At 38.2% G+C, this 209,916-nt stretch overlaps 2 protein-coding genes and 2 long non-coding RNA genes across 9 annotated transcripts; 3 read left to right on the forward strand and 1 right to left on the reverse strand.

Annotated features, from left to right (window-relative positions):
* Nucleotides 1-28,291: 28,291 nt before the first annotated feature.
* On the forward strand, nt 28,292-32,172 carry LOC134731431 (uncharacterized). The gene is made up of 4 exons (XR_010113674.1): nt 28,292-28,473; nt 30,376-30,484; nt 31,374-31,475; nt 31,975-32,172. It is a non-coding gene; the product is annotated as an uncharacterized lncRNA (long non-coding RNA).
* A 5,186-nt stretch (nt 32,173-37,358) lies between these two features.
* Nucleotides 37,359-51,289, reverse strand: LOC134731430 (uncharacterized). The gene is made up of 3 exons (XR_010113673.1): nt 51,193-51,289; nt 42,180-42,297; nt 37,359-39,495 (listed from the first exon to the last, which is right to left on the reverse strand). It is a non-coding gene; the product is annotated as an uncharacterized lncRNA (long non-coding RNA).
* Nucleotides 51,290-77,258: 25,969 nt separating this feature from the next.
* CYTIP (cytohesin 1 interacting protein) lies at nt 77,259-107,582 on the forward strand. The gene is made up of 8 exons (XM_055292068.2): nt 77,259-78,277; nt 87,343-87,392; nt 87,659-87,713; nt 91,142-91,244; nt 91,452-91,545; nt 94,700-94,769; nt 103,614-103,680; nt 106,057-107,582. The coding sequence occupies exons 1-8, from the start codon at nt 78,104-78,106 to the stop codon at nt 106,521-106,523; spliced, it is 1,080 nt and encodes a 359-aa protein (XP_055148043.1). The 5' UTR covers nt 77,259-78,103; the 3' UTR covers nt 106,524-107,582.
* Nucleotides 107,583-112,704: 5,122 nt separating this feature from the next.
* ERMN (ermin) lies at nt 112,705-203,282 on the forward strand. 6 transcript variants are annotated; one of them, XM_063609483.1, is made up of 6 exons: nt 112,705-112,809; nt 126,535-126,715; nt 154,725-154,785; nt 196,242-196,514; nt 197,158-197,250; nt 200,122-203,282. In XM_063609483.1, exons 4-6 carry the CDS (start codon nt 196,274-196,276, stop codon nt 200,643-200,645), a joined length of 858 nt encoding a protein of 285 aa, XP_063465553.1. In that variant the 5' UTR covers nt 112,705-112,809; nt 126,535-126,715; nt 154,725-154,785; nt 196,242-196,273; the 3' UTR covers nt 200,646-203,282. The 6 variants fall into 6 exon arrangements, with proteins under 6 accessions (XP_063465553.1, XP_063465552.1, XP_063465554.1 ...); XM_063609482.1 differs by having other exon boundaries at nt 154,725-154,778; XM_063609484.1 differs by lacking the exon at nt 154,725-154,785.
* The last annotated feature ends 6,634 nt before the right edge of the window (nt 203,283-209,916 follow it).

A 209,916-nucleotide genomic window follows, 5' to 3' on the forward strand; every position in this document is an offset into this window, starting at 1 on the left:
AAATTGACGTGTTGAGGCTTGTGGGATGGGAAAGATTTGTTTAAGTAGAATACAAGGAAGAGGTTGTCCCTGGTTGGAAACGTGTCTAAAACAAGGGCTGATGCTCATGGCAGTGAGTAACCTACAGAACTGGGATTGAGGGATTCTTTAAGGATTAGATTACAGCATTTAAACTTGATCCTGTCATTGAGGGAAACTCTGAAGGTTTTAAAGCAGCAGTGATCATGTGAAGTTGGCATTTAATAAAGGCAGTAAAAGAATTACCCTCTTAAGAGATTTATCAAAGTAACCTGAAGATTACAACATACCCTTTCTTCCCTAACTAATAAATATTTAGAGATAGTACACAGGTGAAGAATTTCAAGATGAGCTATACAAGCAGTGTGATGTGAGTGTTTTTATGTGGTATATTTTCCCTACTTTTTAATGTATCTTAAATGCAAAGCAAAATATTGTCATAAGGAAGCCAAAAAATAAGTGACATTTAATCTTTAATCATTTAGTTTTATTACAATTGTGACACAAAGAATTTTAAAAATACATACACAGAAAGAAACAATCATTTATAAATGTCTACCTTGTAATTCTATCTTTGCACAAAGAAATTTCTAGGTGCCACTGAACTGTAGGCATTAAATTTCAAATATAATCAAATCAGGTTTAGAAATACTAATGGTGTTTCATAGAAGAATCCTTGCTTCAGCAACTTAGGAAATTACACTTGATTTTCTTTTGAGTGTTATTCAATTGTGCTTGAAATTGTTCATTTGAACCCTTCTAAACAACAAGCAGGTGGTTAAATGTGGGCACTGTTTAACATTTACACAAAAAATTCCAAGCACAATGCACTTTTGCTCTGTGAATGTCAACTGGCTTTCCCTTCTCTCTCATAGCCTGTCCTTCCCTGGCCATTAGATTTGACCTTGCTACATCCCTGAAAAGAGAACTGGCTGAAATGTAGCTACTTGCTAGGGAGCATTAGACTATTTTTATAGTCCTGCAGCTAAAGCTTTTAATGTGGCAACTGCTGGTTACTGAAGCAGTTTAAGAAAAAGGAACTGCTGAGTTTGCCTTTTATTTTTAAATGGAGAAACACAAGGTGACAATCGTATAAGATATAAGTGAAGCGGAACAGGGGAAATACAGCCTAGGATTTCTGTATAGAGCAAAAGCAAGAATTTGCAAAACACATTTCAATTCTATACTGCAATCTGGATCTTTACTTTTATATAATACGTGAACTAGTTCATAAAATGCACTTTTCTCTATGTCAGCTTTTCCTTTATCAGAAATACATGGGTGATACCATAAACATCTTACTGAGAATTTAGTCACTGTGAGGTATTTGTGAAATAACCAAAAATTTACAATTGGGTGGAAGCATGACATTCGCAAAGACATAGACTTTGTAGTTCTTTCCTTTCCAAAGCAAACATTTGTTAAGTGTAGGGTACATTCTCTCTCCCCATTTTCTCTCTGCCCATTCACTCCTCGACCCACTACAATGGAACTTCTGACTCTTCCTGTAAAACAGGAAGAGTGCTAAGTATTTTGTAGTGGTCTAGTTCAAAGATATTTACCCTTTTCTTCCTTTGTCCCTCTCTGGCCTTTGCAACAGACTGTCCTCTCCCATAATTATTTTCCTTTGCTTGATTGTTCTCCCCCTAGCTCTTCTTTTTCTCTGTATTCTGCACTTCATCTTCTTCTTCTTTTTTTTTTTTTTTGTTTTTTTTGTTTTTTTGAGACAGAGTCTCACTCTGTTACCCAAACTGGCGTGCAGTGGCATGATCACAGCCCATTGCAGCATTGACATTTCCAGGCTCAAGTGATTCTCATACCTCAGCCTTCCCAGTAGCTGGGACCAGGCGTGTGCCAGTAAACCTGGCTAATTTTTCTATTATTCGTAGAGACAAGGTTTCACCATGTTGCCCAGGCTGGTCTCAAACTCCTGGGCTCAAATAATCCACCCGCCCGCCTTGGCCTCCCAAAGTGCTGGGATCATAGGTGTGGGCCACTGCGCCTGGACGGTATTTTCCTTTCTTTGTGTCCCTACAATGCTAATATTTACCTGTGTCTAGCTTTGGCTGTCCTAAACACTCCTCCTTGGTGATCTCATCTACTCTTTTGTCTTTAATAAGGCTGGTGATGTTCAAACCTGCATATTTGTCCCAGACTTCTCTTCTAAGATCCAGGCCCTAATGTCCAGCCTCTTCTTTATGTATCCACTTGGTTATAACATAGTCACTTCTGATTCCAATGTCAAAATGTAATTTTTTGTGTCTGACTTCTTTTGCTTAGCATACTGTTTTTGACATTCAGTCATGTTGTTAGATGTATCAGCAGCTTGTTCTTTTACATTGCTGGGTACAGTTGTATTCTATTAACATACCACAATGTGTTTATGCATTCACCTGTTGAACATTTGGGTTGTTTCCGGTTTGGGGCTATTACGAATAAATCTGCTGTGAACATTGATGTTTAAGTGTTTTTGTGGATATGTGTTTTCAATTCTCTTGAGTAAATACCTAACACTATAATTGCTGAAGTGTAAATACTTACAAGTAGAATTAGATAAATACTTAGGTGTGTAAAGTGTATGTACCGTTTTATACTCACTATCAGTATATGAGAGTAATAGTTGCTCCAGAGTTTTTCATTGTAGCTTTTCTGGTGAAGTGCAGTAGTATCTCACTGTTATTTTAAATTGAACTTCTGTGATCACTAATAATATTTAGCTTCTTTTCCTACAAATACTGACTTTGTGTATTTGGAGTACATCAAAATATTTTGCCCACTTTTTTACTGATTGTTTGTTTTCTTATCATTGAGTTGTAAGTATACTTTATGGATTCTGGATACAAATATTTGACAAATATCGAGTCATTTTTTTCATGACAAACCTGTTTCCCAGCCTGTGATCCCTCTTGTTCAACCCAACAACCCAGTCCTATTGTCCCTTCTTCCTTAATATATCTATCCTTCCTCTTCATCTGTATGCCACCATACCACTGTCTCACTTCAGGCCCCTACCAGTTGTTACTTTGGTGTCTGCCATGGTCTTTTCTCATATTGTGTCTCCATTTCCACTCCTATTAATTTACTCTCTTTCAGATAACTACTAGTGATTGTTCTAAATTATAAGTATAATCACCTTATTTTCCTCTTTAAAATATTTTTAAATCTTAATTTGAAACTGTCTGTTTATTTCTGGACAAAAATAGAATTTCATAGCAACTCAATTTCCTTCCTTTTCTCCTCCCTCAGCTAATCCCTCACCTCTTTCTCTAATATACCTGTCAACTAGAACTACTGGCAATGCTATAAACACTGCATGTGTATCTATGATTCTAGGATTTCGTGTAATTATTTTTCCATCTTTCTGGAATTTCCCTGTCTCTGTCTAACTCACATGATTCACTTTTATTTCTCATCAGGCTCAGTTTAAACATGATCTTCTTTTAAATATTATCTTACTAATTCGTTCTTGATGTAGGTACCTGTCTTAATCGGAGTTTTCTAGAAAGAGAGTCTGAGGAAGGGTCTAGGTGTTGATGGTTTACTTGGGAGGTGCAAAGCTAGTGCAGCCAAAATGAGGATCTTCACTTTGATTATTTCCCTTAAACTCAGATGAATAATTGGGATAAATAAGCATGTGTATATCTGAATCTTACATTGTTTTCTGTAAATCACAGCAAATCTATGAAAAACCTACAGTTATACCTAATGGTTAAAGACTATAATTTCCCCTAAATCCAGAAATAAATTAATACTAATTTTCACAACTTCTATGCAACATTGTATTGGAGATCTAGTTTGTGAAATAAAGTAAGAGAAAGAAAGAAAAGAAATACAGATTGGGGCTGGGTGTGATGGCTCATGCCTGTAATTCCAGAACTTTGGGAGGCCGAGGCAGGAGCATCACTTGAGGTCAGGAGTTAGAGACCAACCTGGGCACCATAGTGAGACCATGTCTCTACAAAAAATGTAACAAAATAGCCAGGCACGGTGGCATGCACCTGTAGTCCCAGCTACTTGGGAGGCTGAGGTGGGAGGCTCACTTGAGCCCACGAGTTCAAGGCCACAGTGAGCTATAATCACATCACTGCACTCTAGCCTAGGCAACAGAGTGAGATCCTGTTTCTAAAAAAGAAAAAAAAAATAGAGATGGAAAAATAAGAAGTAATTGGGGTCAGGTGACATGATTGTGTATATTTAAAAATCCTAATGAATCTAATAAAAAGCTACTAGAATTAATACTTTAATTCAGTGAGGCCACAAGATATAAGATTGATATGAAAAATCAATTTAATATGAATGGAATTATACAGTATGTACTCTTGTTAAGTGTATGCATTGCAAATATTTTCTTGCAGTTGGTAATTTGCCTTTTCATTTAGTAAGAGCAGAAATGTTATTTTATTTATTTTTATTTTATTATCTTTTCATTTCCATAGGTTTTTGCAGAGCAGGTGGTATTGGGTTACATGAGTAAGTTCTTTAGTGGTGATTTGTGAGATTTTGGGGCATCCATCACCCAAGCAGTATACATTGCACCCCAGTTTGTAGTCTTTTATCCCTCACTCCCCAGCAGAAATTTTAAAATTTGAAATTTAAAAATTTTAAAATTTAAAAAATGAAGACCAATTTATTAATTTTTTTCTCTGTGGTTTTGTTTTGTTTTGTGCTCTATCCAAAAATCTTTGTCTACTTCAAAAATATGAAGAATCCTAGCCCATGATTTTTTCTAGAAGTTTTACAGTTTTAGCTTTAACTTTTTATCCCTGATACATTTTGATTTAAGTTTTGTATATGGTGTGAGATAGAGGTCACATCCGTATGGATGTCTCATTGCTTCAGTATCTGTTGTTGAAAAAAAATTCATATTTAAATATACTGGCACTTTTGTCAAAGTTTGATTTGTCATGTATTTGTTTCTATATTTCCTATCTGTTTCTTTTATCTGCATGTCTTTGCTGTGTCAGTTGCACACTGGATTATCCTCACTTTATAGTAATTCTTGAAATGATGCAGTATAAGTCCTCCAACTTTGTTGTTATATTTTGAAATTGTTTTGTGCTATCCTAAGTCTGTTAATTTCCATATAAATTTTGGAACCAGATTGTTATTTTTGACACACACAAAAAAACCCTGAGAGGTTTTTATTGGGATTGTATTGATGTCATAGATCAATTTGGAGAGAATGATTTCCTTAAAAAATATTGAGCCTTCCAATCCATAAACATTTTATATTTCTCCATATGTTTATATCTTATTTAATTTATTTAAACAATGTTTTGAAGGTTTTCTCCCCATCTATTTGTGTTGCACTTATTTTGTTTAATTTCTCCGTGAGTATTGCCTGCTTTTAAGATAATATTGTTAAAGGTGTTTTTAAAATTTTCATTTTTCAATTTTTCCACTGTGGTAATGTTTGGAAACACAGTTGATGTTACTAGATCAGTTCCCCCAGGGCTTAGGCTTCACCTTAACGACTTTTCATTTATCCACAGTACTGAGAATTGTGGCTTAGACATACAAAGCAACTGGTAAATATATGTTCAATTTAATGAATTTATGCTTGAGGATTATTTTAGCTCAAAGTCTAAGTTCAATCAGTGAAGCATTAAAGTTTTAGTCCCCAGAAAAATAGAGATGCCATATATTCTTCATAAACTTTAAAAATGTCGTGGCTGGGCGTGGTGGCTCACGCCTATAATCCCAGCACTTTGGGAGGCTGAGGCAGGCGGATCACTTGAGGTCAGAGGTTCGAGACCAGCCTGGTTAACTGGTGAATTCCAGTCTCTATTAAAAATACAAAAATTAGCCTGGCGTGGTGGCGCACACTCTAAGTCCCAGCTACTCCACTCGGGAGGCTGAGGCAGGAGAATCGCTTGAACCCGGGAGGTGGAGGTTGCAGTGAGCTGAGATCATGCTACTGCACTCCAGCCTGGGCAACAGAGTGAGACGCCATCTCAAAAAAAATAAAGATGACTTTTTTGACAAGTGGTTGAATAAGTAAATCAACAACAGCTTTTCATTTACAGGTGAGAAAACTGAGGCTTAGATATTAAATAACTCGCGATATGTGGTAATAGTGGTAGTCATAAGCACAGAAATCTGAACGGTTTAGAGAAAAGTGACATGCTGAGGTTTGAATTTCACAACTGGCTATTTGCTCTAGATTGCCAAAGAGCCCAAAGATGAATTTTAAAATAAGAGAGGCTATTCTACCTAGAAAACTTCAGTGGATAAAAATAGAGTGTGGGTGGAGGTAATATTCCATTCTCTTTTTTTCTACTTGTCAAAAAACACGAGTAATTTCTGCATGTATGGATTCTGCTGCATATATATTTTGACTAATAAGCCCCTGGAAAAAAAAAGGACACCTTCTCAGAAGTTGGCAGTGTTTTTCCTTTGCCCGATAGCATGTTATAGTGGACCTGGCTACTAGAATCAATCTTCTGAGTCGAAAACTAGTTCTCTTACTTACTGATCCTTTTGTCCTGAGTTGTTCAGAATCTGAATGGTTTCTATCCTTTTCAATTTATTGAGTTGTTTTATGGTCCAGAATATGGCTTATGTTGGTGTGTGTTCTGTGAGCACTCAAAAAGAATATATATTTGTAGTTTTGTGTATAGTATTCTGTAAATATAAAGTCAAGTTGTTTGACAGTGTTGTTCAAATATTTTTATCCTGATTTCTAATTATTCTACCAATTATTGAAAGAAAGGTGTTGATATTTCCAACTATAATTATAGATTTGCTGATTTCTTCTTGCACTTTATCAGTTTTTATTTTTGGTATTTTGAAACTGTTTTTAGGTGCGTATATATGCACACCTAGATTATTATGCCTTGTTGATGAATGAATTCCCTTATTATTATGAAATATCCCATTTTATGTCGGATAATATTCCTTGATCTGAAGCTACTTTATCTGATATTAATATAGCCACTGAAGCTTTGTTATGATTAGTATTTGCATGTTATATATTTTTCCATACTTTAATTTATATGGGTCTTATATTTATAGTAGATTTCTTATAGATAGTGTACAGCTGGGTCTTATATTTTTCTCTAGTCTGGCAACTTTTCACTTTTAAAAATTAGAGTGTGCAAGGAACGGAAAACCAAACACCTCATGTTCTCATTCAGAAGCGGGAGTTGAACAATGAGAACACATGGACACAGGGAGGGGAATGACACACACCGGGGCCTGTCATGGCTTGAGGGGGCAAGGGGAGGGAGAGCATCAGGACAAATAGCTAATGCATGCGGGACTTAAAACCTAGATAATGGGTTGATAGGTACAGCAAACCACCATGGCACATGTATACCTATATAACAAACCTGCACATTCTGCACATGTATCCTTGAAACTTACAGTAAAATAAAAAAAAGGGAGTGTACAGACCATTTATAGTTATCGTAATTATCAACATAATTAATTTTAATTTTATTACTTTACTATTTTTTCCACTTTTCTCATCTCTTTTTTTTTTACTTTTTTCTTGTTTTTGATTAGTTCATTATTTTTAATATTCCAATTTATTTTCTCTATGACTTATTAGTGATTTTGCTTTTTTTTAGGGTTTGTTTTATGATTTACAATATATGTTTTTAACTTATCATAATCTACCTTCAAAAACTGTTATGCCACATTACATGTAATAACAATCTTACAAAGTATTTTTAGTTTTCTCCCTCCTGTCATACATTTTATTTCTGTATCTATTTTGGTTGTCATATATTTTATTTCTGTATCTATTATAAATTTCACAATGTAGTGATGTAATTTTTTGCTTTAAACAGTCCATTTTAAATAATTAAATTACATTGAAAATATTTTTAATATGAACTTTTTTTCTCATATTTACTATAGCTGATGCTCGTAACTTCTTTGTATAGATCTGAGTTTGGACTGATATTTTTTTTTCAGTCAGAAGATTATTTTTAATGTTCCTTATAGAGCATGAAATTCTCTCAGCTTTTTTTAGTTTAAAAATATCTTCATTTTTGAAGGATATTTTCAGTGGACATAGAATTCTAAGCAGTTTTGGGGATTTTCTGGTTTATTTTTGTCAGCACATTAAATACATTGTTTTAGCTTCTAATTTGCATTGTTTCTGACAAGGCCAGGAGTAATTCTCTTTCTCTGTTTGTATTGTAAATTTTTTTTTTTTTTTGCCATCTTAAGATGTTTCTTGTTTCATGGGTTTTCAGCAATGTTATTATAATGGGCTTAGGTGTGGTTTTTGTTTGTTTTTATCCTACTTTTGTTTCACTGAACTTCTGGATTTGTGTGTTCATGGTTGTCATTAAATCTGCAAAATTTCTGTGCTCCACTATGTCTTCAGAGTTGTTTTTCTATTTCACGCATTATTTCCTCTATTCTAGGGTGCTTCAAATACATGTATATTGGACAACTTGATATTGTTCCATAGGTAACTGAGGTTCTCATTTTTCTCAGCTTCTTTTTTTCTCTGTGCTTCAATTTGATTCATTTCTATTGCTTATTTATTAAAGTTTATTACTCCTTTATTTTGCATTTTAAAATTTCCTAATATACCCTTCCAGTGAAATTTTCATTTCAGATACTGTATTTCTCAGCCCTAGAAGTATCACTTGTCTCTTTTATATAGCTTCCATTTGTTTACTATTTCTATGTTTACTTTAGTGCTTGACCATATTTATAATAGCTATTTTCAAATCTTTGTCTTCCTCTGAGTCTGTTTTTTTAAAACTGCTCTTTCATTTATGAATTATATCTTTTCTCTTTGCATATCCAGTAATTTATTATTAGATGCTGGACATTGTAAAGGTTACATTATTGAGTGTCTGGATCTTATTGTCATCCTTTCAGAAGAGTTGAAGTTTGATTTGGAAGGCATCTAAGAGCACTGAAGAATAGTTTGATCCTTTTAAGTCTTGTTTTTAAGTTTTGTAAGGGAAGGTCTAGAGTAGCTTTAATGCTAGGACTAGTTTAATCTTATTACAAAGGTGTAACCCTCCTGGATTTCAACTGAATGCCTCAGGTTTCAGTGAACTCTCTACACTCTTCTTGGTCAGTACACAGACATCTCCCAAGCTGTGTGTGAACTCCGGGGATTGTTCTTTTTACTGCTTCTCAAAAATTGTTCTTTGCTTTGTTTCATGAAGATTCTCCTAAGTAGGTACTATGTAGTATTTAGAAAAAGACTCAAGGGTACCTCACTGCAGAGTTTCAAAGTTGCTTCCTTGTGAAGCTCCCTCTGGTTCTGCAAATACCAGTTATCTTAGACTTGTCAAACTTCAATATCTGTCTCCTTCACTTAGCAAGACTGCCATGTGATAGCTTAGCTTGGTTCGGCCTTTCTCCTCACAATCTTTCAAGAAGTGCCTCCAGGAAAAGAAAGACCCTGGGCAACAGTGGGGCTCGGTTCATGTGTTTCCCTTATTTTAGGGATTATAATCCTATGCTGCCACCTGTTGTTAAATGCCTGAGTTTTATTTTATATGTGTATATATAGTTATATATATATTTCACACATATTTCACACATATATTTCACACATATGTTATACATATATATATGTTTCATTCATATGTATATATCCTTTTTTCTCCTGATTTTTAGCTGTTTATGGCAGGAGGGCAATTTTAGTACCAGATAGTCTGTCATGGATGGAAGCAGAAGTCCCTGTTTTAATTTGTAAGATTTTTAATGCGTTATATTTTGTTTATTCAATTACTGATTTAAAAGCTTATTTATTCTATGGACTTGGTCTTTTGAGACTGAATCAAGTCAAGTGCAACAGAATAATAAATGCCTAAAATAAAATTTTGGACATGACCAATTTATTAAAATGTGTTCATGTGACAGAGACAGAGAAAGAGCATGAGAGGGAGAGAGATTAAGAGAGTTTCACAATCATTTATTCATATTGAGAGAACTCCTCAACATATAGTTCAAGGTGCTGAATGATAACAACTTTTCAGGGATGGACTACTTGTAAGCCGTTCATACATCTACACAATTACCCCTGCAATGATCAATCTCACTGTAGGAATGGCTGGAATATAATATTTTTTATAGTGCCTATGTTCCTTGTATGTTTAAGGTTAGTTATCTATGAAATTTGCAATTTTTACAGATTATTATAGATTTTTATTCAGAATGAATGTAGTTAGTTATATATACTTTCAACATTTCTATTTTCTTTCTGATAGTTGCATTTCCCCCACCTCTGACATGTTAGGGGCCGGAGGGGCAGGTGCTTGATATGCCCCCAGTGTGACACTATGCCTCCTTTTCTTACTCCCACTTTTTCTTCTTTTTCTTTCTGATTTTGTGTATTCTTCCATTTTCCGGTCTTGATTACTCAAGAAGCAGTAGATAATGAGGAGAGTAGTGCTTAGGGCTGGTTTAGAAGAGGAAGAGTTTTGCTTCATTACTTCCTCCTTCACGTGGCTCGGTCACCTCTGAATTATGACTCATATAAATCTAGCATAAAGCTACATTTAGGCCCTTTTGAGGCTAGCTTCATGAAACCAGAGCTTGTATATTGAAATTTGAGAAAGAACCACTCTAGGGGCAGATTGACGCAATCACCAGTGGCTTTTAGTTTCATCAAAATGTACCTTCTTTCATGCCGACTCTAATGAAATAGGAATGCTGAATTACTGCAAACTAATTTCTGTTTCAGTTGAGAGAGCTTATTTAAGGGTAAGATGGAGCAAAGAGAGAATGTGTGTTTGCTTAAGTATATGCAATTTGTATCTATTGGATTAGAAAAAAAATTTTAATTTAACCTTTTTTGTATTGATGTGACTTTTTTTCTCCTGCTAATTTTTCTGAAGGCAACATCTGTAAAGTTGACCTTCAGCATTACAGAAAATAGGTCACTTTCCTAAAATATATTTTAAAAATACTCTTCTCAATGATACAGACCATAGAAATAACTATTTTTTCCTGGTCACTGATATTTTAAGAACTTGATGGGTTTTATCAACATTAAAAAAAGTATACACACATTTACACTCATGAGATTTTTCAATATAAGATGTCTTTAAAGACCATCCATATACTTCATGTTAAGGCAATACTTTGGATTAAGATGGAAGAGGAATGTATATTTTACTTGAGGCAGGGAACTAACATGTGGTAAGTATCTTTTTTTTTTTTTAATGAGGTGAGTCTTGCTATGTCACACAGGCTAGTCTCATGTGAGTCTCACTGTGTCACACAGGCTGGATTCAAACTCCTAGGCTCAAGGGATCTGCAACTGTGCCCAGTTGAGCATCTCTTTCTTAATGTAAATTATTTCATTTAACCTTTTTGACATGGATTGTGTTATCCAAAAATGGCAGAAACAATATTTTTAGTCTTACGTGCTCTTCTAAAATACTACCACCTGAACTTATGGGTCCTGTGTCACTGTCTCAATAAAAAGAATGCTTCAGAAGTGCCATACATGACTTTAAAATATATAAATCTAAGGGGTACAAGTGTAGTTTTGTTACACGGATTTATTGTGTAGTGGTGAAGTCTGGGCTTTTAGTGTAACCATCACCCAAATAATGTACATTGTACCTATTTAGTTATTTCTTATCCCTCACCCCTGCCTTTACCCTCCCACCCTTCTGAGTCTCCAGTGTCTATTATTCCACACTCTATGTCCATATACATGATTTTTGAGGCTAATTCATAAAAGGCAGTACTTCTTCCTGGCTCACTACTTCTCTCACATTTTTGGAAACCTGCCACCCATGTTGTTTGGAAGCCCAGGACACATAGACTTTATATGTAGGTGTTCTGGCCAACAGCCCCAGTAAGACCTCAGCCAACATCCAGTATCGACCATTACACATGAGTGTGAACAAGCCTTCAGAGGATTTCAGGCCCTAGCCTACAAGTTATCCACAGACATTAAGTCTACCCACTGAGGTCTTAAATAGCATGGAGCAGAGACAAAATGTGAATTTAGCCTTCAGCTTTTGAACTGCCCCTGCTAGGGCTGAGTTGAGCAGAGATGAGCAATCCACACAGAATACTCCTCAAATTGCAGGTTTCTGAGCAAAAGAAGTGTCATGCTTTCAATTCATTAAGTTTTAGGGTGATTTTATTGGCAGCAGTAGATAGCTGGAACACATTTGGTTCCAGGAATTGAAGTGTAGCTAAAACTAAACCTAATACATGTGGCAATAGCTTTAGGGTCAGAGGCAGGTGGAAATGGGAAATGTCTTTAGGGGAGTGTTACTGAAAACTTAAAAGAGATCAAGGAAACTATCAGAGGAAGCCTGGTGACCTTGAAAAGGCTGTTGGTGAGAACTTGAAGAAAAGAGAGGAAAATGTTTTTGGAAGCTGGAGGAAAGGGGACTCATGTAGTGGCAGAAAGCTTAGCAATAATGTCTCCTGCAGTAAAATGGAAAATAGGAAATATACCTATATTCTAGCTAAAGAGTTTTGCAGAAAGAGGGTTGAAAGTGCTTTGCCTTCTGTCTGATTCCTAGCTGCCTGTAGTAAAATGCAAGGAAGAGAGATGAGCTAAAGAAAGCACTGTTATATATAAAGTCTCCAGGACTTGCTGGGTTGGAAAAGAAAACTGTTTCTCATTCCCAGCCTCTCCAGATGGCAAATGATGCTAAAATTAAGATGTGGCTTCTGAGCAGAGATCAAATCCAGGGTGCTGTCAGGAAAACATGGTCTAAAGATAAAACCTTTTGTTAGGGCCTCATAAAGTTTTGAGATAGTGTATTTTAGACCATTTTGAACAGAAAAAAGCCCACTAATGACCTTAAGGGGTGTTTCACAGACTACTTCCATATAACAATAGGGTTTCTCAAAGTCTTAAGGGAAGCATTCTTAAAAAGAGCCAAAGTTAGAAAAAGTCTTATCTCTGTGGGATTTGGGCATGTGGCTTTTGTCTAATGGAGTAGATTATAAATTGATTCATAAGAAATCCACAAAGTGTTTAAAGGAATTTTAGCATCTTGTATTGAAAAGGATGGAGACAGAACAAAATTCAAAGAGGATTTTAACTCCTAAATTTCCACGAGCAGGAAGCAGAGCAAGAAAACTTTAACTACAAAGGCAACTTACATTTTATGAAAGGGAAAAGATAAGTCAGTGGGTCAAACAGCTCAAAAGGCAGAGTAAAGAGCTATGGAGAATTTCTAGGTAGCAGGACTGATTCCTAATGGAGGAAATAGATATATGTACATGGCTGTATTTCAGAATGATTCAGTACCTGCTGTATTTCATCTGTTTTCTCCTTACTGAATGTGAATACACTTAATGGTTTTCTTCAATCTATCACATTGCATGTCAGGTGTGTGTGGAGTGGATGAATCATCTTTTAGTTCACAGATCTCCATTTCAAGAAGAATGACATTCAAAGGGCTAAACTTAAGGAACCACATTCAAGGAACTTCATCTGATTTAGATGACAGGATCCTGAACCTCAAGCTTGATGGGCTTGGGGAAAGGGTTAAGTGTATTTGCATGTGGAAGAGATGTGAATTGTTGTCTCCTGAAAGTGGATAGTGGCAGATTTTAGTTTCCAGTAATGACCTCCATAATACTTTTGATCTCAATGCTCTTACAGAACCTCACCACTCCCCCTTTAATGGATACATGTCCCACCCCCTGAATCCTGGGTAGGTCTTTGTGACTATTTCAAAGAATATAATGCTGCAAAAGTGATGCTGTGTGACTCCTGAGGCTAAATCATAAAAAGAAATAGAGCTGCCACCTAACTGCTCTTTGTCTTGGAATGCTTGCCTTTGAAATCTGGGCCCCATGTTGTGAGGAAGCCCAAGCTACAGGGAGAGGCCAAGTGTAAATGTTCTGGCTGTCAGTACCAGCTAAGATCTCAAACAACAGCTGGAATCAATTGCCTGACTTCTGAGTAACTGAGACTTCAGATGATGCTTGTTCTCAGCCTTCAAGCTGCCCCAGACACTGAGTGGAGCAGAGGTAAGCTATCTTTAACATACCTGATCACATTACAAAATTATGAGTGAAATACATATCATTTCTAAGTTATTACAATATGAGGTGATTTTTTTTTATACAGGAGCAGATAATCCACCAAGAATACTGTAAGTTAAGTACAATCATCTATGTTATAAAAAAGGAAATATGCTGACAGCTACATAGCGTGTAAGTGGCAGTGCTGAGCTGTGAACCCGTGTTCTGGAATCCAAGGTTTGAGTTCTAATTTTTGACCCACTCCTGTAAAAGGGCATAGATAGGTTGACTAGAAAGACATTGAGTTGAACTAGAAAGTCCATTCAGCTCTAGCCCAGGATGATTGAACCCAGTAGAATGAAAATGAGATTTGTAACCTGCAAGTGTAGAGGCTATCCTTGAAAGCAAGGCATATTTTGTGGTAAAAAATTTTTATGGTCAAATTTTGCCCTTATATCTATAAGACTTAGTGGGACTTTGATCAAGCTATATAATTTCTCTGTGTGCAAGTTTCCTCAATTGTGAAATGAGGATATAATATCTAACTTGCAAGTTGTAAGGATTATAATTTTGTATGCAAATAAGGGAAACTCTTATGTCTGAATATCTTAAAGTAGTCATCTAAAAGTCACACTGGAATATGAGTGGCACACACCCATTGCTCTCTGACTTCTGAACAAAAATGTCCACGAGCTTGGCCACTGCCCTTTTCCCTTTTGAAATCTTGCTGCCACCTGCTCTTTCTTCCCTACCTTCAGATACTCACTGCCCTGTGGGTCTTTGGCTGTCAGGAGTCTGGCTGCCTCTTCCATTACTCCTCTATAAAGCTCCTCAAATCTCCTGCCCCTGCCACAGGCTTTTCTGCCTTGAAATTTAGCTAATCTTGATTATTTGTTTAATGACATTCAGGTGCAAATGAAGCATAACCTTGTAAGACCTTTACACTTTAAAAGAACAGCTCATTAACTACTTTGAATCTCTAATTGATAGAATTAGTGGGAGAGACAATTTTGTTCCCAGAGTTCTTTGCCTACTCTCTCTCTCTCCTCCCACAATAAGCAAAAAATACTCCTGAAAGTTACTTTGTAACCTCTCTGTATCCCTTTTGGGAAACAGTCTGTACTCTGACAGGACCTAATGGAAATGAATTTGTTGCCTGTGGGAGAACTGAGGTGGGCAGCAAACATAAATGAACTTTATTTTAAAATTGCAACAATTTTTTTTCTACCTCTTGTCCTTCTCAAATGGTGGATGGTGATGTTGGTGGAGAGGCTACCATTTATTGACTATCTTGACAAGTACTTGATGCAATTCCCATTTAATACCATTGTCTATGTATTTACTTTTTGGGTTAGCCTGATTTGATCTTTTAAAAAATATATTCATTATTGGTGACTATTTGAATTCTCTCTGGAGGGAAAGGGGAGAGAAAAGGATAATTATGCTGTTCCTTTGACTATGGCAGAGTGACTTCCATCCAGTTTGTTTAACACAGAAGCACAAAACATTTCTGTACGCTGTGCAGTGGAAGGTCATGAGGCAGAAATGGCGTAGAACAAAGTATATCACTGGAAGGTCTTTTGAAAAGGTGTTTGTTTCACTCTTTAAGAAATACACAGAGATTTTCACAGTTCAGGATAAGGAGTGATACGAAGAAAAACAGAGGTGGATAGAGTTTGTGTTATATCACTTTTTTTACACATTAATACTGTCCCCTAAATACATGAGATAAAACTTAAAATGCATTATAACCTGGGCTGGGTGCAGTGGCCCACACCTGTAATCCCAGCACTTTGGAAGGCCGAGACGGGCAGATCACTTGAGGCCAGGAGTTCGAGAACAGCCTAGCCAACATGGTGAAACCCTGTCTCTACTACATAAATTAAAAAATGAGGTGGGTGTGTTGGTGTGTGCCTGTAATTCCAGTTAATCGGGAGGCTGAGGCACGAGAATCTCTTGAACCCGGGAAGCAGAGGTTGCAGTGAGCCGAGATCATACCACTGCACATTAGCCTGGGTGACAGAGTGAGGCTCTGTTTCCAAAAAAAAAAAAAAAAAAAAAAAAAAAAGTATTATAACCTGATAAAGATATAAACATATTTTGTACTAAACAATGTTAACAGCCCCCATCCGAATCTCTGGCTCCATTTCCAGTCAATACAGAGTTGTCCAATTTATTACATTCTCTTTGGATTTATTACACTGAATTTGCATTTTGTTCAAATGTTCTATCTTACAATAATTAAACGTAAGATTTTATCATAGTAACCTCCCATTTTCTGGTTCCCTTTGACCACTGAGCCCTCTGTCCAGGAGTCATGTCTTCATTAATGTCACCGTGTGGTACCAGTACCTCCCTAGTCTCAAACTTTTCACCATGTCCGGCTACGTATCATAAGTTTCTGGGCAGCTTGAAAATTTCTAAGGCCCGGCCAGGCTCGGTGGCTCATGCCTGTAATCCCAGCACTTTGGGAGGCCGAGGCAGGCGGATCATGAGGTCAGGAGATTGAGACCTTCCTGGCTAATACGGTGAAACCCTGTCTCTACTAAAAATATAAAAAATTAGCCAGGCGTGGTGGCTGGCGCCTGTAGTCCCAGCTACTCGGAAGGCTGAGGCAGGAGAATGGCGTGAACCCGGGAGGCGGAGCTTGCAGTGAGCCGAGATTGCGCCACTGCACTCCAGCCTGGGCGACAGAGCAAGACTCTGTCTCAAAAAAAAAAAACCAAACCAAAACAAAACAAAAACCAAACTTCTAAGGCCTAACCAGAGCTACTGTACCATAATGCTTTCATTTCTGTTCCTTCCTTTTCTTTCTCATTACCATAACCGGAGAAAAAAAAACACCAGAGCTTCCTCTCTCTGCCATACAGCAAATACAGCAAGAAGACAGCCATCTGCAAACCAGGAAGAGGGTCTTCACTAGATACTTGATATGGTTTGGTTCTGTGTCATCACTCAAATCTGATGTTGAATTGTAATCTTCAGTGTTGGAGGTGGGGCCTGATGGGAGGCGACTGGATCACGGGGGTGGTTTCTAATGGTTTAGTACCATCTCCCTAGTGCTGTCTTGTGACAGAGTTCTCACGAGATCTGGTTGTATGAAAGTGTATGACACCTCCTTCTTTGCTCTCTCTTCCTCTTGCTCCAGCCATGTAGGATGAACCTTCTTCCTCTTCACCTTCTGCCATGATTGTGAGTTTTCTGAGGCCTCCCCACTCACGCTTCTTATACAGCCTGTGGAACTGTGAGCCAATTAAACCTCTTTTTTTAAAATAAATTACCCAGTCTCAGGTAATGCAAGACTTTATAGCAATGCGAGAATGAACTAATACAATATTGAATCTTCTAGTACCTTAATCTTGGACTTCCCAGTATGTCTTAAAGAGTGTATTTCTTTAAGAGGGAAACAAATGCCTATTCAGAAGACCTTCCAGTGATGGACTTTATTCTTTGCCATTTCTACCTCATGACCTTCCACTGCACGGCACAGAGACATGCTCTGTGTGTTAGCATTAAACAAACTGGAGGAAAGTCATTCTGCCATAGTTAAAGAAACAACATAATTGTCCTTTTCTCTCCCCACCTCACCAGTTTATTACATTCTATGTAATGATTATAGCAAAGTGACTTTAACTCTTCACTCTGCCACTGTTTGCTTCCCATTTTTATCATAGTAATTTCTCATTTTCTTTAGCCTCAATCTGGTTCCCTTTGACCACTGATCCAGTGGTCTAATCTTCTAGATCCAAGTCTAAATCTTCATTTCCTGTGTTGTTGTGATTATCTATTAACTGATGTCTCCAACTAGTATCTTGTCTCCCCATCTCTGGCAAAGAATGCCTTTGCCGGATTAATCTTTCTGAAATAATACCTTACACATGCGGTCCTCAAGTTCAGTAATTGTTAATTGTATCCGTATCGTCCCTGTAGTCCTAAGAAATATAGCCAATTATCCCTTAGTTTGGCATGCAAAACATCTACAACTTAGCATCTGCATACTTTTTCAACATTCTTCAGTTTTTATCTCATTTGACCTCCTACCATAACAAAAGTTTGGTGAATACTTCTGTGTTAGTTTGAGCTGCTGTAACAAGATACTATAGATTAGGAGGCTTAAACGACAATTTATTTCTCACAGCTCTAGAGCCTGGAAAGTCCAAGATTAAGGTACTAGAAGATTCCGTATTTGGTGAGGGCCCTCTTCCTGGTTTGCAGACAGCTGTCTTCTTGCTGTATGTTCACACTGCAGAGAAAGGAAGCTGTGGTGTCTTTTTCTCTTCTTATAAGGGGACTAATTTTATCACTAGGCTCTACCCTCATGACCTCATCTAAACTTAATTACCTTTCAAAAGCCCCACTTAATACCATCACATTCAGGGTTAGGGCTTCAACATATAAATCTAAGAAGGACACAAACATTCAGTCTACAAGGCTCTCCTTCTGATTAAAGTGCTTTCTTTCTATATTTCTTTAATGTCATACATTCTCTCTCTCTTTCTTTTTTTTTTTTACCAAACTTTATGTTGAAATAATTTCAGACTTACAGAAAAGTTGCTAGTATAAAGAATTCCTAATTACCCTTCACTCAGATTCCCCATATGTTAACATTTTACCACATTTGCTATATCATTCTCTCTCTCCATATAGATATGTATGTGTGTATATATATATATACATATATATGTGTGTGTGTGTATATATATATATATATATCTGATATGATGCTTCTTTACTTCTCCCTACTTCAGTATGCATCTCCTAAACATAAGAATATTCTACTGGATAACCACATGGCAATTATCAAATAGGAAATTAACAATGACACAATACTATCGTTTAATCTACAGAAAGAGGAACTGCAAGGCACCAAACAGGAAAAAAATACTGGCAAAATCTATATCTGCAAAAGTGTTGCATTGAGAATATAAAAAGAACTCTTATAATTCAATTATAAGAAAATTAATGCCCTCTTCCCCATTGGGCCACAGACTGGAACATCTCACAAAAGAAGATTGACAAGTGGTCAATAAGCACATAGGAATGTACTTAATATTTGAAACGGAAGTTAAAACCACAATGAGACACTACTGTATTCAGTAGAACACCTAAAATTATAAAGACAGCATAACAACCCTAAATATTGGCAACAATGTGGAGCAATTGAAACTCTCACACATACATAACATTGTTCCACCACTTTGCAAAACTGTTTGAAAGTTTCTTATAAAGATAAAGATACATTTTCCCTGTGACCCATAATTCCACTCCTCTTTAATTATCCCCCGAAATGAAAACATATGCCTACAGAATGATTGTGCAAGAATATTCATAACATCTTTATGTATAAAAGAAAATAATTAGAAACCACCCTAATGACCATGAGTAGGAGAAGAGATGAACTGTGGTGTACTCGTATAATGCAATAGTACAGTAAAAAGAGACAAACTCCTGAAAAAACTATATCATGAATCTTATAGACATGATGTTGAGAGCAAGATGCAATAAACAATAGAATAAAAACTATACAATTCAATTTATAAAGGTTTAAAATCTGCAAACGTAATCTGTGGTGATAGAAACAGGAATAGTGTTTGCCACGGCAGAGTGTATTGATTGGAGAGAGGCATGAGAAAAGTTACTGGTATGATGGAAATGTTCCATATCTTGATTGGAATGTGCATTTTCCAGGTGCATATATTTGTTAAAGTTGATTGGTTTATATGCATTTCACTATGTCAATTTCACCTTAATAATAAATGTAAAACAAAAGTTGTTGATGGAGTACAACTACACTACAGGGATAATGCAGGAACCCAGGTCTAAAAGCAGTGGAACTGCTAATATCTCTAGACAGAAGGGAATGGGTGGCAGAAGAGATATTCAAAATTCACGAGAGGCAATACTTTTCACCAGGCCACTGAACTGACTTCAGTTAGCGAAACAAATAATTCTTGATGAATTTGCAAGGATGAAACAAGTAAAATAAATAACTGTAACTCAGTTTTTCTCTATTCCTCATTTCCTGCCGGGGTTCTCCATTGTTTGAACCATTTGAATGACAGAGGGCCCTGTTGGTGTAATCCTTGTAAGATCAGCTTCCCAGAACATAGAATGGGGAGAAGAAGGGACATTTGATCATCGGGGGAAATAAAAGGTATCTGGTATACATCTTGTTTTTATACCACTCTAAAGGGCACCATTTAATCATAATAATGGTGGCTTGGCCAAGGGATTGTACAAATTAAGAGAGATCTGAGTGAGTTGTTAATATATGAAAGAGAGTGATTGCAATGATTGATTATATAATTTAAGCTGTCTAGTAATGAAAACGAGGCTATGATGAGATGAGGGGCAGTGCAATTGTGGTAGAATCAATGGGATATAGATCGTGATAGAGTCAAAGGATTGCTTGAATTGGGGTACTAGAATGGGTGTTTCCAAATGAAATTATGGAGGGATTTCAGTTAATGGTAGTGGAAGGTCAAGGGTATGTCTGTGGGAATCAGTGGCTAAGATGACATAGAATACAAAATGATTGTAAGAGGAAATCAAGGAACTAAGCAACTGGGGTAATGGAAGGAGTATCTGCATATATATTGAAATCATCAAGAATCATGGTAGGATAGAGAGAATGACAGAGAGCAGGAAGCTAAAAGCTCCAAAAGAATGAGGAGGAGTAAACAGGAGAGGACCTGGGATGACAGCAAGGAGAAGTGGGTGGTGTAGTCTGTTAACCTGAGTCATCCTTGATACATTTCTCTCTCAGCCCCCAGAGTCTCAACCAATCATTAAGTCCTGTCAGTCTATTGCTTTTCTCAATATTAGCACCACTCTGGTCGCCAAGTAGGATTTAAAAAAAAATCATGTTTCTGTGCTTCAGCGCATTTGTCCTCTAATTGGTCTTCCACTAGCCGCTTTTGCCAGTCTTTTTTGTGTGTGTATGTGTGTGTGCTGCAGCCCCAGTGAACTTTTCTCAATAAATCTGACCATGTCACACAGCCCACTTCTTCTCTGGTCTAGCACTTAAATTTTTTCAGTGGGTTTCCAGTGCTTTTAAAATTAAGACCAAAATCCTTCAGGCCTAAAAGAGCTGGGATGCTCTGGCCTCAGGTCTACCTTTCTGGTCTTAGCTAGCAACATATTGCACCATAATCTCTATGTGCACCAGGCACACCAGCCCCACTGCAGGGCCATTGCCTCTACTGCTTGCTTTGCCTGGAATGTGCTCTCCTCTACCCACTGTGTTTCACCAGGTTAAGTCATAGTCATCAGTTAAAACGCAGTTCAAATGTCACCTGCCTGAGGAAACCATTCCCAGCATTTCCCAGACTGGGTCTATGTCAGCCCCTTTATATACGAAATAGCATGGGTCCTTCTTAAGGGAGTCACTCAAAAGACTACCTCCTATGGGAGATATTAAAAATGTATGTTGACTTCTTTTTTTCTTTTTTTAGGATTATGCTCAGCTGGTTGCTGGGACAGAAGGGACCAATTGACATGAATAAGACAATATCCTTAAAAAGGAGTCTGGTTTAATGTGAAATAGTTTCCACTGGATTTAAAACGGCAGGGCACTATAGCATTAAGAAAAGCCCTGTGCCTTCAAGTAGCAGGACAGCGACACCATATGGTAGTGAAAAGCATCAGCAATAATGACCTTGTTTAGTCACCTTAATCTCTCGACTATCATTAGAATCACATGGAGAGTTTTGAAAAGATAACAATACTGGTAATGCTTGCACAGCTGTATAAATTAACTTTAACGTTATTGAATTTTATGGTTAGAGTGAATTTATAGTATGTAAATTACATCTCAACAAAGGGGTACAAATTTAAAAAATAATACTAATGCCCAGCCTTTGGCCAATTATAATTGGCCAATTATATTGGAATCTCTGGGGTGCAGCTTGGACATTAACAGCTATTAAAAGCCCTTAGAAAAATTTAGCAATAACTAACAAAAGTATACATGCATTTACTTTTTGACCCATTAATCCTATTTCTAGGAAGTTATTCTGAAAGCACAGCTCCAGCAATACAACTAAATACGTGTGCACACTGTTATTCACTGAAGCACTGTTTGTAAATGCAAGTTATGGAAAAACACCAGAATGTCCATACTTAGGGGGAATGGTTGAATAAACTATGGCACATCCACACCATAGAGAGTATTATGGTGTTGTAAAAATGAGTGAAGAATCTCTGGACTGATATTATACTGGTATCCAGAATAAATTTTTTTTTTTTTTTAAGAGGAGTCTCACTCTGTCGCCCAGGCTGGAGAGCAGTGGTGCGATCTCGGCTCACTGCAACCTCCGCCTCCTGGGTTCAAGCGATTCTCCTGCCGCAGCCTCCCAAGTAGCTGGGACTACAGGTGCGCACCACCATGCCCAGCTAATTTTTGTATTTTTAGTAGAGATGGGGTTTCACCATGTTGGCCAGGATGGTCTTGATCTCGTGACCTCGTGATCTGCCCGCCTCGGCCTCCCAAAGTGCTGGGATTACAGGTGTGAGCCACTGCACCTGGCTTAGGATATACTTTTAAGTGAAAAAAGTAAAGTGCACATATGTCTATAGTATGGTGCCATCAGATGAGAAAGAAAGAGATATAAGAAAATATACGTATATTTTCTCATCTGCACAAAAAGAAATATAGGAAGGTAAAAGTAGAAACTACTGTGATTGGTTATTTACAGAGATCAGTGAGAATGGGGTGGAAAGAATGGGGAATGGTAATGGTTAGAAGGAATGAAGCGGGACATTTCTGCAAGTACATCTTCTGGGATGTTTCTAACTTCTTGAACCAAGTAGTGCTTCACATATTTAAAAAACTAATTAATATTAACCAGGATGTGTGGGAAACCAAAATAGAACACAAACAGTAACCAATGTTATATATACCATACATAAATTAATACCACAACCATAATAAATGGGATGAAGAAGAATGAATCTAAGTAATACTGAAAAACAGCCTTTTAAATATATTCTATAAGGGCAAAGACAAAAAAAAAACTGCACAAAAATATTGTGCCCTTCTCAGGAAATTCATTTTTCACAGGAGAATGTGTTAGTAATTCTAAAACTATATGTATTCTAAGATTGAATAAATAAGTAAACAAATTGTGAATAATGAGAGCCAGTTTCTCCCTATCAGACAAAAGAGTTACAGATGAGGAAACGGGAAGGTGAGAATGACTCCTATGGATTAGATTCACATGTACATTCACTGGTTCTGAATACACACACACACACACACACTCACAGAGAGAGAGAAAGAGAGAGAGTGAGAAAGAGAGAGAGAGGAGATAGTTACAGAAATAGTTACAGATGTGCATGTATTTTTGTGTATATAAGCTTGTCCCTAGGTATCCACAGGGAACTGGTTCCAGGGCACCCCACAGATGCTCAAGTCCCTTTTATAAAATGGCATAGTATTTGCACATAACCTATGCATATCTTGTATACTTTAAATCATCTCTAGATGTTACAATGCCTAATATAGTATAAATGCTATGAAATAATTGTTGTTCTATATTGTTTTAATTTTTATCTTCTTTGAATTATTTTTGATCTGAGGTTGGAATCTGCAGATATAGAGCGCCAACTGTATATACAAATATTTCTTAGCTCTGTTCACTTAGGACTAGAAGCAATGACATCTCAGCAGCAATGAGTATCCTAGTACTTAGAACTTGAATTCTAAGTACCATTTTTCAGTTAAATGGCTAATTTGAAGGCTGGGATGCAGAAAGTAAAAGATATGCCTGAACCTATCTATTATCTATCTATCTATCTATCTATCTATCTATCATCTATCTATCTATCTATGTATCTATCTATCTATCTATCTATATCTATCTATATCATCTATCTATCCATCTATCATCTATCTATCATCTATCTATCATCTATCTATCTACCTATCTATTTTTGAGAGAGTCTCACTCTGTTGCCTAGGCTGGAGTGCAGTGGTGCCATCACTGCTTACTGTAACCTCGACCTCTAGGCCTCAAGCGATTCTCCTGCCTCAGTCTCCCAAGTAGCCCAAGTAGCTAGGACTACAAGTGCACCCAGCTAATTTTTTTTTTTAAGAGATTGGGTCTCACTTTGTTGCCCAGGCTGGTCTCGAACTCCTGGGCTCAAGTGATTCTTCCCCCTCAGCCTCCCAAAGTGCTGGCATTACAGGCCTGAGACACTGTGCTTAGCCTTGAATCATCTTGTGATGCCAGAATGTGAATGCTCAAAAATGATGGGAGCATATTGAAAGGACTGGAAGCCAACCTAAAGGAGCTCTTGAAGGCTAAAACTGGGACAATATGTGCCAAAAAATAAATGAATTATAATCCATTGAATAAAATAAATAACTACTAATTCATACTGATGAAAACAATCAAATAAATAAATAAGTGAGGGAGAAAGGAGGTGTCTTCCTTACAGTAGAATTCCAAAGAGTAAATATAGAAGAAGTGGTGGAAATATAAAGTTGCCATTTGGTTAATGGCACAGTAATAATTGTTTTAAGGACAATTCAATCGGTGTTAAAACTAGTGTGCAAAAATACAATTAGAAACAAGATATTTACACAGTTTCAGACTATCTTCACTAGCTAATTACAAGGGGAAATATCTTTATTGTGGAGAAACTTGGCAGACTAACAACTAAGTGATCAAAGTTAACATCATCAAAATGTGACACTTTGACAACACGGACTCCTGATATGATGCACTGAGAAGACTATGGCAAAATTTCTGGGGTATTCTTGCCAAAATTACATGAGTTTTATTTAATCATAAGGAAATATTAGACAAACAGATTGAAGAATATTCTATAAAACAGCTGACCATACGCTTCAAAAGTGTCAAGGTCATGAAAAAGAAAAGATAAGACTAAGAAACTGTCTTAGATTGCAGAAGACTGAGTAGACGTGAGAAATAAATGCAACTGGAGATCCTGGATGACATTCTGCATTGAGGGTGGAGAAAGGCCTAAAGAGAGCCAGGCTGGACTTTATGCAATTGGGACAACTAGTTGTTTGAATAATTAATTAGACATGGCTGAAAGAATAATCTGGGAGGTGGTGCTGAGCATAGAATTTATTAACTCCCTTGTAGAACATTGTACTTCTCCAGTGTAACATTTCTCAAACGATAGTGACATGTCCATATCTTTTACTAGAATGTAAGCTCCATGAACACAGAGAGTTGTCACATCCATCTGGTTCGTCACTCTGTCCAAGTGCTCAATGCCTTGCCAATAAATGTGGTTTAAAACATAACCTTAATCTGGCTGGTTAAGTTCATGCAAGCAACTTTGCCCCTCACCTCTGCTCTGGGTGGCTTTGCTGGTTGGGTGACTCTTTCTACCTAAGAATGACTAAGGGGTTCATCCCTTTATTTAATGACTCCTTATCTTTCAGGCTCAATATAAGCCTCATCTTTTAGTCAAAAGTTTTAGGCTTTAGAGGCTAGATGGAATTCAAATTCCAGTTCTGTCACTGATCAGCCTACAACTTAGTTTGGTCTTTCCTCCTCTCCAGGAATGGTTTCCTCAACAGTGAAGAAAGGCCTTTGAATTTTAGACCAGTGATTTTTAAGCTGTTTTTTTAAAAATTTGTTTTGTTGTTGTTATGATTATTGGTGGGTGGATTGTTTGCTTACTTGCAGATCTGCTTTCTTTAAAGGAACTCTTTATGTAGTATCCAGAGGTGTACACAAATAATACATGTTAGAATGGCATTGTTTTCATCTGGTTGGAGGTGGGGGGAAGTGAGGGTAGGGAAGTGGGTTTGGGGGTGGTACAAAGCCTGTCCAACTACCCATTCCTTCCCCTACTGCCACCTTACCCTGGGAGCCTTTGAGGTCCTAATGACAAACTTCTAGTCCATAGTTTGAAAATTCTAGAAGTTTGCTACAATTACTCTGCCACCTGCAGAAGCACTGTTCTCTCCTGTGAACTGTGGCATTTATCCTTTCTCTCTTCCATGTTACATTTACCATGCTACTATCTGGACTGGAAGGAATGGGATATATCATTTTAGACCCAAGCTCTAGTACAAAACCTTCACCCAATAGTTCGCTTACTGTGAAAGTTAATTACACATATTGATTTATTACTGTCATACTGAACTAAATAAGATTCAAGGGGTAAGGGAGAAAATGACTAGGGGCACATAACAACTACCCCAAGAATTGTCCACATGCCCAGTTGCTGAAACAACCTGCTGAGACTCTAAGATTAATTTTACCTACCACCATCACTCACCAATCAGAGCTTGCCAGCCCCCCAAAACTTTGCTAGCGCCAATGAGTTTTCTTTCAAGATAACATAACATTTCTCTTTCCAATGAAACTTCCAACCTTCTCTTTGTTCTTCAGACATACTGAAGATCACCCCTGTGTGTTGTATAACTCAAATTGCAATTCTGTGATTCCCAAATGAAACAGTGAGTTTAGAGATTCTTCTTTATATTTTATTTGACTTTGGCATTGGCAAATGTTTCTTGATGATGACCACTGAGGCCAGGACCTCCAGCAACTTCCTGGAGGAGGTGGCCCGTAAGTCAGGCTTGGGGGGAATTTGAATTAGTGGGGAGGAGGTCATTGTTCTTGATTAGTGAGGGTTATGCAGGGATGACAGACAGAGGAGGCCATGCAATGGGTAGCTCTTAAGAGTTGTTAGGGACACAGGGAGATAGAAGGTGTGGGAGTCAGTCATGGAGCCCAAGAGTGGAGTAGCTCAGCTATGACCTAAGATGGCCTAAAGCCAGAAACAGAAACTATCATGGTATATCTTAAATTAATTCCGTAGTGTAGCATCCTCAGCAAGATATTCCAGGAAGGTAGTTGGAACTGGCTAGTTTCCAGGTATCTTTAGATCAAACAAAATGTGAGCAGCCTCTAAGGCAAAACTTTTCTGGACCTTTCCAAGGACACATCCCACATTCTCTATTTTCAGCACAAGCTTGCACTGTATTTCGGATCCGGGTGAGAAGATGATGATTGCTCCAGTGCGGGAACACTGCACCAGGTAACTGCAGTGGCTTGGCTAGAGGAACTAGCCAGCTGCTGACTGTTGGTGGGAGTATCCTGCCCTCTGCTGGATTTGGCGGGCAACACGAATTTGCATTGCCTGCTAAAGAATTAAGGCTGAAAGCTTTTAGAACTGAAACTAAATATTTGCTTGTGTGTTGATTAGGTTTAATTAACTTGGAAATGCATTTCTTAAATAACATCAGGATTCTCAGGTAATTTCAGGTGTCAAGGAAAAAAATCATTTTATATCATATACAGACCTCTTGTTCAGTAAATTTGGGTGCATAATATAAAGTGCCAGCATTTTGTTCTGTAAAGAATAAAAGTTGCATCTATAATAATTCTTAAAGCATTCACATAGTGTTGTAATTTGATGAACGAATCCCAAGAGTGCAGTTAGACTGTAGGGGTTTATATATTAATTCTGCAAGATACTGAATCTCTCTGAGACGCGTTCTCTTTATCTGTAAAAAGATGCCATACTCACCTTGAAGGGTTGCTGTGAGGATCAAGTGAACTAAGAATATTTGCAGAAGCACTTTACTACGCCTACTACAAGTATGTGGTTTTAAACATACATGCTATTCACAGGTTAAATTATTGACTTCCCCAAGTTTATTCTGAGTAAAACTGAAAAACAGACATCAATGTTTCAAATCCAGATAATGACAGGACTCTTCCTAAAATACTGAAAGAGATCAGCAGCCCCTAATTTTTGCAAGAGCCTTTGAAGATGGGACAACTTTTTACTAAGTAGTATTTATCTCCAGCTGCTGGTCATTCTGTTCTGTGCAATCAATACAAATGTCTCTATTTCTCACTTTCATAAAGAGAAAAATGGCAGAACCTAATTCTAAGGATAATCTTTTCCAGCAGCCATTCCCTTGGTTTCCTCTCCTCCTTTTGTCTTTTGTTCTGGATCCTTCCCTATCCCTTTATTCTGTTCTCTTCCTATGTAAGTTGAAACCAGAAATAAGCAGTTTCAGCTGGCATTGTCATTGCTGTTGATGTTTAGCTGTTTCTCATCCTCCTGTAGAAGTTCCACAGGTGTATAGTTTTCCCTTCAGTGCTATTATTATATTAGGGGTAGAGCCCAGGCTCTGAAGTTTTTTGCTATCTAAGGTGTGAGAAGCTGGGTAATAATGGTATTATTAATGTAGCACCTCTCTAATAAAAAATAATAGATCTGTTTTTAACTTAATAATTTATTTAACTGATTTTATTCTCTTCATTAGCAGCTCTCCTTAATAAAAAGATGTTTTAAAATCCAATTTGTGCAACCAGCTGAAGAGTAAACCCAAGTAATTGATCACCTTGCCAGCCTCAGTAAATGCTATATTGATGTGTTTTAGGAAATCCACATTGAACAAAGATTTATACTAATTGCTGAAGACAAGAAGGAATAAGATATGATTGCTATACATGATATATTTTGGGAAGAAATTGGCAAAGAAGATATCATGTGCTCTTGAAGAATGAAGTTTTTCAGGTAGAAAAGGTGTGTGTGTGTGTGTGTGTGTGTCTGTCTGTCTGTCTTTCTGTCTATTGGAGCTGGGTGGGGGCAGGCTTCAAGACAGAGGGTACCAGGTAAGCATCACATACTGTTATGAAAACCTATGCTGTGGCCAGAGTGATGAGGAGGATTAAGTTGAGGCTGAGGCTGGAAAGGTACCTTGGGGCCAAAGGAAGGTGCTACTTAACTGTTAAGATGTGGAGCTTGAATTTCATGGGGTATGTGTGTTAACCAATACATTTGAATGTTGGATCAATATTATACCTCCATCACATTCTGGTTTGTCAAAGAAGTATTTATTAGGGAGGAATGTTGGGTTTTAAGTGGCATTATAATTCTCTACGACTTTAAAAACATATGTAAATTTCTGAGTGAGAACCGCAACAGCCTCTGTTCAGTCCAAACTAGGGTGGGTTAGTGACTCCCTGTGTAACCCAGGGTTCCAGGTTTTTGGGTATGCACTGTGAGGAAATCCCCACTTGTGTCTGTTGTATCTTGAGTTCTTATTTCAAAAAGCTCTGGGAAGAAGCTCAGCCCTGGAAAAACTAAAACTGGTTGGATCCAGAGATTCCTGAGTTGGAAAGAAACTTTGGCCAACTCTCCTCATGAACCATAGTAACAAACCTTGCTCAGAGAGAAGCTTATTTGCCATTTTCTGTACGTGCGATTTATGTAGAAGCATGATCAGCAGGCGACTGCACTGCCTTTATGCCACTTCCACATACAATGACTCAGCTAACCAGCCTAATACAAGCCCTGCTTTTACTGTTGTTCCTGGAGGCACCGCTTTGGGAAACTATCCCAGATGTCCTCCTTCCTTGTTGCAAATAATAAAATCTCCCTCTTAAATCCTCCGTGGTTGTGGTCATTGGACTTTCACCTGCCTAGCAATTTCACGCACCTGTTGTGTGGGTAACACCTGAACAGACTAGAATCCCTAGCTTGCATCTTTAAAAGACAACAGCTTGAGTCCCTTTCAATTCATCAAAAAGTCATGCATTTTTAAAAAGCAGCCGCCAGCCTCTCTCATCCAGTTAGTCTTAGACAACCATATACTCTAAAATATCTAGAGTGCAATGTCTAAAGAAGAATTTAGAAACGGCGTCAACCACTTTCTATATCTGACCAACCATTTTGTCACATCAAATAAAAGGGAGATCATAAAAAGACCCACGGATAAATGCTCTCTGCATCACCAAACATGCTTGCTCATCTAATTAATGATTTAAAAAATACAGATTATTTATATAAACTACTCAGCACCATATTACTGATCTTAATTCCCCTTATTCACTATAGCAATTCCACAAACCTCGAAAGAGACAAAGATTGCACACACTAAAGCTTGTTTATGGCACCTTAAAAGAAAGCACTCTGAATTGCTATTCCCCAGTTCCTAAAGTGGTAATGAGATTTATAGGTAACTTTACAAGTTTTTCTTTTGTGTGTTCGCTTAGCACTTAGCACATTATAGGCATCCTGAAGAATGGAGCACATTCCATTAAACAATTTGGGCAAAAATAAAGTGTAAATAAACATAATGGCTAGTGTAGCCAGGTGCTTAGTTGGCAAAAGAGCGTGGAGTAGTGTGAGAGCCCATAGGAGCTCCTCCACCTCCAGTGCCCAGCACATAGTAGGCATTCAATAAATAGCCGAGGAATAATGAAACAATGAATGCATTCTTTTTTTTCTAGTCACTTTGCTTGCAGTGGTTATCTTAAGGGTGTAATAAAATAATAATTGCTTCGTGACTATGTGGGCTCATAAGTTAATGTTTGCAAAGTGCTTTGAACTTCTTGGGAAAAGGGATGGTGTTTTTGTTGGCACTGTGTATTGTTTGCAGTGGCACACAAATTCCTCCTCCTCCTCTTCCTCCAGCTGCCAGCACTGTGCCCTCCCCCAGCTCTGTGCAGGGCCAGTATCTCCCACAGGGCAGCCTCACGGCCTTCACTGCCTCTCTCCAGCCAGCTCCAGCACTACAGGACAGGTAGGGACACAGCAAATATCGGAAAGATTTCTTTAAGGCCACCGAGGAGAAATGAAACTTGGGTCGATACTAATGATTCTTATAGGGTTTGGTGTTTAGAGGGATGCAGATGCTTGGCTACCCGTGGAAGGAGCTATTGGACAGACACACTCATCCGTGAGGACACATCAAGCTAGATCCTGAAGGGGAGAGAGAAGTGTCATATAGGCAAGCGGGGGTATGTGTGGAAGCAGCTGTTTTTTCAGTTTTAGGTGGCCCATATACATAATACAAAACCTTGGCTAGTAACTGGCAACAAAATGTTACATAGTTCTGTTAGCAGGAACCCACAAGAAAAGCCAGATTTCTTTTATATGAGTACAATTTTCGACTGCTATGATTTCTTTCCTCATTATTTTCTTTATATTTGATGATGGCAAATAACGGAGTTCTGTCTCACATATGGTTAGCAAAGGCTGCAATAGTTTCCAATGCATTTATTACTATTTTTTAAATTGCCAGCATTGTTAGGAACTTCATAATTAAACAACTCACATGTGATTTGGAAAACAAAAGCTATGTTTTCTGTTAAGAATGGATGTCCTTTGTGAACAAATTCAAGCAAAAGAGTTTTTTTTTCTTTTTGTGTTACACCAGGTTAACTTTCAACTGATCACACATGATAAATATCTCAAAGTAAAACAGGGAGAGGCAGTTACAGGTTCAGAATAACTAGAATGACTATGGGAGGCAGATCTTGCCTTAAAGGCAAGAACACCTTCAGTTTTCCACAAGTTGGAAGTGACTTGTTTTCCAGACCACATCATGAGCTTTTCTGTGTGTGTGGAAAATTTTTCATGTTAATTGCTGTACATGTGGCAAATTCGCTCTCTCTACAAATTATTTCTAGCGATTGGAATTAAATGTTACGTGGAAAAAAGCCAACATGGCATTCTGTTAAGAAGACAGACAACCTAAGTGATGTCTATCCTGCTTCAAAGAAAAAACTCAGGTAAGTCTGACTTTAGCTGAACCACATGAAGTTAACCAAGAGCAAGGCTTAGGTTTTGTTTTAAAAAAAATATATAGAAGGAAAACTCCTTCCAACTAAAATACACTCGTTATTTACCTGAAAACAAAAGTAGGTGGAGCTGAATTTGTAGTTAGATTATAGTAAGTAGCATTTGAAACTCTGAAAGCTTAGAGTCCACATAAAAGTCACAAGTACAACATTTATTTGGGAGTAACTCCAGATAAGAAATGGTTTCTTTCGTCACTTGATTCAGTATAAGATGAATTTTTTATTTGTACAGAGCTTGAGAATCACATAAGCATCGTTGAATTTTTCTTTTTTTTCCAATCTCTATTTGTGAGTATTTGATACTTGACAGTTTGTCTATGTCCTGAAATAAATGGATGAGAACTCATTTCAGGGAAGATAAGGTGAGCAGTCTGAATTAGGGGGAGGCTGTATTTCCTTTTCATTATGTTAATGACCTGTTGCATTTCAGGAGGCTGTACATTCATTTAGAGCAGAGTAGACGAAACCTCCTACGTTCTGGCTTGGGAACCAGGAGGAATCACTGACTGAGATTTGCCAACCAGACCTCTATGGTAAGTTTGAATTGAAATGTGTGGGTTGATTTTCATTATTCATTATTTCCTTTGATCTTGGGGAGGGGTAGAAATTAACAAATTTTAATGCAGTGTTATATATTCAAATAAATATCATATTGAGGAAATTATTGCTGGAAATTTTTTATTCGAGCATTTAATGAGTAAGCTGACTGACTCGTCATCTAAGTATTTTGGACTTCCTGTTGATACTAGTTTTCACCTATTTTTTCTTATGTGATCAGTGGATTTGCTATGGGGATATTTTATGTCAAGGCAGATGTTGAGTTTATGACATTTAGACACCTGTTTTTGATAATGGAAGGGTTCAATAAATACAAGAGTGTGACATCAACACAAGGAGAAGGGAAGAGACAAGAGATTGGTCTAGGAAGTTGAAGGTTCTTATTAAGAAAAAAGAAAGGAGGGAGATGGTGAAAAGCCAATTTTACATTGGTTAAGCACTAGAACTCAAACATGATATTCTAATGATGAAGACAGGTTGAGTTGGCTTATGGGAGTGTGTGTGTGTGTGTGTGTGTGTGTGTGAAACAGAAAGAGAGAGAGGGAGGGAGGAAGGGAGGGGCACAGAGAAAAATAGAGAGAGAGAGAGAGAATTGATTATTTTCTTATCCGTATCCACTCTAGCCTTTCTCAAGACAGGAACCCTGTCCTTTCACCTCTGTATTATCTGCAAAGAATAGATAATCAACAAACATTTTGATTGAATAGGGTATCTCTTTTTGTGGCTGCTACAGAAAAGATCAGCAAACTAGTTGCTTTTATGTGCTTTCTGTGACATAGGGCTCAGAACTCAGCCAGAGGCAGCTGAAACTTCATCAAATAAATAGCCAAAAGGTGAGCTTTGAGTGTATCACAAAGTATTCTCTCAAATTCAGATCATATTGAGAGGTGACAGCCTGCTGGCAGTCCTCACGGCCCTCTCTTGCTCTCTGCGCCTCCTCTGCCAGGGCTCCCACTTTGGTGGCACTTGAGGAGCCCTTCAGCCCACCGCTGCACTGTGGAAGCCCCTTTCTGGGCTGGCCAAGGCGGGAGCCGGCTCCCTCAGCTTGCAGGGAGGTGTGGAGGGAGAGGCGCGAGCGGGAACCGGGGCTGCGAGCCGCGCTTGCGGGCCAGCTGGAGTTCTGGGTGGGCGTGGCCTTGGCGGGCCCTGCACTTGGAGCAGCCGGCCGGCCCCGGGCAATGAGGGGTTTAGCACCCGGGCCAGCAGCTGCGGAGGGTGTACTGGGTCCCCCAGCAGTGCCAGTCCACTGGCGCTGCGCTCGATTTCTCACCGGGCCTTAGCTGCCTTCCCGCGGGGCAGGCCTCGGGACTGCAGCCCGCCATGCCTGAGCCTTCCCCCACCTCCGTGGGCTCCTGTGCGGCCTGAGCCTCCCTGACGAGCACCACCCCCTGCTCCACGGCGCCAAGTCCCATCGACCACCCAAGGGCTGAGGAGTGCGAGCGCACGGCGCGGGACTGGCAGGCAGCTCCACCTGCGGCCCTGGTGCAGGATCCACTGGGTGAAGCCAGCTGGGCTCCTGAATCTGGTGCAGAAGGGGAGAACCTTTTTGTCTAGCTCAGGGATTGTAAACACACCAATCAGCACCCTGTGTCTAGCTCAGGGTTTGTGAGTGCACCAATGGACTCTCTGTATCTAGCTGCTCTGGTGGGGCCCTGGAGAACCTTTCTGTCGATACTCTGTATCTAACTGATCTGATGGGGACCTGGAGAACTTTTATGTCTAGCTCAGGGATTGTAAACGCACCAATCAGCACCCTGTTAAAACAGACCACTCAGCTCTACCAATCAGCAGGACGTGGGTGGGGCCAGATAAGAGAATAAAAGCAGGCTGCCCGAGCCAGCAGAGGCAACTCGCTCAGGTCCCCTTCCACACTGTGGAGGCTTTGTTCTTTTGCTGTTTGCAATAAGTCTTGCTACTGCTGACCCTTTGGGTCCACACTGCTTTTATGAGCTGTAACACTCACGGCAGAGGTCTGCAGCTTCACTCCTGAAGCCAGCGAGACCACGAGCCCACCGCGGGGAACGAACAACTCCAGACGCGCCACCTTAAGAACTGTAACACTAACCACAAAGGTCTGCAGCTTCACTCCTGAGCCAGCGAGACCACGAACCCACCAGAAGGAAGAAACTCCGAACACATCCGAACATCAGAAGGAACAAACTCCAGACGTGCCACCTTAAGAGCTGTAACACTCACGCAAGGGTCCGCGGCTTCATTCTTGAAGTCAGTGAGACCAAGAACCCACTAATTCCGGACACAATATCACAGTTACATTTTAGGGCTAGACCACCAGGAGTCAGGGCGTTGTCCCTGGGAAGACTTTGTTAAGTACACGTTAGGTGTCCTGTAAGAAAGACACAGGGCAGAATATCTCAACTTTTAAGCACGTAACCCCCCCGGACAGTATTCAAGCACTGGTTCCTGGGTCTTGCTTCTTGTGATTCTGATTCAGTAAGTATGAGATGGGGGGATGTGTGTCCCTGGGAATCTATATTTTATAAAAGATGCTGGTGTTGAAGGATCTCAATTTTGAGAAACATTTCTGGGGTTTCTCTAGCCTGTTTATCTCATTAAAGGCTTATGAGCGCAGAACATATCAGGAACCTGGCTCTGAGACAGACTCACGGCAGCTGGGATGAGGGGCAGTGCCTGCGTCTCAGGGACTTGTGTTTGAACACACTGTGGTGTTGGAAAAGGCAGCCTTCTCTTTCCAAGGTTCAAGTATTTTCTTTTTGAAAGAGGAGAACGGTATTGTCTACCTCATGGGATTTGAAGAAATCGTGCATGCAAAGTGGGTTAGCCGAGTGACTGACACGTAATGAATTAGTAATTGTTAGCTCTTGCAGTGGGAAGAGAAGAGGTATGCCAGTAACAGGCCCTCTGTGGCCAGGAAAAATGGTTTGGGCAGACAGACCCAAGGCATCACAATAGAGGAGGCTAGCTGTGGGATCTTGAGCATGCAGGGCCAGTGTCTAAAGGTAAATTCTAGACCTAACGATGAATAAACACGAGGATAAGAGACACACTTTCTCACTCTAACAAGGTTTTTCCAAGAGTGGTAATGAGCAACCCAGATGGCACAGCTAATTGGAATCATAATTGATCCCACAATGGTGTTTAAGTCAATAGTTTAATTGATTTTCCTCAGGACAACCATTATGAGAACTTCTAAAGAGAACAAAGTGAAATGCATCAAATACTGTGACTGGTTCATATTTGCTATCCCTGGGCGGGTGTGGTGGCTCACACCTGTAATCCCAGCACTTTAGGAGGCCCAGGCAGGTGGATCACCTGAGGTCAGGAGTTCGAGACCAGCCTGGCTAACATGGCAAAACCTCACTTCTACTAAAAATACAAAAAATTAGCCAGGTGTGGTGGCGCATGCCTTTAATCCCAGCTACTCAGGAGGCTGAGGCAGGAGAATTGCTTGAACCCGGGAGGCGGAGGTTGCATTGAGCCGAGATAGCGCCATTGCACTCCAGCTTGGGCAACAAGAGCAAAAACTCTGTCTCCAACAACAACAACAACAACAACATATTTGCTACACGCTCTGCGTGGAAGGAAGAATGAATAAAGAGAATAATGGTCAAAGAGGGGAGGGGATACAGGGATCACAAATCAAACAGACTGTCATGAGTCAAATACTTGTCTGGTCATTCAGTGCAATGTTAGGTGGTATTGAACCAGATGGTGAGGCCAAGTACTCCCCCAAAATGAAGTACCAAGAGCAGAGGAACCAATACTGGTATCTTAGGTGCCTTCCTTAAATGACAAAGATGAAATTTGGTGGCACATACATGTATGATATGATAGAAACAGCCAGCAAACAAACAGATGGGGCATATGAAGGATGAATGGAGGTGAGGTATGATCAGATGTCTCTGAGTACATCATGTAGCCTCCTTTGGCCTAAATGTTCCCTCTGAGTGCCCTTCCAGTCCTGATACAATGTGATAAGGCATATTGCATGGGACAAAACCCATCACTTTATGTTTTTCTTATCTGCAGAGTAGTCCATAAACTAGGGCACCTAAGTTATTGTGAAATGCTAGCTACTTCGAGGAATTTTGTTTACCCTGAACTATGATTTTTTTCCATAAGCCAAAATTTCCACATAAATATATTTTTACCTGTACTGTTATGACTCTGGATGTAACTGATATCTTTTCAGTAAATAATCACCTTAATAGGTGGTAATTATGAATAAATGATGAAAACAATGCTAACAGTAGCAGCCACTGTTTTTCAAGTGCCTATCATCTGCTATGTCATATTTCATCATTAATCCTTTCAGTAACCCTGTTAGAAGGCATTATTGTGGCCATTTCCCATGTGGATTCTGAGAGGTCACAGAGGTAGTAAATACCTCAGGACATTTTTTAGATGGAATAATTTTTTATTACAACACTAATTTGTTCCAAGTTAATATTACAGAATCTTAAAAATGTAATGGAATGACAATAAAATTAGGAATCCGAATAATCTGGATTTGACTTTTCATGTAGTGTTTATACTGAGTGATCTAGTAAAAGTCATTATCTATGCCTCAATTAATTTTATTAGTGAAAATAAAATGATGACACCTACTTCATCATTATGTTTCAGAATAGAATACAATATTTTTGAAAAGATTTTAAAATCTGCTGGGTGATGGCTTTATAGCATCTTTATGCCATGCTATGGGTTCCTATTCCTAATATATTCCTTCCTCTGCCTCTTTGCCTGATATATAAAGTTTCAACCTCTCTAGTTAGCAATATTTTCCTGTCTTGCAAAGCCTAGCTCAAATTCTTCCTACTCAATTAATATTTCTTGATGACATTAGACATTGTCATAGCTTTTAAAAATTATCTAAACCATACTATCACGTTATTGTACTAGTCTATTATATATGTCCATATAATCTATTTATTGTTTCCATCTCCTCAGATGAGAAAATAATGCCCATGAAAAGTGTCATTGATATGGGGTAAACTGTGTGATATATGTTGAAAAAATACAATTTCAAAATTGTTTGAAGAAAATACTTTCAATTATGTTAAAATACAGTTCTGTGATAGCCTTTCCAGTAATTTATGGCTTCAATCGAATTCATGACAGAACATCAGATAAAACCAAATTGAGGGCGATTCATCAAAATACTTGACTGAATCCAGGTCTTTCTTATTCTGTAGCCCATGTTACTACTACTATATTATGCTGTAAATCGGCTATACTGAGTGCCATCATTATTATTTTTTTCTTTTTTTTATTTTTTATTTTTTATTATACTTTAGGTTTTAGGGTACATGTGCACAATGTGCAGGTTTGTTACATATGTATCCATGTGCCATGTTGATTTCCTGCACCCATTAACTTGTCATTTAGCATTAGGTATATCTCCTAATGCTGTCCCTCCCCCCTCCCCCCACCCCACAACAGTCCCCGGAGTGTGATGTTCCCCTTCCTGTGTCCATGAGTTCTCATTGTTCAATTCCCACCTGTGAGTGAGAACATGCGGTGTTTGGTTTTTTGTCCTTGCGATAGTTTACTGAGAATGATGTTTTCCAATTTCATCCATGTCCCTACAAAGGACACGAACTCATCATTTTTTATGGCTGCATAGTATTCCATGGTGTATATGTGCCACATTTTCTTAATCTAGTCTATTGTTGTTGGACATTTGGGTTGGTTCCAAGTCTTTGCTATTGTGAATAGTGCCGCAATAAACATACGTGTGCATGTGTCTTTATAGCAGCATGATTTATAGTCTTTTGGGTATATACCCAGTAATGGGATGGCTGGGTCAAATGGTATTTCTAGTTCTAGATCCCTGAGGAATCGCCACACTGACTTCCACAATGGTTGAACTAGTTTACAGTCCCACCAACAGTGTAAAAGTGTTCCTATTTCTCCACATCCTCTCCAGCACCTGTTGTTTCCTGATTTTTTAATGATGGCCATTCTAACTGGTGTGAGATGGTATCTCACTGTGGTTTTGATTTGCATTTCTCTGATGAGGTGCCATCATTATTAATCTTGCATAGTTTGCTCTTTGATTTGAAGTCTCCTAATTATTATTAAAAATACAATATGGAGTGTGTTTAGTGTCCTACTCCTTAATTTCTCACTTGTGATCACTTTAATGAAGTACTTCTCTTCCTAATGGTAGTATCATATTATTTTGTTTACTTTTAGTAATGAGTTTGCTGAATATTCTGAATTTCCCTGGGGCATATATATGAAAGTAACTTCTTTTTTTCAATTACTTAAGCTTTGTCAAATTTCTCTTTTACTTGGGCAGATCCTGTGATCTTTTGGTTATGCTTCTATAAAAAAAACAAACCATAACAATTCAGTGTTAGACAAGCCTCAATCTCAATCTAATTTAGAGCTATTCCCTCCAACATCACAGATCAGATATAAGGTGTCGGGAATAGAAGATGTGGGTGTGGTCTGCCTCCGGGATACTACCTCCCTCTCCTTCTTCTAGGGTTCCACAGTTTGTGGTGATTTGGGAAAGAAAAAAAGGACAAGTCTCTCACATTTAATAGTGCAGCTGAAGTTTGTCCTCTGTAAAATTTTGACTGTTTATCTGGTTATTGTGGACTGGGAGGCAGTGGTCTCTATCTGGGAGTTTTCAGAAGCCCCTTGGGGACCTCACCACTGCACAGTCATTGATATCTCATACATGGAACACTCCCCAGCTCCTGCTGCTGAGATGTGCTTTCAATGGCCAATCCTTGTGGGTAGAATTTGTCAAGATAACACAAACCTAGCTACTTCCCCCAAGTTCACATGGCCCATGAAGATACACGTGTGGGTCGCCCCAAAGCTGTGCTCTCTCCCTTTTCTAAGTCACTTTTTTTGCCCTCAGTTCAGGTAGGTACAGGGGCTGGATTGGCAAGGCCACTGCAGGTGCAGATGTCAAAGCTAGAAATGAAATTCTGGCCTTCTTTTCCTACAGGAACTGCTTTCCAGGCTTTAAGAGTGGTTCTCATGGCAGCCCCAGCACTTGGTTCAGTGGTGCGAGGCATGTCTTGGTGGAATAGATAGAAAACTGAAGCATTACTCCCTTCCCACCCCTACCAAGGCCACCTTATACCTCTAATCATTTCCTTTTTCTCCGTTCCTACCTCAGTCTTCCTTTCAGACTTGACTGGAGAGGGAGAAGGTACAGTTTGGGGTGATGATTTAGAGCAGCAGAGCCTTTACCTGGTTGTGTCTTCGTAAGCCTTAAAGAAGGTGGTCAGCTCCGGTTGTTCTCAGTTCTCCAACTTCTCTATTTTAATATTGTGGCCTTAATTGCCAATTTGGGGTAACAGAAAAACTTGTACTTGTAGCCTGTTACATTTGTGCACTTTGGGGAGCAAAAATTGATATAAAATTGAAAACTTCTCATCTGCAACAGAAGCTGTCAAGAGAATGAAAAGGCAAGTCACAGACAGGGATACAATAATTACAAAAGATGTATCTGATAAAGGACTGTTATCCACAATAGGCACAGAAATTGTAAAACTCAACAATAAGAACACAAACAACCTGATTAATAAGTGTGCAAAAGATTTGAACACACTTCACCAAAGAAGAACGAAAGATGGCAAATAAGCATATGAAAAGATGCACAACATCATATCTCATTAGGAAATGCAAATTATTAAACGCCTCAAGGTAGTCTTCTTTGGGTTAAATCTGCTTGGTGTTCTATAATATTTTTTGGATTTGGATATTCATATCTTCCTCTAGGTTTGGGAAATTCTCTGTCATCCCTTTGAATGAACTTTCTACCTCTCTCTTCCTCTACCTCCTCTTTAAGACCAGTAACTCTTAGATTTGCCCTTTTAAGGCTATTTTCCAGATCTTGTAGTCATGCTTCATTGTTTTTTATTCTTTTTTCTTTTGTCTCCTTTCACTGTGTATTTACAAATAGCATGTCTTCAAGTTCACTAATTCTTTCCTCTGCTTGGCCAATTCTGTTATTAAAAGCCTGATGCATTTTTTAGTATGCCAATTGCATTTTTCAGTTCTGGATTTTCTGTTTGATTCTTTTAAATTATTTCAACCTCTTTGTTAAATTTATCTGATAGAATTCTGAATTCCTTTTCTGTGTTCTCTTGAATTTCCTTGAGTTTCCTCAAAATAGCTATTTTAAATTTTCTGTCTGAAAGGTCACATATCTCTGTTTCTCTAAGACTGGTCCCTGGTGCCTTATTAGGTTCATTTAATGAGGTCATATTTTCCTGGGTTGTCTTAATACTTGTAGATATTCATCTGTGTCTGGGTATTTATCTTAGTCTTTGCAGTCTGGTGTTTGTACTGGTCCTTCTTGGGAAGGCTTTCCAGATATTTGATAGGACTTGGATATGGTGATCTAAGCTGTATCTACTTCAAGAGGCACCTCAAGCCCAGTAACACTGTGGTTATTGCATACTTGTAGAGGTACTGCCTTGATGGTCTTGGACAAGATCTGGGAAAATTTTTTGTATTATCAGACAGGAACTCATTTTCTCTTCCTTACTTTCTCTTAAACAAATGGAGCCTCTCTTTCTATTCTGGGCCATCCGAACCTGAGGGTGGAGTGATACAAGCTCCCTTGTGGCAATCACCACTGTGACTGTTCTCAGTCAGACCTGAAGCCAGCACAGTACTGGATTTCACCCAAGGCCTGTTGTAACCACTCCCTGGCTACTGCCTATGTTCTCTGCAATCAGCAAGTGGCAAAGACGGCCAGGCCCGTGTCCTTTCTTTCAGGGCAGCAAGTTCCCCCAGGCTCCAGGCAGGTCCAGAGGTGCCACCCAGGAGCCAGGGATCAGAGTCAAAACCCTTAGAGGTCTATTATACTGCAGCTGAGCTGGCATTCAAACTACAAGATACAGTCCATCTCACTCTTCTCTCACCTTTTCAAAGGCAGAGGAGCCTCACCTCATGGCCACCGTCACCGCAGGCCCACAGGGAATACTACCAGACTACCACCTATGTTCCCTTAAGGCACAGAGTCTCTTCAGTCAGCTTGTGGTGAATGCTGCCTGGGTTGGGACTCACCCTTTAGGGCAGCGTGCTCCGTTCTGGCCCAGAGCAGATCCAGAAATGCCATCCAAGAGCCAAGTCCTGGAATTGAGGACCCCAAGAGGCCTGCTTGGTGCTCTACACCCCTGTGGCCAAGGTGCATGACAAAGTCCCCTTTGCTTTTCCCTTCTCTTTTTTCAAGCAAAAGAAGTCTCACCCATAGCCATCACGGCTGGGAATGTGCTGAGTCACCCAAAGCCAGCAAGTTTCAGAGTCTCCCCCAAGACCCTCAATGTAGTACCTACATATTGCTGCTGGTTATTCAGGACCTAAGGGCTCTTCACTTAGCAGGTGATGAATGCTGCCAGGAAAGTGTCCTTTCTTTCAAAGCAATGGATTCCCTTCTGGCCCAGGGTATGTCTGGAAATGTCATCTAGGATCTAGGGCCTGGAAAGGGGGCCTAATGACTCTGATTAGTGTCCTATCCCGCTGTGGCTGAGCTGGTATCTAAGATGCAAGACAAACTCATGCTCACTCTTCCCTCTCCTCTCCTCAAGTGGAAGGAAAAATCTCTTTTGAAGCTGTGAGCTATGCAGCCTGGGGCTAGGGAAGTGTTAATAGCAGCCCTGCCTTAGGTGCTGCAGTGTCTCAGTAGGTCCACATGCCCCTCCAGTCAACTGTCTCTGAGCCCAGTTTAGCCCTAGGACTCACCGAGGAGTTGGAGTCCTTGTGACCTAGAATGCCTTTCGAGTTTATTTAGAGCCCCAGAGCACTTTAGACCATGGTGGTGAGGCTTGTGGGAACTCAAGTTCTTACCACTGGGATTGGTGAGAACTTAGCTGATGCTCCTTCCTTGGGTGGGTGATCAGCTAAGTTTGGACTGGTTTTCCTTTCTGTTATAACAGAACAGCACTGAGTTTAATGCCTCACAATTGCTGCACTCTCCCTCCCCCAGTTCACAGACAAGCTTTCTGTACCATACCACTGCTGCTGGGGTGGGGAGGTGGAGGGGAAGGGTTGTGTTTTTCTTTCTACTTTTTCAGTGCTCCTTTCAGCAATACAAAGTTAAAACCAAGTACTGTGAGTGCTCACCTGCTTATGGGTTCTTATGAAGATGCTTTTTTTGTGGGTAGATAGTTGTTAAATTGGAGTCCTTGGGGTTTGGGAGGGGGGCAATTGGTAGAGTCTTCTGTTCTGCCATCTTGATCTCCTACCACGAAATGTAAATTAAAATGACAGGATACTACTATAGTCCTATGGGAGTGGCAAAAATCCAAAACACTGACAACACCAAATGCTGATGAGAATGTAGAGCAACAGGAACCCTCATTTATTGTTGGTGGAAATGCAAAATTGTACAGCCGCTTTGGAAGACAGCTTCACAGTTTCGTATAAAACTAAACATACTCCTATCATAGAATCCAGGAATTGGTCTGCTTGGTATTCTCCCAAATAAGTTGAAAATTTAAGCCCACACAAAAACCTATACATGGATGTTTATAGCAGCTTTTTTCATAATTGCCAAAACTTAGAAGCAACTAAGATGTCCTTCAATAGGTAAATAGATAAAGAGACTGTGGTACATTCATATGATGGAATATTATTCAATATTAAAAAGAAATGAGCTATCAAGTCACAAAAAGACATGGAAGAACTTTAAATGTATATTAGTAAGTGAGAAAAGCCAATGTGGATATGCTACATACTGTATGATTCCCATTATATGACATTCTGGTGAAAGCAAAACTGTAGAGACAGTAAAAAGATCAGGGATGAGGTGGGAGAAAGTAATAAATAAATGGAGCACAAGGCCCAGTGCGGTGGCTCATGCCTGTAATCCCAGCACTTTGGGAGGCCGACCACGAGGTCAGGAGATCGAGACCATTATGGCTAACATGGTGAAACCCCATCTGTACTAAAAATACAAAAAATTAGCCGGGCTTGGTGGTGGGCGCCTGTAGTTGAGGAGGCTGAGGCAGAAGATTGGCTTGAACCCAGGAGGTGAAGCTTGCAGTGAGCCCAGATCGTGCCACTGCACTCCAGCCCAGGCGACAGAGCAAGACTCCATCTCAAAAAAAAAAAAAAAAAAAAAAAAAAAGTGGAGCACACAGGATATTTAAGGCAATGAAACTATTCTGTATGATATCACAATGCTGGATGTATCATTATACATTTGTCAAAACCCATAGAATATACAACACCATGAGTGAACCTAATGTAAACATGGGTTACATTTGGGTAAAAGTGATTGCTTGTATTTGGGTAAAAATGATTGGCTATATAGGTTCATTAAATATCTTCATATCAACATCATGAAGGAAGTAATATTGGTATGCCCATTTCACAGGTAAGGAAAATGAGTCATAGAGGGGCTGTAACAAATGTCTCACTCTGGTGCCTAATGCTGATAGTGGGGGAGGCTGTGCAAATGTGGAGGCAGGGGATATATGAGAACTCTCTGCACTTTCCACTTAATTTTGTTGTGAACCTACAACTGCTCTAAAAATAAAATATATTGAAGATTGATAATAAAAATATTAGAGTCACAGGTAACCAAAGCAGAGAAATTGACTTTCTAAATAGATGACAGATTTCTTCACCCTTGCATGGGACAGAATAAGTTTTTTTAACTTTTATTTGAGGTTTGGGGTAGGTGTAAAGATTTGTCACGTAGGTAAACACATGTCACAGGGTCTTGTACATATTATTTCATCACCCAAGTATTAAGCCCCGTACATAATATTTTGTTTTATGACTCCGTCCCTTGGACAGAAAATGTCTAGTGCATCATAGATGCAGTTGAGCCTTTTACCTTCTCTCTGCATTTTGTTTTCATAGCTACTGATAGATGACTAGGCAGCAGCATAGGTGGGTGAGAAGAGAATGCCCCTTCCTGGAAGGCTTACCCTTGATAGTGAATCTACTTCCAATGTTGCAGAGAACTATGTGTCACCGTTATTGTTCTGAATGATGCAACTCTAGAGAGATTCTTTATTACCTAGAAAAACAGCAGTCTCTGAAAGTTGAGATTTTGTTTTCTTAGAATACTGTTTTTGGTGTTCACAACTTTAGTTAGTCATGAAACCAGGTTATGAGAAACGGGAGCTGGCAAGTTGGACATGGCATAGCTGTGAGAAATGTCTTCAGCAAACTGATATTTGCCTACAATGTTATTCTTTCACATTTAGCTACAGACATTCATTCTGTGCCTTGGTCTCTCAGACTTTTCTCTGTAACACAAGAGATTTTGCACAACTAACTCATTTAATCTTCATAGCAACCTCATGAGGGAAGTTAATATTGGTATGCCAATTCCACAGATGAAGAAACGGAGTCACAGAGAGGCCATAACTATCCCACTGTGAGATAGCTAGTAAGTGGTAGAGTTGAGATCTGAGTAAAAGCATCCTTGCTTCAAAGTAGGGTTCTTAATCACTCTACTGGGTTGCAAAAAGCCACAATAATACAAACGACATGAAACTGGTTTAAAATTAGAACTGTTTATGTTACAAAAATAAATAGATTGGAGGTAGAAACTAGGGTATAGTTTCATTATAAAATTATCCAACCCAACAAGGGTTGCTATTCGGAGAAATTGGTTATTTTGGATTGAAAAGTCCAGTTTAAGGCCGGGCGTGGTGGCTCACGCCTGTAATTCCAGCACTTTGGGAGGCCGAGGCGGGCGGATCACGGGGTCAGGAGATCGAGACCATCCTGACGAACACGATGAAACCCCGTCTCTACTAAAAATACCAAAAATTAGCTGGGCGTGGTGGCGGGCGCCTGTAGTCCCAGCTACTCGGGAGGCTGAGGCAGGAGAATGGCATGAACCCGGGAGGCAGAGCTTGCAGTGAGCCGAGATTGCGCCACTGCACTCCAGCCTGGGTGACAGAGCAAGACTCTGTCTCAAAAAAAAAAAAAAAAAAAAGAAAAGTCCAGTTTAGCCAATCTCCCCTTAAAAATAATTACCCATTTTATTCCAAGTGGATTAAAGAGTTAAATATAAAGAGTTAAACCAAAATAACTTGGAAGAAATATAGATGAATATTTATCTTATCTCTGGATAGAAAATGATTTTCTAAACATAAAAGCAATTAAGAAAATCACAGAGGAAAGACTGATGAATGAAATGAAATATTTATGTCATAAACAAAATGAAGACAAATAACTAACACATGTAAGAAATTGTGATTTTCATATACATTTGAAGAAAATAACAAAAGAGAAAACAGAAATGCTTAAAATATGAGCAAAATATAAAAAATACTCTTTTTTTATAAAATATGAAAGGCAAATTTTTAAAAATGGAAAATAAAGCAAAATTAGTAAGCATTTTCTACAGAGCACATTTTATCGAAGACTTTTAACTGGTAATAATTAAAGCTGTTGGGAGTTCTGCAAGATCAGTAACTTCATGTACAATCTTTCTGCCAATAATTTAGCAATATCCATTAAGAGATTTAAAAAATTATATTTTTCGGACCCCTATTTTTTTAACTTTTAGTTCGGAGGGTACACATGAAGGTTCATTTACATAGATAAACACGTGTCATGGGGGTTTGTTGTACATATTATTTCATCACCCACGTTTTAAGCCCAGTACTCAATAGTTATCTTTTCTGCTCCTCTCCCTTCTCCCCGTCTCCATCTTCAAGTAGACCCAAGTGTCTGTTGTTTCCTTCTTTGTGTTCATAAGTTCTTATCATTTGAAAGTGAGAACATGCAGTATTTGGTTTTCTGTTCCTGCATTAGTTTGCTAAGGATAATATCCTCTAGCTCCATTCATGTTCCCACAAAAGACGTGATCTTATTCTTTTTTTTAATGGTTCCATAGTATTCTATGGTGTATATGGACCACATTGCCTTTATCCAGTCTGTCATTGATGTCGTTTGATGGGCGTTTAGGCTGATTCCATGTCTTTGCTATCATTAATAGTGCCGCAATGAATATTTGCATGCATGTGTCTTTATGGTAGAATGATTTATAGTCATCTGAGTATATACCCAGTAATGGGATTGCTGGGTTGAATGGTGGTTCTGCTTTTAGCTCTTTGAGGAATTGCCATACTGCTTTCCACAATGGTTGAACTAACTTACACTCCCACCAGCAGTGTATTAGTGTTCTCTTTTCTCTGCAACCTGGCCAGCATCTGTTATGTTTTTGAATTTTTAACAATAGCCATTCTGACTGGTGCGAGATGGTACCTCATCGTGGTTTTGATTTGCATTTCTCCAGTGATCAGTGATATTAAGCTTTTTTTCATATCTTTGTTGGCCACATGTATCTCTTCTTTTGAGAAGTGTCGTTCATGTCCTTTGCCCACTTTTTAATGGGGTTTAAACCACTATTTTTTATGTAAGGATTTATCCTAATAGTTATATGGACATATACTAGAAAATTATGGTTCTGCTATAGTATGGACTGTCGTATCAGTATTAAAAACATGTTGTGATTAGTTCTTAGTGATAAAAGAAAATTATAGTGGGTAGTGTTAATGGTTAAGTGTAACAAAATAGTGTTTTAAGATACACTATTTAAGTGTAGTGAGAGAGTATACATAGTTATTTATGCATAATTATTTCATCTGGTTAAAATCAATAATAAAAAGGGACTAGGGTGGTTAAGACAAATGTTCATGATGATTTTTGGTGGTAGTGGGATCCTCTCTACTTTACAAATCATCTACAACAGAGAGATAATCATGGGAAAATGCATTTAAATAAGGAAAAGAAACAAATAGAACAGGAAATACAGAGACAAATAAAAAGGGCAGATCATTAGAAATGGTGAGAGGCTCATGGATATGCCCTCAAATCTGAAGTGAAGGCAGAGTTGGAATGGAGTTTAGAGCAAATAGAAATATTGGAGTAATTCGTGCTCGTGGCCAGCTCCTTCAAAGCACTGAAGTGTATAGAATGGCTGCAAGGAAAGACCTGAGCTTGTCTGTCTGGTGATGAAAGTGAATTTTGTTTTTCTAAAACAAACCAGTTCTCTGCCCAAATTTACATTTTTATAGATGCCACATATATTTTCAACCTCTAAAATATTTTGGTTAAGATGTTTTCAAGATAATAAATCTTCAAAATCAGTCTCTATTTTCTCTTTATTTTGTTTAAGTCCATGACCTTTCCAATTTATGCAATATTTTAATTTTGGGGGAGGGGGCAGCAAAAGTAGATGTAATTTGTCTGTTAGCTACTACTTTGATTTTTATAGTCTAAATATGTGGAAGTTTCCAACTTTCTTCCCTTTATTGCAGTTAGACTTTCTAAAATGCCTTAGAGGAGTTTGAAGTTCTCATTATTTTCTTCAAACACTTTATTTCCCAGGAAGGTAGATATTTGTATCTCTTGCCTTTAGAATCTGCTGTATGGTTAGGAGAATTTATGTCCCTATTTTTTAGTTCTCACTTGGATTTCTTGATACTACAAAAAGCCTCCTGAACTCAGGCCTTTACATACTTGTTCTCAGCATAATGGATGCCTGGTCCACACACTCATGTTCATTTTTTCAGTTTCTCCCTCCCTCTTCAAATTACCCTGGGGCCTTGATCTTGTCTTCTCTTGCTATAGCCTGTCTGCCACTACCTAATCTCATATTCCAGCAGTGAGTGATCACTTATGTAGGCCGAGAGGAAAAAAATGTTGTTTTCCTGAGTTTCTTTTTAGGAAATAGCAGTATATTTTTGTTAAAACATAAACATAATTGCTTATGCCCAATAAACTTTTACAGAAATAAAATATACTTAAAACTGTGTTTTCCATTGAATTGTCACTACAACACTTCTTTCCACTAGAACATTTCTTTGCACTTAGTAAGATTGCATTGGGTTCTCCATCAGCCCAAGGTATGAGATGCTGGCTGTTGGATCTGCGAAGCATGACTGAGTCCCAGGGCATTGATCACCGTGGCATATGTATTATTTTGCTGCTGTGCTCTGCTGAGCCAAGGAGATGATGCATATGTATTCACACTCCTCCACTCTCACTTTCTTCTTCCATCTATACTTTCTCTCTGAAGGCAGTTTTGGCTGCCACCAAGTACTGTACCCCAAATGCCAAATCTTCAAATGCAAATGCCTGTTTACAGGGACATCTTGTCCCTTGGGCCAGTTCATCTCTCTGTGGTACATGCCTACCGGTAGTATAACTATAACTTTGGCTGCTGCTTTGTAAGTATAAAGTCACAACCAGAATTATAAAATGCGAATTTAAAACTGGAATGTTTACAAGTAGGCTCAAATACCTTTGGAGTCACTAAGTTTGTTGAGAGGCGTGGAGCTATATTAGCCTGGGACTTGACTTCATGTCCCATAAACCCCTCTGTTTCCTCTTGGAATCTGTTGCCATTAACCTGTGATGTATGTACTCTGCCACCATTACCTCTAGCTCTAGCACTCATCCATTCATATGGCAAATATAGAGAGAGCACCAACCATTGCCAGGCACTCTGCTAGGTGCTAGACATGCACAGTGGAAAAGAGGAAAGAGCCTGTAGCATGTGAGAGCTTACGGTCTAGTGGAAATGCAGACAAGAGAGCTAATTAAAATATGCAGTGTTAAGAAAAATCCTCTGTGCTCTAGTGGAACCCAGTCCACAGGAAGGACACTCAGATTACCCTTTAAAAGGAGTGATGAGGGAAAGTTTCCCAGAGAAGTAATCCAGAACCCAAAAAAGAAAGGCTTAAAGCTGTGGGTCTCATCCTTCCAGGTCTCCCGCAAAGGATACACTGGGATTCCAGGAGTGCTAGGGTGACAGAGCAGTCAATCATCCAAAGCAAGCTTGGACAGGCTATGGCAAGCAATGGGGACATACAAATCTTTAATCTCTGTTTGCTCTTAGTGATGATGGCATCACTGAAATTTTTGAGGTGTATTCTCAGGGTTATTTAACACACATTAAAAAGAAAAATGTATTAAAACTGATTTTTTTTTCATGAAGAAAAATCTTGGTGATGCTTGCCTGGATTGAAGAACCCTTCTGGGATCTGACCACAGGTCTAACTTCTCTGGGGGTTGGTTTGAGACCCACTGGAGTGACCTCTGAGAATGGATCCCACTAGTGAATAGCCTCATTAGAGAGGATGTGGGTGGAGAAGGCTGAATTGATGCTGCCATTTCTCCAGGATGCCTTCTGTAGATTCATCTCTGCTCTGCTGGGAAGCAGACTTCACTGACTCAAGTTTTTTTTTTGGTATTTTAAATTTTGAGGTAGGGTCTCATTCTGTCACCCAAGCTATAGTGCAGTAGTGCAGACTTGGCTCACCGCAGCCTTGACCTCCCAGGCTCAAGCGATCCTCCCTCCTCAGCCTCCTACATAGCTGAGACCATAGGCACGCGCCACTATGCCCAGCTAATTTTTTTTTTTTTTTTTTTTAGTTTTTGTAGAGATGGGGTCTTGCCATGTTGCCCATGCCGGTCTCAAACTCCTGGGCTCAAGTGATCCTCCCACCTTGGCCTCCCAAAGTGCCGGGATTACAAGTGTGAGCCACTGTGCTGGCCTTCAAACTTCTTGAACTTTAGCATTCTTGTGCTTGCCACAATTGTTCTTCAGAGCTTGATTGGTCAGCGATATGCTGGGTCTCAGCTTGTTTCCCCCTTCTCATCATTGTTCTAATATCATTCCAAATATCTTCATTAATGCTACTGTTACTTCTAACTGCTACTACTATTACAACGACTACTAGTAAGGGTTTTGTTTTGTTTGTTTTTTGTTGTTTGTTTTTTTTTTTTTTTTGAGATGGAGTCTCACTCTGTCACCCAGTTTGGAGTGCAGTGGCACGATCTTGGCTGATTGCAACCTCCATCTCCCAGGTTCAAGCCATTCTCCCACCTCAGCCTCCCAAGTAGCTGGGAATACAGGTGCATACCACCATGGCCGGCTACTTTTTGTATTTTTAGTAGAGACGGGGTTTCACTATATTGGCCAGGCTGTTCTCGAACTCTTGACCTCGTGATCTACTGGCCTCGACCTCCCAAAGTGCTGGAATTACAGGTGTGAGCCACTGCGCCCAGCCAGGGTTTTGTTTTTTGAGTGACTATATAGTAGCCAATGTCCTAGGCATTTTTTTTTTCACATCTTTAGAACAACCCTGCAAAAATAAATGTTATTATCTTCATTTTGTGGTTTAGGTGACTGAGGTTCAGAGAGTTTAAGAAACTGCAGTTTGTTGAACAGTATTCTCAGCATACGGAACAAATATAAAACTTAATACACCATTGTTAACACCAGAATTCCACTGAGCACAAACAGTGCTCAGTACCCTTGTTTCAGGAAACCTGTGCTGCCGTGCTTCCTGTTACGGGGACCACTGGCAGCAATTTGACTGAACAGCCAGATGGGCCCTGTGGCTTTGATGGTTATTGCAGGTTTCAAGGCAAGAAAAGGGTCTTCTTGAGGGCAAACAGGCCCATTGGAGGGAAGCAAGGGTGACAGACGCCAGAGTCAGCAAGCAGCAGGGAGGCCTGACCACTCCATCCAAGGGCAGAAGAGTCACTAGGGGCTGACTTTCTGTTTTGTTTCATTTTTGTTTGTACTGACTGCTGGGTGTCAGTCGTTATGGGCTTAGGGCTGTTAATTCTTGGCAAAAAATGTTCTGAAATTCTGTAGTTGAAACCACCCTTCTTGGAGACAGGGAGAGAAATTCTTGGATTATCAAATCAAAATTAACATCAGCAACCCCGTTTTTTTACCCTGCCAATACAATGACCCTTTGGTATGCTGTAGAAGTTTTATTATTTGAAAAAAAATTTATAACAAAAAAATTTTACTAATGTTTTTTCTCTTTGCTACAAAATTAGAATTGCTTATTCTAGCTTTCCAGATGTTTAGATCCTGAATAAGCAGGGTTTTCGTGTACTAATAAGCTTCCATTGTGTGGGCAGATACCATTATTGAAGGAAAGTTAGAGACCTCTGAAGTTCTCCACTATATCCCAGGCTGTAGAGACTACGTTAAATTGACAAGCATACATGGCCCATGCAGATGAGCAGGAAATAAAGCATAAAAATAGAAGTTTACATTTTTACTCTCTACCCTAGGTAAGAGGCTGTGAACTGGTGTGTGTGCTTTGGCAGATAGTTAAGAAAGTGTGGAATTCCTTACCTAGAGGGAATGAAGTTAGAGTAGGTGTCCTGTTGTTTCTCATCAGAGCATTGAAGAGATGGTTTCAGTGGTGGAGTAAGAGATGGACCCTGGGAGGCTAAGAATAGAAGCTGTGGTTAGCCCCAGACTATGGGCTAATGGGGCTGTATTTCTTGTTGTTTTGAAGTAATGTGAACCTCAGTGGCCTTTCTGTTGAAGCAGTCTGTGTGCTAATTACTTGTGATAAAAGGGTGCTTACAAGATACCAAAAAGAGTCCTTGGCTTGTTATCTGAAGATGGTTTCCTTTTCCAAAATGAGGGGGAAATGGTCTGGAAGACCTGGAGCTGACTGTGTTTTATCAACAGGAGTTGACTATGTAAATCCTATGTACAGCTTGTTTGCTGGTGATTTAAACCAGCGTTTAAAAGTCCCAGATAAGGGTTGTCACAGAATTCTTGTAGGTGATTTTTTTCCTCTTTCAAGAACTTCATATAGAGTTAATTAGGAACTCTTCATGCCCTTATACAATTCAATTCAATGTATCACTAAGAACTTCAAGTATGCAATTTGTATAGCCCACTCTTCATATTCATTAAAATTCACATACACATTTGTTCATATTCACTGCACAGTGATGGAATCAGAGAGATTTTGTTATGTAGTCACTCTCTTGGTTTATTTAATCTCACTGAGTTTATGCCAAAAGGGATTTAAAGTGGCTAAATTAACAAAATTCAACAAACTATTCTTGACCACACAGCATTTCTCTATTTTTTGGAGGGTTTTTACTTCTAAAAAATTGTGGAGGTAGAGTTTTCTTATGTTTTGAGTAGGTGAAATCATCCTCAAGGTGAAGAAAAGAAAACAAAAATTTTTTCCTGAAATGCCAGAAATTTGCATGGGGTAAAACACCTGGTTCGTAAGAAAAAAAAAAATCAAGCCCAGACGTCCTTACCAAGCTGAAACAATATTTCATGTTTCTAAGATACTTGGGTGAGTTAAACCAAACAGGAAGCAGCAACAGAAGTCCCTGAATCAGAGAGGAACTGATCATTACTCATTTGACTTTGCAAGCAGAATGATGATGTCATTACCCAGAAATCTAAAAAACCTAAAATAACTCCTTGTCAATTATGAAAATACTTATGGTTATGGTCTTCTGTCATGTAATCTCATGGGCAATTTCAACTTCTCCCTATCCCTTAGACTACTCCAACCTTTCATACTTCTAGAACTAGATCATGTTTTTGCAAACTTTTTAGAACATAGAACACTTTGGGGGAGAAGAAGGCTGAATCACCCCACTCGATTTTTTAAGTGACTTAGCCCACCCTAAATAACTTGAATGGGAAAACTACACAAGAAAACAAATGAAAAAATTGGTAATTCTTTTACATAATCGAGATAATGTCTAGTTTCTTAAAATACAGGGAGAAGCTAAACATTAGATGTAAAACTATTGTAAACACAATTTCCTCGGCCATCTATGGATGACAGTCATCTGTAATACACAGACAACTTGTCACGCCCAATGAACACCCTGAAGAAGGAGAAGCAGAATGGGGAAGTGGGATGGAGGTTTTAATTTCATGGTCTTTTGTGTTTTGGAAAATGTAAGTCAATGTGGCATTTGCAGAAGTTATCACATTGTTATCAGAGCCAAATTACACCTTCCCTTGCCATTGTATCTAAAATGCTGGCTCCTTTTTATTCTTTGATATAAGGAGAACAAAAGGTATTTCTCCTTAAAGTAACAGTCGAATTTTGCCACTTGGGGCCCTGTGTTCATATGCCATGCTAGTGCTCAGCAGCTCCAGGTTTCTTAGATATAATTTTTATTGAGTGCTTACTATTGTGTCTGGTAGTCCTACAGAACTTTAATTTCCACAAAAATCCTATGAGGTTGGCACTATTTTTTACATAGATGTGAAACTGAGACGCAGAGATAAAATGCAGCTTTTCCCAACAACTTGGTTGCCTACTGTTCTCAAGGGGTATCTAAAGTGTAGTCCTCATGGGGTGCCTATAGGACTTGTTTAGCCTTTTTTCTCTTATTTTACCATTATTTTGAAACTTTAAACTGTTTTTGAAGTTATGAAGTAAGTACGTATGTAAAACCAGGATTAGAACATACGAAGAGACAAATGAAAAGAAGTCTTCCTTCCCTAACACCCCAGGACTACTCCACGGGGGTAACTATTTTTAATTTTATGTATTAGAAATTTTCTATGCCTAAACTAGATATGCATATGCATACACATTCATTTTTATGTATGGATCAATTAAGGTACATGTGTCATACCTTGACATGGTTGAGACATCTGTGAACATGCTTGTCTCCGTGAATTCACTGTAAATTCTGAAGTCATACTACATATACCGTTCTGGTTATCTGCTGTTAAGTAACAAATGATCCCAACACTTAGTGGCTGAAATTAACATTTATTTTGCCCACAGACCTGCAGTTTGAACAGGTCTTTGCTGGAAAACCTCATCTTTGCTACACTCGAGATCAGCTGGGGTGGTGCAGGGATTAAGGGCTGGAATCGTATGAAGCCTCAGTTGCTCACATGTGCAGTGTTTGATGCTGGCTTTCAGCTAAGTCGACAGGTGACCCTGCGGCTAGAACACCTTCACGTGGTCTTTCCATGGAGCTGCTTGGCTTTCTCAGAGTATGGTGGCTGGGTTCCAAGCATCCCAAAATAATTGGGCAGAAACCATATTGCCTTTTATAATTTACTCTTGGACATTGTGTGACATCATTTCTGTAGTGGCCACAGTCTTAACCAGAATCAACTCACATTGTAAGGGGAGCAGGTGCGATGGGATATATTGATGAAGGCATCTTTGGAAAATATGATCTGCCATAAGTACCTTTTTATCTCAGGCATATCCCTCACTGGCCACAGCTTTATCCTACAGTTTTGTATACAGTAGGTGCTTAATAAATGTTCAGGACTTCGAATTGTGAATCAGGTTTAGGAGGAGGCAGCTCTGTGAACTGAGCTGACCTAACAGAAGTGGGGAGGTGCTGGCTCATACGAGAGTAGGATCCAGACTATAAAATCCCACCAGGGCCAATTGCTAGGGGTTGCTAGAAAAAGTGCTTCTGAAATAATTCCCCTGGGGTAACTAGCAGATGTCTCTGAGCTATTTTCTTTGTCCAGGAGGTTTCTGGGAAGTGAGAGATGTGGAGACAGGATGGAAGGTCATACTCATGGATTTGTGTTGGAACTCATCCTTGTTATGTCTTATTTTGTCTTTCTTATTCCTCTGTATTCTCCTCTGTAATGTCCTTCTTACTGTCACGCTCAGTTTCCAAGTCAGCTGTCAGCCTCCTCCATTCCCTGGATATTGATACACTTGTTCTCTCCTGGCATCACATCACTTTAACGGATAGCCTGGAATCAGCCCAACCTGGCCCCTGGCAATACATCAATTCCCAGCATCACACACATTGCATTCCCTTGTAGGCCTTCCGTCATAGGGGTCTTCATTTGGCCATTCAAGCTCCAAGGGTTCTACTCTCCTTCCCAGTTTGGTCCCAATAGTGTTAGAGTAAACAACAGGTAACCATGTGTTTACAAGGGCTTAGAATCAGAGACACTATTGAAAAAGACCTTCTTGTGCTCATATTTAAGTGTATTTGAAAAACATTTATCAGAGGGACAAGGCCAATATTAATACTGTTAGCTAAATATTTCTGGCTACTTATAGGAGTTGTCTGCCATGCTACCTACACTATTTTCTTCACTCAAGTGGGTATCCATAGCATTGACTAACTCCATTTTCCTTTTAGTATAGTTTATGATTATTTTTATACCTTAGACTATTCTAAACCATTCCTTTGAACAGATCCTTAAAGGCCCACCTCCAGCTGCCTCACCATTGCCATCCAAGCACTTCTTCTACTCATAAGATTCAGTGGTAGAGTATGACTTCATGGTAACCATGGGGGTGTTGCCCGATAGAGGAAGATGAAGCAATTGAAACGAATTTCATGACAGCCTTTTGATGTTCAGGCCAGATTCCCCGATGGGACATTGGTCTGAAGAGATGGTCAGACCTTCCATTTTCCAGTTGAGCTCAAGATGAGTATTTCTCTTTGCTTTCAGAATGATTGTTTTTGGAAAGCTATGAAATGTTGTTATTTATTAACCTTCCATTGCCAATGGCTTCTGTAGTGTGAAATAAAGAAAAAATTAGATTTCCCAATGTGGCAAGGTTTTCATGAGTTAATTTTTGGGCCTCAGAAGTTGAACACTGTTTGGAAGAGCTTGGCTGTAGTGGTAGTAATGAAATTGAGTCACATAACAGAGCAAAATTCTTAGGTTCCCTGCCATCACTGCTTGTGATAGCATCATCCTCCTAGGTCCCCAGGATGGTTCAGAGTTGCAAGTCCCTCTCCCATTGCTCCTTATGCCTAGGAGTCACAACTTGCTTATCCCTCTGCAGTGTTTCTTGCTTCTACTCTGTCCATTTCTTACCCACAGACACTGCTTTAGCACAAACTTTTTTTCTTTTTTTTAGACAGCTTCCCTCTGTCTCCCAGGCTGGAGTGCAATAGCACAATCTCGGCTCACTGCAACCTCTGCCTCCCAGGTTCAAGGGATTCTCCTGACTCAGCCTCCGAAGTAGCTGGGATTACAGGCATGTACCACCACACCCGGCTAATTTTTGTATTTTTAGTAGAGTCGGGGTTTCGCCATGTTGGTCAGGCTGGTCTCCGACTCCTCATCTCAAATGATGCACCCGCCTTGCCTCCCAAAGTGCTGGGATTACAAGCGTAAGCCACCCTGCCTGGCCTCTAGTACAAGCTTTAATTGACTATTTTTAAGATGGTGGCACTAATTGAACTGGTCTTCAGCTTTCTTCCTTCCAATTATCTTATAAGCCACTGTCTTATCAATTTTCCTAAAATCCCCGTTTAGTAACATATGCCTTTACTCAGAAAGATTGGCGATTCCTTTTTGATAACTGAATCAAGTTCAGTGTATTAATTACACCAGTGAGGTGCTCGGTAGTTCTGTGTTACGCAGCTGCCCACGTTCCTGCCATACGAGCTTTGTCTCCGATCTCTGATAGCTCTCCCAGTTTTCTCCTCTTGATGACTCTCCTCATCTTCTCATTCACGTGTGAAATGCTGGTTCTTCCCTAGTACCATTTCTGACTTGAAATTGTGCTGATTCTCTAAATTTGTCTTTCACCTTCAAAGGCAACCTCGGCTCCCATCTGAAGAAGAAATGAATTTCTCTGTTGTGTCCTTCGAATGGCTTTGTGCTGTTTTGTGTCTTGTACTCTGTAGAGGTGGGCATGTTGAGTTATTTTGCTAGACTCGAGGCTCGTGCAGGGCAGAAGCTAGGCTTTGCTCACTTCCGCATCACGTTCTCCCACACTTAGAGGCAGACATGTTGTAGGCCTGTGCTAAATGCTGTTGATTTGAACGGAATATTCGCAGATTCTCTCTAGGAAATGGTTAAGTTTAATCTAGACCGTCAACTTAAGTTTTCGTGTCTATAAAATGCGTAAAGCAAATATGATAAAAAAGTAGATATGATTAATTTGATGTCAAATTATTCTGATCATATTTCCTAAATCAAGACATCAAAATGTGATTTCATAAAGGATGTTTAAAACCTATAATTGACAAAGGACAATAGGACAATTTCCTCCAAATTGGATATATTAAATTTGATTCCTTTTATATGTTAGCACATAACAACTAATGACTCTTATAGACGCAAAAATATATAGTAATGCCAATGGTTGTTTACCCAATATGCTGTCATGGGAAGACTTTAAATATTTTGGTATATGTATCTTTTTAGTTTTTTAAAGAAAGCATACTTACATTTGCCTTTATAAAAACTTGTATAAATGTAAGGGGTACAAGTGCAGTTTTGTTACATGGTGTATATATCTTATGCCTTTATTTTCCTCATCTCTTTTTAGAAGTGAGCTCTATCACATGGTACGTTTATGAGAAGAGGAACCAGCAATGTTTCTTTCCATCTTCAACTATACTAACAAGATCCATCTGATGTGTAAGCTAGTGTGGGAAGTAGGGGCACAGAAAATTGCATATTAAAGTCATACAACTTTTTTTTTTTAAGAAAAGCTCTTTCTGTGATTTGTTGCTCCAAATCTTTCTTCTATTGTATTAAAAACTATAATGTTGAGAATTGATTCTCTTTGCACCTGGTAACAATATTTTAGTAAGCCTCTTTTCAGTTTTGAATAGTTTGTCATTTTTCCATGAGTACCTTCAGGTCATACATACTTGGCTTTTAAATTTTTTTTTGGAATGCTATTGTAATGGGCCTGCTGTTCAGTCCCACCACACACTTAGCTACTTCTTTTGGGTGCTTGGGTGCAGATTTTCCTTTGATGCCAGTGGGAGCTACATGCACAGATGAAACATGTGGCAGGAAGGGGACGTTTCCCACCTTCTCCTCTCTTGGGCTCTTTCATCTCTGTGTGATAATGTTTTCCACTCCTCCATAGATAAGAATCTTTTTGTAAATTTCCTATATTTAACACCAAGACTAAATGCTGTTAAGCAACACCAGTCATTCTCACCGCATCCACTGAGATTAAAAGTGAGTCAGACAATTAGGTTACTCTGGCAGGAACTGTGGCCCCACAAACTGATGGTTTTTGATAGCGTCTTCCAGCATGTTCTCTACTGCAAATGCTAGGATTCAGACTAAGGCAATTTCCATTTTTCCTCCCCCTTTAAAAAAAAAAGAGAGAGAATAAGAAATATATTTTAATGTATTCTTGATACTTTCCCTGCTTTTTTAGGGCCAGATGGATGCTCAGTGATACCGCTCAGTTCTTAGCGTGGTCACTGGATTTCATCTAACTCTCTTCCCCAGAGGTCTTGCTTAACATTGAAAAACTAAAAACTTAAGAAGACTATCTTTTTTTTCCCCCAAAACGGAGTCTTGCTCTGTCACCCAGGCTGGAGTGCAGTGGTGCGATCTCGGCTCACTGCAGCCTCCGCCTCCCGGGTTGAAGCAATTCTCCTACCTCAGCCTCCCAAGTAGCTGGGATTACAAGCAGGCACCACCACGCCCAGCTAAATTTTGTATTTTTAGTAGAGACTGGGTTTTGCCATGTTGCCCATGGTGGTCTTGACCTCGTGATCGGCCTGCCCCGGCCTCCCAAGGTGCTGGGATTACAGGTGTGAGCCACCATGCCTGGCCCAGAAGAAGGCTACAAATTCCCTTGACAATCCATGGCAATAATGAATGGTCTTTCCTTTCAGGGAAGTGCCACCTTAAGTGATTGCTTGAAGAGAAGTAACTGGTTGGTTCTTGTCTGGAGGTCTGAAGAGTGCCAGGTCTGCCATGTCCTGTACTCCTTTAGATCATCAAAAGACTGCACAGGCCAGTCCTCACGCTGACCTGACCATTCCAGACTCTGTAACTGAGGTCTTAGCTTCTTCTTGGTTTCCTTCTCAGAATTATCTTCCAGATCTCTACAACCTAGGAAAGGCTAAAATTGAGGCTTTCTTTACCCTAAAATTACTTCCCACATTTAAGTTTCTCCTACACGAAGTAAACTCAGTGGAGGAAGCTTGCTTTTCACCAACCAGCTCCACTCCAGCTCTTTCAGTTCTGAAATTTAAGGATCTGGAAGGGACACTCCAGAGACTTTTTAACTAAAGGAAACTAAACTTTTAACTAAAGGATGTTATTTGCTTTTAACTAAAGGAAATTCTTAATTTTAACTAAAGGAAATTCTTAATTTTCCAACATGTGTGTTTTCATATATGCTTGGGGTTGAACACTTGAGGACAAGTGAAAAATGTTCTTTAAATATTCGGATATAAACTACATTTACTATTAAACTAATCTAAAGGACTTGCCTGCACCACCAAGAGTAATTTTGTTTTAGAATAAACAAAATTTTGTTTGGAATAAATTGGCAACCAGTAATTTACGTTTACTAACTTATTTAGGATAATTTTCCATGTGTTCTTCAGCAAACTGAATACTCTGTTACTACGTAAGTTTCCTTGTCTGTAAAATTAAGCAGAGGAAGTAGATTGTCCCAAAGATGTTTTTAACTATAATCATATTTTTTGATTTTGTGATCCTAGATAAACTTCAGTGTTTTCAGTGTGGATAGAAAGGTGATTAGAAGGCACAGCTGGGCAGAAAGACATAAAGTACAGAGTTCAAAGTAATTTGGGAGTCAAATTGGATCCTCTCTCTTCCTCTGAGCAAGTGTTTGAATGACTCAGGAAGAGCCTCCAACCTTCTCCCCTCCTTCTACTTTTTCTTCTTTCTCTTCTTCTTTGTCCTCTTGTTTTCCTCTTTGTCCCCCTTATGCTCCTCTATTTTCTTCATTCTTTTTTTTTTTTTTGGCAGGATCTCGCTCTGTTACCCAGGCTGGAGTGCAGTGGCATAATCACAGCTATCTGCAGCCTCAACCCTTGGGCTCAAGCAATCCTCCCACCTCAGCCTCCTGAGTAGCTGGGACTAAAGGCACATGCCACCATACCTGGCTAATTTTTAATATTGTGTAGAGATGGGGTCTCAGTATGTTGCCCTGCCTGGTCTTGAACTCCTGGAGGCAAGTGATCCTCCTGTCTCAGCCTCCCAAAGTGCTGGGATTACAGGTGTGAGCCACTGTGCCCAGTCAATGCAATGGATTTTTACTGGTTTGATATACATATTTTATTTTCAATGAAAGTCCAGTTACCATGATTAAGCTTATATTCTATCTCCTTTGCTACCCCATCCCACATAACTAAGCACCAAAGTTGTCTTAGATTTATTTGATTTCAAAGAACAGGAAAAAGGAAATCAGTAGTTCATTTAGTGATGTTTTCCCTTGGACATTTTCCATGTACCTGAAGAATGATTTTTCCACGTATGTGAAGAGTGATGACCTATTTTTTTGTTGTTGCTTTCCTATAATTATGTTTTAGTATTGATTTTTTTTTGTCAGAGAAGATTTCAAGCAATTTGGAAAAGGTTTTAAAGTCATTCAGTCTTTAGAAAATTTGTCCTGTCAATACTATGAAATACATCTCTATATATTCATTTTTGAATTGATGGACAGATGACAGGCAGTAGGCAGCAGGATTCAGTATTAAACAATTCTTGTGTTAGGTTTCAGAAAGCTTAGTAATCTGATCTGTAGTACATGAAAATAAGCTGGAAAAGAGCAAAAACAGATATATGCATGAGAATTTGGTCTCAAGTCAGAAAATAGCAAACAAGTACTTTTATTAGAAATTTTGTTTTAAAAGTAAAGCTAGAAAGTAGGAATGTTTGATACCATTATGAACAAATGAGCTAATTATTTTATGTTTTATTGAAAAGTTATCTGTTGCCTTATGCCATGTTGAAAATTTTAGAGATTAATTGAAAGTGAATAAGAATGATTAAAAGTTTGGAAGGCTGAATTTATGAGGAAAAATTTTAAAAAGGCAAAGTTCTAATCATGATCTTCCAGTAAAAGGTAGTGTGGTTCAGTGGGAAGGGCAACAGTTTGGGAAACAGAAGGTCAGTGCCTGACCGCAGCTACTCCCAATGACCCCCTGTGTCAAATTGTCCATATTTGTCAAATGAGGGCACTGTATTGCATGATATTTTAAAAGTCCTCCCAGCTCAAACTTTATAATGGCCTTTTATCTACCAAGGATATAAAACAAAAAGAAATATGCAGAGTGTATTGAGTTAGCCTTGTTAAGAAAAAAAAAAAAAGATACAGCATTTTTAAAGCTGGGGATGAAACAGTCATAGAATTTAGGAAATTTTATTCCATTTATAATCTTGGCATTTGGGTTCAGTGCTTATCTTCTTTTCTTTCTGTTTGCAAAGCCCATTGTGTCTTGCTTATTCTTGGCAGTGTTCAAACACAAGCTCTAGGAAAGAAAAAAAAGAATAAAAATAGAAAAATTAATGCAAGTACAATTTCTTCTGGGGAGTCCACTGGTTTCCTCTCAGCTTGCCCTACTTTTTCTCAAACCTGGCTTGCATACCAATGTGTTGTGTTTCTTTGCAAATCTTGTTAGAGTTTTTGCACAACAACAACAAAAGTTTAAAAAAAGAATGAGAATTACAAAACTAAATAAAACTGACAGGCTACCAGTACTTAAAAGCAGAATAAGAGCGAATTCCCCTCTGCACCCAAGTCCTTCAGGAACTCATGGAAATAAGTAAATAATTAACTTCTTTCACTTGAAGTATGACGAAGAGGGCCTCTGGGTTTGTTGAGCAAGCACTAGATGATCTTCAGCGTCCTATGTGGTCCAAAGTTTCCATAACATGATTTCTGCCCTCAGGGAAATCACATTTCAAAAGTGGGGAAAAGGGAAGTTTAGACTAAGCTAGCGTGGCTCATTTGAAAAATGACAAAAGCCATTTTACCTCTGAGTGTGTCTCTAAACACCTCTGGCATTCCATACAAATACAATTATTTTCTCCCCTGGGGAGTTCACTGGTTTAGGTGGGTTTTTGTTTTCTAGTTGCTTGGGAGACTGAGTCATGTTTCAAAACTTAAACCATTAAGCAAAGAATAGCAAGCCATAAGCAAGGGACACAGTGTAGAGTGAAAAATCTATAATGGTCTATGCACTTATGAACTATTTAGTATTTAAGAGAAGTTTTACTTTTTGAAAAATTCAAAGGCGTAAGTATAATATTATCAGTTTTCAGTAGGTGGAAAACAAATCAAAGTTAATTGTAATGAACGCTTGTTGATCCTGGAATCCTTGCACTTTAGAAAGGATTTCAAAGGCATCTATTATAAAAAAAAATTCTCCTCTAAAATCCGGCTAATAAACTGACTCGCTAACCCAGGGAAAGAAGTGCATCAATACATTGGCAAAAAAAAAAAAAAAAAAAAAAAAAAAAAATCACTCTGCTTGTTCTGGGTGTAAGGCTTTGGGTCTGTTTTCCAGGGTGAAGAGAGAAGGAAACATTCCCTGTATGGTTATGCATTTGTGTGTATTGTATACGGAATTTTTTGCGAGGCGTTATAAATCAGACAAAAGAGAAAACGCATTTTACCCAGAGATAGCAATTACTTAGGGGGATAAAATACAGCAGCATAAGAAAGACTAGGAACTATTAACAATCTGCTTATCACCGAATGAAAGTGTTGTCCTGCACGCTGATTGTGGAGTTGAATATCATATCATAGATAGAAGTGACAGATCCATACAATCTGGCTTTTCCTTCATTCAGTTTCTTAACTTGTGGCTAGAAGCCAGTGATATATTTTGCTGTGTTTGTTCCTCCCTCCACACGTGCTCTGGTGAGCAGCTGTTATGTTTTCCTTTCCTTGCTTAGCCATGATCAGTGTACTTTTTTGAGGTCCTAGTAAGAATTTTAATCAGTCCTGGCCAGTAATTACTGTCTCTTTCCAGATGTAAATCTCTTACGCATACTTCATTTTTATTCTTCTCCAGTGTTACGAAGAAGGGTGAAATTCTGTTACAGAGCGTGTTGTACCATTAGCAGGAAGGGCATAAGTTGCTTCCCTCAGTCCTCCTGTGAAATGGGTGAGGGCGTTGTTTTCTGATACTGCTAATCTAAAACAGAGGTATTTTGGTGATTGCATATACTTTGGTTTTTCTCCTTCCCTGACCCCAAGAATGTTCAGTGTTTTATTATTTCCACATTGCGCAGGTTCTACCTAGTTTAAAGAAGACAAATTTGTCAGGAACGATAGCTGTTGTGTCTCTCAATGCATTCTCAACATGCCCAGCATACATCTACAAAACTCTTGAGTGTTTCACCCAGTGAGGGTATGAAATAGTTTAGAATAAGATTTTCATTTTTATCAGCTTTGACTTTCTCCATATTATCTCAGAAACCATTATGTGACATTCAATCAACTGAATTATCTGCTCCAAATATTTTATTTATTTGACTTATATTTATGCAATTTTTACATATCATAGATATATGTAAAATGAGGTTCTTGTCCTAATAGGAGGATGCCTTGCAAACAAATAACTGCGATATATGCTGATGTGTCAAGAGCTATGTGAGTAGGGCAAAAACTAAATCTTATAGGAGTCCAGGAGTGGTAACGAGACATTTCTGGTTGCTTCCATCAGGGAATACTTCAAAGACGAGGTGGCATTTAAACTCAGCTCCTAAGTGAAAAAAATTTTAACAAAGATGGGGTGGAGTATATATTGGTCAAAGGATCCAAAATTTCAGTTACACAGGAGGAATAAGTTCAATAGACCTATTGTACAACACAGTGACTATAGTTAATGGCAATGCATTATATACTTGAAAACTGTCAAAATGGTAGATATTAAGTATTCTCACCACAGAATAGTATGTGTGATAATGCATGTTCGTTTGATTTAGCTGTTCCACAATGTATATATATTTTAAAACATCATGCTGTACACCATACATATATACAATTTTTATTTGTCAATTTAAAAAATCAAAAACAAGGGGGTAAAAAATAGAAATGGGGAGAATGGGGAGGGGGTTTTAGAAAGAGAGCTGTTTAAACAAAGATACAGAGATATGATAATGCTAGATGAATTGTCAGGAGGAAGGCTGTCATATCTTGGAGCAGGAAGCCAATATATTTAGACTAAAAGCTAAGACTGGAAAATTAGGTACAGATTAGATTGCAGACGATTTTGAATGCAAGGCTAAGAAGTTTAAATCTAAATCAACAGTTATGGGAACTTGGCACTATTAGATAGGAATAGTTTGGTTGGGAAGACCGTATATGGGAGACCAGTTGCCATCTCTTGTGTTGTGTTGAGGACTGAACTTCGGGCCTCGACTAGGAAGCTGCTGGTGGTCACGGAAAAGAAGAGACAGATATCAGACATTCCAGAGGCAGAAGTAACAAAATGGGAAGTCTAACTGAATAGAAAAAGAGAAGTCTGAGACAAATGAGATGGGAGCTGTGTTCCCTACAGGATTGTCCTGGTGAGTCTTGTTCTTTCTCTACTTCAATGTGTGCATATCTTGGAGCATGGAGCGGGCTGTGCAAAGTACACTCTTCGTTCTGAGTGCTCATCTTCTCCAACTTTACATTTCTGAAATTAGGATACGTCTTGCCATCTATGGATATGTTTAATATGGAAATTTTTCTTGAAAGGCAGTTAGTAAATTAACAGTGCATATTTTAATTAATGGCACCTTATCATCAAATAAATAAAGTGTACATTATTGCTATGTTTGGGTTTTGCTTTCAAAACAAAGTTATTGTTTTGGGTTTTGTTTTTCAGACAAAATTATTCTATAGTCTTGCAATTAAGCCAAACAGCCTAGAATGCATAAATTACATTTAAATATTAAAAACACAGTAAATATTATCCAACAAACACCTACATTGCCCAAAGTAAAGAATCACTGTAAAAATAAGTCAACTGGCAGAGCTTTGGGCAGATTATGAATGTATTCATCAAATGTTTACTGATTAGCTCTTATGAAAAAGCCACTCTTCTAGGTGCTAGAGGGACACAAAATAAATGAGAAAAGAATTCTGTCTTGGAGGTGGGGCTCCCAAGAAGAAAAGACAGGTATACATAATTTTAACAAGGCAACATGTGATTTATCATAAGAGAGATCCCCAAATTGTGCTTTGGATTATTTGAAGAGGGGATGATCATGTTTGCTTGGGAATATCAGATGAGACTTCAGGGAAGATGTGGCATTTAAGTTGGGCTAGGAGAGTGGGGAGAATTTCTGTAGCTAGAGGTCAGAACCTGGAAAGGACCATGTGTGTTCAGGGAACACAGCAGTCCAGAGTAGTTGGAGTGCAAACCGTAAGCAATAACAGTGATAACTGTAGGAAGCATTTGCTGAGCAATTACTATGTACCAGGCGCTGTTGTGTTTTACTTTGTGATGTGCAGTGTTATTGGTCCCATTTTACAGATGAGGACACAGAAGCACAGTTAAATAACTTGTGCAAGGGGCTAAGAGCCCAAGCATCACCAGTAGGCTTTACTTCTTTCGTAAGCAGGATGCATGTAAGAGCATGCACACAGTGATGTTCAGCTATGAAAGAATGCTGAACACAGGTCAGGGGAGGTGTTGCAAACTTATGTTTAAGAGTTTGGAGTTTATTCTGTAGCCGAAGTGACAGCATTATCTAGATTTGGAACACTATGTCACTATCATCATGGTGTGTATAGTAGAATTGAACCATAATGGTCTTTAGTAATATGGTACGAGGGAAGTGTAGAATTGAACCATAATGGTCTTCAGCAATATAGTACCAGGGAAGTGTAAATTGTGTGTCAAATTCTAGCATCTTTCAGGGGACATTTAAACTCCTAAATTTTCATAAGACTTTGCATCCTCAAAGATCTTTTCTATTGCCTATGTCATTTATTTTGATTCTCATAACGATGTGGCATTTCTTCCTGTATTGGTTATAAGGGGAAATGAACCCCAAACTGGCACTGATTTTCTCAAAGCTCTATGGCTGACAGGTGGTGAAGCCAGGGAAAGAAACAAGGTATCTGGAGCCTAGAAAATTGCTACTCTCTTCTGCTTAGTCCTTGGCACTTTCTTCTTTTTACTGGTTTTGTCTCAACAATCCCCCTTTTTACAATCAGAGGTGTAAATGAGCATGCATATGAGAACTGATAGGTTTGCTTGACACTAGAAGTCAGTTCTCCTAAGCAGAAGACAGTATTATTACCAAGCAAGAGAAGTGGACCATTCTCTGGCTGACATTAGCAGAAGCAGGAGGTCAGGTGTTTGCCCAGTAGCTTCTGTACGTTTCCGTTGATGAGTAGGGAGCAGTCCTAGCTGGCTACCTCTGGAAACTCAGTGTCTGGCTAACACGGTGAAACCTCAAAATTTATTTTATTACAGTTCCAAAGGTTAGAAGTTAGAAATGGAGGTGTCACTAGGGCATGCTCCCTCTGAGACTCTGCACAGAAGCCTTGTTTCCCTCTTCTCTGCTTCTTGTGGTGGCTGTCAATTCTTGGTGCTTTTTGACTTGCAGCTACAAAGTTTACAATCCCAAATCTGCCTCTCTCGTCACATGGGGTTCTTCCTGTGTGTCCATCTTCACATGGCATTTTAATCTTCTTATAGGACACCAGTCATATTGGATTAGGGCCCACCCTAATGACTTCACCTTAAAAAGACCCCATTTTTAAATGAGGTTACTCTTACAGGTACCAAGGGTAAGGATGTCAATATATCTTTTTAGGGGGACACAATTCAGTCCATAAAAGATAGAACCAATAATTGACAATATTCCTTTTATTAAGGTTAGCTATATACTTGTCATATCACTTTCTCAAGATTGTAAACTTCTTAGGCATATGAGCTGAGCTCTAATAGAAGAAATACTTTGATTCTCTTTGGTAAATCCATAGTATTGTTAGAATTATTGTTTTAATTGTAATCACACGAAACTTTTTTTGTCAGTCTCTATCTTCCCTACTTGATTTCTTTCCCCGTGAGGGCAGGGATCTGGCTCATTTTTACATTCTCACAGGGTTAGCACAATTAACAGGAGACAGTATTGCAGAGTGGCTAACCTTGTCATGTTTGGAAAATGATGATATGGTTTCTAATTCTGGCTGTTCTGGGTCTTAGCTGTTAACCTTAGGCAAATGTGTTGGCTTCAGAATCCTCATCTGAAAAGAATGATAAATATCATACTCTTCTTATGGTTTGTATGAAATTAGACACATTTTGCATAGTGCCTGTTATTATAATTATAAACTCAGTAAGTGCTTGCAGAATTGAATTCAAGGAGACCAAGCAGTCTAGTCATAGTTCTGCCATTAAATTACTCGATTTCTTTGGGCAAGATTGCCATCTTTTCTGAGCCTTAGTTTGTTTACATGCAAACTAAGGGAGTAGATGAGATGACCCTAAGATCCCTTCCAGTCTGTAAATTCAGCTATTGTCTTCTTAGGACTTCAATAATACAGATACACACATACATATACACATACGTATATACATATATATATACACACATACATATAAATAAATAAATAAGTATATGACATATATATATATATATATGCAGTCAGTCCTCTGTATCCATGGGTTCCACATCTGTGAATTCAATCAACAATGGATTGAAAATATTAGAAAATAAAAATGGATGGTTGTAGCTGTATTGAACATGTACAGACTTTATTTTCTTGTTATTACTTCCTAAACAATACAACTATTTAATAGCATTTACATTGTATTAGGTATTATGAGTAATCTAGAGAGGATCTGAAGTATATGGGAGGATATGCAAAGATTATATGCAAGTACTACATTATTTTTTATAAGGCAATTGAGCATGTGTGGATTTTGGTATCTGCAGGGATCTTGGAACCAATCCCCCACAGATATCGAGGGATGACTGGAGATATACAGATGGAGAGAGAGAGAGAGAGAGAAAGAGAAATATATATATATTTGATATATATAGCAAACCAATATATACTCGATTCTATTCTTTACTGAGGAGTCTAACAAATAGTATGGAATTATTAGAGGGTTATATTGTTATTGGTTTCTCTCCTGTGCTTACTACCCTGAACTGTATATATTTGACTTACGTCAATTAAATAAAATTTGAGAAACATTTATGGCTGCCTATTGTAAGTCAGGCTCTGTGCTAGGTTATGGACACCCAAAAATGACTGGTATACTATTCCCTGTGTTACATTTGAATCTCAAAACAATTGAGATTTCATATCTTTTTTTACAAATTGTAAACAGGCAGGAAAAGAAATAAAATAGAGGATTCTGGTTTTCTAAGAAGTTACCTTATTGCTCTTCTGTAGTTCCTTCTGCTACACACACACACACACACACACACACACACACATAACTTTCTAGACTCTGAAAACAAAAGTGGAGAAGTTAAGGAACATTCCAATTGTTGCTTCCTGCTGGCCTTTCTCTGCTGATCCACTTAACCATTCTCAAAGACAAGTCCCCTATAGGTGGCAGAGCTAATCCAGGCAGCTCCAGATGGTAAGCAGAGTGGAGGAGTGTCTATTTGGAGAACACTAAGGTGAAAGTTCTCCCTAGAGCTCGTCTATCCACATCTGGATGTGGCTTATCACCTTTATTCAATGGGTTGAGTTGGGACTTCCCTAGTCGGTAATATTTGAACTGGGATTTGGAGAGAGAGATAGAGAGAAGACAAATGAAACAGGCCAAAGGGAACAGTGTTTTGAGCAGAAGAAGCAGTGAGTGCAAAGGCCCTCAGGAGGAACTGCTTCCTGCTGGAGGAACAGAAGGAAGGCCAGTGTGACCAGGGTGATATGAAGTTGTAGGATCTGCTAGAACATGAAGGACCTTGAAGGATAGGGTAAGGAGTCTGGATTTTATTCGAAGCCCTGGGGAAAATCACCTAGATTTCATGCAGGTGTTTTGTTGTTCCAAGTATTACACAAAATTCCAGTCCCCAAACAGGTTTCTTGCTTTCTAAGAAGTTACTTTGTACAGCCCTGAAGCCCTTGCCGATTCTGTGGGGCTGCCCGCCCACGTCCATTGGGCAAGAGTTAAGATTAAATAAAAGCCAAGCCTTGAGTGTGACGCAGGATGCTAAGTAAGGGAAGAGGAAGGAACTCTGTCACTTGTTTACCTTGAATTTTGATAAAAGATTTGGATTTCGAAATGGAACTGTGTGTGTGGTAGAGAAGGGTAGGGGTAATAAGTGAATTAGACACTAGAAAACTGCCACTTTAGAAACAGTGGATTTCAAAAGAACACACCAATGCCCTTTACCATCATAAAAATTAATGGCTCCTCTCTGCTACTACATTATTTTGTGGAGACTTCGGTAGGTCTTTTTGAGGAGGAAAAAAAAGATAAAGAAATATGAAAGAATTGCCTAAAAGAATGAAAAGAAAATCACATTAAGCAAAATAAAATCTTAGCCTGTAAACCAACACAAAACAGCCAATGGATAAACCAGTAATTCTCATTGGTAAGCATAAACAGAAGTATGAGGACCTTTAAAACCATAAGACATTATGAACTAAATGTGATTTGCTTTGTAAAATTCTTTGTGAATTGTTGATATTTTTAAAGTTGACCAAATAAAATATGAATGCGTACTTACTATAAAAGATTCAAGCCATATATGGCATACACTTTGAACTTTCCTACCCATCTTCTCCCACAACGGTTCAAGAAGTAACTACTATTCTATTAACAGGCTGGTATATATCTTTCTAGTCTTTTTTTTATGTCTATACATGTTAGTGTACTTATATGTATGTGAACTTTAAGAAAAAAGTATAAATGGGATCACATCATACCTATTATTCTACCGTTTTCTCCACTTTGTCTTAAAAATTTTTATCAGCATATGAACGTTTATGGTATACTTTTCAATAGGTGCAAAGTATTCCATTGAATTAAATTACCATAAATTATTTAACCAGTTCCCTATTAATGTAAATTTAAAACTCCGGTTTTTTGCAATCACAAACAATGCCACAAGAATCATTCTTGAATTGTTTTTCGCACATATGGAAGTTTTTCCATAGGGTCAATTCTCTCTATTTTTCTTTTTCTTGAGACAGGGTCTTGCTCCATCACCCAGGCTGGAGTGCAGTGGCTCCACCATGGCTCACTGCAACCTCTGCCTCCTGGGTTCAAGCCATTCTCCTGCCTCAGCCTCCTGAGTAGCTGGGATTACAGGCACCTGCCACCACGCCTGGCTAATTTTTGTATTTTTAGTGGAAATGGGGTTTCACCATGTTGGCAAAGCTGGTCTTGAACTCGTGACCTCAGGTGATCCACCCAACTCGGCCTCCCAAAGTGCTGGGATTACAGGCGTGAGGCCCTGCACCCTGCCCTAAGGGTCAGTTCTTAAAAGAAGATTCACTACCATTAACTGTCAAAAGAGCAACACATTTCATGTTGCACATTTAAAATTTTGATACTGTCAAATTACCCCACTGTTATTATGTCTTTATTGATTTGTATTCCTACCAAAAGTGTTTAAGTGCTCACTTACTTGCAATTTTGCCAATACTGGATTTCACTAACCTTTATTATTTTTGTTTATTTGGTGGGCAAAAAGTAGTATCTATTTTAGTTTTTGCTTTCTTGATTACTAACTAGGGTGAGTTCCTTTAATAAATCTATCGACAATTTGTATTTCACCTGTAAATTATCTGTTCCTAGCCTTTGGTATTTAAAAATACTTTGTTGAGAAGTATAATTTTAAGAACTCTATTACAACCATTAAGCAATTGTCTGTCACAAATAATTTCTTGCTATCTTTCACTTAGCTTTCACCTATGAACATTATAGCTTTCATTGAACAGAAGTTTTTCATCTTTACATTGCTAACGCTTTCTGGGCTCTTATATATTGTTAGGAAAAGCATTCCCAACCCAATTATGTTAAATATTCTACATTTTCTGCTATTCTTTTATAGATTTTAAATTATTTTTACCTTTCTAACTCCTTAAGCTGCCTGGAAATTACTATTATATTATCATAAAAAGCTAAGATTTAATTTTTTTCAAATGGGTTCCAGTCTTATTTATTGGAAGATATATTCTTTTCCTAATACATTGAAATAACTTCATGGAAATATAAATTTCTACATATGCATGTGTATGTTTGGGGAGTCTCTATTCTTTGATAATATTGTATTTATAGACATTCTTTTTACTGACCTTTCCTGTTTGACAATACAGTTCTAACCCATATAATATTAAAGATAGATTTCCCAATGCCCATCCTTACCTCCATCTCTTACCTCTTTTAATTTCAGACCTTTGTTCGCTAGTCTTGTGCACTTTCTCTTTTAGATGAGTGTAAGAATGTGTGTCAAATTTTATAAACAAACAAGCAAGCAAACACACAAAACCTATAGAGATTTTGACTTGCAGTGAACTATTTTAGAACATTTGGGGATAATAAACGTCTTTACAAGATGGGCTCTTCTCATATGAGAACATGGCATGCCTTTCCTTAGTCTGGACTCTAGAATTTTCTTCATAACATCTTAAGAATGCTTGCTAAATTCATTTCTGTTTTATGACTTTTTGGCTATTTTGATGTGTCTTTCTCCCATTCTTATAAGTTCTTTTGTAATAAGATAATATTATAATATAATATATTAACAAATATATAACATAACTGCTATTGTATAAGAAGCTTGTTTCTTTATATTTGTATGTTGTCTTTTGAATGCTATACTTCAGAAAAATTCTCACCAGGTTTTTGTTCTTCATGAATTGTCCTGGATAATCTAGTTGTGAAGCCATATAATCAACAAACTTGACAGTTTCATTGTGTTTCATTATAAATTCTATATCTTTTGTTTGTGATATACTGTAAAATTGTGAAGAGTGACGATGGTTATGGTCATCGTGGTCTGCCTTCTTACAATAATGAAAACATTTACGTTTCAATATTGAGGTTAATGTTGGGTGGGTATTTCTGGTAGATACTCTTCATTATGTTAAGGTATTTTTCCTTCTAACCCCAGCTTACTTGGAATTTTTAAAAGCAAAAATCAACCTTAATAGCTTGGACATCTATTACATTGAATTTAATTTCTTTTTAATGCAGAAATTTAGTGGTTTTATTTTATTGCCTAAGGTCATGCTCTTTGCCTCAAATAGATTTGAATGAACTGATTTCAATAAATTATTCCTGCTGGGTGCAGTGGCTCACACCTGTAATCCCAGCACTTTGGGAGGCCGAGGCGGGTGGATTACAAGGTCAGGAGATCGAGACCATTCTGGCTAACACTGTGAAACCCCGTTTCTACTAAAAATACAAAAAAATTAGCCAGGCGTGGTGGCGGGCACCTGTAGTTGCAGCTACTCGGGAGGCTGAGGCAGGAGAATGGCGTGAACCTGGGAGGCGGAGCTTGCAGTGAGCGGAGATCACACCACTGCCCTCCAGCCTGGGTGACAGAGCAAGACTCCGTCTCAAATAAGTAAATAAATAAATAAATAAATAAATAAATAAATAAATAAAATAAAATAAATTATTCCTATATTCAAATAGAAACAGCCCTCTTCACTGAAGCCAATTTCTATTGGGTGTGGCTAATATAATTCATTTATTTCATGATTGTTATGGCAGCAAGATAAAGATATATATGCATCAGGTTAAAAATAAAACTAAATGAAAATCATCTATCCATCTCTCTATATAGACAGGTAGATCTCTATATGCCTCTGTATCTTGATCTCGATGTTTATACTTGATTGGACATATTCTTAAATGTTTTATTAATCAAGTAACTTTAAAATAAAAATAGCTACTTTTTAAAAAATACAATAGTCCTCAAAGAAGGAAAATATTCCTGGTAATAAGTGGTCAACCAATTATATATTTGTCTTAAAGCTTTAATCTTTCTTGGAAAGGCATCTTCATATTATAGAACAATTCCCTTAGTACAAAAATGTTGTTCATTCCAGTTGAGTTAAACCCTCTCTACCTTTGTCTTAATAGGTTAATGAACAAAAGATTGTTTTGAATGAATTTTAAACAAATCCAGAATTAGGGTTCCTTTAACTGTTGGTTATCCTGGTTACTTTTGTGTTTCTTTTTAAAGGGATTTTTACTGTTAGGGCTTTATCTCTCCAAAAAGGTGATAGTCAGTAGAAATTGGGGAACTCATTAGAGGGCTGACACTTTTTTTTTTTTTTAACAGAGGGATTCAGTAGTCTACTGTTCTTCACACTCTATGTGAAGAGTCTTTTCTGTTTTCTATAAGCCTGTATTTTCATTCAGTTTTATTTTTTAACCCGATTAAATCACGTGGTATGAATGGGAACACAATATAAAGCAAAGCAATTACAACTACAATGGTTGATGTCAGGGCTGAAAGTCTCAGAATCCCCCTCTCATGCCTTTTTATTTTTCTTCTTCTTCCCTTATTTCCAAGGACATTCAAAGGATCTCCTTACATTTTCATGAGTACAGTTTTAAAATCATTGCACAGACTACCTCTTAAGACTCAAACAACCCGCATTCACAGAGCATTTTGTATAGATATATGGATAAGTCCACAGGAGAAGCTGCCTTTTAAAACCTATGCACATACATCCTGACTGCTTCCAAGTGGCCCCAATACTACTGTGTACCTTCAGCATGGACCCTTCAACATGGAGCCATCTCTGCCATATGCCCAACATGCTCAAAGTACTCCCCCTAAACCTGACATAGATAAAGTAGCAAATGGAATATCTAAAAATGCAGTTAATGATGTTTCTACGTGATAAGTGCACCAAACGAATGTGTCTACTTTTACATCTAAAAGAATGTTGAAATTATCTTACTGAGTTATTTCATGAAACACTGATCTAGATAATCTATTTAAAGCCCCAATTGAATTTAGTGGTTTAATCCCTTGAATGGTATTGCCATCTACCCCTAGCTTCATGATTTGATTGAATTAAACTTGAATAAATCAGAAAATTGTTTCCTTGCACTTGCATTAAAAACATAATAGATTTGATATATTGCCAGCTATTATTTATATTAGGTTTAAAGTTTTTCTTTGTACTGTTTTAAATATGCATGTCACAACTCTAAGCCAATAGTTGGCTTATATCACACTAGGATTTCTAATATAGGGTCTTTATGACCTTTGTTTCTGTTATTTTCCTTTCCTGAGCTGCCTATTTTTCAGGGCTTGTCCTAGCTACAGATTTTTAGTTTATCCTTTTCTGAAGAAGGCTATTACTCTCTGGGGAGTAGTGTTCATAATTCCAGTGATCCACACTGAGTTGGATGAGGACATCTGTCTACCCAGCTCCATCACTCAAATAAGGTGATACATAGGACAGAGCAGTTTTCACAGTTAGTGGATCCTCATATATGAGAGTAACTTTACTAAATTAAATTTACTTTATATAAATTCAAAAGCACAATATTCAAATATTGTCTATGTGACTTTAACACATCTCCTACATCATTCCAGAGACCCAGATAAAAACTTCCCTTCCAAATGAAGGCAAAAGGCCAAAATAAAACAAATTAGCAAACCAAACCACAACAAAACACAATCCTGTGATGTTCCAGGAAGCCAGATAAAATCTTCTTGTGCAAATAAAGGCAAATGGCAAAAATAAAACAAACAAAAAACTCAACAACTATCTTAAGATCAGAAAGGCATAGAGGAAGTCTCATTTTTTAAGCAACCAGTTACTCTTCTTCCATGTCTTACAATAATCCAGAAATTTCAGACATTGGCTCTGATGATGGTTTTCAAACACATCTTGATATTCGATGGTAAGGAATTCACATGTATTGTGTAGCCTTTAGACTTCTCCAGGGTGAGCAAGGGCATCCTTGCTGCACACAGAGGCACTTGGTAATGAATAGGGCTATTCATATAGAATTCATGTTATTTCCTTTTTTAGCTTTTCCTTTTGAAGTCTTGTTACTTAAAACAAAATTCAGTAGATATAGCTTACTTTATACCATGTGCTATTCATGGGCTATTCTGTCTATTTTTTCCTGCAAATTTTTGTTTTAGATATGTGAACACTAAGGTTTAGAGAGTGTATTAGTCAGTTCAAGCCACCATAACCAATGCCATAGCATAACAAATACCATAGACTGGGTGGCTTTAAACAATAGAAATTTATTTTCTCACAGTTTTAGGTGCTGGGAAGTTCAAGATTGAGGTGCTGGCAGATTCAATTCCTGGTGAGGGCTCTCTTCCTGGCTTGCAGGAGGCTGCCTTCTTGCTGTGTCCTCATATGGTGGAGAGAGAGCCCTCTGCCACCTCTTCCTGTGAGGGCACTAATCTTATCAGATCTGAGCCTTACCCTTATGACTTCATTTAACCTTAAATGATTCATTAACCTCCTTATAGGCCCTATCTCTAAATACAGACACATTGAAGCTCAGGGCTTTAGTGTATGAATTTTTGGGGGACACAACTCAGTCCATAGCCTTTAAAGCAGCAGAGCTAGGATTTGAATCTAAGTAGTGTGACACTGGAACCCTGTTGTCAACCCTCTTACAGCTGTCTAAGATTTTCATGGATGATTGTAAGGTTGGCTCAGTTTGTCTTGCAAACCTTGCCACCTTTCTTTCTCTGTTCCGTGCTTTAGGTTTATTCCTCTCACCTGACTGTACCAAATCTCCATGTTGTAGGCCCTCAGTGTTCATCTCATTTGTACTAAAGATTAATTCCTTCCAAGGGTATTTGCATATTTATGAACAAAATGTTCCAAATAAGAGCTTTGCCCCACAGAACAAATATTAGCTTTTAGAGCATATGGTAGATGGGATGTATTTTTAAGAGACTCTGTCCTCATCTCTCAGATCACCCCTTAGTGAAAATTGTAGCACTTTGGAATACGAGCTTGTAGTACATACATTTCCTACCAAATTAATTTTTTCCTTATTAATACCACAGAACACTATTGTTTAATTATTTTGTTTAATATCTACCTTTCTCTTTTTATTAACGTTTATTGAACAATTTTTGTATGTAGGACGTATACATTTAAAGATAAAAGATGTTCCTTGCTTTCAAGGAAATTGGACATTAGCAGAGAAACAGATTTGTATACAATTAACTATTGCCCTAACTAGAATATATTAAGTCTCAAAAGAAGAATCTAAAAAAATGATATGACATTTCAGAGAATGAAATCAGATAATATAAAATAATTTTTATTTTATTTTATGAACAGTGAGATACTCCTGAAATCTTTTGAGTACCTAGGTAGCTTGATCCAATTCATTTCCAGAATCACCTCTCTAAAATAAACAGGAGGATGAAGGGTAAGAGAGTCTGGTCTATTTTAATTTTCCTAAGGTAAATCCTAAAGGAAAAGAGACGTTCTAAGCAGTAGAACACCTTTGTAAGTCAAGGATTTGTGGTTTGGAAGTCACATTCCCCCTAAAAGATTACTGTTTCTCCACCCTTTATCACAAGGGACACTTTTGATCAGGATATTAGTGACTGGCATGACACAGGCACTGACAGAACAGGGAACTGACCAATAAAAATAGACTAGGTCAAAAATTTGTAATTAACAGATGTGACCATATTGATATGGGTTGGCTGGATGTCAGAGCTGCTTTTGACCCTTGTTTTGTATCCAAGGATCCCATTATTTGAAAAATTTTGCTTGTTAACACATTTCATGAGTTAAGTAATAAGTAAATTATTTTCCAGTTTCTTAATTGAATGATGATCTATGATTTACATCAGCTTAAGGTCAGTATAACAATGAATTGGTACAATTTTAGTAGTCATTTATAAAAATGAGTGAGTCAGTTGGCCTGAGTGGGTGGCCTTATATTAAGCAAATGTATAATTTCCATTTGGCATTTTAAAATATTAAGAATAAATATTAAAAATATTTACCTAACTTTATCAAATTCCTAGGGTACAGTGGACTGCTGTCATCCATTAATAGTGTTGATTTAATTTATGTGCCTCTTAGCCTGAAAATGTTTTTAAAATCAATCTCTCTCTCTGTCTTCCTAATACACACACACACACACACACACACACACACACACACACACATAAACACCCCACATATACCTGTATACATATCTGTACATATCTATAAATATAGATTTTACATGAATATCTTTATAATTGATGTATTCTTTAGTTGCCAAGGTATTTACCACTCCCTTTTGCCTTTCACATTTATGTTACTCACCTGGCTTCTGAAAACATATGTGTTTTTAATTCCCAATTTAGACCGTTATATGTTTTTTGTGATATCACTTTGTCCATGTCAAAATTTAATTCCAGTATAATGAGTCATGCTGTGATAGAGTTTTTAAAATCTATAATTGGCTTCAACTTTTGAAGCACTATTAATTCAGATTTTACTATTTATATTTGGCAATTTCTACTTGAGTTGAATTCATCTTCACTTCCAGTACACACACATTCCATTTTAGTTCAAAGATTTGCTAACTCTTTTAAATGCTAGTATTGATCTTCAGAGATTTTAAAAAGCACGTTTGACTTTTCGTGCCATATAAAACTTCTCTTTTTGACTTTTGTTTCGATTCTTCCTTTTACTTGCCTCCCCTACTCCTCCACTGAAACCAGTTCTCTCAAAACTACCTGCCCCCAACCTCAGCCAAAGGAAAAAAAAAAAAAAGCATCTGTGATCTTGAGTACTTGGTGATGGTGCCCTTGACCCATATGCACGTGCAGGGACCAACAGGCAACGTTCTTGGTGCCACCTTGGTTTGCCCGTTACCTTCTGCCCACTCCTTTCCTCCCCGGGACCACTTGTTGATGCTGCCGCAAAGTCTGATCTAAGAAATGGCAATATTGTGCCCTAAATGTGCTGGCTTTCCCTTCCCATTGTACTTTAAAGATCATGGGTAATTTTAGTAAGGACAAAGTAGTAAAAGGACAACCAGAAGAATGCTGAATGGTCACAACCCCAGTGGCAGATATAATGTCTTTTTGATGAACATTGATCTAGGGTATACTTCAGGGAAAGTACAGTATTACAAGGACTTCGAGAGAGAACATTATGACCAGCACCTGTAATTCTTGCCTATATTCACAAGAACTGAATGTCCTCATGTGCTGACTTCTGCACTGCATTGCTAATGTTAAGTAAGAGAATGGATGGGAAACAAATGGTAGCACTTGGGGACATTTTTCTTTCTTCTCTAAAGAAAAAAATGGCAAATGGTGGTGTGAATACAACTTGCCACAGAACATAAAAGCATAAGAGTTCCAGCTGTTTGAGGTGAAAAAAATAAGCTGATTTTTCTTTAAATTGTAAAAATTAGCTCCAGGTTCTCTCTGGAGCTTAAAGAAAAAAAGCTTTGAGAAATGGGAGTGAATTGCAAGATAGGGTTTGTGTAACAAGTTCCTCAAACCACAGAGGTCACATGGGCTCTTTCTGCTTTGCTACTTTTGATTACTTGTCAGAGTTGTACTTTTAGCTTCCCCCATCCTGCAAGGCCACTCAACCATGTGCTAGCTGGAGTGATCTTTATTCACAATGTCTTTACAAAGGCTCCTGCAACACAGCAGCAATGGCAATTTGGCGGACTTCTGCGCTGGGCCAGCGTATAGCTCTTACTCCACACTCACAGGCAGCCTTACGATGGACGATAATAGAAGGATTCAAATGCTGGCAGACACAGTGGCTACTCTGCCTCGGGGACGAAAGCAGGTATGATTGCTGTTTTGTACCCTTTAGAGTGTTCACATTCTCTTGAGGGCAGAGTGATATGTTTGTCTGACTTCATACTAATAGTGGTATTTTAGAGGCTTTGGAATCACTGGCTGATTATTATGGGCGAAGGAGGTGAGATGCCCAGGGAGCTAGGAGAACCAGTCCAGAGATTTGAGACCACAATCAAACTTTTTTTTTCAGGGCAAAAATTAAGATTGTTTTTCTTATTTGAAGAAGTGCTCAGGTAAAATAAACATCATTAAGCATAACAAGCTTGAAGATGGTTTATATAGATACAAACAGTATGAGAATTAATTATCTTTTCCCCATTGTGTCTCCATTGATTCTTTCCCTTCCATCCTTACTTGCAGCCCTTGATGGTCATTTCAGTTCATAATCAAATAAGAAGTACTTTTTCTGAGGACAAATTTTGTTGACTAATTATCTTCAGCTCTAGGGTGCTGGCACATACCTCGGGCTATTGGAAAGTAAGATTTTTTTTTTTTTTTTTGGATAGATGGGTGCCAGATAGAATATCAGCACACCACTTAGTGTCTGTGGGATCTTGAGCAAGCCACTTGCCTCTCTAAGCTTCAGTTTCATTTTTTCTAAAATGGAGTTAATAATAGAACCACCCTTATTGGGTTCTTATGTTGGTTAAATAAGGAACTGTGCAGTGCCTAACAGTGACTGGCATCCAGTGTGTGCTTATTAAATGCTAGATTATGCCATTTTAATATTTTTATTGCAAAGTTTGTCTCTAGGGATGAAAACTCATTTGGAAAAATCTATGTCTAACTGAATTTATTTTGATTTTTTCATTCTTCAATTTCTAACATGTAAAAAATTTTTTTTTAACCATAATACCTCTTCAGGATTTTTTTTAAACAACTTGCTCTAAATCCCCAGGTACATATTTGAATTTCGATGTAGCATTTCTACAGAAAATATTTAGAATTGCCATAGAGCAAGAATTTTTGTGCTTAAGTCTTGCATGTACAATCATGTGCTTCTCTTAAGCCTTCTAAATTCAGGATTAGAGAGGTATGGCATAGTGGGAGAGACATCTTTTTTCAGTGATGTATATAGCTGATTCCTTGGTATTTTTCACAGTGAAGATAAGGGCATAATTTTCCATGATTTGGGTTATTGATCATTCTCAACCTAAAGTGCTTTTATGATACAAAGTTTAATGTAATGATGAACATTTTATCAATCTACAACCTGTCTGAAGATAAAGCAACATGAGAAATGTCGACATCTTTTTTCAGTTTTCAGATATAAAGCAGTCAGATTTTCTTTATATTTGCCATGAAGCTATCACACTAAGGTTCACTTGATTAGGCGATGATTTTTTTTTTTTTTCTGGAGACTGTGGGTACTTTTTCAATCAGGGTGGGAACTTTCCACTCTCTATGTCCTCCATACCTGCAACCTTACTCATTTGATCTACTCTCTAGCCCATGCAATTCAATGCAACAGATGGTTTCCGAGCACCTACTAGGAGACAGACATTGTGCTAAGTGTAGGAGAGGTAAAAAGACAAGAAGGGAATGTTTCCTATCCATATACTGTTTACAATTCAGTAAGCAGAAATAATGGGTTTTATGCAAAGTAAAACAACGTGAATACTCTCATCCAAGTGAAACATCTTTAAATGTAGCCTTGGAAATAGATATTCGAGATATTGAAGGCTATTCCAGATATTGAAGGGTATTCCAGAGCAAGGGAGAAATTGAAGCTGAGGCATAGATCCTGGTGCCTGGAGGACTTTTTTGTGTAACAACACAATATTGAGTGTGTCAGGAGAACCTGGTTAGTGTGTAGGAGGTGAGAGGAGATCTCAGCGCTGGGCTGCTTTACAGAACACTTGGACAGCTTCCCCTGAAAAAGCCGGCATGAGGGCCACTGAACATGTTTGAGAAGTAGAGGATTTCAGGAACCTTATTGTAGAAATGTAGTGGATTGGTGAGTAGAGACTAGTAGTGAGGGAGGAACTTTTGCAGTAGTTGGAGAAAAAGGAAATGGGGGAACAGAAAGGTGACTAAAAGGCTTTAATATGAAAGGGACTGAAGATGAAGGAGTCACATCTGGTTTTGAGCCAGAGTGAAGATAGTGTGAACTGAAAGAAGGCAATCAGTAGGAGAGGCTGATTATCAGAGGAGGATAAAGAGAGGAATTTTGGCATATGAAATATACGTGTGTGTGTTTGTGTATGTGCATATGTACATGTACACATGTGCACACAGGCACACACACATCCCCATACTAATTAATTTATGCAGATATTCTCATCTTTTCTAGGTCTTCTCATTCCCCTTCTCTCAAATTCTTTCATGTGGTAGACTTTCCATATTCAAACAGCTTTTTCTTACTGTTGTGAGAATTGCTTTAGAAAATAGCAAAACAAAACTTCTTGTACATGATAGTTCTGATTCCGTACAGTTATCATCAATGAGACTTGATGCAAGTTTATCCCAACATTTCACAATCTTCCAAATGGATGTTCATTTCCTTTAACTGGTTTTTAGAGAATAATCACCCATTTGGCACTGACTAAATTGCAGGCAACAAGATCCTTGTGAGGCAATCACATGAGCAGGTGTTTCTCTGCCTACTGTTATTTTCAACACTTTCAGGGCTGACGTCAACAGCTCATACTTCTTGTTGTTGTTGGCTTTGGTTTCTGCAAAGCTATATCTGGTTAGCTTGTAGTTTCAAATTAGTCTTCAGAATCAATTGGGTGTTTACATTCAGAATTATTTAAAAATAGATTTCTCTGTGTGCATATTATCTCACTACCTGTACTGATGGGAAGTGTCAGACACCCCAGTATGGCTTCTACTTGTGAACACGGTTTTAGGGCAAAAGAAAAAAATATCTTTGCAATGGAAAGCTCGGTAGGAAGGAGACAGGAGGAATTAAGGACAGTCTCTATCAATGATGCCAAAGAAGTAGTGATTGTCTTTGGCATCATTGACAAAGAGTGACCCACTCTCATAACTGTAGTACGTTGCTTTTGGAAAGCAGTTTTTACAGAATGCTATAGTGAGAACCAGGGACCTGACAAACAAGTCCACAAACTTCAGTGGTACCACAGACTGACTCTAATTTTCTTTTAGTTATCACATTATTGCTAAATAGGCAACTTCTGGCAGGCTGACTTCATCTACAAGTTCAGATAGGGAATGTGTGCTCTGCTCTGGGATGTGTACACTGCTGGGCTGGGCTCTGCCCTGCAGCAGCTTTCACCGTGTGTCCCGCAGCACACCCGTCAGGTGCCGTAACTCCCAATTGTCCTGAACTACACCAGAGGATTTTAATCACCTCATGACAATTTTAGGTAGAAAACTGTGCTAATTTCACTACAAAAGAGTTTGAAAATTATTCTTTAATCCATATTGTGGCATGCATGGTCAATATCCAATAATTTTTCTTGCAGAGTCTTGAGCCTACAATCAGAACTTACTTGGAAATGGCAGTATTGTATTTCGGTTTCTCTGGGCACTTAATGTTAGGAAATTAAGTTCAGCTCCATTATTTTGTTGTATCTTTGAATAGTCTGTGGAGCGTTGATATCCTAATGCTCCTTACTTAAAAGGGGGTGGGAGTTGCATGGAAGAATTGGGGAGTGAGGCAGGGGACTGGAAAGGGAGCAGAGCACATAATTTTGGGGCCTTTGAAACAAATAACAGTGACAAAAAACCTCACTCTTGAATCAGTAACCTGGCCCCAGCACCCTCCCCAACACTTTCAGGAGATGAGTATGCAGAGTGGGGACCAGGAGGAAGTAACCTCTGTAACACCCCCAGAAGTGGCTACAGTGTTGAACTTTGAGCTTCTCTAAGGAGGGCTGGCTATCTCGCTGAGCTACCAATTACTCCTATCTTTCAGAAATTGACAGCTGAAGTATTTGGTCTTGGTTTCCCACTGAAGAGGAATGTGTGGAATCACTGCAGAGCAGAAGAAATTAAATTTTGAATATTAATGCCTGATCTTTTAAGTCATCTGACTAAAAACAGAAGAGTGATCGTAAGCCCAACCCTAGGTATCAGTGTATTATGGCTAGCAAGGAGTTAAGCTTTGTCTATTCAGCAGTCATAATTGAATGTGTAGTTTGCAAGCCTGCCAAATTGCTAAACCTAGATTTCTCATATTAGATAATGTGTAATAAAAGACAGCTGTTGCCAGCATATGCTGTGAATTGCACACCAGTTCCTCATTCATGATTTTTGGTGCCATCACTACAACCCTTCGAAAAGTCTCTGGCTGGGAGGGCTGTCTGGGGAACATAGACCCACCGGTCAGATCCTTGAATAAGGCTGCTCGCCCTAGGGAAAAGGGGTGCAGGAAAGACTTTTTTTTTTCTCTCAAAGTGCAAAACCCTTGGTAAGACCTTAGACACACTTCATTTCACTTTAGGCAGGTAGTTTGGTGTGTGAGCTAGGTCGAACCCTGGGAACATTCCTTTCCACATTGCCTGAGTCTGACAGCCCAGATCAAAAACAAGTAGGCTTTGTGTCAAGACGTGGCACGTGTCAGAGAATTTGGCGGTGCTAAATTTATTTAAATTGTTTTTTGTTTAAGTGTTAGGTGCTTGAAACAGCCTCTTAGCTAATACAGAATGGAAACTAATTTGTAATTTGATTTATCTGACTTTTGGTGTTGCTGATAACCCAAGTCAGTTAGTCCACAGGAATTGAAAATCTGCTATGCTTCTCATGTTGTGCTAGACAAATATTTTCGTCTTTAACTAGTCAATTAGCTAGATAGAAAGGTTAGAGGTAGAGTGGTGGGGGAAATATCTATAGAGGCTTCAGGTCTGTCCTGTGGTTGAAAAGATTTTACATTTGAATCTATCCAGAATGACTTTTGATTCAAAAGACAGATTGGATGAAATCTTGAAGTTCCTAATAGATGCATTGATTTCTGACATACTAAAAAGGTATTTAAAATTCACAAGGCTCCAAATTTTACTAATAATGTATTCATTCTTGCCACCATTCATCCACTTAGCAGCTATGTACTAAGGCACTACTATCTTTGTTTTCTGTTAGTACTTTTTCAACATTTCTTGTTTTGGATTGAATTTTTTTTTGTGTTCTTGTCTGTTTTCTTTCATTTAAAATTTTTTGATTTTTAAAATTTGTATTTATTTAGCTGATATATAATCATACATACTCATGGTATACATAGTGATGTTTTGATACATAGAATGTACAGTGATCAGATCAGAGTAATTAGCGTATCCATAATCTCCCTCACACAATGATCATTTCTTCGTTTTGGGACTGTTGAATATCCTCCTTCTAACTATTTGAAACTAGTACATGGTATACTATTGTTAACTATAGCTAGCCTGCAGTATAGAGCACTAGAACTTATTCTTCCTATCTAGCTGTAATTTTGTATCCTTTAACAAATGTGTCCCTATCCATTTCTTCCCCCAACCCTTCCCAGCCTCTAGTATCCTCTGTTCTACTTTTTACTTCTATGAGATCAACTTTTTTTAGCTTCCACATATGAGTGAGAACATGTGGTGTTTAACTTTCTATTCCTGGCTTATCTCACTTAACATAATGTCTTCCAGTTCAATCCATGTTGCTGTGAATGACAGGATTTCATTCTTTTTTATGGCTGAATTGTATTCCATGGTGTATATATACCACATTTTCTTTATCCATTCATCTGTTGTTGGACACCTAGGCTGATGCCATCTCTTGGCTATTGTGAATAGTGCTGTAATAAACATGGGAGTGCAGATGTCTCTTCAATATAATGATTTCCTTTCCTTTGGATGAATTCCCAGTAGTGGGATTGCGGGATCATATGGTAGTTCTATTTGTGGTTGTTTGAGGGACCTCCATACTGTTCTCCATAGTGGCTGTACTAATTTACATTCCCACTAACAGTGTATGAGAGTTCCCTTTTCTCCTTATCCTCACTAGCATTTATTATTTATTGTCATTTTGATAATAGCTATCCTAACTGGTGTGAGATGATACCTCATTGTGGTTTTAATTTCCATTACCCCAATGATGAGTGATATTGAGCATTTTTTCATATATTTGTTAGCCATTTGTATGTCTTCTTTTTCTTTATTTCTTCTTTCTTTTTTTTTTTTTTTTGAGATGGAATCTCACTGTGTCACCAGGCTGGAGTGCAATGGCATGATCTCGGCTCACTGCAATCTCCGCCACCCCGGTTGAAGTGATTCTTCCAACTCAGCTTCCCGAGTATCTGGGATTAGAGGCACCTGCCATCATGCCTGGCTAATTTTTATATTTTTGTAGAGACAGGGTTTCACCATGTTGGCCAGGTTGGTCTTGAACTCCTGACCTCAGTTGATCCACCCTCCTCGGCTGCCCAAAGTGCTGGGATTACAGGCGTGAGCCACCACGCCCAGTCTTGTATGGCTTCCTTTGAGGAATGTCTGTTCAGATCATTTGCCCATTTTTAAATTTTTTTTTCTGTTGAGGTATTTTAGTTCATTATATATTCTGGATATACAAATGAGAAGTTTGCAAATATTTCCTTCCATTCCACAGGTAGTCTTTTCGCTCTGTTGATTGTTTGCTGTGCAGAATCTTTTTAGTTTAATATAACCCCATTAGTTTATTTTTGCTTTTGTTGCCTGTTTTTTTGAAGGTCTTATTCATAAAATTTTTTCCCAATCCAATATGCTGAAGCATTTCCCCTATGTTTTATTCCAGTAGTTTTATTGTCTCAGGTTTTACATGAAGGTTTTGATCCATTTACTTATTTTCAGTTGATTTCTGTATCGAGTGAGAGGTATGGTCTAGTTTCTTTCTTCTGCATATGGATATACAGTTGTCTGTTTTCTTTCATGTTTAAATCTTGCTACATATTTAAGATTTTTAAATTTTACTTTATGTATTTTAGTGATTATCCTTGAGTTTTTCCTATGATATTGAATTTAATAAAGGACAATGTTGAAGACTATCTTTACATATTTCTCCTGAACTTGAATATTTAACTTGGCTCTTCAACCACCTCAGTTGCTTCCATTTTCGTTTAGTAGTTTATTTATTTTTATCTATTTCTCTATTTTTAAGTTTCCATTCTATTCCAGGCCCTGTGCTGGGCATTGGGGCAGAAAGTAAAACAGATAACATTCCCCAAGAGGTCCAAATCACACAGATGATTATGTACAGATGTGAAGTATTTGATCCAGTATGCATTTCATATAAATATATACATATATGTATACATATATATATAGCTCTCTCTATATGGATATATGAATAATATGATGAATACTGATAGCAAGAGTAATACTTTAAAAATATAAGCCCTTATTTATGGAGGTATGAGAAACTTTTATAAAAAGAATAAAAAAGCCCTAGTTATCATTATATAATTTGAATTAAGGGCAGAAAACAAGCAGCTGAAGATGATAAAAATAGATTAAGAAAATATGAGTACAATATAAGGGAGAGACTGAGAATGCTTGGAAATATCAAGTTTGTGGCTCTCTTCTGCAAGGAGGCCCACTAACATAGATGAATAGTCCCTATCCTTGGTAACGGTACGTACGAGGTACAAAATCAGGTTACAACAAACCATACGAATCCTTGTAGGCATTCCACAGTTAGTGCTTACAAATTGAAAAGAGATACTTTTTAGCAAGACTAGAGAATCTTTTTGGGTCTGAGCAATTTATTTCAGTCTCCATTGCGATATAAGTGAGTTGAAGCCCAGAACTAACAAAAGAGGAAAATATAATTAATTTACAGCAAATTGGTAAGAAGAGACCACCTCTCCATTACATTAAGTTTATGGACTGGTGGCTGAATTCTTAACACTGGTCCATTCCAGGAAATTTGTGAAAATGCTGGCATTTGGTACCTGGTAATTCAAATTTCCTACAGTGGTGTAGGCTTCACTCCTAATGAATGTCTTAATAAGCATTTCATTTGTGTAACTTGTCACATAAGCATTAATATCTCCTACATATTTTCCCCCATCTAGTTTTCGTCCTTTACTTATTTTATTTTGCTTTGTCTGGACTGACTATGCATTGATCTCTTGATAGTTTATGTGTTCATTTATATATGACAACCATTTCAGGTCGACAATTAAAAACCATGGGTTAGCTAGTAGCGTATGTTTTGGGCCCTTGAACCAACACTTGAGAATAGGGCTAATAAACATTTCCTGAACAAAGAAACAAACCAACCAAAAAAACACAAAAACCTGCTGCGATTTTCCTAAAAAATAAGTTGTCACCTTTTGTTGATGCTGCTTCTGTTTATAGTGCTAGAATGTGTCCTGAAAGCTTATGTTTATGTGATCTTTTCCGAAAGTGCAGAGGAATGAAGGTGATATTTTTTATACCATTGATACTATTCTGAGGTTTCTTTCATTTCTTGGCTGGAAATTTCATGTTAGTCTTCCAAAACTATTACAAAAATAAATCATAAGCAGAAATGAGGTTTTGAGTTCCTGGTTTTACCTGAATTGTGTGTGTGAGTTGGTTGGTTAGAGATTATTTTATCCTACTAAAAACAGTAAAGTATTGAATTATTATAGTAAACACAGTCATTTCATCATCATCTCCAAAAACTATAAAGTATTTGGGTTTCATATGCCATTCTACGTATGCTATTTTTCTTTGGATTTCAGTGTGATTACAAATTGCTATGGTTAATCTTTCAGAGGCTGTTTTAAATACAGACCAGAGAGGAAGTTCTCTTTGGAAGCCTTGGAGTTTTGCCACATTATATTAACTCTTTTGCCACATTGTATTACTATCTAAACCTCTTTCAATCTTTTAATTGGAATGCCTAGAATCCTGTCTCCCTACTCTCCTCTGCTATCACTAGAGAATGTAGAGAATGGAAATGGCTGCCTTTACTCAACAATTTCCCAGGAGCTGGGCCAAAGAAGGTGGTAAAGAACAGGTTGTGTGTGTGTGTGTGTGTGTGTGTGTGAGAGAGAGAGAGAGAGAGAAAGAGAGAGAGAGAGAGAGAGAGATTTAGAACGTTTTACAGTCTATCTTGAAGACCCTGGGATAACTATATGCTTTTTGTGTTTTTCAGCTTGCTTTGACCAGATCAAGTTCTTTAAGTGACTTTTCCTGGTCTCAAAGGTAAAGAGATTGAATTATTTTTTGTCTCTCCCAAAATATTTAGGAACACAGCTCTCCAGACTGTTTTTTTCTCTCTCTCCCTTTCTCTCTCTGTCACGCACACACACAGATGCACACACACAGACACACACACAGAATCTTACATACTACAATTTACATAAATGTCAGTTATTTTTAATTGTGACAGTTATTTTTAATGACAAATCTGTGCCAAATGCGATACTTTAATTTTCATGCAGTTTCTTTTTTAAACATTTTTATTACAGAAAGCTTGTTACTGTGGAGAAGCAGGATAATGAAACATTTGGATTTGAAATTCAGGTGGGCAGTTTTCACATTTTCTAGACTTCCAAGGAAGAAAGTGGCATTGGTAGTGTCATGTTATGTGCAAAGAAAAAATGAAGTTAGGATTAGAGAATGATGGAGTCTGTGACTTTTATTCAGTGTGTGGCTGTTTGGGGGTAGTTTTTCAGTGTGTTGAGTACTATTAAGGAAAGAAAACATTGAAGACGATAACAAAACCTCTGCGATATGCTCAGCAGTTTGTACTTCGTTGCTTCAGTCTTCCCTTAAGTCCCAGACTGATCAGAAATGGTTGGTATCAGCTAGGTCTTAGATAAGAGAGTGAAATACATTTTACAGATGTGTACTTGATATATTTGCATTTCGAATGTGTTTGCATTATCATATTGTTATACTGTATATCAGATTTGAAGTATTTACTTTGGCATTCAAGAGACACTCGAAAGACTATATATGTGTGTATATGGAATGCATATATTCATGGATAGCTCCTGGTACCTTTTGCTACTAAAGAGTTCATATTGTACATAATGAGAAATTTGTAGCTTTTTTTTCCTAATGACAATGCTTTATAATTGTTATTTGAAACACTTGAGAACATTTGGCTCTACTTGCAGATTGCCTCATGCTGTAGGAAATTTTTAAGTCTTTATAAGTTTCAGCATAATTGCCTAAGAATTTCATTGCTTATTTGCTGTCTGCTTTTTCATGAGCACATTTGTAAAATGGGTGAGGTAGGTCAAATGAAGTCTAACCCAATTAAGTGCAACAGTTGTAGCTTAAGCATTTCTGGTTTTTTTTTTTCCATAGTACGTTTGCATGTCTTTTGGATGTGTTTTGCATAATCATATTCTTACACTCTATATCAGATTTTAGATCTTAGCTTTACTGCTGCTTTCAGAAAACTTTGGTGTGATATCAGCCCCACAATTGGAAAGTCAGTGTGTATTTTAAAATTAGGAACAGGAAACTGCTAAGAAAAACATGTTTTATGAGTAAAGAAACAAAATGGAACTTTAGCTGCAATGAAGACAGAGAAGGCACTTTGAAAAGAGGATCACTTCTATCTCCCTAACTCTTGTACTTTTAAATTTGGTGAAATCTGTAATTCACCACAGTAATTGGTGAAATCTATTAGGTTTTAGAAGCATAGTACTCCCTCTTATTCCCCAGTCACCTGAACTACTCCCTATTCTGTTGTAGAGACACTGCTTTTTGTCACTGCTTCTTTTTAAAGGAGAATTATCCTCAAGGATGTGCAGCAGTGGCTACTGAAAACAGGATAAATGACTACTCACCTTTCTTTATTTTTCTTACACTGCCATAATAATGTCACTACTTTCTTAAGTTTTTCTCCCATACCATAAACACTTATTCTCCATGGAGCAAGAGTCAAAAACTATGTCAGGCCACAACACCACTGAACCTTTGTAGATCAACATGAACTAATAGCACCTCTAAATGGCAGCAGGTAGGTGTTATCTCAGTGATGCAGAAATCCACACTCCTGTAAACTCCCTCTGGTATATGCTCTCCATTGTCAAATACACACCATAATCTATTCCCTAGTACTCATCAGATTTGCAGCAGTCAACAAATAGGAGACATGCTTCTGGGGACTTTTTGAAAATCAGATAGAACCTCATGTACCCATGTTGTGCATGCAGTGTGAGTACATGTTTGGGATGTGGCCTACTAGAGGAATGACACTTTGGAAGAGACGAGACCCATGGTTCTCCATGGGAGCTAGTTTTATGCTGCTTGTGAGAATCGTGCAGCCCGATAGGAATGCAGACTTTGGACTCATGCACACCTGAATTCATATCCTTCTAATGCCTTATGGGGTCTTTAGGAGTTTTAAATGAAACAATACATGCAATGTACCTAGTGATGTGCCTTACCAATAGAAGATCCACAAATGACAGGTGTTAGAATGAATGTCATTAGGCATGAGAAAGGACAATGAGATCTTCGTGTCTCTAAGAAATGCAGGTGATCATTGTGTCACTGATCCCTTAATGGGAGCTAGAAGACTGGGTAAGAGAGAGAAGTATCTGATTAATACTTTCTGTAGCTTTTGGGGTTTCTGTTTTTTTCTATTTCTAACTACCATATTTTACACCCAATGTGAACATATATGGAGGTGCCAGCTACATAAATCAACATGTTTCCACTGCACTGTACTCACCTTGATCTCTGGGAATGGAGGGTAGAGTCTCACTGCTAATGAGAATTGTTAGAACAGTGGTTTCCCAAAGGAGTGTCAGTTATATGTTTTATTCATGTACCACATGAACTAGATCAGTCTTTCATCTCCAGAAGGGTCTAGGCTATACTGAGAAGACCCCTGGCAGGAAAGCTGTTAATGAAGTTTCTGACATAGATGGGAACGTAGTGCATGATCTTTTAAAGTCCCTTCTACCTTTAAGATATGGGGATTCTAAGTGCCTTATAGATTAGAAAGAAGTCCTTTAGAGGTGAACAGACCCAAGTTTCTGGAAGTTGCTTGCATGTGGCTGACTTTGGTGCCTCAGGGATTATTGAATAAGAAAGAATGAACATCAGACATCAGTTTTTTCACAAGGAAGTAGTACTTTAATGTAGCTTAATTTTAGGAATCAGATGTTTAAAAGGTGTACTCTACTCAGAACACTGATTTTGCTTCTAAGTGGAACTAGACTTCATAATTTAAATGTGTGAAAAAAAGAAAATTATATTTGTTATGGGTCATTGGGACACTATATCTAGCAAACATTTATTCAGTGTTTTGGTATAATTAAAAATAAAAAAACCCACCACCACCAAACTACTTGTGCCTAATTGAGGCAAGAGTTGAAGCTTAACTTTTTCTAATTTAGTTGGGTGACTAATGAACCGGTGAGGATTCAGGACAGGCATACCAGAGGGTGCTCAGAAATGAAGGTAATTGAGTCAATTATAGTACTTTTGAATAAATGCAGGGCAGATTGTCATTATGTGCAGAACTCTGATTTAAAATAATCATTGTTGGCATGTCTCCTTGCTGCATGTGTATAATTTCATACTCCTATAATGAGTGTTTTAGCTTGGGAGAACCACTTAGGGATTTTTCTCATTGCACTTGGCCATCATTGTTTTATCCCATTGGGAAATGAGAAACTCAATTTTTAAAAATAAATATGTAATCGTGACAGCATCAGGTGATATCTTGGGTTTGAAAATATAAAATCTTGAGCCACTCTCATTTCACTTTCTTTCTCATGACAGATGTCTTTATGAATGGAGTTGGCTACAGATTGTCTGGTAGAATTGCAAAATTGATATCTTGATTCAGTTTATAGTGGAAATCCTTTGTCCTTTGAACTTACCTATTATACTGCTTAATGATAATTGACATCATTTTAAATTTTGGCAAATAGATGTAGAGGTTGTTAAATAATAACTATATATCACCTTAATTTTTACAGTCTTACAGGCCCCAGAATCAGAATGCCTGCTCCTCGGAAATGTTCACTTTGATATGCAAAATACAGGAGGACAGCCCAGCTCACTGTGCTGGCCTGCAAGCTGGTAACTTAAATTTTTGCTCATGTTAGGAATCATTTAAATGGAAAGAAAATAAAATGTTTTGAGAGTGAAGGTCAGGATGTATTTGTTGCTTTGAGTTTTCTTGGCCCCTTTGTGTTTTTAAGACTTGGAGCTGCTTGTTTCATTTGCATGTCAGGAGGGATTATTTAACTAACCAACATAACACTCATTTCTCTTGGCATCTCCCAGGTGATGTCCTTGCAAATATCAATGGTGTGAGCACAGAAGGTTTTACCCACAAACAAGTCGTTGACCTGATCAGATCGTCTGGAAACCTGCTAACGTAACTATCTGTCTAGTTCCCGTGGGGCTTCAAAATGTTACGTTTTCTCATAATGCCTGATGAGTGAATAAATAGGCCTTTTGTTCAGCATTACAAGATGGAGTGAGGCAGTGCACCGGAGCTTTAGAGTGGGGTACAAACATTATCAGTTCCTTTTGTTTCTCAAGATTCCTCACACTTGAACATACTGTCAACATCTGAAGTCAGAGGACATCAATAGCCCAAATGTCTGTGTGGGAAGGATGGCCTTAAAAAATGTATTTTTTTAATGTCAAATTCAATTAAACTGGCACACATTCTCTTTAAACTGGGAAGAACCGATCCAGTTTTCATGGTTGATATAATCCTGTAGCTAAAACAAATAAAAGGTCAGAAGGGCTGAGTTTTTCCTCTTATGTGACAAGCCACCTGTTTTTCCCTTCTGGTGTTCCATTTGGAAGGAAGAATAGTCTGTTCAACCATCCCCACCCTGAAACACACATACTTACACCACATGTTCCAAATATTCCAAACTCCTTTTTTTTTTTTTTTTTTTTTTTGAGACAGAGTCTCAGTCTGTCACCCTGGATGGAGTGCAGTGGCACGATCTCGGCTCACTGCAAGCTCCGCCTCCTGGGTTCACACCATTTTTGCTGCCTCAGCCTCCCGAGTAGCTGGAACTACAGGCGCCCGCCACCACGCCTGGCTAATTTTTTGTATTTTTAGTAGAGATACGGTTTCATGGTGTTAGCCAGGATGGTCTCAATCTCCTGACCTCGTGATCCACCCGCCTCTGCCTCCCAAAGTGCTGGGATTACAGGCGTGAGCCACCGTGCCCGGCCCCAAACTTCTTGATAGAACACTGGCTTTCCCAATTAGAGGTTTGACTGATTTTTCTACCATAACAATACTAGCACCTAATAAAATCTTATTAGGATAGTTAAATGATGAAATTTGCCCATTCATTAAAATCATATTTATTGAGCAAATACTATGTTTCCAGCTCTGTGATAGGCTCAGGAGAGACCGAGATAAATACTCTCTCAGTAAGTTAATAATTATGGAAGGAAATGGCTCAGAAAAGCCTGAAATTTAAGTAATGTTTATATTTCAGTTATTGATAACTACTATGAGAAAAGTGCAAAACAGCAATGTCCTGTCATGCTGGGCAAGAAGGCTGCTAGTTTGGCTTAGATGTGTAAAGTGGTCTTTTCTGGGGAGGTGATATTTGAGTTGAGATCTAAATGAAGAGAAGGATGGTCAAATGAACTCCTCGTAAGAGCACTTCAGGCAAAGAGAGAGGTCTCTGAGTGCTCAAAATGGGCTTGGCATGTACAAGGGAAAGAGAAAAAGACAGTATAATTGGTAGTTGATGGATTAGAGAGAGTATAACAAGAAATGAAGCCAGAGAGTTGGCCTGGGGGCAGACCATGGATCTCTTTGGCCATGCCAACAAGTTTGGGTTTTATTCTGATTGAGGTGGGTCCTATATTGTCTCATTTATTCTTCATAGCCACCCATGAGGTTAATTTTATTCCTATTTATAGATGAAGTGCCTGAAGCTTAGAGAGGGCTTAGTTAAGGTCACATAACTGGTAAGTGATAGGGCTGGGGTTTGACCACCTGCTCTGGATGCCAGGATCTGTCCTTTTCAGCTACAGCTGCTCCTTGGAAGCTGCCAGTAGAAAATCTGCTGGATGCTCTTCAGTGATTCTGGTCTAAAACTTCAAAGGATGCTTTGGGTGTTTGTGAGAGCAGATTTGAAAGACGGTGGTGGTAACGAATTGGGTCCAACTCTATAGGTCCTGTGAGTTCAGGGTAAAGGATGAGGCGCTCTTGCACTAGAGAACCCTGGATTCAAAGGAGAGGAACCGTGCAGAGTCTGAGGGGAACTGCTGGTACGTAGAGTCAGAAAGCATGTTCCACATGGGTGAAGAGGGTAGACCACAGGTAAATAGGGGTGGTAGATGGAGGTAACTGTTGGAAATCCAGGAAAATGGGAGACAGTCTGTACAAATACTGAGGAAAATGGCCAAATCAATGGTTGCAGTTTTGCCCATACACATCTATTGCTTCAGCAGGTCAAACTGACATTCAATCACAATGAAACAGATTCATATGGATTCCCACTATTTCTCAGAGAGTCAAGATCACCTTAAGGAGAAAACAGACAGCATTTGGCTTGCTACCACCTGATCATCCCTGGCATGATGCTATTAGAAATAGAGGAAAACTGATCTCCACATTTAATGCTTTTACCATGCCTTGAAAAATTCCTTGTATCTTTATAGAAGTACAGCTTAATTACAAGAAGGAACTTGAACCAACACTTTAAAAATTGGTGTGTGATTCACAAATGAAATTTTTAAATCATATTCAGATTGATGGTTTAGTAGTCAAAATAAAAGCCTTTAACTTGAACACACAGAACAAATCAAATCACTCAGAATGGAACAAGTATTTTATTTTTAGAAATGTGTGTGGTGTAGGAAGAACAGAACACTGGTAAGTCGATAATTCTAGGATTAGAGTTTGTAAACTGAATGTTTTGAGATGAAAGAATCATATGAAGGTTATTATCTCATAGTAGTTGTACTTCTGTTTCTTCTAGTACCAAAATTATAAGGAGATTTACAGAGGTAAAGCCTCCTAGAATCCTATGGAGGAAAGGATTTCTCCCTCTTTCAAGAAGTAGCATGTTAATTCCATGGTTGTGAAAGCCCCTAGTGCCTATTGTTTCTGTTGTTTTGCCCCTCGTGTTCAGCATGGTTTCTAGAATCTGGTACATAGTAGATGCCCAATAAATATTTACCAAATGAGTGAGGTCATTCAGCCCATCCCCACAAGAACAGATTCTAGTAGAGAGTAGCCATCATTGTCACGTAGTGACTTCTATAAAATAAGCTATAGTTTGCAAATTAACTAGGATCCTTTCTTTCAGCCACCTTCTCAAGGGGAGTTTTCCCCCATTTTCTTTCCCTGAATGTTATCAGAAGATTTGGCTTTGGTCCAGCTACTCGAAGTGCCATGAGAACTGTAACGTTTATATTTCGTTTTTAGTATAGTATGTGCTCAAAGTGTAGTACTCCGTAGTATGGTACTTATTTAAATGAATCACTCATGTTACTCACTCCCCACCTTCCTCTTCTTTTTTTTTTTTTTTTTCCTAAAACAGGATAGAGACTCTTAGCGGAACAATGATTCTGCAAAGAACGGAGCTTGAAGCAAAGCTGCAGGTTTTAAAGGTAATTTAATTTAAGACAGCGAGGCACATTTTTCATCCTTGAATGTGTGAGTGGTAAAATAAAGATCTATTTGAGGAACTGAGATAGCCCTTGAAAAAGAAATGTCGTGATGAATCTAAACTGCTGAATTATCAAGAGCCGCACAATTACCTTTGGAGGAATATCAAATTCTGCAAACCAGTGTAAATCACTTTCCTTCTTCCTCCTTCTGTGTGACTATGAGGCTCAGAAAGGCAACAGGAAGGCACGCCACTTGAAGAACTCTTCATTAGTGCACCTGTGATCTCTATTGATTTACATTTTGTTTGGAATTAAAACGAAAAAGGTCATTATTTTCCCAAGTTTATTGGAGGGCCTGGGTTTTTCACTTTTTCCGTGTCCTCTTTTGGTGTCCTTCTCTTCTGCCTCATCCTTAAAACAAAAACCTTATCCATCTAATCCTGTGACTGTCCTTGAATCTGCTTTCATTGGCAAATACACTAGCAGCTTCAAAGGAGGAAGAAATTAGCGTCCAAGAGATAGTAAATAATGCAGGAGGTCCATTGAAAATTCCCTGGGATGGCTTTTTGAGGCTTTTAAAAATCTCAGTTTTCTGGGCTGATGAGGGTCTCCTAAGCCATGAAGTTCAGACCCTCACTCATGCATCTGAGTCATAGTTCTAAGGACCTCTCTGTTTGTCTCAGTGACCTCTGCATCCCAATCTCCCCCTTGCAGAGCAACAAGGTAGCCAGTCTGAGCAGAGATTGTAGTTTACTATAGGCAGGTTGCTTACTTCGGCTTTATTTAGAAATAGCTTCCATGTGTTAGTTTTCTTCATGAAATATGAGCTTATTAATTATTGAGCCCAAGATAGTGGATTTTATTTTGTATCTTTTTCTTCCTCCACATCCAATTCATCAACAAGTCTTGCTTTCTTCATCAACATTGGTTTGGATACTCTTGCCACTGTGCTTATCTCTGTGCTTTGTTGAATCAATTTATAAAATTCCTTGAAAAAACCTCTGCTCAAATTTTGATAGGAATTGAACTGTATTTATAAAATAAATGAGAGCAATTAAAATCTTTATGGCTTTCACTTTTCTCACTTTGAATTCAGGATCTCAATCTTTTTATTCAGATCTTTTATGGACTTCAAAAATATTTTGTAATTATCTTCCTATATTTTTACATATCATTTATTATATTCATTCTTGTTTACTTCCTCATTGTTCTTGCTATATTAATCTTTTAAATTTTCAGCCACTTATTGCTAATGATTTTGTTTAAATTAAAAAAATCCAGTTTTGTTGAACTCCCTTTATTCTAATAATAATTTTTATAGATTTCCTTATATTTTCTATATAGATTTCTTATCACTTGCAGATAATAACATTTTTTGCCCCTTTAGCTCAATTATTGAAACTAATTTGTTTTTCCTCTCCTATAGCATTGGCTAGGATCATCAATATATTGTTAAATAATGATAATCTTATTGTTGACTTTAAAGAAAACATTTCTAAGATTTTTGTTGCTACATTTTTATGAGGGATAAACAGTGCTTCATATTATACTTGAATTTAAAGTTAATTTGTTTTTGCAAAAGAAAGATAATCTTAGTGAACATCTTTTTAAAAAAGTTTAATTTTTTTGCCTTTTCTTAGAAAAAAGAAATATTGAAAACAAGAATGAAAAATAGGGCTATATTCTATGGAATAAAGTACTAACTTGCACAAATCATTATTTGATGCCTTTAAGCAATTTCTATTCTTTGCATGTTTTTGCCTTAAGTTTTAATGTACATACTTACCAATGTATGAATTTTTCAGTATCTCCATCCTCTTCCAGAACATCATAAGGACCATACAACGTTTAAAATGCCCATTTAAGACCCTATATTCCTTATGATACTTACTTTAGAGAATTTGTATCAATTTTTTAAAGTACAAAATACAGATTTTTGTTCTATAGCTGGTAGTGAAGAAATACACCAACTTGTTCCTTCTGATGTGTTTGTTGTTGTTTGTTGCATTGTACTCCTTACCTGTAGGTTTACTTTCTTTCTTGCTATAGTACTTCCTTCTGTGGGGATAAGTAGATTTTTGTTGAAAAATGTTTTTATTTCACTGTTACTGTTGGAAGAGAGTTTTGATAGGTAATTGAATTATTCTAAGTAGGTGTTTAGCTCCCTTAGCACTTTGAATATATTACTCCTTTAATATTTTGTTTATGAGAGAGCTCCTAATTATTTTTGGCAGGTAATCTATATTTTCTGCTAAAGGTTTTTAACATTTTTCCTCTTCCTTTAAGTCCTTAATTCATCCAGAATAACTTTTTGTATATATTATGAGGTATGGGGAAAATTCTAATTTAATTTTTTTCCATATGAATAACCAGTTCTTCCAGTACCATTTATTTTGTAGTCCCCCTATCCCCTTCAACTGACTTGCAGTAAAATCTCTATTTTTAAGCAAGTTCCACATATGCATGGATTTGCTTATAGGCTTTCTAATATGATCCATGGGTCAATTTGTTTATCCCGAACTGTTTATAATGAATCTTGATTTCACATTGGGCACAGTTATTCTTGGTTCCTTGATCATCTATATAAATTATAAAATCAGATTATATGTAAATAAATGTTGGTGTTTTGATTGATATCAAATTTTATTTATCTATTTTTGGAGACAGGGTCTTGCTTTATTGCCCTTGCTGGAGTGCAGCAACATGATCATAGCTTACTATAGTCTCAAACTCTGGGCTCAAGCAGTTCTCCTATCTCAGCCTCCTGAATTGCTGGGATTACAGGCCTGAGCCACCATTCCTGGCTGTGATTGCACATTATATATATCTCTATAATATATATATCTCTATATATATTATAGAGATATATATAATATATATATCTCTCTCTATATATATAGAGATATATATAATATATATATCAATGAGATATATATCAATTTGAGGAAACAACATCATATGGTATTCAGTTTTTTTATTGATAGATGATCTTACCATTTTTTGTTTTCTTTAAAGTCTTTCAATAAAGTTGTAATTTTATGCATATAGGATTTATACATCTTCTGTTAGACTTAGTCCTCTGTACCTTATATTTTTTGTTCTTATTATTGTTTCTTTACAAAAACTAATGCTTTGATTGATGTTAATAGACATGTGAATCAATTTTTCTATGCTGTTACTATATTCAAACACTTTGCTAAATTATAGAATAGTAATATCTATTCTAATAACTAATGAATTATCCGTAGATTATTTTGGATTTACTGTAGAGATAACTATCTGTTATGAATGAGTTTTGGTTCTTTCTCTTACTTTACTTCACAGCTTAGGAGCTACCATACAACCATGAATAGAAATTATGGTTGTAGGCATCCTTGTTTTATTCTTGATTTTAAAGGAAATTCTTCCTAATTTCTTTTCCGCTAGTAATAAGCTATCTTTCAGATTAAGGAGACTCTCTTCTATATGAAGTTTGCTGGTAGTGTTTATAGTGCTTGTGCATTAAACTTTATCAAATACTTTTTTCTGCATCTGTTAAGCTGGTCTTCTCATTTATTCATTTGAAAAAATTCTGTCAATATGTGAATGAAATTTAAATATATTCTAATATAAAGCTACCATTACATTTCTAGGATAACCCAACCTGGCTTATCCTTGAAATTTATAACTTGTAAATGTAATTACAGGTTTGATTTGCTAATATTTTATTTAGGATTTTGAAAGAGTTGCATTTTTCAGGTAGACTGGCCTGTAATTTTATTTTCTTAGATTATCTTTTTAAGTTTTGGTATCAAGTTTCCTAGACTCTTAGCATGACCTGGGGACTGTTTTCCTCTTCTTATTTTCTGGCAGAATTTTAATAATACCACCTGAATCATCTTGTTTTAGGATTCTTTTTTGATGGGAATACTGTTAATGTACTGTTTCAATTTCTTTATTAGTTGTGAGACTACTCAGGATTTCTGGTTTTCTTAAAGCCAGTTTTAGTGACATGTTTTTGTTAACAAAGTTTTTAAATTTATTAACTGACAGTAAAATATTATTGAGGTTTTAAATTTTTGTCAAAAATTGTTTGAGTGTGTCCCCATTTTTTTCTTGCATCTTGTACCACTTTTTATGCTTCTTTTTTTTTCTTGATAATTTTCTCTACAGGATTTTCTATTTTTGGATCTTCTAGAAAACCAGTATTTGTGGCCATCTTTAATCCTTTTTCCGGTTGCTTTAAGATATTCTTTTGTCCTTATTGATCTATGGTTTTACTACAATGCAGTTAGTTCTGGATCCATTTCTAAATTTATACTACATAGAACTTATAGTGCTCCTTCTGTTTAAAGACTTTCTTTAGCTTTGGAAAACTATCAACTCAATCTTTTTGGAATATACCGTCTACACCACTCCTGTACTATCTTCTGGAATTCATATTAGACATAGTTTCTTGATTTATCTTTCATGCTTCCCAATGACTATTTCATAGGTCTTTATTTATATTTTTGTGTTACATTCTTTCTGAATTCTGTAGTAACGTCTCCAGAAATGTTCTTGCTAGCTGTTCTGTATAGAATGTCTTCTTTCTATTGAGTTATAAAAATTACTTTCTTATTATCTTGTAGTTCTTTTTCATGTCTATCTGTTCTTGTTTTTTCATTTCAAATTTCTTGTTCTTATAAACATTGATGTTATTTATCTCTCAGAGGATTATAAACATTCTTATTTTGAAGTCTTTTTTGGACACTTTTCTTTTTTTTTTGAGACAGAGTTTCGCCCTTGACACCCAGGCTGGAGTGCAGTGGCATGATCTCGGCTCACTGCAACATCCGCCTCCTGGGTTCAAGGGATTCTCCTGCCTCAGCCTCCTGAGAAGCTGGGATTACAGGCGCCTGCCACCACCCCCGGCTAATTTTTTGTATTTTTAGTAGAGACGGGATTTTCACCATGTTGGGCAGGCTGGTCGTGAACTCCTGCCCTCAGGTGATCAGCTCACCTAGGCCTCCCAAAGTGCTGGGATTACAGGTGTGAGCCACCGCACCTGGCCTTGAACACTTTTCTATTTTCATTTTGTTTAGAGAGAATCTATGTACAAATTATCACTTTTATTATCTTTTTTATCGTTAAACATCTGTAAGTGTTTGGGGGTTTAGATTGCCTACTTCCCTTGCATGGCGTATAGCCTTTCCCTTCAGCACAGTGTGATAATTGGATGCTTGCCCCCACTCAGCACTTCAAGGGTACCAATCCAGAGCCAGGTCTGGGGGCTTCCATGCCTTGCTTGAAGACTCAGTGAGCTGTTTGGCTCAGGTCATGAGGCTGTGCTTAGGTATTCCTGCCTTTCAACATACAAGCTCTACATGAGTCATAGCCAGCAGCATCAGCTTTTCTCAGCCTCGTTTCCCAGTGATGGAGCTTCAGCCAATGTTTTTTTCTTAAGCAGAAAACCTGGCTCAGACCTGTGTTTCAGATAGGTGTATTTAAACCATATATTGCCATAGAATTTATTTCTGCTTCTCCATATCCAGAAGACTTTACGTTTCATTCTGCTTTCTATCTTGCATGTCTGTCCTGTTTCTAATCTTGAAATTATGAGATTCCGTTTATCTCTTGAGCCAAAAATGTCTTGGTCTGACCTATAGCCAAGGTCAGGCGGGTTTCCCCTCCACACAATGACATTTACTTTGTGCATCCTGTGTAAGTAAGCATTCTTTCCCTCAAAGACTCTTCATTGCACCAGGGGCTCTTCGTTCGAAACAATGGTCCTTTCTGATCCACATTTTCAGAGATTCCCTTTCTTCTGACCTATGATTCAAATGTTTAACATGAAAACAGCACATCCAATGGGGTAGCTGGGAGAGCTAGTTTGTAATCTACTTCTGCTATTTACTGGGTTTGTAGTGCTTGGGAAATATTTTGTTACATTGAATATTCATTTTCGAATCTGTAACTTTTTAGGGAAGTTATGAAAATTAAATATCATGTTATCAGTGAAAACACAATTGAAGTACTAAAGTGCCATGGAAGTGTTCAGCTGTATGTCCCCTGTAGATTGAAAGCATTGGAAACTTCTTTGGAACCAATGTGTGATAGCTGAGAGTTGTTTTAGGAAGCCATTATTTTGATGTATTCATTCAACCATTATTTACTGAGCAGCTGCTGTGTAGCTGGCACTGAACTAGGCACAGTGAGGTAATGCTGCCCAGTGGGGTTAGATCTCACTTGTGCTTTAATTCTCATCGAATGAGAGCTCAGATATGTCCAAATAAACAATTGTGATGTCAGTAACACAGGCAGAAACAGACCCAAAGGAAAATAGGGAAGCTTGGTTACAGTTGAAAAACCCTTAGTCACTTTGACACATCTGCTCTTTACACTGGTATTTTCTTGGTTTAAGTGACGACGTACTGAAATGACTGGGCCAAATCAACAAATCAGATATTGCAAAACCAGTATTTTTCCAAAAATTGACTATATATATAAAGTCAGCCAGTGCTGACTTCATATTTTTAGATAGTAAGTGCAGAAATATAACTTCCTCTTCTTTCTGTCTCTAGTTTTTACTGTTGACCTATCCCTATGCTCCTCCACTGGACTCTAGTCTCTCATAGGAAATAAATCTCTTTAAGAAAGTTGAAAGAGGTTGGTATGTATGCCAGGTACTTGCTAGCCTTATACTCCCTATGTCCCTAATTTTGACCTTCATATAACCACAGATTTACACAGTTAAAAGCTGGGAATAAGGCAGCATAGCAGTCCTTTTTTTTTTTTTTTTTTTTTTTTTTTTTTTTGAGGCAGGGTCTCACCCTATTGCCCATGCTGGAGTGCAGTAGCATGATCATAGCTCACTGTAGCCTCAACCTCCCAGGCTTAAGTGATCCTCCTACGTCAGCCTCTTTTTTAAAAAAATTATTTATTTATTTTTGAGACAAAGTTTTGCTCTTGTTGCCCAGAGTAGAGTACAGTTGCACCATCTCAGCTCACCACAACCTCTGCCTCCCAGGTTCAAGCGATTATCCTGCCTCAGCCTCCTGAGTACCTGAGATTACAGGTGCCTGCCATCACACCCGGCTAATTTTTGTATTTTTAGTAGAGACAGGTTTCGCCATGTTGGCCAGTCTGGTCTCGAACTCCTGACCTCAGGCGATCCACCTGCCTCAGCCTCCCAAAGTATTGGGATTACAGGCGTGAGCCACTGCGCCCAGCCTCCTTGGCCTCTTAAGAACTTGTGTGCACCACCATACCCAGCTAATTAAAAAAAAAATTTGTAGAGATAAGGTCTCACTGTGTTGCCCAGACTTGTTTCAAACTCCTGGTCTCAAGCAATCCTCCCACTTCAACCTCCTAAAGTGCTGAGATTACAGGTGTAAGCCACTGCCCTCAGCCCTCAAAGCAGTATTATAGCTATTCTAGACTGTATTATGGTACAGAAAGAACAAGAAGTTGACTGAGTCAAGCATTTTATTGATTTATTGCTCAATTTTATATTGGCAACCATAAGGGTTGCTGTTAAATGTTACTAGTATCAAGGTTTGGAAAATTCTGCCCAGTTATTCTTCAATCTTTGAAGACTGAGGAACAAGCCATGTTCCCCTTAAGCATTTAATGATGTTCTTGCAATTTTATTATTTTCTTTCCTTTAATCCTTCTCCAAATATGCATTTTTTTCCTCTTCCTTTTTAGCCTTCATCTACTCCTTGGCAGATTGCTTTGTGGCAAGGACTGCTTGTTTCAACTAGGCTGTCTTTCCTTTGGCCTAAGAGTCCACAGGCAAACCTGAGCTGTGCCCACTTGCTGGGCTTGCTATAAGGACCTGAATTGGCAAAGGAAGGGGAACAGTAGAGGATAAAGAATGGGAGACAGTGAGCCTATGGCTATGTCTTTTCAGATGCCTTCTGCCTGGTTTGTTTTAGATTGCCATTGCCTCAGTCCCCTCTGTGGGATAGGCCAGGACTTGTGTGCTGTCTTGACCCATGAGGCAGCTACTTAATTCCCACTGTGGGTCTCAGCTCTCATGTGCTGGGGGCAGCCAAGAAGAGAAACAGTTAAGAAGTTAGGGTGCTTAGCAGTGTTCTAAGTTTAGCCCACTAAGGAAGCCTTTCAGATAGTTCTGTTCTCCTTTTTTTGTGTGGAAAATAAATAGCTGTCCAAGCCAGGCACGGTGCCTCAGGCCTGTAATCCCAGCACTTTGGGAGGCTGAGGTAGGCGGATCACAAGGTCAGGAGTTCGAGATCAGCCTGGCCAGCATGGTGAAACCCTGTCTCTACTAAAAAGACAAAAATTTGGCCGGGCATGGTGGGGTGTGCCTGTAATCCCAGCTACTTGGGAGGCTGAGGCAGGAGAATTGCTTGAACTCAGGAGGCGGAGGTCTTTGGGCTTGTATGTTGATGATGACATTTGTAGAGCATTAACTAAGTTCTAGTCACTGTTCTAAAAATTTTACATCTATTCCCTCATCTAATCCTCATAACGTTTCTGGGGTTTAGGCTCTGTTATTGTCTTCATCCTACAGACGTGGGGATCCTAGAGTATAAATCCTCGCCTAAACAGCAAGCACAGTTTCACACACCCAAATAATCTTTTTAAAATAATTTTTAAGTACAAATATATTTTCTTGTTGTTCTTGTTTTCTAAAAGAAAGCTTCTTGGTACTACTAGATTATTTTTTGAGGTCATAGTATTCTCAATATCCTCCTTTTATACAGCAGAAATATTTTAAATGGATGAGATGGATTGGTACTACTAGAAAGAAAGGTAAAAAATTTAATGACAAATCTCAACACCTAGAACTAAATTGCTAGCTTCACTGGGGTTTCCTAATAATAAAAACTTTTTTTTTTTTTTTTTTAAATCTCACAGCAAACCTTGAAACAAAAATGGGTGGAGTACAGATCTCTGCAGTTACAGGAACATCGTCTGCTTCATGGTAAATGCAATTTCCTGTTCAGAAACCACACTAACATTACTTCTTTCAGCATTTCTGCCTCAAAGTTGTTTTAAGATTGTCATCATTATAAGAAAAATTTGTCTAGTGCTGGTCAAAGAAACGGGTCTGTGTTTCTTTGGCATGAGCTTTGGAATGGCTGTATTAGGCAAGTCAGATCCACTACTCATATACATGACGTAGATGCACATGCTCACAGATGCACATGCTCCATAACAGGCACCTGGAGATTTTAGAAAATCGTTGGGGAAGATTGCCTAACTTTCCTTCTACTTCAGTGAATGAATTACATTTCTGAAAACAATCACGGCTCAGGGGCTGTATAGTTTTTAGAAGCTATTAAAGCTGGAATGGTTGCACACTTACTGGGTAGAGCTCCTGTCTTTTGTTTAAATTGCAGAAGTTGCATTTATTCAGAGAAATTCTTTTTCATGGCCCCCAAGACCAAGACATAAATACATAAGATTAATACAACAGTAAATGCATAGCTCTTGCCATTGAGTGCATTTTTAAGGGAAGGGTTGACTTTAAATGTGTTAATTTGCTATTTGTTGTATGATAGATGTAACCAAAGGAATGAACTTTTGTGTACAAATAATTCACTGAAACCACTACGTGGGTGTGAAATATAGCTTATCTCTTCTTTAAATAGCACCAAGCTTAACTCTGTAACCTAGAATATCTGTTAAAAGTGATAACCAATTTGTTTACCAAAAAAGATAACAATTTAATCCTTAACTAGTCACTAATTTATGGCTTAGAGTTCTGGTATGAACTTCTGTTTTTTTTGTTTGTTTGTTTTAACTGAAGTGTTTGAAACTTATGTACAAGTTACTTCTTTTTATGTATTCATTTAATATTTTTAAAAATTCGTAATTTTTTTTGGGTAGTGAAGTTTGTTAGAGAGGCAGAAATATTTAATACAAAAACTTCTTTATGGCCTTGTAAATTCAGCCACCTCCTTGCTTTCTTTAGACATGAGGGCTTTTTAGCCTCATTTCCACTTCTGGAGCATCCTGAATGGCCCAGTGAATATAAATTCTTGCTGTTCTATAGGAACAGCCTTGTATAGACAACATTGTTAGGTCAGGATCCTCATAAAGTCATTGTTGTACATATATTTTGAGCAATTGAGGGAGTTCTGCTTTTTCTAGATGTATAGTAAACATCCAGGGCATGTGATTCTATAAGGCAATTGCTCTCCAATCAAAAGAAATTCATCACTTATTGCAAGATGAAATGAAGTAGGTTGTATTAGCAAAAACGAAAGCATTATGACTAGTCACTGTGGGGTTGGCTGTACTCAACCTTGCAAATCATCTGAAAAAAACAGTTTCTTTTTATATTATCAACCAAGGACAAAAGAGAGCAGCAGTAAAGATAATCAGTACAAAGTACAACCATTTTAGAGTGTGCAGTATTCTATTATTTTTTCTGAAGCAGAGTCACTTACTGATTATGTTTTTCCAAGGCTGGTATTACAAGTTCTCTCTCTCTCTCTCTCTCTCTCTCTCACACACACACACACACGAGATACCAACCAACTCAGTTAGTGTGGAAGCAGGGAGGGTCATATTGGTATGTGATTAACATTAGAGTTTGAAGAGCCAGATGTACGTTGTTAAGGATCAATGAAAAAAATTTAGCCAAGCAGATAAAATTCAGTTTCTTCAAATAAATTATTACTTACTTGAGGACAAGGATGCTTTCTGGGTACAGTATCATTCCAGAGAATGTAAGTATTCCAAAACGAAACTGGGAATATTAAGGTTGGAAGATACATTTGATTTCACAAATCCTTTCTCTAAGAAACACTTTTGAATTACCTGTTCCATAACTGTTTTCTATATACGTCAAATGATTTTATAATAATTTTAGAATTATTTTTAAAAGACAGTACCTAAGAATCAGAGAAGCTACATGGAGAAAATCATGATAGTATTTCCCCAAGTGTATTCTATGGAACCCCATTTCTGTGAGAATTTTAATAAAAGGTTTCAGGGTTATTTAAATTTAAGAAATGATCATTTTGGAGATTCAGATGTCACATTGGTAGACTGTCAGTTGGGCTGAACTGTTCTCATATGAAACATCTTGTTTAAATTTATTCTAATATTATAATTTTTGTGACCATGGAACCTTGGTCTATGAACAATAGTTCAGGAAACCCTACTATAAGGTTTATCAAATGGCCTCATAAACAGTTACTTATTCATGCACGCCAAAGCTCAGTGAAAAGTATTTTTCACCCTTACTCTTTCTTGTGTCATTCAAAGAGAAGTTTTGATGTAGTGTACTTATTTGTAGGGAGTGATGAACAGATCCATTTCACAGTAGACTTTTTTCTCTGCGCTCTAGGTGATGCAGCTAACTGCCCCAGTTTGGAAAACATGGACTTGGATGAATTGTCTTTGTTCGGACCCCTGCCTGGGTCAGGCCCAGCCCTGGTGGACCGGAACCGATTATCCAGTGAGAGCAGCTGTAAGAGCTGGCTGAGCTCCATGACGATGGACAGTGAAGATGGCTACCAGACGTGTGTGTCTGAGGACTCCAGCAGGGGTGCCTTCAGTCGGCAGACGAGCACAGATGATGAGTGCTTTATCCCCAAGGAGGGGGATGATTTTCTGAGGAGGTCATCTTCAAGGAGGAACCGGAGCATCAGTAACACCAGCAGCGGATCCATGTCTCCCTTGTGGGAGGGCAACTTATCGAGCATGTTTGGGACCCTGCCCCGGAAGAGCAGAAAGGGAAGTGTCCGAAAGCAACTCTTGAAATTTATCCCTGGCCTTCATCGTGCTGTGGAAGAGGAAGAAAGTCGCTTTTGACGGATTGTGGTGTCTTTTCAAATTAGCTTATTTCACAAATATCTCTAGACTCACCCAGATCCCAGCTTGGTGGGAAAGTGCAGAAGAATTGCAAAACTGACATCCCATTTCACAGCAATAGTGACCTTTATTTAAGTTGTTGTGTCATAGTTTTTGCTTCTTAAATCATTTTTCAACCTAAACAGCTCAATTTCTAAGCAGATGGAAACTAAATAATAAGTTAATTAATATAACAAAGATGCAAGTGCCTGCACATTCCAGTACTGTCTTTGAAAGCAGAACTAATATTTATTTTCTAGATTATCCCTGTGATTAATTGAGAACTTTTTGGAGTCAAGTATGAATAAAGATGTGGCAGAATATAATAATCTGGACTATTTTCTATAGGATAATTGGTAGGTTATAAAATCTTAGGTTTGCTTATGCCCAGTAGCTCCTGGGGAGGCTTAATAATAGGCAATTTTGAATTTGTTCAAACCTGTAACGGCTTGTAAACGAAGATGACCATCAGCCCTTTCTCACATTTATAGTGACAATAAAGCAGGAAGTATCAGATTTAATAGGAGGGGTTAAGGTTCATGAGAACCATGGAAAGATGTGGTCTGAGATGGGTGCTGCAAAGATCATAATAAAGTCATTTTTATAGTCAGTCTAAACAAAATGGGTGGGGATGTCATGTTTTTTGCCCAATTCAACTTTTGTTCTGCCAGAACATTAATGGCAAGTCTAGAACTCTCCCAATCCTACAGCTTTGTAATTTTTTTTTCTACAAATGTCTAACATCCAAAATGTGAGAGTTGGGAGAAGGACTTTCCTCTTGTAGTTTTTTTCATATTACTTCTCACTTTATATCATATATTCTAAATAGCCTTCACCTCAGCAGTCTTTTGCCTATTGCTTATGTTAGTATCACATTACTTCTAGCCTTTCAATTACTCCATGTTTTATTTAATAGCCATCAAAGTCTATGAATTCTCTGTTCTGGTGGCACAGCTGTTCATTACCTATATTCTGGAGTAGACAATATGGACTATGTAATAAATAGTCTGCTGACTTTAAGTTCTCTCTCTGTGTGTGTGTGTGTGTGTGTGTGTGTGTGTGTGTTTGGGAGAAATAGAAACACTTCACTTTAGAGCTGCTAAATTTAAACTTCTGATTAAGAAATGAGTTATTTTGAGATAAAAGAGGGTAGGGTAAGGAAGTATGTAAGATAAGAAAGAAATGATAAAGTATAAAAAGATTTCTAGTTGGGACTTGCCTTCTATTAACTCTTTGAACTGAGAAACATCCAGTGGCCTGTGCATGAGAGTCACTCATATGAAAGGCAGAGTGTCACACCTTTCACAGAAACAATAGTGATACTGTCTACCATTTACTGAATACCTAGTTGGCTAAAGACACTTTACATATGATCCTCACAATTACTATATAGTAGGTGTTAGGCATACAGATAGCAAGTCAGGAATTCGGAAATGTTCTCAGGGTCACAAGGCTAGTCAGTGGCAGGGCTAAAATTGGAAGCCAGTTCTTCTTTGCTGTAGTCTATTCCAGATATCTTTCACTCTTTTGGTTCTGTTTAGTGATCATCACAGTACTTTTTATTCCACCCAACAGGAATACTTAAAATGTACAATTATAGATACTACATAGATAAGTGTATTTCTTTGGGTAAATAGGAAAACAAACATTTCTCTATTCCTCATACACAAGTTTCAGATATAGGTTCTTTAATAACTACATGATTAGCAATGCATATACTTCAACAAGAGCTTGCAAACCAGTTATGATTCAACTGGTATTGCTTATTTCTCATCATAGTCTAGAATCATCCTGTTAAAGGTCTACTTATATGAATTCAGCATTTCTTGTTATCCTATTTCACAAAGTCCAGGGGAAGAAAACACCACATTTATTTGAGGAAAGATGACTTTGAAATCTTCTACAAGGTGAAAAAATGCTTTAAGAACTACATAGAATGACATAGATCATACGGGAAAGCAGACCATAGATCATTTGCTTTTCTTGTGACTTTAATACAAGTGTAATACTGCTGTATGACAGTAGACTTCAAACGCAAAAAAGGGGCAAGGAAGGGACGGAGCAAGCATCACTTTAGTTTGCGGTAAGAATGAGTTGAGGTATGTTCTGAGAATAAAGAAAAAAGTACTGGTTAACCAAAGTACAGGAAGGAAGGGTATGTCATGTTCAATATTTCACAAGCAGTAAGAAAATTAGCTTTTGTTTAGTGGAAATGTGGGTAAATTTCTCACAGTATAACTTTCAGACCAATTTATGACCTCAGTGGGGCTTTAGAAGAAACTTCTGGTGCATAGTGATTCACTCTGATATAATTTACTGGGAAAAAAATTGAAAAGTGTTTTTTTAACTTGAAAGTTCTCAAATATGTATTACTGGTGAATTCCATTAATTGACAACCTGTTATGAAAATGCATTTTTCTGGAAGGGCATTTGATAAACCAAATTTGAATGAAGTAGATTGGGAATTACTTTATCATGTGGCTGAAGAACACAACCATGACAAACAGATTAGTAATATATTTTTGGAAGTGAACTTTTATTTATGAATTTCTACCTTGTAATAATTTTATATCTTAAGTGCATGATACAGATAGCATTTAAAATCCCAGTTTGCACTGAAGAGATCAAACTTGGAAATAGTATGTGTGTATTGATCACCAAAGTACAGACATTTTTGAATGTATACATACTAAAAATAGTAATACATAACTATATTGAGCCCTTCAGATCATAAAAGTATTGTTATTTTATATCCATTTCCTTAGATACCTATGGGCTACAAAATCAAAATTTGATGCCTTTATGAAATAAAGAAGGCTATTTTTCAGTGTCAGGACTTTCTCTCTCTTTCTCTGTCTCTCTCTCTCCCTACATTTCTCTCTACCATAAAGAAATAACTGTTTTAAAAGCAGATTTTTAAAAAAACTTGGGTGATTCTCAACATTTACTTCTTTGAGGACCTTAAAAGACACTACTTACTTAATTGAGACTTTGCACCATTAGCTTTTTTATTGCTATTTAACAAATTACTGCCAGGCACGGTGGCTCACACCTGCAATCCCAGCACTTTGGGAGGCCGAGGTGGGTGGATCCCCTGAGGTCAGGAGTTTGAGACCAGCCTGACCAAGATGATGAAACCCTGTATCTACTAAAAATACAAAAATTAGCCTGGTATAGTGGTGCATGCCTGTAATCCCAGCTACTCCGGAGGCTGAGGCAGGAGAATCGCTTGAATCCGGGAGGCGGAGATTGCAGTGAGCTGAGATTGCACCATTGCCCTCCAGCCTGGGCAACAAAAGCAAAACTCCATCTAAAAAAATAATAATAATAAAATAAAAATAAATAAATAATTACCACAAACTTAGAAGCCTAAAATATATTTATTATCTCAAATTTAGGTGTTGCCCAGCGTTGAGTTGTTACCTGGAGGCTTGATTGGAGAAGGATCTACCTTTAAACTCCCTCAGGTTGTTGTCAGAATCATTTCCTGGTAGCCATACGATTCATGGCAGCTTGCTTCTTCAAAGCTGGTAATGAAGAAGAAAAAGGGAAGGGCTACAAACAAGACAGTCTTACATAATACAATGTAACCGCCTTTGCCATGTAACATAACCTCTTAAGTGACTTCCCATCACCTCGCCTTATAATGCAACATTAAGATGGGAATAGTATCCTATCAACTGTACCATGTTCTGTTTGTTAGAAACATGTCACAGGCCCACCCACACTCAGGAAGCAGGGATTACACAGTCATGAACATTAGGAGGTAGGGATCAGGGGACCACCTTAGTCTGTTTGTAACACCATTCAAGGAGTTCACAGACTTAATATAAGGGTATTGAGCTGTCTCTAAATCTCCTTGAATAAAAATTAGTGACTGTCATAATAATTTCTACATAAAGAAATGGAAGCATTAGTGAATTTTGGAATGAAATAACCTGGTCAAGATTGTGTAACTAGTCAAAAAGTTGATTAAGAAACTTTCCGGCCTCCTACTTTGTCTCCTTGGTGCATGAAATGATAAAAGATTTAAAAAGAATAAGAAAGAATGAACTAGTTACTTGCTTTCAAATTTTACTCGGGGGATCTGAATGCATTTAAGTGAATAGTGATTGGCATACTGAAGTTTGCCACTTCTAGGCAGGCACATCTTTATAAGCAGAGGATAGTAGAAACTTTTAACAGAAAAGTAAACAAAACACTTATTATCAAAACTACAAAGCACAAAAGGAAATGATCAGCCATGAGCAAAAGTTAGGAGATATCACAAAATTATCAGAACTTGAGGGAAAAAAAGAAGTTTGAAAGAATATAAAAAATGTATATCTTAGGAATAAAGGATAACTTCCTCAGCTTGATAAAGAACATCTACAAAAAGCCTACAGCTAATATTATAATAGTGGGAAACTGGACACTTTCCTTAAGATCAGTTACAAAGCAAATATATTTTCTCTCACTTTTCCTTTCTACATTGTATGAAAAATCTTTGCTAGTGCAATAAGGCAAGGAGAAGAAATAAAAGATACACAAATTAAGAAGGAAGGAAAGAAACTGTCTTTATTTGAGGATGATATGTTGTCTATGTGAAAAGTCTCAAAGAATCCTGGCACTACTAAGTGAGTATAGCAAGGTCATGGGATACAAGGTTAACATACAAAAGTCAATTGCTTTCCTACATACCAACAATGAACAATTGGAATTTGAAAAAGGAAAAACAATATGTTGACAGCATGCAAAAATAAAATACATATAAATCTAACAAAATATTACAGGATCTCAATATGGTAAACTATAACCCTAAATAGAGAGTCAGTGTTCATGGATTGGAAGACTCCATAGTTTTACAATTCAGTTCTTCCCAACTTAATCTGTAGATTCAGTGTAATCCCAATCAAAATTCTAGCAAGCTATTTTGTAGATATCAACAAATTAATTCTAAAGTTTATATGGAAAGACAAAAGACATATAATGGTCAAGAAAATACTGAAGAAAAACAAAGTTGGAGGAATTACAAAATCCTTTTAAAGACTTAATATATAGTCATCATTACAGCATGGTATTGGCAAAAGAATAGACACATAAGTCAGTGGAACAGAACAGAGTGCCTAGAAATAGACACACACAAATATAGTAAATTATGTTTGACACAGAAGTAAAGTCAATTAAATGTAGAAAGGATGGTGTTTTCAACAAATGGTTCTGTCAAATATGCAAGCTCTTATATGTTTCACAAAAATTGACTCAAAATGGATTATAGACATAGGTATAAAACACGAAACTATAATATTTCTATAAGATAGCATAGGAGAAATTCTAGATTTCCTTTGGTGTGGCAATGAGTTTTTAGATACATCAAAAGGATGATTTATGAAAGAAAAAGTTGATACATTAGACTTTATAAAAATTAAAACTTCTGCTTTGTGAATGGCACTATTCAGAGAATCAAAAGACAAGTCATAGGCTGTGAGAAAATGTGGATATACAAACGGTTACGTCTATAAGATGCAATATTATTCAGCTACAAAGAAATAAGCTATCAAGTCATTAAAAGACACTATGAATCTTAAATGCATGTTGCTAAATGAAAGAAACTAGTTTGAGGAGACTAATACTGTATGTTTCCATTTATATGACATGATGGAAGAGGCAATACTATAGCAATAGTAAAGATATGAGTGGTTTTAAGGAGTTAGGGGTGGGAAGAAGGCATGGAGATGGTTAAATAGGAGGAAGACAGGTGAGTTTTATATAGTGATGAAACTCTTCTGTGTGATATCGTAATCTTGGATACATGACTCTGCATATGCCAAAACCCATAGCACTTTACAGAATGAAGCATTATCCTTAAAGCATGTAAATTATCAAAAAGTCCACTTAGGAGGCTGGGGGATCCTAGGATAGAATGAAGAATGTGACAAAAACAATCTAACTGTATTAAAAATGTATAAAACAACTTAAGAGCGTGGAAAAAAAGATGCTGAGCTAAATAGCTCTGGAAATGATTGGAGTTTATAAAATGAAAGGCAAAATAAAACACACAAAAACATTCTACTCTAACAGAAAAACTTGCTTTCCACGTGAATACAATTAATAACTCTGACAGTGCTATGTATGTATACTGCAATTAAAGAGTTAATAAATTCTTCATGGGGGGTGGAGCCAAGATGGCCGAATAGGAACAGCTCCGGTCTCCAGCTCCCAGCCTGAGCGACACAGAAGACGGGTGATTTCTGCATTTCTGTTTGAGGTACCTGTTTCATCTCTCTAGGGAGGGCCAAACAGTGGGTGGAGGACAGTCGGTAAAGTGCACTGTGCGCGAGCTGAAGCAGGGCGAGGCATTGCCTCACTCGGGAAGCGCAAGGGGTCAGGGAGTTCCCTTTCCTAGTCAAAGAAAGGGGTAACAGGCGGCACCTGGAATATTGGGTCAGTCCCACACGAATACTGCACTTTTCCAACAGGCCTGGAAAACGGCACACTAGGAGATTGTGTCCCGCACCTGGCTTGGAGGGTCCTATGCCCACGGAGTCTCGCTAATTGCTAGCACAGCAGTCTGAAATCAAGCTGCAAGGCGGCAGCGAGGCTGGGGGAGGGGCGCCCGCCATTGCCCAGGCTTGCTTAGGTAAACAAAGCACCCAGGAAGCTCGAACTGGGTGGAGCCCACCACAGCTCAAGGAGGCCTGCCTGCCTCTGTAGGCTCCACCTCTGGGGGCAGGGCACAGACAAACAAAAATTCAGCAGGAACCTCCACAGCCTTAAAGGTCCCTGTCTGACTGACAGCTTAGAAGAGAGTAGTGGTTCTCCCAGCACGCAGCTGGAGATCTGAGAAAGGACAGACTGCCTCCTAAAGTGGGTCCCTCACCCCTGAGCAGCCTAACTGGGAGGCACCCCCCCAGTAGGGACAGACTGACACCTCACTCGACCGCGTACTCCTCTGAGACAAAACTTCCAGAGGAAATATCAGACAGCTGAATTTGTGGTCTCACGAAAATCCACTGTTCTGCAGCCGCCGCTGCTGACACCCAGCCAAACAGGGTCTGGAGTGGACCTCTAGTAAACTCCAACAGACCTGCAGCTGAGGGTCCTGTCTGGTAGAAGGAAAACTAACAAACAGAAAGGACATCCACACCAAAAAGACATCTGTACGTCACCATCATCAAAGACTAAAAGTAGATAAAACCACAAAGATGGGGAAAAAACGGTGCAGAAAAACTGGAAACTCTAAAAAGCAGAGCACCTCTCCTCCTCCAAAGGAACGCAGTTCCTCACCAGCAACGGAACAAAGCTGGGTGGAGGATGACTTTGACGAGTTGAGAGAAGAAGGCTTCAGATGATCAAACTACTCTGAGCTACAGGAGGAAATTCAAAACAATAGCAAAGAAGTTAAAAACTTTGAAAAAAAATTAGAAGAATGGATAACTAGAATAACCAATGGAGAGAAGGGCTTAAAGGAGCTGATGGAGCTGAAAGCCAAGTTTCGAGAACTACGTGAAGATTGCAGAAGCCTCAGTAGCAGATGCGATCAACTGGAAGAAAGGGTATTGCTGATGGAAGATGAAATGAATGAAATGAAGCGAGAAGGGAAGTTTAGAGAAAAAAGAATAAAAAGAAATGAACAAAGCCTCCAAGAAATTTGGGACAATGTGAAAAGACCAAACCTACGTCTGATTGGTGTACCTGAAAATGACAGGGAAAATGGAATAAAGTTGGAAAACACTCTGCAAGATATTATCCAGGAGAACTTCCCCAATCTAGCAAGGCAGGCCAACATTCAGATTCAGGAAATACAGAGAACGCCACAAAGATATTCCTTGAGAAGAGCAACTCCAAGACACATAATTGTCAGATTCACCAAAGTTGAAATGAAGGAAAAAATGTTAAGGGCAGCCAGAGAGAAAGGTCGGGTTACCCACAAAGGGAAGCCCATCAGACTAACAGCTGATCTCTCAGCAGAAACTCTACAAGCCAGAAGAGAGGGGGGGCCGATATTCAACATTCTTAAAGAAAAGAATTTTCAACCCAGAATTTCATATCCAGCCAAACTAAGCTTCATAAGTGAAGGAGAAATAAAATACTTTACAGACAAGCAAACGCTGAGTGATTTTGTTACCACCAGACCTGCCCTAAAAGAGCTCCTGAAGGAAGCACTAAACATGGAAAGGAACAACCGGTACCAGCCACTGCAAAAACATGCCAAATTGTAAAGACCATTGAGGCTAGGAAGAAACTGCATCAACTAACGAGCAAAATAACCAACTAACATCGTAATGACAGGATCAGATTCACACATAACACTATTAACTTTAAATGTAAATGGGCTAAATGCTCCAATTAAAAGACACAGACTGGGAAACTGGATAAGGAGTCAGGACCCATCTGATGTGCAGAGACACACATAGACTCAAAATAAAGGGATGGAGGAAGATCTATCAAGCAACTGGAAAACAAAAAAAGGCAGGGGTTGCAATCCTAGTCTCTGATAAAATAGACTTTAAACCAACAAAGATCAAAAGAGACAAGGAAGGCCATTACATAATGGCAAAGGGATCAATTCAACAAGAACAGCTAACTATCCTAAATATATATGCACCCAACACAGGAGCACCCAGATTCATAAAGCAAGTCCTGAGTGACCTACAAAGGGACTTAAACTCCCACACAATAATAACGGGAGATTTTAACACCCCACTGTCAACATTAGACAGATCAACAAGACAGAAAGTTAACAAGGATATCCAGGAATTGAACTCAGCTCTACACAAAGTGGACCTAATAGACATCTACAGAACTCTCCACCCCAAATCAACAGAATATACATTTTTTTCAGCACCACACCACGCCTATTCCAAAATTGACCACATAGTTGGAAGTAAAGCACTCCTCAGCAAATGTGAAAGAACAGAAATTATAACAAACTGTCTCTCAGACCACAGTGCAATCAAACTAGAACTCATGATTAAGAAACTCACTCAAAACCGCTCCACTACATGGAAACTGAACAACCTGCTCCTGAATGACTATTGGGTACATAATGAAATGAAGGCAGAAATGAAGATGTTCTTTGAAACCAATGAGAACAAAGACACAACATACCAGAATCTCTGGGACACGTTCAAAGCAGTGTGTAGAGGGAAATTTATAGCACTAAATGCCCACAAGAGAAAGCAGGAAAGATCCAAAATTGAAACCCTAACATCACAATTAAAAGAACTAGAAAAGCAAGAGCAAACACATTCAAAAGCTAGCAGAAGGCTAAAAATAACTAAAATCAGAGCAGAACTGAAGGAAATAGAGACACAAAAAACCCTTCAAAAAATTAATGAATCCAGGAGCTGGTTTTTTGAAAAGATCAACAAAATTGATAGACTGCTAGCAAGACTAATAAAGAAGAAAAGAGAGAAGAATCAAATAGATGCAATAAAAAATGAAAAAGGGGCTATCACCACCGATCCCACAGAAATACAATCTACCATCAGAGAATACTACAAACACCTCTATGCAAATAAACTAGAAAATCTAGAAGAAATGGATAAATTCCTCGACAAATACACCCTCCCAAGACTAAACCAGGAAGAAGTTGAATCTCTGAATAGACCAATAACAGGTTCTGAAATTGTGACAATAATCAATAGCTTACCAACCAAAAAGAGTCCAGGACCTGATGGATTCACAGCCGAATTCCACCAGATGTACAAGGAGGAATTGGTACCATTCCTTCTGAAACTATTCCAATTGATAGAAAAAGACGGAATCCTCCCTAACACATTTTATGAAGCCAGCATCGTCCTGATACCAAAGTCTGGCAGAGACATAACCAAAAAAGAGAATTTCAGACCAATATCCTTGATGAACATTGATGCAAAAATCCTCAATAAAATATTGGCAAACCAAATCCAGCAGCACATCAAAGAGCTTATCCACCATAATCAAGTGGGCTTCATCCCTGGGATGCAAGGCTGGTTCAACATACACAAATCAATAATTGTAATCCAGCATATAAACAGAACCAAAGACAAAAACCACATGATTATCTCAATATATGCAGAAAAGGCCTTTGACAAAATTCAACAACGCTTCATGCTAAAAACTCTCAATAAATTAGGTATTGATGGGACGTATATCAAAATAATAAGAGCTATCTATGAAAAACCCACAGCCAATATCATACTGAATGGGCAAAAACTGGAAGCATTCCCTTTGAATACTGGCACAAGGCAAGGATGCCCTCTCTCAGCGCTCCTATTCAACATAGTGCTGGAAGTTCTGGCCAGAGCAATCAGGCAGGAGAAGGAAATAAATGGTATTCAATTAGGAAAAGAGGAAGTCAAATTGTCCCTGTTTGCAGATGACATGATTGTATATCTAGAAAACCCCATTGTCTCAGCACAAAATCTCCTTAAGCTGATTAGCAACTTCAGCAGTCTCAGGATACAAAATCAATGTACAAAAATCACAAGCGTTCTTGTACACCAATCACAGACAAACAGAGAGCCAAATCATGAGTGAACTCCCATTCACAATTGCTTCAAAGAGAATAAAATACCCAGGAATCCAACTTACAAGGGATGTGAAGGACCTCTTCAAGGAGAACTACAAACCACTGCTCAATGATATAAAAGAGGATACAAACAAATGGAAGAACATTCCATGCTCATGGGTTGGAAGAATCAATATCGTGAAAATGGCCATACTGCCCAAGGTAATTTATAGATTCAATGTCATCCCCATCAAGCTACCAATGACTTTCTTCACAGAATTGGTAAAAACTACTTTAAAGTTCATATGGAACCAAAAAAGAGCCCTCATCGCCAAGTCAATCCTAAGCCAAAAGAACAAAGCTGGAGGCATCACGCTACCTGACTTCAAACTATACTACAAGGCTACAGTAACCAAAACAGCATGGTACTGGTACCACAACAGAGACATAGATCAATGGAACAGAACAGAGCCCTCAGAAATGATGCCGCATATCTACAACTATCTGATCTTTGACAAACCTGACAAAAACAAGAAATGGGGAAAGGATTCCCTATTTAATAAATGGTCCTGGGAAAACTGGCTAGCCATATGTAGAAAGCTGAAACTGGATCCCTTCCTTACACCTTATACAAAAATTAATTCAAGATGGATTAAAGACTTAAATGTTAGACCTAAAACCATTAAAATCCTACAAGAAAACCTAGGCAATACCATTCAGGACATAGGCGTGGGCAAGGACTTCATGTCTAAAACACCAAAAGCAATGGCAACAAAGCCAAAATTGACAAATGGGATCTAATTAAACTAAAGAGCTTCTGCACAGCAAAAGAAACTACCATCAGAGTGAACAGGCAACCTACAGAATGGGAGAAAATTTTTGCAACCTACTCATCTGACAAAGGGCTAATATCCAGAATCTACAATGAACTCAAACAAATTTACAAGAAAAAAACAAACAACCCCATCAAAAAGTGGGCAAAGGACATGAACAGACACTTCTCAAAAGAAGACATTTATGCAGCCAAAAAACACATGAAGAAATGCTCATCATCACTGGCCATCAGAGAAATGCAAATCAAAACCACAGTGAGATACCATCTCACACCAGTTAGAATGGCCATCATTAAAAAATCAGGAAACAACAGGTGCTGGAGAGGTTGTGGAGAAATAGGAACACTTTTACACTGTTGGTGGGAATGTAAACTAGTCCAACCATTGTGGAAGTCAGTGTGGCGATTCCTCAGGGATCTAGAACTAGAAATACCATTTGACCCAGCCATCCCATTACTGGGTATATACACAAAGGACTATAAATCATGTTGCTATAAAGACACATGCACACGTATGTTTATTGCGGCACTATTCACAATAGCAAAGAGTTGGAACCATCCCAAATGTCCAACAATGATAGACTGGATTAAGAAAATGTGGCACATATACACCATGGAATACTATGCAGCCATAAAAAATGATGAGTTCATGTCGTTTGTAGGGACATGGATGAAACTGGAAAACATCATTCTCAGTAAACTATCGCAAGGACAAAAAACCAAACACTGCATGTTCTCACTCATAGGTGGGAATTGAACAATGAGAACTCATGGACAGAGGAAGGGGAACATCACACTCCGGGGACTGTTGTGGGGTTGGGGGAGCGAGGAGGGACAGCATTAGGAGATATACCTCATGCTAAATGATGAGTTAATGGGTGCAGGAAATCAACATGGCACATGGATACATATGTAACAAACCTGCACATTGTGCACGTGTACCCTAAAACCTAAAGTATAAAAAAAAGAAAAAAAAACTATGAGAAAAAGAATAGGAAAAAAAATAGAAAAAAAAAATAAATTCCTCATGGCTGATAATGGGAGTCAGATTTCTTACTGTTGGATTCAAAGTTCACAGATAAGTAAGGGAGAATGCCAGATTGACCCATGTGGTAATGGTATTACGTTTTAGACATCCGTATGCACTCAATATTAGTTTAATAAAAGTATGGATGATTACATACATGAATATTTATAGATATCTGTGTATGCATGAATTAGTTTATACACACTCATTTCCTTGCTCTGTCAGTTGAGAGGTCAAGGACATAATGACACTTTAGCAGCAATGAACACACACAGCACCAAGATCTTGCCTTCTAATACCATTCCCCAATAAAATAAACCAGAGTTTCTTGGAGACATGGCTTATTCTAGGTCTGAGGCAGGGAATGAACAAGAAGGGCCTGCAGCATCTTGTAATGTCAGAAAGTAATAAAATATTTTAAAAAATCTTATAAAGATTGAGATATGTCAAAGGGAAATAGAAGTCAATCAGAAGGGCTCCTAATGGCCAAAGATGAAACACTTTGAGCAACAGATAAAACAGTATTAAATTATAACCCAAAATATAAAATAAGTATACATTCATGTGTCCATAAATAATAAATGGAGTGAAGAGACAAACCTCCTGTTTGGAAAAATTTCCCGTTACTTATATAGATACTCCACCCTCAAGGAAGAGGAGCAGAACTCCTCATTCCTTAAGTGTGGGCTGAATATGATGACCTTTTTCCAAAGGGTATGGTACGGAAAAATGGGAAAAGTAATTTCTAATTTTGGATACATGCTATCTAATTTTGGATACAGGCTATCATACTTTTGTCCAAACTTACAGAATGTAAAACACCAAGAATGAACTCTAATATAAACTATACTTTGAGTGATAAAGATATGTCAGTGTAGGTTTAGCAATTGTAATAAATGTACCACTTTGGTGGGGAATGCTGATAATGGGAAACATTGATATGCATATATTGGACCAAGGGATATATGTAAAATCTCTGTACCTTCTACTCAACTGTACTCTCAACCTAAAACTGCTCTAAAAGAAGTATATTAAAAATTGTTATTGAAATCAAATCCTCACCATCAGTGGGAAAGCGTATCACACATAGATAAAGAGAGAATTTGTGAACTGAAAAATTAGTGAAATTACCATAATAAATATATAAAGAGACTTCAAAAAGTTTGTGGAAAAATGGAACTAAAAAATAAAAATTAAAAAAATATAAACCTTAATTTTTCAACATAAGCTCAATTAAGCTTGAGACATTCTTGTAAGCAATAATACCAGCCATTCTAAAGAACTGAGGATCTTGGGAATTTGACCATGTTAATACAGTCTTTTATATATTATTAATTGAAGAAAAATGGGTGCCCTTTACGGTCTTTTTAAGATTAAGAAACAAACAAAAAACAATCAGAAGGAGCCAAATCAGGAATTTAAGGTAGATGCCAAAAGATTTCCCATAAAAACTCTCACAAAATTGTCCTTTTTTGATGAGATAAACGAGCAGGAGCTTGGAGCATTGTTGTAGTGGAGAAAGACTCTCTGGTGAAGCTTTTCTGGATATTTTTCTGTTAAAGCTTTGGCTAACTTTCTCAAAACTCCCTCATAATAAACAGATAAATAACAGATAAATTACAGATAAATAAACTGCTCTTTGGCCCTCCAGAAAGTCAACAAGGAAAATGCTTTGAGCATCACACAAAACTGTTTTCATGACCTTTGCTCCTGACCCGTCCACTTTACTTTGACTTGTCCACTTCCACCTTTTGGTAGCCATTGCTTTGGTTGTGCTTTGTCTATAGGATCATACCAGTAAAGCCATATTTCATCTTCTATTACAATTTTTCAAATAAACCCTTCAGGATCTTGATCCCAACTGTTTAAAATTTCCACTGAAAGCTCTGCTCTTGTCTGCAGCTGATCTGGGTGGAATGGTTTTGGCACCCATTGAATAGAAAGTTTGCTCACCTTTAAGTTTTCAGTTAGAATTGTTTAAGCTAAACCAGTTGAGATGTCTATGGTGTTGGCTATTGTTTCTGCTGTTAATCATTGGTCCTCCTCAATTAGGGCACAAACAGGGCTAATATTTTTTTCTCCCAAATTACTGTGGATTATTTGTTGCTGCAGGCTTCCTCTTCAAAATCATGTAGTCCCTTCTTAAAACAAGTTATCCATTTGTAAACTGATGATTTCCTTGAGGCACTGTCCCCATAAACTTTTTGTAAGCAATCAATAATTTCACCATTTTTCCACCCAAGTTTCACTATAAATTTGACATTCGTGCTTGCCTCAATTTTAGCAAAATTCTTACTGCTCTGTTAAGGGCTTTTTTCAAACTGAAGTCCTAAACTTCTTAATGCCTCAAACTAGATCCCATTCCGGCATATTATAACAAGTTAGTATCAGTTTATTTTGGTGCAAAAATTTTTAAGACCTACACATAGCTTTCCATAATATGCATTTTTCATGAACTTTTTGAAGTCCTCTCATATAAAGAGAGATAAAGAGAGTAGAAATATTAGAAATAGATGAAAAATAGGAAGGAGAGAAAGGAAAGTTCCAACATATATCCAGTGAACATTCTGGAAGGATAAAATAGAGAAAACAGGAGAAAGGCTGTCTTTGAAGAGATGGTGATTGAGAATTTAGTCTAACTGAGTTTTTTTAAATCTCATGAATTATTAGAGTCAGAAAAGGCAACATCTTGATAAAATAAAAACAATAAAATAAAAAATAAAAACAAACTCACATTAACACATTGTAGTGGAACCATGAAGTATCAAAGTCAGTCTTTGGTGAAAATCTTAAAAGCAACGAAAGAACAAATGCAGATCACAAAGAACTATAATTATGTTGAGAGAATTAAGTCTCTACAGCTGTAACACTAAGGAGAGACACAGGCACTCTAAATTCTGCATGGTAATGAATGCCGCTATGTAATATCTTTTGTGAGATTGTCTACCAGCCTTTCACAGGTGTACAACTTAACTTACTGTTGGTGCCATGTACAATTATTTTTCCTTATATTTCTGCATTTACTAGTTGAGAACAAGATTTTGTCAAGCAAAATAGTATAAAGTTTCAATTTTCATTTGTTTGTTCAATCGTCCAACAAGTCAATGAACAATTTCTAACCTAATTCTTTGAGAACCATGTTAGAAACTCAAGATAAATACAAGTTCTTCTTGTTAATACTTAGTATCAGAAGACAAATACTTATAGTATGATAAATTCCAAGGCAAAGATATGTGAGAGCCTACACAAGTATGACATAACTCAGTCTGAAGTTAGAAATGTGATCATTATTGTACATGAACTCTTCTGGGAAGGAGTTCAAATAACTTCATTTATGTTACAACAGAAAATCAGTAATATGATAAAGGAAAGTATAAAACAGTTTAAAAAATCACTTGGATTTAAACTGAGCTTGCCTTTTCTTCACAATAGTGATGATTTGGTGATTGTGATCTGAGAGCATTCTGGTCCCGTTACAAATTCATTACTAAAGAAAGTGTACATGCTCAGATTGAAGAGCAGAGAGGACTGGGTGGTACCTACTTTCCTTTCCAAATACTACTTAAAAAGTGGTCTTTCATTTTTGGTATATTTATTTTCTATCCAGCCCAAACACTAATGGATGGAGGAGAAATGAGAAGAGGAATATCATTTCCACTGTTGAGAGGGTGAAATTCTGCACTTACTTTGGCTTCAAATGTTGAGAATTAAGTTAATGGGTCAATATAGCTCCAAACCTTATCACTGCCTCACGTAAATAGAGAAAACAAGAAAGAAATGAGTTTGCTAAATGAACTAGAAAATCTAGAAGAAATGGATAAATTCCTCGACACATACACCCTCCCAAGATTAAACCAGAAAGAAGTTGAATCTCTGAATAGACCAAAAACAGGCTCTGAAATTGAGGCAATAATTAATAGCCTACTAACCAAAAAAAGTCCAGGACCAGATGGATTCACAGCCGAATTCTACCAGAGGTACAAGGAGGAGCTGGTACCATTCCTTCTGAAACTATTCCAATCAACAGAAAAAGAGGGAATCCTCCCTAACTCGTTTTATGAGACCAGCATCATCCTGATACCAAAGCCTGGCAGAGACACAACAAAAAAAAGAGAATTTTAGACCAATATCCCTGATGAACATCGATGCAAAAATCCTCAATAAAATACTGGCAAACCAAATCCAGCAGCACATCCGAAGGCTTATCCACCATGATCAAGTGGGCTTCATCCTTGGGATGCAAGGCTGGTTCAACATATGCAAATCAATAAACATAATCTACCATATAAAGAGAACCAATGACAAAAACCACATGATTATCTCAGTAGATGCAGAAAAGGCCTTTGACAAAATTCAACAGCCCTTCATGCTAAAAACTCTCACTAAATTAGGTATTGATGGAACGTATCTCAAAATAATAACAGCTATTTATGAGAAACCCACTGCCAATATCATACTGAATGGGCAAAAACTGGAAGCGTTCCCTTTGAAAACTGGCACAAGGCAGGGGTGCCCTCTCTCACCACTCCTATTCAATATAGTGTTGGAAGTTCTGACCAGGGCAATCAGGCAGGAGAAAGAAATAAAGAGCATTCAGTTAGGAAAAGAGAAAGTCAAATTGTCCCTGTTTGCAGATGACATGATTGTATATTTAGAAAGCCCCGTCATCTCAGCCCAAAATCTCCTTAAGCTGATAAGCAACTTCAGCAAAGTCTCAGGATACAAAATCAATGTGCAAAAATCACAAGCAATCCTATACACCAATAACAGACAAACCGAGAGCCAAATCATGAGTGAACTCCCATTCACAATTGCTTCAAAGAGAATAAAATACCTAGGAATTCAATTTACAAGAGATGTGAAGGACCTCTTCAAGGAGAACTACAAACCACTGCTCAATGAAATAAAAGAGGATACAAACAAATGGAGGAACATTCCATGCTCATGGGTAGGAAGAATCAATGTTTTGAAAATGGCCATAATGCCCAAGGTAATTTATAGATTCAATGCCATCCCCATCAAGCTACCAATGACTTTCTTCACAGAATTGGGAAAAACTACTTTAAAGTTCATATGGAACCAAAATAGAGCCCACATTGCCAAGTCAATCCTAAGCCAAAAGAACAAAGCTGGAGGCATCATGCTACCTGACTTCAAACTATGCTACAAGTCTACAGTAACCAAAACAGCATGGTACTGGTACCAAAACAGAGATATAGGCCAATGGAACAGAACAGAGCCCTCTGAAATAATGCCATATATCTACAATTATCTGATCTTTGACAAACCTGATGAAAACAAGAAATGGGGAAAGGATTCCCTATTTAATAAATGGTGTTGGGAAAACTGGCTAGCCATATGTAGAAAGCTGAAACAGGATCCCTTCCTTACACCTTATACAAAAATTAATTCAAGATGGATTAAAGACTTACATGTTAGAGCTAAAACCATAAAAACCCTAGAAGAAAACCAAGGCAATACCACTCAGGACATAGGCATGGGCAAGGACTTCATGTCTAAAACACAAGAAGCAATGGCAACAAAAGCCAAAATTGACAAATGGGATCTAATTAAACTAAAGAGCTTCTGCACAGCAAAAGAAACTACTATCAGAGAGAACAGGCGTGGGAGAAATTTTTGCAATCTACTCATCTGACAAAGGGCTAATATCCAGAATCTACAAAGAACTCAAACACATTCACAAGAAAAAAACAAACAACCCCATCAAAAAGTGGGCAAAGGATACGAACAGACACTTCTCAAAAGAAGACATTTATGCAGCCAAAAGACACATGAAAAAATGCTTATCATCACTGGCCATCAGAGAAACGCAAATCAAAACCACAATTAGATACCATCTCACACCAGTTAGAATGGCGATCATTAAAAAGTCAGTGAACAACAGGTGCTGGAGAGGATGTAGAGAAATAGAAACACTTTTACACTGTTGGTGGGACTGTAAACTAGTTCAACCATTGTGGAAGTCAGTGTGGCAATTCCTCAGGGATCTAGAACTAGAAATACCATTTGACCCAGCCATCCCATTACTGGGTATATACCCAAAGGATTATAAATCATGCTGCTATAAAGACACATGCGCACGTATGTTTATTGTGGCACTATTCACAATAACAAAGACTTGGAACCAACCCAAATGCCCAGCAATGATAGACTGGATTAAGAAAATGTGGCACATATCTGCCATGGAATACTATACAGCCTTAAAAAATGATGAGTTCACGTCCTTTGTAGGGACATGGATGAAGGTGGAAACCATCATTCTCAGCAAACTATCGCAAGGACAGAAAACCAAACACTGCATGTTCTCACTCATAGGTGGAAATTGAACAATGAGAACACATGGACACAGGAAGGGGAACATCACACGCTGGGGCCTGTTGTGGGGTGGGGGGAGGGGGGAGGGATAACATTAGGAGATATACCTTATGTTAAATGACGAGTTAATGTGTGCAGCAAACCAACATGGCACATGTATACATATGTAACAAACCTGCATGTTGTGCACATGTACCCTAAAACTTAAAGTATAATTAAAAAATTACAAGTTTGCTAGACAATGCAATTTATTATTATAAAAATTGCTTAACTATAAAAACTCTACCATTTTTGGTCATCAATAAATGATGTATAAGTACATTTTAAAAGTATTTATAAACTAAAAATAGGAAAAACATAGAAAATGATAATGAGTAGGGATCTGATCCCAACCAGCTGTATTTGAAGTCACAGTTGTTATTTCCTCACCACAGTGTGTGACATTTTATTCTGAGTTTCAAAACTACAGACAGAACTACTGATTAAAAACAGGATGTGGGTGAATAGTCATGCATGAGACTACCTGGACGAGACATGAGCTAAGCTAGTGGTTCTAAAACAGCAGCCTTCCGTCAAACACTGGCTTGCTGCCTCAGAATCACCTGAGCAACTCGTAAAGGTGCAGGTTCTCAGGCGTTGGGCCCCAGAGATTCTGTTGAATAGGCCTGGGTGGGTTTCAGAAGTCTTTGTATAAACAAGTTCCCTAAAAGATTCTTGCATTAATAGCTAGCAATCATATTTTGAGAAACACTTCCCTGGAAGTTTATAATTTCTCTATTAGGTCTGGTGTTGGTGAACTGTAATTGGGAATGGAGTATAAGCAAAATGATAAAAAATGTCAAAAATATTAAAAGTGTCTTAAGAAGAAAACTACTTCCTAATAACCTCCTCTTAGATTTTCCAACATGAATGTATGAAATTTCCACCCTTTTCAACATCATTTTCTGCATGTAACCATGACTCCTAGTCTGCTGAAGTGGAAGCCATCTAGAAGGAGTTCCCTCAGTTCCCTTGCCTCCAGTGATTTCTATCTCATTTTTCTCTTTGCTGCTATTTCTAACTGAAATGAATACATGTCTTTCCCACTTGTTACATCTTTACTTTCCCACAGACTTCTTTCTTCTGGCCAGCAAATTTTTTTTTATTTTTACCTATTCTGAGCTTAACCAGTAAAACCTGCATTATCAGCATGAACAGAAGATCATATCTCTTTAATATGTAAATTAATTTCCTAAGCCCCTGATTGCTAGATTCAGCATTGGAAACTAACCTTTATTGATCATGTTTCCATTTTCTGTCCTAGATCTTTTGAAAACGCTGGGATCTTACTTGGTGGTGCTTCCACACTTCTGAAAAGAGAAATGGAGAATTGAAAAAGCCACAAGTCGGGGAGGTTCCAAGATAGCCGAATAGGAACAGCTCTAGTCTACAGCTCCCAGTGTGAGCGATGCAGAAGATGGATGATTTCTGCATTTCCAACTGAGGTACTGTGTTCATTTCACTGGGGCTTGTTGGACAGTGGGTGTAGTGCACAGAGTGTGAGCTGAAGCAGGGAGAGGCATCGTCTCACCCGGGAAGTGCAAGGGGTCAGGGAATTCCCTTTCCTAGCCAAGGGAAGCCGTGAAAGACGGCACCTGGAAAATTGGGTCACTCTCACCCTAATACTGCACTTTTCCAATAGTCTTAGCAAATGGCACACCAGGAGATTATATCCTGTGCCTGGCTCGGAGGGTCCCATGCCCACAGAGCCTTGCTCACTGCTAGCACAGCAGTCTGAAACTGAACTTCAAAGTGGCAGTGAGGCTGGGGGAGGGGCACCTGCCATTGCTGAGGCTTGAGTAGGTAAACAAAGTGGCAGGGAAGCTCGAACTGGGTGGAGCCCTCCGCAGTTCAAGTAGGCTTGCCTGCCTCTGTAGACTCCACCTCTGGGGGCAGGACATAGCTGAACAAAAGGCAGAGAAACTTCTGCAGACTTAAACATCCCTGTCTGACAGCTTTGAAGAGAGTAGTGGTTCTCCTAGTATGGAGTCTGAGATCTAAGAATGGACAGACTGCCTCCTCAAGTGGGTCCCAGACCCCCAAGTAGCCTAACTGGGTGGCACTCCCAGTAGGGGTAGAAGGACACCTTATATGGCCAGGTGCCCTGCTGAGATGAAGATTTCAGAGGAACAATCAGACAGCAGCATTTGCCGTTCTGCAATATTTGTGGTTCTGCAGCCTCTGCTCTTGGTACCCAGGCAAACAGGGTCTGGAGTGGACCTCCAGCAAACTCCAAAAGACCTGCAGCTGAGGGTCCTGTCTGGTAGAAGGAAAACTAACAAACAGAAAGGACATCCACACCAAAATCCCATCTGTACGTCACCATCATCAAAGACCAAAAGTAGATAAAATCACAAAGATGGGGAGAAATCAGAGCAGAAAAGCTGAAATTTCTATAAATCAGAGCACCTCTTCCCCTTCAAAGGAACACAGCTCCTTGCCAGCAGTGGAACAAAGCTGGATGGAGAATGACTTTGACGAGTTGAGAGAACAAGGCTTCAGAAGATCAGTAATAACAAACTTCTCTGAGTTAAAGGAGGATGTTCGAACCATCTTAAAGAAGCTAAAAACCTTGAAAAAAGATTGGATGAATGGCGAACTAGAATAAACAGCACGGAGAAGACCATAAATGACCTGATGGAGCTGAAAACCATGGCACAAGAACTACGTGATGCATGCACAAGCTTCAGTAGCCGATTTGATCAACTGGAAGAAAGGATATCAGTGATTGAAGATCAAATGAATGAAATGAAGCGAGAAGAGAAGTTTAGAGAAAAAAGAGTAAAAAGAAATGAACAAAGCCTCCAAGAAATATGGGACTATGTGAAAAGACCAAATCTACATCTGATTGGTGTACCTGAAAGTGACAGGGAGAATGGAACCAACTTGGAAAACACTCTTCAGGATATTATTCAGGAGAACTTCTGCAATCTAGCAAGGCAGGCCAACATTCAGATTCAGGAAATACAGAGAACGCCGCAAAGATACTCCTTGAGAAGAGCAACTCCAAGACACATAATTGTCAGATTCACCAAAGTTGAAATGAAGGAAAAAGTGTTAAGGGCAGCCAGAGAGAAAGGTCGGGTTACCCACAAAGGGGAGCCCATCAGACTAACAGTGGATTCTCAGCAGAAACTCTACAAGCCAGAAGAGAGTGGGGGTCGATATTCAACATTCTTAAAGAAAAGAATTTTCAACCCAGAATTTCATATTCAGCCAAACTAAGCTTCATAAGTGAAGGAGAAATAAAATCCTTTACAGACAAGCAAATGCTGAGAGATTTTTTCACCACCAGGCCTGCCCTACAAGAGCTCTTGAAGGAAGCACTAAACATGGAAAGGAATGACCGGTACCAACCACTGCAAAAACATGCCAAATTGTAAGGACCATCAATGCTAAGAAGAAACTGCATCAACTAACAAGCAAAATAACCAGCTAACATCATAATGACAGGATCAAATTCACACATAACAATATTAACCTTAAATGTAAATGGGCTGAATGCTCCAATTAAAAGACACAGACTGGCAAATTGGATAAAGAGTCAAGAATCATCAGTGTGCTGTATTCAGGAGACTCATCTCACATGCAGAGACACACATAGGCTCAAAATAAAGGGACAGAAGAAGATCTACCAAGCAGATGGAAAGCAAAAAAAAGCAGGGGTTACAATCCCAGTCTCTGATAAAACAGATTTTAAACCAACAAAGGTCAGAAGAGACAAACAAGGCCATTACATAATGATAAAGGGATCAATTCAACAAGAAGAGCTAACTATCCTAAATATATATGCACCCAATACAGGAGCACCCAGATTCATAAAGCAAGTCCTTAGAGACCTACAAGGAGACTTAGACTCCCACACAATAATAACAGGAGACTTTAACACCACACTGTCAACTTTAGACAGATCCACAAGACAGAAAGTTAACAAGGATATCCAGGAATTGAACTCAGCTCTGCACCAAGTGGACCTACTAGACATCTACAGAACTCTCCACCCTAAGTCAACAGAATACACATTCTTAGCACCACATCACACATATTCCAAAATTGACCACATAGTTGGAAGTAAAGAACTCCTCAGCAAATGTAAAAGAACAGGAATTATCACAAATTGTCTTTCAGACCACGGTACACTCAAACTAGAACTCAGGATTAAGAAACTCACTCAAAACCACTCAACTACATGGAAACTGAACAACCTGCTCCTGAATGACTACTGGGTACATAAGGAAATGAAGGCAGAAGTAAAGATGTTCTTTGAAACCAACGAGAACAAAGACACAACATACCAGAATCTCTGGGACACATTTAAAACAGTATGTAGAGGGAAATTTATAGCACTAAATGCCCACAAGAGAAAGCAGAAAAGATCTAAAATTGACACCCTAACATCACAATTAAAAAAACTAGAGAAGCAAGAGCAAACACATTCAAAAGCTAGCAGAAGGCAAGAAATAACTAAGATCAGAGCAGAACTGAAGGAAATAGAGACACAAAAAACCCTTCAAAAAATCAATGAATCCAGGAGTTGGTCTTTTGAAAAGATCAACAAAATTGATAGACTGCTAGCAAGACTAATAAAGAAGAAAAGAGAGAAGAATCAAATAGATGCAATAAAAAATGATAAAGGGGATATCACCACCAATCCCACAGAGACACAAACTACCATCAGAGAATGTTATAAACACCTTTATGCAAATAAACTAGAAAATCTAGAGGAAATGGATAAATTCCTGGACACATAAACCCAGCTAAGAGTAAACCAGGAAGAAGTTGAATCTCTAAATAGACCAATAACAGGCTCTGAAATTGAGGCAATAATTAAGAGCCTACCAACCAAAAAAGTCCAGGACCAGATGGATTCACAGCCAAATTCTACCAGAGATGGAAAGAGGAGCTGGTACCATTCCTTCTGAAACTATTCCAATCAATATAAAAAGAGGGAATCCTCCCTAACTCATTTTATGAGGCCAGCATCATCCTGATACCAAAGCCTGGCAGAGACACAACAAAAAAAGAGAATTTTAGACCAATATCCCTGATGAACACCGATGCAAAAAGCCTCAATAAAATACTGGCAAACCAAATCCAGCAGCACATCCAAAAGCTTATCCACCATGATCAAGTGGGCTTCATCCTTGGGATGCAAGGCTGGTTCAACATACGCAAATCAATAAACATAATCCAGCATATAAAGAGAACCAATGACAAAAACCACATGATTATCTCAATAGATGCAGAAAAGGCCTTTGACAAAATTCAACAACCCTTCATGCTAAAAACTCTCAATAAATTAGGTATTGATGGGATGTATCTCAAAATGATAAGAGCTATTTATGACAAACCCACAGCCAATATCATACTGAATGGGCAAAAACTGGAAGCATTCCCTTTGAAAACTGGCACAAGGCAGGGGTGCCCTCTCTCACCACTCCTATTCAATATAGTGTTGGAAGTTCTGGCCAGGGCAATCAGGCAGGAGAAAGAAATAAAGAGCATTCAGTTAGGAAAAGAGGAAGTCAAATTGTCCCTGTTTGCAGATGACATGATTGTATATTTAGAAAGCCCCGTCATCTCAGCCCAAAATCTCCTTAAGCTGATAAGCAACTTCAGCAAAGTCTCAGGATACAAAATCAATGTGCAAAAATCACAAGCAATCCTATACACCAATAACAGACAAACCGAGAGCCAAATCATGAGTGAACTCCCATTCACAATTGCTTCAAAGAGAATAAAATACCTAGGAATCCAACTTACAAGAGATGTGAAGGACCTCTCCAAGGAGAATTACAAACCACTGTCCAACAAAATAAAAGAAGACACAAACAAATGGAAGAGCATTCCATGCTCATGGGTAGGAAGAATAAATATAGTGAAAATGGCCATACTGCCCAAGATAATTTATAGATTCAATGCCATCCCCATCAAGCTACCAATGGCTTTCTTCACAGAATTGGGAAAAACTACTTTAAAGTTCATATGGAACCAAAAAGAGCCTGCATTGCCAAGTCAATCCTAAGCCAAAAGAACAAAGCTGGAGGCATTAAACTACCTGACTTCAAGCTATACTACAAGGCTACAGTAACCAAAACAGTATGGTACTGGTACCAAAACAGAGATGTAGACCAAAGGAAGAGAACAGAACCCTCTGAAATAATACAACACATCTACAACCATTTGATCTCTGACAAACCTGATGAAAACAAGAAATGGGGAAAGGATTCCCTATTTAATAAATGGTGTTGGGAAAACTGGCTAGCCACATGTAGAAAGCTGAAACTGGATCCCTTCCTTACACCTTATACAAAAATTAATTCAAGATGGATTAAAGACTTAAATGTTAGAGCTAAAACCATAAAACCCCTAGAAGAAAACCGAGGCAATACCATTCAGGACATAGGCATGGGCAAGGACTTCGTGTCTAAAACACAAAAAGCAATGGCAACAAAAGCCAAAATTGACAAATGGAATCTAATTAAACTAAAGAGCTTCTTCACAGCAAAAGAAACTACCATCAGAGTGAACAGGCAACCTACAGAATGGGAGAAAATTTTTGCAATCTACTCATCTGACAAAGGGCTAATATCCAGAATCTACAAAGAACTTAAATTTAGAAGAAAAACTCAAACAACCCCATCAAAAAGTGGGTGAAGGATATGAATAGACACTTCTTAAAAGAAGACATTTATGCAGCCAAAAGACACATGAAAAATGCTTATCATCACTGGCCATCAGAGAAATGCAAATCAAAACCACAATGAGATACCATCTCACACCAGTTAGAATGGCGATCATTAACAAGTCAGGAAACAACAAGGGCTGGAGAGGATGTGGAGAAATAGAAACACTTTTCCACTGTTCGTGGGGCTGTAAACTAGTTCAACTATTTTGGAAGTCAGTGTGGTGATTCCTCAAGGATCTAGAACTAGAAATATCAGATGACCCAGCCATCCCATTACTGGATATATACCCAAAGGATTATAAATCATGCTGCTATAAAGACACATGCACACGTATGTTTATTGAGGCACTATTCACAATAGCAAAGACTTGGAACCAAGCCAAATGTCCAACAACGATAGACTGGATTAAGAAAATGTGGCACATATACACCATGGAATACTATGCAGCCATAAAAAAGGATGAGTTCATGTCCTTTGTAGGGACATGGATGAAGCTGGAAACCATCATTCTCAGCAAATTATCACAAGGACAGAAAACCAAACACTGTGTGTTCTCACTCATAGGTGGGAATTGAGCAATGAGAACACTTGGACGCAGGGTGGGGAACATCACACACCAGGGCCTGTCATGTGGTGGGGGGAGGGGGGAGGGATAGCATTAGGAGATATACCTAATGTAAATGAGTATACATATGTATACCTAATGTAAATACAAGTTAATGGGTGCAGCACACCAACATGGCACATGTATACATATGTAACAAACCTGCACGTTGTGCACACATACTGTAGAAATTAAAGTATGATATAATAAAAAAGAAAAGAAAAGAAACAGCCACAAGTGGGCCCAAGTTGCCCTTCTGTTGCTTCTGTTGCTATCACAAAGTGCCATTACTCAGATCCTGCCCTGCAGCATTCAAGGCATTTATAATTTTAATAGTCCAGAGCCTTCCATATCTTTGTATTTCATGGAAAAAAGTCAATCTCAGTCATCTGGTATTTGTTCAGTCCTGAGAATATGAGCTCCCAAGATGGCAGTTCTAGTTTTCATTCATGTTCTCAGTCTTTTGTCTTCAATCCCCCTTCTATATGGCATGGCCAAATTGGAAGGAGCTGTGGTCTTTAGGAATTCTTCTCTCAATAGCAAAATCATACTCCAAGACAATTTGCTGTCTTTACTTCTACACTTAGAAAAAATTGTCATAATTTTACATGCCTTAAATATATGTGTATTTCTGCAGATATACACATATATACATACCCAAACGTTTATGTGTATGTATACGTACGTATACATGCATCTTCTCTTGACTAATTTTCCCTTTAATCTGTTGCTGTGTCTTTTTCCTTCTCTTAACAACCAATCTTCTTGGAAAAGTGTTCTACTCATTCACTATCTCCACTTTCTTTTGACTCAGTTTCTCATTGGGTTATCCTCTGTGATCTAGTTTTTGCCCCATCACTCAATTATAAAACAATCTCGTAATTAGCAACTTTCTAAAGAACAATGCTATGGCTTTTTGTTAAATCTTGTCCGTATCAGGCTTTTTGTAGAATTTTACAGTTTTTATTAGCCTCTTTCCTTTATGAAATAGTCTATTCCTGTGTTCTTGATTATTTATTTTCGAATTCCTCTTTCTGTACCTGAATGGAGCCTTCTTCAAGTTCTATCCTCTTATCTCTACTTTTCCCCTCTCTATATATTCTTTTGCTTGTGGTTTGTATCCTCAGTCACAACTTTAAATATCACTTCTCTATACCTCTATCACTTTCCCAGACCAGAATTCCTTGCTGCTAATATAACTCTTTGACCCTATTGCTCTCTTTCTCTAGTATAGACTCTGTATTTCAGTTGTATTGAACAATCAACTTTTGCTGTCTCCATGACTACAGAGATAAGAGAAAGTACATAAAGGAGTGACATGGGCCAGGTTAAGACAAATCATTTTGTAATACACACTCTGCCTCAGTGTTAGGACAACAGGGCGAGGTGGAGACTGTTTGTAAACTGAAGGGCTCATGCCCAGATGGTAAGCTGTTACTCAGCTCCAGAGAGTTGTTTTTCAGGTTTCTTGATTTTCATAAAAATTAATTTTTAAAAAATTTTTGAGACAGGGTCTCACTCTATTGTTCAGGCTAGAGTGCAGTGGTGTGATCATGGCTCACTTTAGCCTCGACCTTCCAGGCTCAAGCAATTCTTCCATCTTAGCCTCCCCAGTACCTGGGACTACAGGAGAGTACCATCATGCCCGCTAATTTTTTTTTTAAGTTTTTTTTGCAGAGATAGGGGCCTTGCTATGTTTCCTAGGCTGGTCACAAACTACTGGGCTAGAGTGATCCTACCACCTCGGCCTCCCAAAGTGTTGATATTATAGGCATGAGCCACTGTTCCTGGCCTGAAAAATAATTTTTACATTGTCTCCCGGCTTCTAAATGTTGACAAATAAATTTTAAGGTTTAGATAACACTGTACAAACCAAAGAAAACATATTTATTAGGCATATTTAATCTGATGAACACCAGTTTGCAACTTCTAACTTATATCTAGATTACTGAAGAAACTCCCTACATAATCTATACTGTTACTCTAGGTGCTGCCTCCTCCCTCTCATTCGATGACAATAGCTAGATTAATCTTTTTAAGTCTAAAGTAAACCACAGATCATGCCATTTTCCAAGAAAAATATTTCATTGTTGATTAAATTAAGCACAAAACTTTAGTTGAACTCTAGAGCCTCTTCTCACCATACTCTGAGCTCTCCTTTGCAGCCTTATCTTTCCCTGCTTCCCTACATGTATTTCATGACTCTGGGCTGCAGTGGAGACTTTAAAGACCTCTGCTTATCTGCCCCATGAGCCAAAGTCATGCTCCCCATTCCCTTGTTAATTCACATTTGGTGTGCTCAGGCACTTCTGTTCCCTTTGGTTGAATTGTGTGTTATTCAAAGTTTGGTTGATTTTCTTCCCAGCTGTATTTGTGATTTAAAAGTTGCTTCCAAAATTGGGCAGGATAATATGAAAGACAGAAAAGAAATAGCAAAAATCCAAAATTCTGTACTAAGATTGCTTCACGAGGGTATTTTAGTTCCTTTTTTACTTTAAGGAAACTGAGACTGGATGTTCTGGATAAAGGTTTGTACAAAGGTGATAACATGGGGATTCCAATTAGTGGACTCGTTTTCAAAGGAGAATAGTTGGCCATATGGCAAAATGTTGGTGAATCTACACCTGTACATTTCAGGTTAAAATAAAACATTTTCAGATATATACACCATTTCTATGATTACCTGCCTCGACAGACTTTGTAGATCGACCAATTATGTGTCAAAATGATCTTAGATTGTATTTGGTATTTTGTGCTCTCATTTCACTCCCAAGCTTCCTTGGCATTAGGGTTTTATTGATGCTGTTCCATCACTCTACAGATCCCCTTTTCTTCATTTCTAAATTTTTGAAATTCAACCTGTTATTTTCAAATTGGCTCAAATGCCACTTTCCCTATCATCCTACACATGTGTAAATGTATATATGCATACACATCCACATCCACACTCACAATTTCCCTTTGATTTCTCCACCTTGATATGAGTTCACCATCCTTACACATCCTAAGTCTTTATGATGTTCTTTCCTAAAAATATTGATTATATTCCTTTTTTTATACTTAGTATAGAAATTAGTGTTCTTATGCTTTTGAAAATGCCACATTCTTTGAAGGCAGATTTGTGTACTTATTCATTTCTGTGCCATCCCACAGTACGTGTCATTGAACACACAGGAAATAAGATGAGCTTTATTTCTTGTCCCCCCAAACTCATGTCTTCTCTCACTTGAGATCAAATAATGCTGACTGGAAAGCTCAACTAGGCTTCAGACTTGGTGGGTACTCAAACCTGTTGGTAATTAGATGGTTTTTTAATGTATTGTATTTCGATACTCAGGAGACTTAGAATCTGTCTCAGAACTTAACAGGCCATTTGTAATAAGTGAATTTCTCCTTTCTCTCTGTCTTTGGAGATGGCACCTGAAGCAGCCCTTGGCAAAAAGATATACTGAAATTAGAAGTGGTACATTGCTAGGCCAGTGCAATGAGATGATGTTTATGTTGATTATCATTAATCTTGGCAAAACTTTTGGATTTAATATGTGATTGTGTTTGCATTATCTATGCTGATTTTATAATTGTAGAGATTATAATAATCAATTTGCTTTATCTTTGTGTAATTAGAGGTTTTTGATTGTTACTATTTTAGGATGAAGAATATCACAGTCAAAATGGTCCAAAAGATGTTTGACATTTTTGCCCTAGAAACAAAAAAACAAAAAAAGTTGTATATGCATCACTAAGAATGAAACAGACAAAAATCTGACAGTCATTTTAGAAAGCAATAGAAATATGTGTTCCCTTTGGGCTTATTTTGGAAACAAAAAAGAATTTGAAAATGTCAGGTTTATAAGAGCAAAATCTCCTTGTGAGGTGCCAGAACAGGGAACATACTTAACAGGAGTCAAGTATGGATTATTGAACGTCCTCAAATGAGAATGTTTATGAGCATAGTTGCCTGGCAGTGACAAAACAATTTTTATATATTTATTAAATCAAATTTAAAATGTTCTCAGTTGACTCCTGCTCATTTCTTCAGAAATACTGTTGTTAACACTTTAGTGAGTTTTCTTATCAGCCTTTGTCTAGGTATTTATATATGCATATAAACCCAATATTTAGCATATATATTTAAATTAAATGATATCATATATACAGCTGTACAACTTAATATTTTATATTTCATCAGGAGTATATTTTCTAAGTTTTTGATATCTGAAAATGTCTCTGCTTTCCCATGTGAATGCTATACTAGTAGAAGAGTGCATTTTAGGATCACAGTCCTTTTCAAGATGGCAATAAATATCATTTGCTCTTTTGATTTCTAGTTTTATGGATGAATAATCCAAAGCCAGTTTATTTCTCTTGTAAAAGTGTTTTTTTTTTCAGTTTATTCCTGGAATTAAAATTGTTTGCCAATATATCAAACTAAGAGTGTGAGTGGTGTGCATTTTTATTAAACAAGTCTAGACTTGTCTTTTGATCTGAAAAATAATCTTCCTTTTCGTCTAGATAGTTTCTATTTTAAAATGATTATTGCTTTTTCTTCATCTATTTTTTCTTTTTTTCTTAAATTCTTACTCTTTATAGTTTACGAATCTGAGTATTTGGCTAACAACACAATGCCAGGATCAAATTCACACATATCAATACTAACCTTTAATGTAAACAGGACCCATACTCCACTTAAAAGTAACAGAGTGGCAACCTGGATGAAAAAAAAAGACCCAGTGGTATGCTGTCTTTAAGAGACCCATCTTGCATGAAATGATACTCACAGCAAAGAGATGGAGAGAAATCTACCAAGCAAAGGGAAAGCAGAAAAAAAGCAAGATTGTAATCCTAGTTTCAGACAAACATGCTTCAAACCAACAAAGATTTTGAAAAGAAAGAAGAACATTACATAATGGTAAAGAGTTCAATTCAACAAGAAGGCTTAACTATCCTAAATATATATGTACCCAAAATAGGAGCACTCAGATTCATACAGCAAGTTATTAGAGACCTACAAAGAGACACAGAATCTCACATAATAATAGTGGGAGACTTCAACACTCCACTGACAGTATTAATCAGGTCATCAAGGCAGAAACCTAATAAAGATATTCAGGATCTGAACTCAGCAATGAACCAAATGGATCTGATAGACCTCCACAGAATTCTCCATTCCAGAAAGACAGAATATACATTCTTCTCATTGCCACATGGCACATACTGTAACATTGACTACATAATTGGGCATAAAACAATCCTCAGCAAACGCAAAGGAACCAAAATCATACCAAACACATTCTTGGACCACAGTGCAATAAAAATATAAGTGAAGATTAAGAAAACTTCTCAAAACCAGGAAATTACCTGGAAATTAAACAACATGTTCCTAAATGACTTTTGGGCAAATAATGAAATTAAATAAGAAATCAAGAAGTTCTTTGAAACTAATGAGAACAAAGATACAACATACCAGAATCTCTGGGACACAGCTACAGTGCTGTTGATAGGGAAATTCATAGCATTAAATGTCAACATCAAAAAGTTAGAAAGATCTCAAATTAACAACCTAACATCATAACTGAAAGATTTAGTGAAGCAAGAACAAGTCAACCCCAAAGCTAGCAGAAGATAAGAAATAACCAAAATCAGAGCTGTACCGAAGGAAATTGAGACATAAAAAGCAATTTAAAAGATCAATGAATATAGGAGTTTGTTTTTTGAAGAAATTAATAAGATAGATAGTGCTAGCTAGAATAATAAAGAAGAACAGAGAGAAGATCCAAATAAACACAATTAGAAATTACAAAGGGAATGTTACCACTGACTGCACAGAAATAAAAATAATCTTCAGAAACTACTACAGACACTTCTATGCACACAAACTAGAAAACCTAGAAAAGATGGACAAGTCCCTAAACACATACAACCACTCAAGATTGAACTAGGAAGGAACTGATTTCATGAACAGAACAATAATGAGCTCTGAAATTGAATCAGTAATAAATAGCCTACCAGCCAAAAATAGCCCAGGACCTGATGTATTCATAGCCAAATTCTACCAGATGTACAAAGAAGAAATGGTTCCATTTGTACAGAAAATATTCCAAAAAATTGACAAACAGAGACTCCTTTTCAATTCCTTCTATGGACCAGCATCATCTTGATACTAAAACCTGGCAGACACACACAAAAATAAAACTTCAGGCCAATATCCCTGATGAACATCAATGTGAAAATCCTCAGGAAAATACTTGCAAACTGAATCCAGCAACACATCAAAAAAGCTAATCCACCATGATCAAGTAGGCTTCATTCATGGGATGCAAAGTTGGTTCAACACATGGAAATCAACAAATGTGATTCATCACATAAACAGAACTAAAGACAAAAAACACCTGATTATCTCAATAGATGCAGAAAAGACTTTCAATAAAATTCAACACCTCTTTATGTTAAAAACTCTCAATAAACTAGGTATTGAAGGAACATACCTCAAAATAATAAGAGCCATCTATGACAAATCCACAGCCAATATTACACTGAATGGATAAAAGCTGGAAGCATTCCACTTGAAAACTGGCACAAGACAAGGATGCCTTCTCTCACCACTCCTATTCAATGTAGTTTTGGAAGCCCTATCCAGAGCAATCAGGCAAGAGAAAAAAATAAAATTCATCCAAATAGGAAGAGGAGAAGTCAAACTATCTTTGTTTGCAAATGACATGATTCTGTATCTAGAAAACTCCATAGTCTAGGCCCAAAAGCTCCTTCAGCTGATAACTCCAGCAAAGTCTCAGGATACAAAATCAATGTACAAAAATCACTAGCATTCCTATACATCTACAAGAGTCAAGCCAAGAGCCAACCAGAAAGTCATTCACAATTGCCGCAAAAAGAATCAATTACCTAGGAATACAGCTAATGAGGAAGGTGAAAGATCTCTACAATGAGAATGACACAACACTGCTCAGAGAAATCAGAGAGAACACAAACAAATGAAAAAACATTCCATGATCATGGATAGGAAGAATCAATATCATTAAAATGGCCATACTCTCCAAAGCAATTTACAGTTTCAATGTTATTCCTATCAAACTAACAACGACATCCTTCACACAAAGATAAAATACTATTTTAAAATTTATATGGAACCAAAAAAGAGCCCAAATAGCAAAGGCAATCCTAAGCAAAAAGAAGAAAGATGGAGGCATCATGTTGCCTGACTTCAAACTATACTACAGGGCTACAGTAACCAAAGCAGCATGATGCTGGTACAAAGAACAGGCACATGGAACAGAACCAATAGAACAGAACAGAGAGCCCTGAAATAAGGCCACACACCTACAACCACCTGATCTTCAACAAAGCTGAAAAAGCAAGGAATGTAGAAAAGACTCCTTATTCAGTAAATGATGCTGGGATAACTGGCTAGCCATATACAGAAGCCTGAAGCTCAACCCTTTTTTGTACACCATATACAAAAATCAACTCAAGATGGATGGAAAGCTTAAATGTAAAACACAAAACTATACAAACCCTGGAAGGCAACCTAGGCAATAACATCCTAGACATAGAAACGGGCAAAGATTTCAGGATGAAACACCAAAATCAATCACAACAAAAGCAAAAATTGACATATGGGATCTAATTGAACTAATGAGCTTCTGCACGGCAAAAGAAACTATCAACAGAGTAAATAGACAACCTACAGAATGGGAGAAAATATTTGCAAATTATGCATCTGACCAAAGTCTAATATCCAGCATCTATAAGAAAGTTAAACAGATTTACAAGAGAAAAACAAACAACCCTGTTAAAAAGTGGGCAAAGGACGTAAACTGACACTTTTCAAAAGAAGGCATGCATGTGGCCAACAAGCATATGAAAAAAAGCTCGGTATCACTGATCATTAGAGAAATGCAAATCAAAACCACAATGAGATACCATCTCACAACAGTCAGAATGGCTACTATGAAAAAGTTAAAAAATAACAGATACTGGCAAGGTTGCAGAGAAAAGGCAATATTTATACACTGTTGGTAGGAATGTAAGTTAGTTCAACCATTGTGGAAAGCAGCATGGCAATCCTCAAAGAGATAAAAGCAGAACCACCATTAGACCCAGCAATCCCATTACTGGATATATACACAGAGAAATGTAAATCATTCTACCATAAAGAGATACATGTGAATGTTCACTGCAGCACTATTAACAATAGCAAAGACATGGAATCAATCTACATTCTCATCAATGACAGATTGGAAAAAGAAAATATGGTACATATACACCATGGAATACTATTCAGCCATAAAAAAGAACAAGATCATGTCCTTTGTGGGAACATGGATGGAACTGAAAGCTGCTATGCTCAGCAAACTAATATAGGAACAAAAAACCAAATAATGCAGGTTCTCACTTATAAGTGGGAGCTAAGTGATAACTTATGAACACAAAGAAGGAAACAACAGACATTGTGGTTGGCTTGAGGGTGGAGGGAGGAAGGAGGGAGAGGAGAAGGAAATAGAACTATTGGGTCCTGCATTTAATACCCGGGTGATGAAATAATCTGTATAACAAACCCCCATGACATGAGTTTACCTATGTAACAAACCTTCACATATACTCCTTAACCTATAACAAAAGTTAAAAAAAAAACTGGATATTTTGTTCTTCAAGTCTTATCTTTCTTTTCTCTTGATTTCCATTTTTTCTTCATTTTTGCTTTGTTTATAATCTTCACAAATGAATGTCTATCTTTCTATTCAGTATATGTTTGTTTTTATAAAATTCAGAACCAAGTTTTTAATATCTACAATCTTTAAAAATTTAAATTAATTATACGTATTTGCATAACTCATTCAGCCATTCTATATGTCTTTTGGTTGGACAGTTTAGTCCATTTACATTCAATATTATTATTGATAAGTAAGGACTCACTGCTGCCACTTTGTTATGTGTTTGATAGTTGTTTTGTGGTCTTCTCTTCCATCTTTATTTCCTTTCTGTCTTCCTTTTAGTGAAGGTGATTTCTCTGATGTTATGATTTAGTTTCTTTCTTTTTATTTTTGTGTATCTGTTGCAATTTTTGATTTGAGGATACTATGAGGCTTGCAAATACTATCTTATAATCCATAATTTTGAGTTGATAAAAACTTAACACTGTTTGCATAAACAAACAAGTAAAAAGAAAACTAATAAAAATTTACAACTTAACTTTGTCTCTCTGCTTTTTAACTTTTTTTTCTTACTATTTGCATTGTATTGTACTAAGTCTTGAAAAGTTGCTGTAGTTATTATTTTTGATTGGCTCATCCTTTAGTCTTTCTGCTTAAGATAAGAGCAGTTTACCCACCACAGTTACAGCATTATAATATTCTGTATTTTTCTGTGCACTTTTTTTTTTTTTTTTTACCTTCAGACGAGATCTTATTGTTCATTAAAGTCATTTTCTTTCTGATTGAAGTACTCCTTTTAGCGTTTCTTGTAGGATAGGTCTGGTGTTGATGAAATCCCTCAGCTTTTGTTTGTCTGGGAAAGTCTTTATTTCTCCTTCATGTTTGAAGGATATTTTAGCCAGATATACCATTCTAGGATAAAAGTTTTTTTCCTTCAGCACTTTAAATATGTCATGCCACTCTCTCCTGGCCTGTAAGTTTTCCACTGAAGAGTTTGCTGCAAGATGTATTGGAGCTCCTTTGTATGTTATCTGTTTCTTTTCTCTTGCTGTTTTTAGGATCCTTTCTTTATCCTCGATCTTTGGGAGTTTGATTTTTAAATGCCTTGATGTAGTCTTCTTTGGGTTAGATCTGCTTGGTGTTCTATAATCTTTTTGTACTTGAATGCTGATATCTTTTTCTAGGTTTTGGCAGTTCTCTGATATTATCCCTTTGTATAAACTTTCTACCGTGGTCTCTTTCTCTACCTCCTTTTTAAGGACAATAATTCTTAGATTTGCCCTTTGAGACTATTTCCTAGATCTTGTAGGTGTGCTTCATTGTATTTTATTCTTCTTTCATCTCCTCTGACTGTGTATTTACACATAGCCTGTCCTCAAGCTAATTCTTTCTTCTGTTTGATCAATTCTGCTTTTAAAAAACTCTGATGCATGCCTCAGTATGCCAATTGCATTTTTTCAGCTCCAGGATTTCTGCTTGATTCTTTTTAATTATGTCAATCTCTTTTTTTAAAATTTATCTGATAGAATTCTGAATTTCTTTTCTGCATTATCTTGAATTTCTTAGAATTTCCTCAAAACAGCTATTTCAAATTCTCTGTCTGAAAGGTCACATATCTCTGTTTCTCCAGGATTAGTCCCTGGTGCCTTATTTAGTTCATTTGGTGGGGTCATGTTTTCCCAGATGGTCTTGATACTGGTAAATGTTCATCTGTGTCTGGCTATTGAAAAGTTAGATATTTACTGTAGCTTTTGCTGTCAGGTCTTGTTTGTACCCGTCCTTTTTGGGAAGGCTTTTCAGATATTCGAGAGGACTTGTGTGTTGTGATCTATTACTTTAAGGGGAACCTTAAGCCCAGTGACATTGTGGTTCTTGCAGACTCATAGAGATACCGCTTTGATGGTCTTAGAAAAAGAGTGGCATCTGCAATTCAAGTCTGTCTGTCTTACCTCTTCAGTGTCCTTTTCAGTGATATAAAGTTAAAACCAGTTACTGTGAGTGCTCACCTGACCTGCTTATTGATTCTTTTTTTCTTTTTTTTAAATTTTACTTTAAGTTCCAGGATGCATGTGCAAAATGTGAAGATTTGTTACATAGGTGTACATGTGCCAGGGTGGTTTGCTGCACTTATCCAACCATCACCTAGGTATTAAGCCCCACATGTATCAGCCATTTGTGCTGATGCTCTTGCACCCCCCACTCCCACTCAGTGTGTTGTTCCCTTCCCTGTGTCCACATGTTTTCACTGTTCAGCTCCCACTTATGAGTGAGAACATGCAGTGTTTGGTTTTCTGTCCCTGCAAAGGACATGATCTCATTCCTTTTTATGGCTACATAGTATTCCATGGTGTATATGTACTGCATTTTCTTTATCCAGTCTATCATTGATGGGCATTTTGGTTGGTTCCATGTCTTTGCTATTGTGAATAATGCTGCAATAAACACACATGTGCATGTATCTTTGTATGTATCTTTATAATAGAATGATTTATATTCCTTTGGGTGTATATCCAGTACTGGGATTGCACGGTCAAATGGTATTTCTGGTACTAGATCCATGAGGAATCACCACACTGTCTTCCACAGTGGTTGAACTAATTTATATTCCCACCAATGGAGTAAGCATCTGTTACTTCTTGACTTTTTTTTTTTTTTTTTTTGAGACGGAGTTTCACTCTTGTTGCCCAGGCTGGAGTGCGATGGCATGATCTCGGCTCACTTCGACCTCTGTCTCCCGGGCTCAAGTGATTCTCCTGGCTCAGCCTCCTGAGTAGCTGGGATTACAGGCACCCACCACCATGCCCAGCTAATTTTTTGTATTTTTAATAGAGACAGGGTTTCACCATGTTGGCCAGGCTGGTCTTGAAGTCCTGACCTCAGGTGATCCACCAATCTTGGCTTCCCAAAATGCTGGGATTACAGGTGTGAGCCACCGTGCCCAGCCACTTCTTGACTTTTTAATAATCACCCTCCTGACTAGCGTGAGAAGGTATCTCATCGTGTTTTTTATTTGCAATTCTCTAATGATTAGTGATGCTAAACTTTTTTTTCATATATTTGTTGGCTGCAAATGTTTTCCTTTGAGAAGTGTCTGTTCATGTCCTTTGTCTAGTTTTTGATGGGTTTGTCCATTTTTTTCTTGTAAATTTGTTTAAGTTCCTTGTAAATTCATTAACTTAATCCATTTTGAGTTAACTTTTGTATAAGGCATAAGGAAGAGGTCCAGCTTCAGTTTTCCGCATATGGGTAACCAGTTTTCTCAGCACCATTTATTAAATAGGGAGTGTTTTCTGCATTGCTTGTTTTTGTCAGGATTGTCAAAGATCAGATAGATGGTTGTAGATGTATGATCTTATTTCTGAGGTCTCTATTCTGTTCACTTGGTCTATATGTCTGTTTTGGTATCAGTATCATGCTGTTTTGGTTACTGTACCCTTGTAGTATGGTTTGAAGTCAGGTAACGTGATGACTCCAGCTTTGTTCTTTTTCTTAGGATTGCCTTGGCTATGTGGGCTCTTTTTTAGTTCTATATGAAATTTAAAGTAGTTTTTTCTAATTCTGTGATGAAAGTCAATGGTAGTTTGATTTAAATAGCATTGAATCTATAAATTACTTTCAGCCTTACGGCCATTTTAATGATATTGATTCTTTCTATCCATGAAGATGGAATGTTTTTCCATTTGTTTGTGTCCTTTCTTATTTCTTTGAGCCATGGTTTGTAATTCTCCTAGAAGAGGTCCTTCACATCTCTTGTTAGCTGTATTCCTAGGTATTTTATTCTCTTTTTAGCAATTGTGAATGAGAATTTATTCATGATTTGGTTCTCTGCTTGTCTATTGTTGGTGTGTAGGAAGGCTTGTGGTTTTTGCACATTGATTTTGTATCCTGAGACTTTATTGAATTTGCTTATCAGCTTAAGGGGTTTTGGGCTGAGACAATGGGGTTTTCTAAATACAAAATCATGTCATCTGCAAACAGAGACAATTTGACTTCTTCCCTTCCTATTTGAATATACTTTATTGCTTTCTCTTGCCTGATTGCCCTGGCCAGAACTTCCAATACTATGTTGAATAGAAGTGGTGAGAGAGAGCATCCTTGTCTTGTGCCAGTTTTCAAAGGGAATGGTTCCAGCTTTTGCCCATTCAGTGTAATATTGACTGTGTTTATCAAAGGCATTTGATAAACAATACAAGTATATGATGTACATAACAGTTATTGTTTAAAATTAGCCGAGATTTGTATTTTGCTTGTTACATGGCCACTTTTTACTGTTGCTTCATGTGCATTCAAGCAGATATATATTCTCTCATTTTGGATGCAGAATTATATATAATTTAATTTTTAATGCTTGGTCATTAAATTGAAATAAGTGTTTAGAAGTCTTCCACTTTGAGTTACATTTGTCAATTTCTCACATTTAAGTAAAATTTTGCTATATATATTCTGAAGCATAAAGATGCACAAAAGCTTAGAAATATATCTTTATGATGACTGGAACCTTTCATCACTATGTGATGTGAAAGAGATGTGTTTATCTCTAATAATACTTGTATTCAAATCTATATTTCTAACATAAATAATATGGGGTTTCTTGTTGTTATTTTCCTGGCATATTATTTTCTATGCTTTCAACATTTTTGGATCTTTATTCTTATATGTGTCTCTTGTAAATAGAATATAGCTGGATTTTGAAAGGTCATCCCTACAATGTCTGTCTTTAATCTGAAATATTAGATTGGTGCAAAAGTAATACTTACTGCTATTTTATTTATTTTAATTATTCATTTATTAGTAGGTGTCAATATATTGTGCTATTTATTTTACTTTTCCATGCTTGTCACAATTATCCCTTTTTAAGATAATGAATTTTATTTTTTGTTTCTCACTCTATTGGGTTTATCTGGAGAGTATATATTCTATTTCTGGTCTTTTACTAGATACCCTAGAACTTGTACCATATGCACTTAATGACCTAGCAAATTCTGAAGTTAATAAAAACAATCTCTTCTTTTGAAGGAAGTAAGATGTTACCCATTACCTCTGATCACTCTTCTCTTGACATACATGATATTGTTTTCTGATATTTCAACTCTGTTTTTCTAACCATACAAGTTAAATATAATAATAGTTGTTACTTTATGAGGACAATATTTATTACCCTCATCTTTATTAATTTCTTACTGTTTCTTTTTGTATCTCAGACACTGCTTCTAAGACCATTTTCTTTCTTCCTCATATTGATACTTTAGAACAAGCTTGTCCAAACTGCAGCCCACAGGCTGCATGTTGCCCAACAATGGCTTTGAATGTAGCCCAACATAAATTTGTAAACTTTCTTAAAACATTTTGAGATGTTTTTGAGTTTTCGGTTTGTTTTTTAGTTCATCAGCTATTATTAGTGATACTTTATGTGTGGCCCAAAACAATTCTTCTTCTTTCTATGTGGCCCAGGAACCCAAAAGATTGGACACCTCTGCCTCAGAAGATCCTTTAGTGAAAATCCACTGGTGAACCCTTTTTTAATTTTTATTTTCTTGAGTCAGGATCTCACTCTGTCATCTGGGCTGGAGTACAGTGATGTGATCACGGCTCACGGCAGCCTTGAACTCCCAGGCTCAAGCAATCCTCCCTCCTCAGCCTCCTGAGTAGCTGGGACTACAGGGGTGTGACACCATGTCCAGCTAACTTTTGTGTTTTTTGTAGAGATGGGGTTTCACCATGTTTCCCAGGCTAGTCTTGAATTCCTGAGCTCAAGAGCCACATGCCTCTGCCTCCCAAAGTGATGGGATTAAAAGTGTGTGCCACGGTGCATGGCCTAATATACAAAAATATTTATTTTATATTTTCTTAAATAAAGATTTTCTGGGTTTATAACTATAGACATGTAGCTTTTTCTCACAGCATATTGAAGATTTTATTTCACTATTTCATTCTTCAGTTTTTGTTTTTTAGAAGTCTGATTTAGTTTATAATTCTTTCAAAGTGATTTTTTTTTCTGTTTTAAAATTTCCTTTTTTATATTGACAATAATAATTGTACATATAATGGGGTACCTAGTGAATTTTTGATATATGTTATGTATAGTGATCAGATAAGTGTAATTAGCATATCCATCATCTCAAACCTCGATCATTTATTTGTGTTGGTGATGTTCAACATCCTCTTTCTAGCCATTTAAAACTATATAACATGTTATTGCTATCTATAGTCATCCTACAGTGGTATAGAACACTAAAACTATCTAGCCATTATTTTGTATTGTTCAACAAATCTCTCTCTATTCCTCCCCTCCCCCTGTCCTTCCCAGCCTCTAGTATCTTCTGTTCTACTTTTTACTTCTATGAGATCAACTTTTTTTAGCTTCCACATACGAGTGAGAATGTGCAATGTTTAACTTTCTATTCCTGGCTTATCTTACTTAACATAATGTCCTACAGTTCAATCTACATTGCTGCAAATGACAGAATTTTATTTTGTGATGTATATGCACCACATTTTCTTTATTTGTTCATCTGTTTTTGAGCATCTAGGCTGAGTCCAAATCTTGGCTCTTCTGAATAGTGCTGCAGTAAACATGAGGGTTCAGATGTGTCTCTGATATAATAATTTCCTTTTTTTGGATAAATTCCCAGTAGTAGGATTGCTGGATCATATGGTAGTTCTATTTACAGTTTTTTTTGAGGAACCTTCATACTGTTCTCCAAAGTGGCTGTAATATTCTCCATTCCCATCAACAGTGGATAAGAGTTCCCTTTTCTCCCCATCCTTGCCAGCATTTGTTGTTTATCATCTTGTTGATGATAGCCATCTTAACTGGAGTAAGATCATACCTCATTGTCGCTTTTATTTGCATCTCCCTGATAATTAGTGATGATGAGCATTTTTTTCATATACCTGTTGGCCATTTGTATATCTTCTTTTGAGGAATGTCTGTTCAGATCATTTGTCCACTCTTTAATCAGATTGTTTTCTTTATTATCTAGATATTTCAGTTCCTTGTATATTTTAGATTCTAATCTCCTGTCAAATGAGTAGTTCGCAAATACTGTCTCCATTCTGCAGATTCTCTTTTCACTCTGTTGATTGCTTCCTTTGTTGTGCAGAAGCTTTTTAGATATTAATCTCCAGTCAAATGAGTAGTTTGCAAATATTTTCTCCATTCTGCAGGTTCTCTTTTCACTCTGTTGATTGTTTCCTTTGTTGTGCAGAAGGTTTTTAGTTTAATATACTCTCATTTTTCTTCACTTTTGTTGCCAATGCTTTGGAGGTGTTATTCATAAACTCTTTTCCAAGTCCAATGTCCTAGGCTTTTTGAAATATAAGATAAGATCATGTCATCTGCAAACAGGGACTATTTGACTTGCTCTTCTTCAATATGAATGCCATTTGTTTTTCCTTTTTGCCAGATTATTCTAGTTAGGACTTCTAGAACTATGCTGAATATGAATGGTTAATGTGGGTATCCTTATCTTATTCCAGTTCTTAGAGGAAAGCCTTTCAGTATTTTCTCCATTCAGTATGATGTTAGCTAAGGGTTTGTCATATATGGACTTTATGATGTTGAGGAACTTTCCTTCTATACTTAACTTATTAAGAGTTTTCATCATGCAGTGAGATTAAATCTTATCACAATCTTTTTCTGAATCTATTGAATTGAGATGATCATGTGATTTTTGCCCTTCATTCTATTGATGTAATGTATAACATTTATTAATTTGCATAGTTTGAACTATCTTTGCATTCCTGGGATAAATCCCACTTGACTGTAGTATATTATTGTTTTGATGTGTCGGTGGATTTGGTTTGTTGGCATTTATTTTGTTTAAGATTTTTGCATCTGTGTTCATCAGGAATGTTGAACCATGGTTGCCTTTTCCTTACTGTGTCTTTGTCTGATTTTGGTACCAGGGTTATGCTGGTTTCATAAAATGAGTTGTGAAAAATTCCCTCTGCTTTAAATTTTGGAATAGTTCGAGAAAAATTGGTATTAATTGTTCTTTAAAGGAATGCTACTTTACAACTTCTACTCTTCAATTCGACATCGTTATCTGGCACATTTCCTTTCAGCATGATCAGGAGAACTAGTGAAAGTTTACCTTGGGTTTCAGTAGAGCTACTTGGCTTACCAGAGTTTTAGAAGTAATCATTCTGGATTTATTTCTGCTCAGCTGCATTCATTTTTAGCTGCAAATCTGGCCGGTGTTTCTCTTTGATTCTTCTCCTCCTCATATTACCTCCTGATGGCTTCTGAGGTCAAGTTATCCTAGGCTCAGAGGCAGTTTTTCTTATGCTATTTGCAGTGTTGACTTTGACTTATTTAAAGGTATCCCCTGAGTCTTTCGTGGACTTCACATACTCTCATTCCTCCTTATTTTACATAAAGTGTCTTTGGAAGAGTCTTTACAGATCTTTTGTGTTACTTTAAGATGTACTGGTTTGTTGCTTTATCCCTCATTTTGGTCCACATTTTATTGAAATCAGTAGACTGTGTGTGTGTTCCCATAATTATTTATTTGTTTTGTCACTCATTTCTGAACTTCTAGATATTACATTATTTAAATTTTAAACTGTTTTTGGTACTTTTGGTAGATTCCAAGGAAGGGTACAGAATAAATATGTCTTTAATATGATATATTTTCCTTAAATTCAAAACCCAAACAATTTCATAAAGATAGGGCTAAATGTAGGGCCCAGCTTGTTTCTTTTTAAATGTAAACCTGGAGGATAGTCCTTTGATGTTGGTGTGGTATAATATGAGAAGCTAGCTGCAAAGTGGCCAAACCAAATAGCAGAACAAGAAAAAGAGTGCATGCATTATAAACTTCTTTCCAAAAAAACATTTTTAGAGGAATCCCTTTCCCTCATGTTATTTGTATCATGAAGTGACACCTTGCATTCCAGTTTTTATCCTCCAGAGTCTTATAGACATTTTGAATACAAAAACATTATGTGAGCTTTCACTATACCTGACCCTCTCTGTAAAACTCAGATACTAGTTCACATTGAGAGTGGGATTAGAGCTGAAGGACAAACTCTGGCAAGAGTAACCTCCAACAATAGAAGCATTTTAACAATATGTGATCATGTTGAGGTCTTCTTAAGATGTCTCTCTGTCTTGTCATTATGGCAACTTGATGCTCCATGGGACCCAAAATATTCCTGACTATGTTTGTGTAGAGTTGATAATTTCTATTCAAAGAACATTATTGGGTGGAATTAAAATTTTAGTCCGAATTTGTTTAATACTTACTATATATACTCCAGTACTCTTCAACTCTAAGATATACATTATCTTGGCTGGGCGAGGTGGCTCACCCCTGTAATCCTAGCACTTTGGGAGGCTGAGGTGGGTGGATCACGAGGTCAGGAGGTCAAGACCATCCTGACTAACACGGTGAAACGCTGTCTCTACTGAAAATACAAAAAATTCGCTGGGCATGGTGGCGGGCGCCTGTAGTCCTAGCCACTCAGGAGGCTGAGGCAGGAGAATGGCATAAACCCGGGAGGTGGAGCTTGCAGTGAACCAAGATCATGCCACTGCACTCCAGCCAGGGTGACAGAGCAAGACTCCATCTCAAAAAAAAAAAAAAGTGTGTAGCATATCCCTACTCTCTCTCTCTCCCTCTCTCTAGCCATGTGAAGTGCCTTACTTCCCCTTTGGCTCCTGCCATTATTGTAAGTTCTCAGGCCTCCCAAGAAGCAGATGCTGCCCTGCTTCCTGTGCAGCCTGAAGAACTGTGAGCCAATTTAACCTCTTTTTTTTTTTTAATAAACTACCCAGTCTCAGGTATTTATAGCAGTGCATGTGAACTGACTAATATAGAAAATTGGTACCGAAGAATGGGGCATTGCTATAAATGTACCTGAAAATGTGGAAGCAGCTTTGGAACTGGGTAACAGGTAGAGGTTGGAAGAGTGTGAAGGGCTAAGAAGATAGGAAGATAAAGAAAAGTTAGGAACTTCCTAGAGACTTCTTAAATTGTTGTGACTGAAGTGCTGATAATAATATGGACAGTGAAGGCCAGGCTGATAAGGTCTCAGATGGAAATGAGGAACTTATTGGGAATTGGAGCAAAGGTGACTTTCGTTATTTATTAGCAAAGAGGTTTGGATTGTGCTCCTGCTCTAGGGATCTGTGGAACTTTGAACATGAGAGAAATAATTTCAAGTATCCAGAAGAAGAAATTTCTAAGCAGCAAAGTGTTCAAGATGTAGTCTGGCTGCCTCTAACAACCTAAGCTAATATGCATGAGCAAAAAAATGACCTGAAACTGGACTTCTATTTAAAAGGAAAGCAGAGTGTAAAAGTTCGGAAAATGTGCAGCCCAGCCACGTGGTAGAAAAGAAAACCCATTTTCAGAGGAGGAATTCAAGCAGGCTGCACAAATTTGCATAACTAAAAGGAAGGCATTTCAGAGAGGTAGTTCCTCCCACCATAGGTCAGAGGCCTAGGAAGGAAGAACAGTCTCATGGGTCAGATTCAGGGCCTCATTGCCCTTTGCAGCCTAGGGACATTGAACATCCCAGTTGATCCAGCTTCAGCTGTGGCTAAAAGGGGCTCAGGTACAGCTTGGGCCACTGCTTCAGAGAGTGCAAGCCATTAGCCTTGGTGGCTTCCACATGGTAGTAAGCCTGTGGGTGTGCAGAGTGCAAGGGTGAGACTTGGTAGCCTCCAACCAGATTTCAGAAGATGTATGGAAAAGCCTGGAATTCCAGGCAGAATCCTACTGGGTAGGTGGAGTCCTCAAGGACAACCTCTACCAAGGGAAGTGTGGAGGAGAAATGTGGGATTGGATCCCCAAACAGAGTCCCCATGAGGGCACCACCTATTGGGGCATGAAACTGCCCAAGACCTTGGGAGCCCACCCTTTGCATCAATGTGCCCTGGATGTGAGACATAGAGTCAAAAGAGATTATTTTGGAGCTTTAAGATTTAATGACTGCCTGCTTGGTTTCAGATTTGATTGGGTCCTGTGGCCCCTTTCTTTTGGTTGATTTCTCCCTTTTGGAATGGGCGTATTTACCTAATGCCTCTATCCCCACTGTATCTTGGAAGTAACTAATGTGTTATTTATTTTACAGACGCATAGGTGAAAGGGACTACCCTTGTCTCTGATGCAACTTTGGATTTTGGAACTTTGAGTTAATGCTGGAATGTGTTAAGCCTTTGGGAACTGTTGGGAAGACATGACTGTATTTCAAAATGTGAGAAGGACATGATATTTGGGAGGGGCCAGGGCAGAATGGTATATGGTTTGGATCTGTGTCTCTGCCCAAATCTCATGTTGAATTGTAATCTTCAATGTTGGTGGTGGGGCCTGGTGGAAGGTGATTAGATGATGAGAGTGAATTTCTCCCTTTAGTTCCTTTCTCATGATATAATTACAGTGAGATCTGATTGTTTAAAAGTGTGTAGTGCATCCCCATTCTCTCTCTCTCTTCTGCTCTGGCCATGTGAAGTGCCTCACTTCCACTTTGCCTTCCATCATGATTGTAATTTCCCTGAGGCCTCCCCAGAAGCCAATGCCACCATGCTTCCTGTCCAGCCTATGGAATCATGAGCCAATTAAACCTCTTTTTAAGAAAATCAATTACCCAGTCTCAGGTATTTCTTTATAGCAGTGCAAGAACAGACTAATGCATATGTCTTTCCCCAGACTCACATAAGTGGTAAAATTTGAAGGTAATTCTATTCTATGATGACTAAGATCTTGAGTTTGTAGTCACATGGCTCTGGAATCAAACCTTGTTCCTACTTTTTACTGTGTTTGTGATATTGGGCACGACATTTCTCTGAGCCTTTGTTTCCTGGGCTATAACATGAAGATAATAGCAGCAACTACCTGTACGGATTTGTAAGGATGCAATGGGATAAGTTATTAACATGTATGGCAATTAGCACAATGGCTGGCATATAGTAAGCATTCAATAAGTGCTATCTACAAGGACTGTAAGTGATTTATTTATTTCTCTATTGAATGCAGGAGGTTATATCAGAGGAGGGAATTCTTGCAAATCAGTCTGACAGTCAAAGTTTAGTAAAATTGGTATCTAGTGACAGTGGTGAAAGAAAAGTAAAATGGGAATAGTTTTGTTTATAAATTATTTTGAAAAAATACCCCCCAAAATCCCAATATAACTTTCTTGGGCTCTTTAAGAAAATAGTACCAAATAGTCAGACTATATCTCATGTGATACAGTTCCTTTTTAAGAATTTGATTCTGAAAGGCAAACACCAGGAGGCTGTAACTGGCAAGAGGAAATATTTGAGCAGAAGCTCATGAGATTTACCAGTCTTGGCAAAGAGTGCAGTAAAGTAGCTGAGAATTTGGCCTTTGGAATCAGGTGCTAGTATTCTCTAATAGTTGTGTGACCTTTGCCTATTTCCTCTTCTTTAAAATAGAGGTTAAATTGTTGCATAACTCACAGAGTTGTTGGATGATTAAATAAGGCCATTAGTGGAACCTCTCAGTACAGTGTCTGGTCCATAAGAAAGATTCAGCCAATGCTAATTATGTTTAGAAACTGCCATACTTTGGCTTTTGTCTTCCAAACTCTTTTAAGAGGATGAAAGTTGAGAAACTCTTTCACTAGTTCTAGAATTTCTGTATATTTATAGACAATCTCACTTGAGTTCCTGTAATGCAGATCATTACTTTCAACTAATAAAATTCACCTTATATAAATACACATTTGGTGCTCTTCTCTAGAAACTCTGCTAACTTTTCCAGAAACCCTGCTAACTTTTCCAGAAATGCCTGAGAGAGAAGAAATTTCCTGATTTTGCGAGCTTTTTACTTGAATATATTCTCTTTCTTTCTCAGCCTATAAACAAAGCAAGTTTCCTATTGTTACCTGAGGTTCTAAGGTAACAGGAAGAAGTGTATTTGTGTAAAGAGGTGGTTAATGCCCTGCCACTAATAAAATGCTCTCTATGTAATTATAGAGGAGGATACAGTATTTTAAAGGAAAATTAAGACATAGATTTTTTTTGGGGACAGCATCTCACTCTGTTGACCAAGCTGGAGTGCAGTGGTGGTCATAGCTCCCTGCAGCCTTGAACTCCCAGTCTCAAGTGATTCTCCCGCCTCAGCTTCCTGAGTAGCTGGGACTATGAGTGCATGCCACCAAGCCTGGCTGATATTTTTAAGTTTTGTAGATACAGGGTCTCAAACTCATGGCCTCAAGTGAGCTTACTGCCTCTGTTTCCCAAAGTGCTAGGATATTGGTATGAGCCACCATACCCAACTAATTCTTGTAGTTTTAAAATTTCTTGAATAGATGTTGGTTTTCTTCGAATACAAATTGATAAAACTTTGCTATCTATATCAGTGAAGACCCTGTGAAGTAGATGTGAAGGTGTTCTACATAATATTTACTATGGGTCGGGTACTTATAAGGTGGTATAGACCTTTATAAACATCTCTAAGCTAGAGACATTAATTTCTTCTGATAACCCCGTAAGACTGATTTTTGAATCTTTATTTTACAGTTAAGGACATTGCAGCTCAGAAAGGTGAAGTAATTGGCCCAAGATCAGTTTCCGGTGAGAGGTAGAGTATGGATACAAACGTGTCTTTCTTATTAGATACTCTGCACTTTTTTTGCAATACCATATGGCTTTCCAGTCAAGTAGCCTACATATATGGATTAAGCTATAATGCACGGTCTTGCCTTTGACATTATTTTTTTTAGATTCCACTTTACCACTCATATATACTAGTTCTTTTCCCTCCATTGATGGAAAATATTATCTCCAGAGTAGCACACTGATACTTGCTGATGACCACAAAAAGAAAAGTTGTTCTTCAGTTTCATAACACAAAAAATAATGAGCACCATCCCCAGCCCCATTATCAAATTTACCTTGGTTATTTTACCATGAAACATTCTGTATAAATACTTATTTAGGGAGGTAATACCTTCAATTTTAACTGCAGTACCACTTTTATTTATTCATGTTGACAAAACATCTTCTGTAACTGGGTAAAAGAGTTTAGGGCTCTGACCTTTAAATTTCTTCTACCCTTTGTGCTGTGTCTAAATGGAGCTGAATATTTCCTAGATGCCATAGCTGGTAAAATGGGATGTTTACAGTTACAATGAGACATACAGAAGTAAACTTCGTACAATTTTCTACAACTTAAGTCTACTTTCATGATGTCCTTATGGAAATTTGATTGCATCATTTATAAGGCTATAAAACTAAGTTTACCAAAATACCAAGGGCCATGAAATTCAAGGTAGACATTTTCTATCGGAAGCCTTGTACAATCACATTTGTACTTCAAGGACTTAGCCTGAGATCCCATGCCATTCTTCCACAAAATACAAAGAATCCTGGGCATTATCCCTGTGATAAAAACACAGATTGCAGACTTTTTCTCTTATTTGTTACTGTTCACCTCCACAAATACAAAGCCTTGACAAACATAATGTGATTATTTCAAATTCTCTTCACAAAGAGTTTAGACCTTTGCATTGCCTGGCAGCCTGGTAAACTGCTCCTAGATTAGCCAACAAAGAAGATAAAAAGAAAGAAAGAAAGGAAAAAAAGAGAGGAAAGGCCTGAAGTTCGGTGGCTCAGAGCTTCAATTCTCTGCCGGTTTGCTTTCAGTGTTCATAAAGGTTGGCTCACTCGACTCATCTTTCACAAAGAGAATTAACTTATTGAACCAAAAGATTAGGTTCGGATTTTTTTTTTCACTGAGGAGCTCATTAGAGCTTCTAAATATGCCTCTCTTGAGAAGACTCAGTTTAAATTTTTCTATTAACAAAGACACTTCATCAGTCTTGGCCACCTTTTGAACTCATTCAGTTCAAAACTTCCGCAGTTCAAAAGTACACAGAAGCTGATAATTAGAAATGCACATTTTTTGCACTTTTCAGGCATATTTCAGGCCTTTATCTTCTATTTTTTTCATCATCTTTGCCTTCATATTTTCTTTTTTACTTTTATTTTGTTTTCTCTCCATTTTTTACATCTCTGCTGACCAAATTTTATTAAGATTAGATAATATGTTGGTGGGGCTTAATGAAAGAAACACTGTGCAAAATCTATGGTCTTTTGTAAAATATAAAGACATAACTAGTCTGTTATAAGAAGGAGACGGAAAATTGTACATACCCTAGGATCCCTGGTCTTCCTACAATGATAACAAAAGCTAGAGACAATATTTACTTTTGTTCCTACAGGGGTCACAATGCGGTGCTTTGTAATTCTCTCATATCTGGTCAATGCTTCCTCATTCTCCAACCTTCTGCTGTGTAGATACTCCTTATTTTTAATGTTACCTTTGAAATCCTACCATGAAATGCAGCAAGGACCGTAAGATAGACTGAGAAATAAAGTATAGAAATTATTGCCTTGATTCCTTTTTTTATTTTGTAAATCACATCAATCAGAGGAGCACATTGGTTTTACCCCTATAGTATATACTAAATCTGACCACCATTTTTGCTACTCATCTGCCTGCAATGGTAATCTAAGTCATCAGCTGTTTTTGCCTATACTACTGAATGTTTCAAATACCTAAATGATTTCCCTTCTTTCATTCCTATTTCCACCCCCATCTAACCAGAGTAAGCTTTCAAAATATAAATTAAATCATATCACTTCTTTGCTTAAACCTCCCCAATTGCTTCTTGTTGAACTTGGGTTAAATCCATTCACCTCTACAACTATTCTTGAGGGATCTGTCTCTTGCCTACCACAGACCATATTTCTTGTATTCTTGAGAGATCTGTCTCTTGCCTACCACATTGACCATATTTCCAACTACACTCTGACTTCTGTGCTTCAGCCGCACTGGCCTCTTTTCTCTAAACATGACATGCTTACCATTGTGGTTCCCTGTTCTATAATTGTTCTTCCTGCCAGGGTTCGATTGGCAGGCTTCGTCTCATTCAGTTCTTCACTTCTTAGAGAGCTTGTCTTAGTTACCTAATCTAAATAAGCTCTTCCTTGTCCCCATTTTCCTTATTCTATTATCATTAATTTTCTTTATAACTCTTATCTCCATCTGAAATTATGTATTAATTTATTTCCTTGTTTACTGTTTGCCATCTTAAAACAGAATTGTAGGTTTATTCGAACATTGTACTCATTTGTCTTGTTGACTGCAGTATCCTGTGTCCTGAAAACAGTGCCTGGTACATTGTGCATGCACAATAAATGTTTGTTGAATGAATGAATATCCAAAGAGAGTCATGCAATGAGAAAAAAAAGAAGATATGTGGCATCTCCTACTTAGATCATGAGATATTTATGAGTTAGCCACAGCAGGAAGATTTGTTTCAAACCAGTCTATGTTATGAACATAAAGATATTTAAATAACTCATCCTCATGTCATTTCAGTAACCAAGAATTTACTGCAGCTTTTCAGCTGCTCAGTGAAATGATTCCCAGAGGCTAAATGTGTAACACATTAAAATAAACATTTTTTTAAAAACACCTTGGATGTGTGTATGACAAAAACCACACAGGGCATCTATTTTTAGAGTAATATGTCATGTGATGCTTAATTACTATCTCTGCTTATGCCAGAGAACAAGAAATGTGTCATGACAGTCTCCTGGGTGTTTCCCCTAGGATTTCTTGTCTAAGCTGTAACTCAATTTGGCTTGCACAGCTTAATATGAAATATAAAATAATTGGTGGTTCTATACTTATGAGTCATTCAGGAAAATCAAATGGTAGAAAAGTTAGGGAGAGAAAGAGGAGAACTGAGGAAGAAGAGCTAAATGGTAATAAGTCAGTCACCTAGGAGGATGCCTGAAATTTTTTTGCCTACTTGAAAATTTAAATGTCTAATTTTCTTCTGTACGCCAAACAGGTACTCTATAGTTGTTTGAAAAAGTCTATTTTGCTAATTGAGGAAGACAAAATCAATGATTTAAACTGCTTCTGAATTATTGGTTAAGAGTATTATAAAGATTTTGCAAATTATAAAGAATTAGCATACTGGTAAAATTTAATTTCCACGCCTTGAAAGTCAAGTGATAATTTCTCAGTTTTTCAAATGGGGAAACTGAGTCTCAGACAAAGAGATTCGCTTAAATTCAGCATGTAGGAATCTTTGAGGCAGAAGTTGCATTTATTCTGGGAAGGATTGCCATAATGAGCCAGGCAGATGCAACTCATGCATGCGTCTACCCACTGCTTTGGGAAGACTGAACCAGTGAAGTCATCTGAGTGCTGATGTATCACAGAAATGCTGAATCCTATATAGGTAAAATGTATAGATTGCATACATTTTAGCTATATACCTAAAGATTTAGAGACACTCCTTTCCTAAGTCGACCTCTTCCACCTTTTGACTAAAATATTTGTTTGTTCTATGGCGATATGTGGGTCTCTTCATTTAAGTGCTCAAGATTTGGAGGTGAGTCTGAGCACCATCTCAAAGATGTGTTGCTTACCATCTCTCTATAAAACCATCAAGTAAGCTAGATATAGCTTGACGTAATACAGCGTGACATGATACGAATAAATGTTTGGTACATCTCACATGATTGTTTAAGGCTAAGACTGGGAAATGTGCTGTCATATATGATGATTTTCTTTTTGTCTGGCCATGGAGTAAAAAAGACACTGTAAATACAGACAGTGTGTGATTTCCTCTGAAGGAAATGGACATTCCCATTGTCGATCATCTTAGAGCAAGAAAGAAAGCAAGTCTGAAATTAGGATGTAGACTAACCTGCTTCTCTGTCTGAGGCTTATAGAATTACGATCAGGACCCTAATATGGAGGGATGTCTGGATATTCTCACTTGTGGGGACAGAGTGGACTCCCTGTGACTTGGAACATGCCAGATCCTAAGCCTGGAGAGGGAAGTTTGGTGAAGATTTGTAGTTCTCTAAGAGTACTTATTTTTTTCTCAGGATATTAAACTTCAAGCGTTTTTAAGCTTTTAATAAATATAGCCAGGGGAATTAAGAATTGAGCTTCATTCCATGTTTTGAAGGCAGGACAGGGCAAACAGCATTTGTTTGAAGACTTCATTTACAAAATAGCAAAGTGAGAGCAGTGGGAAAGCTTGAGTTGGGTCTGAAGGTGCTAATCAATTGTACCACTCTCTGTGACAATCTGTCCCAACTAAGAAACAGTCACAGCAGTTAAGACAGGCATGAAAAAATCTACTTCATTGTTATTATATAATGGAGAATGTGGCTTGAATCAAATGGAGAATGTGGCTTGAATCAAAGGTAGTGAGAAGGTAGCTTCTCACTACCTTCTTTTGAATTGTACTTATATACCTAGTCAGAAGGAGAACAGCAGGACAGCAGAAAATTGCCTCTAATGACAGGAACAGAGAGAGCAGAGAGAGAGGTGTAAAGGAAGAAGGAGCTGGAAAGAAGAACATATTCAGTCTGAAGGAAGGGAAGGTCCCAAAGTAAGAGAGGAGAAAGATAAGAAGAGATTGGGCTACACATGCTTAGTTTCATCTCCTCAATGTCAACAATAAAGGCATTCCTCCAGAGTGAGTCATGGGGGAGAAGGCCATCCTCCCAAACTGCTTTCTCTTAGGAGAGGTGTGGAAGTTTGTTCTCAATGGGAACTGAAGAGTAGTGGTAATAAGCTGTCCCACCAAATGATAATGATAGTGGGCTTTCTTTCTCCTTACTATTTTGTTGGTATTTCTGAAAACTGTGTCCTAAGGACTTTTAGAACTTCATGAAAGCATTCTTGGAGTAGAAGAGCCTGTTGTGTTTTCTCCTAACACTTTGTTTGTTGGAAGAACTCAGGAAAGTATGGCACAAATGTAGAAAGAGGGTATGTTTCAGAGAGTAAATAGAAAAAGAATTTTGACTTACAGATACTATGAAGGAAGAAAACTTTGTTCAGAGACATGAAGACAAAAATAATCTGGATATAAAATTAACATACTCTAGACTGCCTCTATCTGCAATAAAGAGATTCCAACATGCATTGCTGGTCAGAAAATTTCAGAATCACTGACTTCCATATGGAAGCTTTTTGCAGGCAGCCAATTATTCCAAACTTTGTTTTCCTCTAGATGGAATCTTGTCGTCTTTGAGCAAGCCAAAAGGATCATAGGATATTTCTCCATGGCCTGATTATACATACATGGGGGAAATGATATTTGCAGAGTGCTCAGGCTTATTACATTTCCAATTGCTGTTGGCCAGTGGGAAGTGTTGTTAAAGAGCTCCAGGAGGTATGACTTTCTTGAACTGGATAAAAAAGCAGCAGTCAAAAGTTAGTGGTAAACCACAGAAGGTGAATAGAAAAGCAGAATTTAAACAGCAGCTTAGGAGTCTGAATGATAGACCATTATAATTGGAAGCCCATTTATTTTTTGTGGTTTCTGGAGAAGGAAAAAAGCATAGTATCCATGTTTCATTCTAATCATATATATACAAGCATACGTTGGAGATATTGTGGGTTTTGTTCCAGACCACCACAATAAAGTAAATATCACAATAAAGTGGGGTGCACATTTTTTTTGTTTCCCAGAGCATATACAAGTTATATTTACACTATAGTGTAGTCTATTAAGTGTGCAAGAACATTGTCTAAAAAATATACTACCTTAATTCAAAAATACTTTATTGCTAAAATGCTAATGTTCACATGCAACTTCAGCCTGAGTTGTAATGTTCTTGCTGGTGGAGGTTCTTGCCTCAATGTTGATGGCCACTGACTAATCAGGGTGGTGGTTGCTGAAGGTTGGTGTGGCAGTGGCAGTTTATTAAAATCAGACAACAATGAAGTTTGCCTCATCAATTGACTCTTCCACTCATAAAAATTTTATCTTTAGCATGTGATGCTGTCTGACAGCATTTCACCCACAGCAGAATATCTTTCAAGATTGGAGTCAAGCCTCTTAAATCCTGCCACTGCTTTATCAACTAAATTTATGGAATATTCTAAATCTTCTGCTGTCATTTCAACAATGTTCATAGCCTCCTCACCAGGAGTAAATTCCATCTCAAGAAACCACTTTCTTCACTTATCTAAAAGAAGCAAGTCCTCATCTGTCAAAGTGTTATCATAAGGTTGTAGCAATTCACTCTCAACTTCAGGCTCCACTTCTATTTCTTTTTCTATTTCCACCACATCTGCTGTGACTTCCTTCATTGAAATCTTGAATCCATCTGATATGGTTTGGCTGACATGGTTTGGCCCACCCAAATCTCATCTTGAATTGTAGCTCCTGTAATTTCCACATGTTGTGGGAGGGACCCGGTGGGAGATCACTGAATCATGGGGGCAGTTTCCACCATTTCCACCATACTCTTCTCATGGTAGTGAATAAGACTCACAAGATCTGATGGTTTTATAAGGGGTTTCCCCTTTCACTTGGTTCTCATTCTTTCTTCTCTGCCTCCATGTAAGAAGGGCTTTTTGCTTTCTGTCATTCTGATTATGAGGCCTCCTCAGTCACATGGAACTGTAAGTCAGTTAAACCTCTTTTTCTTTGTAAATTACCCAGTCTTGGGTATGTCTTTATCAGCAGTGTGAAAACGGACTAATACACCAACTAAGTCATCCATGAGGGTTGAAATCAATTTATTCCTAACTCCTGTTCATGTAGATATTTTGACCTTCTCCCATAAATCACAAATATTCTTAATGACACCTAGAATAGTGACTCCTTTATATAAAGTTTTCAATTTTCTTTGCCTGGATACATTAGAGAAATCACTATCTATGGTAGCTATAGTCTTATAAAATATGTTTCTTAAATAATAAGACTTGACACTTTGGGAGGCCAAGGCAAGACGATTGCTTGAGCCCAGGAGTTAAAGACCAGCCTGGGAAACATAGTGGTGCCCTATCTCTAGAAAAAAATTTAAAAAAATTAACTGGGTGTGGTGGCACATGCCTGTAGTTCCAGCGACTCAGAAGGCTGAGGAGAGAGGATAGCTTGAGCTTGGGAGGTCAAGGCTGCAGGGGACTGATAATAATACTTCCGAGTAAAAATTACTTCTTGAACCATAGGCTGCAGAATGAATGTTATATTAGCAGACATGGAAAGAACATAAATTTCCTTGTACATTTCCATTAGAGCTCTTGGGTGAGCAGGTACATTGTCAAGCAGCAGAAATATTTTGAAAGGAATCTTTTCTTCTGAGCAGCAGATCTTAACAATGAGCTTAAAATATTCAGTAAATCACTGGGCATGGTGGCTCACATCTGTAATGCCAGCACTTTGGAAGGCCAAGGCAGGCAGATCACCTGAGGTTGAGAGTTCGAGACCAGCCTGACCAACATAGTGAAACCCTGTCTCTACTAAAAATACAAAATTAGCTGGGCTTGGTGGCGCATGCCCGTAATCCCAGTTACTTGGGAGGCTGAGGCATGAGAATCGCTTGAACTCGGGAGGCGGAGGTTGTGGTGAGCCAAGCTTGTGCCACTGCACTCCAGCCTGGGCAACAAGAGTGAAACTCCATCTCAAAAAAAAAAAAAAAATTCAGTGAATTATGCTATAAACAAATGTGATGTCATCCAGGCATTGTTGTTTTATTTATAAAGTACAAACAGAGTAGATTTAGCAAAATTCTTAAGGGTCCTAGAATTTTTAGAATGGTAAGTGAGCACTGACTCCAACTTAAAGTTACCAGCTGTATTAGCTCCAAATAAGAGAGTTGGCCAGTCCTTTGAAGCTTTGAAGCCAGGTGTTAACTTCTCCTCTTTAGCTATAAAGTCCTAGATGGCATCTTCTTCCAATGAAAGGCTGTTTTGCTTCCTTATCATTCATGTTTTGACTGAAGTAGTACTTTTAATTGTCTCCAAGATATTTTCTTTTATATTTACTACTTGGCTAAGTGTTTGGCACAAGATGCCCAGCATTTGTCTGTCTTGGCCTTCAACAAGTCTTCTTTGCTAAGCTTAATCATTTCCTGCTTTTGATTTAAAGTGAGAGACTATTCCTTTCACTTGGACACTTAGAAGCCAGTGTAGGGTTAATTGGCTGAATTTTGATACCATTGTGTCTTGGGGAATTATGGATGCCCAAGGAGCTGTTGTGGGGAGGGGAGAAATGGCCGGTCAGTGGAGTAGTTAGAATACACACAACATTTATCAATTAACTTCACCGTCTTATACAACATTATCAATTAAGTTCACCACCTGCTCCTCCGTCAGTGGAGCAGTTAGAATACACACAACATTTATCAATTAAGTTCACTGTTGTATAAAGGTACAGTTTGTTTGTGGCACCCCAAAACGATTACAATAGTAACATCAAAGATCAGTGATTGTCCAAGTGTGGTGGTGCATACCCTGTGGTCCCATTTACTCCGGAACCTGAGGCAGGAGGATCATTTGAGCCCAGGCAGTTGAGGCTGCAGTGAGCCGTGATTGTGCCACTGCACTTCAGCCTGGGTGGAGAGAGTGAGACCCTGTCTCAAATTAAAAAAAAAAAAAGCAAACAAACAGTCAAAAAAGATCACTGATCACCATAACAGATACAATAATAAAAAAAAACTTTGAAATATTGCAAGAAGTACCAAATTATGACACAGAGGCAAGATATGATGTGAGCACAGTTGTTGTTAAAGAGGTGCTGATAGACTGGCTCCATGCAGAATTTTCCCAAACCTTCATTTTCTAAGAAATATCTGCAAACAGCAATACAATGAGGAAGAATAAAACAAGGTGCGCCTGCATGAAGCAACAGCAGTAGCATTTGAACGTTGGAGTTGTTTTATCATCAAAAGTTGCCAGAGATGATATTTTACAGCTGTTAAGAGTTGAGTATCTGATTGGACAGATGAGGAAGAGTAGTGGCTGCCTAAAGCAAGTGATAAGCTAATATTAAAGGCAAGTTAATATTTCTTTTACTATTCTAAAGCTTTCTTAAGATTAGCTTTTTGAATAACACCATTATGGAGCTGGCTGGTATAATAGAAAGAAATGGATTTTCTCATCCTACAGAGTTGACTTTTAACCACACTCTGCCCTTCACTAGTTCCATGACCTTGAGCAACTTATTTAACTTTCTAATCTCAGGTTTCCTACTCCATATGATACAGTTAATAAGACCTATCTTCTTGGGCTTCTGGGAGGATGATGGGAGAATTCATGTGTAAAGGGAAAATCAGGTTTTGGCTTTTCCCAGGTTCCTTCTTGAGGGCAGATTAGATGGAAGACTGGTTGAATGTTTGAACCATCAGTTGGCAGTCAGCCAGCCTGATATTCAAAAGGTTCAAAATCTAGGCTCCAGTGGACAACCTAGCAAGCCAGACAAATGTTAAAATTTTGGATTCTAGCCAATTGTGTATGTATATGTATGTGCTTGTCAGTCATCTGTGTTACTTTTTAATTAAGGGCTTTAACACCAAGAGTCAGAGATAAAGGAAAAGTATAGAACAGGTTGAGAGGATTACATAGATTTAGAGAAGATGCTAATCAAATGAAACTGGTGTGGGTTCTGCAAACACAGCTTCAAGGGCAGAAAATTTTAAATCTACTGTTAACTTACCTACTTCTGTAGCCTTTGGGTTCCTCTTTAGATACTGTAATGGTAAATAATGTTGCTCATGAATATTGAAATACCTCACTCAAGAATTCTGGAAACATTTTGCGTACTGTATTGAGCTTAGGACTTTGAACAACTTTCTTTGTGATCAGAAGGTAAAGATATTGTTTTCCCCTTCCTATTGGTTATATAGAATGTAAGCTCTTCAGACATTAAAATGTCAAGAACCAACAGGCAGAGAAAATGGATGTGGATAAGATCCCTGAAGAGAAATGTCAAAAGGCTTCATCTCATGACTGTTGGTAAAGACTCTTTTTATAGGATGTGTGTTGTCATGGCATTGGAGAGCAGGGACTGAATTGGGAAAAAATTAAAGACATTATAGTGTGGTAAAGGGACTTAGCATATATAAGCTATGGAGAAAAGTGCAATTCCTTTATCTGGTCTTGGACATCACACAGCCAGCTTACAGGATGCTGGCAGACATTATGGAAATGACAAATAGCTAAAGATTCTGTGATTCAGACTGGTCGCCACATTATCTGAGCTATAACTTCAGAGTTGAGAGGGAAATTGGGTGGAAATTGCTCTGGTAGTATTAACAGCTGGAGGTACTTTGAGACGAGCAGGGGAGGCACACATATATCAACCACAAACATTTTTGACACACCTAAATGTCAATTCAGCACATTTGAATATTTACTTAGAAACACTTGTGCACTCAGCCTTCTAATAGATGCTGTAGAGCATATAAAGAAGGTAGATATTACCCCTAACCTAGAGGAAATAAAAGTCAGATATCAAATGCAAACTTTCTTTTTATTATTTACTAGTGAATCTTTTAAAACTTCTGTGTGAGAGGCTTCAAGAATCAGGCTTAGGAACCTGTAAAGCACAAATTTTTTCAGAGACTTATTTTTTAATTATAATTAATAAAAATATAACTTAATTGATAATAACAGGCAAATAGATTAAAATGTGTATATTACATTATCGAATGTTTCCTCAATCTTTGATATACTAACTTCATAATTTTTGCCAAACCTCAAACCACCTGTAATATATTTAGTTATTATCTAAAACAAATTATTTCTTTTTATTTCAATTAATTCATTTGAAAAAGAAATGGGAGGCAGGAGAATCGCTTGAACTCGGGAGGCGGAGGTTGCAGTGAGCTGAGATCATGCCACTGCACTCCAGCCCAGGCAACAGTGCCAGACTCTGTCTCAAAAAAAAAAAAAAAAAAAAGAAAAGAAAAAGAAATTGGAACTTGAAAAGAAATATTGCTTGCCATAATAAAATATAATTGTAAAAATAAGTGCAATTAAAACAAAATAATGTAATTCAATTCAAGAAAAATACTTTTGCCTGCTGAAGGAAGGCCTGTCACCTACTCTTCCTTTGCTTAAAAGGGAGAATAACAAGTGCTAGAAGACGTGAAAACATACTGGCACCAAATAGGGATTTTCCTTTTTATGTAATTACAAGGGTTAAAACAAAATTGAAGTAATTTTCATACCATGTGATTTAATATTATTAAATGCATGTCCAATAGTCATCTAAAATCATCACGTTCCACACTTTGGTATTCACTGCCTTAAGGCTTCCAAGGTCAAGTGCATGTACTTAATTTTGTTTAGCCTTGCAAGAATAACAACATATTCATTTATTAACCAAATTTTACAGATGAGGAGACAAAGGCACAAAGAGGTTAAAAGGCACCCCCCTGTGTTTAATCAGTGGTAGATATGGACACAAACACAGATTTTTGAGGGAAAAAAGTTGTTTCCCTTTGTACAATCATTATATTATTATGTTATATACTATTATGTATTATATATTGCACAGCTATTATTTCATGCAATTTTATTATTAATGAACTCAAATAAGTGAGTAATAATAATTACTGAATTTTTTTATCAAGCTATAGGAAGAGGATTTTTCCATATTTTAATGCCCTGATGATAAGCATTTTATTAATTAGAGGAACAGCCTCTGCTAATGGTGTGCTTTAAGAGGGATGTAGTTTGGTAAGTAAATTTTATTCATCTGTTTTTGTATATAGTAATAGATATATGGGGAGGAAAGAGATGTGACCCTGGGTGGCAGTATAGAGAATGTACTCTAGTGACCTCAGATTTAGAGCAATGGAAATGGGGTCTCCTAATGTTGAAAAATACAAGGCAATGATTGAGGGAGAAGCAAAGAACTGAAGATAAGATTTAGAAAGACTAAAGTATAAAATGGGTTGCAAACTTTGATAAAGCCAATGATAACCAGAAGACCCTAGTTACAATAGAGTAAGAATAAGATCATCAAATGAATAAACTCAGCGCTGTGGTTTAGAGTGTAAAGTTGATGGTTGACATAGGAGAGAACTCTTTTTTTTTTTTTTTTTTTTTTTGAGACGGAGTCTCGCTCTGTCGCCCAGGCTGGAGTGCAGTGGCGCAATCTCGGCTCACTGCAAGCTCCGCCTCCCGGGTTCACGCCATTCTCCTGCCTCAGCCTCTCTGAGTAGCTGGGACTACAGGCGCCCGCCACCACGCCTGGCTAATTTTTTTGTATTTTTAGTAGAGACGGGGTTTCACCTGATCTCGATCTCCTGACCTCGTGATCCGCCCGCCTCGGCCTACCAAAGTGCTGGGATTACAAGTGTGAGCCACCGCGCCCGGCCGACATAGGAGAGAACTCTTTAATCTCTATTTTGCTTTGTCTTTTCTCTTAAAGAGACTGATTTCAACACTAAGATGTGTAGAATAAACATTGATTGGGAGGAAGAGAAGATGAAAATGAGATAAAATATTATAAGAGGTAATTCTACTGCTAAAAATGAGTTCAAGTTTCCTCCTGTGAGCAAATTTAACCCCAGAATATAATATCCTAAGGTGCAAATGAGGACAGTGATATGTGAAGGAGAAAGAGAAAATGGAAAAGAGGAAAATGTAAATGTAGATTCACATTTTAGAGGAAAAAAGGATATATGCTGCTATTCAGGACTAGAGAGCTTTAAGTTAACCCTGGGCAAGGTCCTAGAATGAATTATTAAAGATGTGATTCATAAAAATCTAGAAGGAGATCCAGCAAGAGATCACCAACATCACTTCACAATGGAGGAATATCATTTTGTTCTTTAGCAGGAAATAGTGACTGTTGAATGAGTGTATCTGATATTCCACAGGCATTTTGGGAACACTTTCATGATATTTCTGGGGAAATCATGAAGAATGGGTTTAATGCAATAATAAATACCCAATTGGAAGATGGTTCCTAAGTATCTGAACAAGGGCTGCTTAACAAAATGATAGCATTCAAAGAGGAGGTTCTTAATGTTGCTTCTCAGAATTTTTCCATGTTTAAAATTTGTTGCAGGCTAGATTTGCTGGTTATGAAGCTTAGTTTTTGTTTGTCTGAGAAAATCTTTATTTCCCCTTCTTTTTTTGTATTTTTTTGAGATGGAGTTTCACTCTTGTTGCCCAGGCTGGAGACTGCCTGGGCCTCCTGAGTAGCTGGGATTACAGGCGCCCACCACCCCGCCCGGCTAGTTTTTGTATTTTTAGTAGAGATGGGGTTTCACCATGTTGGTCAGGTTCGTCTCGAACTCCCAACCTTAGGAGATCCACCTGCCTTGGCCTCCCAAAATGCTGGGATTACAGGCATGAGCCGCCACGCCCGGCCTTATTTATTTATTTATTTTTAAGATGGAGTCTTGCTCTTTCACCCAGGCTGGAGTTCAATGGCACAATCTTGGCTCACTGCAAGCTTCACCTCCTGGATTGAAGTCATTCTCCTGCCTCAGCCTCCCGAGTAGCTGGGACTACAGGTGGGCCACCATGCCTGGCTAATTTTTGTATTTTTAGTAGAAATGCCGTTTCGTCATGTTAGCCAGGCTGATCTGAACTCCTGACCTCAGGTGATCCGCCCACCTCGGCCTCCTAAAGTGCTGAGATTACAGGTGTGAACCACCATACCCGGCTCTCCTTCACTTTGGAAGGACAATTTGACTGGATATAGAATTCAAGCCCGTTGGGTTTTTTTGCTTTCAAGACTTTAAATATTTTATGCTACTTTCCTTTTCTTTGTATAGTTTCTGATAAGAAGTCTACTATAATTGCTATTTTCATTCATCTAAAGCAAAGTTTTCTCCCCCTCTAGCTTCTTTATTTTGTTTTATTTTATTATTATACTTTAGGTTTTAGGGTACATGTGCACAATGTGCAGGTTTGTTACATATGTATCCATGTGCCGTGTTGGTTTGCTGCACCCATTAACTCGTCATTTAGCATTAGGTATATCTCCTAATGCTGTCCCTCCTCACTCACCCCACCCCACAACAGTCCCCGGAGTGTGATGTTCCCCTTCCTGTGTCCATGAGTTCTCATTGTTCAATTCCCACCTATGAGTGAGAACATGCGGTATTTGGTTTTTTGTCCTTGCGATAGTTTACTGAGAATGATGTTTTCCAGTTTCATCCATGTCCCTACAAAGGAAATGAACTCATCATTTTTTATGGCTGCATAGTATTCCATGGTGTATATGTGCCACATTTTCTTAATCCAGTCTATCATTGTTGGACATTTGGGTTAGTTCCAAGTCTTTGCTATTGTGAATAGTGCTGCAATAAACATACGTGTGCATGTGTCTTTATAGCAGCACGATTTATAGTCCTTTGGGTATATACCCAGTAATGGGATGGCTGGGTCAAATGGTATTTCTAGTCTAGATCCCTGAGGAATCGCCACACTGACTTCCACAATGGTTGAACTAGTTTACAGTCCCACCAACAGTGTAGAAGTGTTACTATTTCTCCACATCCTCTCCAGCACCTGTTGTTTCCTGACTTTTTAATGATGGCCATTCTAACTGGTGTGAGATGGTATCTCATTGTGGTTTTGATTTGCATTTCTCTGATAGCCAGTGATGATGAGCATTTTTTCATGTGTTTTTTGGCTGCATAAATGTCTTCTTTTGAGAAGTGTTTGTTCATGTCCTTAGCCCACTTTTTGATGGGGTTGTTTGCTTTTTTCTTGTAAATTTGTTTGAGTTCATTGTAGATTCTGGATATTAGCCCTTTGTCAGATGAATAGGTTGCAAAAATTTTCTCCCATTCTGTAGGTTGCGTGTTCACTCTGATGGTAGTTTCTTTTGCTGTGCAGAAGCTTTTTAGTTTAATGAGATCCCATTTGTCAATTTTGGCTTTTGTTGCCGTTGCTTTTGGTGTTTTAGACATGAAGTCCTTGCCCACACCTATGTCCTGAATGGTATTGCCTAGGTTTTCTTCTAGGGTTTTTATGGTTTTAGGTCTAACATGTAAGTCTTTAATCCATCTTGAATTAATTTTTGTATAAGTTGTAAGGAAGGGATCCAGTTTCAGCTTTCTACATATGTCTAGCCAGTTTTCCCAGCACCATTTATTAAATAGGGAATCCTTTCCCCATTGCTTGTTTTTGTCAGGTTTGTCAAAGATCAGATAGTTGTAGATATGTGGCATTATTTCTGAGGGCTCTGTTCTGTTCCATTGATCTATGTCTCTGTTGTGGTACCAGTATCATGCTGTTTTGGTTACTATAGCCTTGTAATATAGTTTGAAGTCAGGTAGTGGGATGCTTCCAGCTTTTTTCTTTTGGCTTAGGATTGACTTGGCAATGTGGGCTCTTTTTTGGTTCCATATGAACTTTAAAGTAGTTTTTTCCAATTCTGTGAAGAAAGGCATTGGTAGCTTGATGGGGATGGCATTGAATCTATAAATTACCTTGGGCAGTATGGCCATTTTCATGATATTGATTCTTTCAACCCATGAGCATGGAATGTTCTTCCATTTGTTTGTATCCTCTTTTATTTCATTGAGCAGTGGTTTGTAGTTCTCCTTGAAGAGGTCCTTCACATCCCTTGTAAGTTGGATTCCTAGGTATTTTATTCTCTTTGAAGCAATTGTGAATGGGAGTTCACTCATGATTTGGCTCTCTGTTTGTCTGTGATTGGTGTACAAGAATGCTTGTGATTTTCGTACATTGATTTTGTATCCTGAGAGTTTGCTGAACTTGCTAATCAGCTTAAGGAGATTTTGGGCTGAGATGACGGGGCTTTCTAAATATACAATCATGTCATCTGCAAACAGGGACAATTTGACTTCCTCTTTTCCTAATTGAATACCCTTTATTTCCTTCTCCTGCCTGATTGCTCTGGCCAGAACTTCCAGCACTATGTTGAATAGGAGTGGTGAGAGAGGGCATCCCTGTCTTGTGCCAGTTTTCAAAGGGAATGCTTCCAGTTTTTGCCCATTCAGTATGATATTGGCTGTGGGTTTGTCATAGATAGCTCTTATTATTTTGAGATACGTCCCATCAATACCTAATTTATTGAGAGTTTTTAGCATGAAGGTTGTTGAATTTTGTCAAAGGCCTTTTCTGCATCTATTGGGATAATCATGTGGTTTTTGTCTTTGGTTCTGTTTATATGCTGGATTACATTTATTGATTTGCGTATGTTGAACCAGCCTTGCATCCCAGGGATGAAGCCCACTTGATCATGGTGTATAAGCTTTTTGATGTGCTGCTGGACTCGGTTTGCCAGTATTTTATTGAGGATTTTTGCATCAATGTTCATCAAGGATATTGGTCTGAAATTCTCTTTTTTGGTTATGTCTCTGCCAGGCTTTGGTATCAGGAAGATGCTGACCTCATAAAATGTGCTAGGGAGGATTCCCTCTTTTTCTATCAATTGGAATAGTTTCAGAAGAAATGGTATCAGTTCCTCCTTGTACCTCTGATAGAATTAGGCTGTGAATCCATCAGGTCCTGGACTCTTTTTGGTTGGTAAGCTATTGATTATTGCCACAATTTCAGAACCTGTTATTGGTCTATTCAGAGATTCAACTTCTTCCTGGTTTAGTCTTGGGAAGGTGTATTTGTCAAGGAATTTATCCATTTCTTCTAGATTTTCTAGTTTATTTGTGTAGAGGTGTTTGTAGTATTCTCTGATGGTAGATTGTATTTCTGTGGGATCGGTGGTGATAGCCCCTTTTTCGTTTTTTATTGCGTCTATTTGATTCTTCTCTCTTTTCTTCTTTATTAGTCTTGCTAGCGGTCTATCAATTTTGTTGATCTTTTGAAAAAACCAGCTCTTAGATTCGTTAATTTTTGAAGGGTTTTTTGTGTCTCTATTTCCTTCAGTTCTGCTCTGCTTTTAGTTATTTCTAGCCTTCTGCTAGATTTTGAATGTGTTTGCTCTTGCTTTTCTATTTCTTTTAATTGTGATGTTAGGGTGTCAATTTTGGATCTTTCCTGCTTTCTCTTGTGGGCATTTAGTGCTATAAATTTCCCTCTACACACTGCTTTGAATGTGTCCCCGAGATTCTGGTATGTTGTGTCTTTGTTCTCATTGGTTTCAAAGAACATCTTTATTTCTGCCTTCATTTCATTATGTACCCAGTAGTCATTCAGGAGCAGGTTGTTCAGTTTCCATGTAGTTGAGCGGTTTTGAGTGAGTTTCTTAATCCTGAGTTCTAGTTTGATTGCACTGTGTTCTGAGAGACAGTTTGTTATAATTTCTGTTCTTTTACATTTGCTGAGGAGAGCTTTACTTCCAACTATGTGGTCAATTTTGGAATAGTGTGGTGTGGTGCTGAAAAAAATGTATATTCTGTTGATTTCGGGTGGAGAGTTCTGTAGATGTCTATTAGGTCCACTTTGTGTAGAGCTGAGTTCAATTCCTGGATATCCTTGTTAACTTTCTGTCTCGTTGATCTGCCTAATGTTGACAGTGGGGTGTTAAAATCTCCCATTATTATTGTGTGGGAGTCTAAGTCTCTTAGTAGGTCACTCAGGACTTGTTTTATGAATCTGGGTGCTCCTGTATTGGGTGCATATTTATTTAGGATAGTTAGCTCTTCTTGTTGAATTGATCCCTTTATCATTATGTAATGGCCTTGTTTGTCTCTTCTGACCTTTGTTGGTTTAAAATCTGTTTTATCAGAGACTAGGATTGCAAACCCTGCTTTTTTTTGCTTTCCATCTGCTTGGTAGATCTTCTTCTGTCCCTTTATTTTGAGCCTATGCGTGTCTCTGCACGTGCGATGGGTTTCCTGAATACAGCACACTGATGGGTCCTGACTCCTTATCCAGTTTGCCAGTCTGTGTCTTTTAATTGGAGCATTTAGCCCATTTACATTTAAAGTTAATATTGTTATGTGTGAATTTCATCCTGTCATTATGATGTTAGTTGGTTATTTTGCTCGTTAGTTGATGCAGTTTCTTCCTAGCCTCGATGGTCTTTACAATTTGGCGTGTTTTTGCAGTGGCTGGTACCGGTTGTTCCTTTCCATGTTTAGTGCTCCCTTCAGGAACTCTTTTAGGGCAGGCCTGGTGGTGACAACATCACTCAGCATTTGTTTGTCTGTAAAGTATTTTATTTCTCCTTCACTTATGAAGCTTAGTTTGGCTGGATATGAAATTCTGGGTTGAAAATTCTTTTCTTTAAGAATGTTGAATATCGACCCCCACTCTCTTCTGGCTTGTAGAGTTTCTGCCGAGAGATCAGCTGTTAGTCTGATGGGCTTCCCTTTGTGGGTAACCCGACCTTTCTCTCTGGCCACCCTTAACATTTTTTCCTTCATTTCAACTTTGGTGAATCTGACAATTATGTGTCTTGGAGTTGCTCTACTTGAGGAGTATCTTTGTGGCATTCTCTGTATATCCTGAATCTGAATGTTGGCCGGCCTTGCTAGATTGGGGAAGTTCTCCTGGATAATATCTTGCAGAGTGTTTTCCAACTTGGTTCCATTCTCCCTGTCATTTTCAGGTACACCAATCAGACGTAGGTTTGGTCTTTTCACATAGTCCCAAATTTCTTGGAGGCTTTGTTCATTTCTTTTTATTCTTTTTTCTCTAAACTTCCCTTCTTGCTTCATTTCATTCATTTCATGTTCCATCACTGATACCCTTTCTTCTAGTTGATCACATTGGCTACCGAGCCTTCTGCAATCTTCGTGTAGTTCTTGAAAGTTGGCTTTCAGCTCCATCAGCTCCTTTAAGCCCTTCTCTTCATTGGTTATTCTAGTTATCCATTCATCTAATTTTTTTTCAAAGTTTTTAACTTCTTTACTATTGTTTTGAATTTCCTCCTGTAGCTTGGAGTATTTAGATCGTCTGAAGCCTTCTCTCAACTCGTCAAAGTCATTCTCCGTCCAGCTTTGTTCCATTGCTGGTGAGGAACTGTGTTCCTTTGGAGGAGGAGAGGGGCTCTGCTTTTTAGTTTCCAGTTTTTCTGCTCTGTTTTTTCCCCATCTTTGTGGTTTTATCTACTTTTTGTCTTTGATGATGGTGATGTACAGATGGGTTTTTGGTGTGGATGTCCTTTCTGTTTGTTAGTTTTCCTTCTACCAGACAGGACCCTCAGCTGCAGGTCTGTTGGAGTTTGCTAGAGGTCCACTCCAGACACTGTTTGGCTGGGTGTCAGCAGCAGTAGCTGCAGAACAGCGGGTTTTCATGAGACCAGAAATCCAGCTGTCTGATAGTTCCTCTGGAAGTTTTGTCTCAGAGGAGTACCTGGCCATGTGAGGTGTCAGTCTGTCCCTACTGGGAGGTGCCTCCCAGTTAGGCTGCTTGGGGGTCAGGGACCCACTTTAGGAGGCAGTCTGTCCGTTCTCAGATCTCCAGCTGCGTGCTGGGAGAACCACTACTCTCTTCAAAGCTGTCAGACAGGGACATTTAAGTCTGCAGATATTCCTGCTGAATTTTTGTCTCTGCCCTGCCCCCAGAGGTGGAGCCTACAGAGGCAGGCAGGCCTCCTTGAGCTGTGGTGGGCTCCACCCAGTTTGAGCTTCCTGGGTGCTTTGTTTACCTAAGCAAGCCTGGGCAATGGTGGGCGCCCCTCCCCCAGCCTCGCTGCCGCCTTGCAGTTTGATCTCAGACTGCAATGCTAGCAATCAGCGAGACTCCGTGGGCATAGGACCCTCCAAGGCAGGTGCGGGACACAATCTCCTGGTGTGCCGTTTTCCAGGCCCGTTGGAAAAGCGCAGTATTAGGGTGGGACTGACCTGATTTTCCAGGTGCCGTCTGTTACCCCTTTCTTTGACTAGGAAAGGGAACTCCCTGACCCCTTGCGCTTCCCGAGTGAGGCTATGCTTTGCCCTGCTTCGGCTCACGTACAGTGTGCTGTACCGACTGTCCTGCACCCACTGTTTGGCCCTCCCTAGTGAGATGAACCCAGTACCTCAAATGGAAATGCAGAAGTCACCTGTCTTCTGTGTGGCTCAGGCTGGGAGCTGTAGACCGGAGCTGTTCCTATTCAGCCATCTTGGCTCTACCCTCTAGCTTCTTTCATAATATTCTCTTCATGTTTCATTTTCTGCAGTTTGTTTTGTTTTTGGTATTTATCTGGCTTGATATTCTCTGATATTCCTGAATTTGTGATGTGGTGTCTGTCATTAATTTTGGAAAGTTTTTAACCATCACTACTTCAGCTATTTCTTTTCCTCTGTTCTCTTTAATTTTTTCCTTCTGATATTCCAATTACCTGTATGTTATACCTTTTAAAATTGTCTACAGTTCATAGTGGATATGTGATTTCTAAAAAATTCTTTTTTCTCTTTGCATTTCAGTTTGCTATTGATGATCTTCATTCTCACAGATAGTTTTTTTCTCAGCTGTTTTTGTTTTTTATTTTGATCATCTGTTTTCATTCTTAGAGTTTCCATCTTGCTGCTTACATTACTTATCTCTTCTTGCATGTTGTCTTAAAGCCCTTAACATATTAATTATAGTTATGATATTGTAAATTCCATGTCTGATCATATCATCATCTGTGTCATAGCTGAACCTGATTCTCATGATTGCTTTGTTTCCTTAGACTGTGTTTGGTTTTTCTTGGAATGCTTTGTAATTTTTTGTTCAAACCAGACAGAAAAATACACAAATAGGCAAGTAGGCCTTTATTGTGAGGATTTATGTTAATCTGACTAAGTGCTAGGCTATGTTTACTGTTTGCTATTGGTGTAGGTGTCAGAAGCTTCAAATTTGTCCTTAATTTTGTCTCTCACCTTGATTTTAGGCTTCCGTAAGTACTTCTCAGAATCTCTGCTTTGCAGATTTTTTAACTGTAATCCACTGTCATATGGGAGCCCTATTGCTGAGGTGAGAAGGTTCTGGGAGGGAGAAGTATTCCATAATCTTGTTAAAACTCCATCTTTTGGCAGGGGGGCATGTTTCTGAACTGTCAGCTTCACAAGTGTTTCTCCAGTGGCATAGCTTTTAAATTTTTCCCTTGGGGGGACTAGAAAGCTAGAGAAGACAGGAGAGAGAGAGGAATGGCTTTCCTTCCTTCCTTCTGGAATAAGGTTCTGGGAAAGTCTTTCACCCTGCAAAGTAGGCCTTTGTTATGGAGAACTCTCCAAGAGGATTTCATCCTCTTTTCCTGTCAAATCCAGGGGAGGATCTTTCTCACATCCTTACTATGAGAATTTGGCCATGTTCTTGGAGGTAAAGCTCACAAATGTGTGAGGGTACCCTCAGAACCGTGGCCCCCCTGAGCTTTTTCTCTCACGTGAGTCCACACACAGCCTCCAGCAATTTGCCAACATGGCCATGTAAATGCTGCTAACAATTTATGGCTCCAGCACCTGCTTTTCCAGGTAAGCAGATCCTAGCAGCTTCTTTTCCTGGTAAGCAGATCCCAGCTGTTTCTCTAGCTACACCTGTCTCTCCAAATTTGGGGTAGTGTTTGGCCCTGAAACTTCAGTTATTTGATGGGTCCAAGAAAAGTCATTGTTTTTGTTTATCTAGCTTGTTGTTGTTGTTGTTGTAGGAATGGAAGTGGTGACTTCTCATCTGATTACTGTTATGCACGTCCATGTGAAGAGACCACCACACACGCTTTGTGTGAGCAATAAAGCTTTTTAATCACCTGTGTGCAGGCAGGCTGAATCCAAAAAAGGAGTCAGCAAAGGAAGATAGGAGTAGGGCAGTTTTATGGGATTTGGGTAGGTAGTGGAAAATTAGAGTTAAAGGGGGTTGTTCTCTTGTGGGCAGGGGCGGAGGTCACAAGGTGCTTGGTGGGGAGCTCCTGAGATTCACTGTCCAGGAGAAGGAATGTCACAAGGTCAATTGATCAGTTAGGGTGGGGCAGGAACAAATGACAATGGTGGAATATCATCAGTTAAGGCAGGAACTGGCTATTTTCACTTCTTTTGTAGTTCTTTGGTTGCTTCAGGCCATCTGGATATATATGTGCAGCTCACAGGGGATATGATGGCTTAGCTTGGGCTCACAGGCCTGACATTCCTGTCTTCTTATATTAATAAGAAAAACAAAACAAAGTAGTGGTGAAGTATTGGGGTGGTGAAAATTTTGGGGGATGGTATGGAGAGATAATGGGCGATGTTTCTTAGGGCTGCTTTGAGAGGGATTAGGGGTGGCATGGGAACCTAGAGTGGGAGAGATTAAACTGGAGAAAGATTTTGGGGTAAAGGGTGATGTTGTGGGGTTGTTAGAAGGAGCATTTGTCATATAGAATGATTGGTAATGGCCAGGATGCAGTTTTGTATGAACTGAGAAACTAAACGGAAGACACAAGGTCCAAATAAGAGAAGGAGAAAAACAGGTATTAAAGGACTAAGAGTTAGGAGGACCCAGGACATCCAATTAGAGAGTGCCCAAGGGAGTTTAGCATAATTGTTTTGTTGGTTAGCGAGTTTTGGGGCTCTATCCTTGAGTTTTTTTATGTTGCCATATACCAGGTCAGATTGATTTAGGTAAAAACAACACTCTTCATTTAAAAATATACAGAGACCTCCTTTTTCAGCAGTGAGTAAATTGAGGCCTTGGCAGTTTTGGAGGACAACTGAAGCTAAAGAGTCAACCTGGGCTTGGAGGACAGATAAAGTTTGTGATATATCTGTAATGCTAGCAGAGAAGTCATTATAGAGGCTGCGGAATGTTGTGACAGAGGTTGATATGCCTGCTATTCCAGTTCCAAGTACAATAGTGGAGGCAGAAAGTTCTAGACCCACAAGTAAAGGGATTACTGAGATGACTCTTTTTGCTGTGTTGGTGTCATGAGGGGGACAGGCAGTTGTTCGTTCCCATCTGCAAACTGGATTTTGGGGATAAGGAAGACTAGAGTACATGTGCCCATCCAGTTGGCAGGTAGGCGCATGTAGGTAGAAGAGCCACATAAAAGAAGAAACCTTGTGTCAGGCAGAATTGGAAATGTAAAGTGAAAAGGTGAGAGGGTGTACTGAAAGAGGAGTCCTGCACCCAAAATCCTAGAGCTCCAGCAAGTGCTGCAGCCATTAGAGGTTGTAAAGGGGATTGATGGTGCAACTCATAGAGGGAGAAGTTTGGTTTCCATGGTGTATGAGAAAGCACACAGTGTCTATGAGCAACCTTTCACTGCTATTCATGGGGCTTGGTATAAGCAAGCAAGAGGAGGGGATAGGAGGAGATTCAGATGAGCTGGGGGAGGGTAGCCAAGGATGGAGTGAGATGCAGGGTAAGTGTCTTCCTAAACAATAGTGACTGCCAATGTTTTTTAGTTTGTCAGTAACGACAGAGGGCTCATCAGTAATGCGAAGTTGGAATACTCCCATCTGTTTAGTAATATGTGTGGCTGGGTTCTGGAGATAGAGTAAAGGAACATTTGGATGGTGGAAGGTTGCCTAAAGGAATTCCAGTAGGCTATTGTCGGGAGATGCATAAAGGAACAGCAACAGGGAGAGTTGTTTGTGTGGTGAGGGGTCCAAACATTTGGGGGGCAGGGGGTAGAATTGACATAAGGAGAAAGTTGCCTTTCCTTCCTTCTGGAATAAGCCTCTGTGACCTGCACATATACATCCAGATGGCCTGAAGCAACTGAAGAACTACAAAAGAAGTGAAAATAGTCAGTTCCTGCCTTAACTGATGACATTCCACCATTGTGATACTGCCCCACCCTAACTGATCAATTGACCTTGTCACATTCCTTCTCCTGGGCAGCGAATCTCAGGAGCTCCCCACTGAGCACCTTGTAACCCCTGCCCCTGTCCATAAGAGAACAATCCCCTTTAAGTCTAATTTTCCACTACCTACCCAAATCCTATAAAACTGCCCCACCCCTATCTCCCTTTGCTGACTCCTTTTTTTTGGATTCACCCTGCCTGCACCCAGGTGATTAAAAAGCTTTATTGCTCACACAAAGCCTGTGTGGTGCTCTCTTCATATGGACACGCATAACATTTGGTGCCAAAGACCTGGGACAGGGGGACTCCTTCAGGAGACTCATCCCCTGTCCTTGCTCTCACTCCTTGAGGAGATCCACCTATGACCTCGGGTCCTCAAACCAGCCAAAGGAACATCTCACCAATTTTAAGTTGGGTAAGTGGCCTCTTTTTATTCTCTTCTCCAACCTGTCTTGCTATCCCTCCACCCTTCAATCTCTCCCTTCCTTAATTTTGGTTCCTTTCCCTTTCTGGTAGAGACAGAGGAGACACGTTTTATCCATGAACTAAAAACTCCGGCAACAGTCATGGACTTGGGAAAACAGTCTTCCCTTGGTGTTTAATCACTGTGGGGACGCCTGCCTTCATCCTTCACCTTGGTGGCCAGTACCACCTTCCCTGGGTGGCAAGACCACCTCTCCCCACACCGTGTGTCTATCCTCTCTTTTCTTTAAACTTACCTTTTAACTATGGGCAAACTTCCACCTGCCATTCCTCCTTCTTCTCCCTTAGCCTGTATTCTCAAGAACTTAAAACCTCTTCAACTCACACCTGACCTAAAACCTAAATGCCTTATTTTCTTCTGCAATACCGCTTGGCCCCAATACAAACTTGACAATGGTTCTAAATGACCAGAAAATGGCACTTTCGATTTCTCCATCCTACAAGATCTAGATAATTTTTGTCAAAAAATGGGCAAATGGTCTGAGGTGCCTGACATCCAGGCATTCTTTTACACATTGGTCCCTCCCTAGTCTCTGCTCCCAATGCAACTTGTCCCAAATCTTTCTTCCTTCTCTCCTGTCTGTTCCTTCAGTCTCCACCCCAAGCTCTGAGTCCTTTGAATCCTCCTTTTCTATAAACCCATCTGACCTCTCCCATCCTCCCCAGGCTGCTCTTCACCAGGCCGAGCATGGTCCCAATTCTTCCTCAGCCTCTGCTCCCTCACCTTATAATCCTCCTATCACTTCCCCTCCTCACACCTGTTCTGGCTTACAGTTTCATTCTGTGACTAGCTCTCCCCCACCCACCCAAAAATATCCTCTTAGAGAGGTGGCTGGAGCTGAAGGCATAGTCAAGGTTAATGCTCCTTTTTCTTTATCCAACCTCTCCCAAATCAGTTAGCATTTAGGCTCTTTTTCATCAAATATAAAAACCTAGTCTAGTTAATGGCCTGTTTGGCAAGAACCCTTAGATGCTTTACCGCTCTAGACCCAGAGGGGCCAGAAGGCTGTCTTATTCTCAATATGCATTTTATTATCCAATCTGCTCCTAACATTAGAAAAAGCTCCAAAAATTATATTCTGGCCCTCAAGCCCCACAATAGGACTTAATTAACCTCGCCTTCAAGGTGTACAGTAATAGTGAAGAGGCAGCCAAGTAGCAATGTATTTCTGAGTTACAATTACTTGCCTCTGCTGTGTGAGATAGAAACCCCAGCCACATCTCTAGCACATAAGAACTTCAAAACGCCTAAACCACAGTGGCCAGGCATTCCTCCAGGACATCCTCCTCCAGGATCTTGCTTCAAGTGCCAGAAATCTGGCCACTGGGCCAAAGAATGCCCAGCCTGGGATTCCTCCAAGTCATGTCCCATCTGTGTGGGAACCCACTGGAAATTGGACTGTCCAGCTCACCAGGCAGCCACTCCCAGAGCCCCTGGAACTCTGGCCCAAGGCTCTCTGACTGACTCCTTCCCAGATGTTCTCAGCTTAGTGGCTGAAGACTGACGCTGCCTGATCACCTCAGAAGCCTCCTGGACCATCACAGATGCTTTGGGTAACTCTTACAGTGGAGGGTAAGTCCACCTCCTTCTTAATCAATACAGAGCCTACCCACTCCACATTACCTTCTTTTCAAGGGCCTGTTTCCCTTGCCTCCAAACTGTTGTGGGTATTGACGACCAGGCTTCTAAACCTCTTAAAACTCCCCCACTCTGGTGCCAACTTGGACAACATTCTATTATGCACTCCTTTTCAGTTATCCCCACCTGCCCAGCTCCCTTATTAGGTCAACACATTTTAACTAAATTATCTGCTTCCCTGACTATTCCCAGGTTTTGGCACCAAATGTCATGTGTGTCTGTGCAAAGAGAGTCTACCAACAGACTTTGTGTGAGCAACAAGGCTGTTTATTCACTTGGGTGCAAGTGGGCTGACTCCTTTCTCAGACTCAGCCCACTTGCACCCAAGTGAACAAACAGCCTTGTTGCTCACACAAAGCCTGTTGATGGACTCTCTTCACATGGACGTGCATGACATTTACATATTAGACCTGAAACTGGAAGTCCTCAATTATTCTATGTTTAACATTTATGAATTGTCTAGGTGAAGATGTAAAGAATTTGGTCAGCCAGTTGAAGAAGAATTAAACCAATAAGAACAGTGACAATATAAGGTGGCAAATTTGTGATACCATTAAACTGGATAATGACATGAATTTAACCAACTGTATCATATGAAGGATAACTTTAAGTTCCTGCTTTGGTTTCAAAACATATCTTTCATGGACAGGAAAGAGGAGCGGATCCTTAACAATGACATCCATGGAAATGATGTGGGGCTCTGAGTCATCATTTTGGTTATCATGAGTCAAGAGTGGGGATCAGCTTCCCATATAATTAAAGAATCAGTTTGCCAAAGTGCTCGTGTCAGAGGCGTGTGAACCAGAGCAACTGCATCTTAAATAGGAGCTGGGTAAAATGAGGCTGAAACCTACTGAGCTGCATTCTCAGACGGTTAGATGGTTAAGGCTAAGTCACAGGATGAGATGGGAGGTCAGCACAAAATACAAGTCATAAAGACCTTGCTGATAAAACAGGTTGCAGGAAAGAAGCCGGCCAAAACCCACCAAAACTAAACTCTCTATGAGAATGACCTCTGGTCGTCCTCACTACTACACTCCCACCAGAGCCATGACAGTTTACAAACGCCACGGCAACATCAGGAAGTTACCCTATATGGTCTAAAAAGGGAAGGCATGAATAATCCACCCCTTGTTTAGCATATCATCAAGAAATAACCATAAAAACAGGCAACCTGCAGCGCTCTGTCTATGGAGCAGACATTCTTTTATTCCTTTACTTTCTTAATAAACGTGCTTTCACTTCGCCCTGAGGACTTGCCCTGAATTCTTTCTTGAGAGAAATCCAATAACCCTCTCTTAGGGTCTGGATCGGGACCCCTGTCCTGTAACACTTATAGGTATTAAATAAGAAAAAGACCTAATCTCAAATGCACTGGGTTAAACCTCTTTCTTTAATGAAGAACTTCTTAGAAACTTTCATTGCTCGATTTCATCCATGCTTTTTCAAGTGGATAAAGAACCTGTATTATTTTTCAAATTTATTTGAGCATAGATCTGTTTTGGAATTCTTGTTCTGGAATTTAACAATTGTGAAAACACTGGGCAAGATACATAACTCTGAGGATCTTAGTTTGCTTATTTATAGGATGGAAATAATGATTCTTATTTCACAGTCTTGCTGTGAACATTAAATAAGGATAAGGTTAAAAACACGCCATAGTGCTGGGCAAATAAACAGTGCTGAGTAGATGTTGGTTGTTTTTTTTTTTTTAAGTTTTTTTTCTATTGATTTCTGGACAAAACCTTTAAAGGATATTTAGGAAAGAGTCCTACTTATTTAGCAACTCGTATGATTTGGGCATTTACCAATGAGAAAGGACATTGGTCCAGGAACAACCCTTGGTTATTGGTCCTAATGATGTCAGGATGGTCCCAAGTGATGGGCACTTGGTGAGAGAATTAGAACTATGGCTTTTTATCAACTTTAGTAAAACCATTTCCATATTTTAATTCATATTATATCTATCCCAGTATGTATCTGTCCACTATCAGCCTTGTATATAGGCAAATAAGAGTATATTCAGAGAAGAATGTTTAACGGGGTGAAGATACTCACTATAAAGCTATATGAGGATCTGCTAAAGGAAACAGAGATGTTTATTCCAGAAAGGAGAAGACTTGGGGGAAGGGGGTGGGCATGAAAGCTGTCTTCAAATATCTGTCTTCAAATATTTGATTGTCAGGTGGAAGACAGGCTAGACTCATTCTGTGTGTCTCCAAAGGGTTCAATCAAGAACAATCAACGTGTGAAAGCTTTAGGGCATGAAAGTTCAGCTCTACACAAGTAAAAGTTTTCAGAACTCAGAGTAGTTCAAAGAATAGCTGCCCCCATCAAGTGCTGAATTCCCCATTATTTTAAGATGTTCAAAAAGGCAGTAGTCAAATGCCTGGAATGGATGGTGTAGAGAAGATACAATTACAGTTAGTCAGTTTTATAGACTCAACTGAAAGATCCCTTAATCCCTGAGCATCTTTGGTTCTATGACCAAAAGGTGGAGGTTCTTAGTAGTAATTCTCCCACTTCTGTAAACTATATGCATTATGTTGAGTTCATTTCCATCTTTAGCCATAAAAAAGAGAGCTTTAAAATGCCGAGATTTGCCTTAATTCTACACATAAACATATTTCATTACATATTAATACCAGTTACTTTAGTAAAGAAGGAACCAAAGGAGCATAAGAAAGATTCAGAGACATACAGAGAAAGAAGGATGAGAGAAACCTGGAAAAAGGAGGCAAGCAGGCAGAGAGAAGTTCTCTTTTATTTTCCTGGCTCCCTTGACTAATCTTCATGCCTTCACTGCTGCCTCATGAAATTTTCCACCTCTATGAAGTCTGGGTTTTTCATCTATAAAAGGAAGCAGTTGGGTGTGATACTTTATTTATTCATTCAACAAACATTTATGAAGTACAAACTTGGTAAGCAGGCACTGTGCTAGCTCTGTGTGTGATGCAAAGACACAGGTCTTTGCTCACCCTTAGCTTCTCTAAGCCCATGTCATGTCAATGACAAGACGTCTGTGATCCTGGGCTGCCAGGTGTTGCCTTTGAACAGCTCACAGTTGCATTCAGCCTGAAATGATTTGCTTCAATCATCTCAAATGAATGGCTGGTTGTGAAAGGGCTGTGAAACCTGGAACACGCCATCTGCATGCATATTATTATTATCCGAAAGTCTGTGCAGAAGGAGCATGGGGGCTTAGACATGGGAAAGAAAACAAATCACTTTTGAATTGCTACAAATTTCTTCTTAGGAATGACTGTGAGTTCTGATTCCTGCCATTCTCTTACTCCTTTTCCTCTTTTCCCTCAGGATTTTGGATGGAAAAAGTGGCAAGTCACTCCTTAAAATCGGTTACAAAAGTCTGCCCTAGGCATGAATTTTATTCTTAGCTATAAAATCTCATGAGAACATAGCCTGGGAGATGCTACCCATTAAATGATATTTCTTATTGTAGATGGTAAAAATGAGCTGTAACCTTTAGGCTTTCTGGTGCGTGTTATTAATTTCTCTCAAAAATGGCCTTTTATAGAGGTTGTGATATTATAAAAAAAGAAGCAGAGACCATCCTAATTAAGATAAATTAAAACAACAACAACAACACACACACACACACAAACACACACACACACACACGATGGTAGAATGCATCAGAAAGATAGTCAGTGACTGCCATGTTAGTTACCTTTTCTCCCAGGGCTACCATTAAATAGAAAAGCACTACAGAAAAGTTGGCCCCTTATATGGAAGAGGGCTATGTGATTTGGTGAGACAGTAAATTTTGCTATATTTTTAATGAAGTACAGATTTGTGTTTAGGAGCATAGGCTCTGAAGCTGGACTTCTTTGATTCAAATTCTGGCTTTGTCCCTTTCTACATAGATGACTTAGGCAAGAAGCTTAAACTTTCTGTGCCTCAATTTTCTCATTTATAAAATGGTGAGAATAACAGTACCTGCCTCAAAAGGTTGTTGTAAAGATTATAGCGCTATTGTATGAAAAGCTCTTTGGCCAATGCTTGACATATAATAAGTGCTAGATGTGTGTGTTATTATTATTTATTCTTAGAAGTTTATTGTCACAAGGCTTTAAGTTCTTAAGTAATATGAATGAAAAAAGTTTGGTCTTCCAAGAGAGTTGCTGTCTTTCATTTATCTTTGGATTGAAAATTATAAAGTGTAGCATTGCTTATTAGGATTTGTACTAGAATCGCCTAGGCACTTGTTTATAATGCACATTCTGGTCTGCAACAAAATCAGAATATCTGGAAGGGTAGTCTAGAAATGTGTATTTTAAATGAGATGCCCAGAGGATTCTGAGGCAAATTGCAGTTTGAAGACAATGGAGTAAAGCAAGCATGGCTGTATTAGCTTAATCACAGCAACAAGTCAGTTTCTGGAGGGTAAATTATACACCAGCCACTGGGCTCTTGGGATATAATCTTATTAAATCCTCACAAGAGGCCTCTGAGTGCAGGTTCTATTATGAGCTCAGTATTTCAGATCAGAAATTGTGGCTTTCACAATATCTGGGTTAAATGATTTGCTCAAGATCTGCTGGTGAGGGGCACATCAGGAATGGAATTGGGTCTATCTGTTCAGAATTGGTATTCCTAAACATTCTGAACATTTTACATCCTGTCTGAACCCAAGCTCCTCCTGTATTGAGGCTTTCTGTTTTGGGGAATGTGACGCATAATATTCACCTCCCAGTTAGTCAAAGATGACACAGATCCACCTCCACACGAGTAATATAATAGCCAATGTATATTTTCCTGAGCAGGGGCTGTCCATAAACAGCCAGGAGGGTGGGTGAAGAGCAAAGGCTGGGAGAACCATCTTCTGTTGGGTCAGTTTATTTCATTTTCTAACATCAACTCTGCCAGTAGAGGGCGTCTGCTAAATCGACACCACAATTCTATACCGTAGGAAGCTCAATTCTTAGACTCTGAATCCCTAATATTTTTTTTAAACAGATAGAAACAGATTTATACAGGAAGAATGGAAAATAGGTCAAGGGATATGTTCAGATAAATGTACCGTCACACTCTAATGCTGGAAACCTCTAATTATTGCCAACTCAAAGCATATTTATATAACATAAACCATGAACCAGGTGCTATGCTTGTCTATACTGAAATGCAAAAATGAATCACACAAAGTCTGCAAAGACCTGGCAATATATTAATAAGTGGCACTGTTACTATTATTCAGCTCTCACTAAATGTCAGGCACTGTATCAGATGATCTACATATATTTTGTCATGCAATTTAATCCTTTTAAAAACTCCACAAGGCAGGCATTTTTCAGATGCCCTGAGGCTCTGAAAATTTAAAAAATTGCCCAAGTTCAGGTGGCTTTTCAGTGGCAGAACTGAGATTTAATCTGAGGTCTTTCTATTGCAATATAAGCTTTTCTGGTAACAAAGTAAGACAATTGCATAAATTATAATGCAAGGCCAAATAATGAGGTATCGTTAAAACAACATAAACATAAATTACTAAGGGGGCTCAAAGAAAAGTACAAGTAGAGCCTTTGGGTAAAAGTGTCATGAAGTACACAGTAGAGGATGTAATGTATGAGCTGGGCCTTGAAATGTGGCCCTGGCTTTGGTAGAGACAGTGAGAAGGATCCTAGGTGACTGTGAGGAGGCAGGCATTCCAGACATGAGGAAATAATAAGCCAAGACATGGAAACGGAAACCATGTTTGGAGATACATAAGAGTTCACTGTGGCAAGGGTAGAATAAAGGGACTGGGCAATTTGGGTGATAAACCTAAATGGTAGTTAGATCCCGTTATAAGGAGTTCATACTTAATATGACAAGCAATGGTGGAAAGGAAAAAGCTGAGTTTTTAAGTGTGTCTGTGGGGAGGGAATTTGGGAAAGTAGAGAATCTTAAAATTTTTTTTTTTTTAATCAAACACTGTGAACCAGATAATGTGCTATCGGATTTATAATAATATCTTAATTGCTCTTTTCTGACCATGTTTAGAAGCTTGCTGTCAGAATATATTAATCTTGGAATGATGGATGTAGGTGGGGAGAAGGGGGTTAGAGATTAAAAGTGGGAGACCAGTTAGATGGTGCAGATGAGCAATTCCGAGAGCTTACATTTCAGTTATTGGGTAGATCCCACTGAGTGTGTGGCTCTTCCCACGCTTCTCTGAGTGGCATGACTCCTGAAGAGCATTTCTTGTCTGGCTTCAAGTTCTTGGTGGTGAGTGAGCTAATTATGGAGTATAGGTTTAAAAATCATTGTTCTCCTCATCTAAAATGTCAGTAGAATCTGCACAGCTGTCCAATGTTCCTTTCTTGGATTCAACACAAAATCTTGACAAGAGATCCTGATATATCTGCATTTATTTTACTCACGGAGAGCGTATGAATTTTTCCTACTTACCCTGAGACAAAGTTTACTCAGCTAAATTTTCAAAGATATCCTAGGAGAATTTGTATTTGTTCATAGTCCTATTACTATCACTTTCTTACAAAAGCAGGCTCACAGCAGACTTGCTTTCTCTTTTTTTTTTTCCTTAAGGAAAAATGTGTTTAATTATTTTCTTGCCTTTCTCCTCTGAAAAACAACATGTTGCCTTAACTCCTAGTGACATTCAAAATAGTTTGGGAGGAATGACGCTGACAGTGATATCACTTTCCTACAGTTCTGCTTCCCCAGGCGGACTGAGAATGCTTTCAAACTACCAAAGAGCATTTATGCATATATAATTCAAAATTCTCTTTCTGTGGTTTTATAAATACCCACACAAATTCCATTTCTATCTATTTAACACTTATGGAGTCTCCATGAATAGAGAAACCATTCTCTCTATTTAAAATGCATCAAGAAATAAACCATTGTAAGTAAAACAGAATTATAGTTGCCTAACTAAAATCTATAGAGAGCCCAGTCCACTGGGGACACTCCTTCATCCATTTAGGATGATATACTCTTAAAATTATGGCCAAGAAAGTGAGATGATTTTATTTTATGGGAATTTAGCATTTCTTACGTGTACAATTGCTCTGCAAGAGTTTAAAACACAATTCATTCTCTACCTGCATGGATTCTTGTGAGATACAGATCTATAGGTCAAGGTCTACAGAGTCATCCCACCATTTTATATTCTCATAGGATCAGTTTCTACCAAGTCCATGCATTGGGATGTTTGTAGTGGTCACGGGCTGGTGCTCACACATGAATCTCAATCAAAGATGAGAAGGTGAAGCTGTGTTACTTACCTGGGTGTGTATAATTAGAGGGAATAGATGCCACTCACCATTGTTTCAAATGAACCCCTACCACAAGCCATTCTAAAGGATGCCGATAACTGAAGCTTTCCCCAGGACTACAGGAAGGAACAGGACTGAAATCATATTAGATGTGAACTCCATATCAATGGGCCAGTGTTGGGAGCAGGCACATCTCTGCAGCTACACTGCTTCTTACTGAGTAAAAAGAGCTCTTCAGTAACCTAATCCTAGACCATCTCAGAATTTGAATTTTAGAATTTGGCTTGTAAAAAATCCATGAATACGTAGATGAGGCATGTGTATCTTATTCCTTCAGGAGACTTTCCTTCTCAAATAGCAATAAAAATAATATCATGTATCTACAGGTCTGTACCATCTGCCAGTCCTGTGCTAGGTACCTTGTGCCTATTAACTTTCATTGTTTTGCTGCAAGGTGTGTGTCATCAGCCATTTGAAAAGAAGGAGAAATGAGTCAGGTGGGTTAAGTGACTTTCCAAAGCTACATGACTAGGAGTAATAATAATAGTAATTAACAGTAGTAGTAACAGTAGCACAATAAAAACACATCTTGAAAGAACACCTACTATGCCACATTGTGCTAGATGCTTTCCCTGGACTAATTCATTTCATTTTTACAGCAGTCCTAAGAAGTATATCATAGTATTATCCACCTTTAACAGATGAGGGATCTGAGTTTGTTAATGTGGTGGGCATCTGCTACCTTTCTGTTTGTTTATTTTGTTTGTTTGCCCTACAGTCTCTCATTTTCTATGCCCATTTTTCTGCTCAGTGGTGGACACTGTCCTAGACCTGGACAATTGGAGTATTCTATTCTTTCTAGTCACAGCATCTGGCTCAGGGATTAACTCATATCCCAAACTAGCTCAGTGAGGGCCATCCCAGGGACTTGGGCTGAAATTAATGAGAAAGAAAGGCTCCTTTCTTTTGCATCACTAGTTGTCTTGATAATGCAAGCTTAGGGTTGCCAGAGGAATATTTGCCATGACATAGGGAGAACCTACTTGAGAAAACTCCAATATAAAAGAAAGTAGAACAATGAAAGCAGTGAGAGAGAAAGACAGGCAGAGAAAGAGAGAGAGAGAGAACTTCCCAGAAGCCAGATTAAGTCCCATTTCTGTTTAATCTGTTTTGGATTAAATCTCTTTCACTGTCAACCAATGAAACATTGCATACGAAAAATGGACACCAAGGATGGGATGCAGATTATAGATCCATGGATGGGTTGGCTCATTAGAGGAGCAATGGGAAGCAGTACAAATTCACCCATCCCTATTTGTGAAAGCTGACCATAATTACTATAAACTGTCTTCTGGAATCTTGATTCAAACCACTTCCTACTGAAGGTTAAATTTTAGAGACTTGTTAGAAAAATATCAGGATGCTGGAGGGTTTGTGACTTTCTTATACCTTTTATAAACTGTTACAAGTAAGTTTCAGTCAAACCTGGACTGTCAGAAAGCTGAGAGAGAAAATACAACCTTGCAAAGAGAGATGTTTTCAGTGAACAGAAAGCAATCCAAGATAGTTGAGATTCGAAAACACATATCCTGTAAAAGATTGAGAAAGTTAAATTTTCCGGCCTTTGCCAGTCCATGAAAATGAAGGCAGAGGCCGGGCAAGGTGGCTCACGCCTGTAATCCCAGCACTTTGGGAGGCCGGGGCGGGCAGATCGCGAAGACAGGAGTTTGAGACCAGCCTGACCAACATGGTGAAACCCTGTCTCTACTAAAAATACGAAAATTAGCTGGGCGTGGTGGTGTGCGCCTGTAATTTCAGCTACTCAGCAGGCTGAGGCAGGAGAACTGCTTGAACCCGGGTGGCAAAGGTTGCAGTGAGCCGAGATCGTGCCACTGCACTCCAGCCTGGGCGACAGAGTGAGACTCCGACTCAGATAAAGAAAATGAAGGCAGAGAAGCAGGAAACCTGTAATTAGTTCCCTATTACTACTGTAACAAATTACCACAAATTTGGTGACTTAAAAGCAGCACCACCCCATTCAGTTCTGGAGGTGAGAAGTCTAAAATCAAGGTGTTGGCAGGGCTGCACTCCACACAGAGGCTTCAGAGGAAAATATTTCCTTGCCTTTTTTTAGCTTCTAGAGCAAAGCTTGTCCAATTCATGGCCTGCAGGCTGCATGCAGCCGAGGATGGCTTTGAATGTGACCCAACACAGATTCATAAACTTTCTTAAAACATAAATTTTTTCGTGTTTATTTTTCTCTCGCTCATCAGCTAGCATTAGTGTATTTTATGTGTGCCCCAAGACAATCCTTCTTCTTCCAATGTGACCCAGGGAAGCCAAAAGATTGGACACGCCTGTTCCAGAGGCTGCTCATGTGTGTTAGCACACGACCACTTCTCGAATTACTACAACGTCTTGCTTCTGTGTCACATTTTCTACTACTCTCTTTGACCTTCCTGCCTCCCTCTTATTAGAACTCTTGTGATTATTACATTGGATCCCATCCTATAATCCAGGATAATCTCCCCATCCTTAATTTAATTAATCCCATTTGCAAAGTCCCTTTTACCAGGTAAGGTAACAATTCCCAGGTTCTGGGGATTAGGATGTGGACCTCTCTGAGGGTGGTTATCATTTAGCCTACAACACTCAGCTAGAGGCATTAGGGACCCTCAGATCCACCCAGGTACCTCCTAATATGCAGTTTCCTTGTGATCAAAAGAGACTGGTTACCTGGTACATTGTTTAAATCTTTGTTTTTGTTTTGTTTTGAGTTGGAGTCTCACTCTGTTGCCCAGGCTGGAGTGCAGTGGCGCAATCTCAGCTCACTGCAACCTTTACCTCCCAGGTTCAAGCGATTCTCCCCTCTCAGCCTCCTGAGTAGTTGGGACTACAGGCACGTGCCACCACTCCCAGCTAAATTTTGTATTTTTAGTAGAGGTGGGGTTTTATCATGTTGGCCAGGCTGGTCTTTAACTCCTGACTTCAGGTGATCCACCCACCTTGGCCTCCCAAAGTGTTGGGATTACAGGTGTGAACCATGGAACCCGGCCTCGTTTAGATCTTTGGATCCAAACAAGTACAAGGCCAATTCTGAACTTACCAGTCAAATTAGCTATTGAATTCAGAGTTTCTGATTCTTTGAATTAAGCTTCTGTAATCTCTAACCCAAACATGCCTGATTTGTACACTTGTCCAAGGTCACACAGGAGCAGGCTGAATCTCTTCTCTTTACCCTATGAGGGTCACTGATGGGAATGCTCGTTTGTCCTCTATTTGAAGGGGACTCTTAACTGTCAGCACTCTCCCTGCCAGCCTCCACTTCTGCCCATCTTGGCCACAGGGTCCTATGTTCAGGGCCACACTCTTCTCTAATCCTCACCAAATACTCAGCCTATTTCTTCCAGTGCTTTCCTTTAAAATGGTATTTACTGGATCACTAGAAGGCCAGGCTCCAGATGCTACAACCACAGAGACATACCTTTCCTAAGGTATAAGAAATATTTTATCTCTAGAGGGAGAACAGATAATTATCCTCTCCCCTGCCTCCAATGTTGAAAAGCATGCTTCTTGTAAGATGCAGTTAAATTTTGAAATTCTGTTACATTAAATCCTTAATACTCATGAGCTACCCATAGACTTCACTATTGGTTTCCTGGGAGAAACCATTATTTACTTCAGGAAACTGTATCATCAGAATGGCAGCCATTATTCCATTCTTGGCATAAAAGTCAAAGCAAAGCATGAACATGGCACAGGGTAATCAATTTAATCTGATTTATACCAGGTGGCAGGCAATTATTGTTTTGTGAAATAAAATATATGGCTGTTGATTGATTTTATTGTGTTATGATAGTCTGTATTTCTGTAACAGTTCACTTTAGCTGGGATGGCCCTTCAATTTGGAATTTTAATCCCTGAAGTGAACCAATTGGGATGATCCTGTCTCCTCAGGCTTGTTTAGGGTTGCACATTCCCTGAGGCATTGCTCTATTCCTTATAGAAGATTCTATGGGTTATTAGTAGGATTGTGACTATTGTATGTCAGTCTGACTAGGCTCAATTACATTTCCCTGAATTTTATTTCCTGAATGTTTCCTGAAAAAGAAACGTGAGCCAAAGTAAACATTGTTCTGTGAGCTTGGTGGGGTGGAAGTGAAGCAGCTATTTTGTAGCTGGCACACACTGCTGCCCGTCTGCTGCCTCACCTGGTATATGGGCAGCAGCTGGGCCTGCAACTGTGTTCCACCTCCCTGGATCTTCCTCCAGCTTCTATGATTCCTGGGCCCGGCTTCTTTGGGAGGGCATTCCAACCTCTAAGGTCAGAGGCACTGAGAGCCGATGCGGGCTTCAGTTTGCCCCCGTGTGTCCAGCTTACACCTGGGAACCCAGTTTGTTCTTGCTCTCCCTCTTTACGTTTCTATCCATAATCCCTTCCCAACTTCCTGCCCTGCAGACTTCAGGCTCCAGCATCAAATGCAACAGCAGACATATAAAGGCAGCTTCACTGGCACCCACTATTGTGTAAAGTCAAATCCCTCCTGATTGATCAATCAATTGACCAATCGATAGATGGACTGCTCCATCTCTTAGTGGTTCTACCTTTCTGTTTCAATGCTAATTGAAACAATACCCCATCTCAACTATGTAAGTCAATGTTTTTTTAAGATTGACTTCAAGCTGCCAGGATCAACATTTTTCTTTTAAATGTATTTCTTGTTTTTATTCAGTGCTCTGTGACCATCTCTTAGCCATAACATTAGCTTGTGGCTTGGCTTTTCACATATGATTAAGATTAAAGATTAAGATTTTATGAGTTTTGCCCAAATCCTGATTCTGGACCTAAGATAGCCTTAACATTAAGCATTTGGTGTTGGACAAATGGAATGTGAATGTTTACATAATTTTATTTTGATTCTTTATATTCTTATATGAAAATCTTTTCATTATCTTTTTTTGGCTTTAGATTGAATAATGGTTACATTTGTACAATGTCCTTTAGCATTAAGAATAATAACTAGGGGCCAGGTGTGGTGGCTTATGCCTGTAATCCCAGCACTTTGGGAGGCCAAGACAGGCGGATCACCTGAGGCCAGGAGTTGGAGACCAGCCTGACCAACATGGAGAAACCCCCCTGCTACTAAAAATACAAAAATTAGCCAGGCATCGTGGCGCATGCCTGTAATCCCAGCTACTCAGGAGGCTGAGGCAGGAGAATCTCTTGAACCTGGGAGGCAGAGGTTGCAGTGAGCCGAGATTGTGCCACTGTACTCCAGCCTAGGTGACGAGAGAGAAATTCTTCTAAGGAAAAAGCCACAAGATCCAGTAAACTACATAAAATAAAACAGTCATGTTTCATACAGTGAACATTCTGCAATTGTATTTGAAGTAAGGATGATAGTGCAAATTCTAACAGACTTTTTAAGTCATAGGTTGTTACAAATAATGGGGGACAACTTACCTCTTTATGAACAAAATCGCCTATGTTTTATCTAGTAGTTAGATAGACTCATCTTGTTGCTAAATGTGTCTCATGTTGCCGTCTACTTGTAGGAAAAAATAATACACGTTACAAACCATTTACCCGAACTCCATTATTCCCTAGGGCAGCATAAAAGCATGTTTTTTAAATAAATGTAAACACATGGTTAGCCAAGGATGACAGAACTCTGGATTATTTCTCTATCTTTCCAAATCTGAAATAATTTTAAGGCCGTAAAAAATGTCAGAGCATGGTTTTAGAAAGAAGGCAATCCAAAAATAAAGACACGAATTCCCATAAAAGCTAGGCTATAGGTATGAGGTGCCTGTTGCCATGGGGTAATAGAAATCTAGGTGTAGGAGAGACAATGAATCTGAACTCTCTCAGCTTTGCTATGTCCCTGGATTGAGGTACTTGGCAGCCCCGAGGGAACGGAGTGGTTGGAGGCGTGTGCTTTGAAGCTAATGTATTTCTATACTTCTGTGTTTATTGCGGGGTATTTGGTTGAATTAGTGCCACTTCCTGCCCTAAGGATCTCACAGTCTAGTATGTCCCCGTTTGTTCCTAAGCTTGGTCTTAGTTTCTGCATCCTCCCATATGATTCCACTCAGTATTTTCTCAACAGTAAGCTTGTAGTTGAATTTCTTGGGAGGACACTTCCGGAACACGATCCTCAGCAGCTGTAGTGTGTCTCTGGGGCAGGTCTTGAGACTGCCTTAGGCTCTCTGCTGCCCTCTCCTGGCCACAACTGTCTCTACTGCCAAGGTGCTAATGCCGAACCCCTGTGGGATCTCTGGTCCAAGGAAACATCTGCACGCGGGCCAGGGATGGCGCTTAGCTTCATCTGTGCTGCAAACTCTCATCAGTAGGCTTGCTGGCTCTGTGATCTTACTAGCTGAGCTCCTTAACCTCTTTGCACTTCATTTTTCTAGTCTATAAAATGGAGATAACAACAGCACCTACCTCAGAAGACTGTTATGAAGATTAAGTGTATTACTATTTATGAGTCAATTAGGACAGTAGCTTGCACATAATAAGTGTGATATGAGTGTTTGTTAAAACAGTTAAACAATCAAACAAACAGAATTAGTGTGCTGACTGGAGAACAGCTGGAGGAAGAACGAAGGAAAGAGATCTAGGATCTATTAGAGATGTCTTCCAAGGACAAGGGAGAGGGGATTATACAAGAGTGAGGTGTTGTCCCTGATATAGACCCGAATGGGCTCAGCCCTAGACACAGTTTTAAAGGTGATATGCTTACTACAACTCTTCAACACCTATTCTTCTTCTCTTTAAAAATGATCTGAAATTTATTCTCTTGGGGATAAAATTTATTATATATATATATATAATATATACTTCTTGTTATGTATGTATATATATAATTATTTGTGTGTGTGTATATATATATAAATAATTATTTTTATTTCGTGCTCCTATTTCAAGCCAGATGCTAAGTGCTGGGGACACATGTAAGCAAGTTAAAATGGCCCCTGGCTAGATGAAGCTTAGATTGTAGTTGGTGAAACAGACATTACAGAGATAATTGTGCAGTTGCTTCTTTAGTTACAACCATGAAGAATATTCTGAAGGGCAAAGACAATGTGTAACAGAGTCCTGTCCTAATCCTGTGGGTTAGAGATAGTGTAGTTAAAGAGATGATATTTAAGCTTAAAAACAGAACTTAGGGAAGCTGGTTAGCCCAGGGGCTTGGGCTTGAGGAAGAGAAGGGCATTTCACATAGGAGCTGTGTGGGCAAAGGCTATGGAACCATTCTGTAGTATGAGAAATCCAAGAAAGAAAAAGACTTAAAAAGGAAGGGGTGGTCAGTAGCAGTCATTTAACATAATCACCTGTTTCTCCCAAGGGCAGATTGCATTGGTCCTCTACATTTTACCAGCATTGTGTAATATCAGTACGGAATAGAGAGGATTGTAATTCTGATTGGGGGAGGAGAAAACTTCATGGCGGTAATTTTATTAGGGTTTTAAAAGATCGGTTGGGCTTCAGCGGCCATAGACTAGAGGATAAGAAGCTATAGACTAAGTAAATTACTCTGAAATTATAAAACTTTTGGTATTAGCAAGTTGGTAGAATTTGTTTTTTTCATAGGTCCCTTCTCCAGCCTGCTGAAAGCACACCATGAAATCTGCCGCCAGAAGCATTTACAGTAAAGTTGTCCTGTTTATAGGTTTTTTTGATAAGCTGTTTTATTTTTTAATAAATAAGAAACAATGCCATTGTCCTTTACAAAATAGCTGAGGTTTTACTTGAACAAAATCTGTTTGGAAATGTTAAGCTGGTTACACAGAACTAATATGCCTCAAGGTGGTCATTCTCTCTGGATTAAAGCTGTGGGACAATTGTGTCTCCTGTTACAGGGAAAATTACAATGGGCCATTATGAAAAGGGACAAAAATCTCTGTTCCCAGAGGGGGACTGACAAGCTGAAAGTCCCTCTCTACATGCCAACACAAAAGCCTGATTGCTTCAGATTGTTTGTTTATGTAAATCAAAGGGATGCCTTTAACTCTGCCAGGGGACTGGCAAGCAACAAAGAAGGTGGTGATTGGCTGGATTCTTGCTCATGGCTCCTGGCAGATCTGACAAATCCTCTTGCTTTTGCTCTAATCTCTAGAGGTCTGGATACTTTTAGGAAAAGAACCTTGTTATGATGTACTAAAGTGAATAATTTGTGCTCTTAGAGTAGGGGTTGGAACTATAGGACTTGAAGGCAAGAGCAGGTATCTTATCAAGGATCTACTCACTCAGTTTCCCTAAAGCTCTCTCTCCAGATCGGATTCAACCGCACATCATGACAGATGCTCCAGCTACATTTACCCAGGCTGAGTGTAATGGGGATAAACCACCTGAAAACGGTCAACAACCAATCACTAAAATCAGTGAGGAATTGACTGATGTGGACAGCCCCCCGCCACACTACAGAGTAGGACCCAGTCTGGAAGGTGCACCCACCAAAGGAAGCCAGGAGGAAAGAAGAAAATTACAAGGGAACATGCTGCTCAACTCATCCATGGAGGAGAAAATTCTAAAAGGTAAAGTGTTTCCCTTCTTAATTTTCTTGTTTTGACTTGTAAATTTACCCTGGATTTTTTTGATAAACTGTTATTGGAATGAGCTGGACACCCCAAAAATGTAGCGCTTTATTCTACTACGCATAGTATAGGGACTAAACCTCTGACTCTGGTGAAATCCAGGCTGGTCTATTTGACAGCTGTGACCCCAGACAACTTTCTGTCTCCCGAAGCCTGAGTTTTTTCACTAGAAGAAGGCAGAATAATAATAACACCTACAAGTGTAGGGTAAGTATTGGCTAAATGTTAACTACTGTTATTTATTATGATTATGGACAACCCTATATTATTTGAACAAAGAGAGTTCAAAATTTTAAAATTTCCTTCTAAATATAACTGAAGTTCTCTGAATTTATGGTTCTGTATCTTATAGATATATGTATATCTTATATAAATATTAAAGGAGAGATTACCAATCAATAAAGTGATCATTAAGTAAACAAATTGAATTGATAAAGAATGAATCTGAAGAGTCGAATAGTAATTTTTAGTGATCAGATTTAAAATTAAAGACATCTACCTAGAGTTTAAATTGATAACTTATGAACTGTTGAACAATAAATATTTTAAATGTTAAAATACTGATTTCATATTTCTTTTCTAGAAAACCCAAAAGAGAAACTCTTTATTGTTCATAAGGCTATCACAGATCTTTCTCTCCAAGAAACTAGTGCTGATGAAATGACATTCAGAGAAGGTAACAAGAACTACAGTTTTGTGCACAGAAACTGTTTGACTGAATATGGATGACAGTTTTTCCACGAAATGTTGCATGAGTGTGTTGTTGACAAAGCAATCCAGGCAATGACTTCAAATTTTCAAAGCTGCTGTAGGCAGATAAGAGAGTCTTAACTTATCTGTGGGTTCCACCTTATAAAGCATTCCAGACTGTTCAAGGCTGAGGCTGCATGGATTGGCATAGCTGATTGGCATACCAACGTGATGTCTATCTTTTAAGTTAGTCCACTGAGTCAACCCTACTTTTTGATTTGGTGTGTCCAAATCTGTGTGTGCACCTTGTTTCAAAAATGTGTCTTTCCTAAAAGTCTACAATTAACATACAGTTTTGTTTTTTTTTTCTTTTTGAGACGGAGTTTCACTCTTGTTGCCCAGGCTGGAGTGCAATGGTGCAATCTCGGCTCACCGCAACCTCCGCCTCCCGGGTTCAAGTGATTCTCCTGCCTCAGCTTCCTGAGTAACTGGGATTACAGGTGCCTGCCACCACGCCCAGCTATTCTGTGTGTGTGTGTGTGTGTGTGTGTGTGTATTTTTAGTAGAGACGGAGTTTCACCATGTTGGCCAGGCTGGACTTGAACTCCTGACCTCAGTTGATCCAACCGCCTCGGCCTCCCAAAGTGCTGGAGTTACAGGCATGAGCCACTGCGCCAGGCCAACATACAGTTTAAAGTAATCTCATGAAATGATTTACTTTGTAGGCCTCTAATGTAAGTACAAAATTGTTAACTATTTGATGTCAAAGAAAGACAGGGTGATAAAGTTAGTTTTAATTGTATTCTTTAAGAAAATGGAAGAATAAAAGGAACATTGAAGTGATTATGTTAAATTTTAAATAAACTTAATAGACTAAGAGACACAAAATCCTTTAGATTTTTCTAAGACACCTACATTTAAACAGTTTCCAAATAAAGTGTAGGATAAAATCTATTAATTAATCATTTCTTTCCTCTCTTGCAGCCATACACATCTTATGTCAAATTGAAGTCAGCTTGCTAAACCTAACCAATTTAGCTTTGTTAGGACTTTAACAGGCAAAATATTGAAGAGACTATTGATTGAAATATTAGGACATCACATAAAATAGTAGATGTCGAGGACAGGAATGTGATTGGCTATTTCCTACATCTGCTCCCTTAGCCTGAACACCTCTCATACTATGTCTGCTTAGCAACGTATCAACACTTAAGGAACTATGTAGCAAGCAATAGCCAATGTCAAGCTGTCACATTACCAGAGATAATTTGTAAGACTTAAGACTCCACAATATGAACTAAATAACCTCTTTGCCCTAATTTTTCTGCTTCCAATGTAACAAGCTCTCAGAGGCAGAATCTCAACCTTCTGTCATCTAGAGCCCCTTTCAAATGTTTGATCAGGAGTCTATTGCAGATAACAGTTGTCTAGATCTTTCATTTTCATCAAATGGAGAATGAAAGCTGGCTGTAGTTTTCAGCTAGATGGTCTCCCTGGTTAAGTTTTCCCTCAATGAATCCTTTCCTCTTTGATGGAGTATGTTTTTCCTCCAGAATAGAGGCACAGATTTTGGTGTCTTTTATCTTCACAGTGGCAACAGCTATAAAATCTTCAAAAAGAATGTTACTGGATTAAAACATATAAAGATGCTAAAAATATTGAGGAAAAACTATAATTTAAATTCAAGGAATAATTTTGTATGTCACAATCTCATGGCTGAGTCATGAATATAAACAAAATATCACTTACTTTGGTTCTTGTGGAAAACAAAATAAAACAAAACAAAGCATAAGATTATGGCAAACATTCTAATGTGTATTTATGGATAATATTAGGAACATTGGCGGGACACTAGGGCCTGATAGCAGTTGTGTGTAACAAATTAGGGTGATCACCCATCTTTACTTCTGTCTCTGTAAGTTTACTATGTATTCCCTAGAGTGAGAAAACAACAAAAAAATAAAAAGAGAACTAAACACCTTGGATGAAAATGGACTTGTGAACATCTTTCAGAGAGAGTAGAATATTGTGGAGGAGAAAGACAAAGAGGAACATTGCCTCTCGCCTTACTTATAGACTCATGGTGTCAAAAGAAAATGGTGAACTCGGGCCTGACAAGGGGTGTAACCCAGACAGATTTCTGAGTTGTGTACACCACAGACTGAAACTTCCCACAGAAGCCTTGCAGGGGTGAAGGCTCAGAGAACAACCTCAGCTTCCTCATAATTAATTCTTACCATGTTCAATAAATATTGTTGAGGGTATGCTGGTATGATCTAGCTGTTTGAAAAGTGACCAGACATGGACAGTCATCATTTTCAGTATTGGAAACGAGGATTTTTTTCTTTCTGAAATATTTTTCTAATTTTCCTTGAGGTGTGAGTGTGTGTGTGTGTGTTTGTGCGCGTGTGTGCGTATGTGTGAGAAAGAGATAAGTCCAAACATTTCATTTTACATGTGCACATATCCAGTTGTGACTGGCTAGACAAGAATTTTTTTTTTAAGTGTGTCTCAGGGAATACCAGTCTCACTAAATACGGTAGTCCACAACAGAGTTCCATAGACAAATGAAGTTAGGTTGTTGACTTTCTTACAGATTTACAATACTCATTAGCATTTCAAAGGCTTGTAAAAAGTCTGAAGATGCTTATTTAACTGTATTTAATTCAGTGTTTTCGAAATTAATTTGGCTGTGTAGCCTATTTGTGCAAAACGTATTGGTAAACCACAGAATCATATCCCATAAAACACGTGTTGGGAAGAGATTAGCAAGAAAAATTATTTGGAGAATAACAGACTAATAGCTGGGTATTTTGGAATCTCTACACATCTCAACTACCAATTGATTTTGCTACAGGGCGTCAGTGGGAGAAGATTCCTCTGAGTGGCAGTAACCAGGAAATAAGAAGACAGAAGGAGAGGATTGCTGAGCAACCTCTCGAAGAGGAAGAAGATGAGGACAGGAAGAACAAAGGTCACCAGGCAGCTGAAATTGAATGGCTGGGATTTCGAAAACCTAGCCAAGCTGACATGTTACATTCTAAACATGATGAGGAGCAGAAGGTTTGGGATGAAGAAATTGATGATGATGATGATGATAATAATTGCAATGATGATGAAGATGAAGTTCGAGTGATAGAATTTAAGAAAAAACATGAAGAGTTTTCTCAATTTAAAGAGGAAGGTGATGCAAGTGAGGACTCCCCACTGAGCAGTGCCAGTTCCCAAGCTGTGACACCTGATGAGCAGCCAACCTTAGGGAAGAAGAGTGATATCTCCAGAAATGCTTATTCCAGATACAATACAATATCCTATCGGAAAATCAGAAAGGGAAATACCAAGCAAAGAATTGATGAATTCGAGTCTATGATGCATTTATAAACTAACTGGAACTGAGAAATTCTCATGCCCACTAAAGGAAAAGCTAATTCTATTGTCCCAGGGTGCATATTTCTATGCCTTATTTGAGTTATCACTTGGAGGGAGGTGGAAGTTGACTCTCTTTTTCACTGTAGAATAATGTGGAAATAACCCTAGATAAAATTCAGTCTGATAACCTCAAATCAAAAAGCTTTAAATAAATTCTTGGGCGTTTGTCTTTTAAAACTTCACTAATATAGCATTGTGTGATAAGAACTAAGCAGTCAGTCCCCTGGGGGAATCTGGCATAATTTGGCTATAAATGTAGCAATGCTTGGAAAGGTAGTCATCAAATGAGACTATTTGAGGGGACTATTTGAAATGATTCCGGTATTTCTTTTGGTATCTTTCTTCCTGTACATTGGAGTGATGGAAAGTCTGGTATTAAAACCTGTCTTACTTTTAAACTTGGTTTTACAGACTCTGGCAATAAGCCTTCCAAAATTCCACGCCTTTTCTATTATCACCAAACAATATTTTAAGTGGCTTTTGTTGGCATCTACAGAGAAAAAATTCTATAGCCCTCCTTCCTAGGTGTTACCATTCACTGAATCTTCTCACAGAGGGAGATGAGCAATTGTCAGTCAGGATAATTCTGTTTGCTAAATGTTGCCTTTATGCTTTCAAACTGAATTAAACCCATTGTGAGGTTGACACTGGGAGGGGCTAGAAGATTGGTGGGCAGCAGACTAAAGAGTTATGTTGGATAGTTTTATTTCTGTGGCTGAAAATAAAATCTTGTCTAGCACAGTTAAAGTCATTAAAAATAAAAATGACAGCTTTAGCACAATTTTAAGAAAATGCCCCTCTCTATTACCACATTTTCTCTTATTAACAGTATCTCAGAATAATTTTCTTTCCTTAGAAACCTGAGACAACGCTAGTCATAACTGTACTAGTTACTATGAAAATGGAAATAATTATCTTAGAATATTTTCAAAGTAGAGCGTGAGCATGTATTTTTAGTGAGAGAGCTCTGATAGTTGTTGGGAATATATAATTTACTGGACCTCAGCCCAAATCAAGATGCTTAAAATTGTACTTGTGGAGCTTCACTCAAACCAATGTGTCAAATAACGTATTGAATATTTATGAAAAGAGAGACTATATTTATATTCTTAGATAGTTTGTTCCACAATTTTTCATTTCATGCTTCCATATATATTACCCTGAACTTTCTATCACCACAGATAAAGATTTTGTTTTGCCCTGCAAATAAAAAGACAATTCCTTATTGTCTGACTGTAATACAGTCTTCATTGTACTATTCAACCCTTTGTTTATTTCTTTTTCATTTTGTTAAAAACTCCGGGTTAGTCCTCTTAGATGACTGCTTATTTATGTGTAACATAAATCCCACATATTCTAATGACAACTTCTTTAATCCTTCTGGGTCATATATCATATTTCCATAGTATCACATACTATTATTTAGTTGTTTACAAGACTCCAATTTGAATTCAGGATTACAGTGCTCTTTTATTCTTTCAAACAGATAACATAAAAGTTCTGTTACCCTCATTCTATATAACCTATAGATTTCACGTGTTACGATGTCCGTTTCCAGAATAAAGTGAGGGAAATCAGGTCTTTATTGATAAAGTTAGGGAGAAGATTGATGCAATAGGACAATTTCCAGTTTAATTTAGATCTTCTAATCTTTCTACATGGACAACCTGTTTTCTTTTCTGGGTTGCTGATAACCCCTACAATTTTTGACTTAACTTCAAAACACAGTGTTGTGTTATCTATCACATAACAGGACCGTGATTTTAACCTACCATCAAGAGCCTGTATTTTCAGTTATTCCAACAGAGATGATGGATTCCTGTAGAACTAGAGGTGGGTGACCTATGGTTATGTGGCACGACAAAGTAGCTCTTAAGGGACTCTAATATATGCTAACGCTGGTCCTCTTAGCTCTGTGCTCTCACCAGATAATGAATGAACTATGAAAGATTTAGTCAACAGAAACTATTTTGAGGTATGTTTAGTTGGTAAATGCTTCATGTTCATGGATGACACGATGTTTTTGCAAAAAAACCCTGAAACTATTCTTTGGCATTGGTGTCCATGGCCCTATACCGCCATCTTACATGAAAGCCACAGAGTTGAAAGCCGCAGAGTTAAGTGACCTCAGGTAACATAATGGTGATGGTTGGCTATTTGAGTCTTTGTAATCTAGGAAAGACAAAGGTCTGATTCAGATTGCGTGGGGGATTTTTAACATATTTGAAACTCAGGGAGAACATGATTAAGAACACAAACTGGTAGCTACACATGAAGGTTTACTTGAGCTTTTGTAATTCAAAGTTCAGGGGTGGTAAGGACTCTGGTACCAGGGAAGAGGGAGAATTAATTTATTGTGCAAATGCTGGTATTTCTTACATGACTTTTTGTTTTCCTTTGTTGCTAGATGAACAGAAACGAATAATAGCTCTATTTCTCTGCCAATATAAAACCTACCTTTCATATAATGCTACATTGAAGGCACAGAATTTGCTAGCATCTCTCTTTCCCCATACCTACCAATCTATCCACAATTTAAATAAAGAACTGCTGTGTCTGACTTACTTTCAATAAAAGTTTGTGTCATTATTTCTGGTTTCTAGACTTTATTTTCTTTAGCTGCCTTTTAAACTTTAGAAAGAATCCTTGTATATCAGCAGCTCCTAAGATAATGAATGCCTCTTCAGAAATCAAGAGAACACTTTATTTTAATTCATTTGCATTATTTATTTCAAAAAGTTCTTAAAATGATTGTACATAAAATTGTAAAAAGGATTTCTGGTAGGTAGATATGTAATATACATGAAAAATTTTTATTATTTTTTAAGGAACTGAGATACTGTTTAAGATGCATCTTAACATGAACAACTTGAAAAAATCTCTGTAATCATCAAAGTAATACATTTAAACTATGCTGACATTTTCATAGTAATTGTTTCTGCATATTTACATGCGATAGTACTTTTGGCACATTTTCAAATGGAGAATGGACATTTAAGTTTTTCAATGTGATAGGGAAAACATTTAAAATAAGTAATAATAGAAAATTATAGAGAAGGATAAAGCACCAGAGTATAATAAAGAAGAAATATGTTTGACAGTACGAGAAAGGCAACCACTTCTCTTAAAACTTGAACTTTCATCACTCTAAAAAACAATAGGATTGTAAAATGCAATGTCAAAAACTATATTTGCCAATATTGAAATATCAGACAGAAACACACCACAATGAATGTGGGTTTCTGATAACCTCTACAATATTCTACTTAACTTCAAAACTCAGTATTGTTTAAAGACAATGAAAATGTGTATATAGTTCACGAAGAACATGAGATAACTGAGCCAGACAATCAATACAAACACAATGACATGGGTAGTAGTAAGCAGCTGAACTCACTCATGAAATCAAATGAACTCACTCATGAAATCAAAATCAAATGATGATCTCTAGTAGCTAACTGCCAGCACAGGAGAATTTTGGAAATGAATTTAGAAAGTAATTTGGATGTTTACCTAGAATTTAAAGTTACATACTTGATTCCTTCTTTATAATAACTTCAGTTGATCAGATGCAGAAAAAAAGTACTTAAAAATGTTTAATTCCAACATCCTTTATACTCCACAGTTTTAGTTTTATTCTCCCCTTAGCAAATGTTTTCAGGCAATCCTTAACACAATTCACTTAATCTTTGGCTTCTCTTGTTTTTAAGCCAATATGTATAAAACTAGCATATTTGGGGTAGTTGTTTGAAGCAGAAGACATATGTGTAATCTTCAACTAAATAACAAGCACCCTGATAATTAAGAACTTGATTACTCCTTCAAGTTTGGAAAATGGTATCCAGAGTGTAAGTTCACTTGAGATACTTTTGTGCAGAAGGCCAGATGCAGACAAAGCTATACACCTGAAAAAGTTAAAAATATCCAAAAACATTTAATTTTCTTTATGTTGTGAGTAGAAACTCTTGATATTTCTTTCTTCCAGATCAAAGCATCAAAAAATATATAGATACATATATATATATATATACACACATACAGTATATTTACAAAAATTGCTATGTTTTTGAATGGTCACTTAAAAATCTATTCATGCTATGAAAAATTTTAATTTAACATCTAATATAAAGGGTTTATTATATAGATACTTATGACCAATATCCTTAAACTGGTAAATATCTGTCAATCAATAATAAAAGAGAAAGCTCTTGTTTTCGAAGAAATTATTTATTACTTATTTGATGGCGACTCATTATTAGAAACAGCATATTAGAAGTTGCTGTATTTGCTGGAAAATGAGAATTTTCCCTTGTGTTTTGTTTGTGTTTTTACAAAGCAAAGATTCACATAACTTGCAAAGGGACTCAATTGAAATGATAACTATTGTTCCATTAGGTTGAAAACAGAGGCATTAAATCTGTTTAGTGTGATGTTATTTTTTTTCTTTCTTTGAGATACAGACACCACCAACACCTGAAATACCACCCATTAAGCCTCATTGGGGATATATAATACTTTATATGGCTTATTCAAAACTGTCAAAAAATAAATATTTTGTACAATATCTCTGGTTAATTTTTTTTTTCTAATTGTAAGGCATTTTGTCTTGTAGCAACTATTTAGTAACCCATGCAAAAGTTGTTGCAAAAGCACAGTAGGGACAATCTACACAATGAGTAGAAATAAAAAGTCATGGTTTGTGTTTTAAAGGACTCTAACTTTTTAACTTTTTATATCTGTTCAAGATGAGCAATCTGCTAGCTTTAGATTAAAGGTTGGAGGGATCAAGAGTTGGTAATATTAATACAGGAGTCATTAAAAATTTATTTTAGGCCATTAGAAAGGGTAAAATAGTTCTCGGTGGATTTTTCCTTTAATAAAAAGCAGCCCCCAAGCCATTTATTTTCTAACAAAAAGCAGCCTGAAAAGTCAAGTTGCAAGTATAGATATGCAAGCTAGAGGCTCGCATATGTAAAGCTAGCAGCTGTACCTGGAAGCCAGGCACATTCAATATGGCGATTCCTGCTCCCTTTTCCTTGTCACCAGGTGTGCGGGTGTCATGGCGCTGGTGAAGTGAAGCCACGTGTGCAAATGTCATGGTGACAGCCAGGTACAAGCTGTATTTGCATAATAAAAGATTAGGGTGGGAGAGCCAGTCTTTTCACTGGCTATGTAAGTACTACACCTGGTTAAACCAATCCCCAGGCCCTATGTAAATCAATCACCGCCTCCTCAAGCCTCTGTATGAAATCAATCAAATCTTGCCCCAGACCCGGAAAACCCTCTCTTGAGCAACTGGCTTTCTCAACATGAGGAAGCTTTCTCACTCTCTTCTTTATCTATTAAAGTTTCCACTCCTAAACCCACTCCTCATGTGTGTCTGTGCCCTGAATTCTTTCTTGGCGTGAGACAATGAACCATGGATATTTCCCCAGAAAATGGAGCTTTTTCAGTATTATTCACAGAGAAAGAATCCTCCACATGTCCACTTCTTTCTTTCACATTTGGTCCAGGAGATGAAAAAGAATAGGTTCTGCATGAAGTCAAAGAGATAGATCACACCAAAACGCGTGAGGGTAGCCATGTTTATACCTACACATCAATTGGTTACCACAGAGAGAGAGAGAGACCTTGCTTCTTTTTTCTGTTTATACAACATCCAAAAGAGGCCAAAGAAGTTTAATTCAATCTCATGTCAATACTGTGGCATCAGTAATCTGAGACCAAGAAACTTTTAAATGCACCCACCTGAGATGACAGCCCTATGTAAAGTAGAAAATTAATTATATAGCAGCATGGTATAGTGAGAAATTTTTTTTGAGCCAGATAAAATGGATGCTGGGCTTTATCTCTTACTTGTGGGATGACCTTGGGCAATTTACCAAATTCCTCATCTGTAGATAGGAGTTATCCTTCTTGTTCGTATAACAGGGAGAATGAGAGTCATTTCATGAGTTGTACCCATCAGTGAGATGGGACACATACAGCGCCTACACAAATAGTACCTACACATACTCAATGATAATTAGTTCCTTTCTTTTTTCCCATCACCCACTGTCATTTTTTTGTTTTTAATCGAAGATTTTCGGGCTTTCTTCTGAGGTAAAAATTATTATTATTTGAGATGGAGTCTTGCTCTGTTGTCTAGGCTGGAGTGCAGTGGCGCAATCTCGGCTCACTGCAACCTCCATCTCCCGGGTACAAGCAATTCTCCTGCCTCAGCCTCCCAAGTAGCTGGGATTACAGGCACCCACCACCATGCCCAGCTAATTTTTGTATTTTTAGTAAAGACGGGGTTTCACCATGTTGCCCAGGCTGGTCTTGAACTCCTGACCTCATGATCCACCCACCTTGGCCTCCTAAAGTGCTAGGATTACAGGTGTGAGCCACTGCACCTGGCTGGTAAAATTTTTTTCTTGTATTCTGAATATAGGAATTCAATCAGAGATGTTAAAATAAAGAAAGATGGTACTCTGGCATGTTTCAACCTCATTCTATTGCATGAGTGCCTGCTAGAAATAATTACAAGCCATTCATGAAATCAAGGTTGGTTGGGAATATTGGACTCCTATACACTGTAAATGGTATCTTTGCCCCTCTGCAATCCCAAACTAATACTAGAAGCAAGGTGTTTTAATATCTAAAAGAATGTTTCCAAATTAGTGTGGTGAAGCTAATAATACATCGTGATCATAGCACATGGTGGTTTGCTGTGAATGACAGCTGAGGGGATGTCAGCAATCAGTATTAAGCAAATTTGATGCTGGTGATGAAACACGGTTTTACCAACAGCTGTGTCAGCTTACATGCGAGTAGGGCAGAAGCGCCGGGTAACTGTTGAAAAGGAGAAAGAAATTGTGCAAACTGAAGCCTCAGAAGCACTTAGATGGCTTGGTAAGTTGGTTAGTGCTGTCAAATATTATCAAGACCACCCTCGTATTCAAGGTAACAAGATGCATAGACTTTTTTTTTTTTTTTTTAAAGAAAAGGCAATGACCTAAGCTAATCCAGGGAAAAATCTGTAGCTCCTATAACACGGCCTCCTACTGAAGAATTCAGTGCTGATTAGGACGTGTCTCATCCAAAAGTTTATCACTAGAAGTACCAGAAGACTGAGTAGCATGCATACCTTTATTCTAATCTCCTGAAAAAATTTAGAAGGCTATGCTTAAGAAAATGTTGGTAGTAGATTTAATAATAAATCAATACACTCAAGTTTAGGCCCATATAGATTCCCAACTAGTGATCAGTTCCTTGCTTCTTAGAGTAACTGAGCAAATATATGATAAAAGCAATGTATAAAATTCTATGCAAGAACAAATTTGTGATGTTTGAAAACAGTCCTTTGTTACATTGACAATATAGATTTAACTATAGCTTTATATAATAAGTTTGTCAAGGTAAAGTCAGAAAGGGTGTGAACTGAGAGGACTGCAGAAGTTTCTGTTAAGGAAAAAAATCCAACTTCCTTTAGCTGATATACCCAAAGATAAGTGTATTCAAAACACAATTCATTTTTTTTTTTTTTTTCAGAACAGAGTTGACTTCTTTGTGAAACTATTTTTGGATAAAAAGAGAGCCTATATACCCAGGGGAAAAAACCTCTCAACATTTTTTAGTTACATGAAGAATTACATGAGGCACCTAGCATATTCAGTTTGTCAGTAACTCAATTAGTCTTTTGACAACTGACTTGCCTCCCCCCACCTGCCTTGCCCCATATGGCTCTGTTTTGAAAAGAATTACAGTCATGCATCATTTAATAACACAAATACATTCTGAGAAATGTGTCATTAGGCAATTTCATCATTGTGTGAACATCAGAGTGTACTTACACAAACCTAGATGGTGTAGGTAGCCTACTACACACCTAGGCTATATGGAATCCCTGTTGCTCCTAGGTTACAAACTTGTGCATGTTACTGTATTGAACACTGTAGGCTATTGTAACATCGTGGTGAGTATTTGTGTATCTAAACATATCTAAACATAGAAAAGCACAGTAAAGATACCATATTTTTAATATAATCTTTTGGGACCAATGTCAAATATGTGGTTCATTGTTGACTAAAACATTATTATGTGTCATATAACTATCTCATTTTCTAGTCATTCTCTTACTCATCTGCAGTTTTCAATTATTTGAAGAAAACATCTTAAATATGTTACAAATGTGCAGAAACAGTTCTTTTTCCCATTCTTAGTTATAGTTCTGCTTTTATGTAACACATTGGGAGTTAAAATTAAATGTTAAACTAGGAGTCAGAATGAAAGATACCTAGTTTCACAATCAGCTCAACTGAATAAAGGTTTAAATTTAAAAAAAAAGAAAACATATTGACAAGAATATATTATGGTTGTCCTCCAGGGACCCAATCCCAGCAAAGAAATTTGTGTATCTCTTTCTAAGGAATTCTGTGAAGCAGATTTCTTCAGGCCAGTGACCTGAGGCAATAGAATGAGCCCTGTCTCTGGAAACCTGAATTCTAATCTTGATTCTTTGACTAATTTGCCTGGGTTTTAAGATTTTTAGGTAATTTGTCCTCTCAGCATCAGTTTTCTTACCAAAATGAATGCAAAGGCTATCCTGATTTCTAGGGCGTCTTCTGGTATGCCAAAGTATTGGTATGCTTAAGATTAGACGCTTTATTTGGATGAAATTGGTATTTAATTTTTCCCAAATTTGTCAGTGTTTTCACTGGGTTCATACTGAGGGCTTTACTCTTTTTTCCTTCATAGAGATACTAGATCCCCTTCTTTCTTTGGCCGAGTCCAGGGGAATTTTTTCTTAACTCTCTTCCTAAGACTTGTTTACCTCATTCCTTTCCCCTTTCATGATGTTTCCTTCACTTTATTTTCCCTTTGAAATATTTTAGAACCCATTTTTAGCATATTTCATCCCAGTGAATGCTACTATATCTAAAGTAGTATTTTATTATTTTTATATAAAAGAAACTTTCAGCAGCTTTATTTCTGCTTTACTCATTTCAACTCCTCTTACTTGGCCCTGCACTAGAGTGCATTCAATGCTTAAATGCATTTTTGGTTACTACAGTGTGTTATAATCCAGCCTTTTTTCATTGCCTTTAAAAAAAAAATCCACATGAATCTAGGAAGTTATTGGTATCACAAATCTTTAAAATTGTAGTTTTAAAAGCACAAAACGAGCTGAAACAGTGTTCATACCTAGAATTAAATAAGCATTTGAAGGCCTCTTCTTCCT

The sequence above is a fragment of the Symphalangus syndactylus genome, chromosome 9 (genome assembly GCF_028878055.3).
Source record: "Symphalangus syndactylus isolate Jambi chromosome 9, NHGRI_mSymSyn1-v2.1_pri, whole genome shotgun sequence".
Lineage (NCBI taxonomy): Eukaryota > Metazoa > Chordata > Mammalia > Primates > Hylobatidae > Symphalangus > Symphalangus syndactylus.

Coding starts and splice junctions, on each gene's coding strand:
- CYTIP (XM_055292068.2), top strand. CDS start 78,104: ATGTCTTTACAAAGGCTCCTGCAACACAGCAGCAATGGCAATTTGGCG. Junction 87,714..91,141: donor CATTTGGATTTGAAATTCAG/GTGGGCAGTTTT, acceptor TAATTTTTACAG/TCTTACAGGCCCCAGAATCA. Junction 103,681..106,056: donor GGAACATCGTCTGCTTCATG/GTAAATGCAATT, acceptor TCTGCGCTCTAG/GTGATGCAGCTAACTGCCCC.
- ERMN (XM_063609483.1), top strand. CDS start 196,274: ATGACAGATGCTCCAGCTACATTTACCCAGGCTGAGTGTAATGGGGAT. Junction 196,515..197,157: donor GGAGGAGAAAATTCTAAAAG/GTAAAGTGTTTC, acceptor TTTCTTTTCTAG/AAAACCCAAAAGAGAAACTC. Junction 197,251..200,121: donor TGAAATGACATTCAGAGAAG/GTAACAAGAACT, acceptor ATTTTGCTACAG/GGCGTCAGTGGGAGAAGATT.